This window comes from Pseudopodoces humilis, chromosome 2, assembly GCF_049639895.1.
Source record: "Pseudopodoces humilis isolate 2021_Gansu_Grassland_sample_001 chromosome 2, ASM4963989v1, whole genome shotgun sequence".
Taxonomy (NCBI): Eukaryota; Metazoa; Chordata; class Aves; order Passeriformes; family Paridae; genus Pseudopodoces; species Pseudopodoces humilis.
The window spans coordinates 21,356,832-21,645,189 of record NC_142201.1 but is presented as its reverse complement, the minus strand read 5'-3'; the positions used below and the strand labels follow the sequence as shown (position 1 = coordinate 21,645,189).

Here is a 288,358-nt window from a genome sequence, read left to right as displayed (position 1 = left end):
CTCTAGTTTCAATTTGTTAGTTCTGTCATAGGGGCTGATTTGTAAGGGATTCTGGAACGCTTCAGCAGTTTTTCAAGATCAAAGACTTTTTCAGATTTAGTTTTATTATATATCATATGGCTTCATGTCACATCCAAAAAATATCAGCTTCTCCCTGTAAGCAGTTCATAGGAGCAGTAACAAGGACATTGGGCAAAATACCTTATAATAATAAGCTGTGTCCTGCTTCTAAGCTGGAAGATTCCTATGGAGGAGGGTAAAATGCAAACTGAGTCTTAGAAAGGTGATAATTTATACTTATGTGGTTAGAGATTCTGGCAGTAGTTTTTATTTACTTTCATCCAACTGATTTGCATCTTCCTTGAAAATGTTCAAGAAATTTGTACTTTACATGAACTGTAAGAACTTCTATAAATTCATTAGTATTTATCAGACCATGTTAATTTAGGGAACTGTGCTGAATTTAAGTTAACAGATGCCGATAGTGAGAGTTCACAGCCTGGTCTCTGAGTAAAGGCCAGGACTGCCCCATAATGGACATAGATGCTTCCAGAGGGCTTGCAGGGTACAGATGAGCACTTCAACCAAACTGGTGGCACCTCTAAATGTTTAAAGTACATTTAAACAATGTCATCAGAAAGAACAAATATGGTGAGAATCAACAGAGGAAACACCAAATTCATAGTAGGAGAAGGTGCTTCAGGCACTGGAGAAGACCATGGAGAAGTCTAGAAGGAAGATTACAGTTGAGCAGGTTGTCCCCCTGCAGCTCAAGGGGGACCATGACAAAGCAGATACCTACACTGCAGTCCACAAAGAATGACACAGCAGAACAGGTGGATGGATATTCTTGAAGAAACTGTGGCCCATGGAAAACCAATGCCAGAGAAGGGGAAAAGTATGAGATAATGATTTTGCCTGGGGTAGAGTTAATTTTATTCACAGTAGTTAATATGCGGCTGTGCTTGAAATTTGCCCTGACAACAGTGTTGATATTACTGAAATATTTTTGCTCTTGCTGAGCCATTTTTTTCACAGCATCAGGGCCTTTTCAGTCTCTCACCCCATCCCACCAGCAAGGAGACTGAGAATGCAAAAAGAGCTGAGAGATGACATAGCTGGAACAGCTGACCCCAACTGATCCCGGGATATCCCACACCATATCGCATCATGTTCAGCACGTAAAGCTGGGGGAAGGTAGAGAGGGAAGAGTGTAGAGGGATGTTCAGAGCGATGGTGTTTTCTTCCCAAGTCATTTTTACACACAATAGAGCCAGACTTTACTGAAGATGGCTAAAAACCTGCCTGGTGATGGGAAGTGGGAAATTAATTTCTTGTTTTGATTAGCTTACATGAACAGCTTTTGCTTCACCTATTAAGCTGGTGAAGTTCAACCCATGAATTTTCTCACTTTTATGCTACTGATTCTCTCTCCCATCCCACCTGCTGGAAGACTGAGCAAGTGGCTCTGTATATATTATTTGTGGTCTGGGTTTAAACCACAACATCTAAAAAGAAACAGAGAGAAGCTACTGTATGTTGACTGTAGTCCCCCTGGTCCCTCTGCACCTCTGGGTGGAGTCAGAGTCATGTGGAATAAAGAAGTTATCCTGGAAGAGGTAGGAGGATATTTGGGAAATTGTTATCTTAATGTTCATCTTTGTTTTTCATGAAAATGAGAAACCAAATCTATTTTAGTCAGTGCCAAATTAAATTATTTTTCTTCAAGTCAAATATGGTTTACCTGAAATAATAATTTTTAAGTTATCTCCCTTCACATCTTACTTTCTCCCTTTCTACAACCAAGGAGGGAGAGTAAGCAAGCATCTGGGTGTATGTTTGACTGTTGGCGAAAACTAACCCATCACAGGGCAGGTAAACTCAGCAATTATACTAATAAAAAGGAAGATAATATTTAAAACATATCTATTTTACAATGATATTATCTACGTACAAAGATTGTACTCAAAAAATCAGTCAATCTACTTTCAGTGACTTCAACAATCCCACTCAATTTTAGAGCACTCACATAAGAAACTTACAAAATTCTGAATAATTGTACCTCAAAAGTGGAACACAGAACAGAAAAGGAAAATGTTGGACAATCAGGGTTTGAACAGTCCATACAGAATTAACTAGCATAGGTTAGCAACATAGTGCCCATTTCTGATTCCAGTGGAAAGTAACATTCTGCAGGATGTGGTTGTCAATAACTAGAAAAATTGTGAATACTGTAAATAAATTTCTGCTGAAATTCCGCCTGCTTTTATTAAGTTGCAGTTGGCACATAACCCACATAATTTGCAGTCCAATCAGCTTTAAGTATCTAGTTTTGTTAGTACATACGCACAATGTATTTTGTATATATATATATATATATATGCATATACATATATACAAAAAAAAAGTTCTTTTCTATGTTCTAAATATTTATTATTGCTAAATACCCATGTGAATTAAAATTGGTTATGATGAGCTCAGTCTTAGTTACAATTATTTTTAGAACAAAACTATGCTTAGGAGATAATTTACATGCTACTTCAAACACTAAAATATCTTGGATTAAATTATCTTAAATTTATTATTATGTCTTAACTTATTAATATCCTGTCCTTTAAATGAAAGCAAGTGTGTGAAAAACAATGTTTATATATTTTAAGCAAACCTGGTTTGACACAATTTCATGTCCTTTTTTTCCTCTACAGTAAATTAATTTCATGTCTATGTATTTCCATGGAATAAGTATATTCTGTGGAAGGAAGATGACCTTCAGGCACACCCAAAGCTAAATGCATTGCAAAGCAGGTAGTGTGAGGACTTAGGGAACCATAAACTGTCTCAAACAGTGTCCAAGAAGCAAGTACCCATAAGAGGAATTTAGGATAAGCAGAGATGGCAAAGAGGAAGGCATTAATTCCAGATCTAAATGGAGGTGAATGTTTGCAATTAGCACACTGGATAAGATTCCACGGTGCAGACTAGGAAAAGCTCTGACGCAGCGACAGGAGGATTCCAGGCCCGGTGAGGCAGATCTGGGTGACCTATCTGGACAAAAATCGCCACCACAGCAAATTTTGGCAAAAAAAGCAGCTTCTTAAACACATGCCATTCCCTATGCCTCATGGATATCCAGGACTTGGATTGTATAAAAGTCATACTTCCTGAGGAACATTTGGGAGCCCCAACCACTGAACAGATCAGGGTGATGGACTAGCAGGATGTTCCAAGAATCCATGTGGTGGTGATATTTTTGTTAAATATCTGTTTTTCTCTCTCTCTTTTATTCTCTTTTACTGTCTTTCTCTACCTCCCCCCTGAGTTCTCCCTTTCTATTCCTCGCTCCCTCTCTATTTCTGTCTCTCTCACCCCCCACTTACATTTACCGAGAAATAAAATCTGTACTATTGACTTTGGCATGTGGTCTCCTTTGCACTTTAGTTTGGGTCGAGGCATCTCTTTATAAGCAGATCTAGATTCATTGTACAGTTCTCTTGCTAAAAATCAAGGTTTACTTGTTTTTCCTCTCACTAGACTATATACCTCAAGACTTTATTGGAATAAATTGACATGGCAGTCCTGTGCCTCTTTGGCTTGGTTTGGTATTGTTGGTATTTGGCTTGGCATTGTTTTCTTTGAAGGAAACCATTCTACAATAAACAAATATTTAGAACTGTAATATAACAACACCAACTATTTCAAATTGTTAAAGACTCCCTTAGCATAGGAGCTTACTGTCACAGATTACATAAACTAGTCCTTTATCTCATAAAAAGTCATTAAAATGTGGATATGATTTCAAAGCAGCTAGAAGTCATCCAAATTATTAATCAAGATATATAAGAGATCAATCAAGTTACAAGAAAATACTTCAGATAGACAATGTGAATACCTATAGGACAGGAAAGATTGAAGTTTGTTGAAGCTGTGGTAGTAACTACAACAGTATCAAGCAATGAGAAAGCCTCTATGATGTAAATAGAGATTACCTAAGTAATAGGGAACCACAGTTTAGTTGTACCTGCTTAAACATACAATTATTTAGTTGTTTTTGTTGTTAGTAATGTTTTTATAGTTTGAAAGTTGTACTAAGGACTATTAGATAGATTTTGCAAGCAGTTCTGTAGCACATTTCTCACTTCATCTTACAGTACTTCAGTTTACTAAAGAGTATGTTCACCACAAACAAATTAGGTAGAAAATTATCACACCTGAAATTTAATGTTAGAAATTATTTTCCTCTTTTTGCAAGCTACAAAGCACATTATTTACATTGCTCAGACTTTAGCACTCCAGTGGAAAAATGTATTCTTCCAATTTTCCCGGTGTTTTTGAATCATGTGAACTGTAAACAGTTAGGACTTGGGGGAAAAAGGAGAATTTAATCTGATCACCCACAGAGTGATCATTATCCTCTTGATTCTTCAGAGGAAGCATCACCTGAGCATGGAGCCAATTCCATGTTTGCAGAGAAAAAGTTTTCCACTCATCAACACCATTACCGTTTGGAATGTTAGAGATTAACTTAGACATTTATGTGTAGCTGTCAACAGACGCATGTGAACACTGCCTATAGAAATGCATCTGAACAACTTAGGCCATAGTGTGCCCCAGCCAAACTGTCTGTAGAATTTCTTATCAGACCTTCTGGAATTTCTCAAGGTTGCTGCGGCATAAAATGTTCTAAAATAAGAAAGAAGAAGAAAAACAAGACCACAAGAACCAGGTAACAGAAGGCTGAACACAGAAGGTTGAACACCTGGACTGTAACAATCACAAAAACCTGAGTGCTCAGCTCGTGGACAGGATACAGGCACCAATCAAGTAATGCATGATTGCATGAACAGTAGTTTTGGAATCTATAAATAAATGCATAATGTAAACAATAAAAGGTTCCTGCAAAATCATATTGGTTTGTTCTTCAGCAGTTCTGAGCTCCTGCAACCACATTTAAGTAAGACTAGATATCTACTTAGGAGCAACTGAATTGAGACCATCTGAAAACTGCAAGTTAGAACTCTAAAACCCTTTGTGTCTTTAGCATTTGAGCAATATCCTGGTTATAATGTTCATGGGGATAATTTGCCAAAAAAAATTAAGGAATTTCTTGACTATATATCTTCCTCAGAAAAAAGGAACTTTACATTCTGTCTTCTGCCACTGCTTTTAGAAGTTAAATCAATCCCAAATTCAGTGGTTTACAATAGAGAACTGGAACTCAGCTCAATAATAAAGACACTAATATCTACAGGTAAGATGGTGTCCAAGCTTATATTAATATCAGCATGGAGTAGTTGGAGAAGTTAGTAGAGCTAGTGAAAAACTAAAAAAACCCCAAAAGCATCTCAGCTGAAAAGCTCTCTAAATTCCTCAGGTTCGGAACCTGGGTTGGAAAAAATCCTTGGTCTGGAAATGTAGACTGCTATCTCATGTGGACATACCTGGAGACATCCATGTCAGGGTGCCACACGGGCCTGCTGCCCTCCAGGGCAGTCACCAAGGGCATCTGCAGTAGGTCCTCACTCCACAACACCGACCCCTCAGCATCTAGCAAGGGAACAGGGCTAGAACTGGGCTGGGAGCATTGACCATGGCCAGTCTGGAGGCCAGTGATTTCTTGGCAAGACTGTGGTGACAGGGCAGTGGCAAGGTTCAGACAAGAGCCATTTCTGTGGGCTGGAACAAGCCAGGGTACACAGGACCCATGACCAGAGCTAATTACGTAGTGGTCCCAGAGTTCATATGGGGATTAAGCATAACAGACTCAACTTAAAAGCCTGACCAAATCCAAAGCAGTGAGACACATTGGGAGTTCTTCAAGGGGAGTGGCCACTGATGTGTCTTCCATCTCTTTCTTCAAACTGGCTTTTAACAGCTGCTAAAACTTTAAACAGTTGGGATTAAATGATATCCCAGACAACTGGGGTACATTCTACCTCATTCCTGTTGTTCAGCTAACATGCAGACAGGAATGTAAAAGTCATAGGAGCAAGGGAGCGCAGGGTTACAAAATTCTAAATCTTGCCTGAGGATGGAATTATGTGATTCTGATTTAAATATATTTTATGTATTTTACATTAAAAAATGCTAAGCTTACATCTACAATAGACGGACACATTTAATTTTCTCACCAAGTTAGACAGAAAGTACAGAGAGAAAATATGCACTCAGACAAATATGCATATATAATATTTTTGGTTGCCTAGGATTTGAGCTTCTTTCCATTTACCACAGACAAGATTAGGCATTTATCTGAGTTGACATGGATTTTATTGCTGGGGAAAATTATTATATTTTAAATTATGTTACACCTTACTTTATCCATACTGAACCAGAACAACATACTCAAAGCAAAAAGAAAAAAAACCAAGTACAATATGTTCATGTTCACCTGTAAGTCTTTACCTGAAAACCTTTAAAATAGCAAGCAATGAGAGATAACAAGAATTGTTTTGTATTTTGACTAAACTTCCTTTCATTTTTCTACATGTCCGTGAACAGTCTTCTTTTGATTTGGGCATAATGCAACGTGACAAGATAGACACCAGCCATGCCAAGCTAAGCTAGCAATTTCAAATGATAAAGTATTTTGCAAAACATGTTTAAAAATGCATGCAAAGGTTCAGACAAAATGTGCCACCTTTTATGCTTGCAATGAAATTGCAGTGAGCAGAGCTGGCCTTAAATTCCCATATGACGCAAAACCATATTCCTTGTTACAATACTGCATACATCTATGTATAAAACATGAATGTCCTGGAATGTCTTGTTTCCCATCGATAAGTATAAGATTGCCATTTCAAGATTTTATCTTTAAAAAAAAATTAAGTTCATAAATTATGAAGATCTTAAACTCAGCAATTGGTGTGGATCCCATCTGCTGCTGGGGTCACAGATGGCCTTGACAGTGGCAGATGCATGGAACAACGTGTCATTGTTGAAGATAGAACTGCAGGTGCCCAGCATAGACACAAACACTTTTCTTCTCAATATATTGGGCTCAGTGAGTCCTTTTGCTGTTGAGAGACAACGATTAAGGTTGTCCTAATAATTTCTTATATTCCTCTAATACTGCAACTGTTAGTATAGGTGAAGAGTTTCACTACATTACAACCCTGAAGGTCTCTATTCTGAGTCAGTCTAAGAACACTATGTGATCAGTACATTACAAAGTGTTTAATAACTGCCTTTTCTACTAGTTCTACCTAATGGAACTTGTGCTTAGTTAAGGATTTAACTCTGAAAGCTACTCTGAAGTAGTCTTAGATTTATAGATATTACATTCAATATCTGCTTGGAATTAAACTTACCTGAATATGTCCAGAAGACCAAAAGTCCTCTAGCTTGTCTACTGCTGACAGCAATGTACTAAAACTGCTGTTGATATCAGCCTAAGAAAAGAATTGGCTTAAAGAAAAAACAACATAAAAGCCAACACAGTTTAACATTTGGTGTTGCTGTATTTTTTCTTGATTGAAAACTCACTAACATTAGGTACAAAAATTCTATTCTTTCTTGAAACAAGCCTTTTCTAATGAAAACATTCACAGTTTATTATTAAGTTAAAAACAAGCAAACACAGAGTGATTTGACTGATCAGACTGTAACTCATTTATTTGTCAAACTAGAAGTTTAACTTCTGTTACATATCTAAGGAAAAAATTACACTTTACACATGAAGGAAAAAGTTATTTTGTTTTGCAAAATAAACAGTTATTCCCAAATATTTTTGTGGTGGGAAAGACAGCATTTCTTCATTACTCTGTGAGAGGGTCTATTTTTCATTTAGACAGTTAAAATTTCATTAGGCAAAATCTTGTGCAATCAAATCAGTCACACTCTGACGTCAGAATGATGGCAAATGCCTTTCTTCCCTGACATACTGTCAGATTGCTCACAGCAATGAATTTAGTCAGCTCTGCAAATGATTCTTCAGAGAACATCTCTTAGCCAACTAAGAGACGAAGAGGTTTCGGGAACCAGAGGAAGGAAAAATAAATATAAAAATATTCTAATAGCTGTAAATAAAAGACTAACTAGTTTCTTTTTTTTCCTTTTCTGTCTTGACTGAAAAATTTGCAGGAAAACAGAAGTGTTTGTCTGTTACCACTGGCAGTGCTTTCTGCAAAATTCCTTCTTCTGTGATATTAAAACAATATTCAGGGGAAAGGATCAGAAATTTTAGAAAGATATAGCCTCACAAACCTTTGTCTATATAGATGCAGTATTCTACACTGATTCTCCAAATCAATGCCCATGTAAAAAGTATCAGTAAAATAAGATTAACAAAAAAAAAAAAAAAAATAAAAGAAGCCTGACCACAGAGTGAGTTGTGTATTTTTAGTTACTTTAACATATTCAGCCTTTCAGTGTGTGAAAAACTATATTTTCTTGATAGCTTATATTTTTTATAGTCTTACTTCTGATTACTAAATTATTATTACTGACATTTGTAAAAGAGATATTTTTGTGTATGAGTCTGTGTTGGGGAAATTACTTTTAGACCTCAGTTTGTCAAAATATGAGAATCACGGCTGATGATTGAAGGATTAAGTAACAAGGTGGTCCCCTTATTGAGCTCAGAGATAAAGAAAAATTCAGGCAAGGAGATTCAGTGGGAAAATTAAAATGAAAAAGGAATTTAAGTTTGCTTTTCCTACTTCAAGCAGTAAATAAAATAGACAATGCGAAAGTGTGTCTAAATAAAATTACTTTTCATTTTCTACACAAGCTCATTATTAAGCATCTTACTTTCTCAACAGCCCCCAGTAAAGAGATGTATTATACACATGTTGAAAGATTAATATTGTATAGCTGCAAGTACTGCAGAACGTGTCCCCTAAGACAATTTTCTATGAAAATGTCAATGTTTTCTTTTAAAATAGGCTTTAATTTTTAGACATTTATACAATAACTTATTTTTTAGCATACATCTACATTGTGTAAGAGTCTGAATTTGATTACTTCATTGCTACATCCTCACAGATAGTCATACAGCATTATGAGAAAGATGGTCTAAGCTAAATATAAAAATTCACAGACATTCTGAAGCTCATTTGATTTAGAATATGTTGTTAGAAAAAGCTGAGCTGTCAAGCAGGGAGATTAAAACCTCAAATTTTTAATAGGGATTTCAGCAGAAAAAAAAAAGAAGGAAAATAAATTAAACCTTAATTGATTGTTCAATAGTATCAACCTGAATGTAGGTAGAAACACTCAATAACTGTGAGAGAAGGAGGCTTGTAAAAACAAATGTTCTTGATTTCTGCTGAAAATGGTACATTGAGAATGCACTATGCACATTATCTGAAAATTTGAATGAAACATAACTAATGCTTTTACATTTAATCCTTAATCCAAAGTATTGGGACAGAGGGAGATGGAGATGATTTGTTACTTAAACGTTGTATGAATGCACACTTAACCTGAAACTGGAAATAATTGACTAAACTGTCAAGAAAATCTATTTAAAACCCAACTGTGACATCTAGTTTCTCTTTCAGTGGTAAGTGGAAACACACTCTTGTTGATGTAAGACCGTAGCACTATTGCACACTTACAAATTCTACATCACTGGAGCCACAATCAGTGTGAGGAGTGTTCTGAACTGCAATATCACTTTTCAGAAGTAACTATTGGTTGGGTCTTGAAAGGTCAAAAAATTTTGATATGAAATTCAAAACTGTTGAGAAGAAAGCCAGGACATACCCATAACTCTGAAAGTTTCTGGTTAAATTTTCATTTCCGGTCCAATTGTTTTTCAGGGGAAGCTTGGCATGTTGGAAAGCGCCAGTCAGAAAGAATTGCAATTATTTAGTGCTACATTTAGATACTGAAAGACTCTCCAACTTCAGTAACAAGCCAGTTGAGTGTTGAGAAAAGCATTGTTTGGAAAAAGAAATGCTAATTTTTTAAAAAAGCAGAAAATATATCAGACATGCAATATAATTCCTTATATGAAAAGCTCAAGTTGAAGCAGTAAATTTGGCTATGAGGCTAAGTCTGCAATTCTTTTTCTGAAAATCATAACTACCTTTGGGTGGAGGAGAGCAACAGGGAGAGTGTCTAGGATATGGAAAAAGCTTGGGGGGAGATTGGAAGTCTTACTTTGTATATATGGTAGAACTCTATAACTTAGAATTAAATTCTTAAGAAAACTTGGGTACTACAATATGCAGATTTGACACTTTAATACCCAGTACAGAGATAATGAACCAACAAGCCAGAGATTATCTGTAGCCTGAAGAAATAATAATAATAATAATAATAATAATAGTAATAATAATAATATAATTTCCCCCCAGAGAATTTCTTTCCTTAGAAGAAGTAAATTTTTGCAAAATCAAGTATTATAGCTCTAATTATCTTGCATATGTTCTCACCTGAAAAGTATAAAAGAGAATATCTCAATAAAATGACTGCCAGCAGTAATCTGCACTGTTCTAGAAACAGAACTTGTTTCTGTGGAGTGACTGGGAGGATAGTGCCTAGGCTGATCAATCTGTCTGTTAGTAACAGTGGTAATCAGGTTTCCAGAGTGATTTTCTGCATATTAACAGTGATGTTCCTGCATTTATCTAGACTGGTATATTTGGATTATTTTGAATTTTGATCCCTCTTGATCTTTCTCTGTATTTTGAGTTATGACCATTCCTTTGCTCCACAAGTTTTAACAAGCAAAAAATAATGAAATTATTTAATTTGATTTAATTGGAAATGACAGAATGTTAAATACAAAAAAGGAAGGATTATGGATTGTAGTGTCTATTCATTTTAGGAATAAAAAAAATTTCAAGTATTTCCCAAAAGTAAAACTCCAAATACACAGCCTGTTATTTAAATATAGACACAAATTACCTGGGTAGCTGTCGTAGGGTGACTTTACGTTTAAGATAGCTTTGGGAACTAAGGAAGTTGAAGCTGCTGGTGGCTGATGGGAGTCTTTTCTCCTGACCAATTATCGGTCATTTTTGAGAATTGGCGGCGGTTTTAACCATTGAAAAGTGAGATCAACTTGTGAACACCACCTTAAGACGTAAAGTCAGGGCTCTCTTGATCCTTTTTGGTTTTTAGCTTCTGAAGAGTTAACAGGCTCTGTCTCGGCCTTCTCCCCCCTCCAGGCCGGACAAGGCCGCAGAGGGCGGCGGGGAGAGAAACGGAGCCGGCCGGCCTGGCTTGGTTTGTAGTTTCTGCTGCTGGACTGAAACCTGACACCATGAACATCTGCAGCTTTCCAAGACTTTAACTCTTTTACTACCTGGATAAAACTTACAGATTATTCCTTTTTCCCAGAGAGACAGAGAGAGAGAGAGATAACATGAAAGAGACATCATAAAACCATCAAAGACAGTGAAGAAAAGAGTTAAGTTTTAGATGGAGAAGAGACAATAAGGAGATGATTTATAAGCTGAAATATTTTTCTGTTAAAGCTACAGAGATAGACAATAGTGTTCCGAAAAAGCTCCTTTAATTCATGACAGAGTATATGGGGAGGAATAAAGTGTTCAAAGTGTGGATTTTGAGCAAAAAGTGGAGTAATTGTGATACAGTGAGGTGCTGGAACAGAGGGGGGAGAAGTAATAGTTGAAGATTTGGGGCCGTTGTAGAGGCAAAGAGAAAACTTCTGTTTCCAGGGAAGCTCATAGAGACAGATGAAGAGAACTTTTGCCTTTGAATAACTCATCCTTAAAAATAACATCCCTAGACTCATTGACCCATACACACCTCAGAGTGATGTGAAATGGGAGGAGTGAACTGATGACAGATTTCCAGGCAGCTGGCATCAGAAAAATAGAAAACTATAACAGATATAATTTTCTTGTGAGAAACTCCATAGATTAGCAGAAGAAGACTTCTGTTTCTCTACAAAGGCTGATGAAAAGACTCTAGCAGGAATTGGGACGGTTTTAAACACCAAAGTTCCAAAGTTTTTTGTCTCTATGTTGTCATGTGAACAAGGGAATGGTTGGGTAGTGGGGGATAAAGGGGTTTTTCTGGAGGTTTATTCTGGTGTTCTTATTCTTGTAGTTTTGTTAATAAACTTTCTTTATTCCTTTTAAGTTTTAAGCCTGTTTTGCTCTTGTTCTAATCCATATCTCACAGCAAGAAGTAAGTAAGTTTTCTAGTAATTTTTTTAGTTACTGCTTTAAGACCATGACATTTATTTGGTGCATTGGCCGGGAAATCGAAATCAGCAAATCTAAACCACTACAGTAGCAAAAGGCATAACAATTACCCCTGAAAATAAGTGGTAATATATATATATATGTAAGAGTATTTTCAGTAGTCACAGCAGGAGCTTAGAATCGTGTATTTGACCAACAGTATTCTTGACTCAGCATGCAAAAAAAAAAAAAAATATTATGAAAACACCAATCTGTTCTGACTTCTGCACTAACTTCATGTTTTGACTTATAAGAAAATTACCTAATTTTAGGTTGCATATCAACAAGGTGATGAACTTATATGGACCAAAAAACTATATTAGAAATGGTTAAGGGTTTTAGCACAAAACATGACATACATATGGATAACCTCACCAACCTACTTTATCTCCAGAGCAGATTTTGGGAAAAAAACACTTCATGACTAAAACCAACAGAAGGAGTTGAGAGAACCAGGTAAACCTGCAATATTTTTCTTTGGGACTGCCTGCGTTTGCACACTGAAGGAGGCTGGGACACAGTCTTAGGCACTGGCAATTAGCCCTAATGTCCTTTTGTCAGAAAATTTCTTGCTGTCTGGCTCCATTCAATGGCTCACTACCACTGCCTGCAGGCTGCAGGCAGAATGAGGGACAGCACATACCAGAGGCTACTGCCCTGCACAGCTGAGGCCTCCCTGTGTGACAGGATATTTACCCAAAGGATGTTCAGGTTGCCCTTTTGCCTATCACATAAAGGATCCTTGGCGTTGAAGAATGGCACAACCTGAACAACCATTTTTAGTCCAGCACTGAAAACATCTTTCTGTTCTATTTTGAGGGATTTCTGGAAGGAGTTTACAAAACAAAAGAAACTAACCAACAAAACACAACCCTCAAATCATCAAAATAAAGAGTTATCCAGCAAATCTAACTTCAGACTAATCTAATGAAGGGATTTGACTTCTGCTTCATCTGGTGAATAGTATTCACTTCAGAATACAGGGCAGGATTCAGTTACCTTACACATGAAAGGCATTCACTTTCATTTCAGAAGAATCTGGGTCTCCCACAGGTGCTAAATCTTTTATTCATGTTCCATGTGAGCACTTTGGATATTTAAGGTCTCCCAAGTGGCTCTACAGCCTATGTGGAGGCAATCAAATGTAGCCCGCTTGCCCTGCTATTTATGCAGCAGCATTTCTCAAAATAATGTATTGCATGCAATCAATCTTCACTTGCCTTCCCTCTGCATCTGGTGCAATACACAGCACCTCCTTTTCACTGTTTTCAGCTTAACTATTCTCATATATGCTGTGCTGTTAGGTCATATCTTCAGGTTACAGGAAGAATTTACCTATCTTGAACTGCCTCACCCACAGGCCTCAGAGATATCCACTTGTAGATTATTCAACAGCACTTATTGCTCATTTTTATCTCACATTGAAAAGGATATGACTAAATGAAGGATTAAACTTTTGGGCTGTCATTCTTTCCTGTTGTTGACAATAGTTCACCTTATTCTGCCTTGCTAGACAAAACTTTCATCTCCATAACATCTGCCTCTACTTCCATCCCTTTGAAAATGAGTGGGAAGAGAAGGGTCACTCACAATTTCTCTTCCAGTGCCCACTGATTTTCTCCTTAGGTTCCTGGGATCATGTCTTAGACCCTGCACTGCTCCACAGCAGACACGTAGAGGTGCTGACTGCAATCTGACCTCAGCAATACCTATGCTCAGGGATGCAGCACAGATGGGAAGGAAATAAGCTTTTCTTGGACATTGTGCTTCCAGAGCAGCAGCAACAGGGAGGTGACAGCCTCTGTATGAAGACATTCCTTTGGGTGCCTGAATCTCAGGGAAAAAAGTGGCATACACTTCATTTTCAGAGAGGATCAAGAGTAATCTCCACTCTCTTCATCTGCATAGTACAGTGAGCAAAGGACTGGTCCCCAGGATAAATATAATCCCAGGAACATAAGGAGCCATTCAATGCCATAAGTCAGTGAAGGCACTGGACAAAGCAAAACTATTTCTCATCTTATCCCTAAACCATCTGAAATCAAGTATGCAACACAGAGCTCACTGCTGGGTATCAGTGAGCTGAGGTGAAGACTCACAGAATCCAGGTGAAACCAGGTGAGGCCTCTCAGCTCTGTTTTTCCACAAAAATCTCCTTCCTTACCTATGTCCCACTGTATAAGTAGACAACATGTGAGCACGACTGAAATCTGTCAGAAAAGAAACCATCAATTCTGTCCCATTGCATTAGTTTTCAAGTCAGGAATGAGGGATATCACCCTAGACACTAACACAGCTGACCTAGATAGAAGAAACAAAATATATATTTCAATGCATTTTTGTTTTAAAAGTTTCAGGTGTGAAAAATTTAAGGGAACTAATTAAAATTTATGCAGACCAAGCCAGGACATGTATTCAGAACATTCAGAAGCTAAACATAGAAGATTATTTTTCTTTAATACTAGAAAAACTAATTCCTGGTTGTAATAGGAAATAGAAAAACAAAGTGTGCATGATTTTTTTATTCTCTTTACAGAATTTAAGACATTTAGAAATATGTACCAAAACATATAAATAAAGGATGTGAAGGTTTTTGTTCCCTTTTTTCAAGGAAGTATATTCATTATATCTGTTTATAATATTGGTAACATCCTGAATTAACCAATGACTCGTAATGTTTCTCTCTTACTTCTTAAGCTGGTTGCATTGTTGAGAGTTGCATTCAAATGGCAAAGAGATAGGAACACATTTCTTTTCTTCTAGAAAGAATCAAACTCAATTCAGTTAGAATACAGTCTTCTAATCAAAAGTCAGAAGGTGTGTCAAATGTGGAAGCAATCAAGAACATACATTAACATCAAAATAAAGTTTCTTATTTCTAGTTTGTACTAATAAAAATAAAATTAGTCTGTACAGGAGCAGTTAGCAACCAAGCAAATGAAGCTTATTGACCATCTTTTTAATTAAGAATAGATTGTGAATAATTCTTCCCACAGTTTAGAGATGAAAAGAAGAAATTTATTAGTATACTACAGCAAATTACTTCTGCTGACTGAAGTTTTGCTATTGCTTTCCTTTATTGTGGATGGTGAAAGAAGAGTTTCATTAAAATACACCAGAATTCCTGAGACATTTTTATATTTTTTTCTCTTATTTATGTTACCTCTACCCACTAAATAATCAAAAAATAGTATTATTTTACCTTCTTTACCTGTATTAAGCATGTTATCCTACCTCCCCAGTACAAATAAAGCCTAAGTCCCACTGAGATGCTATCTAAACTGCTAAATTAGGGCTTAAATGACACTGACTTCCAGCTCTTATGCAGTCCCTTTGCACAAAGGGAGTGAAATCAAAGACAATTTTACTCTGTAGGATTAGAATTTCATCCTACTAATTAATTATTTTGAGATTTAGAGACATTTACTGCTGGCCACTGATCATCCAGCTGTGCAGTTTGCTTCTATGCATTTGTTCTCTTAACTGATGCTTGTACAAATAAAATAGTCTTAACTAATAATTAAAATGCAGCACTATGCTTCCTACAGTGTGTATATCTTATGTATATCTTATGATTCTATGCAGTCTTCTGTTGTATTCCAATGTTTTAAATTTGTGTTGAAAATTATGCAATGGCCAAGGGAATGATAAATTAGTCAGGATGTCAGTCCACAAGGCCCAAACACACAAATGATCCCAGTTTAGACCTCTGTGGGTTTTTTTTCAATGCTGTGTTAATTGTAATTCATGTGCATTGTGTAAAATATTAACATTTTCACCAATGATGTCAGTTTTTCAGCAGATAAACAGAAAAGCATTTGGCTATAAACACTTACAAACTTCCTGAAAGCAGGGTGATTTATTTCAGTATATGGATGCTTTATTTCTGTCTTTGCACTGCACTCCTATAGACACTGATAAACCATCCTCTATACTGTGGTGCGCTCAAAACCAAAATTAACATAGTTAATTGTCAGTCAGATTATGGGAGCTAAAGACAACACAGCCATATTTTCTTCCTCAGGGAACTAATGGGTATTCCTTTTATTTTTGTATAATTTTTTTGAAGATCTCAAAGATCTGTGTGTTCAAAGACATTAAGAGAAATGAGATAAGAAGAGAAGAAATATCTTAGTGGTCTGTGTCCCTGGTAATTGAAGCCTTCTGATAATGTTTTCATAGTTTTAGTTACTTTCCCATGAAAGTTCTATAAACATAAGTTGTTTATCACATTTTTTCTAAGAAACATCTTTTGATGGATGTTTCTCATGACCAGTGTGCTTGGGAAGGTGGTAACTTAATTATCCAATCCCTGGTCATTGTCAAGAATCTATAAATACTGGAGTCAGAGAATAAAGGCACAGTTTTTTCTGTTCTGACACTGAAAGGTGTTTGTGTGAATCATTTAATGTCCTCTAGTGACAGTGGTCCATTGTGATTATACAGACTGGAAGTGGAATTATATATTTCTAAGCTTCCTTTCTTTGCTTACTACACTTTTGAAGAAAAAACTCAGATAGGCATTCTTTCAAAAAATATAGGGATTATTATGAATTCTTCAACCCATAACATCCAAATTTAAATCTTTAGACAAGACCTGCTATTAAAGGTTGCACTATTACTGACAATCTGTTGCTTCTGAACCTTACTCCCCTCCTGCTGATATTTCTCTAAGATACATTACTTTCAGGCTGGAAGCCTCTCTAAAAAGTTACCTGCAGGGCTCTTTAATTGGCCCAGTTTAAGGTGGAGAGTCAAAGAAGCAAGAGCGGAAAATATAGCCAAGTTCTTATTCATTTGTTTCCCTTAAAAGGCTGTTGTGATACTTGAACAAGCTGCTAAATATGTGCATTGCACATCAAAAAGAGTCATTAAAATATAAATGGCATTTTTATGTCTCACGAGTTAGAGGAAACTTGGAAATCATGTGCATGCTTGGGTGGCTGGACTTCCTAATGTATTTCTTTCTTCCTGATGCTCATAAAATATAGACAAGGCCATGGATTTTAAGGAGTCTGAACAGAGGTCTTTGCTCTGTTCCGTATTCCTTCCTGTTCTGTCTGCCAACCAGCTGGTGAGCAGTGGGACTATTTGTGCTATCAACTTCTTACCTCATTTCAGTTCAGTTCAGCCTATCCTTCCAATAAATTTAAACAATAACAAAAGGAGTTTATATATTTTCCCACAGATTCATGTTTTCTTTCATTATAAGAACAAAACATAATATAGAGTTTTGAACTCTGTAAAGGCAGGGCAAAACCTGGCCTAATATTTTCCTTACTGTATTTCCAATGAAATTGTTCTATCTGTTAATTAATTAAATTTGGCCATGAGAAACTCATTTCAGAATACTCAACAGCTCAGCTGAGACTGAGAAAACCCAATTTCTAAGCTACTTTCTACCTGATCTTTCTACCTCTTTGAATTTCAAAATAATGGTTTAATTCCTGGATTTTTTACTTTAAACATGATAAATCTATCATGTGGTGAAACCTAACTATTTGGTTTACCTGTTGCTGTGCTTTTTCTGAAAATAGAAGCAAACGAAAAAATCTCTTCAGGCAATTAAACTGAAAATTTTCAGATCAGGTAGATTTTTAGCAGAGTGAAAATATCATTATTCACATAGTTCCTATTATGGAAAGGAAGTACCTCTAATTTTTGGACCTGACTGAAATAAAAAAATTTTACTGTTCTGCAGTAATCACCGGACGGAAACTTTAGATTGATCTTACAGTTTTTTTCCTTGTTATGTAATGAGTGCTCAGTTTCTACCTGAAATTGTCTAGTATCATATTGCAGCCATTGGAATTTCTCACAGTGAACATTCTTCTATATATTTTTGAATTCTCTTTCCTGAAACAGTTACAATCTATGACCATGGCAACACATGACCTTGATCTGCTGCCTTTTGTCAGTTCTCAAAGAGTATCAGCTTGTTTAACTCTATCACTAAAGTTAATAGATGCAAATGACGTAGAGTATAACAAACAGTATTTGAAATATATCCGTACTGACAAACAAGCACAGCTCAGAAGAAAAAAAATTTTTAGCATCTGTGTTTAATTGTCCTGTTGAAAAATACAGAAAATAATTTCTGTTATAATATCATTCTATTTATTTTTGCTATTATCTTTTACACCAAGAGCTAAAAAAGCCATTAGCATGTCTTAAGAGGAGTCATCTTTTTGACATAATAACATGGAGATCACATTTGTCTGTACAAATGCCAGCTAGAATAGTGTAGAAATAGCACCAAAAGGAAGGTCCTTTTTGTCTGTACTGGTTTTAGATGCATATGTCAGTGGCAATATATTCAATCTATCATTTGACTTCTATAATGACATATATTCTTCTAATGACAGAATTGGTGGTAATAAAAATATTAAAAATTAAAGCTTGGCTAGGAAAGAAATAGTGAAAAATATGTGTGGAAAGTGGTTTTGGGAAGATGATTAGAAAGATTGCCTGTCTATAGTGAAGCTAAAATTTACATGCAATCAGAGGCCTTCCTCAAATAAGGTAAATTAATGAAATAATTCCTACTGACATTTTCCTATCAGTAAAGATTCATTGGAGAGAGACCACAAATTAAATTTCACTTTATTTACTTTCTAGGCGAAGATACAGTATTTCAAGGAAAATCTCTTTCAGTCTCTTCTGTCATGGCAGCTTTACTTTTTTTTGAGTACATAAGTCGTTCTTAAGAGCCAAACCTGTTCTTTAATGTAAGGATAGGTCATATGAGGTATAAAAAATGAGCTCTTTTTTGTTCTCTAGTACCAACTCATAAAATGTGGATAATTTTGCAAGGCACTGTAGCATGCACCTTTGCTAGGTTCCAGAATATAGAATTAGAGACATCTGGCTTTCAATCCCTACTTAAAGACTACTTGCTAATCTATACAGAGTTAAGTTACTTCCAGATAGCCTAAAGTTAGGATATACTCTGACACTGGGAAATGCAGTATCAGATCTCATGATGCTGAGTTAGATACTGAACTTTTCCCCCTTGTGTCTGTCCACTGCCTGAAAACTGAAAATTTTTGCTTTCAACTTTATGCATCTTATTTTTCATGTCCTTTGGTTTTATTTCAAGTATTTTAGGTTCAGTATTTATTGCCAGAAAGAATGGAAATAAACATATTGGACAAAATTTTTTTCCCAGACAAAAAGAAAGGGATATACGTCATCCTATGTGAATTTTCTTTTCAGCCTTATGATTTTACAACAAACTAAAGAACAAGTAGGATAACTACTTGAATCCCTTCTCTGTATTACAAGTATGTTTTTTCCTGTCCTTGCTAACCAAAAAAAGAAAAAGGAAAAAAAAAATGGAAATAGAAGAAGCCAATACCTATTTTATGCCATGCAGGTATTTCATCATAGCAGACCAAAATGCAGCTTTAGGGGCATGACCACTTTCTGCTCGCTGTAAACTAGTCTGGCACCAGAATGAGAAAACAGAGCTAGAAAATTATGCATCCAGATGCATACTGTAATGTTTATAACACTCCTGGTGCTATATTTTGGATTGTATTTTGCACATTTTGTGATGTTATTCAGTACTTCTAAATATACAGATTTGAGATATCTAATATAAAATGTTATTTTATGTGGATGTTGTGATATGGTTTATGGAGTTAATAAGATTTTCTTGGCAAATGGATTTATTACAGATCTAAGTCCTTATGTGTGGTATATTCAGGCCATGCTGTCTTTCTCTTCTATCTATCAAATCTATAAATAATGAAGGGAATGATTACTATTCAAGCTTGAAAAATGTTTTTCCAAGGCTTGTCTTGGAATTTCAGCCAGATTGAAATAGATGTGTTAAGTAGGTGGGACAAAGGGCAAAAACATTAATCACCAGCAAAAAAAAAATAATACCACAAGAAGCACCACAAAAAAAGAAATAAAAAGAGAGAGTGGGGATCTCATTTCTGGAACTGTATTCATAACAAAATCTGAAAGAGCAGACACTGGAAAATAATACCCAGTCAATTTCTCTTTAGGAGTGTAAACACCCATGTGTTGAAAGACTCCTATCAACATAGAGCTATTAAGATTATTGAGCTGTATTTCTATAATTTTTTTTAACTTAATGTCTTTCTGTCCATCTTTATTTAGTTATGTTTGCAGATTAATCTCCTCATTCAATATCATTATTTTCAATTTAAAGAACATAATTTCATTTGGAGCATGATTGAAAAGACAGAAAATTCATTGAATCTGTTATAGGTTACTGCTGGTCAGTGTCTTTGTTCATTTGGATTTTTTTTTTCTAATTAGTAACTTAAAAAAAATGCAAATGTTTTCGGGGGGTTTTATCATGTTTAAAAATAGCACAGTGCAAACATAAAAGAACAAAGCAGCCTCACTTTCACAGACACAGTTTAGGATGTAATCAAACAGCAAGCTCTAAAGGAACACCTGCACTGAAACCTTGCCCACCTCCTCCTACTTATTCCTCACTGGCAGCAGGCCTGATCTGGCCTGCCAGCTCCCATCCGCAAGCAAGGACAGCTGTGGGAGAGAAAGAAAGCTCATCTTCATCAAAACACTCTTTGAAGCTCTTCTGAGGATAAACATTCTTCATTTATTAACAGCTTAATGCTTTGATAAAAGCTCACTTTGTTAAGTAGCTTGCCTTTCAAGAACTGCCCACGTAGATATTTGCATGACGTTCGTAAGGACTTTAGGACAACATGGGATTGCAGGAAATATTGTCGAAGGCATAGAAATAAAAACAGAGACCATATTCCTACTAGAAAAAGGGAGGAAAAATCAAAGGAAACTTATGTTCAGCAGGCTTTACCATTTTCTTATTTATCATAGTCCTGTATGAAAGTGCCATTATGTATAACGCTAAAAAGCTGTCTTCTTGATTTTGAAGAAATAAATGCAAAGGAAAGTTTAACAAGGTGTATGCAGTTATACCTAATAGAAGGCAAAAATACAGTTAGGATTTCAAACCCAGCACTACTTATCATAATGATCACTTGTAGATACTGGAATAAAAGTAAGTGAAACAAAAATTATTACCTTGTCATAAGTCATGTAACTGGTTTAAGTACTAAGTTCTCCCAACTGCAGCAATGAGTGACTGAAATTCAGCATGATATGAACTCACAAATAACAAAATCTTGTATGTTATAAATCAGTTATATCTTTCCACAGTTGCCTTTAAAGTACTGTTGCTGCCTTTTTATCAGGGTGAAGCTGAAAGGCTGCAACACCCCAAAGTGACTTTGCAATTGACAGTCTAGTGAGATTATTCAACTGTATGAACTAAATCTTTTGCTTTATCTTGTTAGATTATTATTCTTTTCTATTCCAAGCAGGATAACTTACCAAAGTAAGATCACAAAATAAAATATATGGCCTAACATTGAAAGAAAGATGAAAGGACTAAGTACTGAGGAATTTAATTGAAGGTCCACTACAAGAACAGAAGAAATGGGTAAAAAAACTATTGAAGTATTTTGCAACAAGTCTATAGGAAGTCAGTGAAATTAGGGCCACAAAGATGACTAAGAACTGGAGAATCTTTCACTTGAGGCTGAGACAACTGAGACTCTCATCTGGAGGAAAGAAGTTTCAGTGAGTGGGATATGTCTTATTGATGTATGTGAATTCCTGGCAGGCAGGTGAAGAAAAGGAAGCCAGATTCTTTTCAGTGGTGCCTATTGTCAGGACTAGAGGCAATGGGCACATAATGAAAGACTGGAAATTTCCTTTGAACATCAGGGAGCACTTATTTTTTCCTCTGAGGGGAATTGAGCACTGGCACAGGTTACCCAGAGAGGTGGTGGAGCTTCCATCCTCGGATGCAGAATCCAAGAGAGCATGATCCTGAGAAACCTCCTCTCACTGACTTTAGCTTGAGTGAAGTCATGGACTAAATTATCTTAATAGGTCCCTTGCAGCTTCAGCCATCCTGTGGCTCTGTGTTACACTTCCTGGTTTGAGAACAGTGGATAAGGGCCAGAAAATGTTATCCATTCACCACAATAAAAAATATTAATGGACTGAGTATCTAAAGAACTTGTTCTTGGGTGTTAGCATTTCTTTAGGGTAAGTATAAATCACTTTATGACATTTGTATATGGGATAAATAAGTACTTATTTTTAGCTATAATTGATTTAATTAATAGGAACTGTCTCAAATTTTAGAAGAAATATATTTAAGAGATTTATACAGAAAAGCTCATCCAAAGAAAATAGTTTATGACACAAGATATTTAAGATATGACATATTTTAAATTTATGTTGATGGCACTGATCCTATCTGTCCTTATGAACATGCTGCTGACAATTTCTTGTTACATAGGTCAATCACATCTTTTGAAGTATGTTAGTAATGCTTCTTTTTTCTAGTGAGTAAAATGAGATTGATAGGTAATAGACAATAAAATAAAAATTTTACCCTCTCCCCCTCCCTACCTGAACCTCCCAAACATATTCAAATTCTGTATATATGGAAAAATATGATCTATTTGGAAAAGTTACACCAGATTTACTTAGTTATAGATAGTAAATATGGCTAATGTCTAGATGTTAATCATCCTCATAACAGGCAGGGTCATAATAAACATGAATATCAATGCAGATTAAGTTTACCAGACTAAATATTTTTTGAAGAAATAAACTCAAAGCATTTACTTCATGGAAAGATTACTTTTTCATGACAAAATATAAATAATAATGAAACATGTTATTTTCACTATTACTACTACCACTCTAAAAAAAAAAATAAAATATTTTTTATCACCTAAAAATACCTTCCCTCAGAAAATATTATAGTATGTCTTTTCATTCCCAGAAGGAAACCCCATAGTTAATTTATAGCTTTCACTCTCAAAGTAAGTTCTATTCATTCAGCATTTACACAGCTTTTAGGTCTACTACAGATGGAGTCAACTCCATCATTAATTTAGCACACTACTTGTATTTTGTTAACGCTAGTTTTGGCATGGGTTTGGGGTGTTTCATTCATCTGGGAAGAAAAATAAAGCTACTGAATTAATTTATACGGTAAAAAATTTAATATCTATCCAGTGTGAAGAAATACCTTGATAATGTCTCAGTCTTAATGTGTTCTTCCCTAGAACTAGTCAACATTTCTCATTGAAACAATACTTTAACATTCTTTACAATCATGCGGCCTTATTTTTGTCATGTTTCAGTTGTATTACAAGAACTGCTGCAATTCAAAGTTCACAATTCTGCTGTCACTTGCTTTGGGGATGAACTGGAGGTATTTAGTTGTGAGGATCAACAATTACACTGTTAGCTAGAACCATGTTCAAAGAACACACATTTACACAATAGCAGCAAGGGAATGTGCTCCCTCTGCGTTTCAGTGGCAAATGTTTAATGGAAAAGCCCTGCACCCTACATGTTTTCTTCTTAGTAGGCAACAGATTAAGTCAAATGGAAAATACCAATGAGAAAAAAGATCCTGAATCATTTCTGAGATTTCCTATGGCTTCTCAAAGCTTTCCAGAGGGATCTGGAAGTCTGGAGATAGTCAGGAAGGTCCATTAGTCTCTTTATTTGCCAAGTATTTCACGGAGTGTAAACTGTATTTTTACGATAGAGCAGAAAACTGTAACAAGTTAGAGACACTAGCAGTACCTTTTATGCAATAAAATATAAAATTATTATAATAATTGCAATTATTATTATCCCTTACACTTTAATTTATTTATTTTTCTTACTAAATGACGGTGTATCATATAAGCAAATTTTGTGCTGGTACAGCTCAGGGTTACAAGGCAATGCAAGGAAAGGAAAGGAGACAACATAAAATACACAGCAATGTGAATTCAGAGCAGGGAAGCAAAGAATATGTCCTTCAAATGAGGGTTTGTAGTGATTTTTTACACTTCATGGGGTTCATATTTAAAATAAATATCTAGAAAATAGTTTCTAGCTTCTAACATACTTATCAGGCATAAGAAGAGTAGTTTGAAACAAGACTTGCAGATATATGTATACACATGCTGATGATCCTCTTTGAGATTTACTGACTTTAAAGAGAAATTCTCTTTGAGTAAGGTTTCTTGCTCTGATTGCTGTGAAAGGATTTTCATTTTTAAGATGGAGAAAAGATACAAAAAATAAAAAAATTACTGATGGATAACAAAAAAAAAATAAAATTATTCATGAAGCAGCTAGAGAGAATGTGCAGTACTTGGTAGCATCAAATTTTCTTTTTGCACATAACCTGAATCTATAGGGTAAGAATATTGCTTGAGTTACCAATATAACAACATAAACTAGTTTAAATGATTTCTTATTAGGTTTTTTTCCTGAGTATAAATTTTTCCAGACCAAGAATTTTCAAATCAAGAAGCGTGAGAAAGAGCTTACTTTCTCTCATGTCATTTTTTATTCCTAGGGTAGGTTTGTTTGTTTAGAGTTCAAAATCAGTAGAAAACCTGATAAATTTGTAATTGATCAACAGTTTTATTGGGAGTGTATCAAATATTGCATAAACAGACATACAAGAAATGGATTTAGTTTCCAAAACTGCATCTGCAAGGGCAGCTTTAGTTCAAGGACAGTTAATTTCAATCTACTGACACCTCTTTTTAATATACTACTTTCATCAGTAGTTAGTTACTTTCATCCACTTTTCTATTTCCTACACTTGCTTCTCTCTTGATTATCATGATCCCTTTTATTCCTTCATTTAGACTTTTCCTCTAAGCACTCCACAATGTTACACAAATGACCACAATACCCAAAAATTACTCCATAATAACATTTCCACAATTACCAAGTATTTTGCCCCTGCAACCATAATATGCCCTATCTCCCTTTATTTCAGTAGCACTGAAAGATTGCAAGGCTTTCTGGAGGCAGCAGGTTTGCTCACCACACTGGGTTTTGTACCAAGGCAAGAAGCTGCTCAGTCTTTGACAGACAAAGGAGTCACTGATTTGGGTGCCACAGATTACAAGGTTTCCTCTGCCCATCACTGCTCTTTTTTGTCTTCCTGGGTCTCCCCGTGTGCTGCAACTAGCCCTTAGTGTAATCTTGCATTATGACAGAAGCTGATTGTAGGAGATCAGCCTGAGGTGGAGGATTGTCAACACTGGAAATGCCTATAACCCCGCTGCATTAAAGAGCAATTGTCAAACACGTTGTCAGAAACATGGTATCAACCCAGAAAAAAATGCGTGATCAAAGACCTTGAAGTGTGTATTTTCACAACATATTCCACAAAGATAAGCTACAGTAAAGACCACACCCTCTCCACAATAAATTTCTTAAGGGCAAGAAGTGTAAAAGATAGGTCACATTCCACTAAGGGGAGCTGTAGGAAGTTCTTTTTAAAAAGGTTGCTCTAGGACAGAATTAAGCCAAACAAGGCAAATATTACATCTGAGAACCATATATTGGTAACGAAAAGTGCTTTGCCTACTAAAGAAGAATAGGAAAGGCACAAAAAGGAGGAAGGGAAAATAGAAAAGAATGAGAGGGGGGACAGAGAAAAAAAGCAGGCATTACCATAAGAAGGTTGGGGAGTGCTGTTGACATCCAGCTGACAGTGTGTGCACACAGACTTCTGGAGAGCCTTCACAGCTCCCGGACAGGAGCGGCTGCACAGGTACAGCTCCTGTGGTGACAGACAGGTGGACATGAGGTGGGTGAGTGGGCATTTGGACATGGTCACAGAGGGGATCACAATGGTTGGATGGGAGAAGCAGGGTTGAAAGCAGGTGGCCTAGGCAAGAACAAGGCAGGCAAGGATGAAGCAGGTAGGGGGTTGGGCAGGAACACAGGGAGGCAGAACAGATGAAGTCTGGAGCAGGCGAGGGAGATGAAGTGGTAGGACAAGGACACAGGCTAGGCAGGAGGTTCAGAGTTGGTCAGCAGGTATCCAGACAAGTACTCACTATCACCCAGCAAGAGGATGAGCAAGTGAGAAAATGAGGGCAAGCAAAAAGCTTCCAGTGAGGGCAAAAGCCCAGCAGCTTGTGACACAGATACTTCTATACCCCCCAACACCTCCCAAGATGCACTCACTGTCAGAAGACTATTGGCCAGCCAAACATTCGACTGCAGTCCTTTGGTGGAGACCTTTTTGCTACCCAGTTGGAGAACCTTTCTAGATGACACAGTGACCTTTGTGGTCACCTACTGTTCTATGTGAGATGTGAGATGGCCATCAGGAGAAGTCTCCCTAGAGATAGGGCTTTTCTGCATCTTCTACCTGTGTCCTGCATGTGGCACATGTGCAGCCCCTCCACCACATACCTCTGGTCAAACAATGTTGAGACAAAAATTAAATGATTCCTCACAATTCATCTCCCTGATCTTTTGGGCTCAGCTGACCACATAGATAGTGTTAGTTTCTTCTCACTATCATGACTTTTGATCCAGCATCAGGCTGCTTCTGAAGACAAACATATGATAACCTTGTCTTTGTCACAAACAGAATTCTGCAAGAAAAATATTTGAAAGTGGTGAGGTTTGGGTGATGGCAGTATGAAAAATTGTTTAATTGTACTTAAATTCACCAAAATAAGTTTAAAGAGAAAATTTTAATCCCTCACAATCTCTGAAATAAATACTCAATTTGGAAATAGTCATGCACAAAGGTGAAAGGTAAATGTTGTGAGTCACCATTAGAATATCAGTTTCCTATAACAAGATTAATTGGGAGAGAAAAAATTGATGGGAATATATTAATCAGATTATAGCAAACCCATAATAAAATAAAATAAAAAATAAAATAAAATAGAAACAATTCCCCTACATAAAAAAACCAAAACAAACCCAACCCAAAAAACATCCCTGAATTAAAAAAAAAAAAATCTCCTATACCAAAAAGAAAAAAACTCAACCCATTCCAAAGCCTAAACCTTTCAGTGCTTTCAAGATTTGCCAGCAGCATGAGACAAGACAATAAGACAAAGTGCCAAGTCCCACACTTAGGTGACTGGGGGAAGAGACGGGATGGAGTTGAGCTGTAGGCTGTGGCAGGTGCCTGCAGAAGCACATGGAAGCACAAAGGAGCACATGGAGGCACAGAGAGGCTTTTCTCCACCTGACCTGGGGACAGGAGGTGCCAAGCAGCAGTGCCCTATGGAGAGAAGCCTGCAGGAAGCTGACAGAGGGGTGAACAGCGCGTGGTCACCCCACAGAAGGACATTTAGAAATCGTGTTGCTGACATGGCAACATGGGATAGGTCATGTAGTGAGAATTACCATGTAAGGAAATACTGTGCCTTGAAAAGTGGATAAAACCAGCTTGTTTATTTGGATAAACGATTCTGATTCCCTGCCAGTCTGAGTGTCACAGTCACTCTCAAATGACAACAACCCCAGGCAGGCTGGGGCAGAGTGGATGGAAAGCTGCCACAGAAAAAAACCTGGGGGGGCTGATCAACATCCAGGTGTCCAAGAGGGCCAATGGCATCTTGGCTTCTATCAAGAATAGTATGGCCAGCAGGACTAGGGCAGTTTTCATCCCCCTGTACTTGGCACTGGTGAAGTCACACCTTGAGTCCTGTGTTCAGTTTTGAGCTCCTTACTACAACATTGAGGTGCTGGGGCGTGTCCAGAGAAGAGCAATGGAGCTAGAAAGGTCTGGAACAACTGAGGGAGTGGAAGTTGTTTATCCTGGAGAAAAAGAGGCTGTGGAGAGACCTCATCACACTTCCTGAAAGGAGGCTGTAAGTACCTGAAGTACCTCCTGAAAGGAGTGAGGTAAGTACCAGTCTATTCTCCCAGTGAAAAAGTGACAATCTGAGAGGAAATGGCCTCAAGTTGTAGACCAGAGATGGTTCAGATTAGATATTAGGAATTTTTCATATTTCATATAAAGGGTTGAATTTTCATGGAAAGGGAAGAGACTGCCCAGGAAAGTAGTGGAGTCTTTCAGCCCTGGAAATATTCAAAAAGCATAGGGGAAGACATGTTTTAATGAACATGCTGGTAGAGTGTTGTTGATGCTTGGAGTTGATAATCTCAGAGGTCTTTTCCAATCTAACCAATCCATGCTTCTATGAAAACTGAATCTTTGATATTTAGATTTCCTTTATGCACACAGCCATTATATGTACATGGCACAGGGTAGGTTTCCTAAAGGAGAGAGATTTTAATCAAAAAGAGCTGCCAAGTATACTGCATTAAACTGTATATTCAAAATATAAATATCAAGCTATTTAAAATTTTATTAATCATATTTATTATTGCCTTTAACCAGAGGTCAAAGTCTTTTAAGTTTGCATTTTTAGCTTAAAAGTTTTCTTTTTTCATTATTTTTTCATTATTTTTAGCTAAATTTCTTTGAATTTTTTAGAACCTTTCTTATATAAATGAAATTACATATGCAAAAAAATCCCTCATGAATGTAGGGAAAAAAAATATACATTTTGTTAACTATGAAGAATACTTTGTAAAATTTGAGTTAAACTAGAATTTGAATAGAGTAAGAGTGAAAGAAAGAGTAAAAATAAGGAGATCAACATTATAATGATTATAATGAGTAGTATTTATGTTCAGTTCTGACTTCACTAAAGTATTCCAAAGACCATTCATTCATTTTCTTTCATATAAAATTTCATGGTCAGCATTTAAAATTAAATTAGATTATGGCATACAGACTGTCTAAACTTGATATTAAACAAAAAAAAAAAAATCAGTTAATCCTTTTTCCTTCTTGCTATTTATTTCTATATACAAGGCAATGGGGAGAACTGACTGGACCAGAAAAGAAAGCAAAATACTGATAAAAAGGTGTTAATTTATAATTCAGTTAAGAGGTTTCTTTTTCACTCTGCTTCTTTGACATACAAGAACGATCATACTGGACAGAGTATATATACATGCTCAAGGAAGGGCAAAGAAAAAAAAATCATAGCATGATAGCCAACAAATTTTACTAATATATTTTTTATGTGACCTTGGAAATCTCTTGAAAATTGCTGTGATATGTACTTGAATCGAAATATTTCAGTTTGAAGTTTTTTCAGGCTTCCAGATGCCCCAAATCATTCTTGTCGCTCTAGGAATTGCTTCATATTCCTCTATAACATGAATGTTCTTTTCTCTAACAAATCAGGGCACCTAAAAATGTTATCTGTCAAGAAATTACAAAAACTCAACTTCCACTTTTTAAATGCACATCTAAGAAAATATTTATGTGGGCAGATATTAAATTAGTGAGATTTTTACTGTTTCTCTATCATTCAATATGTGAAATTCAGATTAAAAAAACACAGTAATTATTTATTATATTTAGTATTATCTATTATTTGGGAGCTGTGTTTGTATAGTGAAGTAGAAATATGAAACAGTTGAAAAAATATTTAAAGCATATTTTCTTCACAGATGTGCCTTGTAGAGTCTTAATAACTGCTTGAAAAGTCAAATAAAATGAAATTTTATTGCAATTGAAGAAAAAAGATGACAAAATATTCTTTACAGTGTTAGGAAATTATGAATATAAAAATAATAAAATACAGATTTTGATAATGTCACCACATTTGACTTATCTTGCATGAAAAGGTCAGAGTCAGAGTAATTTGTAAGATTCGAATTAATCTCAAGACATATAGGGCAGAAAATTCAGTAATTTTTTGGTTATATTAAAAGGTTACTCGTTCATAGGCAGAAAATGTGTCTTTAACTTTGACATGTTGAGTGCACTATCACAAAAGGTGCTCATATCTGAAGTTGCTCTTTTAACCAGTAAATTTTCTGCATATAAAGGGTAGATCAATGATATAAAAGAGATTTTAAAATAGTTACAATATTAACAAAAAAATCAAAACAGTTTTATAAACAAAACAAAACAAACAAAAAACCCCCAACAAACCCAAACTAATAGCCAGGATGTTTTTTGTGCCTTATATTTAAAACTCCTATTTCTGAAAGTGGTGAATCTATTCTTACTCATGTTTAGTAACTGTAAACTATGTATGAACTGGAAAGAAGGTGGAACTATTTGTTTATAAATATCTGTATTTAGAAATGTGGGATGTGAGCTAAGACTAAATCTTACCTCATATGACTAAAAGAGTAGAAAAAAAGATAATCACATATGGCATTTGTCATATGGTACACAACAGATAAAATCCACTTTTGTTTATTGCACCTGCAAGAACTATATGATTCTTAAGTCTTAAGATGGCATATTGCAAATTATTTTTTTTCAGTTAGCACAAGAAATCCATTCTTCAAAGTGAAGATTTGCTCTGTAATCCTCTGCTGTTCTACTCTACAAGCCACCACCTAGATTTTCCTGTTCAAGAAAAGGTGCTGACATCCAAGAAATGATGTCCCAGGAAAGAGAATGAAAGTCAATGAGATGTTTCAGTCAATAGGAATAGGATTCAGCTCTGCAGATAAAAAAATTTCATCTACATTGGCCCAGGATGGGCAGATGTGGCATGAGACCTAAGAGGTACCATTGGAGATAATCCAGTTGTTCCTCTAACAGATTTTGGGTGCAATTTTGATAGTAGTTATTTAATTTCTACTGACAGAAGATCTTCTGCAGTTAATATTCACATATATTGCTGGCACATAATTTCAATATGAAAAATTGTAATGGAATACCACCATTCCAGTTAATCTGTATGGGAGACACTCAGAAGGAACTAGGCAATAGAAAAGATTGTTAGTATAGGGTACTTTTTAGGTTGGTGTTTTTTTGGTTTTTTTGGTTTTTTTTTTAATTTGTAGGGAAGAAACACCATGACTGTATCAAATCCAGAGTGTATACTACACATAGTTTAAACCTAAAATTTAGCAGACTCAGTCTTCAAAGATCTTATTGAAAAGCTTGTTGCTCTACAAAATTTTATCAAGAATGTTTGAAAACCTTGAAATCTTCCTAAAAAGCATGATACTCATTTTAAGGATAGTGTTTCTGTATTCCTGCAATGTTTGCTCTCATTTCTAATTACTCTTTTCCTGAGAATTGGGACACAGAAGACACTTGCTAAAAACCTGAAATAAAATCCTGCTATATGTCTGGTGAGATATTTCAGTTGTATGTATTCATGGCATGATAATATTAGAACAGAAGATCTTCTGCCCTGTATTAACAACCAGATCCAGTTTAGTTTCTGATACTGAAGTGTATAATTCCTTTAGAGGAAGATGTACAAATTATTGCATAACAGTCTTCTCCTTGTCCACATTTTAAACTTGAAAGGAAGGAGTATGCAGAGCCTTGAGACATGAGGTTTTATAGTACTTATATAAATTATTGTCTTAGTTTATTTCTGCAGGCATAGATTTCCTTTATATTTATATAAAACCCTTAAAATCTGATTAAATTCTCAGTAATGTCAAATTCCTGGAACGAGTTTAATCATGCTGTTATATGAATGAAAGATGAATTTATTTCTACTTTGAATTTCCTGTTTTGAATCATCTCTTACTACTATGTATGGGATAAAAATGGTTTTCATATGAATTCTCCAGCTTATATGTCTTCCTTTCAATGCAAACAATTTCACAAACCTTTTTCAGTCTTTTCTTCAGAGGAAATAACAATAGCTAGAAAAAGCTGAAGAGTGAAGGAGAAGAATGCGGAGGAGAAAGCAACAATCTGTTCTTAACCTAATTCTTAAGGGAATCATAGATCAACAAAACCATAAGCTTTCACTCAACCAAAGCTGTCCCAGCCACCAACCATGTGCCATGCAGCCACGCTCTCACTTCCTCCCCCTGGCTCTCCCACTGGCAGGGAGGAGAATGGGGAAATGAGTAAGACTTGTGGGTTGAAATAAGAACAGTTTAATTGAAACAAAATAAAATATATCTTTACTATTACTACTGCTACTACCAATAATAATAATTTCAGTGGAGAGAACTTAGGGGGAAGACATAGTGAGAGAGGGAAGATTAAAAACCAAGAAAGGAAAGTGATGCTCAACACCTGCTGAAGGGCACTCAGTCTGTCCTGGAGCAGCAATCAGCTCCTCCCAGCCAACACACACATATATATGGTTCATATACTGGCCATGACATTCTGTGGTGTGGAATGTCCCTTTGGCCAGTTTGGTTGAGCTAGTTCAGCTGTGGTCCCTCCTGGCTCCTTTTGCAGCTCCTCACTGACAGAGCATGAGAAACTGAAGTCCTTGATATTGCTCAGCAGCAGCCAAAATATCAGTGTGCTGTCAACATTATTCTCATAATAAAGCTAAAAAAAATAGCACTTTGCCAGCTACTAGGAAGAAAATTATCCCAGTCAAAACCAGGTTTAGTGTAAGAGAAATAACTGGGGAAAGCAGCCGCATTTCATCTGTCCTGAAATTTCAAAGTCACTTATACATCTGCCCAACTCATGGGATACAGTGCAAAATAACAAAGTAGGATGCAGAACTGGAACCTTCACATCCCATGGTGTCTCCTTCCTCCTAATCACCCTGCCTAAGGTAACAGTGGCTAGCAAATTAGTGATTGCAGTCGGAACCACACCCATAGTCCTTCATAGACAGTACCTGAAGTTACCATATTAAGTTCAATAGAAGTTGCATAGAAAAAAGTTGTCCTACCCTCTATTGAACAATCGTGCTGTGATAAGACATTAAAGGAGAAAACTTCACTCTTGTTCAGTTTCCCCTCACTTTCCCTTTTTTTCCAATTCCCATGACAAAGCTATAAAACTCTCAGGAATATTGTGCCCTGTACACACTACAGGTGACTCCACTGCCCTTATCTCTCTCCTACTTCATGTAAGTCCTGGAAAATTAATAAGGAAAAAATAATTAAGACTCATCAATCATACAAATCTGCAATATGTTTAGTAGTACATTTGGTTTATACCACAGTCCCACACTGTTCTTTAAGTCTGTTGTTTTACTTTTATTTTATTTTTCTCTTATTAGAGAAGATTTTTACTTTAACTGTTGAATTATTACTTGTGACATCCCACCCTAAAAGGGGAAGGGAACATACAGATGCGTAGACACTTGTTGTTGATAAGGAAGAGAAACAGTCAGAAGGTCTGCAAAAATTATAGAGTTTTGTTGATACATTAAACATTTGACATGGAAATTTTTTTTATAGTATAAGCACACAGCAATGGGTTTTGAAGAAGGGATAGGGTGAAAGACAAGGGAGAGAGATCAGTGAGAGGGAAAGGGAAAGAGAAAGAGGAAGAAAGGGAAGATCATCAGTCATGGCTCCAACATTGATCCAGATGATGTGGAGTTCAGGGTCCTGGGATGTATGCCCAGGCTTCATGGGACTACCCAGGAAATAAATTTCTCATTATGCAAATCAGCTACCAGGCAAAATTCTATTTTTGGGAAATGGATCAGAGGCTTCAGGGGTTATGATCTGCCCTCTACTTGTTCGCCCTTTGGGAGACAGTCTGTGGTTGCTTTTTGACTCATTCCTGTGCTTGCACTGAGCAGTGTTGTGCTTGTCTCCAGGAGCCAGAAAAAGGATGTTTGTCACAGAAAAGTGCTGTCCTACCTCTGCACTGCCTCCTTTCCCAGCCATATCCTGTTCATTGTCCCAGAAGGTTCTCACCAGCAATCCTGCTTGGCTCCACAGGCTGTCTATGTTTGAGGCATACGTATTTCCCTCTTACCTTGTAGGCTTCTATTGCTCACTGATCATGGAATAGCTACGGTTTACTAACTGTTCAACAGAAACAACAGAATTCACCAGCCAGAGCACTGGAATCAAAACTCTTTTCCATCATGCAATCTAGCTATCACTAGTATAAAGAGCTTCAAATTAGACATCCATTTACTGAATTCTGTAAAACAAGAAGACAAAATTCCATTCTTCATGTCAAAACCAAGTCCCATAAGCACAGTACCACTAATGAAAACAGCCTTTTCTACTAGGGTCAAGAATTTGGAAAAGTTAATTAATAAGAAAATTCAAGTTGTGGAGGGCACAAATTATGCTTAATATCAAATATTTTAAGAATAAGGAATTTATAAATAGTTGAACCCCTTATAGCAACATAAAGGTTAATGTAGCTGGAAATGTTAAACCAAACATTAAAAAAGAGAGGAAAAGAGAGAGTATTTTTACAGCATTAATTTCCTGAAGCTGCAACAAAATGGACTATGACAAAAGGCTGTAACATAGTTTTCCTCATTCTGTTATGATGGAAATCAAACAGTTGGAGTTTCATTTTCCTCATCCTTACATAAATCAGAGGAATATGTCTGGAGTCAATGCAATTTCTCTGGGGTAAAACTAGGAACACAGTAAGTATTATCAAGATGTTAATGGTTCAGATAAACTGCTATAGTGGAGAGAAAAGATATTCCAGGAAGGTAAGAAATATTAATTTTGAATTGTAGGTACTTGAATACAAAAATAATGGATCTCAAATTTGTCATTTCTCATTTTCTCATCGTATTTCCTTGTCCCTTCCGTTATTATTCCCTGGTCTTGTCTTTCTCACTAGGTTATTTCTCTTTGATAGAGATCTATATCCACAGATCAGAATTTCTACTCTACATAGACCACTGATGACCTCTTTCCCTTCCCCACCTCACGGGCCCTGGGCAATAGGGAGCTCACTCCCACCACTGGATGTGCCTGGTCCAGCTCAGGGTCCAGCACCTTTTTATAGTGTCTCCACTACAGACTCTGCTAGCTGCACTGGCAACATACAGGGACATGTTTCTGTCCCCCACAAAGGAATGATTTTTAAAAATAGTTTTGACTTTCTATATTAGACTTATGGCCTAAGCCTGAAAAGGCTTTTCTAGTCATGTAGCCTCAGGATAATCTCTTTGACTTTCTCTGTATCTAAAGCCAAAGAGCAGTTGTCAACTGCCTTTTTGTCATCCTCCCATTTTCCTTCTTAAATTTACTACCAAAGTGTGAGGTTACGTATTGCACAATTTTTCTGATGTGCCTTTGTTTTCCAGATCATCTACATTAATCTAATCAGTTAGAGCTGGTCAGATGTAGTCAAGGTCTTCTTTGTCAGGGAAGTGCTTCAGGGTAAGCCTCACCCTATGACTCTGTGACATTTTAATTGGACCTTATGTCCAGAGATGAATTTGTTTTTGAAACCTACTGAAAAAAAAAAGGGAATACATAAATGCATGTGTTTTGCTATTTATACATATAATTTACCCAGAATACTTTTTAATAATATTTTCTCTATTCTATTCTTCAAAAAATATTTAAAACCAGGAAGTTCTATTCTGTTTGTGTCATCTGTTAAGAATTCTCTCAAGTATTTTTAACCTGAATTACTTGGGGCTTACTTGAATAAATATTTAGGGCACAGTGGTACAATGTTAAACATGGATAAATTTCCTCTAAAATTTATTTTCTATACTTCACTTTCTGTATTTGTTTTAAACGAATCTCCCATCTTATTCCACAAACATCCCTCCTTCCCCCCCCCACATCATTTTTGCAAATAAAAGAATGACATTTTGGTTAGGACTTATGTCACCCACTGATCATGCAGTATGAGCAGTGAAAATAGGTAACTTCCTATTACTCATTAATAAGTCTTTAAAATCCTATGGTTAATTTGAAAATCACAGATGTAAAAATGATAATATTGTAAACCACAGCTGGCATTTTAAAAAGGTGTGCTGTTTGTAAAATTTTGCCCATTGTGAAGTATACATTTTGTGTGCATTGAATGTTTATTTGCTACAATTATTTCATGAAATAAAAATAGTTTATGGCATTATACTATAACTATATATCTATATAGATATCTACATGATAGATGAAATAAAAGAGGCTAATTCTTCTAATATATATATATGCATGTGTATATATATATAAATATATTGGAAATTAAATTATAATTAACTGTTGACTTTAAAATAGTCAGCAAGAAAATGTTCTGGGAAGAACTGAAAGAAAAAATAAAAACAAGTACTATTTTGTTGCAGAAAAATGTCTAAATTCTACATTCTGCCCATTCTGCCTGTTCTGTATTATATCATCCTGAACAGAGAAGAAATAATATCAGAAGCTACTCTAGTTAATCTACAAATATAATTAAGCTATGGCTTTCTGTACATAAAGTGAGTAAGTGCTCCAGAATACATTCATAAATACAGATGGTGCTATATTAAGGAAGGAAAGGAGTAGCAAATATCAAGAACATGACTTGTTTTCTGAAAACAAATCTTAGTAACTTAAAATAGATGTCTAAGACTCAGCTAGTGCAGAGGTGTCAGCAAGTGGCCTAGTATAATTAAAATAAAATATGCAGTTAGATAAATCACTACAGCAAGCACTGATACTTGAAGACACAAAGAAAATGTGTCTCTTTAACCAATGACAGGTAGGACCATACATATAAAATTTGTCTCACTGATCTCAGCTGAAGCAAAGGATTTCCAGCACCAGCTCCCAAGTCATGGCAGTGTGACCAGATGATGTGATGGAAAATTCTCAAATACAAGCTCTTAAAGAACAGTGATGTGATCTATATAATAAGGTTAGCTTATAACCTTAGAGATCAAAAATATGCTAAAACCAAGGGAGCTGAGGAAATCTGTCCTAGATGAAAATTTTCAAATGCCAACAATATTGGTGCTCTCAAAGTTTTATAAACAGGGACTTTTATACTTATCTTATAAACTTTATAATACATAATCATTTGTGTTCTTTTGGGTTCACTATATATAATATATCATTACTTGGGTTCTCCTGTCAAAATTATTGCAAACTTGCATACTGATCACCTTCAAAAAGACTTCTGCCATTAGAGGGAGCTGAAAGAAGACTTTGTTTCCCCCCATTACTGCAACAAAGAATAAACACAGACAGTGGTGAATCGTAACTTTTAATTTTATTCAGAATTATTACCTGTGAACTTTTAAAGAGGTATTTATTGAAATTGCTAAGAAACTAAATGCCTGAGAGTTAAAACACATGGAGACTTCTGAAAGTGCCAGAACCTAACTTCTGCCACTGAAACAAAGCAGAAAGATTTAAAGTGGCTGAATAATTTGTTTAGAAGAACTGACTGCTTTAAATATTGCATCTTATTGGATCACATGGTCTTTTGTATGTCCAGGTTTGTCAGGTGGCCTCAAATCTGATCTTCCACAATGAAAATGTCTGTGTTCCCCCAGTCCCTACCTTGAGGTTAAATTACTTAAGAGAAGACAGATTGCCAGAGAAAACAGGAAAAAAGTCTTCCCCATGCTTGCTTTCACTAGTTCTCCTTATATATCTATCTCCTTAATTATTATGAAGAATACATCATCCTTTACTGAGAAATATATTTACAGAAACCCATCTTATAAATGTTCACATTTTTTGCCAAATTCCAGTCTAACTTATTCTTAGCTTTGCTGATCCCAACACTACACAACTGAAGAGTCCCAGTATTTTTCCTAGAATGCATCTTTCCGGTTCCCTTGTGCCACTAAAGGACACGAAATGATTCACATGAACGGTTCTCAATGTTGGAACAAGAAAGAACAACCTTTATTCTCTGACTCCAGTATTTACAGATTTTGACAATGACCAGGGATTGGATAATTAAGTTACCACCTTCCCAAGCATACTGGTCATGAGAAATGTCCATCAAAAGACGTTTCTTAGAAGGAATGTGATAAACAACTTATGTTTATAGAACTTTCATGGGAAAGTAACTAAAACTATGAAAACGTTATCAGAAGGCTTTAGTTTTCAGAGCGACACCCTCGCCTGTGCATTTCCTTCTTATACTTTAGTTTGTCTGGGGGATCACCCATGCTGGTCTCCTGCCTTCCCTACCTGACTTCTTACATGAGGCAATCAAAGAGTTCCCAAGGTCTTAGAAAATGTACTTAAAATACCTGCCAGCTCTGTTCTGCTCCTTTATCCTTGAGGGCAATTTTTCAGAATGGTTCCAGCCAGTATATATCACGCATTCAACAGTGTCTTGGTGAAGAAGAGGCAGCCAGCTCCACAGAACAAAAGCTAGGGCATAATAATTAGATCAGTAGTAAGTGAAATTCAGCGTGTGTGTCGTTCTGTATTTGTTGTTGAATCAGTGAATATGCCCTTCTAAAACGTGGACATTGTCTCTTCTCTAATTCCTTCCAACTCTGAAGGTCATATTAGATACAGTTTTTCATGCCAATCCCTTTTAATCATGCTATGTAACAGTACTGTTGTCACTAAGAACATTAAAACATATTCTGAATTTGAATTCAGGTGTGTACTATGGGAGATAATGGATTATATGGTGAACATCTAAAAGGCCTCTAGTCGTGCTATATCTGGTAAGTCTTTAAACCATGTTTGAAGAGCACTGATCTACACAACTGCTTTATTTTCACTACATTTAATAGGTATATAGCTAGTAGATAATGGGAATCTAACAGAATCTCTGTATTAGATCTGTTAAGGTTCTGTGGTAAAAGACTGTGGAACTCTTTATAATGGACCAATGGATATTTGTAAAACAGTCTTTCTTGTGAGTTTTACATTGTTGAAGGTTTTTGGTTCTTTTACTTAATCCTATAAGGTACAAAGATCAAATGCTACATTTAGTAACTTTACCACACAAACCTTAATCCATTCAACTCTGATGGCAGTTCTGCAAGGAAAGGAATATTTTCCTTTATTTTTGACATTTCTAATGTACCATGATACAACATTCAGATGCAAAATTAAGAGAGAAATTGAATGACTTTTCTTCATTTTATAATTTTCAATTTCTTCACATAAGTTTTTTTTTTCTTTTATGACTGCCCTTTTGTTTTTAGACTATTCTATGTATTTTGCATTTTTCTTGCTAAAAATTACTGTTGAATGGAAGAAGGGCAGCTAAAGGGATTTCTGAACTGCCTCTGATGGCAAATTCTAGCTTTAAAAGACTTGCTTAGGGTCTAGGATCTTCCAAAGGCTCCTAAGTGTAAGAGATCTTCCAGAACTGCAGGGTAGATATTCAGTTTGATCACATCTTACTGGTGAAATATCTTTTACATGGAATATATGGGTAAAATAAATAAAATGAATAAATACAAGGATTTGAGGTTCCTAAAAATTAATTTGAAAACAAAGCAAAAAAGGAAACAAAACAGTAATATATTAATATATATGCTAATAATAGTGTTTGTAAGAATAATAATTGCAGTTACAGAGGCAGAGAGAGTAGCAGAACCCAAAAGGAACAAGTGATGTATAATACAACTGCTCACAACCAACCAATTCCCAGCCCATTCCCAAGCAGCAGTCAGCCCCTCCCAGTCAACTCTCCCAGTTTACATGCTGAGCATGATGTTCTATGGTATTGAATGTCCCTTTGGTCAGTTCATGTCACCTGTACTGACCACGGCCCCTCGCACCTCTATGTGCCACTCCTCTCTGGCAGAGCATGGCAAACTGAAAAGTCCTTGATTTAGGACAATCACTCTCTAGGAACAGATGAAATATCAGTTTCTCATATTATTCTCATACTAAATACAAGAAAACAGCACTGAACTAGCTACAAAGAAGAAAATGAATCCTTTCCCAGCAGAAAAAAGGACAGAAAATTTCCCTGACCTGGGTGCATGTTGTGGTTTTAAACCAGTAACTAAAAAAATTACTTATTTCTTGTTGTGAGATATGGATTAGAATAAGAGCAGAACAGGCTTAAAAAAAGGAATAAAGACAGTTTATTAACAAACTACAAGAATAAGAATACCAGAATAAACTTTCAGAAAACCTTTTTATCTTTCACTACTTGACCATTTCTTTGTACACATGATAACATAGAGACAAAAACTTTAGAACTTTGGTGGTCAAAAACAGTCTCAATTTTTGCTAGAGTCTTTTCTTCAGTCTTTGTAGAGAAACAGAAGTTTCCTTCTGCCAATCTATGGAGTTTTTAGAGTTTACTCCTCCCATTCTACATCACTCCGAGGTGTGCATGGGTCAATGAGTCTAGGGATGCTATTATTAAGGATGAGTTATTCAAAGGTAGAGGTCTTCTTCATCTGTCTCTGTGAGCCCTCTTGGAAAACAGCTTTCCCTTTGCCCCCTCAAGGCTTCAAAATCTTCACTTTACTCATTTCCAGCAACCCACAGTATCACAACCACTCTCTTTTTTCTCAAAAGTCCACACTTTGAACACTCTATTCCTCCCATACTCTAGTCATGAATTAAAGGAGTCTTTTAAACTACTATTGTTCATCTCCATAGCTTTAACAGAAAGATATTTCAGCTATAAGCATCTCCTTATTCCCTCTTTCTTATTTAAACTTAACTCTTTTCTTCACTGTTTTGGTAGTTCTATGATGTCTTTTGCATGTTGATTGTCTCTCTCGTTCTTTGTCTTTCTGAGAAAAAGGAGTAATCTGTTTGTTTATCCAGGTAGTAAAAGAATTAAAAGCTTTAGAAAAGCTGCAAGAGTTCATAGCGTCAGGTTTCAGTCTAGCAGCAGCAGTAACTGAGCAACTCTGCTTTCTTTTTTCCTCCCCCCCCCCTCCCTGCGGCCTTGTCGGCCTGGAGGGGGGGAAGGAGGCCAGGACAGAGCTTGCTACCTTGTCAAAAGCCGGAAACCAAAGAGGGCAAGAGATCTCTGACTGTACATCTTAAGGGGGTGTTTACAAGTTGAATTCACTTTTTAATAGTCAGAACTGCTGTCAATTCTTGGAAATGACTGATAATTGGTCAGGAGGAAAAACTCCCATCAGCCACTAACATAATTCTCTAAGCTGTCTCAAAGGTAAAGCTACCCCATGACAGTGCAGCATACTGCGCTCAGCCATGTTGAGCTTCCAGCTCCTCTAGGATGGGCACAGGTCATTCAAAGACCAGTTCTTTGGCTGCTTTTTCATGAGTGTATTCTCCAAATAATGTCTAAACCATTATACATCTTGCATTTGATGGTACTTTGTAGACTACTCTTAATACACACTGAAAAATATTCACTTTTCTCTGAGAAGTTTAACATTTTAGGGAAGTGGCAGGAATATTCATGTGTTGAACAGCAACACAGACAATGTTATTACCATTATTATTTTAGCTAGAAGAATTATTATTTGTAATTTCACAAAGGAATTTGGATTAAGAAGATAAACAAGAAGAATTTGGAGCTGAATATGTTTGAAGTGTTTCTCCAAGCCATACTTGACCTTTTCCTGTTTACTGATGTGTAAAGGATGAAGATTTCTGTTATTAGAATCGATTTCAGTACATATCTCAAATATCAACTTTCCATGATGTATTCTTTTGGTTCAGGAATTTATAGCCTGTGTCGCCATATTTTCTTTTAATAACTTCTTCAATAAATGTGAAGTTACCCAAATATCATATCTGAACTATGTAGTTAACTGTTTAAGTTTTACTTCAGCTTTTATCAGCCAGCATAAATGGAGGATTGAAGTGGGATTCCACATAGCATTAGACTAATGAGCTGTGGTTTTTCTTGAAACAGAGGAAAAATAATTGTACTCTAAGAAACAGTTACCTAAATCTCTAGTGGAAGAAGAAAATATATGAGTAGGTGTTACTGTATTTGGATAACATGCAGTGTTTTCAAGACAGGGTTTATCTTCTATTCATGCATATATGCATGCTTGCTTCTATCTCTAGGAGCATACAAAAATCTAGTAAAAGTAATTCCATTTTGTTCTTAAATGTGTCTAAAATACGAACCATAAAACTTAATATTTATATTCATGAACATGTATATCTGTATTCTGGTATATACATAGATGACTTTAACTTTAAACATGGGTATATATCTTATATGCAAATGCATTTGATATATGTACATTATATTCATAGGTGCCGTAACAGAAAACTGAATGAGCTCCTTAAAAACTCATACTTCTCTCTCAGCAGTGCTGCTGTCCTAGAATGCCCTTGAAAATAGATCAAAATATTTTCCATGTAAGACATGAAGTGAGAGATAAAAGGATATTCAAAAGAAAAGGGGAGGGGGAAATAATACTCTAAGCATTTGAAAAGAAAACTGATTCTGAATAAAATATAGATGAAATATATCCATTTGGATCTTTCAAAATAGCATAAATAGCCCAGGAAGGGATGGAAAGCTTAAACTTTATACTGATCTGAAAAAGATTAGATTGGGAAATTCAGCCTGAATGCTATTCTTAATGCTAGAATCTCACTACTCATTTGTTTTGTTTCACCAAAATGCTCAGAGAAAGTACATTGGGAAGAATAAATAATATGCTTTGGAAGCAGCCATTTCACATCTGTGCCTACACAGTGAAAGTATGAAATTTAACAGCATAAGCAACAGCAGAAGTTAGTTCAGATAAAAAAAGGTACTGTTCCAAGGCTACAAGCAAGTAAGTATTATGGGTAGGAACAAAATTTTACCTGAAGAACACACCTGGAAAGAAGTGAAGCTTTTCTAGGCCTAAAATCACTAAAGAAGTCCTGCCTGCACAGATAAAAACAGAAAGAGAAGCACTGTATGCCCTTTCATTTCTTAATGTGTCTTTGGTCTCAGAGGCAGCTCCAAATGAACTTAACAAAGAGAAGTCACAGACTTCTGGATGCAGTACTAATAAGGAATAAAGAAAACAAGCATAAAAGCACCTTCAGAAATCAAGCAAGACTTTTTTGAATGTCTTGAACTGCTAAGTTCAGTGTTGTTATTTTTAGGTTTTGTAAATATTTTAGTAGTAAGTGAAAAAAATTATACTTTTTCTTTGACTCAGTAGTCCAGCACCTTTGTAATTTACTGTTTTGTATTTATAGATGTGTCCATCAACTTTAATTTAATTGCAAGGAAGAAGCAGTAAAAAAATAAACAAAATGAATCTGTATTAGAAAGCCATGCCATCAGCAGTGCTCATGCTTCATGCTTCAAGCTAATTACTTTCTGATTATGTGGAGAACACTGACTAGTACAGAATGGCGCAAAATAGCTATTCTATGACTACTCTATTTCAGCCTGCATAGCAACTATGCTTTACAAGGAGCAGCACTAGAAAGTTAGTCACCCCTCACTCATCAATTAATTTTTAAATAATTACTGAATCAGATCAGGAAAAATAAAAAGAAAACTGAGAGGTGAATGAAAGATAAAAATACAAGGGATAAGACAATACATGTTTTCTCTCCCAAACAACTATAAAACTATAAACAGAGATATATGTAACAGCAGATGTAGAACAGTGTCTATCATATTGAGTGTTCCTAACAAAAGCTTTCTTCAAAGCTGAGTGTGCATTATTAATTCTATTGCAAAATTTTAAGGATAATGTTGTAATAATCCCCAAATTAAGCACTACCAAAAAGACAGAAAAATCACTAAATTACAGTTCAGTTTAGATCCAACTATGATCAGAGGGGTAAGGGTTAATTTTCCTCTGTTATTTTCAGTCTTTGCTCTTTGTTCTAATAATATGGTCTAAAGATACTAAACTTTTTTAACACAGACATTAAAATTTGAAGTGTTGCTTAATTTTTAAAATATGAGTGGAATCATTTTTTCCTCCCTTTTCAGTGCATGAAAAATTTTGTGCTAAGATTCTTTTTTTGTAACTACAAAAAGATAGAACATGATACCTAATATAAAATATTCCTGTCTTGATAGTGGTTTCTTCCTTATTAGATGTTAGGCAAGAAGGTAATGCTTTTGTGCTTCTCCAGGAGCTCTTTGGAATGGTCACTGAGAACTCAGTGGAAAGAGCCCACATGTAGATCCTGCTCTAGCAGTGATGAATTGCTCTTAGCTGTTGAAATACAAAAAGTCAACCACAACTCCTTTTTGTTTTTGTTTTTGTTTTTTTTTAAATTTGATTGTTTTCCTAAACAGCAGGTAGATGGCCTCAATCTGCCACATGTGGAATCAGAGGGAATGTCTAATATAAAGGGAGCTATTTAATATAAAAGGAATTTTCTGATAACAATTTAAATCCAGTTTCTTATCCCTCTGTACTTTAGAGAAATACATGTATATCTTACCTAATTAGTGATTCTGACTGTTTAACATTTTGCTGCTTTGTATCTGTTCTTATCTGACATAAGTTTTCCCTAATGAGACACCCCACAAAATAATGTCAGGTTATAACGAGATTCATTCTCTGATGTTAGAGATTGAATCAGCTTTTCAATATTTTATTTTTTTTTTTCATTCTCCTGCTAAGGAAGAATATCTATTCCATATCTGTTTACTTCAAACCCGATTTTCAGAAGATGGAATTTTAGCAGCATTTCTGTCACCCTCTGTATGAACTAGAAGACAAGATTGACCTTTAGTGGATTTCAGGGCTGAGGAAGATTTCTATACAATAGTTAGGAGTCAGAAAAATATCAGAAATCTGAAAGAGAACTGTAGTAAGATGTGAAAAGAAAAAGGACAAGTTTATAATAGAATGACAGCAAGTGGCATATTAAATATATCAAAGATCTCTTTCTTTCTGCTCTTTCTTCATGTATTTCTAGAGTTGTATAAAAATCACATTTTCATGTTTTTTTCAAAAACACCTTGACTACTAATGCTTCTTGATGTTTTCATGGTTTGATCATTTGCCTCCACTGATCAAAACTGAGCCCATTTTTTTGTGAGGAATTACTTTCAAATTATTTTTTTACATTTTAAATTTGTGCATATTCCTTTGAAAAATTCATCTGCACTAGAGGAAAAAAGAGAATTTTCTAGAATATTTTCAACAGTAAGCAAAGACTTCCATTAAATTGACTTTTTTTTTGTGAGATAAGAACAAGAGACAAACTAATGCTGAATTTGAGTAATTTTTAATTCATCGGGTATATTTCAGTATTAGAAAAGTGAGAAGAACTAGCAGTTTCTGCATGTGGATGATTTGAAAGTGAGATGTTCTGTTTAGAGCAGATTGGTCAAGGAATTTTTTAATAATACTAAATACTACTTTTTTCATGTGAAAAGGGGAGATTTCCTTAACCCTCAGTGTGGGAGATTTCCTCAAGTCTCAGTGTTTGATCTGTCTGTCAGTGTCCCAGGAAAGCTGAGACCCATGTTCCCAACCAGTCTGTCAGTGTCCCATTAGGGAGCCCCTCTCTGAGCAGTCCTGCTGCATCAGATGGTGCTTTGGCCTGTTCAGGGACACACCAGCAGCATAAGGGAGACCTTCAGCAGCTCCTCCCACTTTATGAGCCTTCAGCAGGTCTTCCACTTTATTCAAGTATGTTATTCACTGCTGGCCGCTGCCAGCACCCCAAAGGACTCACAGCAACAGTTTACAGAATGAATCTGTTATAAGACTCTGACACATAATTCAGGATATCGCTTTGTCCAGACATTGCTTTAGCCAATGTTCCATTGCAAATCAGACTTGTTTCCTTCATGAGCCTGATTAGATTTTTTTTTAACAGGCAAACAAAATCTCTGACATAATAATGTTTGAGCAACTTGCTGTAACTCCCTCAACAGAGTGCCTGGTGGCACCATACAATGCCGAAGCTCATTACATTCCTACAGTCATTGCAGTGGCAAGCACAGAGTTTGTTAACAGCAAGCACTGAAAGCACTTCTGGTAGGAAGGAGTGATTCTTCTTGAGGGGCATGAAAAGTAGTTTTATGCAAGGAAAGAAGAGAAGCTGGACTGGAATTCCTATCAGATCCATGGGACTGCAGTGTTCTCAATGCAATAGAGTGCTTCCTACCAAATTGCTCAGAAGTATTTGGTGGGGTCAATTCATGAAATCTAGCAGCACTGTGACATATTGACAGGTTGTGCCCTCTAGAGTGGTCATATGAAAAGTATGTAGAGAAAACACACTTCAGAATGAAAACAGAGAGTCTTATATGGATGCTTCAATGGATTATTTGTGTGCTTCAATGCAGAGTTAAGACTGTGGCTGAATAATGTTCTTTACAAATGTATCCATAAAGAGAAGCTGAATATAGCTGAGTTTATGAATAGGAAAAAACCATTGGCACTACTGTAATATGGGTGGTCCGCTGAGAAGAAAGAAGAAAATTATTAATACACATTTCACTTTCATAAAAGCAAAATCAATCCCCTCACATATTCTTATACTTAAAAGTCCAATGTCATACACAGTTTTTCAGGTGATATTTTATGTTAACTTAGTACCTTGAGAAATTGCTGTTGTGTTAGGAGATTGAGCAAAATGAAGTTAAGCATTTCACTTTACTGTACAATTTGTCTTACATGGGCCACAGAAGTCAAACAAAGGGAAGTTATTTTCATTTTCATTACCAGATTTCGTGACACTCTGAAAGTCTTTAAAAAATCTTAACATTTTATATTGTCTTTACAAAATGGCTTAGATCACCTCTTGGTGCTTCTATTTTCTTGGTTCTGAAATTTTTCTCAGTGTTGTTAAACATAAATTAATAGCTCAAAGCAGAGCAATTCAAATAGGGGAGAATGCAGTCCATATTGTGTAAGGTTGGATACAGTCTACATATTAAAAAAAAATTGGTTATCTCCTATAGAAAGCTTTGAATTTCTCATACAGTGAGTTATAAAAGAAATATAAATTCTGGATAGGCAAAATCTGAACCAAGGTCTGAATATTTGGGCAACTTTTTGTCAGTTCGTATGATCTCAAACATAAGGGATTCACAAATTTATCCCTTTTGGAATGTATTGATTAGCTGTTTAGCTTTTTTTCCTTTATTCTTTTTCCTCCAAGGAATTAATGAAAGAAAATAATTTATTTGTTTCCATGTAGGAAGTTAATTTGTATGAAGTTAATTTGTATGCACAGAACCAGTTAAGGGGACAAATTTATATTATACCTTTCAATTTGGGCTAATGTGACACATCAACAGGGGACAGTACTTATGTTGTTTTCCTATATTAGTAGGAATTCCTGTACTCTGAATTGAAGACCAACCTGAGAATAAATCCTAATGTGGAGAGCCAGAGAATTTGTTTTAGATAAGCTTGGGATTTTTATCTTTTGTTGTTAACCTATATTATATACTCTATATTACATAGCTGCTGCTTTAAAAGATACTCAGTGGCTCATAAATTTCCTTCAGGGAATCATTGCCCTCATCTTCTTCAAAGACAAATCTGTCTGTGCACAATAGTAAATCCTCTTGGTGAAATAAATTGTTAAATATTATGCTTTAGCATAAAATGACAGAAGTTCTAATTACCCAATCACCTTCTGAAAATATGACATTCTATATTGGCAGGTCATATTGATTCATTTCAAATAAAACATTTGCAAAATCTGGTTCTTCTAATATCATTTAAAAACTACAACAAAGGCAAAAAGGAAACTATTCAGAGCAGGATCTCCTGAGATGTAACCTGGATAATGTAGGTGTTAATTTCAGTCTGGTTTCAACTGGAGACACATTCACATTGGCAGTTCACACTGGTCTAAATTTTTCCCTTTTCCCCACATTCTACAAAAGAGCTTTGTTTTCATTTCTTGCTATAGCTAGTAAATTGGAAATTTCCAGTAAAAATATTTGGAATTAAGGAATAATAATTAAAGATCTACCATACTGATAATCAGTGCCTAGAGCTGTTTTCATGGCAAGTTTTCTTTTCAATTAATGTGTCTAATTAGCTCAATATATATAAGAATTGTTAATAAAGATGCTAAAGGAAAACAGACATTTCATGGTTTCTAAAGGTGTTTAGAGGAAAATTTAAAAAAAAAAGAATAGTGACTGAAATATGATACTAACTGGATGGTCAAGTAATATTTACTCCTTTATTTCTATGATTCTTCTTCTCTTTCATGAGAAAGCTATGAATGTGAGAACCAAGGTATCATCACTCCACAGCTTTGTGGCCCCATCCATCTCCGTTTTTTGGAGCAAAGCAGTTTGGTCAAGAGAATGTAATAAGATTCCAGTAGGATAAATGAATGTTTCTACAAAGGAAAGGTAAGAGATGAGTGACAATCCCATTTCTCTTAAAAAGAAAAGTATTAGAAGAAATTTGGTTAGTGACAGCTTTGGTTCAGTCCTGCGAAAAGATGACCAAGGCTGGTGTTCCAGACTAAGAAATAATATTAAAAATTAGGATTCCAGGTAGAAAAATGCCGCCCAAAATGCTCCTAAAAAGTAGTCTTACAACAAAGGGATAAACTGTAGCACATTGTTTTCATCTGCAGTTGGCTGTCATACCCAGATGCCTGGTCTGGTTGGAGAAAACCATAAGTTTATCTAGAATAAAAAAGACGTTCTTGATATGCAGTTAGTCCATGACAAACCACCTAAGCAACTGTAGCCTTTTTCCTTCATAGGAAACCTACAGTTCACTTTTCCTTTTCTTTTAACATCCTCTTGGAGGAACATATTATTCTCAATAGGACACAATCAGGTGAGCTTTGCTGGAGCAGTTTCAGAAATAAATTTAGTCCTAAAAATGTCATGATGAGATGTTCTTGACACAGAAATGGAAATAAGACCTGAGGCAAAAAGATTAAATGTCCCCTCTGAAATAAAGCTAGGTAGTTATTTGGTGCACTAATATGCAGGCATCCTTACCACTCACTAAAGCAAAAGCCATTTGGAATTAAATCTTCACACAAGAAATGGAATAACTAAATAATTAAATAACCAAATAACCAAATAGAAGCATACAGCTTTGGTAACTTTCTTTCCAGTGGAAAGAAAACCATACTCTTTCTAAATTGCAGTCTACTAGAAAGACTAAATTTAATTTCAATCTACTAAAAATGTTATTAAATTAGATGCAGCATCTGTACTGATGTCTGCAAATTTCTTTAGAAGTCACCCTGTAAACATGAAGCACACTTAATGGTCACTTCCAATGCAGAGGCAGTCCTTTGACTTTGTATATCAGCGGTTGAAAATAGGTGAAAATAACTACAAAATCTAATGAAGTGTGTAGGAAAAGCATTCAACTAGAAAACAAGTCACCAACCATCTATTCTACAGGTACTAAATCCCCCACAGTTGAAAACAAATCCCAATGAAGACAGCAATGTTTTCATTATTATAGAAGGATTTATTCCATAGCAGTACAGTAGAAGTCTAAAATATAAAAGCAAAAAGAAAATAAATTTATTTCAATGAAAGTTAAATATTACTAATTTTCTGAAGCTTTTCCTCAATGGCATCTGCTGAGGCATGACAGAAGCACACAGCTCATGATCTTCTAAAGTCACATATCCTTCTTCAGCACCCCTGGGTCTGCCAGCTCCTGCGCAGCTGCTGGAGCCCAGCTTGGTGCCCAGGGACCCAGCATCTCTGCCCAGGCTGGAGACACAGCTGCCACTTTCTTTGCAGTTTCAACCAGTATCAAAGCTGAGTCTATATCCCAGCAACAGGGACACAACTACGGACACACAGAGCCAGACACAGATTTACAAGGACATTGACATTGACATGGTCAGTCACACAGACTGACAGACAAGGCAGTACCTCCAGCTGCCCCTATGGACGGGGGACAGGGCTCACATCAGACCCAAGTGCAGCCAGCCACCTCCCATCTCCTCTTTGGCTGTTAGAGATAGCAGTTCACAAGTGCAGGAACTCATGCACACATGCATGCACTCTGCTCCCAGGCAAAAACACTCATGGATGTCACAAGTACTATTATGGACAGGTTTTATGTCTCTTTGTGCTTGTTCCCTTTTACCACATCCTCCCAAACTTATAAGATTGTTAATAAGATAATATTACTGAAAAAAAAACATTTCTACACTCCATGTATTGTTACAAATTAATGCATCTAACCAAGTGTGTTCTCATCACTAACTTTTTTTTCCTAAATAAACTAATTTTTTTCCTTCTCTTGGCCACTTTTGTGCTTCTGTATGGTTTTGTTTATTGTTTTCCCCATTCCTTTTTCCACTCAAGACACCCTTGCCCATTAAGAAAGTCTTTGACTGGATGCGCTCAAAGGAACAGTCAGTTCACACTCTTATGGCATACATTAGCAAGAGTGTACAAAATGCATCAGTATGAAATTACAACTAAATATCTGAATGCATGTGTTTTCCAGTATGGTAGACACTATGTAGCTTATTTATTCACTCAGAGACCTAGAGGAGACTGTAAATTTCTATCCTGTTATATAACTCACCTGCTTTAAGAAATGAAGCAAATTTCATTACATTTTTTCATAGATAGAATTACATTAAACAAAAACTACACATAGAAAAATTACACATGGAATATATCAAAATGGAATTACATGTGCTCACTAGCCCACAACCTTGAGATACTTCAAACTGGATAATATGGAGTTCACTCTTGGATTCATCATCAATGAAGCAAATCCAGTAGATGCCATATTTCATGAGGCTTCCTATAGTAAATATTGGGAGAAGAAAAATATTTAATGAATTGTTTTTGTTTGTTGCAATACAAAACTTTCAAGTGCTCTTATTCTTATGGAAAAGGTTTCATAAAAAGAAAGGGAAGAACCAAGGTCAATTAGCAGTTTGGCTGAATTCTAATTTAAGAGGGAGGGGATTTTATCAAATCTTTACCTAATTTTGCATTAGTTGACATGAGAAAAGGAATTTGTCATGAGGCTTCTTGGTTGTATCAATTTACTAGAATGCATTTCTTACAAAATAATAGAAATTGAAATTATGTTGATCGTCGATTCTTTTTGTGTAGCTGTCTATGATGACAAGAATCCAGTCAAGATATATGTTAATTCTCATTCATGTTCATGTGCATTTGTACATTCCCTTTTTATAGAATGTCAAACACAGATTTTACTTTCCACCATTCAGTGCTACAAATGTTCTATGAACCACTATTGAAAACTAACAATGTATTATTAAGTTAGCATCAGATAAAGAGATTTGAGGCAATTGATCCTGCAGTTCTATTAGCCTTTCTCTAATGTTATACTATCACATTTAATCTCCATCCTTCCTTCTCCAAATCAAATAATCTAAACCCTTCTATCATTTCACTGAATAAAATCCTTTACTCCATCCTCCTCACCAATGAAAATTTGATTTATTATCTAAATTTTGCCTAGTTCTGAAATACCACTTTAAAATGTTAGTTGCAGTATTTAATGTATGGATGAATTACTGAAATAATAATGAAACATTTTCTATATTACAGTATGACATTTGTCTCTTTTTTAACAGTGTCAACATCCTGTTCATGTTTTCAATCAATGTTGTTTGCTCAATAGGGTTTTTCAATGGCCTATTGTGGTGCCTCCATTTTCTCTCTGAAGGATACAATCCCATCATTGTGTCTGAATGATTTAACTTGTTGGTGCCAATGTGCAAAGACTGCTGGCTCCTGTTATTGTAAGTGATCTCTTCCAGTGCAGAGCGATTAATTTATTTGTAAAGCATATTTTATTCAATTTTACTATGTTTTTTGAATGGTGGCTCTATGCACCAAAAGAAAAAATTAAAACATTGATGCTTAGCTGTTCTAGTATCTCAATTTAGAATTGAAAAAAAATTTAACTATTTGTATTAGTTGATATTCAGATTTTCTTTAATGTAGAATTACAGTCTTAGAGATGCAATTGTAATTCTGCTCTAATTTAGTTTTCTCACCAGGCCAAAGAACAGAACTGAGTGAAACAGATGCTGTACAAATAAAAGTACATGTAAAAACACAAATCTTTTTAATTCTGTCATGAATATTTATAAATAATATATATGCATAATTCCACTTTATATTTGATAACCAATTAATTTCTCTACATACAAATGAAAGTGAGACAATCCATTGACTAAGACAATAACAGGAAATATGTACGGCTTCTTTGACTGTCCTCCTTTACACTGATGAAATGTAAAGTATTTTATGTTCTCTCTAGCTTACAAAAGTCTCATTTATATTTTAAAAGTAAACATTAAAGAATAATTTAAAACCTTTTTGGTTTATGTCGGCATTAAAATTGACATTTGTCTGATGTATTAGCTTGAGAAAACAGGTGACTAAAATTGTAAAAATTTTAAGATTGTCTAACTATTTTCTATTCTTTTGTGCAAGCCCTACTTACATAGATTAAGGTGTGTTGAATTCAGCTACAATCACGTATGAGAGTAAAGTAGTAGTTCCTAAAGAATGCTTTTAAAAGTGGATGATAATTTTTTTTTTAAATTTGAATTCAAAACAGGTAGATAAAATAATAAGCACTTGTCATGCATATTAATTTTTTTTTCCCCTCAAAATGATCACGTGTGAATACAATATTGGAAATTGTCCATACTTTAATAACAATACTGTTTAATGGAACTATGGATGAGCAAAAGACCATGTGGGAGATGGCAAAATGGACAAAACAAACACGCCAGGCATTAAACTTTTCTCCGAAGGCAGCAAAAAGATAACTATTTATTTGAGGTATTTAAAGGTACGCAAGCTGAGGATGGTCTCATGTCGGGTAGGAAACAATCTGACATTTGGTAGAGAGACAAGATAAAATTGTTAACAGATTGATTTCATCTTTTAGTTTTAAGATTGGATGAGTATTTATACATTCAGAAATACATTAAAAAACCCAAAAAATCCCCTGAGGAAACCAAAGCACTAATTTCAGCAGTGTTGTGTTAAGTGTATAGGTATTTAGCAGAAAATAACCCCCCTTGAATTCAGCTGATCCTCTAAGATAGGAGAGTCTGGGTGTGGCTGAGGTTAATTTTTGGTTATAGTCAATTAAGAACTCCAAGTCTGGTTGAGTTCAAACCAGCTCAGTACTGTGGGCCTGCTTGTATTCAGTGAGGCCTTAAATGTCTGACAAACAGTAGAGTTTATTGAAGCAACAGAAAAGCAGGTTCAGAGTTGCCCATGATAAATGCACTAACTGCAGAATATTAGTATGCATTAGTATGTGCTGCGACAGAAAGTACAACAGGATGATCTAGTAACAAGATAGCTAGATAGATAAATAGATCAATATATGTGTATATAAATATATAAATGAATGAATATTCCCAAGCATGTTCCAACACTGTTGGAGATGCAAAGCTCACCCACAGGTAACCCTTCAGGAAAAGAGACACAGCCCACTGACTGTTCACAGAGGGAAGAGGTGTTCTTCTCCAATTTTTTCTGAAGCCCCCCTTTTATGCTATAAATATTGGCTGGTCCAAGGAGAGGGAACCATCAGATGTTGGTGGGGCTTGGTAACTTTGGTTATCCATGCATTATAGGTCTCACATTCTCCTCCATTTGTATCCCAATGGGTGTGTAATTTAATATGTTAATGGGGCTTAATTAGAGTCTCAGTCAGAATTTACACTTGACAAAAGAGGCAAAATAAGCACATCAGTCCTTTTCCTAATACTGAGAAGTCAGTAAAGGCTCTCTGTCCTTCAGCAGTGGGTCTTTGTACACATCCTTACCTCCTTAATGAAGCAGATTTATAGTAAGTCTTGTTTCCCAGGGTGAAGTTGGAGGGGCTGTTGGCTGGTAGCCAGGTGCAGTGTTCTTCTGGACCTCACTGGAACATCAGGCTGTGAGACCTCTGCTTCTCTTCAGACATTGTTCTGTTGTTAGACCTTGCTTGAGCCAACTGCAAAATAATCAAAGGGCCCACTTCATGTTTTTCTCAACCAGCCCCATCAATACTTCACTGTCCTAAAACAACACTGTACAATTCTGACCCTCCAGCAGAAGGGGTAATACTTTGAAAAGGCAGAACCAAACATAAACATATGTGCCGTTATGGTTTTTCTTGAGATGGCTTTTTAGATTTAATAAAGTCACTTTTGGAGAAAAACCCAAAGATTCATCTAATGTGAACATCTAAGAGAAACTGCTTTAAAAAAGTTTTTCTTCAGAGAGTCTAAAAACTTTGACACAATTTCACTGTATGTATCTGAAATGAAATGGGAGATGAAACCTTCCAACAATACAAAAGATTTTGAGACATTTGTATGTAAAGATAGAAATAGATATCTATATATAAGTTTATAAAAACTGATAAGTGTTGTAGCTTCTATTCCTCTTTTTACAAGTACAATTATTGTGTTTTTGCTTTTAGGGTCACTGAAGTTAGATTGGTTTACACAAGGGTGAGAGAACAGATTGGACTGGAATTGTCCTTTCCACGACAAAGGTTGAAACCTACCAACTCAGGTCCCCAGTTGTTTTAGTTTCCAAAAGTACAAGTGGAGAGACTCACATCTTGCATTCTGTGTAGTGGTTAGAGACTGAGGAGTAGGAAGATTTTTCTGAAATTCTCACTTACTGAGAATTATGGGAAATGCAGGTATTTACTTTGTGAATTCTGCAGTCAAGAGATCTTTATCCAAAGGTGTGCTTTTCTTCCTCTGCTAAGCATGAACTTTCAGAAACAAACTCCACAAGGAAGAGAGCCATTTCTTCAGACATATTGCTGTCAATGGTCTTCTATAAGGCCATATCTGTTGTTTATTGATGCGGTTTCACCTGATGTGTAAAAGCTGTGCAAACCTCACAAAACACAAAAACAATTCCATAAAATAGACATTTTATCTACACAAAACAGAGTTTCCTTTTTTAAGATATCTGGATCTCTTTCCATAGAACTGCTCTGTTTTCTGGTTAGGAAGCCTCTAAGATCATTGCCTTGCTGCAATTGGAGTTTAGAACTCCATGACGTAATACCAAAATGCAGTGGTATAAATGTGGCCATACATGGTCCTTTTATTCACAAGCCCCTTCATACTAAATAACTAAACAGTAAAATGAAAATATTTTTCACTTTCTTCCCTAAGGTTCTGTGAAGTGGAGCTTTGCTTTAGATAATAAAGATATACAAGTACTCTTCCCAATTTTACAGTTAATTTTCAAATTCCTCAAAATAATAAAAATTTGGTTATCAGCTTCTGGATCTGGAATAAGGGAGGAAAAATGTTGGGGTTTTTCAGTATTTTTCAACATTACATTCTTGACACATCTTACTCTGCAATGGAAATTCAAGAAAAATTCCATGATCCCCATGATTTTGAAATAGAATGTACTTATTCAAGATTTGATCCTGTACTTTTTGGAGTGCATTTATCTTATCTGAAACTGAAGAGGTTAGATTTGCTGTGAAGAGTGAATAATTCATCTATTTCATAGATCATTGAAAACCTATTAAGTTGATTATTCAGATTATTTTAGAATACTTTATGTTTTTTTTTCTTTTCCCTAATACTTTACTCACTAAAAAGTTGTAAATAGCTTTCATCAAGAAATGGGTATGTGGCATTATTTGAAGGGAAAAATTCAAAAAGGTTACCATAAAAATTATTTTTTTTAAGCCAAATGAGAATCTATATAATTTTTAAAGTACAAAAATATGAAGGACTAGGGATGAAAGAGTTGTTTGTCATGAACAGATAGAAGAAAATCATATTGGAGAACATAAAAAAAAATAATTTATTAGCAGATGATTCTTTTCCCCTGAATATCACCATCAAAGCAATCTGTTGTTATTTTAGAAAAAAAACATGTACAGATGGAAGAAGTCACATGGAACATCTATTTTCTAAGCATCCACTCAAAAAATAGCAAGGCTGTACCACGAAAATAAGTCACTAAAATTCCAAAATAGAAGTGAGAGAATAAAAGGGCTAATGAGGAATGGATAACTACATGAAAATTCAAAGACCCAAAACTATTCCTCAGAAGATCACATACTGTCCTGTGTATTTCACTGAATATGAAAACACTACCACCTAGTACCACCTAACTGCAATAGAGCAAAAACAGCAGAATTAAATCAAGGGCAACATTCTAAAGCTGGAGATACCATGCCTTGACACTACCCCACCATAATGCAGGGCATGTGAGGGGCTTTCAGGTCTAAACAGGTCTCATTTGGATCTGAAGTCAACTCTTCTTCTTATCTGTGCTTAATCCTCAAGTACCTCCATCTGCTCATTCCAGATTCCAGTCCTCAGGGCTGTAATTAAGGCCATTTCATTTTTGTGCTTTAACCTCTCAGTGTGCTCAGTCATTTGTGGGAACACCATCACTAACAGGTCCATGAAGCCTGTTGATCTTCTCCTGTGATAGATTCTCAGCAGCAGTAGGTTTTCTTCTAAGCAGTTTCTAAATATCAGCCTTCTGCACATCTTGACATGCAGCCATAAACAGACAACACAAATAGGTATAGTGACCACCTGCTTTTCTCATACTATTCCTCTGTTATTCTGGAAGACATCATCCACACAGATACCATATTGAACCTATCTTGTTTTCATCCCAAGGAAGAGGACTGTGGAATTTTTTACAGTCAATTCTTTTCAAGGTTGATATGTACATTAGTTCAAAGACAGCTCTTGAGCATGGAGCATGATGTACTAAAAAGACATATAAAAGAAAATTTGCATTCTTGTCCTAAAATCCAAGGGAACGCATCCAAGGGGTGAGACAGTTACTGTTTATGTGATATGGCCCCATGTCTAAGCAGGAGGGAAGAAATGGGACTGGTATCTTTAAAGTATTTGGAGGAACTGGCTCTTCTCTTTTCTTGCTTGTAGCAGACCTCCCTGCCTCTTACCTCTATTCCTTTATTCTGTTTAATCTTTAAAAAACCAGGTTTTTTTGTGTGATCTAAGACTTCTCATTTTTCTCCCTTCCTGTTATCCATGCTTATCTTGGAGAATAATGAGGATGCCTTTATTTAAAAGAAAGCCAATCTACTTTCTTATGGCAGCATTTTCTCTTCCATGGTTCCAGCAGAATTTAGTTAAACTTGTTGCATTTCTATAAAGTCCTTTAACTTGGCCAGTATTGTCATAGGGTGACTTTACCTTTAAGATAGCTTTGGGAGCTGGGAGGAAGTGAAGCTGCTGGTGGCTGATGGGAGTCTTTTCTCCTGACCAATTATCGGTCATTTCTGAGAATTGGCGGCGGTTTTAACCATTCAGAAGTGAGATCAACTTGTGAACACCACCTTAAGATGTAAAGCCAGGGCTCTCTTGATCCTTTTTGGTTTCCAGCTTCTGAAGAGTTAACAGGCTCTGTCTCGGCCTTCTCCCCCCTCCAGGCCGGACAAGGCCGCAGAGGGCGGGGGAGAGAAACGGAGCCGGCCGGCCTGGCTTGGTTTGTAGTTTCTGCTGCTGGACTGAAACCTGACACCATGAACATCTGCAGCTTTCCAAGACTTTAACTCTTTTACTACCTGGATAAAACTTACAGATTACTCCTTTTTCCCAGAGAGACAGAGAGAGAGAGAGATAATCAGCACGAAAAAAGACATCATAAAACCATCAAAGACCGTGAAGAAAAGAGTTAAGTTTTAGATGGAGAAGAGAGAATAAGGAGATGCTTTATAAGCTGAAATATTTTTCTGTTAAAGCTATAGAGATAGACAATAGTGTTCTGAAAAAGCTCCTTTAATTCATGATAGAGTATATGGGGAGGAATAAAGTGTTCAAAGTGTGGATTTTGAGCAAAAAGTGGAGTAATTGTGATACAGTGAGGTGCTGGAACAGAGGGGGGAGAAGTAATAGTTGAAGATTTGGGGCCGTTGTAGAGGAAGAGAAAACTTCTGTTTCCAGAGAAGCTCACAGAGACAGATGAAGAAAATTTTTGCCTTTGAATAACTCATCCTTAAATATGACATGCCTAGATTCATTGACCCATACACACCTCAGAGTGATGTGAAAGGGGAGGAGTGAATTGAAGACAGGATTTTCAGGCAGCTGGCATCAGAAAAATAGAAAGCTGTAACAGAAATAGCTTTCTTGTGAAAAACTCCATAGATTAGCAGAAGAAGACTTCTGTTTCTCTACAAAGGCTGATGAAAAACTCTAGCAGGAATTGGAACTGTTTTAAACACCAAAGTTCCAAAGTTTTTTGTCTCTTTGTTGTCATGTGAACAAGGGAATGGTTGGGTAGTGGGGGATAAAGGGGTTTTTCTGGAGGTTTATTCTGGTGTTCTTATTCTTGTAGTTTTGTTAATAAACTTTCTTTATTCCTTTTAAGTTTTAAGCCTGTTTTGCTCTTGTTCTAATCCATATCTCACAGCAAGAAGTAAGTAAGTTTTCTAGTAATTTTTTTAGTTACTGCTTTAAGACCACGACATTTGGTGCATTGGCCGGGAAATCGAAATTAGCAAATCTAAACCACTACAAGTATGAACTATGTGACAGACCAGAAATGCCTTCTAGAAGATAACCCACCTTCTAGAAGATAACTCACCAGAAGCTGGCAGTTAGCATGTTAGGGCAAAGTTTTACTTCTCACAAAAGAAGTCAAGAAGTGACTATATTTTCTCTTACAACTTACGATGTTCAGGATGCATGGTGCTATCTGACTTCAGATCTTCATTTCCAGGACCAGTAGAAGCACAGATAAGGGGCATTATGTTATGAAGTTTTTCCATTCTCTCAATGTAGTTGCCTGAAATTCAGCAAGAATGCTTGGAAGGTCTGTTGCAAATGAAAACAGAAAGATCTGGTTAAATTATATGCTTCCAAAAAATGTCTCAGCAGAGACTCACTGAACTGCAACAAAAAAAATGCCCTGAGGCTCTGTCTCATTGAACTTAATCTATTCTAGGATTACAGGAACTCTTTTTGTATCAGTCATTAAGAGATGAAGGTCTGTGCAGGAGCCAGGATGCCAATATAGAAATTAAGACTAGGAGTGAGGGACAAAAAGGGTCACCAGTGCATCTAATTAGAAAAACAGAGTTACAAAAAGGGGCCAGATTTGACAAAGGTAATAGGACAGAAAAGCCACAGGAAGGAATGAGAGGGTGAGGTCATGAAGATAATGTGGTGAAATTCTGAGGGGTAGTTTTCTGGTTGGATATCTTCTACAAGTGTTCTTTAGGATTACTCTTTTTTTTATTATTATTTTTTTTTATTTTTTAGAATATCATTGCATTCCTGATTCTGAGCTGTGCTCAGGTGCCCCTCATGGGATGATCAACCCTTTAACTATCAGCGCAGTAGGAACATGTACGATGTGAAATTTCAGAGAACCAACCAGAGATCTTTGTTTGATTACAATTCTCAAATCTTCTTGTGTTCTTTTAAATGCTTATTCTTTTCTTTCTTTCCTTTCTAGTGTCATTAGCATTTCCTTTTTGAATAGGGACACCAAGAACACACTATGTTGTTGGGTTTCTTTTAAAGTTTTACAGAAATACCATGAACGAGGTTTATACAGGTAATGCCACCAACCCTTTCAGGCTCATTGCACCTAAGCATGCTCTAGCATCTTGTTTCTGGGTTTGCATGGAATTTCTATAATGCAGCAAAAAGATTACAAAGGCACCAACCAAGACTGAAATCTAGGGAACCAGTACAACAAGGACTCTAGGACACTATAGGCACTAATATAAACTATAGGCACTATAAACACTCTAGGCATGTTTTCAATTTAGGTCAGTTTATGCATACTGTAAAGAATTGGAGACCATCCGCCATTGTTCTATGTCTATAAAGAAGGAAGGTTCATCAAATTATTATTATGAAAAACTTCCTCATGCACAGTATTTACTGATCTGTGTATCACTATATATGGAATTTACAAGCTCAACTCTTACCTCGGAAACGCTTGTCTTAGAATTTTGGTAATGAAGGCACTAGAATTCTCTGCCAGTTCTCCTTCCTCCTGTGTCCCCACTTTTTATTCATAAGCCAAAGTTAGGTTATAATGCCTTTATTTCAGTTTTAAAATAGGTATTTCATTAGAAAGACAGATATGATTTTATATGTAACTATATTGTATGCTTGTACTTGTTTCCTAGACATAAAACAGAAGTCATAAAACCAAACAAACAAACAAAAGAAAAATACCCTCAAACAACAACAAAACTCCAAATCCACATTTCAGTGGAAGATTTAGAAAATACTTTTCTGCTGCATTGGTCTATCAATTAATGTTTATATTTTGTACAATTAACTGAACTTCTGACACAGACTTGAGCATTTAGTAGTGTATATCTTGCAGTCTTTCATACAGCTGAAAATCAAAAAACTAATGCAAATCATTTAAGTTCCTGTTTCTTTCTGTTTTGTTGTGGTTTCTTTTCTCAGATGAATTCTGTTTAATACCTGCCTGAATGAGCCTGACTGATGTGGTTTTACTTGCAGTTCTAAAATTACACTGGACTAAAGTGGACAAGGAATTTAAGTAGTTAGATTAAATACTGCACACTTTATAATGTGTGAGATGTGGCAAGCAAACAATTTAAGTGTTAACATAACTCAGCTTCTAGTTCAAGATTTATTTTTCTCTGTTGTCAGGAAATCCTAATGAAGGAGCAGTAGAAAAATCTTTTCCTAGGAATTTGTAGTGCAGACCAGACAATGCACAGAATTCCCCTCTATCTGAACCAAGTAATTTATTACTGTGTTACCAAGAATGGCCAAAGAAATCACAATGGCTGGGGATGCTTTCCATTATTTCTTCCTTATATGAGATACCTTCTATTAGTCTTAATATAATCTTCTCCAAGAGCAATTTACCAACCAGAAAATTGTGTTGCAGTTTAGTAAATGTTGTTCTTCCTCAGTTAATTAATTTTGTAACCTTTTTTATGCATTATTTTAAAGATCTTAATCCCATTTGCATGAATCCTAGAAGGGTGAATAAGAGAAATTGAACATTTTTCCTTTATTCCTATCTTCCACTGAAGCCAAATCACTAGCAAGATAGAACCCTGTGTAAAAATTACTATTTAACACTGGTGTGGTTTTTTATTCAATGACTAATGTTGCTCTATATTTTTCCCAGGTGGCCTTTACACCAACATACAGAATCTGTAATTTTGCACTACCCCACATGTCAAAATGTCCCCATAAAACACAGGATCACCCACCCTGCCACAGGAGTTCATGATGAAATGGGGCTGCTACTTCAGAGCCTGCCTATGGTTCATTTCACTCACAATCTCTCAAGTGGTAACCATGCTGTTAGAAGCATGAAAACTGTTTTTCTATATGTCTCTTACTCAAAAAGAAGTTTTCAAATAACAAAGGGAAATGAATTTAAAGAAGCACTGATAATATTAATTTACCTACCCCAAGGGAGGGTTATCATGCAGTGTTTTTAGCTGTCTCCCTAGTATCAGGCATGGTGATCCTTCTCTCAGCTCCCTGGGGAGTCAGTGGTCTAAGAGAAGATGAGATATGGTGAAGAATGAAGGACTATCTGTCAATTTGCAGGACAGGATTCTTTAATTTAATCCTTCTTTCCTTATTCTATGAAGAAAGAGCAGAAGACTGGCTCCAAGAAGGTAAAGTCCTAATGGCATCAACCTCTTGTATTCCTGTAAAATGCCAAGCATGTGTTCTAGTATGTACAGCCATACAAGTTCTTAATGGAATAGAAAATATAAGAAAAAATTAACTTCCTCAACCTCTTTATTTATTTTTTCATTTATTTTTTGTATCTTTAATTGGCTTAAAGAGATCAATGAAGTATTTGATTACAGGAGTTTGTGATTCATCAGCTCGATAAAGCTGGAAGAAATAAAAATTAGCTTTGAGAAGCAGGAAATTCTAAATGCAGGAGCAAGATGTCCATGTAACCTCATCATTATTTAGCATCATGACTATTGCAAGAAACTTGCTAACTTGCCAGCAGGCTTGAAGCCCTCTCTTTTGTTTTTCTTAAGTGTGAAGGGACAAGAGAATATATCTGGACCGGAAATAATTTCAGAAAGTTCCATTGTACACATTGTCCTCTGCACTCTGGTGGTCTGCCCAAAGAATCTGTGGACCAGTTAATCCAGTTCAGAGCTGGATTAATTCTAAACACTGAACACAATGGTCCTCTGTAACAAAAAGGCTCATTTTTGATCCAACAGAGTCAAGGAAAATGCTCCATGGCAATGGAGATGCTCATTATGGGGAAATCTTCCTGCTTTGGTTGGGAAATCAAACCTTGTACAATCAGGCTATGTTCTTCTTAAATTATTAATTCTCATTACACAAGTTTGATCTCATAATTTCTACTGCTGGGCTTTTTATATTGGTAAATACATCTACAGTAGGACTATCTGCAGCTATATAAATTTTAAAGGCAAGGTTTTTGGTTTTCAATATCCTCTACGTATTTTGACTGTACACTGAGAGGATGAAAGTATCTTGAAAGAGATGAGCAGCTATAATATGATTCCACTTGTTTTCAGTAATACTTTCATAAGCACGGTAATAACACCTGGCAGTATAACTAGGTTTTGTCAAGTACTATCATAAATTTTAAACCTAATACATTCACAGGCTTTTTTGGTTTTGTTTTAGCTTGTTTGTTTGGGTGACTGGAGTATTTCTTGTATATGTGTTTTATTTATCAAGAATTATCAAATATTATGTCTAAATGAGTGGGCAACCAATGAAGGCTTTATATAAATCTGTATATCAAAGCTGCTATATATAAATAATTAGAAATATTTTTTCTTTTTCTTTTTTCTTTTTTTTAAGCTGCCAAAAATGCTAGTAAAACAAAGCAGAACTTTTACTGAAGTGATTTTGCAGTTATTATAAAACACATTCCGGGAAATTAGAATGTAGCAGCATTTTGGGGTTGTTTGTCTGCAATTGAGGCATCTAGAAATATTAAGTAGTGCTTTTCATTTAGGCAAAGGGCAAGGACTAATTTGCATTCTTCTATGGCTCTTCCTAGGAGCAGATCAACAAAGCAGTGTTGGCTTCAGTCCTGAGGATTCTGGCTGATGTCCTCACTTCCCTGGCTGCATGAAGTGTGACTCATGCATTTGCAAAGTGTTTGAGGGATAAAGGGATTCATCCTGCACCCATTGACTTCAGTGGGACAGTATCAAACACAAAGACCCATTGAAACTCAATGGGACTTAGAATCCTAAGTAGGGCTGTACAAGAAACTGATTCTTTGGTTGTGCCACTGAATTTTTTTGTTAGGAATAAAAGAGGGAAAAATGGGATAATCAGAAACATATCTGTGCTAATTTTCACAGAAATATCAAAGATTAAACAGAGCATTGCATTTTCCCTTAGTACAATTTTTACTGTATAAGTGGAAAGAAAACCAATATTTTTTAGTAATTTTAAAAGTTTCAAACAGAAAAATATGTTAAAAAAATAAACATTTCACTTTGAACATGCCAGTATGAAACCCTCCATTATTTTTGAATTGTTTCAGACTCTCCAGATTTCATATTTTGAAAATAGTTTACAGAAGAATGTATTATGAACACTTCATACTAAATTACATTATCAAATTGGGAATACAGATACTTTTCCTTGATGGAGATAATTTGAGGTGAGGGTTTGTCCTTCTTTTACTGTAGTCTCTTCCCTTAGAGATTCCAATTCTTATCAGTAGCTGACTTCCAAAGATGTTAATGAACCATCCCACCTTTTTAAAAAGGAGCATGCACAGACTTTTGTCTTAACTAATGCCTCAGGCTGTGAACTTTGTTCATTCAGGATCTCTCTCAGGTAAAATGGATCAGCCTATGCAACAAACAAGGTGGAAGAAAGAGAGGATACTTGGAGACACAGTGATTTGTACTCTCGCTGGATTTTGAACAGCACGTTTTTTGTGAGTCAGAGCCATTGAACAGACATTTCAAAGATGTTCAGTTAAATATTCCCATGGATTACAGTGGGATGTACCTACAGGCATCCTCTACAGTCTGATCTTCAGACCACTGAAGTCTGCATAGCTTTGTAATTTAAATACCTTTAACATTGGACTCTAGTTGAACTAAGCATTTTTTTCTAGCTTAGAATTCTCTCACTCCCCCTATTCTTGTCTAGGAAAACATCAGGGCTTGTAACTGTTCTCTGGACTGAGTGGGTTAATTTACAGGAGTAAAGGCTTTTTATGACTTCAAGTCACCTCTGCCACTTTTTGTTTGGTAACTGCACTCATATGTTACCCCTTTGAAAGATGTAAGAACAGAGAGGTGGTATCTGGATGCCTAGGACCTTTTCACAATCTCCTTGTAAAATTAAAATCAGTCAACTACGAAGCAAAAACTCTAAAAGAAGACAAAACACTGTCTGTCATTTGTTATCCAGATTTAGGTTAGACATTTGACAAGACACTTCCCAAGGGATATAAAAAAGATACTGCTAAGTTTATGAACTGACTTGGAACATCCTTATAGAGATTGTCTCTTTTCAAGTTAAGACTCTGATAAATAGCTCTGATTTCAGAGTGTATCAGATGAAGAGATAAAGTGTTAAGGAACCTGTGGCATATTACTGATTTTAGAAAATCTTTAATAAAAACAAGGGTAAAATGCATTAACTTCTCCTTATACTTAATTTCAGAAGAGTGTAAGAACAATTACCAAAAAGAAAAAAAGTCTTTCATACTGTAATCCTCATATAAAATTTTAACAAGTTAAAGACCACTTACTATGTATGAATTTCTACATAATGACAAATTAACTACTCACATAATTAGGCAATCTGTTCAAAGTTCTCACTCTGATTTTTGAAGTGCTTATAAAATCAAATTGCTCTAACCCAGGAAAGAAATTAATAAATGTGAGATGTTAATTAGGTGAAGACACAGAATTAAAGGAGAAGCAATGGGACAAAGTGATTAAACAAGAACAAATAAATATTTGAGTTGGGAATTAAAAATAATAGGCAATAAAAAGAAATCAAATAGCAATGAATTAACAATATATATACTTATTGTCTCCAAGTTACTTTAAAATATAAGATCATGGCTACTTTAAGGTATGTTGCTGAGATAGCACTATGACTTGCAATTTACTGTAAGATGTTGGAAATACTGGGGGTGTTCTGATCTGCTAGCAGGCTCCATATCATCACAGACACCAGGGATGAGACTCAGAGCCAGGCTTTTGGAGAATAAATTCACAGCTAAAATGACTCTGTAAATTTTATATTCAGAGGCATATGCAATACTATCAGTGAAGGTTAAAAAACCTCCTCAGGTGACCAGTGAGCTTATTTAGAATGAATATGCTGGATCTGTAAATTCAGCTGACCGTGTCCTAGACAATAGCCAAGACTTGCATTCTACAGTGGAGCCCAACATTACAAGCAACTGTATCTAATTATATGAATCTCAAGGAGAATTTGCCTCCCTTTTGCTACTTGTTTTCAAAGGATATTTGCAAACATACAACACTGTCAAAACTAGCCTTTCATAGCAGATCACAAAAATACATTGGTTGGATTCTATTTCCTGAATATTTCTGCTTAATGCCTTTTGATACTTAATATACCTCTGTGCCCAGGAGGCTGGAGTATGTAGGACAAGATACATTGGAAACTTTCACACTTCCAGAGTGAACATGCCACGTGGTTGGAAAAATACACTGTCTTTTTCTTGAAATCCCTTTTAGTAAGAGAAAAGGAGGTACAGCTGTTTGCCTGCTCCAGAGATGCACATAACTCAGCTTTCAAGGGCTCTTTTCTGGGATATGCAGGAAGCACATTCTGCTCTAGTGATGATTTTCACCATGTTTGACCCCAAGACATCCCTGTCATGTTTAGCCAGCCCAGCTGACGCTGTTTCCATTTTCTCTGCTAAAATTCACTTTCCTTCCCTCGTGAAGGTTTTATTCTTTTTTCACCTTGTCCTTATTCCAGCCATAGGTTTGTGATCCACAATAGTCACAAAGCAATCAAGAAGCTTAGCCTGATTTCTGCATAAAAAAAATATAAATTAAGAGGAACATATTTGTGGAAATGGGGACATGATGGAAAGGAAATCAGTGTAAGACAAGTACAAAAAAATTTGGCAGAAAAGTATGTTTTCAAATAGTTTCAATTTGGCAAAAATACTTTCAAAAGGTCACAGCTTCATCCATTCCAAGGCTTCATTCCCTGAATTTATTAAAAAAAAAGTGCTTTAAAACAGTTTGTTATTGTCCTGGTTTAGGGCAAATTTGGGAGACAACCTCCAATGGGGGCCCCCCAAGGAAACAAACCCACGTGGCCCTTTTCTCCCACCCCCTAGCCGGTTCGGGAAGAGATTTCTCTGAGAGAAGTGGAAAAAACCTGTTTATTTCACAGGCACAGCACTACCCAGCACAAAAATGAACGATATCAAATTACAAAACCTCTCGCCCTTCAGAAGAGATGACAAACTTCAGAGGGTCTCTTTCCTCTGGATGTTCGCTCTGTTATCAGTCCCTCTGGCGCTGGGAAATGCCGCTGCCCAGGCTGGGCTCCCGGTAGTCCACGGGTGCAAGCTCCCGATGCTCCCCCGAGTCCCCAGTCCAGAGCAGGTTCGATCCGTTTCAAAAAAGGGAAAGAAAACAGTCCAGGAAGACCTCTCTGCTCCGGCTAGTTGGAAAACCAAGGCGATCTGTCTCTTGTTGTCTGTCTGTGCTGTAGTCAAAATTCCCGATGCGGGGGGAGCAAGTACAGTCTCTGATAACAGACTCGGTGCTTCTTTTCCACTCACTTTTACTCTCAGATGGAATTTTAAAAATACAAAACCTGTGTGTGGGTTAGGTGGACGAATGGGGATACAATTTAACATCATCAACCCAGGACAGTTATCATCCTTGCCTGCAGTATATCTGAATGTTCATCTCAGTCACACAGCACGTCTGTGCATGTTGGTTAGAAGTTTTATTGGAAACATGGAACATTGACTCTCAGATGATGAACTCATTCTACCACCTGTCTGCTGGGGGATAAACAATATTGCACAGAAATTAATGTTCTTGCAAGGATGACTACCCAAATGGAGTGGGAAGGGCTTTCTGGAGTGGAAACAGGTTGGAAAGATTGGTAGTCCTTTCCATAAAAAGCTCATTAAGTGCCTGATCATCATGGAAAAAAGTGCATGTATGAATCAGGACAAAGTGGGCGGCCCAATTTTGGACATATTTTGGAGATACATGACAGACTGATCCCTAAAATAAATGACAGTATGAAAAACTAATATCTGCTAAAGAGATTTAAAAGTATTAATACATTAGAAGAAGCTGCATGTTTTCAACTGCTTATTTCCCAGCAATATGTTTTTACACAAAGATTGGAAACAAGAGTGATTCATAACATAGTTTATTATTAAACTAAAAGCAAGCTACAGTATTAAGTAATTTACTATGAAAATATATATTTAACAGGGGAAAAAAGCAACTAAAAAAATACAGTATTGTGTTGGGTAAGAATGCTACATATCACTAAATCAATGCTGTATGAACATTTAATATTTTTTGGTTCTTCTGCCAAAAAAAATTAAAATAATTTTTATTTACCTAGGAATATTAGTAAAGCCCTATTGAATGCTTTTTCTAAAGAAGAGATAGTGTAAATTACAAGATATCATATTTTTGATATTTATTAGATCTTTCTTGTTTTAATTAGAAATACTTTATATTCACAATTGCTAGATGTTGATTTCAAAGTAGCAAACCAAAAAATAAAACTATAAAATCCTGTACTTTGAAACTGATTTTTTTAAATTCTTATCTTTCCATCACAACACTTGGAAAAAAATAATTCAGCCTGGAATGAAATGAGGGATAAGATGAGGGATCAGGTGCTTATCCATTTAATTCAGAACACTTTTAAAAATTTCAATCTTTTACAGTCTCAAAGATAATTTTATATAGAAAACAATAGCTTGAGTGATTTGTATCTTTAATCAGCAGAAGGTAGTTTATTTGTTTCCGTGACCTTTTTTTCTGTTTTCTTTACCCTGAGCAGCAGCAGTGGAGTTTATATTACATAATGTTTGTAGCTTGCAATGGAAGCTAGCACAATTCTGCAGCAGAAATCCAACACGAGTCCAGATTACTTTTGCAGGAGCACATTAATACTTTAACATCTCCAGAGAGGTAGGTATCCATCTCCATGTAATGACAAATGTGGAGAAACTGCAGTGACAAGTAAAATGGTAAATGTAATTATGTGCAAGGGAAATGACAAAGAAGGACATCCAACTGATAACAGCTATTGTTAATCTTTGAATTCCCCAGGAAATCAGACTAAAGTCTCATTGATCAAGCCACATGATATTCAATTTGACAATATGTTAGTAAATACAGTATGAGAAATAGTAGATGGATTCCCTAGGGAAACTAACAAGATTATTTTTGATTTTATATTTCATTATTTCATAAATGGAACAGTCATTAGAAATTATTTGTTTAACAGAATAATAGAACTTTTCTCCTTACAATCTATGAGGCTTTCTTTCTTTTGAAGTTTGTTCTTCTTCATGAAAAAGACAAGAACAGAAATTACAAGTTTGACAATATCACTGAGAATGTTCCTTATCTTTGTTTTTCCTTTGTCTAACAATTTTTTTTTAATATAAAATACAAAGGGGAAAACAAACAGAATATTTTTACTTTCTTCAGTTGAAACATTGCAATTCCTTCCTTCGTTTCTTTTGACTTGAAGAATACAGTAGGAAGAAAGAGAGAAAATTCTTTCTAATTTTTTAATTTATTCATGATTTTTTGATAATGTATGGCTGGATAGCTGAAGGATAATCTCTGAATGTATATTAAAATTCTTGAGCTGTTGTTATGTAGTTCCACAGAAGCAAGGTCCATGTCCAGTGTATTTAAATTTAAAACTTTAATTCATATTATATGCATTGTCTTGTATTACTTTAAAACAAAGATACAGATTTCATTTTCAAATCATGGAATCAGTTTGTTTTAACATGAGACAGTATATCAGAGAACAACAATATCGTGAAAAGAAAGTATTTCTGAGATAAATGCATAGATGAGTCTGTAATGTTTCTAAAATTCATCAAATGCTTCCGTTATAGACGTGTAAAATCAGTATACCCCAAAAGTCCTACTTGCTTTTTACATATTTTAAGTTTCCAGAAATACTGACAAGCTGAAGATTAGAGATCTTCTTGAGACTATTCAGGCATAAGTTTCAGCAAAGTAAATCAACATTGCTTGCAGATGTGTAAGTCTGATACAAAAAGGGTGGCTTAAGATCACCTTTAGTGAAAGTTAAGGAGCTCAGAGGCATGGAGATAAAAAAAAAGAGAAGTAAGTTTCACAATATCTGAAATGACTGCTTCTCATCTATGAGTAAATGATGACATTAGGATGTGAAGACTTTTTTATCTTGTTCAAATATGAGGAATGATGGGTCACAGGATTAATAGCATTCATCAGGTGAAAGAATGAAGGTCTTTTTGCTCTTATCATACCATCACAACTGATCTGCCCAGCTGTTACTGTCAGGGCATGGCAACAACTTAACAAATTGCAAAATATAACACAGCATGTGAGACCAAAATTTGTACTTGATGGTATGGCTAATTTGAATCATCTGAGGGTAAAAAATGAATAGAATGCAGTAGAAAAAAAAAATCCTTGTATTTGTTTCTTTCACAATTATCATAATTTTATCTAAGTCCCTTAATAACGACAATGAGCTCTTTGGGGATTAAAAAATTATACAATTTAATAACGAGGTTAGAGTGCATGGCTTTGCTTCATTACTGGCCTTAAGATACAAGTTTTAATGGTCCAAGAAAACTCAATTCCTTGTTAGAAATTACAGTTGATAGATCTTGGACTTGTTGGAGACTCTACTACTAAGAAATAAGAAGAATTTATAAAATTTTATAAGAAATAATCAGTGTAAATTCTTAAGGAAAAAAACACAGGACAAAACTTGGGAACCGTAGGTCAAAGCATTACTTTCCCAAATTCTATCTGCCAATGAATCTGGCCTTAGTAAAAATAAGCAGCAGGGTAACATAGTGTAGAATTTATTTGTTCAGATAATTGAAAAACTCTGAAAGAAAAATGGTCATTGGTTTCCTTCAGAGACTCTAAAATAAGCTTTGGAGAGGAAAGAGAGATCCTTTATAAGTAATGTACGTAACTGAGAAAGGTAATGGATACAAATCAAGGGAAATACACTGAAATTAATGTTTTTTTCACTCATATCACTTTTTTGGTGTTTGTTTTCAGTTGGACTTCTTTTCACTCAGCCATCAGGTGGTGTCTGTCTCCAAGTACAGTGCAGAAATGCCATTATTTAGCACCTATAAGTTGCTTAATCTCCTTCCTTCTGGGGAATATGAAGTAAGAGTCTTCATGAATAAAACTGAAAGAGATTTTTACAGGAACAAACAAATTTTTCTAGCTGTTTTTCATGTCTATGCTTCTCTGCATTCTACTACAAAGCATATGACCCTGAAGTAAAGCCAGTCTTTCTTCTTTCTCCTTTCAAAAGTTTATGAAATACAGGAGAGCTGATATTTTCAATATATCTTGTAGATCCCAAATGGGAATAAATGCTGATTTGTTTCCAAAGAGAAACTTCTCAGTAGGACAGAAAAGGGGAAATATTAACATAAAGCTTTGTTTTTACTTTAGAGACTAAAGGTGCCAGGTTAACCAAGACAAGTTAACTTCAACTTTCCTATCATCATGTGATTCTGTGGAGTCTGTGGGAGCAGTCTGTAGCAAAGGATCAAGTAAAATACACTTACCCCTAAAAAGCAGAATATGAGTATTTTATTAGGAAAGACTCCTCTGCTTTGAGGCAGGACTGTAAGTCCTGAGGCCTGTAAGACCTCAAACTTAGATGCAGAGAAGGGCTGGAGAACAAACAGAGCAATTACTTCCATTCAGATACAAATATTTATCTCTGTCTATTCTCAAAGCAGATTGTTTGGAGAATGGATGGTTATTTAACAGATATCTATAGCTGGATATGATAAAAGCCATGATTTTTGATTTTTGATTTTTTTGTTTACTGCTGTGATTTTATATTTTGAAGAAAACCTAATTTGAAGCCAAATACCAAGGCAATTGAAGGGCATGGAGAAGAGATTATGTGTTTTACTCCTGAAATAAACTGATTTTAAAGAGTGAAAAGTCACTGAAAAGTTGCTGAAATAGCACTAAAAAAACAACTTGGGAAATAGCAGCCTTAAGAAAAAAAAACCAAAAGCAACAAAACAGAATCTAAACAGATAAAGAGCCTCCATTACTATATCAAGCATGGTGCCAGTTACAATATAGCAGAATAGCCATATAACAGTGACATATAACATATAACAAACCTGCTGCTAATTGAAGAGAAGAAATATGTGGCAAAGTTCTCATATGTCTGGCTAGACTGACTATGTACCATGAAAGAAATGGAAAAAAAAAAGCTCCTTGTTAAAAGCTATGCATGTTATCAATTAAGCTTCATGTTGTTTTATAGATTAATATATATCAATGAGCTATACATTCCTTCCAAAATATCTCACCAAAATTCTCTCACTGGTGAAATAGAAGGAAAAACTGCTCTGAGAATTGCAATGCTATGGGAAGTTGGGAATTTTCTGTTATTTTCTTATTTTGTTTCAAGCACAAAGTATAAGCATTTCTATTCTTCATTAACATTAAATAGATAAAAAAAAAGAAAAAATTATATCTAGTAAATGCATGGAAGGAAGAATCACTGTGACAAATCATTATCTGCCATAAATAGTCAAAGCTCCACTTAATTCAATAGAGTGTTTCATTCTGTATCAATATCACAATTAGGGATGTCCTGCTGCCCTTGCATAAACTTGGTGCTCCTTCTGTTCTACTTCTGTATTAACAGTTGTTGTGGCATAAAAGTCCATATGAAGCCAAACCTACCTTTCAACCTCTTCTGTCACCTAACAGGCAAAAATGAAAATATTCTCTAGTTAACAAGGGCAATTATTTCTCTTACATATGTCACTAGTATGTTGGAAACTAGTTCTTGTTTAGTTGACTCTGATTTATTGCAGTTTTAAATATTTTTTTTAAAAATTGTCCTATTCACTTTGAAGACAACGAACATTTAACCCTCAGATTAATACCATGTCATATGTGATTTTTCTTCTTTTGTCCATACATAAAATAATTTTTCAACTACAATTTGAGGAGATACACCAACTATTTTATGTATTTTTTTCTTTATTCTTTTTTGGGTTGCATTGAAGCTATTAAGAATGCACTTGTCTATAAGTCATGTATAATGTGGGTTTGTTAATGTCATGTTGTGGGTGTGATTCTGTTTCCTTGGTATATCATTTTATTGTTTTATTAGTGTTGCTTAATTCTTTGGGCAAAATGAGCATGATTTACATATGATCCACAGGATAAATTGAGCAAATTTCTCGTTCACTTATTTTGGTCTCTGTGTTGTTTTTTGTCTTTATCCTGTCTCATGTTGTTTAAAACAAGAGAGATCTGATTTTAAAAAATATAAAAAATCAAGGTCACGCTGATTTTATATTTTTCAAAGATAACCAAGTTTTATTGGTTTATTTCTGGAAAAAAATATACTGAAAATTTCAATATGAATACAATTCAATGGAAATTTTCTAGTGTAATAAAAGTTCAATAATTTTATCATTCCCCCTTCCCTCATAGGAAATTTTTACAAATAACTACATGTTATTTATATGTGGAAAAGAATCAGTGGCAAAATATACACACTGACTGAAGCAGACTTATATTAAAATTTAAAGTTACATTCAATTTGAATTTTTTCTAATCTTGTGTTTTTTATAACTTCCCTGACGTGTTAGTCACCACATTTTACTACAAATTAGAAAAAGTGAGAATTATGAAAATGCACCCAACAAAGATATTTCTTGTATAAATAGGAAATCTTTCTTACAGAAATATGAAATCTTTGACAAGTTACAAAAAAACAACAAACAAAAAAAACTACCAAACCAAACAGAAAACCTCAAACAGAAGAACTCTGTGAAAAATAAGATTTTACCTGAGGTTTAATTTCCTCTTTTGAATGTGGTATTTCTATAGAACTTTATTTAGTAAAGTGCTCTCCAAACTGGATGTTACTTTGTAATAATGAACACTATTCACAATTTTCAGTGACAAATTGTGACTACAGCTATTACATGACTTTAGAGACTTCATATATGAGTATCTCTTCTAGTGAATTCTTATTATTCTTTAAAAATTTTCTTACTAGTTTTATTAAAAACTTGACTGACAAGTGTGTTTTAGACAGATGCAGCTAAATCTACCAAATTAATGATAGAGACTTCTTAACTGTAAATTTCTTGCTTGGAATAAGCTAAATTTTGAATGAATTATGAATACAACACCAGCAATTTTTTAAAAAATCTTCTAAAAGAGAGTAAAAAACACAAAAAAAACCCTTCCATTAACAAATGCAAAAGCAAGTGCTACACATTTGTCTTATTTTAAAGAAAGCATGAGTATGGTTTTTGATTCACGTTGTGGAATTCAGTGGAAATATTGTTAATGGTTTTAGAGGGAAGATATTTAGACAAATATGCACATCTGTGATTAAAGATCTGGGGAAATCAGAGTTTTGCAGAAGAAAACAATGTGCTTTTCAAAGTTACAAACAAGCACATAGCTCTTTCATGCTTTATGTCCAAAAGTTATTTCCTCATTTGGCCTTGTATGGGGAAATGTTATAGTGACTGAGTAAGTAAAGGGAAATGTTTTCCACAACACTTAATTGCCTTCAAGAGTTAATTTTGATGCACATGTTTGCAGTATTTCCAAGTAAATTATATTTAATTATGAAGCACATATTTAAATATAATATAAAAAGAAGGGGTTCATAATGAAGATCAGATATTTTAATAGTTCAGTTTAACGAATTATGGCTTTTACCCTCCTAGGGAGCAAATGGAAGAATTTTCTCAGCTACACACTGAGGCCAAGACAACCCTTTACAGACCAGCACAGGCGTGTGACATGTGGCACTGGGCCAAGGAGCACCTTAGGACACATTCAGTAGGCATCTTACAGTAGTGGTGGCGAGAAAATGAACAAACCAGGATGCTGCAAGTCGTGTGTGTTATGTCCTGGATGCCTCTGGATGTGTCCTTGGGCTCACATCCATGCTCAATCTGCCTAACCCAAGGCTAGATTAAAATGCATACCTGTATTTGTATGCAGAGAGGAAAAGGAAGAAGAGGAGAGCAAATAAATACTAGGTACATAGCATAATGGGTAAAAAAAAACAAAATTAAAAAGAAATGCTGATTTTAATATTGACAAAGTGCACTGGAGTAGCTGACTCTCAGTAGTACTTAATATGGAAGGTATTTTAATATTCTACAGCTTAGAAAAAGAATGAGGCTGTGATGATGACACATTAAAATATTCTGTATATTTAGAAGAACTACTCTGAGCTGAACACAGCTGAACCTTATTTTCTAGAGAAAACAAAATTTCCTTTTACGTCTTCTGCTTGCAGTTACTCACCTTTTCAGCAGAAAACTGTGCACTTGTGGATTCACCAGCCTCACCCATATGCTACTAAAGGCCACATGTTACCAGAAGAAACAAGAAGAAAGAATCAAAACATGTATGTGCATACATTTTGTACAATATTATGAGATTTGCACCTTCTCACAATATTTTTGCTTCATCAGCCTCTGCTGACTATTAATATTATAATTATTACATACATATCATATAGATTTATTACACAGAGGTCACACACCTCTATGTAACATTTGTACCTAAATGTAAGAAAAAGAATGCAGGAATGTTTTTCAGCCTCTCAGTTTATCTGCTGCTATTCTATTTATTTCTAAGTTTCTGTTATTTTTGTATATATCTCCATCATGATGTCTCATATGCTATTTCATTATTCTGCTTTGTGATGAATGGTTATTATTGTACCCCTGTAAATGTAAACCCTGTTTTCACCTATTCTGTTTTTATGTCATAGTTCTTTTCTGACTTTACCCCCTGTCCCAAGAGCAGTTTCTTTTCCATTGTTAAGACTCAGCTCACAGAATGCTGCTTTTGAAATGCTTGATACAGGCAGTCCATGACTTTAACTGCTATCTTCAGTTTCTCTCCCAAAAGCTCTCATAGCCATTTCAATTACTCTTTGTGTAATGGACTGCTAGAAAATGGATTCACTGAGTATGCAAATCACTGAGAAAGGCTCCTGGCCTAGCTTGTTCTGCTGAAGACCATGCATGCTCAGACTGGTCTTCTAGATGAATTCGGTGCATTACTGATCACACTTTCTGCTTGGCACCAGGGAAAACCACTACGGATATAAATTTACTTTAAAATATCCAGGCATTGTGATTCTTGTCCCACTCTGTATGCACTTATATCTTAGGGCCTCTAGCCTTTAAAGATTCAACTCTATGTTCCAGTCAGAGCTGGCCATGAATGTAACTTTTTCACCTTCTGCAAGTACATAGTTTTTATTGTTTACAGTTATCTGAAAACAAAAAATTGGATATCTTCATTAGTCACTTGATTTCCATTGCTAAAAAATAATTATTTACCTAAACATCAAGTCAATCTTGCCCTCTGAGTTTCTACATCAGCTCTGTCTCTGAATTTACCAGCTAAGGACCACCGTCCTTCACCTTTTCTGCATCTTTCTCTGAGCCCAGTGCCATATCTATTTTGTTCCTACTTCCTCCGTAGGTGTCTCTCCTCCCTAAGAATTACTACCCTTTCACTTTTTTCTTTCTTTTTTTCCTACTAAACAGCTGAATACCTCCAGAGTGGCAGAACTGCCCTGACACTCTCCATTCTCTATCCCATTACTCTTTAATTTATTCTTGGTGTTAGTAGGATACATCTGTTTAATTTTGTTGCTTGATTTAAATTAACTTTATGTAAATCACACTTTCAGCCTTTGTATTCCTAAAATCTCTCATGGGGACATAAGATTTGATATAATGAAATAAAAGACATTTCTCTTAATCAAGATAATTTGATGTTCTGCCTTCCTCATTCACAACTGAATTAAAAACTCCATGCAGCTATATTACTACAGGTTAATATATATATATATATATATATATATATATATATATATATATTTTGTACCAAGTATCAGTGAAATTTTGGTTTTAATTCATGCAATTTTACCAAGAGTAAGACTATGTATCCAGTTTTACTTTGATTCTTTGGACTGATGAGTGATTTTTTTATAAATATTTTCTTCTGTAGTTTCTCATTTGTAGGAAGAACTGAGAGCCTCTAATAGTTTAACTATTCAGTAGACAATTCATTAACTTAAAAATATTTTCAGTACCTTAAAAAAAAAAATAAAAAAACCTTGAATCAGTGTTTATCTTAACCAGCAAGAACAATCTAATTTAAAAATGATTCTGTTAATTTCTACTCCTGAAGCCCATACAAAACCTGTCTTTAGACTGCTGGCTACCATGTGGATCAGATTCAGTGTTAGGTGCAAATTTCATTTTCTCTGAGATTATAGACTTGTCCTCCATAAATATGCAAACATTTTGGGTTGGGGTTTTTGTCTGTTTTGTTTTTTTGTTCAAAGAATCTTTTGCTATTTAACTTATGGAATGAAAGAGACATGTTTTTACATGCCTTTGAATTGAGAAAACCTCAAAATTTAGGCATTGTAGTACATGATGAGATATGAGCTCTCTCAACTGATGTGATAACAAAACTACCATGGAAGTATGGAAAGGATATTGTGTCCTTTTCCTAGTTAACACAGGATCTTTTTACTGTAATAGCCAAGACTAAAATAATGAAAAGCCTAACAATGGCTTCAAAATCCTCACTATGTCTGGTACAAAAAAGAAACCAGAAACATACCTATCTTGTTTTTTTCGTAGAGTGGAGCCACAAATCTACTGCCTATGGCTGTAATATTTATTTAGAAGGTATGACCAGGGAAGAAACATGAAATCACACTGAAATTCCTAATACATCCCCCCCATATTTTGTAATGAAATTAACTGCCAAAGTGAGTATAATAACACTTCCAGTAATTTATGTTAGTCAGTGCCTAGATTTCACAGTGCAAAAGGATTAAAATCAAATGGGGCATTCAAAAGATAAAAACACTTTAAAATTTTGAAGTTCTTTTGTTTGTTTTGGGTTCTTTATTTGTTTTTTAATATTGCTGGATATGTTCACTCTGAACATCTTCAAGTGTTTGGCATTTTAGTTCAGTGTTAGGAATATATGCCATTATACCAGGGGTGCATGTTCTCTCACTAAAACACTTTTAAAATTATTTCAGGTTTTTAAATGGACAAAAGTAAATTTTCTGGCATTGCTGAATCCTTAAACCACCAGTAGCAGAATTAGTTTTAGTATCAAGTGTATGCTTGCTGTATTTAAAAGAGAAAATAAATATCCGTTCATCAATATAATATACAAAGTCAATGGTGGGACCTGCCCTTTCCCTTTTCCAGAATTGTGAGCAGAATTAAAAAAATGAGCAAGTGTTTTGTAAATGGTTTTAGAACTTGGCAGTTTAGTGTGCTTTTTGGGACTGAAATCAAATGCACTGCACCATAAAGTAAACTTAGTCAATAGGATCAATTAGCCTTGATGTGGTGGGAAAAGACTGTCATTTTTATGCCAGAGGACATATTGCTAAATTGTTAGTTCTTTAAACAGAAGAGGGACCAGGGCTGCTGTCAGGGCTGTGGAGAAGTGTTGCAGAAAGGTTTGAATCCACAAGTGCCAGTGGTTTGCTTGTAGGCATGGGCTTCCATCCAGATCACATCTTTCAGTATATGTCTGCAAAAGGAATCAGTCTCACCTGCTCCAAGATCGCTTGCAATGCACAACAAAGTTTAGTTTGTGAGGAAAGTTTAATATATGGGGGTTGGCATATTTCCTTTAACAGTACATTCCTGAACCAAACAAAAGTACTAATGTAAACACAGTTTGGCAGTCTAGTGCTGTGTCTTTGTCCTGTGCACTATTTTCTGAACCTTTATTATCAGCATTATGGATTTTCTGGCTTATTTTCCTGGTCTCTGTTTTATACTTTTTCTGAGTTCAGTTGATCCAGCCACAAACCACTTCTGGGCTCCTCCTCATGCGTCCTTGGTTAATGGCCACAATTCTTCTGCAGCTCCTGCCATCCTTTTGACTCGCCTTGGTCCATTCTGTATAACTTGCCTTTACTCACACTTCTGCAACCTCACTTTTGACAGATGAATGGGATTTTTTCTTTTTGCTGAGGAACAACTGAGGTCTTTCTCAGTTGCAACATTCTGCAACAGAATTTTTGCAGGTGGGAAATTATTTTCACCAAATAAGTATAAATAGACAAGTTATCTTCTCATCTTTCCCTCAGTTGCATTTGTGTGTGGATCTTCAAAGCAAAATTTATGTAAATCTATGAAAAAAAAAACTTTAAAAGGACTACATACAAAATACCTGTAAAATGCATTAATATTTTTTGGTATTCTACGAATTGTAAATAATTGAAAATAGCATATATAATCTGACAGTGAAAAGTGGTAGTGAGGAAGCATATAATAAGCATATATATATGTCATAAATACATCTTCATATATAGATGGATGTAGAAATACATCCCAAATATCTAAATATGTAGACTTCTAAACTCAAATGTTAGCAGAAGTTCCTATAAAGGTTATATATTTTCACACCAATCATAATTTTGCTTATTAAAACAGTTGAGATGGTATATCTACCAAAACCTTCTTTCCCCAAATTATGTATCCTACAAAATTATATTGCTATCATATTTTCTTAACATTTCAAGGCTTGCAATGCAGAAACTGCTCTGAAAACAACTGCTAAATTTCTAATCACTTAGTCAGAATTGCAGGTTTGGAGCATTGTAAAAAGCTGTATGCTCAAACATACTGTCTCTCAAATAATTTTATTGTCTCTTTCAGACAGTCATTGAGATAACTGAAAAGTATTCATTTTCCCATTGTTGATTATTTTTAAGGAAAGCAGGACAACAGTAGAATTCTGCAAGTTCAGAATGCGTAAACTCCACAACTATCCAAAAAAACATAAACCTAAATAATTCTGAGTGACAAATAAAGCTGAAATCAGACCTTGAATTCAAAACAGAGAATTATAGTCAGTTGAGTACAAATGCACACATCTGTGCAACAGCAAAAATGTTTTTGTTATTATTTGTCACATGCCAGATTCACAAGGATTTTTTGAAATTGCTGAAGCGCTTCTATATCACAGTGATCTTACTAACAGGAGTTATCTTCATTTCTTCATGTTTTGTGGTTGAAGTTATTTCTCATATGGTACTTCATGAATAGACTTTTCTGGTTTTGACCAGTCACCTATTAATAAACTAGAGTGCCAAGGAAGTTTGCAAACCTGCTCTGCAGAGGTCAGTGCAGTCACTCACATGTTACCAGCACCCTGAGGAGATATGCTTGTTTTCAATCAGTGTTAGTCCCCAGCTACATGGCAGCCTTTTAGAAGAAGAAAGTTATTCACAAGAAAACCCTTCATCGCACATAAGATCCGAATGGAGGTTTGGCAGCAGGAGCTGACGAGGACAAGGTTCCTAACAGAAATCTGGTCTCAGCCATCCAAAGTTCCAACAACTTGTCTTCATTTTTCTTTAGCTACAGGTCTGAGAGCTCCTAGCAGTTGTTACATGCGTCCTTGGTGTACATTACCTCACATTCTAAAAACACAGCAAGAAAAGGTAAATAATTTCAAACTTACTATTTATTGAAGCAGCAATTTATGGAGCTGCTGCAAATGGAATTCCACTTTCTACCTTTGTGCATGTACACATGATGGTTTATTCTCATGCCTCGATCAGAAATCTCTATTGTGTCTGATTTGGAAGCATAATAAAGCATCTGCAATCAAATGAGAGGATTAACACAGTGCTGGGTATTACTTCTTTCACCCATACTGGAGCTTTAGTTTTGATAATTAAATTTTTATTTGATTAATTTTTAATCACATCCTTACTGATTTTCTGCTGTATTAATGGTGCAGAATTTACAGTCTGGGGAGCAGCATAGATATTTTTTAATGAACCCATTATAATGGGCAAAAAAGAGACTTTCAAGCCTCATGAATCAACTCAACAGTTTATTGCTGCCCATCTCCAGCAACTCCCTCACGGACCACTGCTCCTCTAGTGCCTCCACTGCTTTTTTCCCAGTCAGCTGAAAACTGAGTAAGGTGTTTTGCTGGCCCTTCCCTGAGTGCTGGGGTAAGTTAGCTGCACATCACTCTTCATCTCTTAACTCCTTCTGATTGTCCTTCACCAAGAAGAGAAAAAAATTGCTAATAGCAAGTATACCATTCATATTTCTTCTTTCTCAGTCCCAGTTCCAGCTTAGAGCGACCTCTAACACATCAGTTATTGGGGATTTTTGAGGGCTCAAGGGCCAGTGGTTAGTGGAAAAGAGTATACTCTTTTCCAGTATATTTTTTTCCAGGGACATTTTCTCCATGGATTTTCACCCCAGAAAATAAAGAAAAAATCAGATTTGAAACATAACCCCTCTGCTGGTCCTACATGCAGGGTGATTATCCAGGCAGGACCTTCTCCTGGCTTGTACTGTCATTCTTCCCTGTTTTTTTGAGTCTGGCACTTTATCTTATGTCATTCCCTGAGAAATGTGCACATTTCACTTTGCTGTGTTATCTACAATGGCAGCACTGTCTTCTCGTTAAAGTAGGGCATCTTGGGATCTAATTTTATACTTCTCAATACCCAGATGAGCACTGTAGATTATGTTCTGCATATCTAAATCCATATGGTATTCCATTATGACACAACATCTCTGTTCAAAATTCCATTATAGTCTCATTTTCTGCAATGATTTAATTTGACTAGTCCCTGTAAAAATGTATCCTTTGAGATAATTTTCATTTTTCTGTTGGCCCTTCACACAGAAGAAATCCATCATATTACTTTAAGGTCATTTCATATAATATAGTATCATATTTCTTCTTGTCAAATTCATTTAGAAACAATTTGCATTTGACTCCTATTTATTTTAAAACACTCTTCCTGCAGTTTCTTTGCCAATGCTGGTAGTCATTTTGAAAGTAGAAGCTCCATTATAAATACTTTTGCAATATCATCTTCATTTCCTGAAATCCTCATATTCCATTCTGGTTTCTGAAGTGAGATATCCATTGACTAAAGTGTACACAGTACTCATGCAGCTCAATCTGCAAATTGTTGCCTATACAAAATAACCACCAGTGCAGGATACCAGAGCATTTTCTCTGAATTTTACCTTGGGTTTTGCTCAACTTTGACATGATCTAATGAAATTTTTATGCATGGAAAGGCTAATTGTATTTATTTTCCTATGTATGTGAAACAAGTTCCCACCAAGTGTAAGCCAGTACAGCATGAATTTTTGTCACGCAAGGCTGACTGTGCCAGCCTTCGTTTGCACTGATGGTAGAATCATGAAACATAATAGCTTAGAAAGGTTTTTATGTTTTGGTAGAAGAAGGTAATTAGCTGTATCTAAACAAGAACTACAAACAAAGTAGGGTTTGAGAAATCTTACTGTGGAATAGAACGACATACTAACTTAATTTACCTTTGATTAAAGATCAATGCAGAAAAGAAACAAATGCCAACAGTGAATAATAACAATAATAAAAGCTGCAGAGTAGCAGGAGAGCTGGCTGCAAGCTGGCACTTCCCACTAAGACATACACCATGTCAAAGCAAAGCTGTTAGGCTGGCACAAAATGCAGTCACGGAAATCAATGCCTTTCAAGGATGAGGAATACGCTCATGTAAATACCCCTCCAGCAGAACTTCTTAAACACTAAAAGCAGCAAGGAAAATGTCAGATGAAAATGCTCTCTCACAGTCATGCAGCACAGAATGGAACAAGTCTGAAGCCAGCCTTAAATGTTGTGACAGAAAAAAAACACACATGAAAACATATCTGGATCTCTTGGAAAGTTGATGATGTAAGAAATAAGACATGAGAGGACATGAAATGACTGAGGGCTTTGAGTTAGATACAGCAAAAAGCAAGATATCAGACATCAAAATCTTGAAAAAGTGGTCTCTAGAAATGCAGAGAAATTTAATTTATTTTGAAAATAAAACATATATAAAGCTCTCTTCTGTTTTTGTGCCACATCTTTGGCTCTTGGAGAGAAATACAACGGTGCTGTGTAGTCTAAGTCAAAGCTAAAATATGTCAGTCCTTTGTTTAGCTTTTCCCTTTTATTTAAACTTGGAGCCCTTGGAATGGGACTACTCTGAATCACCCAGATAACCTAGAAGCCCTGATAAAAGGCACTGGAAGAAGAACATTTTATGCTTTCAGCACTCGAGGATTTTTATGCAGAAGAGAAAACAAAAAGAGGTCATAATTTCATTCATAATTTATATATGTGGATATTCCAGAAAGTACTATATGAAAAGGTTTTGCCATTTTATATAGAGAAGGGGTGGAAAATGAAGTTAGGAAAATGCAGGTATTGCAAAAATTTGTAAACTTTCCACTCATAACAATGGAATGTATCTTATTTATTAGATATTTATTTTGCATCTGAATTGTTGGGATGTTACTGCATATCCTCTTTAATTGCTACTGTGTCTTAGGGTAGCTACAGTTCACTTGGTTTATGACAAAACTCCTTCTCTCACTTGGACTTTGTAAGTGGATTGTGTCTAAGTCATCCCTGAGTGATCTGACTTTCTTCACATGAGTAAAAATTGGGTGAAATAATTTGGATAGGCTACAAAAACATAACTTAATTTTTAGAAGACATAGTGAGGACCTTAGTGCCACTGTGGAACACCAAACAAAATGGCTTGAATCAAACCTTCATCTGAAAGTAAAAACTTATTTATTACACTACAGCTCAAAGAAGAGGTTTAGACATTTCAAAACCCCTTCTTTATTTTTTATTTAATGTAATAAAAGGCAACTATCTTACTTTTTAGGCTAATTTGATGTGTTGAGAAGCTTTTAAAATATTATATTAAATTTATAATATCATAATTTCTAGTGGGAAAAAAAATCCCAGTTTTTACCAGCTCTAATGGCCTCTGGAGATATTCAGGCTGATGAGGTTTGTGATGCCAAATAGCTGTAGATGAAAATATGATAAACAGTTGACAATAATTAAATAATATAAGTGTAAAACCACAAATCTGAGACAAGCACATAATTGTCATGGTACTATTTCATATGATTTTTATGTGATATTAAATACCATTAAATTGTAATACTCTTAGCAAAGCCAAAACAGGAACATTCTAATCTGCATATTTATATTTCAGACAGTAAAGTAATAAAATAACACAGTATTAAGTTATCATGAACAATGTTCTGAAGATGTTCTCTTTTTTAAATGTGAAACTGACTAGCTGAAAATAAGCTAATTTATTGAGTTCACCCAGAAATTTCAGAAATTCACAGAAATACAATTCTAGCCTCTTTTTTGTGTGTATAAATTATCTCACAGCAAGATGTGAAATGTTGAAGTGTACCTGTAATTAAACATATTTGCTGAAAAACTCTAAATCTGCAGTTTATTTGCAAAAGCTTTATATACAAGTTCAATATTCAAAATTCAAGCTGCTTGATTAGGTCAGTAGTTGCATGTTTGTATCTCAGAAGCTTGATCCTTCATATCACAATTTTGATATGAATAATTCAGACTTTGATTTTTGCAAATACTCTTCAGTAATACGCTCAAAATTAATCAAATAGTATTGTTAGTACCTCTATTCAGCAGAATAGTTACAGAAAGAAAATAATACCCAGTTCAAATTACTAAAGTGTCTACATACCTTTCCAGTGAAAGGAAACCTGGTTGATAGACAGAATCTGACATAAAAGAACAAACTATTTACTTACTTAGCCTTTGAAGGAAGAATGATATTAACATCCTTGCAATATATTGAAATACCTTAAATGCATATGAGTAACATATGTTGCTACTCTTACGTATTTTTTTTTTTAGCAAAACTCTTTGTTTATCTAAATTCAAAATATAAAAGTGAAGTATATTGACTTGTGGAGCTTGATATGTCAAGATTTATCTGCATTATTTTGATCCCTAATTTGGAAGATAAAATTTTGCATTTTTCAGCCACTAAGCTATACACTAATATGGGAAACTGGTTACCCAAACATTTTTTTCCGTGCCTCAGAAAATACTAACAAAACAATTAAACCACTATTTCAATAGGAAATGCATTGTATACAGGTAATAAATATATGGAGCTTATCTTGTTATATCTTCACTGTCTGAGTTGCTTTCCTTTTACTGGCAAGCTCATAGAACTACAAAAGCCATGAAAACTCAATGCTAACTTAAAAGTGCAACCTCTGTTACTTTAATATTTTTATACTGAGTATCAAGGCATTGTTTACAGTAGATAATGAAATGGAGATGAGGCAGAAAACACACCTCTGAAAGACTTTCTACACAAAAGGATGAACACGTAGTTATTTGCACAAAGCATTAGAAAATACTGTGATATTTTATTATTAAAAATGCTGCTGAAAAGTTTATACATATGTGTCCAGCCATATATATTTTCTATCATTACTTAAGGCAAAAAAACCAAAAAAATTGCAAACAATAACAGAAGAAACCATTGAACCCTGTGTGCCTCTTAAGGACAAGAATATAAGCCTGGGAAAGTACTTTTGTTTTTCTTTAACAGTTCAAAGTATATTTTGATATCATTATTATAGAATTCTATGAAGACCCTATAAATCTGTTCCCTCTATAAATCATACATCAGTCCAGATGTATCAAATTATTAAATCAACTTGATTGTAATTACTTTTAAAAGCTAAATTCATTCACTTACAGGAACTTTTTTTACCCAAATGTCACAAGCCTGACACAGTACTGTACATATTGCTAGCAGAAGACAATTGGAAGTACTAAACAAATACTGTAATTCACATTACAAACATACCCAACTGATCATGATGCCAAGCATCATTACCTTTTTTTTTACTTTTTTTTTTTACTTTTTTTTAAACCTTTTTTTAAGAGTTATGCACTGCTGCATCTCAGCTGAGGAATTACATAGCTGGTGGAAATGGCCTGGTATAGAGTCAGCATTAATATATTACGTGATGGATCAGTGAAAAAAACCAAACATTTTTCCATTTTCTACTAATTTTACTTTGGGATTGCTACTTCATCACATTCCAACCTGAGCTCCCAGGTCAGATTTATAGCACATTTACTGCAGATAAAGGATATATCAGCCACATGTTTTATTTTTATCATGTCATTATTTTTTTATTTCTTTCCTTCAGAATTTGCTTTACTGCCTGCTACAACAAAGAGTTGTGAAGATAAATAGACCTCAGTGAATCACCTTGTCTTTGATTTTATTTGTAGGGGTGACTATTTCAAAGTATTTTATTAGAAAAGAAAAAGTGTAGAAAACAAGAATAGGTACAAGGCATCTTGTGTTAATTGTTATGGGACATATGATATCGATGCAGTTTAGCTGTGAATTAATAATAGAAAATACATCTGGGAGAGTCATGTTCAAGTGCAGACCAATTTGTTCAAAGATCTTTGGTTACTATCTCTCAATGATGAAGTAACTTTCAAAGACAAAATATAAAGCAATCTTCATCTGCAAAAACTATTTTCTACCTTTCCACATTCAAATGAGTTTGAATCAAACTGATAAGTTACTTTGATAGCTCTGCTTGGCCCCTGTTTTTCTAGTGAAGGAAAGGCAGAAGCGAATAACCAACTAATTTACCTTTCCTGAGAGTGATGCTCTCTGGGATTTTCACTTTTGTTCAAATGCAGAACAGCTGAGGATTTCTCTGCTTCTCTCTCCATAATGCTCACTGACTGTGGGACTGTGCAATGAATCAGCAAATAAGAATTTTCTGACAGGTACACTCTCAAGCACAAAACAAGATACTGGGCTGAGAAGTTCTTTACACACTCATCACTCTGAACAGTTTGAAAAACAGACAGCCAATCAACCCTGCATTTCCCAACTTTCAAATTGTAGTTTTATTTTGTTTAGCAATGCTGAGGAGGTGCTTTCTCAGCTGAGATTCCACTGCAACTGCTGGTGAATATAGATAGTTTTCCTTAAAGAAGGCTGTCCAAAACACAGGCTTTCATTGCTTTTGTCAGGGCACAAAACTCTTTCTAAAGTATCACAATAACCAAGAACTACAAACTGGACTCCAAATATATATTATTGGATGTTTCTTGGTTCAGTTCAACAAGTTTAAAATAGTGATTATTTTCTTTTGCATTTTTTCTCTTTGTTTTCCAATCCATTGCTGCGTTGGAATTTAACAAAGGCTAACACAAAATTAAATTATAGAAAAAATGTTTCAGAAAAGAACAACAATCTCCTATGAATACTTTAACATGCACTAGTGTAACCTGTAAGAGAAAATACGCAGGTCACACAGACAACTGTATCCTCTGCATGACACCATGGCCTCATATAAATGAAACATGTTAGAAAAAACTCATGGTTTTTGTTAACCACTAGTAATTAAGAAGAAATTCCTCCTTTGGTCTTGGAGGAAACAGAGGTCATATGACTAATGTATATACACATAGGTCACAATCGAATGCACAATCTTTCTAAAAGCTCTTTTCAAACTGAAAACATCAATAAAAGCTGCTTCTTTTTTTGTTTGTTTGTTTTTAAACTCACAGCTATGTACATTTTTACAAAGTTTCTTTAAATATAGTTCAGGCTGGCAAGTCATCTCTTTGCACAGAACTATACGTATTTTTCTGCATAGTCAGTCCTCCTCTTTTTTTTTTTTTTCATTTTTGTTTTTAATAATAAAATTCTATTTTCCCCATCTGAATTACAGCTTCATATGCTGGGTAAAAGCCCATGGTGATGTCTTTGTTTATCAATGGCCATTCATGATATGGCACATAAAGAATCTTTTTTATAATTTTATTTATTAAAAAAAAAACCAAAACACCTGTACAGTCACTGGCTCTGTGTTCCAGAATACTCTGCTTTGCTTGTTACACTTAAAACACCATTTTAAATTACTTCTTCTGGCCTCAACTTTCAATCAAAGTGGCTGAGATCTAAAGCAGTATTGTAACAGCAATGTACACTTTTCACATTTCACAGGGTTTGTAGTTGATCTTTAACATCAGTGAGTTTCTGTGGGAAGGATCAGTAAGAAAATAATGACTGTCCTTCTCTTTTACTTATTTTTACTTTAGATTTTGACAAGGTGTTCAATGGATGGTATATAACTTTTTCCTCTTCTTTTTTTTCTTATTTTTTTTCTTTTTTTCTTTTTTTCTTTCTTCCAAGCGGCTTGTGAGGGTAGATGGGGTAGGGCTGAGCTATACCCTAGTGGTTGAATGTCCATGGGGCAAATTTGTACTGTTTTGTCCTCCACTGAAGGTGTTGAAAGTATGCAAAGGCTGCATTCCTGTTAATGTATTTGGAATCATGGTTATGGTGTTGGGTGTCATTAGCGGGATGTCATCTGGGGACCTTCTCAAAGTGAGTGTGTAGTCAGGAGGACAGGTGAGTCTCAGCGTGTCATGGGCCTGCAGCGATTCACACTCGTGGTCATGTTCTAGCTGCTTCATCTGCAAGGACATGATCTCTTCATTTTGTATGTGTGCTATGTCGTTGGTGGTGTTCCTCTGGGGGCTGGGGCGCCTGTGAGTCTCATGACGCCGCTTGTCCTTCTTGTAATACAATGCAGCAAAAGCTAAAATATTGAGGAACAGCAAGGAGGCCCCCACAGCAATGGTGACACTCAGCTCTGTGGAGTAATCTCTCTTGTTTTCTATCAGAACTGTCGTATCCTCTGGAGCTGTTTTATGGGTGTCCTTTGAATGTTTGGGATTGTTGGCGGGTGTCATTGCTGGGCGTTTGGTGGCTGGCCATAATTTCCCAGGAGAACGTCGGGTCACGTACGGAAATGAGGTCATGTCAGGAGGTGGGACTTTAGTTGTTGTGGAAACATACTGAAATATTTCATTCAGGTTGTGAAGGTGTGGTACAAGCTCCAACCAGAAAGCCACTTTTGTCGCTCGATAGTGATCACGAACTCGGGGTTTCAGGCCAATATGTAAATAAAGTTGGTCTTTAGGATTGTATTTGGACCAGGCCACTTCTTCAAAGCGGTTGGGTTTTGTGTGGATGAACTTTGTGTCCTGTGGAACAGGCTGGTTTGGATCTCTAAAACAAAAATGAAAACAGAAAATATTACAGTTATTAATCTTCCCACAAAAAAACCCAAAACAAAACAAAAGCAAACAAACACCAATCCCTCCCAATCTTCCAGTTAATAGTTTATATAATACCTGCAATAACCTAAAAGAAGAAGCTAAAAACCCTACCTAACTGAAGAATAGCAGTTAAAAAATAATCAAAATAAAATTACTTACTGTACAGAGCTTCTCAGATACCACAATATTTTTTTTTTACATGAAAATGCAGAAATCATAGTGTTTCAGTTCCCAAAAGGTGATCTGGAATTCTGTGATTCAGTATCATTCTCCAAGGAGCGTGTCTTAGAGACACAGCATCTTAGAGAAGTACTAACTACCTCTTCCTGTAGTAAATGTGTAGATTCAACACTTCTCCAGGTTTGACACTAGCCCTCTCATTTAAGCTAGCACCAATACTGCTGTAAGTAGTAAATATGAACATCTAAGCCCTACAGCAATATGGGAAGTCCTTGTGAACACACAAAATCATAATGGCTGTGTATATTACAAGGAAAGAAACCTCTTCAAAACCTGAAGTAGCAGGGCTAATAAATGTACTTGGGAACCATTTCTGCTTGTTTTCCTTTATTGAGCTATTAGTCTTCCTGAGTAAAATATCTACTTGGGGAAAAAAAACCTTTGTCACACCTTTGTGTGACAAATCTTTCTATCATTTCCACTAGCAGATGACTCTTTGAATGTTCCATGTGATCATTGCTATGAAGTATTGTGTTTGGTGGCCAAAGGACAATGAGCCTTAACTGAGATGAGAAATATTTTAGCTGAGATCAACTAGTTTTATAGCACATAAGTAGTATTAGAGTACATAAGAGTAGTACACAAGTTAGAAATAGTTTCAAAATCAGTAATTTTTTTTTATTTATTTACAGACAAACCAATGCCACAAAGAGCATTTAGACATGGTTAATGTATGCATATCATTATAAATTTAGTAAAATTTAAATAAATAGAATGAAAAAATACAGAAAGTTAAAATTACTAATATTAAGTTTAATAGAATATTGCACATTAGCTTGAATTGTCTTTTCTAGCAATGAATATTTTCTGTGACTTTGTGATATATTATACTGAGAGTACATAATTTATTTCCTGTGCGTTACTCAGAACTTCCCGTTCTCCTTTTTATTAATTCATATGCATTGGTTTATTTCCAAATGATTCTAATATTTTCCTTTTCTTCCAATATACAGTTATGTGTATTCTGGGAATACCAAACTGCATCACTACAGATTTTAAAGCATCTTTTTTCTTTTTCCATTTTCAAAAGCCCATGAGTCGAATAGCCTATTTAAGCATTGCTTTCCTGTACATAAAGAGCTATTTCTTAGTTCTTAAATGAGACAAGTAATTCAACTTTAATAATCTTATGATTCCTCTATTCTTTTTTTACCTGAAAGAATGTATCTTACCTTTTTGTGATAAAGTGTGATGATTATTTTTCTATATAATTTTGGTATTTTGGCTTACTTATGCTTATGGTTTTAGTGTTTGGGGTTGTTTTGGGTGATTTAGTGTGCTGATTTTTTTTTAAAATATTGACATATTAATCCTTCCCATTTTAATAAGATATGAAAAATACAAACTAAGGGTTCTGAAACTGTTACCATTTCTCTCTTTCTTTCTTTCTCCTTTCTTTCCTTCAGCCTCCTTTTCCCTCTCTTCCATCCTCTACTTCCATCTGTTATTTTTAACTATATTTATTGGGAGCAGCCAATTATGCTCCCACCTCCTCTAAACACAAGAGAGAAAATAACATTACATGAGTCTGGGTTTGTATTTGAATACTTGTTTACGTGGCTCTGTGTGGGCATGAAATTGTCCATGGAAGCAAGAAACAGAAAAAAATCAGCCATCCCTTTAGACAAGTAATTTCTTTGCTGAGAATATCAGAGCTCTACCATTGATATCAACTCTAGGGCTGATGATTTAAAAAATTAATAAAATGGTCTGAATATTCTCTCTGAATTTGGAAGATAGATATCTAAATTATTTTGGGGTTTTTTTTAGAAGAAACAGGAATAACCAAGTCCAGTCCTAAAGGATCTAATAACGGCCTTGGATCTTTGTTTTATAGACTAATGATAATTTGCCAAAAATGTTCAGTAGATATAAACAAGAGAATTTTTACTTTCCTTGGCCATCCTGCTATGTACACTGCAGAAAATTCATGAAGTTACAACTTACGACTTGTTCAGTTTTTTTCCTGGTATAGTTGGGCAGTTTATCCTACTATGAACCATTTTCCAATTTTATTGGCAATCATAAAACATAGATGTAGAGACAATCATTTCTCCTATCAAATCATCTGTTCAACAAAATTCTTGTTCTGTTCCTTTAATTTCAATTTTTTCCTTGCCTTTTTAAGACTCTCACAATTCCTTTGTGTTTCTAGATGTTCTTGAGGCTCAAGTGTGTAATTTCATAACAAAGGCTGCCAGGAAACCTTCCTTTAAAAATCCACTGCAATCATGATGCTAACAGTATAATCTGAACAATATATCTCCAGTTCTGTACTTCCTGCAGTATTGGCTCTCATAGGGAGGAGATTTCTTGTTTCCCAGTTTATCAGTTGGGAGGAAGGCTTTTTCTTTTTTTCATCTGACTATTATAACAAGATTGATGATTATTGTTATTTATTTTGCTCTCTCATTACTTATTTTTATCACCTTTAGAATTCAAACAGTTTGTTCATCAAATTCCATCATGAAGTACCTGTAAATTTTTTTTCCATATGACAGATCATATCTTCTCTAAGGTATATTTTTGTTAATGTGCAGAATTATCTCATTTCACCTGTCACTTTTTAACTCCCACTTTCAACCTGCACTAATTTTGCACAGCTTAAGATGTTTTTGTATATTGTCATTCAGTTCACGCCTCATGAGTTAGAGATGTAAAATCAAAGCATCATTTTTTTCCCAGGTGATATAAAGTAAATATGCCTGCAATGGATGTTGACTGAAGAGCAACACACACTCCTAATTACAAGGTAGATTAGTAGCTGACCTGGAGGGCAAACGAAGGAACAGGGTATTTCATATCTGATGATATTTTCATGGGAAGAATGGTGAATTAAGTTGACTCATATCCCAAATTCCTTATAAGATGGGGAAACACCATTTGTGTTTAACTACTTCAGCCACAGCATTGACTACCACTCTGAATAATGGAACTATTACATTAATATATTTGAAATGTTTTAATTTTTGGGTCTTTCTCTATCTTCACTGCGGAGTGAAATGTTTTCACAGTTATATAATCTTTGTCTCCAACACTCTGAAATGCCCTTAGATACTTTATTTTCTTTCAGTAGTACTTTCCTCTGTATGATGAAAAAAAAAAATGGAAGTGAGAGAAAAACTGGCTTTTCTTCATTCTTCTGTTGTTTCTTTTCATGCTGCCACAATACTAATAATGGCACGGCCACTCCTGTTAGAAGGACTGGTACACAGGCATATTTTCCCTTACCTCCTTTCCTCAGTTATCACCAGGTCCCACTGTTGCCACATTCCCTGTCAGCTGAAGACTAACAAGTTAAGAACTCCTTATAAGAACTAAGGACCACAAACCATAACTACACTGTTTCGTCTGACTAACTCAGATTTGCCATTGGAGACAGTTATTTCTTCAACATCAAAATTAAATGCAACAGCCTTGTTCATTGACAATTGATTTGAAACTGCACTTTAATAATTGCAAGTTTAATCATGTCTTCTATTAGAGAACCAAACTGCATACAAAATGCAGACATTCTTAATAACTCAAGTTTCTGCTTCAGTATCAAAGGTAGCAAAATAATTCTGGAGTATTTATCTGAAATACAAAGAAAACAAGGATATATCCTCTGGTCCTTTATCTTTCCCAATACCAACACAGGCAGAGCTGGATGAAACAAGAGCAAAAGCAGAGTACTGTAATTCCTCAAAACCAGGGAAATTTTAAGAAACCTAATAGATACTTCTAATGAGAGCATAGCCTTGTATCTACTCTGTGAACCTTCAAATCCTTCTTTACAAGAGCATAGCTGGCAGAGCATCTGTGAAGGACTGGCACACAACCCCTCATGCTGCTCGTTCTCCCCCAGCAAGAGAGGTAACACGGCCCTAACAGAACACTTGGCATATAAAATTACCATTACAGTTAGGACAGCACTACTGGCAGCAGACTGAAGGTCCAAGTGCACCTCTCAATAAGCTCTCACATATAACTGTGTGCATTGAGGAATTCAAAACTGTATTTTTATGTTATTTTTGTATCCTAAATGTAGTATCTCAAACTTACCCTGTAACAAATTGTTTTCCTATTTCTAAGGCATGTTGGAAACATAATTTTGAAAAGGCCGAATGAAAAACTCTTAATAATAATCATAATAAAGAAATGAGTCATAGCTAGGTAGAGAATGGAGGATTAGAAAAATGCAGCTTCCAGGCATTCATTTCAAGTACAAACTATTTGCCATTAAACACTTTAATTGTCACCTCCTATTTGCTAGCTTCAGTAATCGACTTCTGAGTTAAAGACAATAAAAGCGCTGTGCCCTGTGTTGTGTCTTTCACCTACTGATTTTACAAGATTGACCTGCCCTCCAAGCACAGCTTTGGCAGTAGGCCCATTAAACAATGTGTCCTTTTTAGCAACGGATGGCCTGTCATTAAAAGCCTAACAAAGTCTATCTGAATGATGCACCACCTGAGCCATAATTATACAATAAGTACCTGGATGCAGCCTCTGTGTGAGAGTCATAGAGATTGGAGAAGTCTCAAACATATTAAAAATAAATAAATATATCTGCAGTTTTAATGTCCAAAGCTTACCTACAGGGAAATGCCAAATAATAAAATCTTTCAGTTAAAATATTTTTTATGTGTTGCCATGGGTACAAACACAAAGCAAGACAAGTTCTATCATAATAAAGATGGGAAATGATCAATAAAAAATAGGGGGGGGGGGCGGGGAGGAAAAACCAAAGCAGAGCCTCCAGCAATGCAGTCTTGAACTGTATCACACATCTTGAGAATTGAAGGACCTGAGTGGGTACAGAGATTCCAGATTGCAAGTGAATGCGCAGAGTAGAGATCAGTTACTCCAGAGGTCCCATTGCTCTAGGCTTGAGGTGCTACAACCTTTGTCTTTCTGTTTCAGGAACCAGAGGTGCAGAACAAATGTAATCTTAAAATATTATTTGCCTCCAAGTATTCTCTTGTACTATTCAGAACAATTAATCATTGTTCACCCAAACAAAGAAAATACCCCATCAAGGTAATATGTATTTTGTTGCTCTTTTCCTTTCCTTTGAAAACTGAAATTTTACAGCTAGAGGTCATTTCTAATGACACATCTTTCAGACTGCCTGTGAGGGAGTGAGTCTGTAATAGAATATATACCTCATTCCTGTCTCATCAGCAACAGGAAAGTTTCAGAAATTACTAATGTCTCTCCCAAAGCACCTGGTTTTGCCTTTAGGCATAATATGACAATGGCTTTATAACCAGAGAACTGGGTATAGCCTGCTGAAATTAGTTTTCAAGCAGCAACAGCTGGAATGTGCTTGAAATTATGAGTAATGGTTGCAGCTGTGACTGTGAGAAGTTCCTGTCAGCCTTAAAAACTGCTTAAATACAACTTTTTAGTCTGCAGGGAATAGTCATAAAGTAATTGTAAGCAATAGTGAGACTGTGGAGATCTTGCATCTCTATAATAATTTCAATGAGATATATTTGTAAGGATCGGAAATCCTCTATGTATGCATGGCATTTCATCTACCAAAATTACAACAAACTGATGGTATCATCATCTCTGAGCATGTGGTACAGCCATCATGCAGCATGGTCCGTCCATAAACCAAGATTTTATCACAAATTTTGCCCATCTTAGTACTGATGACTTCTTGTTGCCAAATACATCTAAATATTTACAAAGTTCATTCACCTTTGTTGCTGAACTCCAAGATTTCTGCATGCTGTTCTACCTGTTTGTCTGATATGCAGTGCAACAAAAGATTTTTTTCCTTGTAAATTGACCTGAAGCATTTGATTGGGTTTTACTCAATTTATGCTTGAGGTGCTTGTTAAGACTGCAAAATCTCTCTCCCTTGAACGTCATTTAGATTCATGGAAGGCTACAAGGGCAGCTAAAGCCTCTGAGTGCTTCACAATAGGCATCTGAGTTTTTCTTATATAGCTGCACACCATTCACTGCAGTGCAGTAAAGCTGCAGTTTCCAGAGCCCAATCCTGCCATTAAACATTCAGTGGAATGATTTACAGCCCCTTTGTGCCACAAGTATCTTTGTTTTAATTCAGTACTGAAGACTCAAGGTTAACAAAAAAAGCCCTTGCCGCTGAAGTAAAACACTGCAATACTCTTTAAAGGAATGTTATAGGAAGAGAACAGAATTTATTAATATTGCTCGCAGATTAGGCTGCTTTGAGGGTTGTTTCCTTGATGTTTACAGCTCTATTTCAGCAAAATATTGATGTCTTTGTTTTGTTTCGTAAGCAGAATTAATGTAATTTTTTAACCTTCTCAAAGTAAAATTTATATCTGAGTCTCTTCTTCATTCCAGTCAAGTACTTATTATTGCCATTATAGCCCTCAGAGGGAAAAAATTTTCCAGTGTCTGCCTTTCTGTTCTAATTCCTCCCTGACTCCTCATCCCTGTGAAGGTCACTGAAAAACAAGAACTTCCTTTCTTTTATACCAGATAAGTGCTATCTGCCTGACAGTTCCTTCTTCAAGTAGGAGACATGTTGCCTCTGATTTTTCAGTATCTTAGTGAACCACCTTTTCTCTGAGACATGCTTTTTGTCTTAGTAATTGTCCTATTTTTTGAACCAAAAATACAGTGTGTTATTATTCTCATTGAATTACTGAAAGAAAATAGTTTGAGGGAACACACTAATTAAAAATCTATTAAATATGAATAAGCCTCAATTACCTCCTATCTTAACACAAATATTTCTATACTACTACTTCAAAATCAGATTTTGAGGCCATTGGAATGGGATCCTGACAATTTTAGAAGTATGCTATCAACAAAATGAATGCTAGGGGTCACACTTACCCAGTTTTGGCAAAGTTAGTCCAGTATGTCATAACCACTGCACTGAGCATGACATCATTCTTGGAAAAGTTGCAGTTGAACAGTTCTGTGGGACCAATCATAGGAATCCCAAACACATAAGGGACTTCATCACCATGAGCTGAATCAGCCCAGCTGGGTTTCATTTCACTTTGGCAGTGGTGATAAAATGCATAGAAATATGTTGGAGATCCATACTGGGCATGCAGGTCAGCCGTGGCAACAGCTGGAGCAACCCACTGGTGGTCTGTGAAAAGAGCAACCAGGGTCTTCCTCCTCGTTTCAGGGTTTTCTTTGTCTGCCCAGTCAGTGTACATGAATTTAATGGTCTCTCGCAGTGTGTCCTTCCCTTCTGGATAACCATACAGATTGTCCACAAAATTGGAGACGGAAAAGTCAAAATCATTGGGAGAAACACCATCTTCATTGTCTACAATTCCATCCACAAATTTTAAACCTTCCCCTTGATTCACACCCAGCATTATATCATAGTTAAGGAATTCCCCTTGCTCCATTAGAATCTGAGGGTCATCTGGAATCACGTCTCCATCTATCACAGGCCCAAAGGCAATGTGGTACGTGGCTGGAGTGATAGTCTGTTGAATGAGTTCTTTGTAATTCTTATTCCGCAGGCATTCAACCAAATCAGTGGTATCCAGCATGTCGCAGCCCACTTTATCTGCCAATATCCGAGTGTACTTGGCAGGCTGATAGTTCACTGCCCAGCTGGACAGGGCTGTTCCACTCTGTATGATTGCCTTTTGGAACAAACCTGCAGGTGCAAATTGTTTAAATACAGATCCAATTAGAAATTTTTTAAAAATTATAGAGATATATATATATATTTTAAAAAATGAAAAGTTATTTCTTAGTAAGGAAACAAAGCTTTGATTATAGAATCCTTAAAGAATGCATACAATGAAATTTCGAATCAATTTCTATAGGTCCTACTCAGTGCTCCCTTTTTATGCTATGTAGAATAGGCTACTAATTAAAACCTCTGCTGTTCTTGATGCTCACACATATAAAGCATGAAGGTTTCAGGTTACTGTTTCAAGAACAAAGCTAATTCCTGTACTGCAGTTTTCTTGTGTCTTTGATGGAAGTCCTCTGGCTTTACCACATTTGTAGTCCCGTGAAGATTTCTTTGAAGGACTGGCAGCTAAAAGCAATCATATGCTCTTTGCCATGTAAATGACGCTCATAAATGCGCCTTTCAGTAGTTTAAAGGTCAAATGAAAATTACACGTTCTCATTTCCTTCAGAAAAGCCATGCGTCATACTAACTTGAAAAAACCTGCTCTGTTAAAAGAAGTTTCATACATTTGAATCTTCTACTCTGATATTTTTTATTTACTATTTAATTTTTTTCAATTATTATTGTGTGTGTGTGTTAGCACTGCCTATATGTTGAATTTTGTGTGTGTGTCTGTGTGTCTGTGTGTAACCCTGCCTATATGTTGAATTAAAATATTTTTTAATATGTTTTGTTTTGCAAGAGAGTAAGATGATATTCAATGGTTCTTTCATGTTGTTCTATGTGCACTAATATAAAGAGAAATGAAAACCTAGTCTGAAGAGCTTTGCTTTAAAGCACTGAAAGGCAAGGGAAGCTTGCTTGTGAATCTGCCCCATCTGTTTTGGTAAGACCACTAAAATGGCCTATTTTATATTTAAACTGAAATACTTGGGTGTCTTCTGCACATGTTTTCTACCGTCAAGTTCTCAAAATGAAAAAGACAGTAACAGCTACCAAAGTATGTGGGTTTTTTTGATAAACCTTTGAAGATCATTACTGAATTCACATACTACAAAATTTCAATTATTTGATCACTTCAGTTTTTCATGGTTCCATCTGCTTGATTTTGGAATGGCTTGCTCAACAGTTATTCACTGACATTTTTTGTATCAATAGACTGAATTGTCAAGCATAATTCTATGTATTTCAAAATTAGGTGTGTTTCCCAGCTTCCCTGCTATAACTTCTGGCTATGGCTTATCTGTTACAAATTTCTGTCTGTTTTAATGTGACAGAAATGGCATGGATTAATAAATAAAATAGATATTTTGGTGTTGTCTTTTATTAAGTCTTTGTAGATCTGCTCTTATCACCAGGAATATTTATAGTTCTGTACTGTTGCTGTACATTCTTGGAGTTTGCGTTTGGGTTTATTTGGAGGGTGAGGTGTTGAGGGTAGAAATCCCACAACTCACTTACCAAAATCTTAAGAACACTTTGTGAGATCATAGAGTACTTGTGGGGAGTTATATACAGTTTTTTATAAGGCTTAGTTATGTTTTTATTAAGTAAGGAAATATTGGAAGTACAGCCAAGATTGTACAAAAAAATCAAAAAGGTCATTGCTCTTTTCCATTTTAATTAGGGCAAATTCTTTGATAGAAGAGCCAGGGGAATCTGTTGATAAAGCTAGAAAAAGTATATTGCCCATGGCATTTGTTGCATGAGATTTATTCTGTACTAGCATTTAGTTTTCCTAATAAATATATTTATGTTGACTAATACAAATCCAGAATTCTACCTAGTAGGTATTTAACAAAATTACAGACCTCATGTAATTCTAATTCAGTCTACCTCATTTGGCAATTTCACTATGTTTTAAACATTATTTAAAAATAAAAAAGGAAAAAAGTATTTTGCCTAGAGGATTGTTACCTTCTGAATAGTGGGAAAGTGTCAGGAGACTGACACAGGAAGCTCCTGCCCCAGATCCAAAAATAGTAACTCTCTTCGGGTCTCCTCCAAAAGATCCAATATTTTCTTCAATCCAACGTAAAGCTTGGATTTGGTCAAGCAATCCATAATTGCCTTTTGCAGCTTGGTCCCCAGTACTTAAAAAACCTATAAGGCAAAACCCCATAATTTTAGTTCACCAGATACAGTTAGCTACAGGGTATCTACATATTCACCACACATTTTCCCATCTTTTCATCTTCAGTGCTTTTATTTTTTTTCTTCTTTTTAAAGGTCACAGTCCTAGTAAAATGTCTCCAGCTGAAGCAGAGAAACTCATTCTGTGTACTGTTTGAGTTTGTTTTTCCCTACTTCAGAGGTCCCATTCATGAAGAATCACTATTTCGTTTTTGAAATATTTCTTTAACAATGCAACAATACATAAGAAAGATTTTAAACATTTTATAACTGGATGTGAGTTGGGTACAAAATCTTAGGAAATCATTTCTGGGCATAGCCAGTCTATGACTGAGAACAACAATCGCTAACACATTAATTTAAATACTTCTTACCAAAATTGTCCTGAAGTACATAGCCTTTAAAATTTTTGTACTTGTGATATGGATAAATGTACTCAGAAAGAGAAAAAAGAAGGCTGAAGTAAATAGTAAAAGGAACATGAAAAAGCCTAGGAAAAAAAATTACACTTCAGTTTCACAGAGGATATTTACTAGGAAGATAGCTGGTAAATCCATGGCAATATTGCCTTTGGTGGGGAGATTTTATCTGAACAAATCAGGTCTTGTCTTTCTCTTTGGAAATTGCAGGAAAACCTGTGCTGCTCTTTTTTGTTCCTGTACTGTGGTTATCAGATTCTAGAAAAAAAGCATGGCATGTTTGTTGCTTGTCTTGCTGCTGAGAACAAAATGACCGTAAGATTAAGACTGAGATTAATTTCAGTTTTTTGAAACCAGCTAAGGTGAAACATTGCAGTTGTCCTGCTGCATATCCCTCACAGTTAAGACCTTGTGTTAGGTCCAAATTACCACATTGAGACATTGGTCTTATCACCAGGAATATTTATAGTTAATATATATATATATATATTAAATATATATATTTATAATATTAACTTATTAACTTATTAATAAGTTAATATTATAGCCCTCTCTTTAACTCCCACAGACCTTTTCCTGTTAGACAACTGCGAAGTCAGAAGTCTATTAGAAATACCTTACAGCATATGGAAGTTTTCAGATGGATATTTAGGCACCAGTGACAGCTGTCAAAGACAAAACAAGGACATTGCTTGGCAGGTTTTTTCCAGCTAAATATCAGTTCAGAAAAACTTGCTAGGAGGGGGACCCAGGACTGAGGAGATCTATGGTCTGGTGCAGTTTGAAACAAAAGTCTGGCACAGTCGTAAGAAGGACAGTAACCACTTCTTTCTCTTCTATACAAATGGAAAAAAAATAAACAAACTATTAACCCATAATAGTCTCAATTTATTTTTTTAATAGATGTGTTTTTCTCTTTTTTCACATGCCTTTATTGTCTTTTTAAGCCTGTCAAAGAATAACCCACTTGCCGGCTTTGTTGCTGCAGCTCACTGCAATATTCTACAATAATCTATAATTAAGGCTTTATTCAATAAAAATTATGATGTTCATTGGATAAAGAGAGTGTTGTAACCTCTAAAGGAGGATGGTAATTAATATTCAGAGCCTAAACCTGCTTTAGTTGTACTAGCAGCGTCAAACTAAAGCTGTTTGAACTTCATAATTTTGAATTCTTACACAATGTACTAAAAGGTGGACTGGTTAAAACTGCAGTCAATGAATATCTAATATTCAACAGATGAAGAGTGTGGTTTTTTTTGGGGGGAGGGGTTTGTTATGTATTGTTTTGGTTTCTGGTTTTTGTTTTCACAGTTGTCGGCTGATTCTCATTAGTTGCAAGAACAAATTTTCTTAATTTAAAAACTAATCACCATCTCAAAGAGTTAGCCCCACATTACACAAACTGAATTCATAAATCTGTCTTTTCTTGATGAGGATATTGTTTTTCATGCTCTGAGTACCAGATCAAAATATTTCTTCAAAGCCATTTGAAGAAATTCAGGCAAATAGTAACTATTATTTATAGTTACACAACACTTAAGAGTTTTTTTGGTTTTTTTCTATATTACTTTGGTGAAGTGAAAAAACTGCTTCTTTAAACTGAAGTTCCTGAAATAACTTTTTTATTTTTCTCTGACTCTATGAAGGAAAGCATTCAAGAAAAAATATTTAGTTTTAAACTACTAGATAGCAATAGTCAAGGAGAAAAAGGAAATTGCTGTGAATTTTCATTTTCTACAACCTTTAAAAATGCATGTAGTCAAAAGCCACATGCTGTCTGTCCCTTGCACTGTTTTGATAATGCAGTGAAGACACAAAGCTACATGCAAGAGTCCTTTAGATCCTACTTAGACAAAAAGAAATCCCTAGTTCTATCTTTATGGACTGGTTTTCCCATATGCTACAGATAATCTTACTGAGATACTAAACCCCAACATACTAGTGGTGATATTTCCCCTTTACTACTAAAACATTATGCAGAGACCCACAGGGACAAGCAGAAGAGAAAAATATCCATAAAATCCACCCAAAGAGTTTACTTTTGTTCAGCTCCATTCATCTGCAGTGCTTGGAGGCCATCTCTACACTAGTACAGCTGGCAGACCTTCACGAGTCAGTCTAAAGAGACCACGTAGACCGCCTGTCCACTGTACACATTTCATGTACTTTCTTTTGCCATGACCAAGCTATTGTCTGGTCCATGGGCTGAATGAATGAATTCTCATGGACATAGTGCATAAGGGGCAGGATATCCTCCAGCTGAGGCTCACCTGGAAGGGCCTAACCTGCAAGAAACTTCCTGCAATGTGAAACAATGTGCCAGGAGTGGTGACAGCACTGAGGTTTTCTGTGTAAAAACACTCTTGATCTGAATTAAAACACTAGTGTGAACATGGTCAGGATCAAAATCATATTTTCCCAACCACAGAACTTAAATGTAACATACACATTTAGGAAGAAATAAAGGCAATGGAGAAAACCCCCTAAACACCATTATGTTAAAGATCGTAAATTATCATCTGAGAACTATAACTTGACCCTTAAAGACAAATAAAATCACCAAGATAACTGCAATTTTGTAACAATTTTGATTTTTTAAATTTATATGACCTTCTTTCTCATTTTTTTAAATTATTTTTAAGAAATAAATTACACAAATTTCCTTTGACATTTTGCACACAGTAATACCCAATATTACATCACTGCAGGAAAAGTCCATTCTTTATCTTCATATTTTGGTCCCTTGAGCCTAATGAATATCAAATCAATTTGATAGCTGGTTGAAAGACTAAATTTCAACTTTGAATGTTCCTCCACTGCTTTGTGCCTTTTCCTCTCTCTCTCCCTCCCTTCTAACACCCAAGCTGTGTTTCCCAGTGGAAACAGGTGAGGTTGCCTTGATGTGTGAAAGCTTGTATTTTATTACTGGCTCAAAATAGTATCAAAACTTAGAACTATATTTTGGTACTGGTAAACTGCACTGACTTTCAGATTTAAATAAAATCATAAATTCAATCAATTTTATTTGTTTTTATTCTAATTAAGAAGGGAGAAGATAAATAATGAAAAATTAAACTTGATTCTACAATGCATTTTACTAGCTACTATAATCAATTCTAAAACTATATCTTGAAATGAAACATACTTTCCTTTGTAAATGAAGTACTTTTGCTTCATCCTCTGCCCTTCACAGGTCTACTTAAAAACAAAATGTTTAACTTCTGAGACATAGCCCTCACACAAAAAATAATGCGAAACTTAGAAAGACACATTAAACAGCCAAGATGTCACAAGAAGAAATCAATCACCAGAAAATCTGTACAAAATCAACATGCTAGTGCATTTTGATCTATTTAAATCCTCCTTTTTAAGCCTCAGCAGCATTTTCTGAGTTCACATTTCTTTTGTCTTTATGCCTTTTCATGACTGCTGTCCAAGCCTGAATAGCCTGCTGCAGTTTGTGAGGTGATGTACAAAGATTGATTTGTACAGCAACTGATCACAACTATGACATAAGCAATATAAATTAGATACTTGAGACTGTGCTTCGGTGTACAATCATGTCTTTTCATTTACATTTGTGAAGTATCAGAGTAGCAGAAGAGAGTGCTTTTCAAAGCAAAGAGAAAATGGCAAGTATACAGCAGAGCCTTCACATTTTCTGATAGATTTGTCTGTACCTATCATATTTACTACTGTAAAAGCAGACCTGTTCAAATGTAAAGTGAAATTAAGTGGGAATTACTGAGAACAGAGACTACAGTTGGTTCAGGAAGACCCTGAAATATAAATAGTTGGAGAACAGAGAAGCATTAGAAGGTATTATCATATGTTTATCCTATGCTTGTCCTTCCCTAAACATTCCCAAACATTCCCAATAGTATTTGGAGAGAGGATGTTTGGCTGGTTGATAGCTTGATTGGAAACAACCTAACTATATATTCCTTTTTTGTTTTGACTCTATGTCTACTAACAGTACAATGTGAACATTATGGAAAAGCTGGTGGGATGCAAGATAGAGTGATGGTGTCCTTGGCACAGGTTTAGCAGAAAAAAGCCCCAAACTCCTGCAGCATGGCTGGCCTATGCAAAGCTGAGTAAGCATCATGGCTTCACCTGAAATTTCTACCTACAGACTGAAACAAATGAGAGGACTGCTGACTAGCTATGTATGGGTCTGTGCAGAAATAATGTTACACAGATACTCCTTCATCTTGAAAGCAGAACAAGAATGTCTTTCCTCCAGCTGCAAATTTTTTTTAAATTTGCAGGTGTTCTGCCAAAACAAATGTTTTGGTATTCAGAAACTTAAGAAGTAGGATAGTGTGTGATTCTGAAGCAGTGGTCACAAAAAGGAATTTCTGCATGCTATGGCTATTTTCCCTATCCAGCTGCAAATAACACTCATTTAAACTTTAACTCAGGTTATGGTAAGTGAAGAGAAGCAAACAGTGAAGATAATTCAGCTTACAGTTTTCATATGAGTTCATAGATTATGTTAAAATATAAAGGACAGGGGTGCTTCTAATTCAATTTTCTAGCTTGGGCTTAAGAAAACAGTATCTTCTGATTATGCCTTGCTGGATTCTTTTCAATTACTTCTATTGGGAAGGCAAAACATAAATCTGCTTGTTTAGAAAGAACATCTCATTACTATATGCAGTACAAAAGAATAGGTCAGAGATGGTGAAGTGAGAATACTATTATTTGTTTCTATATTGATTCAGTACTGAAACCTAAAATCTGTTTTTTTACAATTCAGGAAAACATCTAATCTTATATTTATAAAAGTCTTTTGAAAATGTCCTGGATAATAAATGTGTATAAGAACACTTAACAGTAAAAGAATGAGAAAAGATAAAAGGATACATTTTAACAAGATTTAAAACCTACTTTTATGCATATTTTTAAACAGTGAAAAGCTTCTTAACATAAATTTATCAAAACACCAGGGAGATCAACAGTTTCCTTCAGTGAAGCAATTATGATATTCTACAATGAAATGTTTTTAAGGAATCTAATTGAAATTAGTACATGAAACTTAAACTGCTCTTAAATTTTCCTTGTGCATTGCAAAATGCTCTGAAGTTATTGTGCAACGAGGTTAGGCCAGTAAATGTTTTCTAAAATATTAAAGATTTAAGATATTCACACCATTCATTTATATTCTTATTATTCATGATGGGTAGCACAAAATTTTATAGGAAGTGTCACTGAAGAAGCTTTTGTCAATCATTAAGAATGTATATTTTTTAAAATACAGTAAATAATGATGACAGCATCAAATATTTCAGAACACTCACCTACTGTCTTCTCACTTACCACTTAAACAAATATTCACAAGTTAAACCTGCCATTAATTAATATAAAATCAAGAAAACAGGAAGTTCAATAAAAAAAATTACTGTTGACTACATTATTAAAAGCCTGATTAACAGCAAAATTGACCAACCTAAAATCAATTCATTGTTCTGGGAATGTTTTTGCAAGGGAAAAACAAAAGTGTGTGTATTGGAGGGAAAACTAATAAATATCTGGTGTCATCAACCTATGATTTGAAAATATTTCATAATCACTGATCTATATGGTCAAGTCCAAAGGCATTTAACATGAAAATTGTGCCATAAGTATTACTATGAAACAGTAATGCAGTTACACACTTTCTTCTCGGATGAGGAAATACAAAAAACAAACACCAGAAAAAGCAAAATCAGTGAAAGAAACAGAAAATAAAAAGAAAAACCAAAACTTAAAGGAAAGGACAACATTTGACACCTCCCAAAAGCAGCGTGAATACTTTCCAGTCTGAACAACAGCTACTTGGAAGTCAAACCAACCCCACTTCTTCCTCTCACACTGTGTCCTCTGAGTGCAATGATACAGAATGAGACATCTCCTTGCTCAATGTGGGTCAGCTGTCCTAGTTCTTGTTCACCCTCCCAAACTCATGTCAACCTCCAACTTATTGTCTCTGAGGTAGCATGGGAAAAATAAAAAGCCTTGTTCCTGTGTAAGCACAGTTCAGCAACAGCCACAACATCAGTCTGTTATCAACACTATGTTAGCTATAGACAAAAAACAACATCATATGGGCTGGTCTGAAGAAACTTAATTCCATCCCAGCCAGTCCCAGTACATTATTCCACAGCTATGGCACAATCTCCACTTCTAAATTGATGCCTTTTGGGTTTTGCCTTTTTTTTCTTTTATATGTTCTTTTTATTCTCCACACATATACTTGTAACTCTGTCACCTATTGTATTAGTAATTAGTTTTCCCAGTACTTTTCCATGGCCTCTCCCTGAGCAGAAAGACAAAACAAATTCCAGAGCTCCAAGCCCCAGGAGGGGCAAGGCCCCAGCGCTATCTCGGTTCTTCCTGGGAACCAAGGCCAAGAACAACCCCTCGAGACTCGTTCTAATGGGCAAAGCACAGCTGGTGCCAAAGGGGGGACTCCAGAAAAGGGGCTTGGCCTGAGGGGGAATTGCATCAACACTTGTCCTCCTCACTGGTGCTTTTATCAATTATGCTAATTTCCTAAAACCTATAAATCTGTACTCACCCCTGAGAGGGGTGGGCTTTTGTAGACATCTTTCCATAATTGCCCCTGAAGGCCTTCAAACAAAGATACCCTTTTATATTACCTCCTTACTAAAACTATCTTGAGTTTCATTTCCAGCTTGGGAAAAAGGCAACAAAAGCATCTGGTCACTTTGTAGAAGTGCCTGTCTCATCCAGAAGAGATGTGCTGTAGGACCACGAAAGCTAGAAATTACTTTATTATTTTCATTATAAAATATAGATGAAGTTTACATGAAACTAAGACTAAATTAACATACTTTTGATTCTTTACAATTAAACAATCAATATTATGATGAAGAGACAACATTTGTAGCTATATATCCCTAAAAGAGAAACAAGACACAAAAATATTACATATTTTAAAGACTTAAAAGGCATTAAGTTTACCCCTAAAAACATCAGGAACGTTAACCTGCATGACATAAATGGCGAGCACCAGCTTTAAAAACAGCATGGGGATTTTTATCTTTAATTATCAGCTTCAAAAGGTTAGAATCTTTGAAATAAAAGGGTTATGGGATACTAGCTGTAATTTTTTCTTGGTAGGAAAAACACCAATTGACCAACTTGACAGTATTATTGCATTAATATACTGGTGTCAAAACCCAAGTGCTTACAAGCCACTGTGAAAATGAGAAAGAAAGAGTTTACAATGTTAATGTTAAGAACTTCATGAAGTTTTTTTTCTTCGGTATTTAAGAAAATAAGTTTTTTTTCTTGAGTACTTAAGAAAATAAGTTGCTCAACATATTTTTTTGCTTTTATACAATGTTAGTTTTAAGAGAAATAAAATTTCTAACCCCCTACCTACCACAGACACCCATTAGACCAGGCTGTTTAACCTGGCCATATCCAACATGGCCTGGAACACTTTCAGGGATGGGGCATCCACAGCTTTTCAGGGCAAACACTGGGCTTACTTTGCTCCAGTGCTTCGGCACACTCACAGCAGAGAATTTCTTCCTGATCTCATCTTCCAGTTTAAAGCCATTACCCCCTGCTCTATCACTACACCTTGTGAAAGCTCCTGTCTAGGTTTCTTGTAGTCCCTTCAGGTACTGAAAGGCTGCTACAAGGTCTTAGAGCCCTCACCTGTGCAGGCTGAGTAACTTTAACTCTCTCAGCTTTCTTTTGTCTTTATAGGAGAGTTACTCCAGCTCTCAAATTATCTTCATGGTCCTCTGGACTTGTTCAAACAGATCCATGTTCTCCTTAGTCTAGAAGCCCCAGAGCTGGGCAGAGTACTCCAGGAGGGGTGAAAAAAGTAGGAAAATGCAAAAATGCATCATTTAGCAAAAACTACATGCCTACTAGGTTGCCAGACATTATGAGTCAGTTAGAAAAGGAATTGTGATTTCAGATAGCAGACTTCTGCAAGGACTGACCACAGGGAAAAGGGTGGTGCTTAACAAGTGATCATTAGCAGGAGTCTCACTTGCTTCTGTTCCATGGACAATTCTCACTCTCTTACGCACAGTCTTCTGTTGCAAGACATAGTGAGTTACTTCACTGGGTTGTGTTGCTTCCTCTTCTCAGCTTCATATAACCCCCTTTTTATTGCTTTCATAGCCTCAGTGATTCAAACATTTAAAGAGATCAGAATATTTTAAAGTATATTTTGACTACTTTAACTCTAGAGAAACATCATCTATAACTATGATGTTTGCCAGAAGATTTTGATACAGGGGAGTCATAAAAGAGATATGGTTTTTAGCAATCTGAGATATTCCTTCAACTTGGAAAAAAAATATTGAAGATAATGATATGGTATGCTTCAATCAATGAAAACATGCAGTTGCTTGATTATTTTAGCACATTATATCATACGTTTTCTATAAAGCTCTGAATAAATTTGGAAAGTCATGATCAGTCTTGTCCTACAACATTATTATAACAGGTGAAATATTATTTCTATATTTTACCAGTTTTGGTCAAAATCTGATGATTTAGAAGATCTGACTTTGCAGTTCTTAGTCACTGGAAGATTTTGCAAGGCATTCAGTTAGGCTCAATAATACTGTATATATACATAAATCACAAGCATAAAAATATAATGCATTAGTAAAAATATAACCATGAAAATAAATTAGCAGGTGGAAATGACAACTATTCTATGAAATGTCATCCTGATGTAAGACTGTCCAACTCATTGCTCATTTTTTATTATCTGGCAGTATTTTTCCTCTTTGTATGTTATTATTCATGTCATTGGGGATGTAATTTGATTTTAAAAGTTGTAATAATGTGGGAGTTAAAACTTGTCCTTTAAAATAAGATGAAAGAACCAACATTTAAATTTTGGACATTTTATCAGGTCACTTGCTGTTAGCTGAGTTTGTGGTACAATAGCTACCATTTCATGGGCATCACACAAATTTCCTTAAGTGGTATATAACAGCTTCCTAATAGAATTACTTATGGGCCTTAGGGAGGAATTAGATTTTCAATTATTGTATTCATAATTTAGAAAAGGAAATGTTGATTAGATTTGTTTAATTTAATGCTCCAGATAATGTGGGATTTTCCTCACTAATATATTTATTCTTTGGTTTAGGTTTTGGTGCTTCCTTCTGTGCTTGTCTGGTTAATAATATATGTTTTATAGTATAAAATCATTATAAAGGTTAACAGTAATAAATTATTATTCTCCTTTCTATTTGTTTTGGGTTTTTTATGAACCTCAGGATACACTTCCTTTTTTCAGCTAATAGTGATGGTTTCAGTTATTACATTGTTTATGTTTACATATCCATGTAGTGATTTGCAGACCATGTGAAAAAACTTCAATAAAGAATACTTAAGTAGAGAGACTAAGCTAGAATTGTCTTTAGAATAGTTTTTGTGACTGCTAAGTGTCTCCAAATTATGCTCTAGCTCTTAATTTTTTCTCAAGATAGATTAAGTTTTTTGTGATTTCTGAGAGACCACTGGAAATGATGAAGTGACAATTCCCAAGTGTCAGATGTGATTTTTGTGGAGACCCTCCACCTCACCTCCCCAGTGCTCACTGCTGTCGTACTCAAAAAGCAAAGTAACTCAGTCCTTAATCATTTGCTAGAATACATTCACAACATTACCCATAATTTGGCCTCTCAGACAGAGATATGAATTGTAGGAGTACCCTACTCACAGAGGCAAACTTTTGTAAAGGAAGATTAGTCTTCAGAATATCTTTAATTATAGATAGTGGCGGGAGAGAAATTAAAATCCAAAACCCATCACCTTTTCTAGAAGCCAAATTAAAATACTGAGTCACAGTCTTGCTCTGATCAGCCACTAAGTAATCACTCTTCACAAGACACGAAAAGTTTAATAGCAATAATCTTTAAGGGCACTACAAGCTCCCCCTCAGCTCCTCCTGGTAAGTGCCAGCAGGGGTGCAAGGGAGGCACCCACAGAACGGTGTCAGACGGGTCTTCCAACCCAGCAAGGTGCAGGGAAGAAGGTGATCAGTTACTACTCCCTAAAGGAAGTACAAGAAAGATGGAAATTACAGAGATTCCCACCTGGGAAGCAGTGCAGGTTAGAGGGATGGCTGGAAAAACTGCTGCTGTCTGTCAGTCCTGAGCAAGGTTGTGACAGCAGTTCACATTCTTCACTAATTTGTACTACCCCTTCTTTAAAGAAAATGAAACATACAATCAAAATCTCCCACTTGAATCTTATTCCTGTGGATTCAGTCCAGCTCTCCTGGCATTAGCTGACATGCACTAGAGCAGCAAACTCTCAATTCACCTGCACTCAATATATCACTACTAAAAATTGTGTGTCTTTGCTAATTTCTACTACAAATAACGCTCAATGTGTTTGAAGGCAACTGAGATCCTCTAAAAAAGAAGCAAAGCTAAGAGGTTTCAGGGCTCAAATTCTAGCCAAGTTGTTGTAAGAGTGTGATAATTATCAACCAGCAGTTGAAGGCATAAATGTTGAAGAAAGAAGTCAATCTGTAGCAAAAGAAAATATAGATGAAATTTATGAACTGGAAATATGACTGTATCCAGCCTTTACTTTGGTTACTCCAGGGAGAAAAAGACAGATCTTCTGGAATGATTCTTCATAGCAGATATATCTGAGAAGCCTGAAAAGCTTTGATTTAATTTGTTTATAAAGCCAAAAATATTTATTTCCTAGAATGATTCGGATTCTTTCAAATTCATTAGCATAGCAAAAGATTAAGAGAGACAGTTCTAAAAGATGTATTAAATACAGAAAAGCCCAAATTGTTTCTGGATTTCCACACATGTATCTTATTTTGTGAAATGTAAATGCTGAGTATATAGACTGTTGTTTTCATCCTGAATTATTCTGGTTATGAAACAGATGTTGTTGTGGAGAAAAAAAAAAGTCAGACACTGCTAAATATTCATGTTTTGAATGTTTCAAAATAGTATTATAAACCCAATAATTTTCTATTTGTTATTTTCAACAAGTGAATGTAATAGAAATAATTGTTTCTTTAGAAACCAGTTCTGAGGGCTAGGAATTCACATTCTGCAGTTTTGGCTAAGCTCTTTAGATGTTTCTACATCTTCATACTTCATATTTCTCTCTATTATCAGGTATTCAAGAACATAATCCTAAAATTAAGACTCTCAGTCCTCTGAGAGTTAATGAAAAAAAAACCATTATCCACATTAAAAGCACTTCTGCTGCCTGTTTTGTGTCCCTAGATTAATGTTCAGCAGAAGGAAGAATATCTAGGAATGACCAGACAGAACATTTTTTGTTGTTTTCATTCTATCCTGCTTCTAAAGAATACTGACAAGAAGTACAATACAATTCTGCGAAGTATTAAATAAACTGAGAGGGAAGAAAAAGCACTAGGAAATCATTTTCATATTTGGATGCCCAGAAGTTACTGTTTCCCATCTGTCTAGGTAAAGCATTGTTATGAATGAAATTATTCCTCCCAAAGAGGAAAAGCAAAAGTGAGGCTGACTGTGTACAAAAGTTTCTTCGAGTGACATCATTAGAGACAAAATTAAGGTAAGTTTTCACATTTAAGCCTGTACTTTGTTGAAAGCTTTTAGTAAATCTAGTTATTGCTGACCCTTTACTCAAAAATGCAATTTTTGTTTCTCTTTACTTTTACAGAAGGGTAAACAAGTAATTTATTTCTTCTACAGTATGTTCTTATAAAAATGATTATTTACATTCATGCCTTACTATTAAAATGGAGTAATTTTGTGTTGTCTAGATACAGATCAGAAGGCTACTTTATATAACTAATACACATGAACAAACAAAGCAATCACAAACGAAAATAATTCTTTATTCTAGTATTTTCTTCGACCTCATTTGCCCTTTTTTGTTACCATTGCTTGTGACAATAAAAACATTCTTACTGAAGATGCCTACAACTCCAGCAGGATTTTATGGTCTTTCTGTTACATTCAAAGCATTTCAACAGCTGTTTCTTAAAAGGATTATTGTGCCCATTCACTATATTGTTGGCACAAAGAAGAAAATAAACTATGGCAATCAACATTTCTAGCTTTACTTACTGGTCTATTTTATTTGGATGTAAATACGATGCAAAGCATCTTGCATCTTGCATTTATGCAACTCATATGATTATTTAAAGCTGTGTTTCCCAAATTAAAATTTATAATTTTTAAAAAATACTGTTTCTCCAAATCTGTTCTTATTTAAAATGGCCATCACAAAGTGAAAATTAATAGATGAACACATTATTTCGCATATGTTTGCAGAACTTCATAACTTATGGTTATTATGCAAAAAATTGTAATTCCATCTCTTCTTTTTAATTTGAACTGCACTTCTCTTGCCCTATATTCATCTATGTATTAGTTCCAGATGAATTTTGATACACATATAAATACACAAGCATACATGTGTGTGCATGTATTTAGCGTTCATTAAGTACAAACTCAAAAATACAAATCTGTCTTTTGTCAAACATTTCAATCCACTCAGTGATATTTATTTCTGTAAAAGGAAATGTAAGAAAAATTGCTAAATGAGAGAAGGTTGTAGGATCTACACTGTGACTGGGCTGTCACACAGTTTTGGTTTGTTGTTTTGTATCCCATGGGAATTTAAAGAATAATGCAAATGAAACTAAACTAAATTAAACTAAACTAAACTAAACTAAACTAAACTAAACTAAACTAAACTAAACTAAACTAAACTAAAATAAAATAAAATAAAATAATTTGCTCAGTTCTAATTATTTTCTCTTCTCTTATAGTTTTCAGTTATTCATGCATACAGCTTCTTTTTGCCTTTTTATCTTATGGCCCCATGATTTTTCTAGCCTGTCTGAATTCACCCCAGTTCACCAGAAAGATAAATTCTATCCTCAATTAGAATATCTCTTTTGGGGCTGGGTAAGTTTGTAAAATGTTTCTACATCCTGTATGAATACTATCAAGATATGATGAGAATTAGCTGTTTCTTCACACTGCCTGCTCCTGAATGAAATCCTTACTAGTTCCTAAGGGGAAGGTTCCCAGCAGTGTCTGCTTCCTGTAGGATGGTTGCTTTGTCTTAATTAGGAAAAACTTGACTAAGGAAAAGTCAGGCTTTCCTATGATCTCCAGAGCTGCCTATCTTTCTCCACTGACTGCCTTACTAATAAACACTTCAGTTTTGTAGAAGAGACCCTAACTATGAAGTCAGGCATCCCCAAGGACCACGGAGATAATGTTTGAGTTGAACATCTGATCAAACACAAGTAACTAATAGGCACTGCTATCAAATGAACATCCCAACATCTCTACAAACATCTAAATTAAATTCTCCAGAAAGGATTTCCAGCACTGTGAACTATAGAATTTTTTTTTTTTAGATCCACACACTTTGTAATATACAGAGGGCTTTGCTTTTCCAATACAAATATACACAGAATACATGAATAGAAGTAAAACAGGTAGTGGCAATTGGTATTTTACCTAACAATTAATGAAACTTTTAACGTAGACTGGATAGTGTTCTTTTATGTAAGCTGTTGAGTTGTTTGCCACCATTTTCTGAATTTGTTGCATTATGAATAGAGACAATTTTTCTTGCGTGCTACTTTGGAATCAAAGCAATGACTCACAAGCACTATTTGTCCATTTGCGACAACAAGTCTTTGTACCAATATTCTTACTGAAGATATCAGGGCTCCCAACAGGATGCAGAATTTTTTATGGTGCCTTTTTCATTTCCTAAGTATTTCATGGCAGGTCACCAAATATGTTTCTAAGTGGGTCATTCAGCCCATTCACAGTTTTTAATTTTTTTTCCTCTATTTTTATCCAACATTTTTAATCATGTCAATATCCTCCTGAGAAAGAGCTTTAGGGACATAACATCAGTGCAGATATATTTTCTGTGTAGTTTGATACCAAGCACAGCGTCTGAGCATGAAGAGCAGAAATCAGGAAAATACCCAACCTCCTGGATAGAAGTTCAGCATATTGTTAATGTTTGCTTGTTCTGAAATATTTACCATACACATACACAAATACAGAAACCCACATACATATTCAAAATACCCCCTAAAAAGCATAAATCTCAATAGCCACAGTCTTTATTGTATTGAGAGGATAGATAGACTCTTCATTTTCATAGGATGATTTGAGAATTTTTACTTCCTTGTTAATGCACCATTATTATTGCTTCTAGTGTCTTAAACTGTGGTCATATCCATTCCATTTAACAGAAATTTTGAGCTAAACAGAGGGATAGAAAGCTGAAAGTGTCAAGTGGTCTTGTACATCCAGGCTCACAACTTTCTAACTTCCTAAACTGGATGTAAAAAAAAAATAATCTGTTTATACCAAATTTTAGAACCTAAGACTCATTTCATATCAAGTGAAATAGATTGTGTGAAATTGGGTTAAAAAAAAAAAAAACAGTTTGTTTTTTTGGTTTTTTTGAGAGAGATTAATATAAAGGTATTTTATCCAAAACCAGAAGTCTCTGTCAGTGTTTCTTCTGTTATTGCTCAGATAATTAAGGTTACAATAAGTACAAGTGCATGAATCCTTACTGCTTTGCTCTTCTGGAAAAGGAACTGAAGGAAAGCTGTGGCAGAGACATACAATTGTGTATAAATGCTCTCTAGTCAAATTAGCCTCTGCTGACTGTAAGTCTACAAAGCAATTTCTATGATAGGATTGATTTTATCTCACTTCCCCCTGTCTTCTCTTCACCTCTTATCTCTTCCCATTGTTTTGGGGTTTTTTGTTTGATTTGTTGTTTGGTTGGTTCATTGTTTCTTTGTTTGGTTTTGGTTTTGTTTCATGTCATGGTACTTTATAGGTGCCTTGCCTCTGAAAGTAAGAAAATACAATTATCCTTATTTTGCAAATGAAGAAACTGTAGTCGAGAAACTGAAGACTCAAGACACAGAGAAAATCACTTTAAGAATTAATAATAGAATAGAGAAGAATATGGGTCCCAGTTCTAATTCAGCATGTTGCAAAGCAAATGTTTTCATCAATGAAAGTAAATAGAAAATCACAGAAAATAAATCTTGCAGGTGATCCAAAGGGGATAAAACACCCAGGCAGCAAGCTACAAATACACTAAGTATTCTGCTCTTTTTCCTTCATATAAAACCTCTTTGTCCAGAGCAAAGTATAGATTTATACAGGAGCATGGAATGGAAGCCATAGCTTTGGAATGTACTTGATTGTGACAGGACCAATGGTCAGTAACCTACAAATCAATGACTAGAAAAGCCCCAGGGGACTGGGTTCTTTTTTAGAGCGACTGAAGAGAAGATTCCAGTGTGATAAACTGATGCTATCTTTGGACATTTAAGGAGGAATTGGTTTATAAGAAGAGAGATGACTTCATCCCTATGAAGAACACTGTAATCCATTCTGAGATTTTTATTTTAAGAGATTAACAGTGTGAAAGAAGGATGAGCCAAAAAATGCAGGATCTTAGGAGAATAAAAAAACCCAATAGGATTCATCTCTCTTAGCTTCAAATATTGTCAGCATAGAGAGTTGAGTTAGATCTCTGGGTATCTCTTTAATCTTTACTGTAATCAGTATCTATTACATTTTAGGCATACAAATATAATGAAATACCATTCTGTAGATTCTGGAATCCAAGTCTGCTGAGGTTTTGCAAAAAGATTGAGGCAGAACTTAACTGCATTGTAAAAATACCTTTATGATCACAAAAACTCACCTACTTGGCAAGGAAAAGTCTCAAAAACAAGAAAAAGTAAGCTAAACTGAGACAAATTCAAATAAGATATAAACATGGAAGTTTTCTTCAAAAGAGCAAGTACTGTTGATACTTTAATGATGTTGATACAACCCTCCTAAGAACAGATCTAGCAGCATAAAATTTATGTGAGGAATTATTTTATTTCAAAAAACACACCTCTGCCTACTGAAGGGCAGCTTTGAAGAAGTTATGACTACAGTATCACATTTTCAACACACACTGATGATCTTTCAATCCACCAATAAATGAGGTAAGTAAAGTTTATATTCTAGTCTAGGACCAAGAAACTATGAATTTTAAATTACTGCAGACCCATTAACAATTACATATTTACATATAAACCTCTATGTAGAACTACTGAATGGTATAGCTATGAACTCACCAGCATCAGTCACTGGGGAATATCCTAAGAAAAAGAATTAGATTGGCACCACTAAACGAAGTTATAGCATAAGAAATCCCACATCAGATTTGACCCTTTCATTAAGTATTTCAATTTCATACATAGATGGAAGCTTCTTTTCTTACAAGAAATAATTCTTTCCATTACATTTTTCTATTAATATGCAACTATTTCATTTTTAAGATATATTTTTCCTGACCAAATTTTCCTTGCCTTCTACTATTCATTATACCAGAGGCCAGCCACTGGAATGTACTCAGTTTAACTTCCAAAAACAGAGGCAGATGATCACAATATTGTGAATGGGTACTGTTGGTCTGTAACAGAACAGTGATGGCAAGTTCTAATCACCTGTACTACAAAATGGAATAGTTTATCCATTCATCTTGTCCTTGTTTAGGATGGCAGCTCAGCTGCCTTACATTATGTCACCAAATCAACAGGTCTATAAGAAATTGTGCTTCTCTCAAGACCTCTGAGAGATGCTGCCTTTTCATTACAGCAACAAAAAAACCCATTTATTCCTTCTAGAAGGAAAATTTTAGGTTTCATAACAAAGATACTAGCTTTGCCTATGATTTCCTCTGAATGAATACTACAGCTAACCCAGTTTTCCTGGTGCTTTTATGGGGATCCTGGGTTACCACAAGTGTAGCTGAGGATTACTCTCTTCTAATGATGACTCAATTTTTATAAAACATGAATCATATTGTGAGAAATAAAGAGAAAAATTAATATGCTAGGTGTTTAACACATTTCAGGGTGATTGGGTGAGGGGGATAGACATCCATATTCCTTTCAAATCAGTATTTTTTTTTAATAGAAACACTGTAACACATTCTATGTTACTGCTGAGCCATGAATACACCAGAATTAATAAATATATTATTGATACACTATGCATGTTCATATTTATATGTTCCTCCTGCCACTGAGGCAAACCAAAATATTTTACACGGAATTTTACCCTTTGTTAGTAGATCTTTTGAGAAACAGAACTTAAAATATAAAAATATAAAAATAATAATTTAATTTAAACAAGGCACAATTATAAAGATAGCTAGACCACAAATGTAAATCACTGAAAAAAAAATATGTTTCAAACCTGTATGTTAAACTAGATTTCAATCCTTTCAAGAAACCAAGGGATGTAGAGACATGTCATGGAATGAAGAACAGAGGAAAAAGAATTAATTTTTAACCAGCAGTTTCAGTGTCTGGTTAATTAATTTCAAGACAACAGCACAGATTAATCTATCACAACTTTTAAGCTGGGCAGTTCACAGTGGAGCTTACTTGATTTTGTCTACTTATAAATGCCTCACAATGTTTGTGAAAAGGACATTGTTACAAGAATGCAAAGAAATTAAAAGAGAACACAAAACAAATAACAGATTCATTGGTGACTTAGTAGGCCTCCTATGTGAAACAAAATAAAATGATGAAACCTTTTTAGTTCAAAAGAACTACAAGAGCTTTCTTTGCTTGCTTGTTTGTTTGTTTGTTTTAAGGCAGAAAACCTGCTTTAATTCCAGTCTTACAAATACTTATGGAAAAGGAGTGCTTTGCACATATGATTAGGTCTTCTGAAATCAATGACTCCTCCTCATATTCTTAAATGTTTGCAAAATCAGCCTGCATGTCCTGTAGGAGCCATTTCCCAAATGCAAAATCCACTAGCTGCAAATTTAATGTTTACCATCTGTGAGGAAAACAGGTTTTATCTGAAAATACCAGAGTGCGATGCACTTTTTCACTAGACAAGATTTTTTTCCATTACTTATTTCCCTGATTAGTCTAAAGCTAAATGAAATGAAACTGTCTTTGCCATTTGTAATCACAGCTATATTACAGGAAGAACATCTCCTCCAAATGGCAGCCTGTTTATCAAACCAAAGAAGGGTTAACAAATGGCTCTTCCAGCAGTAACCAAATCTATCAGCGCTCATGAGAAGCACCACAGCACAACATTCTTTTCAGAGTAAACCTTGCCAGTCTGAAACATTTCACAGGTAAATAAATGAGATCACAGGAATTAAAGAAGAACGATTATTCCTGAAAAAATGACCCAAAGCTCATAAAAAGTAATGTTAGCATTAGAAGAAAATTCCAAAGAAATACTACAATCATATATACCAATGAAGAATTCATAAATATATAATTATATATATATATATATGTATTATCTCTTACATAAGATATATTTTGCATTTGACATAAAAGACATTTGTGATTTACTAAGTTGCCATGATCAGCTCTAAATAGAAGAGAGTCAATGGGAAGGTTAGTATAAAATCAACAGTTCGGAAGAAAACTCTGACAAGAACTATAAATAAATCATTCAAAAATATTAACAACACATTGAGGGTTTTGTACAGATCCCATTATAGATGAGGACTATATCCCTCAAAATTCCAAGGAAATTCTTGTAAAACTGCTCCTCATGAGTGGTAAACAACAATAAATTATTTATAGTCCAGATCTGAATTATGGGCAAAGGGGAGAACATGGAAGAATGTCCTCTCCTCCACAGCAGTATTAAATCATCACTTAAATTATGAAATGTTAAATTTTAGCCGTCATGATTTCATTTGTTTTTGCTCTCAAAAGGATACAGAAATAAAGAATAGATGGGATACTATAAACTGGACTTTGAGGCAATAGGCACTGTCACTGTATGGCTTTTAGTGGCCTTTCATGTGTGTTTTTTCACATCTCTCACTCTCCCTCCTAGTTATTCCCATGAAAGGCTAGTTTCTGAGTATTACTAAAATGATCTAGGAAACCCTCTCTTTGAATAGCTTTTTATTGAGAACTGAAAGAGATCTTGCTTCTTAAAGGATTAGAATAGGGATTTCAAAAATAGCAGCCATTAATATTAATACTTACCTGGTTTAAATTGCATCCCTAGACTTCAGACAGATAAGTTGAGCAATTTGTGAGAGAAACTGTAATCATCCCTCTATTACATAAAAAGCAATGAGACATAACTGTGCAACACAACAAAACTGAACTTTGGATCATTATATCCTTTTGTGAGTAAACCCAAGGTCAAGCCTAAGTCTGCAGATCTTTAAAAGTGAGCCCCATTCTCTAAAGGTTCACTGAAAGGGTGCTCTTCAACAGCATAAATCCCACATCCATGTGTCTCTACAAAGATGCCCTTTGACGCCAGAAGACTTGGATAAAATAAACAAAATAACAGATGCAGTAGTTTTCATTCAGGGTAAACATCCTTAAAACAAATGAGAGTTTCATTTAAAACTTTGAATAAAATAATTATGGACCATTAGTACTAGTAATATGAACAGGGACTACATAGAATTATCCATCAATAAAGAGTTATCCTATTATTAGCACAGGAGTATTCCATTAAAAAATGACATTAGAGCTTTAACAGACTGTTCTATGGCATTATGTAGAGTACTAAATATTTTTAATGTCTCTTCAGTCATCAACAGAAGACACAGGAGTCAAAAAAGCTAAACACCATGCATCAAAATGTCAATGTAAGTTCAAAGCCCCATAAAGATTGGAAAAGTCATTTCTTGCCTTGAATGTCGAACAATGAGTCAGTTCAAACTTTGAATATAGTTATGATGTGTTCCCAGTCATTTTGAGAAGTAATTTTTGTTTTATTTCCAGTATTTTTAACATAGAAAGTGAAAAGCAGCTTGGAAATGTTATGTCTTCAATTGTCTTTTTTTTCAGATTTTTACCGTCCTTTTCTGCTTATGTCTTTTTTTATGATACTGTCTGAGCACACACAGAGCAGCAAGCAATGAGGACACAGAGCTGAATTCTGTTCTCTACAGTGGGCCTCAAAGTGCTCAGAGTGATGAAAATGATGTGTCTACCTAAGTTCAAACAAAGGTATTAAGGTATTATAAGAGCTTAACCAAACTCAGAGACTTCAGCGAAGATTTTAAGAATAGGATTCCTCTTCATCTAACTTTACTAAGGTTAAGAACCTTGCTCAATCTCATCATCTAGCTTTTTCTTGTAGTCAGTCAATGGAGAGTGACTAATGACAGCTCTGCTGATTTTTTTTAGATGGGATAAGAATTATTAGCCTTTGTTTTTGTTCTTCTGTGCTGCAGTTAACAGCAAGGGATAACTTCTAGATGCTTAAAATTTCTGAAGTAGATGGAAGAGTGAAAATACACAAGTGCTGCATGAGCATCTGCAGTTATAAATGTAGAATTTATACAATGAGTTTTATACAGGATCTTCAGAGCTCTTACAAACACTTGCACTGGACAGTACAGCCAAAGGACTGGCAGTTTTAATTGATATATGTATATATCTATATATATCTCTATATATATATATATAGAGATATTTTGAGTTACGTACCCTTTCACATTCCTGTCTGCTACACAAGAAAACAAGTGGTAGAGTAGCATGCTGTATAAACAGTGCTATAAAAAGATATTGTTTTCTTATTAACATGACTAGGTATGCATGAATTTCTGCGTGTCCATATGATGTGTGGAAAAGAAGAAAAGAACAAATGAAAGCAAAAAAAAAAGAAAAGAAAAATCTTGAGGAAAATTGAAGTTCTTTGTATAAGCTCAGTAAATAGCTAAGAACCAAGAAACTAAATATGTCTGCACTAAGATTGACTGGATCTTGGTTATAAAGAACTCTTCAGTGTCTATTTCAGAATAGCTCCTTCTGCAGACCCATTACTGTGAAATGGGAGTGGGTCTATTCCTTTGCAGTTGTTGGGTTTTTACCCTCACTTTAGACTTACTCTTATATTGACACAAGTTGTCTCACTTATGAAGACAGGAATACAAATTTGTCCAAAAAAATAGTCCATGCATTCCAAACCTGGAAATAATTTTTACTGGTAGAAATAGATGATTTTCTGAGATTATTGGTGAATCTGCTGTGCTTAATGCTAGAAGATTATTTATGCTATGTACATGGGTCATTATCAGCATCATATCTCGTTTGAGTCTTCACTGACACTAGAGAATATGCACACTTAACAATAATGACATTTGGATGCCTATTCCACATCAACTATTAGAGGTCTTTAAGCTTACAAAAGACGTAATTTTGCTCTTGCTCTACTTATTCTCTCTGGTAAAAATGCTTATTTCAATTTCCACTTTATTTCCTACCTAATCACTCAAAAATACTTATGGTCAGATTATTTCTATATTTGACTGACTTCCACAGAAAACAAAGCATTACCAGTGTCGTCTGATTCACTGTAGCATTGTGCTCTCAGAGTGAAATTGTTACACAAACCTACATTACATCAAAGATTAAATGAATGTAAAATTGGCAGGATTTTTAAAAAACATTCGGTGGGAGACATGTTGTATTCTCACATTATCTTTCTGAAACTATTTTTCCACAGGAGATTCTTAGAAGCCTCCATAAATTATTAATTATTATATATTTCTTGAATAAATGTATGCAATTAAGATAAATAGAAAAGTCTTTAAGCTTCTTTAAATGTGCACTTGATTTTTTATAAAAATTAATTACTTGTAACTCTACAAGGAAACAAGGACAGCCTTTAAACAGAAAAGAAAATTTTCAACAGGAGAAAGACTTAAATTTATTAAGTAGTTCAAACAGTACCATTCTTATTTATCTAAAAGAAAAGGTACATATCTTAGTGTTATAAAAACAAAGAACATGTATCTTTCCCTTTCTCAGTAAACACATCATGCGATGGATGAACAACTGGCACACAGTTTGTGCACAAGGCGTTACAGGGAATGGGGTGACATCAGACTGGTGAGCTGTCACTAGTGGGCTCCTGCAGGGCTCCATCCTCAGCCTTGTGCTATTCATCTTCATGACTTGGATGCAGGACTGGAAGGGATGCTAAGTTCACAAGCAGTACAGTACTGGGAGGAGGTGTTGACTCTGTTAAAGGCAGGGAGGGAGGCCCTGCAGAGAGGACAATCACCAATCATAAAAAGTTCAACATGGGAAGTGTCATACTGTGCACTTGGGATGGGGCAACCCTGGATGTACAGCCTGGGAAATGATATGGTAGAGAAGAGTGCTGCAGAGAAGACTTGAGGGTCCTGGTCAACAGAAAATGAAATATGAATTAGCAGTGCCCTGGCAGCCAGGAGGGCCAACCCCGTCCTGGAGGCATCAGGCACAGCATGGCCAACCCAGCAAGGGAGGGGATTGTCCCACTCTGCTCTGAGCTGGGACAGCCTCACCTCCAGTGCTGGGGGCAGTTCTGGGTGTCACAATAAAAGGAAGACATTAAACTGTTAGAGAATGTCCAAAGGAGGCCAACAAGGACAATGAAAGGCCTTGAAGAGAAGAGATATGAGGAGAAGCTGAGCTCACTTGGTCTTTCAGCCTGGAAAAGAGGAGACTGAGGTGGGTCCTCACTGCAGTTACAGTTTCCTTGTGAGGGCAAGCAGAGGGGCAGGCACTGATCTCTCCTCTGTGGTGACCAGTGACAGGACCCAAGGGACTGTCCTGATGTTGTGTCAAGGAATCTTTAGGTTGGACATTAGAAAAAGGTTCTTCACCCAGAGGATGGTTGGGCTCTGGAACAGTTTCCCCAGGGAAGTGGTCACAGCACCAAGCCTGACAGAGTTCCAGAGGTGTTTGATGACACTCTTGGGCACATGGTCTGATTTTTGGGGTGGCCCTGTGCAGGGCTAGGAGTTGAACTCCATGATCCTTGTGGGTCCCTTCCAACTCAGCAAATTCTGTGATTCTGTGTGGTTTATCTTTCTTCACCTCTTTTTTTTTGTAATGTATTTACAAAATAGTATCTTGTTCTTTCTTCCTTTGTCAAGTATTGTTATATGCCAGCAGCACTGAATTTTATTGGAAGCCATGTTTTAGAAACATCTAAATAGCAAAGATTTAATATAACACTGAAAAAAACTGATAAGCCATCTGTATCAAACAGAAATATACTTTGGTTTTTTATTTGGTTTGGCAACGTGCAGTAGCTAGCTCATCTTTCCATGTTATGTCATTCCATTACATTCCTATGCTATTTAGGCATGATAATGATTGGTAGGTCTACAAACAAGACACTGCATACAGAGAAAAGACTGAACACAAGGACTAGCTGAAACTGGTCTGAGCACAAGCAATCTAACCAAAGGTTGCACTGCCTAAAGACTCTCCTCCCACTGACATTCTTTTGAGGCAAGCTACCAAATCTCTCCCCATATTTAATGACATTAAATGACGTTGTCCTTGGTCCTATGCTTGTCCCAGGAGAGCAAAGACAATAAAGAAGTCACACTTGTAGATGCAGGTATGTAGAAACAAAATTAGAGAATGCAAATTATAAGCAATTTTTAAATGGGATTTATTTCTCCATATTTTTGTAAATTTTCTGCCCCATTTTCATTTGTCTTAGCTGTCCTTTCTAAAGAAATTCACTTCATCTATCATCCTTTGTCTATTTCTTACTTTTTTCCACTAGAATATCCTCTGAGAATGACTTCTCATCAAATAAATTATCATCCATTACTCTTTTCACAATGTGCCTCTGCTATCTTCCTTTCATTAGCCTGTGACTGCCTATCTAAAATAAGATTTTAGGAGAGAGAAAGCTATGGTTGTGCATTTTCTAACAGGGCCAGGTATTATTTTTGTAAGTCCCACAGGAAGAAAATGTTATTAATCCTAAAGGCAAGTGCTACCTAAAGGGACCACAAGTATCTGACACCACCAAAGGCTAGCCACATAAACCCCCACCCAAATCCCAAAGGAAAAAAATAAAACATAGACATAAAATCCCAAAAAACCCGCCAAACCAACTAACCAAAACAAACAGAAAAAATACCCCAAACCCTAACCACAAAAATACCCCCACAAACAAATAAACCCACCCTCTAAAAACAAAGCTAAAACCAACCAAAACTTATTGCTTAGAGAAACTGAAGAAGAAAAAAATTCATCCCTCCGCTTTCTCAAAAGATTCTCCATCAGTTCTGTAATAACTATGGAATATGCTATTGCCTGTCATCCCTAAGAATATTGTGAGTCAAAGTCTTATATAGAAGGATACAAAGAGCAAAAAAAAGTAGAATTTTGGTCTTGGAAAATAGATCATCTAAACAATGAATCTCAGACTGAATTGTGAGAGGAACTCATACAGCAAAAGTTTATAAAGTTTATACACAAAAAAGAATTGCACTTTCAAACCTCACAAAAATATAAAAATAGCATTGACAGCACTTGCGTCTCTGAAGATCGGTAGAATTTGATGGTGCTTAGTGTTTGTGCAAAACAGTAATATGCTTTACTGCCAATAGCTAGAATGTGTTGTGCATGAATCTTGCATCTTTAAGATAACAAATTCAATTTTCTGTGATAACAGAAATCTGTATACCTAGAACTAAAACACTACAGTTTAAGTAACACTATATTAGCACTAGTAATAGTAGCAATAGTAATATTTCAATAGATACTAAGTAAATCTAACTTCAGTAGATTTTAAGTGGGTTTTATTTAGTACACAGAAACATTTTGTTGTTTTCTGTCAGGTCAGGACTTTACTCACAATGCTTATACAAAATCATGCCGTTTATTAAACTCAGAATATTTTGATATGGTTATGAAGACATTTTATAATTTAGAACAATCAGTGGAAGATCTTTTAATGTAAAATATTTTAGGGGGTGGGGGAAAGTAATATCTACATATCCATTTTAGATTTTACTCTAATCCTGCCATTTTTTAATGTCACAGCCCAAAAAAACATTTTCAATTTCCAAGTAGTTTATTTGATCATTTTACTATATTATGTCAGTTTTTCACAATTACCACAACAGCAAATTACTCAAAACTGTTTTGAGTAGGTATATTGTCCAAAAGCAGAGATGAATAATAAATTCTCATAAGTCATATTCGAAAGCCACACTTAAAGCTTCAACAGTTCTTTGCAATAAAAATGGAAAATAGGTGTGAAAATGAGTGTGTAAACTGAAGATTTCTTCTTCATAGTGCTTAATATTTTATTTTAATGAAGAAGCCACATTTTCTTAGTAATAAATACACAACCACTTTAAATTTCAGGACAATTTAAAGTTTTAATGCTGACTTATTTCAATGGGTGTATTTAATTTTATATAGGAAAATTCCATAGTTTTAAAAAGTAAAATAGAAATTCCTCGTGATTCATGTTCACATATTCAGAAAGAACTTATAGATGGCACAAAGACTTGATATTTAGTGCTGTTTCTGAGGGGGAGAATCATACAACATTTCCTTTTATGTAAAAGATGCAGAGTAGCTCACTGTACATAATGATGAACAGCTGCACTGATAAACTGCTCTGGTGGGAAATCCCTCTGCTAGGAAGCACCATTCTGCTGAATATTGCCAGCAGGTACTCCTCATGGATTCAAGGCCTCAGACCAACATCCAGTGTAGGTAAATTAGTGACTAATATAATTACTAGCTGTACTGGGGCTTTAGTTCATCATCTGATAAAGTGAAGGAGTCAATAAACTTGCATTCCTTAATACAGCTTGTAACATAAATGGCTGAAAAATTTGGCCAAATTTTCTGCTGATATAAATAGGTATTATTTCAGCTACATCAGCCTAGCTGTTTTATTTTACTTTGACAAAGAATGCTGTTCTTTTTGCAACATCATAAGGCAAAATCCAAAGGAAGCCCAGAATACCAGTGCCAAAGTAATATACCACAGTCAACTAGGGTATAGTTGGTGGCAATAGTTGAGTCAGGGATCTTTTCAAATCAACATAAATAATATCTGGATTGTGAAACGACATAATGGCACTTATATATTCACATAAAGTAGAGTTCAAAATAACCTTACAAAAAAACCTGCAAAACACCAAACAACAAAACCAAGACAGATAGTGAGGGACATGTCTAGCATATCAAGTGAATGTATTATAAGTATTGTATTTCTGTATTTTCCTGATATTTCCAAGAAAATGCCAGTCATTTAACTAAATCTGGTTCAAACTATAGAATATATAATGGACCCAGTACCTCTGTCGGATTGACTGAATTCCATCCTTCCGTAATCTGTCTGTAATCCATTGGATTAACCTCTATAGTCATCAATGGAAACTGAGACGGATGCCAGAAAATACAATACAAGCTCACTTTCTCTGATTCTCAGTTCTGCTCAACCACATAAGAACTGAAATCCCATTTCATACACTACTGAAGAGTGTCCCAAATATTAGGTGAAAGAGCATTCTAGAAAAAATCCCTCTTAGGGAATTTGCTTTCCTACTGATACTAGGAATGCAACAAACGGGAATGCAAGAGGCAGGAAGCAGTAAAGGAGACTCACTATGGCAAGAGAATGGAATAAACAGAGAATATTCAAAACGGCTCAGGTGTCTAATCCATTGGATTATATCTCTATCTAGGAATTAAAGTACTTAAAATCCACTGATACACATTTTTAGCTGTGAAACAGACAGATTTGTGCACATCCCTGTGGCTGATGCATTCTCCCATAAATAAAATTTGAAGCTTAAGTAGGCCAATCAACACGAGTCTCAAAATTATTCCTTAAAAATAACCAAATGTAAGGTCAAAAAGAAAACAAAACCATCACCTCAAATATTATCAGTAGAGGCCAATTGTGAGAATTTTTGAAATTTATTACAATACGATTTTGAAATCAAATATTATTTAAGATCTTGCCAACCTATGATGTTCATGAAGGATATCTGAAATCTTTAATATATCTGAATATTTTTGCTGCCTAAACTGCATCTTCGTATTTTTGTGGGAAAATTATTATTTAGCCAGAAATAAGAGACAGGCTCAGAACTTAATTTCTTTAACATACAGTGATCATATTCCTTTTTATTTTACTCAAATTGGTTATTTAAGTTGATATTATCTTAGGAATTATCTGTATCCAATTCCTGGATATTGAAAATAGCAAGATGAATTTCTTCACACCAGTAATATCAGAGAATACCTATGTGCACTTTATTAATTTAATATAAAAAATTCTAAATTCAGTTCTCTTCACACCCAACCTTTAGAATGCGCAGTATGATGTCCTGCTGTTTTCTGATGTGAAAAGATGTGAGGTTCATTGCCAGAGTATTGCTCCAAGCTGGGCAGACCACATGCATAATCAGGTTTAAGATGTGAAGAAACATAATAATGATGCAAAGAGAATCTTGTTCATTAAGAAATCACTTTGAACATGCTCATAACATTTATAAGCAGCTGTTGAGTCCCTGTAAATTATGTTGGCTGCTTAGACTGTTGTCAGGTTATTCCTGCAGACTAAGACTGACACTGCAGATGTTTCATATTGCCATATGTTCTGTACTTTTAGACAAAGATGAGGATGTCTTCAAAATCAGAAAAATTCAAAATCTTATTAATATTCCCCTAACATTAGTATTTAATGAAGACACTGATGCCTTTTTTCCATTGTTTTCCCATTTGTTGACCATCCTGAGACTATTTTAGTGCATTAAATACTTTTTATACAATGCTGTTTCTAGTTAGAGCAAAGAAAGTAGCAGTGAAGGTGCAAACATCACCATTTGAAAATGAAGAATGTCAACCATTTTCTCCAAGAGTATAATGCACTTACATAACTTTCCTCCAGAAATCTTTTGGGTAAATAATAACTGTATCATGACTGTGTACACATTTCAATAAATCTAGGTAATTATAAATCTTGACACAAAAAAATACATACAGATTTATCAATCAAAATTCAATTTCAGTCAAAACTATATGAGTTTTTTAAAAGCAAATTGTAGTGATTGAGATTTATAGCTTCTTTCCATTTTAAAGGCCAGTTGTTTTGGTCTGCATATTCACTAGAATTCAAAATATCTCCCCAAACTGAAAAAAGGAGACAGAGTTTGGGTGCAATATATAGTAGATGTAGTCTATTAGAATAACTGAGGAGAAATAATCAAATGCATACTATAGCTATGACAGTAGCTTTTCTGGAAGAAGACATACATAAGTGTTTTATAACAGAAATTAACAGAAACCTGTGTGAAAACTAAAATCAGGTGTGCTAGAGAAAATTCAGACTATTTAGATACTGCTATATCTCATAGATTCTGCTTTTATTCATTTAAAATACTGCCTTGCACTTAAAGAACAAAAGAAACTGTAAAATTATGTGTCATTTTCATGACTCTAAGTTGCTATTTTCATCAGTAACTCCATTTTCTTCCCCACTGGAACATTAGAAGATAAATCAAATTTAGCAACTCTAGTAATTAAAAACTGGACTTAGGTGGTCAAACTAATTTACAAAGTAAGTGAAAAGCTAAAAGATTTTATTTTTCTAGGGAAAATATTTATTTTAGGAATGAAAAACAAGTACAGCCTGCTCTATATAGAATGAAAGTTATTAAAGTAGCCATAAGATAAAGAAAGGTGTTCCTGACCCATTTTTACTCCACTTTTCATTTTTCATTCTTATTCATTTGCTTCTCTTTCCATGAGCTGCTCCAATAGTTTATGAATTTTTTGAATGTAATAGTTAAACTACTTTTTGCACAAAAGCATTTTTCAAGTGACTTACATTAAAATACCTAATGTCATCTGAAAGTCATGCATGTAACCTCTCAGTGACAAACTGAAAATTGCTACATATTCACGACAAAATAGGAAAATGATGCCTTAGATACACAATTTTATTATTTTTTCCTACTGCCTTTAGATATCTTTTGAGGACCTTTCAATAACAATGAAGATACTCTCCTCTGCTGTACAAAGAGTTTTCTTGTTCATTGGTTTTATTGCTATAAATCTAACTTCCTACAAGACCATTATGTGAATAAGACATAGCTACTAGTGTGGTCATGCAAAAAAACCCCTCATTTTCATTTGTTGTTCTTAAAGTATATGAAATTTTATAATATTTTTTAATATATTGTTTCTCTTTATAATGTTTATTTAGCATGTAATAATATAAATTGCCACCTTTGGAAGGACAAAAAATGAAACCCTAGTGTATGAACATATTTGTGTCCTATTCTGCCCCAGATTTGGTCATGCTGAAGGAAAAATTGATTCAGTCATCCCATTCTGACAAGTCCTTTTTATTCCTTGCATTTAATATCTAGGGAGATAGAGTTTTCTTCTTTTAAGGTCAGATGTCATACATTGGAGCCTCATCTTCTGCTGTCAAAGCTGTTAGTGCTGTCAGGTCTTCTCCATGTTTCAGAATTGGTGTGCAGTGCTCCCATTAAATATTGTGTACATTGCCCCCTCTGGGAATTGTGATTCCTTTTATTCAGCATGTCTTGCACTGTAAGTGCCATCACTGTGTATGTGTCTATGACACTTCTGTTTGATGTTTCATGAGGTAATGTCCTTTTTATCTCACATTTATCTACAGCTCTTGTTAAAATTATTCCTTCAATTAACTCAGGAAAGAGTACAAAGTTGAGCAGGCTGGTTTAGGATATTGGATGACAGCTGTAAAACAAGATTCCATGTTCACGGGAACTCCATTTAACTATTGCTTACTAGATTAACAAGTACTAAAAGGACAACTTTAAAATAACTTACAAAGCTTTTTTAATATGTTTGCATATTCTGATCATGTGGTTTGTTTTCTATTTGAAAATGATACATTATTTCCCAGAAGCAGAAACCTCTTACTCCAACTAATACCAGAGAATGCATCAGAAATAAATGTGTTTTGATTCTACATTTCTCAACCTATATCCTTATTTTCAGAGCTCCAAAATTAAGTCTGCATTTCTAGTTTTTGGGCTTTTTTTATTTAAGCAAGTCAACAGTTTAACTTTGAAAATAAACACACAGTATAAAGAATGCAAATGGTATTATGAGTCATAAGATCACCTCATAACAAAAACACACACAAAAAATTATCTGTACCTATATTACAGCACCAAGTAGTAACATGGTTCACATCACAATACCAAATATTCCATGAGGCAAATTAAACATTTTTTTCAAGTTTTCATATTTGATAATTTGTCAAAACTTGACTGTTACCGGGTGAAAAAAAAAAACCAGAACAACAAAAAAATTATGTCTTGACCTCCAAAATAAGAGATGAGCAGTCTGAAATACTATTTTAAGAGTAGCAGGTAATAACAGGTAATAGCAGCTCCTTCCCGAATCCCAAGAAACTCACCCGAGTCATCTGCGATCCTTACTTACCCTGGTCCTGGATGTTACGCCTACAAAGAAGCTGAAAAGAGCTATCATACCCAGTGACAAGACTGTGCTTTGAATTCCAGTACACACAAATTGTAATACCTTAAACATTTCAGGTCTTTTGGAGCTGTCTGGAGTAAGGTTTTTCCTAGTTCAAATAGTCCTACCATTACTCAAATGTTGAGTTAAATTGTTGGTTACCATTACTTGAAAGTGACAGTGCAAAAAAAGGGATTTTTTTACTCTTTTTTTAACAGCTTTTAACAAGTTTATTATCCTTGAATTCCATTCAGCATGATAAAAGTACTCTTTTTAATGAACATTCCGTTTACTCCTTTAATATAATCAGTTTTATCTACTGTAATTAGGAATTTCTTAATAAGTTTCTATAAGAATTCTTAAAAGTCAGTTGATATAATTTTGACTGTTTTCAACTCCTTCCAATTAAAAAGGTTAGGGAATGTTTTTAATTTTTTTAAAATTTATTTTTAAAGTGTTACTATTTTCACTTGTATTAATTTTTCAAAACCCTTCAGGAAACAAAAATTCACTAGAACTGAGGTCATGTTTTGAGTTCATGACAGACAAGCTTCAACATGCTTTTCTTCTTAAGCTGTTATCTGACTGTGAAAGATCACTTCTTAGATCACCAGCTCCTAGAGGCTTTGAAGACTGGTTTTGGGTTGCTTGTTTTTTTAATTTGCTTCTTTTTTTTATTTTTTTTGTGGTTTTGTTTTGTTTTGTTTTGTTTTTTTGTTTTTCCTCTTGCTTCCTGAAGATGGTAGAGTTATCTTAAAAAGGCATTTGTACTAATGGCTGTAGTACAGAAGACATTGCTTTAGAAAAGTCATTGATTCTTAAACATGCTAAATATTTTTTCACAACTGACAGTAATCGTATATCTCTTTCACTAGAAATTTTATGATATGCACACACTGATTTCATATAAGCTACATATTCTTAAAAGTCTCATTAAGAAACAAAATGAAGCAAAAAATCATTTTATAGAGTGTATTTGACTGTACTAAACCAAAATAATTACATTGCTAATGTTAATTGACATTGAAATGACAGGACTGAGAAAGAATAAACAAACTTGTAGAACAGTATTACTGCTAAAGTTTCAGTTATTAAAAAGAATGCATGAAAGTCCCTGAAAGTAACTTCAAAATGCCACAAGTGTTGTAAATAGAGACTAGATTAGACTCAGGAGAATATTCTGTGAACTTAACTTTCCGTGATAGTACAACTTCAAACCATTTTTCATGGCAAAAACAGTAAAGAAAAAATGTGATTTTAAAGAATGTCATAATACTTAAGTAGAATATTATTTGTGAATAAAAGGAAGGGTTTGCCAAAAAAAATATCCTTTACATCACAGAATCACAAAATGGTGAGGATGTGAAGATATCTCTGGAGATCATCTAGGCCAGCCCCTTTGCATAAGCAGGTTCACATGGAGCAGTCCTCAATCCAACTCACTGTTCACTCATCTAACTCATGCTTCTTGACCTTACCTGTGAGGATGTTATGGGAGACAGTGTCAAAAGCCCTTCAGAAGTCAAGGTTGAAGACATCTGCTACTCTCCCCAGATATCTATCTCCTTCAGATATCTGAGCTGCTGACACTTTATTTGCAGTAAGTTCAGAGAAGAAAGCAGTTCTAAGACTTTGGCCACTTCTTAATTAATTTCTTAAAATTAATCAGATTAATTTTACCTACCTCTGCTATGAGGACAGGATACATCACATATAGAGATGTCCAAGTTGTGTAAGTTCCCAGTCTACTTTATGAGATAAGCTCCCAACTAGACTTCACCTCCCAAGTTCTCAAGAGGTGACACTGTTGCCTCATGTAGAAAGTATTCGTGTCATCAATTCAAGCTTGTGGATAGAGTTAGCATCATTATATATTTGAGTAAAAATATTTTTAAACAGGAACATTTAAAAAAAGGTTTTCAAATTAGTCATCTTGAGAATCACATGTAATATAAATGAACAGATATTCTGAAAGAACTAAAACACTCTGAGAATTTATTTTCCATTTCATTCTCATCCTTTCTTATTTAAACTTTGAGCAGCTAGTATGTTACTTCCATTATTTAACAAATATTTAACAAATTATTTAACAACCAATTTGTATTCATTCTGGTTGAAAATCACTTTCAAAGACAGGAAGTGTAATCTTCTTACTTTAATTTAATATCTTAGGCAATTCTCCTAGATTCTGAAAGGTGATCCAGTCTACCCAAGTCAGATATGAGCCTTAACCACAAGTATATGAAATACCAAGGAATGTTATTCACTTCAGTCTAAGGTAGAAGTAACTGAGGTAAAACAAAGCAGTGGTTTCAGACAATGCAAATGTGACACTATGTTTCCAGAAATGTCCGATCCACCAAGACACGTTAAACTCTTGCACAGGTCTCTCCACTGTTTCCTTTCATCAATCTGGGAAAACATGCGGCTGAGAATATGAGAAGAGTAGGCCGAAATTTGGGGCAGAAAAGATAAGAAACACACCTCAGCAGAGAATTGTTGGTTACCTTTTCCACAATGTTCAGCACAGGTGATGATGACCCCAGTTTCACTCTTCTGAAGTCCTGTAACCATCACACAATCATGCACCACAATGACCAGCTCAAAATAAGCTAGTTATAGGCCTGACATTGTCTGGCTTCAGAGGGCTCCCAAGAGATTGAGATTCTCAGATCTTTATCCAAAACCTGCCTGTATTGTATCTCAGCAGATAGGTAAGGAGGTAATTCCACCCATTCCCTCAACCTCCAATTAATCTTAGATTTTGTGGTAATTCTTTCCTTCTGCTCTTTCTTTCAACCTGTCTTGTTTGCAGTGAGAAAAGCACCTGCTGTGAGTTTAAGCTTGCTCAGGGTGGAGGGGGTTAGTCAGTGTTTTTTAGTCAGTGTTTTGCTTACTCAGTATATTTTTCATCTTGTGGTTTTCCTATAATCTCTCATGTTCCCAAGCACTGAAAATATAAAAATATTACTTTATTTAGTGCTACTTGACCTTTAGAAACTTAGCCCTTCCTTTTTGACCCTTTCTTATCATGAATCTAGACAGATTTGAACCAGACAAATATTCTAAAACAGAGAATCAAAGAATACATAATTAAAGGTTTTGTTTTTAATGCTTACATGTTTTGATAAAACAATAATACATAAGTGCTGTATAACTTTTTAATAAAGTGGTCTTTCAAAAATATTAGGTAAGAACAGGCCCATTTCTGATAAAAACTAAAAAAAAGGCAGCATGCAAGGACAAAAAATATCTTCCTAATTATATAAAAAAAAAAAAAAAAGAAAAAAAGTGAATTAAAAAGATGTTTCAACTCAAATTTGCAGCAACCCCTTGCAGGTTTAAAAGTAAATCTTTACAAAACACTAAAATGGTTCTCTGGATAAATTAATCTTCTGTAATTGCATCTGTGGATTTAGAGGCAGTTTAGGTTTTTTTCCTTTTTTTCTAACAATGAATTCCCAGTACATTTTTAATGGACAGAGGTCTTAATGAGACTGAAGTAGATGGGAGACATTCTGCTGAAACAGAGACAACTACTCAGCACCTTTAAGAATCAAGTGTCAAATTAATTTATTTGGTTATTGAGCCTATAATTCTGAAAATAAAAGCTTTATATCTTTTTGTGTAGATTATCTCATCTCTTTCTCTGACACAGCTGACTATGAAGCAGCTTGGAGAGAACAAGACAACAATTTTCCTTATGCATATCTTTGTGTCTACAATACCAAACATTTCTTGGGCCCCACCAAGCCTAACAGTCAGAGCCAATTTCTGTGTGGCACTGTTATTTTCCTTTTGATTAACTTGTTATAGAGCTCTTGACATTTTTAGTATTTAAAAGAAATAAAATTATATAATACCATCTTAGAAGTTCAGTGTATTTTAGACAAAGTTTGGACGGAACTTTTGCTTCCAGTTACTAATTTAAAATATTTTTCTGCAATTATCTTACTATATTCTCTGTTGTCTCCATTTTTTTATGGTTTGTGCCCAGCATAGCTGCAAGAGATATATACAAGCCTGTATAAATGTTCTCATTATCTTTCACTGCATTTTTATATCCCATAATCCTTCTCCCCCACTTTAACAATTCTTAGCTCATAAAAAAACCCAAAACAAACCATAAAAAAAACCCAAACAGAAGAACCAAAAGAACCCCAAAGAAACAAAATATTAAGTTTTCTTTTAAAGAAATTTCAAAAGAAAATGCTTGATTTCTTTCTAAATTAATCAACTAAATTTTAGTATTTTTGTAAGGAACATAGAGAGAACTTCACCCAAATGAGGCTCCTGCTTTGGAGCAGTCCCTGAAGGAGTCTCTTTTCCTTTCTATATGCTTACTGCTTACAGAGCCTGCTGAGAAAAGGCTTCTGTGTATTTTACACCCTTCCTGTTTTCTAGTTAGCCCCTGGCTATAAAGCTGCTGAAAGCCATAAAGAGGATTTCAAAATAAATCATGATTCATGTTCATGGAAAGACCAACAGCTCTAATTTTATGGGACTCCTATTGTTCATACTTCAACCCTTTGGGAGACATAAAGAATACAAAGACTTTCTAGTGGAACCTTAGATATATCCACAGAGAAAGTAAAAATAAAAAATTGTGTTTCAGAGTTTTTCTATTTACTCAGCAGCCATTTAAGGGCTCAAGAACTCCCTGTAACTCAAATGTCCTCTGTCCTGTCAGCACCCTCTTCCATGTAGTCTTGTCCCTGACTTCAGTTGTGAGACCCAAGACCTCAGCCATAGTTCATTCACACCCACTGTCTCCTTTATTTTAAAGAACAAAGTGCCATTAAGTATCTTTAACATGCCCTTCTTGGATTCTATTAGGTTACTCTTGTGCAGTTAGCTCCACTCAGTGGGACATGACCAATCCTTCCCTCTTCTTGGCTAGCATGGAGATCAGCTCATGCGGTTACCCATTTCAATAAAGCATCTTGGATATATGTCACTAAAGGACACAAAATGATTCACACAAACACTTTCAATGTCAGAACAAAAAAACATCCCTTTATTCTCTGACTCCAGTATTTATAGATTCTCGACAATGACCAGGGATTGGATAATTAAGTTACCACCTTCCCAAGCACACTGGTCATGAGAAACGTCCATCAAAAGACATTTCTTAGAAGGAATGTAATAAACAACTTATGTTTATAGAACTTTCATGGGAAAGTAACTAAAACTATGAAAACGTTATCAGAAGGTTTAATTTTCAGGGCGACAGATATACAAGAGTACATTCTTCAGGACAAGGTAAAGGGATAAACTATATTTCCTTCTACATGAAGGAAAATTATAAGAAATGTCATATTACTTCTATCTTTTTAATTTATAGTATTCTAACAGCCACAGTCAGTATTCATAGTACTGAAGAAGACTCAACCAGCTTTTCTCTTTTTGTTTATATAGCAGTGTTCTCACTGGTACCTATTTAGTGTAGTTTTTTCTGTTGTATTTGAAGGCTCAGATTAGAATTTAGGATATATACTGCACTAAATAAAGATTAGACAAGAATGTAATGTATAAATTCAACACATAAATATATATAGATTTTGAAAAGGGCATTTCTTCAATGTATTTAAATGCAATTCTCTTCAATTTGATCACAAAGACATTAATGAACAAACAAGCACGTATCAAGTTCTTATTCAAGTTTAACAAACCACTACTTTGAATAGTCAGGGCTTGGTATAAACACAGCTGCAATAGTTTTTGTTTGTCTGTTCCATGAACATAAAAAAGTTCTGTCTTCTAAAGGCACCACTGAAATCCTTACTTTTTCACCGAAAACTTGATGTGCAGAATTTGTTCCTTCAACTTTGTGTTAACATTTGCATGGGAAAAAACAAAAAACACCAAAAATTTAGAAGACATGGTAGTTTATGGCAAAAAATGCAGAACTATTCAGAATGTGCTTAAAATGCATTTTTAAATTATTAAAATATAGTAATGCACTGATCTTTTGTACACCATGCAGTATATAGAACTGGTTTTCATCAATGAGTCTACTTGCGAATACTGGTGAGGAATGTAGTGATTCTCCCTGCACCAGACACTGCTCTTTAGAAATTGTTTTTCTTCTAATGTTTTTCAAGGTATTTCACAAGATTTTCTTTTTTCTGAGGAAATAAATGTATGTTATTTCAGTCTATTCCACAATAAAGATCATGGCATTTGTTAAAATTTACACACTATCTGTGTAGAGAAGGTAGCCTGAGAAATAAAGATGTGAAATTTGAGCCCAAAAAATTTGGTAGGTAAGGATTAGAATCACTTAAGAAAAAATATTACTGCTGAGAAGCATACATAAAAATTCCATTTTCCACTTTCATGCAAAGCCTAGAGCTTGCTTACACAAAGCCTAGATTTACACTATCATGAATTAAGTCTGAATATCCTTATCTGAAAAATGTTCAGGGGATTTCAAGACAGATGATTTAAAGAAAAAGGTAAGTACCATTTATAACAATATAATTAGACTATGAAAAATCTCTCAAACATAATTAAACATTAGTACAGGCATGATTTTAGATAAGCTAATAAAGAAGAAAATATATGCATGTATAATGTGTTGTTATTTATTTATTCTTTCATTTTAGAAAGCTGTTTTGAAATACTATTTATTTTTTTTTATTTCTTTCTAATGGATCTTTTGTTCTTGGCAAAAGCCATATTTTCCAGATCAGACTATTTTCTAAACATATGAGCTTGTCTTTTACTGGGCAAGTTGGATGTCAGCTTGGTGATAGCCACATGCACAATACCTTTGTCACAGATTATAAGCCTTCCCTTCAGTATACACTTACAGCTTTCATTCAGATATTCTTGTTGCTCAGCTTCTGTCATATAAAAGAACTGAAGCTTTTAATAATTAATCAACTACAAAAAAAAACCCCAAACCAACAACAGTAGGAGGCAATCTGCATAGTAACTTAAAGGGTATGATATTAAAAAATAACTTTAAAATAACTTAATTAAATACTTAATAACTATTCTAACAATTGGAGGTCCTTTTATCTTAAGCCTTATCACCAAATTCGGCCTCAGTTCTACATGGTGATTATCTAGTTCAGATTTGGTTGTGTCTGTCTTTTCTTCACCTGACATCTGAGTGTTTTATCTGCTGCTGGCATTCAATTCTGCTCTTTCCCATTTTATTTGTAATTCTCCTATTTTTAGAAGCCAATCATCCTTTTGAACATAACTGTCCAGCCAGTCTATGTGCAGAGTATACACTGAGCTTCAGAAAATGATTATGGCACAATGTACAATCAGACCTTGAAACTGTGTCAAAGGTAACCTTCAGCCCTTTTGTCCTCAGGCAGAATGCAAGAAACGTCTGATGCTCGTACATAAAAAACAGTCAGTTCTGACTAAGAGGATTTGAATGGGATTCCTGGGTTACCAGGAAGAACAAAGATACTTGGTATAAATAGGAGGAATACATGAAAGCAATCAACTTATGGAAATATGACATTTCATGTCCCTGCATCAATGGGTCAAAGATTACTGCTTAATGTGGCATAGGAGATAGAATACACCAAGAGGAGCTAATGGATGAAAATATTGGTGAGTTTTTAAATTTTCTTTTCTGTTTTGCACAGCAACAGGTATATCCACACTTTTAACATGGTCTGACTATTACTTTGAAAGCACTACACAGAATAAATATATGCAGTGAAATAAATTGGGGTATAGTCAGGTCTATAGAAAAGAAACACTTTCAAGGATGTCTTTTCATTTTTATAAGCTTTACATTCATGATCATTTTGATTGCATTTGAGTAAGCATCTTTTCAGAGATGTGCACAACCTACCTGGTACCACAAGAAGACATTTTAAGAAATATGAAAAAGTTGTAGCAGTATCTTTCAGAAAAAGTGATATAAGAAGCAGATGATCAAAGAACCTGATGACCACATAAAACTGGTTGCACAGTTTCTGATGCTATAATGTTTATTTTTAGAAATTTATATTTATTATATTGGAAGTGTCTAAGAATGTGACTCTGATCTATTCCGTTCATGTTAGTTCTAAATTTCAGGCTGCAAAATACCATTCCTGTTCTTTTGCATATTCCAGTTCTAATGCAGCCACAAGTAAAATTGATGAGTTTGCCGGAGTCTACAAATATGATCTGCAGAAACTGTTTTCAGTCAGGTGTGTGAAATGCTTTCTCTCAGTCCAGAGTTGCATGTTTGCTAGAACCAGTTAAAACAAGGAACTTTACCTGATTTACTCATTGCACAGTTCAAGGAAAGTTTTCCCTGTTCCCTATTCTGTGTCATAATCTATCATTAAAAGGGAAATGGAGAAATAAAAATTCAGGGGTCAAAGATTTTGCAGGGGTTTCAAAGTCAGTAAACACTTCATATGATCTGAAATTTCCAGATAAATTCACTACCAAGCTTTAACTTCAAATTAAAGCTGAATATAACAACTGTTGGAGTCTGGAATACAGAGTGTGTACTCTTGTTTCTGATACTTAGTTATAAGATCCAGAAAAACACTGAATTTCATATAATATGAAATTCACGAGCATGTTTTCATGGTGATACATGAAAACAAATGTTAAAGTTAGATAGAAAAAGCTAAAACTGTAAGTGTGTAGATTAGAAAGTTTTTTTAAACCACTGGGTGAAAAAATTAGTTTAGAGAACAGGAGACAAGATGGAGGATTTAGGGTGTTGTCCCTTGTCCCTTCTTCTTTCTTCTTCATGTTCTTCTCCTAGAGGTTTTTGGGTAATAGTAAGTGATTGGATAGAAAATGCCACAGTGCATCACAGAGGTGATGGGTCATTGGGTCATTAAGAAAAATAATATACGTGTCTATTGTTAATTGGGTGAAAGCAGGTATAAAGATAAAAGAACTGCGTAGTTCGGGGCCATTTTGTGCATCAGACACGAAGTGTGCCACAAGGCCTTGTTTGTACCATCAGAAGAAAGAAATGTACCAGATTGCAAAGATTAACCTTGTGTAGCCAGCCTGGAGAGACCTGTTTGTAGGTTTTTTCAAGCAAGGCAAACACCCTGGTTCAGAAGCCTGCACAGTGGTCCCCCCCTTTTTGGCCACTCAGACCACTCTACCCAGAAGACATCAATGTGATGGATGGCGAAGCAATGGCGTTTATTGCAGGGGAATTTGACCTTTTATAACCTAGGGTCATTGTGTTACTCCCATCTGCTCACGTCACACTTAAGTGCTATTGGCTAATTACAGGAGGTTTTACTATCCTAACAGAGAGGGGTTTTTGCTAACTTTCCGTTACATTCCGAGATCTTCCGCATCGCCGGGCCTTAAACTACAGCACCTGTTAAGTTTTGTGATGACCTGTTAATAAACACGAGAAACAAGATTCTAATGAGCTCGGGAGTTTTCTTCGAATCATAAGAACCGAGATAAGCAGGGCTCCCCACGAGGGAGGATCCCAAAAGAATTCAGTCCAAAGGAGGCTGACAAATCCAAGAATAAAAAGAATAATATAAAAGAGATGCAGCAGAAACAGAGAAACAGAAAAAGGATTTTTTAGAGAAAAATTACAACAATAAAAATAATATGGAAAAACAGAGCATTTATTATTTGAAATTACTGTTGTTGGAAGAACTGAGAATTGGGAGTTATGGCTTTACAAAAGATCTCACTCATACTTCAGAATGGAGCAACCATTTTGTGGGGTATTTTTTCCCCCTGAGCTAAACAGTGAATAGTGTTAAATATGTTCCTTAAGTACTCATAAGTTTGAATGATTCCAAATAGGGAATACTTGGCATTCAGTAATTTCTTGGTGTTACAAGATAACAACGTGTTATCTTTGCACTAGTCTTAGATGCTTCAATATTTAAAATGGTACTTTAATGACGAAATCTCCTGTTTTACAGGATAGAAAAGAGTCAGTGCCCAAGGGAAACATCCATGCAAGAAGAAATTTCTTTTAACAGCTGCTCTTAGAAATGTTTGACCTTATTTCGACTGTAGAAAAAATTAGGGAACTATGTACAATATTAAAAAAAAGTGTAAAAGCAGCATAGGAAGAAATTAACATTCTACTCAATAGTTCTTCCCTTCTTCTCTGTTATCTTGGCTATTAGGATCATCATTATTTTAAAGGCCAGCATTTTAAAAATTACTGTATCTGCAAACCATACATTCTGCTTAGCAATATTATCTTATTCTGAAAGACAAAAATTTAAAAGATGTTACAATTTAGGATCACAAGAGATATAAAAAAGTTGGGTTTCTTTTTTTTAACTAGCCCATATTTTCCTACAGTAATTTTCTTTTTATAAATATCAGAGGAGATATGAGATTCAGATCAGATTTCACTGAGAAATGGCATAGCTCACACCTACAATTTCTACAAAGCTTGTATTTTCTTAATTTAAAAAATATATCAATGTATCAAAGTAATAAAGGCTGATTATTTAAAAGGGGCACCACTTATCTATTTCTTACTAATTTTGTAAAAAAAAAAATTCAGTTTTAGATAAGCACCTATTTTATACATAACAATTTGAAAAATAAACTGTGTAGGTTCAAGCAAATACTTAGTTTTCTATTTAGTAACTGAACAGGATGGGAGAAAGGCAGAGAAAGAATAAAATATTTTCATTTGTATTAAGAGTATGTTTTTTTCACTTGGTCAAAACTGGAAACTTCTTCAACTAATTTACTGTTGAATTAAATACTCCTATATGGTATAAAAAGTCACCTATGGATACTTTAAGTTAAAAAACAAAATAAACGTGTCCATTTTGACAGGAATAATTTTCTCATGGCTGGTGTGGAGCTGTGTTTTGGATTTGTGCTGAGCAAAGGTTAATAGAGATGTTTTTGTTATTGCTGTGGTGGTTACACCAAGCCAAGGCCTTTATGCATTTTCTATTGCCATACTGGGGAGGAAGCTAGGGATGCAAGGGAGACTGGGATGAGACACAGATGGGACAGGTGACCCCAGCTGAAGAAAGGAACATTCTAGACCACATGACATCATGCTCAGCGTATTAAATGGAGGGAAGAAAGAGGAAGGAGAGGGCCATTTGAACTGATGGTGCTTGTCTTACCAAATAACTGTAACATGTGATGGCTCCCTGCTCCTGGAGATGGCTTAATATCTACCCATGGGAAGCAATGAATTAATTCTTGTTTTGCTTTGCTTGTGTGCATGGCTTTTGCTTTTGCTATTAAACTGTGTTTATCTCAAACCATGAGTTTTCTGGCTTTTATCCTTCCTGTTTTCTCCTTGATCTTAGGTGCAGGAGAGAATGAGCAGCTGAGTGGGGCTTGATGAAAGCATGAAAACATACTGAAATCCCATTTTTTTAAAGGGAATTGACTCTGCCCATACCTTTTGTGTTGATCATGCAGAAGGTTTCTATAGCAGCTATTTTCAAAAAGTCATTACTTATTACAGAATGTACTAGCCCAGCATTCAAAGAATGATACTTGTATTCTTGAATTCACCATTGATCTTCTGAATGTCTATGAAGTTATCACCTCTTGCTACTTCACTACTTCTGCTCATTTTCAACATGAGTATACACATTTCTCTGTGAGATGATGAACAGCTTTATCTAAAATTATGTAGTCTGATTCCTAATCCTGAGTGACACACAAAGTTCACAGTTCTGCTTAAATAAACCTCTTTAAACACTTTTTTGTCTTGAAGAGTAAATTCTACTTGAAGACATTTAATAATATTCCATCTTACAACCACTCAAATAGAAATATGAAGCAAACTAGAAGCAAATATGTGATAACTTTTGGGGTTTCTAATGTTCAAAATTCTGTGTTTCACCCTAGACTGTAGCTCACAATGTATTCAAGAAGACTAAAAAAGTAATTTTTATCTATAAACACTGCTTCTTTGATTTTTTTTTTTAAAGCTGAAGTTCTGACAGCACTTCTAGTATTTCTCCCATATATTTTATAAATATTCCAGACTATTGTCTTGCATGCCTAAACCTGAGAGAACTGTGCAACTTCCCACACTTTATAAGAACCTATACATTCAGGATTCAAGTTGCATGAACAAACTGCCTACAAAGCTTAAAGCAATGTTTTGGAATGTTTTGTAAATTCTGTAAAGTGTCTCATTTGCTAAAGTACAGGTAGTTGCTTACATGCAACATATCCAAATTTGTTTAATATCTGCCAGTCAGACTTGCCACATGTAGGGTGTCATGAGGTATTTTGACTGATTTTGATCAATTATTCTATTTCAGGGAAGTATCAAGATAAATAAACCAGAAAAAATGGAAAACAATTATTTAGAATATAAACTTAAAGACATAGAATTGGATGTAGTTTGTTTTGTTTTTCTTTAATACTGGTATAGTTCAAGATCATCCTGCAGGTGTCCTTACAAATTAAGAACAAGGGAAGTTAGAAAATCACAATTTTCTCAGAAACATGCTGACTATCTTTAGTTATTGTACTCTTCAGTACAGGAAATTTCTTTAAATCTATCTGCTTAAATTACATTTTTAAACAATGCTATATGGTAGTGATCATTGAGACCAACCAAAGACCCTTTTCAGATTTTTTTATGCAGTTTTGCTTTTTCTATAAGCAACAGTAAGTATGTTTCATTTTACTGGAAAAAGGAAGAAGTTTGGTTCTTTCCTAAGGAAAATGTATTAAATTGTAAGTATGTCAAACTATATTTGACAACATCACTAGTTCTTATTTTCTCAACCCTGACAAGAAGGACTTGGAGGTGCTGGTGGGTGAGACTGGACATGACCCTAAAATGTGTATTTGCCTTTCAGAGAGCCAATAATATACAGGGCTGCATCAAAAGAAGCATGACCAGCAAGCTGAGGGAGGTGGTTTTGTCCCTATACTCTGGTCTCTAGTGAGACCCTCCTTAGAATCCCCAGCACAGGAGGGACATTGACCTTTTGGAGGGAATTCAGAGAAGGGCTGCTAAATTCATTAGAGGTATGGAGCACCTCTCCAGTCAGGAGAATTGGGATTATTCATGTTGGGAAAGGGAAGGCTTTGGAGTGACCCAGTTGTGTCCCACAAGAAAGATATAGAGGGACTGTTGCAAGAACATGAAGTGACAGGACAGTTAGGAATGATTTCAAACTGAGAGTAGGTTTAGATTAGATATTAGAAAAGAAATTTTTACTGGGGTGGTGAGGGACTGGAAGATGTTGCCTGGATAAGCTATGAATGACCCTGCCAGGGCAGTGTTCAAGGCCAGGTTGGATGGGGGTCTGAGGAACCTGGTCTGGTGGAAGGTGTGCCTGCGGCACAGGGGCTGGAATTAAATGATATTCAAGGTGCCTATGAACTTATGATTATATGCTTTTTCTGACCTTCTATCTTTTTCTTATAACTAGAAAATTGCATAGGTGATTCAGTAGAACTTCTAAAGCAGTATCTCTCTATATATTATTTCCCTAAGACATCAATTTAATTTCCCTTAAGCAGGGTATATCAAAGTCATAGATTCATTTTGGAAAAAAAAAAATGTGGAAAGGGTAAAATGTCACCAATTTAGAACTTCTGTGGTGACTGGTCTTTTTATGTTTCTAAATGGAATTTCTCTTCATTGAGATGACATAGAAGGTGTTTCCAGATATCAGAATTTTAATATATCAGAATTTTAATATCCGAATTTTAATATATTCTTCTTTTAGGTACCATTTTACCATTTTTTGGCAGATAACAAGATGCAGGCAATTTGTCCTTGATGATTCAGCTATATAGCTAACTGATTACAAGACTGAGATTCCTCTTCATTGGAGTGATTTGCTTCCTCTTATGATTTTTGCAAATTATTGCAGATTCAAGTTATTAAAATAATAGAAAGACCTTCTCTGCAATAAGAGAAGATATTGCATTTTAAGGAAAACAATCTGAAGGTGAAAAATGGGTAACTTTAATTGAAAGGCAGGAGGATTTCATCATGAATGTTTGAAAAAATTTGTCCCACAAGTTATTGAATATATTGCATGCAGTTATGAAGAAGAAATAGTAGTTCAAGGTCTGCATTATTCTAGCAGGTATGCACAATGGATTTTTATCTTCCCCATAAAGTTTCTCTTTCAGAAGATTGTATTTGAAGTAAATCCCTGGAATATTTTCTTCTAAGTGTTGCCCATGTACATACCCTCTATGAAGGTCATAAGTGGGGCAAAGTATTTTTTTAAAAAAAAATATTGCTTATGAAGATAAGTTATTATTAAATAACTTTTTAGATTTTAAATGGTGCCCAAATGGTAAAACTTATTGAAAACTTACTGATGTTTATTGAAAAGTAGAAGTCTACCTGGATTTTATTCTCTCTCATCAGCCGCAGGCATGACTAGCTGGCTTCGACAGGCATTATAAAGGTCTCAGTAAAATTAACTTGCATTTCAATTGAACCTTGACTAGAATCACATGAAAAAATACAGGTATATATTTTGAGAGGATATATGGTGGAGAGCAGCCCTGAAGAAAGGGATATGGGGATTCTGGTCACCAGCAGGTTTGGCAGGAGCCAGCAGAGTGCCCAGGCAGCCAAGAGGGCAAACCCCATCCTGGGTGCATCATCAGCTGCTCAAAGCAGACAGTTATCCCACCTTATTCACCCTCACCTTGAGTACAGTTCTGCACCCCATGATTTAAGAAAAATGTGAAGGTCCTTGAATCCATCCAGAGGACAGCATCAAAGCTGGTGTTAGGGCTCAAATGCATGAGAGAAAAGGTTTTTCACAAAGGCCCCCTTTTTATTTCCTCACAAAATAACCAAATAATTTAAATTCTGATATTCTGAAAAACAGCAGAAGCTTCCATGTACCAAGATAAGTGATTGAAATATTATTTCTTTAAAAACAGATTTACAGCATTTGAAAATTAAGATAAGACCATTTCAGAAAAAAACAAGTCTAGCATTGCAGAGATACCATGTGCATATATATAAGCAGATACAAAGTGCCATGATCTCCCAGTTGTGGTTGTATAGAAAAAAGCAATTATTCTCCTGTTCACCCTACTGCTATGATAAAAAAAAAGCAAACCAGCTTTTCTTTTTTTTTGTAGTCCACATTAGCAGAAGAGAAATCTTTCACTTCTTTGAGAAGTCATCAATTGAAGCAATGTAATTTCTCCTGAGAGCAAGGGAAAAGTAAAGATGAAATTAGGACTTTATGAGTCATAGCTTTTTCTCTCTTCTATTTTGGGAGTACATCTGTAAGCTACCCTTTATTCAAGGATATTCAGAATTGAATTCCTTGTATTTTTATCAAGGACTAATTCAAGTCCTTGATTAAAAACAATTAACAATCTAGGGCAGAATGTGTGTTTGATTCCTCCTACTTCCCACAGTAAAATAAAAATGACATAAAGAAAGTGTGGGGTTTTTCTGGTTGTTGGTTTGGTTTGTTTCCCCTCTGTCCAAGAAACAGGAGTTCTTTCAATATTTTTTAGTAAAAGGAAAACTATACAGAAGTTAAGGAGCTTTACAGTCAAACCTCCACAGTAGCTAAGTCATCTGTATCAAAGCCATTAAGTTGTAATGGCAGTATTTCTCCCTGAAAGATTCTCAACAGAAGACAATTTTCACTGCTTATGTCTTGCTGGGGACTAATGTGATCCCGCTGAAAGTATAAAGGCATGAAATTTTTCTCATGATTAATTAGTCTCAACGTGGTATTTGGTTGTGGGCTAGACAATCTCTGTAAATCAATGTATTATTTGTTACCTTCCTATTTGATGAAATATCTTCTGATAGGAACTCAGCTAGTCATTAAAGATGAGATTATAACAGACATAATGCAGTTAGGTACCTACTTGCTAACAAAATGTGGAAACATTTTCAAGGAGCACAAATATTTACAATCAACTTGTAAATACATGGAACACAAGTGAAATGTGAAAAAACATATATAATCATAAAAATAATAAAAATAATATTTAAACTGTTTCAAAAATAGCTGATTAAATGTTCAACATTGATTTAATATTTCTAGAAGAAAAGAAAACATAAACTTATTCTTTATGCTTACAGAAATTGGTTTTGTTTCTTTACATGTCTAAGATCTGACTTTATGCAAATTACGATTGTATGAGTGATGAAACTTAGGTACCTTCTGGTTTTATTCTTGTCTCTTAAATTCTTCTGAAGTATTTATTTATTTTACCTTTTCTCAGATCCCAAAGTGGGGAGTACTTAGTTTAAGGAAACATACATAATACAATCCACAGATGGTGTGAAAATGGGGAGAAGAAAAGGAAAATTCTTAAATTATTTTGTTCTTTTCACTTTTTCAACTGTAATTTTATTACATCCAGTACTGTTATGTTTTCTCCTAATCAATGTGAGCTTTAAATGAACAAGTGCTATCACAGGAGACTTGGCACTAATGAAAGCCAAAAGGACACATTATTTTGGTTTCCTAAATGGAAACCATAATTTTCAATTAGAAAGCAGAAGTGAAAAGATGAAAATGGATGGCCTTTCTCAGCTGCTAACCTTTACCTGCAGATATCTATTGAAGAATGCACTTAACATCCATCACCGGAAAAGCTTTATTCATTCAATATTCTCAGATATTTTACAGAAGCTTCTGGAGATATTAAAGCAAAGAAAAAGATCCACCTGTTCTAAAATGGAAACTCCAAAACCACACTGGAAGCACTTTTTTAGCTCTTTATGCTGTATATATGAATATATACTGTGTGAATAGGTATTGTAAAGCAGTAAAGGTATTTTGATCCTCTAGTGTCTGCCAGGCTCTAATTGCAAGGAATTACATGGGTGGTATAAAATAATTCATGAAAAAATGCATTTGTTTTGTGCTATTCTTCCAAGAGCTGGTGCAATCATTTTAACTCTTTTAACCACTGCAAGATGCTCCCCTGTCTCCTTGTGAGCAACATGACATTTACCTCACACACACACACTCTTGCCATTATGATTATGTTAACAAACTCATTTCCAAGGGTTGGTTAGATTAAGTTACACTTTTTTCTTTTTTTCCTTCTAATTTTGTATAAAATATTATCCCCTAAAAATGATAGATTTAACATATATTTCTTTTAGCTAGTCAGAATCTTCATAATCGTATTAAAAGCATGTCTCTCACAATATCTTTCTGGATTACATGTCCAGCACACAGCTGGATAAACACATAACGCATTGGGTTAGTAGCAAGCTCACAGATCGCACCCAAAGGGTCTTTTTACACTGTCCTGTAGCATTTTTTCCTGTTTTACTATGTAGACTGTGATAATTTTTCTTTTTTTATAAGACCATGTTCTACTGTCTTAGTCAACTCTGACAAAAGTTTCTTGCTAAATTCCACTTTTAACAATTACATTTCAACAATCAATATACCTCATTTTAGAAGCTCTATGACTGTACACACAGTTTCTGATTACACTGTAATTTAAGTATTTGTTGCTTCTGATATTTGAAATGGAAGAGTCTAAATCAAATGGTAAATGGATAGAGCTGACAAACTGCATTTGCACAAATATCATTTCTGTGACTGTAAAAATAGAATTAAAATACGAGGAAAATATAAGTTTTACCAAACACACACACAAAAAAAGAATTAAAGATCATATTTTCAGTGTTTACCAAAATATGTCAGTAGTAGTGAGATTAATAGGCATCATTTTGGGAATTTAGGAATTACACTGAACTAGAAAATCAGCTTTGAAAACTGACATTAGCTAACAAATTGTTAGCCAACAGAGAAGAATCACGAGGGACCAAACTAGCCAGGAAATCAACATGAAGCTTAGAGATATAAATGAGGCAATGTAGAGAAGTTTGTATTGTCTTCAACAATACAAAAGTCACAATAAGCTTAATGAATCTAAATAAACCTCCATCCTGTGTAAGCATGAAATTGATTTAGTTAGCACACTCCAGTTCCTGGGTCATTCCCATATTTTGTTACCTCTGGCCTTTTCTACCAGAAGACCACCTTTAGGTTTCCTGTACACAGAGGGAACAGGTATCAAAATTTAAAATACAGAGTATTTTATACCATTGGAGATAAAGTTCAACATCTTTTAGAGCAGTACACAGGACTCTAGCTCATGGGATCATATACTGCTTGCTTTATTTGATTACAGCAGAATAGAATAGACTAGACTAGACTAGACTAGACTAGACTAGACTAGACTAGAATAGTATAGAATAGAATAGAATAGAATAGAATAGAATAGAATAGAATAGAATAGAATAGAATAGAATAGAACAGAACAGAATATTACAACATACACTTTGTCAGTGTTGTAACTTGCACAACAGGTACACAGTGAAATAGAACAAACTAAGGTTTTCACTGACTTGAAAATGTAAGAAGCTTCCTTGTAATCTTGATTTATATTGCACTGTCTAATATGATTACTTATAGAGATTACAATTGCATGTGGATATAATTTCAGCTAAAAGGAAGTCCAGCCTTTTCAGACAGAGTGCTTAAAATGGATGCCTATTGCCAAAAAGGCAGATAGATGAGAGATATTCTATTCTTATCTGCATGATTTAGAATTCTAAGAGGAAGAAAATGTTAAATTGCAAGGGGTCTCGGAAATGCTAAGTCAATTTTACAATTCTGAAGTCTTTGTGTGTTGCATTTTACTGCAGTATATGTTTCATTTAGATCTGCCTTCCAAAACACCTCATTAATATTTCTAGAATTCACTTCAGGTATTGCTTTTCTTGTTTTTCTGTAATAAGATTCTGGCTTCCAAATGCCTGATTCATATTTCTAGAAATCATCTCTGGTTTTGTCTTTAACAGGTCACACAAGAACAGTCTTCTTTAAGTACGGCAGCTTTTTTGAAGATTACTTAAGCTTTTTGTCTTGAAAATGTGTAACACTGTGACGGAATTTACCTGCCTAAAGAAATATTATAGACTTATATTTTGTTGCTTTGAGATTTTGTTTTGGTTTTGGATTTTTTTTAGGTTTTTTTTTTCTTTTTTAGGGAGTGTGAGTTGTCAGGTTTACTTTCTGCTGTTATACAATCTTACAGAGATTCAGCATATTGAAATCTCACCATGACACAGATGATTCAGGTCATGTCTCTGTAAAACAATACTAAACATAAATCCCTCTTTTGTATTTTTCCTGCCAACATAATCCTGAAAAAGGCACTAAAAGAGTGTTTATAGCTGTGCTGGAAAGATGTTGCTACTTCTAAAAGCATATCCACAAAGACTAACAATGTAGATAATAAAAGAGGAATTGAGCAGTTATCTAGATTGTGTGAGTCAGGTCATTCAAACCATTCCATTTTTTGCAACACTAGAACATATTTTTAATTAGGATATCTATTATTCTTCCCACTCTCATACATTTCTATTATTTTTATGAAATAACTCTCTAAATAGATTTGGAATTTTGAACATTCAACTCAGTTTTTGAAAAACTTATCTGTTAAATGAAAAAATTACACAATGCACAAAGCATGTAGTGAGGGGTGGGGACCACCACGAGATTTAGTACTTCTGTGTTTTACAGTATTGAATTTTTCAATACACAGGAGCACTGCCTCGCAATGGGACAATTTAGCAGCTTCCTCTAGCTCCAGTAGCATCTTTAATCATCACTGTGTTATGAGTAAAAACAGAAACTGCCTAGCTGGGCAAAGGCAGGATCCTCAAAAGCCTTGAAATACTCAAGTAATTCAACTCAACACCACAGCACTCATCAAATAGTGCCCACTACAATAAGTAGAAGGAAAATGTAAATATTTTTATTTTATTGTACCAAAAGTATCCTATCCATGGAATACATTTTGATAAATGCATACTTAAAGGGAATTTAATTTAAGGGAATTTACTTAAAGGGAAAATATAGTCTTCTAAATAACAACAACCCATATTATTGCTGCATGCATTCTTGGGGATGTAGAAATTAGAGGAAATTCTAGAACTCAAAGGAAAGAGAGAGATAATTAAAAAGCTGGAAAGTCTCGGGCCCATCTGTCTGCTCTTTTGTCATGGTGCTACTTAGAGAAAGAGATGAGGAAATTATTCCCAGAGCATCCGTGCAGTCCTCTAAGACAGGGAGTATTTTGGAGTTACAAATAAATATTGATCAGTGCACAATCTACAGACATATTTTATGCAAGAAGAAAAGATAGAGATGAAAATTCTCTATGATTCAATTAAAATGTTTTATAACCCTGAATGTCATGATGTTACAGCTACATTAAAAAAAGTTTTTTTCTGACTCAGATTTTTGTCTTTTCATTTATTTTAGACCAGAATTTTCCATTTCTTGGTTGTAGCCATACTTTGGGGAAGTGGAACCAGGGGCATATATCCCTAAGCTAAGGCACTGAATTTGGCAAGGAATAAGACTGACTAGAAGGGCTTTTACAGACATGTTGCTCAGAAAAGGAAGAGTTACTTCCCACAATAAATAAGACAAAATAACTATTGAAAAATTCTATGGAGAAGTTTGAGGTACTAAAACATTTTTTTGTTCCTCAGTTTTCACTGATAATCTCTCTTCCTACATCTGTCAAATCTCCTAATTTTCAGGCAGAGATTGGGGGAATTAAGTCTCCACCATTGCAGTAGATCAGTTTTCAGAACACCTGAGGAATCTGAGCCTACAGAAGCCCATGGGACCCAATAAAAAGGTCTTGAGGGAAATAAAAGATGTAGACACTAAGCCAATTTTCACCATATTTGAAAAGCCAGAGAATCAGAGGAAGGCCCCAGTGACTGAGGACATATCACATCTGTTCTTAAAAACATACTTAGGAGGACCCTGGGAAGTACTGACTAGTCAGCTTCCTCTCCACTCCAAATAAGATCCTTCTGGAAGTTATACTGAAGCGCATGCAGGACAGAAATGTGACTAGAGACAGCATTATGGCTTTGCCAAGGGCAAATCATGTCTGGCTTATCTACACTAATAAGAGGCCATGTACAATAATGTGACTCCATCAGTAGCAAGCAAAGAGCAATCTGTGTTATCTGCCTAGATGTTATGTCTGCCTGGATGTTTTTAAGAAATTTGATAAGATCCCACATAACATTCTTGACAATAAATTGAAGAAATATGTGTTTTATGGATGGACAATTGGATGAATAAAGAACTGGCTGAATAGCCATGTACTCAAAAGTTGCAGTCAACAACTAAATACCCAAGCAGAAGGTAATAACCAGTGGTGTCTCTTCAAGGTTCATAGTTCATAGTAAAATTTAATACCTTCATTAAGGACATCAAAAGTGGGATTAAGTGCACCATCAGGAAGTGTGTGGACATCACAAAGATGAGTACTGCTCTTCATGTACTAGAGGGAAGGGATGACATGCTTTTTGACTTTGAGAGGCTTGAAAAGAAGACCAGTGGGAACCTCAAGAAAATCAACAAAGCCAAGTGCAAGGTCCTGTACCAGCACTGGAAGAAACCTCAGTATTTTACAGACTGGGGATAAATGAGAGGGCTTGGGGATAATGGTGGATGAAAATACTGGACAAGAGACAGAAACATGCACTTGCAGCCCAGAAAGCTAACCACGTCCTGGGCTGCATCAAAAGCATTGTTGATGGAGGTGTTCCTGTCCTTATATTCTGGTCTTGTAGGACCTCACCTGGAGTGCTGTATCCAGCTCTGGGGTCCCCAGCACAAGAAAGCCACGGATCTGTTAAGGTAGGTCCAGAGGAGGGCCACAAAAATGGTCAGAAAAGCTGAAATGGGATTGTCCAACCTGGAGAAGAAAATGCTCCTAGGAGACCTTACTGAGGCCTTGCAATATACAAAGGGTGTTTACAAGAAAGATGGAGAAAATTTTAACCAGGCCTACAAGGGCAGGGCAGGGGGCAAAAGAAATTATTTGTTATGAGGGTTGGGAGACACTGGAACAGGTTGCCTAGAGAAGTTGTGGATGCCTCATCATTGGAATTGTTCAAGGTCAGGTTGGATGGACCTTTGAGCAACCTGATGTAACAGCTGTCCCTTCCCATGACATCAGGGTTGGATTGGATGGCCTTGGAAGGTCTTTTTCAACCCAATTTTTTGGTTCTATGATTGTCTGTCTAAGCTCACCCAGTGGCTATCTATGTGGTACTAATACTTTTTCTATCTACTGCTATTAATGACACACTATAGACTGAAAGAAAAGTAATTTTATGTGCTTCAAGAACAGTACTAACATTTAGAGAGTATGAGATCCAGTATTCATGTCCATTTGTGAGAATTTTCCAGAGGAATTTAGCATTTCCCCTGTGATCAATTCAATGTATAATCCCTCATTACAGGGTGAGATAACAGTGATAGAATTACACATCTCTGTGATTAACAAGAGGTTTTTATCTGACTTTGTGTATGCACTTACAAATCAACCACCACTGACACCAGATTAATGGAAATATGTCCTTCAGTAACCCATACTAGAAGAAATGGATACAAATATTGTTGATATTCAAACTGTGTGTTATAATAATGATGCTACTTTTTTTAACTCTTATGAATAGTCATGTCTGTTTTCCACATGGTTGTTTTTCTGAAGAAATTTGTGTTTTCTTTATATTTATTTTTAACTTATGAAGGAAGTCAAAAATACATAGAATATCCTCCTATGTCCAGGGAGAACTTGATGAGTTTTCAATGATCACATTTACATTTTACCCAGGAAGAAAAAATGTAAATATATTCATAAAACTGAATTCCTCCAATTTTTAAGTGTTTACATATTTTCTGAATATCTTCTGTTTTACTAATTCAAACATAGACTTTTGTAATAAAGAATGAGTTCCATACTCTTGAAAGTTACACTTTGAGAAGTAATATTTAATGTCACTGTAATCCATTTAAAATCCTGACAACTATTACTTTCCTGTTTCTCATATAAATGCCCATTTTGTGTCTTTTTTCCTGAATGCCACAATTTAAAAAAATAGCATTTTGACTCTTACTTGTATTTTGTTTTTTTTCAATATAAATACATAAAATAGGAGTTCACCAATGCAAATATTGCACTTTTCCCTTTAGATTTATAAATTACAGAGGGACAATGAAACATTTTTAACCAGTTATAGTTGCTTACACTCATCTGTATCCTTTAACAATGTTAGTTTTAAGAAACCAAGAGAAAACCTTTTAAAGAGATGCATTAAATAATTTTTTTTACAGGTAAATAACTACTACCAATATTCTGGGTATACATGTTGTTTGACAACCAAAACAACGATTTATTTTCTCGTGTCTTCAGTTCTTTGGTTCCTCTTATTTGTCCTGGGTTTGTTTTGTTTTGTTTTGTTTTGTTTTGTTTTGTTTTGTTTGGATGTTTCTGAGTACCAAGACTGCATGCATAAATATACCAAGATATATTTTTATATTTCTGGCTTTACATTTAAATCTGTTTCCATCATGGAAAAAAAATACTCTTTTGTATTTAATGAATACTCAAAATCAGGGACAAGAAAAAAAAACTCTCAGTACTCTGATGAACTATAAAGTTGTTGAAACACATGAACAACTTGAACAGATTACTCAGTGATAGAAGTCTTCTGTGCTCCAAAACAGTACATGTCATGAACATAGATCATTTTTTTATGATGCTATTAATAAAAACAAGTTCAAAAATCCTTGTAAAAAGAGATACAAACAAAATTACTGTACTTTGCCCTGTGTATCTAAAATGCCAGAAATATGAACATTTGAACATTCTGTATGCTATTCTATACAAACCATAGATAGCTTTTTCACTGAGATAACAAATACTTCTAATGTCTTCCATTTTCTCACATTTTTTAGATTTTATTTTTCTATGGAAAAGCACTCTCAATAAAGAAATAAGCCTTATTTCTGACAAAAGTTTGGTACATGCTATGTACCATGATTATCGACTTTCTTATATTTTTGAAGATAATGTCACTGTACACCTTAAAACCTTGTGATTGACTATTACCAGCAACACAAATTCCATCAGTGTATATGGCCTTTCATTTTTTGTATGTATCTCTAAAAACCAATTTGCACACAAAAATAATAAATACAGATAAATAATAACACTTTCCTTCTTCTTGTCATTACCAACTGTTTTAAAACTGAGTGCTCATTCTTGATTGACCTTCTTATTTGCTTTTTTTTTAAGACATGGAAATTTTTTAAGCAAAAGATACAAGTTCTCAAAATATTATGCATTTCCAGTCATTTCTCTCCAAGGTGAAGGTAGTTGTCAAAAATAATGTAGGTTAGCCCAGTTTCCATAAAAAATGGACAGAATTCAAAATCCATCATTGAGATTGTTCTGGTTTAAAATCAAAACTGAGCCAAATATCTATGATTGATCAGTGGAAAAATTCAGCAATCAAATATTTTTGTGCAAGTATTTCTATGAACTAAAGAGTCACTTACCTAAAACCCCCAGCCTGTAATTGATAGTGACAACAATGACATTTCCATAACTTGCGAGAATGCTGCCATCAATCATATTTCCAGTACCCTCCATGTAAGATCCACCATGGATGTAGACCATAACAGGTTTCTTGCTGTTCTGATCATGAATGTCTGAAAAAGTTCAAGTAAGGAAAACACAATAAAGTAATAAAAACATAAGGAAAATAGCATTATCAATTTTTCAAAATGATAAAACAGTTTTCATTATTTCTTACGTTTTCAATGTCACCACCACTATACCCACTAGCTTATACATTTCAGGATCATCCTACAAGCCTAATATTTATAATTTAAAATTTAAAATACTATTTCTTCTAAAATCATCTCATAACACTTCAAATGCATTCAGTATTACAAGAAAATTTATTTTAATAAAAATATCTTAAAGCCGAAAAAAATAAATTATGAAGTCTTTTAGAATTTTTTTTTAGAATTTTTTAGAATTTTCTTTTAGAATGTTTGGATTCAAATGTATACCAATTTAGAAATATCTGTGTATCTAATAAGAAAATTATAGTAATGATCCATACTTTCCCATTTTTCATGGGAAATTTCTAATTATTGAAATTATATTCCCAATAGTTCAGTAAGAGATAATATCACAAAGTCTATCTGTTTTGGGAGAAGAAAATATAGTAGACTGTACTTTCTTTTAAACAGCTTAGGACTTAACAAACAGAGCGGATTTATGTGAATTCATGGACAAGATTTTTTGTATTTAAATCAAATTATGTCTTTTGTGTTTCACTTTTCCTGGTCTGGTAGCAGCTAAGCCTCAAAGAACACCCTTGAGTTAAAGGTATTGCTGATATTTTGTATATGTAGAAAATTCCTGACTACTTTTAAAAAGATAAACAGCTGGGTCTTTATCTCTAAAAGAAAGTTAAATGAAATTGATATTACACATTCAATAGTGAGTTATAAAGATGTGCTAATCAGTTATTGGGCCATATTTGGGACCAGATTAATCTGAAAAGTTAGGCTCTTGATGCCAGTGATAATTCAGAATACCTAAATCTGGAACTTCTCTTCCCTACAAAAACAGTGTGAAGAGAGGCTAAGCTCCTGCATAGAGGGCAATTCAGAAAGCTGCCATTAGATATACAAATCTTTTACAAATAATTCAGTGTATCTGCATGGAATTAGAGCGCTTCTTTCAAGTATATAGCACAACACACAAGGAAAAGGAGAGACTCTGATTATTCAACCAGGTTTTTAAAAAATATTTTGGATAGGCATATATTGAAGAGTGCTGAAAGAAAAAGCTGAGCTAAACATCTACAGGTGAGGGATCTGGGTTTGAAACCTTTCCAAACATTTTCCCTCCCCTCAGGCTTGTTAGGAAATATTGAGACAAAAAATGTGATCAGCAACGAGGTACCAGATAGTCAGTGTTTTTATATATGTGTAACTAGTTAGAGCATACTTAAAGGTAAATTTTGACTATCGTATTCCTGTGTCTCACTTTTGCTTTAGTCATGTGTATACACTACCTTAAATACCACAGATTTCCAGCTGAGTTCAGGAATGTCCAGGCTGCAATGCTCACCTGTCTACTTGTCAGAGTTTATGACTTGTCAATGATTCTGCCTCCTTTCTACAAAAAGATACATCCTTACATGTTGTATTTTAAATGTTTTACACAAGCAGCAGAACTAAAGTTTTTATGACAAGATCTTTTTAATTGTTGTGACTATAAGAGTGGTATAGCAATTAAACAGATAATTTAAAGCAAGGAGATACATTCTAGTGGATTTATTTGTGTTTTTTAATTGTCAGTATTTTCAGCACAGTACATAAAAGTGCTTCTTCTTTGAATGCACAGCTAAGCTCTCAAAAAACCTGAAAGCAGCAATTATTTAACAGAATTATTTGTGCTGCTGAATTGCCTTCCCCTTCTCTCCCAAAGTCTCATGGCATAATTTTTTGTATTTAATCTTTTCTTATTACCTAGTTCTACCTCAGGGTAGAATCTTTCACTCATGAAGTCAATAGAAGGTTTCCCCTTCACCTTCAATGGGACCATTATTATCTTCAACATAAAGAAATTAGCTTGATGCTTTATATGCTTAGATCTAAAGTGGATACCCTTGCTAATCATGAGATCCTAACATTTTATAAATTTTAAAAAAGGCCAAATAATAATGTGTTCATAATCCAGTATTTATTTTTGAAATAATTTTAATTTTGGTTTTGCTTGTTATTTGCCCTACTTTAAAAGTAACTTAAGTATTTGGTATAGAAATCATAACACCATCATTTGAAAAAAGCCTACTTTGCACAGAAATAGGAAGGTGAAAATCAGAAAATAACAGAGTAATTTTAATAGTGTGGTCTTCACAGTATCTCTGTGTTGTAAGAAAAAGTGTAATTCAGAAGTGAAGGTGGTGTAGTAGAGTTCAACCAGTGTGAATCAAAAAGACCTGAGGTTTTTATTACGGTATTTTACGTATAGCCAGAGTAGCTACAATAGATCTGAACTCCCAGGAAAAGGGGTGATAATATCCTCACTGCAGTGTGTATGATTCTAAGGGATATAGAGAGGATATATCCTTCAAAGTAATTTAAAATTTTTTCAGATGGGAGAAAACAGCAATAAAAAGGACGTGGAATAGCACTTTGGGTTGGCCAAGCATGAGAGGATTAATAAACATGTTGCTTTGAAGCCAGACCAATAAACTACCTAGGGCTTTTTATTTTCTCATTTAATTTGAAAATGTTTTTTTTCTTAATTTGGTAAATACATATAAACTGATGCTGTAAATTTAATGGAAAGGACGGGTGAGAATAGAGGAAGATTTCATGACTTCTTTCTATTTTGGTGTATTCTAAATAGATTTGCTGCATCAAGACAAGAAAAAAAAAAAGTGTTTTCATCTAAAACTTTGCTGGGGTACTTCACTGTCAACTTTTAGCATTTCCTTTCAGGAAGCCCAATCCAACTTTGAAAGAAGTCAATGAAAATGATTGTTACTGATTTCAGTGGGAACGCGGTCAGTCAGAATGAAAGCGTTTCAGAGGCTAGCTGATTACAGAAAAATAAACAATAAAACAACATCAACAGCTTCCTTTATTTGTATGTCCTGAAATAAACCACATCCTGTGAGAAAAAAAAAATAAATAAGTAAATAAAAATAGCAAAGACAAAGTACTATTCAACTGCATCAATGTACAGCGTGTGCACTGGGGAAACAGTGGAAGTGAAAGGAAAGATATATGTGAATTTTTTCATGAATTTCAAACAAATCAATATACAATATGTGTAGGAGGGAAAGGAGCACATGCATGTTTTTAAATTCCATTTTCTCAACCTAAGAAAGAATAGAGGGAAAAAAAAATGTGGTTTCAAACAACGTTTTTGTTACTTCACACATATTTAGGAATAAACATTACACCTATGTCATGGAGGAACTGCAGTCATCTATATGCTAATTCAGATTTTAAAAAGAAAAACAATCAAAGGAAATTCTAAAGAAGAAAATAAAGAAGCACACTGATGTGAGCTTCTGCAAATAAGGGACTAAAAATCATGTTAAAATAACAGCAATAATAATAATAACAATAATCATTCTTATTATAACAAAAATTGAAAAGTTTATGTTCATGCATCAGGGTCAGGCTTTGAAAAAACAAAAAATACCTTCATCTTCACCACGATCATTACTGGTTATATCATCTGCGCTTTTCTTTGTGTTGGCTCCTGGGATCATATTGAGGAGGAGAATAAAGGGAAAAAAGAGAATTCAAAACCAGCAGGTTCTCAAAAAGAAAAAACCACTAGCACAAAAAATGTAACAAAAATGTCAAAATCTGTTACATTTGAAATTGAAAAACAAAAAAGATGCAAACTGCACATAAACATAAAATGTCAAGAAGAACAAATTGAAAATATTTGAAAAAATGTATCATATTCAGTGGCAATGCAGTACTTTAGTTAAAAGTGATTTCTTCAAAAAAAACAAATGATTGTGCTATTAAAAAAGAATAATATAAACCAAAAAAAGTATGTTAAAAATCATCAAATTATGTTTTTACATAAGAAATGCAATATTTTTTATTCTGTTCTGTAACCTTGAGGAAATAATACCTTCAGTTACTTTCTTCAATGACTTAACATTTTATTCATCCTCATTAAAATTAATTTTAAAATATCCACAACCTGAATTTTGGATGGAACTAATGCAAATAAAATTATCATTTGAGTTTTATACAAATTGACTGGACGAAGACAAACCATAACGACCTGCTTAGAATTTATTCTTGCTTCCCATATGAGCAAAAAAGATATTTAAAACAAAACTGTAAACAAAACTGAAGCAGAGTTGAGTTGACCTCGGACATGAAACTGGTCCAAAACCAGCCTTGGTTCAAAATATAACACATTTCATGCTCTTTAGAAAAACCTAGATATTAACTGAAAAAATTTACTTACCACGATAAAGAACTTGCATTTCTTTATTAGAAGATTCAGTAAAGAATATTAGAAGATTCAGTAAAGAATATTTTAATTTGCATTCAATATGATTTCTAAAAATACTTTTGAGGCGTACACATGCACACACACATACAGGCGTGCACACACACATAAGCATTTATGCTCATACATGTCATAATAGCTTGTGCTTATGGGAGCAGAGGAAATAAACATAGTTTTCACCATTCCCATCCTTGAGCAATACTTTTGTTTTCTGACTAAAAAAATAAAAATACACCAAGCTATTCTTGCACACAGCCTTATACTGTGCATATTCCCATAGCAAGTAGCCCTCTGTAATGTAGTTACTTGATACGGAGTGAAAATAGGAATGGGAAACTCAGTTTATAATTTAGCTGTGAAATTAACATGGTTACTAAAGAAATAAAATCATCTAAGCATGCTAATCATTATTTTGCTGAATTTTATTTTGAAGTGCCTTTTCAGGACATGCTGAAAAAGAACAGCATACTTTAACTTGTTTGAATATGAAGTCTAAATTTGTCACAGATACATCATATTTAAAAAAAACATTATTTACTCCTTTTATTTTCCTAAGTATATTTTACTTTTTAACTATTATTATACCCCTCAAAATCCAAGGGTTCAATTAAATCATAGTCCATGATTGTAAGACAGAATGTCTTTATTATTACTGAAGTATTAACATTTTTTAATATATATGGTTCTGTGATCAGTGTACTAGTTTGTCTTCCAGATACACATTTTCTACCTGCATTTTCTGGAAGCACTGCCACTATGTATACAGTGATGGTGTGAAAAGCAGTGTCCGATACTCTATCTCCACGTACAGTCTCCATCTTCAGTGCTGTTGTACAAAAGATATTGTTCATGCAGTACTTCAGTGGATTCATTATATATATCCAGTACATAATTAAATAGGTAAAATATCTCTGACAATGAAATATAGATGTTCTCTAATCTCTAATTTCTTTCAGAAGTAATAAATACAGGCTCATAAGCTCAGTCATCATCCATGTTTTGTACTTTTATTCAATATTGTTCCAAATTACTTATAGCCCAGTGAAGGTTGAATACTTTCTCAGGTAATACACAAGCAAAGTTATTTAAATAAACTAAGTATTTAAATAATGTATTTAAATAAACTAAGTACTCAACCTTGCACTTAAACTATTTTTGATTCATGTAAAATATTTATGAGAAATAGTTATTTATAGGCAATGAATACATATAGACGCAAGTTTGAATGCACATAACAAATTTCAATACTAGTTTCCCCAGGGAGGTAGTCTTTTAATTGTTTGATGAAAAATATGATTATCATATGGCAAATATAAAATCAACTACCACATATTTTTTATTCCTATGAATTAAAAATATCAAAATCACTGTGATCCGGTATATGCAGTACCTGTAGACAAAAATTGTGTATACAATTATTAGGACTCTAATCCCTATTTCAAGTATTTTTGAGTGAAAGAAGTAGTTGTGTCCCAAAACATTTTAGTTTGGGTATTATCTCACCCCAAAATCTTCAATACACATATCAATAACATACAGCAAGTATTTTCTCCTTAATGTGCTTCCCAATGAAATGAGCACAGGATTTGAGGTGCAGCCTCACCAGTGCTGAGTACAGGGGGACCATCACTGCCCTGGACACTATTTCTGATAGAAATCATATGGGTAATACTCTTAGTGTGAAAGAGTCTGAGGATAACAGACGTTATTGCTGGAATTATTTCAGTAGCTCCAAAACCACCTAAAATACTCAGGAGCATTGCTTAGAAAAATTATATGAATCTTTCAAAAATATAAACTTCCAGAAACATACTATCTCACCCAGAGAGCAAAAATTTGAATTTTCCAACCATGTTGGGTTTTTTTATTAAAAATGTCAATTCATTTGTCCTTAAACTTTTAAAAAAAAGGTGGTAATCCCTGTCATAAGATAAAAAAAAGTTGCTATGCCTCTAAGGTTAGTTTAAGGTTGCATTAATCTAGGAGACTGAAAGGAATTATGATTCAGAAACTCCCATTGCTGAGAAAAATTGCCTGCCTGCAACAGCTGATTGTCCCACAGATCAACATATTACTCTGCTTCAGGGCTTCTTGTGTGAGTGTTCACAGCTGGGGCAATTTTTTCCCCATATTTCATATTCTCCTTATCCTAAATCATGGGAGCAGCAATTTTAACCTTCAGTTCCCATATATCAAGTAAATATTATCACTGTATTATAGGATTTGGCCCTTCTGCAGAAGGGCCAAACTGAACTGTTTACTCATTCATCCCACATGAAATATGGATAGTAAATTTCAAAAGCAACCCAGGATCCAGTAGTAGTAGTAGTAGTAATGATCTAGTGCATTAAAGACTGAATTTCCTGAGTATCTCTATTAACTAGACTGGTGTTTGACCAGAGATCTTGGTTTTTAAAGTTTGTGTTTCATTTTTCATGATACTGAAAAGTAACAGAGAAAAATGTTTCAAAATATAAATAGGATGGGATGGGATATTTTTTTTCCCCCCAAATGGTCAAGGCTGGGAACTATTGAAATACATATCTTAAATATGTCGTAGATAGCATAGCTCTACTGAAGAATACATTTGTAAAAAGATTAATGTTTTAGAAAAATATCTTAATGACAATTACTAGAAAAAGATGTTACTTTGTAATGCAAATATTAAAGGCCGGGTGACCTCTTTCCTTTTGTCCTACTATTCCACTCACTGCTGAGTGAGAAGAGGATGGTGCAATGTATTATTGAACTTTGTCAAACCTCTTTTGCAAAGGGTTTTTGTCTGCCAGAAACTGCTTCTTTTTCATATATATACACATGGATAAGCTGTTTTGAAAAAAGCTCAATATGGTCATAACAAAGGAGGGTTTCATGTGGGCTACTTTTTTCCTCGCTAAGAAGGACTGCAAGTAATGCAGCTGTAAACATTAAGTCAGCAAACATCTCTAAAAGGTTTTGATTTCGAAACACTGATCCATGTGTTAATAAAGTATTAAAAAGTAGTTGATTTCATTTATCTATGGGTGCACAGTCATCTTGTATTCCCAGATTTGTTCTCAATGCCATGCACAATTCTATCAAAAATTAAGAAGTCACCCTGCTGTAATCATGCCACCTGGCTCACATTTCCTTTCTATAATGAATAAAAATCTCTTTCAGAAACAGATTTTCTTGTTTTGTAAGTTGTCCCAGTTGTATTGACAATTTATGCTACATCTTCCTCCATTCAAATAATATCAATCACATATGTAATATAGGCAGGTCCCATGCATGCAATTTACCAGGCTTGCATATTAGATATTCACTCTGAAGCCTCTAATGCAGAAAAAAATACTCTAATGGCAGAAAAAATCATCCACAACTGCTTAAGCTGATTCCATTTCTTTGCATTTTATATGCAATTGCTCCATCTGTCACATAGTATACCTTTTGACCCCATTAAAATTTGGAAAAGGTCTCAGTTTTCAGAAATCATACATCATATTATTAGTTGTCTGACCTCCCAGTTTCACATAGCACACGCTTAACCTTCTGGAAATTTCCAGCTCAAACCAGATTAATACAGGATTTAATAGTCATTTTTTCAGTAATATGTCTTATTTATAAAGCCATTTCAATAGAACTTTAAAGCTCTTGTTTTCCACTCCCATGAAAACTATTATAATTTTACAATCAGGTCAAGTCAACAGTTCATTAGAGTCTCAAGACAGCATTCGAAAAGCAAAATTTCCTTTCAGCATTTCTCCTAAGGCTGGTGGGATAACTCTGCTTTCAGTCTCACCAAGTGTGCAAGACTTGAGTCATTTCATGTCCAGAAATAGGGGACCATAATGGGGCCGTTTGCCTGTCATAACACTGTACACAGCTCATCCCTGTGTCCAAGGCTCTACAGCTACCTTTATAGTTGCAACAAGAAGTTCTAATTTGGCAGCTGAAGATCAAATGAGGCATTTGACATTTCAAATAGTGGAGGAAAATGATTGGTTAGAATTTCCGCTTGCTAAAGTAATGTAGAAGTTGACTGTGGATCCCCTATATTAGAAAATAACACCAGGGCAGGCAATATAATTATATACCTGTTTGGAAGTCTGTTCATTTAATCAAAGAAAGAAAAATATATTCCTATTTCCTAGATTTAAATAACTATTATTCTAACTCTTTACTGGATAATGGCATCATGTGTGGGTGTTTAGTTTTGTTTTAATTCCTATATTGTCACTGAATAGTAGAAAACACACGATTAAAATAGCCATTATTCTAATGCCATTAATAACAATAAAACAAAATATTTGGGTTGCAAGTGTAAAGCAGCAACATTAAACTAAGGAACACGCAACATCATTGAATTCATGCTCTTAATCACACCAGCTGCAACACACACAAAAAAATTATTTGGATTCCAGAGAAAACACATAGATGTTGTTATATCCAAAAAAATGTTCCTTTTCAAGAAAAGAGAATTAAAGGACAATTTTGTGTGATATCCAGAATTGGATGGACTGTAAAGAAAAATCAGCTGAAATCCCTATAGTTTTGTGTTCCATGCATTAGCAAGGATTAAATCAAAAAGAAAATGCTATTTCACAAGCTTTTTCAAACCGTTTCAGAGAGCCAATAAAAAATCTATTGAAAAAGAATCATTCTGAAGTTGAAAAAGAGGTTGCATAAAAAATATGGGATTTTTATATTACCTCAATTCTGTACTCAATATTGCCTATAGGTTTCAGTTACATGATTACACAAATTGCTTGCATCTTTCTGGGCATTAACTGTTCCATGTACAATGAAAGTGGGACGGTACTGTACAAATGGCAGTATGCTGAATACTGTTCCTACCAAGTAAAGAGAGAAATAATGAGTAGTCCACGCCCTAAATTATGTGCTTCCCACAAGATGTTTTCCTGGACAACAGTAAGGGCATTGAATCAGTCCATCACTCATTTTCCCATGTTTTAAATGAGGTTTTATTTTTCAACAAGTTAATTCAGGGCAATGGACTATATGAATTGTCACAGAGAGTGTGTCCCCTATATTTCTACAGAAGACTACAAGTACTTCTCAGAAGTAGGGATGTTGTGAATACAATTATTCACTATAATTTAATAAGAGTTATTAGTTCTGTGATTGATATGGGAGTTCCTTTCCTTATAAGTTTATTCCACACCGGTATGCTGATATGGATTCAACTCAATGAAGAAATTATAATATCTATAAATTCTGAGGTAGGGAAAATCTTTGGATTATCTCTATAGATAATATGTATTTTGATTACTAGTTAGAATGAAAAAGAACTTACGAAAAATAGCAACAGTTATTACTCAGGAGAGGTGTTGTTACATGAAATTTTGGCTGGTCTACATGCTGATTATACTATCCTCTGTTAAACAACTGATAATAGATCTTATTCCATGTAAGATATAAAAGAAAAAATTTTAAGTTATGTAACTAGGAAAATTAAGTTTCTTTCCCTTTTGTCATTGTTTTCACTATACTTCAGAGTTTTCCTACATACTTCATTATGGAATGTGAGCAATGTATTTTAAGAAGATTGTTAAAAACAGGTCTATGATGAAGATAAACACTGAAACTTATACTGTACACTTGTTATGGCTACTGAAGGAAACACACCTAAATGTTATTTCCCTGTCTGAAATTATTTGTATTTACTTAAATTGTATTTATTCATCCTGGAAAATAATTTATTAAAAGAATAAATTTTATATTTTGATCCCTGTTAATTCATTTTGGCACACTTTTTACCTCTTAAAACTGCTTTGAATAAAATAAAAGGAGAATAATTTTTAAAGCCATTGAATTAACAATTGCCATATTTTTTTCATTCATATTAGTATTAGTAAAATTATTATTATTTCAGAGGAGTCATAACTAAAATAAAATGAGGTAGCCACATAAATTCACCAATAGTTTTTATAAGGGTTTCTTCTCATGCACGTTACACCATAACTAGAACTTACCATGTTCTAAATATAGTACATTGCTTTGACAAAACAATCCATAATGGCTCAAAAGAAAGAGAACATTGTGAAGTCTATCCTTTCAGTGACCTCCAACAGATAAGTGTGTCTCTTGCACTATCAATGTAACTGAATTTGTTTTATTTGATGGAAAACTGGACTAAGTCTGCAATGCTTACTGATTCAATAACAAAATACTAATTAAAACCATAAAACTATTGTATAGTTAAATTAATTCTGAAAAAAACATGTATTTTTCTGTGCAAGCATCAGCTGAAATACTGTCAGTATGAAAGCGTAGCAGTGACCTCAAATAGCTGACATTTCTGTGCTGAAGTGATGCGCTTGTGAAAGTAAAGCTGTGTCCTAGTTTCAGCTGTGTTAGAATTAATTTTCTTCCTAGTAACTTGTACAGTGTGGTATTTTGAATTCAGTATGAGATTTATGCTGATAACACACTGATGTTTTAGTTGTCACTGAGTAATGCTTGTCATTAAGTCAAGGACTTTTCAGTTTCCCATGCTCTGCTGGTGCACAAAAAGGCGGAGGAGCATGGCCATATACTGGTAGGATCTAAAAATCCCATTGCAAAGTTTGTTCAGAGTATATTAATACTAACAAGTCAGTAAAAGACAAAAGTTGATGACAATTAGCTGCAGACCGGAAAAAGATTGTTGGCATGAGTACTCTACAATTAAGTCGCCAATAATTAGAAGATAATTCAACATTTATTTATAGTCAAAATTCCCAAGCCTAGATGCAACTCCATTCTAGTTAATGTAAACAAGTAGAATTTGCAGAAAGAATTCAGTAATGTTGACTTAATACTACCTATAACTAAAGGGTGATTACTTTCAAATAATAGAAAATACTTAAGAGAAATAAGTACCTATGTGCCATTTAAAATGACTGTGAATGAACCTTTTCTGCAGACAGCCGAACACCACAAGCACACACTCTGCATTTAATAAGGGCTGGTAAAGTTGTTTGTGCAAATTCTTCCTTTGGACATTTGTAGGCACCACTGGAAGCTGTGAACTGAACAATCAGCTCTTAAAAATACATCTAATTATTTGATGAAGCTATTTAATTCCTCATTTTGAAGACCAATTCAATTTGTAGTTGCCTTTAGAGAATTCAGGAAGAAATTGTGTTTGTTATGTCAGTGGATCCTGTGAAACTATAATTTTATTCCATTGTGATAGATGATAGTTTGGCACCATATTTTGATGTTTACTAGATCTTTGACTCTAGTTTTTATTTGGAAATCTTGGGAGTGTTAATTACAGGTAAAGAGAAGGTCCATATGAGACATCCAATGGAAATAAAAACTTTTGTGGGTTTTGGGTTTTTTGTTTGGCTTGTTAGTTTAGTTTGGTTTTAGCATATAGCCATGTTTTCAGGTTATTTTCTCTGCTACATTTGATGACATCTTCATCTAAACACAAATATGTATTAAATGTTAATGGAATTAATTATACCAAACCAACTAAACAATTAGAATACCGAATAACTAAAATGCTAATAAAAAGAATATAAATTTAAAAGATGGAATAAAATATACTATAGCTATTTCTGGGAAAATCAGATCTAAGTTGTATATGATGAGAAGCTTTACAATGGGAAATATGAATATTTAATTATTCTAATACTTCCCAAAATAGTATGGGCATATAAAAGATTTTTCCTAGAATAGAAAAACAGATGTGTAGGAAATAAGAGAGAACCTTGAGTATAAAGTTCATATAAATATTTTATTCATTATTACTCAGTACTGAAAATGTATATGACTTTTCAAAACAGAAATTAGTGTCCTTATCCCAAACAACTGGCAATACCTTTTTGTTATCAACTTGGTAAGATTATTCTATTTTCACAGAAAAATATTAGGGAAGAGGGACGAGGAAGGGGAAAGCATAGACAAAACGTGCAGCATTCTATATTTACAGTTTAACTGCTTCCAAGCATTGGTTTTGGGCATATTATGAATCTGCGATATTTTATCTACAATATTGAAGCAGAATGCTGACCATTTTGATTCATACATGCTATAGAATTATTAATTGTATTAAGCTATCCTCAAAACTGATGGTTAGAACTGTGATTTTAAACTCAAAATTCAGTAACACAGCACTGAGCTCACTAGTATCTGATCCATCTAAACTCCATTATTTGAAAATATCAGTTGATTTTGAATAATTTGTGGATTATATGTATATCTGTGCTGGAGGAAAAATCTTTCATCTAATGAACAAACTGGATGAGAACTCATATCTCCTTTTTGCTTTCCATTTTGCAGTGTTCCAAGCATAATTCACATTTTGTACTTTCAGTGTTGGGACTCTTGCTTTACTAGAATTTAGAAAGGAATAACAGTGGCTTATCAATTATAATTATCTGACAGAAGTAGGAAATTAGAAGCAAGTAATAAAAAGCTCTTTTTGATGTAAATACTACATGTCATGTGCCATTTGATAGAATAGAATAGAATGATATAATATCAATATTGTATAATGTAATTTACTATTCCATCTGAAGAAAGGCAAGTTAAATTTTGCATTTCATAAGAATTATATACGAACTACGTGGAATTAGATGTTAAATATTACAGCTTATGTATGCAAGTACTTCTGAGAAATTGAATTCCAGCCATCTTTGACTAAATGTAAGTAGTTCTTGTGAAAATGAACAGGTCAAGTTTTTATTCTTTTGACTTATTTAAGCAACATTATTGTAGATGTGCTGATGTTTTTTGTTGTCATATGCACCTTCAAGTCCTACAGCAAAAAAAAAAAAAAAAATAGGTCTGCATTTGTATTCAGCTGTAGAAGAGAGCTCAATGCTTCCTTTTCTCAATCAGCGTAATTTACAATTTAAAACACCTACCATCTATTTGAGGAAATTAACTATAATTGGCAGTTTTGCTCAGTAAAATAAGCCACAGAGTCTGAGTCTGTTGGAGGTCACTGACAAAGTTGTCTGAAGGTAAAATTGGCACAACATCAAAATTATACCTGCATGTATGCTATTGTTATTCTGTCAGTCATACACAAACAAATACAGAAATACTGGCACCACAGCCAACTTTCCTACCACGAATGGCAACAACAAGAAGGTATCACATGTAAAAACACAGCAAAAACAGATTGCTGTGATCAAATCTGTCAGGGTTTCTTCCTGGCACCAACCAAACCTCCTGTCCAAGCTCAAAGCCTCCTGACAAAAACCATGTAGTGTAGCAGATGAACTTACCCTGTGCCTTTAAACCCTCCTCTCCCCTGTAAAGAACACTCACAAAGAACACTTCTGCCAACTGTTTTACTCCTGAGGCATAATTTGAAAGGAACAAAAGCACCAGGTGAAAGGTGACTTTTGTAGTAGTTGTTGCTCAGCTGGACAGCTGCCAAAAGGCAAGTTCCATTAGTTCCACTGTATGCATATGTGGTTGTACATGTGTGCCTGTGTGACATTTGCCAAGTTCTCACACTCTTTCTAGGCTTTCATGCCTGGATCCTTTAGCAACAAAGGAAAAGTCTGACAACATCCTTTGCGCTGTTTCACTTTCCAGGCATCACTGTGGGTCATTTCATACTTCTTACCAGCAAACCCTGATAAAATTGGCCATAGAAAGTGGAGAAATTCATCAGTACATTATGCCTGACAAATCCAGTAGTCTTTGATGATTATTATGGGATAAGAGAAAAACTATGGATGTCATCTATCTCTGCTTCTGAAAGGTCTTTGGTATGGTTCCCTACAGCAATCTTGCTGATAAACTGGGGAGATAAACATTTGATGGAAGGGCTATTTAGATGGATTAGGAATTGACTCCATGGCTGCTAACAAAAATAGTCAATAGCTCAATGTCCCAGCAAAAACCAGTAACCAGTGGTCCCTCAAGGGTCTGTATTAGGACCAATACTATCTAATATCTCTATCAATGACACAGTGGGATTGAGTGCACCATCAGCAAGTCTGAGGACAGCACCAAGGTGCGTGGTATGGCTGACACATGGAAGAGAAGGGCTGCCAGTCAGAGAGACCTTGGTAGACTTGAACAGTCAGCCAAGGGTGATCCTCATGAAATTCAACAAGGCCAAGTGCAAGGTCCTGCACCTGGGTCTGGACATTCCAGTATCAATAGAGACTGCTGATGAATGGATTGAGAACAGCCTTGCAGATTAGGATTTTCGAATACTGGTGGATAAAAGAATTGGACACGAGATGTCAGTATGGGCTTGCAGCCCAGAAATCCAATCAAAATCTTGGCTGCATAAAAGAGAGCATGTTCACCATTACTGAGGGCTGTGGTTTTATTTTCCATGTTTTCTAAAACCTATGACACATTACATTTGGAACAAGTTTAATAATTCTTACAAATATTCTTACAAATTATTACAAATCTATGATGGGACATTCTGCAAAACTGCAAATAAAGTTCAGTGAGAACAACTTTCTACATTTTAGCATTTCAAAATAAACTCTCGCTGTCATCCATATTTTAACTCTGGTGATATAATTTTCCTCGTGATCAAATTGCACTGCCTTTCTCTGTCCCATATTGACTTTACCACATTTCATTTTAGTATCTCATTTCACAGGTCTCTACATAAATTTCCCTTGGAAGCTTATTACAGATTTTTGTAAAAAGCAGCAATTCCAGTAACAACCCTTAATTTGTGATTCTTGTGTCAGACTCTTTCCTTTGAAAGTAGTTTTCAAATTCATTAATATCAGCAGTATGGTGCAAACAAGTTCATTAAAGTAATTGATAATGTTCCCTCTCTCAAGAGTAGCTCTCAGATATTCACACCAAGAAACCCACATCATCTGACAAGTTATCTTCTTCCAACTCTTCCTTCTTCCTTAACCACTCTTTTTTGCATCCTCCGACACCATTCTTTCTCTTCACAGTAGTTAAACTTTCTAAAGTGATGTTCTTATCTTTTCCTTACAAGATTTTGATTCTTCCTTTCCCTCAGCTTTGTGTTATAATGTTTTAATTTGTCCATCAACTTTACCTTAGAATCATGCTTAACTACCCATAATATGTACTTGACTACCTCTGTGTTTTGGTTGGGGTAGAGATAATTTTCTTTCCAGTGGCTTGCACGATTTAAGTTTTGGATTTGTGCTGGAAACAGTGTTGGTAACTCAGGGATGTTTGAGCTATTGCTGAGCAGAGCTTGCACAGAGTCAAGCTCTTTTCTGCTTCTCATCCCACCCTACTCCACCAGCATGGGGGATGGGGAGGCACAAGGAGCTGGGAGGGGACACAGCCAGGGACAGAAGACCCCAACTGACCCAAGGGATATCGCACACCATATCACTTCATGCTCAGCATATAAAGCAGGGTATGAAGGAGGAAGGCAAAGGGGTGTTCAGTGGTGCCATTTGTCTTCCAAAGTCACTGTTACACGTGATAGATCCCGGCTTCCCTGGAGATGGCTGAGCAACTGCACGTGGGAAGCAATGAGTGAATCCCTTGTTTGTGTTTGTCTGTGTGCACAGCTTTTGCTTTTTCTATTAAACTGTCTTCATTTCAACCCATGAATTTTCTCACTTTTACCCTTTTGATACAATCCTCCATCCCACTGGTGGAGGAATGAGGGAGCATGTGAGTGAGATGACTGGGGTTTACCATGACAATACCCTAGAATATCAAAATTAATTCAATCTCATGCTCTCTTCAGTTATTCTCCACCTTTCATCATTCAGTAATTATTAAATGCTATTTCAGTTTTTCTGACTTAATTCTTGTTTATATCACCTTGTTCTACTCTCTTTTTCTTCTCTAGGTATCTAGTTTTACAAGAAGCAACAAGACAATATGCATTTTTCTTAGAATAGTCAGGAATTAAAGATGTACTAATGAGAGTTAAATAAGCCATATTTTGCTAAACTGAACTGTCAGAAGAATAATTACTACCACCTATATCCTTAGATGCATTAATTATAAACCAGTGTGTTATTTGCAAAAAGGGGTTGAGAATATTGATCTGCCAGTGAAATGTTTCAGTGTCTAATTAAAATGAATTACTATGAGAGATTAGTAGGAACATATAATATACATATTAAAATCAAATAAAAAAGTTACTGTAGCCTAAGGAAAACAGTCATTAGAAGCATCATAGAGTATTTATATACATACACAGATAATAAGCTGTAGCTCTTTCTTTTCTCTCTTTTCTTTGTTTAAAGAACAAGCATCACTCCATGATCTGCTAGAAATCCTGATTAAAAACCAAAAAAGATAAAACTTATCTGGGTTTTCAAAAAACACACTTCTTAAACCTTTTTCCATGAGATATTGAGAATACAATTATTCATAGAGAAAGAGGTGAAGTAATGTCATGGATTAAAAAAAGGCTACACAGGGTATGTTATATTGTAACCAGAGGTCAATTTTCAATCTAGAAAAAGATTAATGGTCTAGTGAAATATTCTGTATATTAACCTGATGTTGTTTAATATTCTGTTAATGATGTCGAAAAGAGGACAAATTATATTGTACAATGTGCCAGGCACAGAGGCTACATGAGCAAGGCTAGAAAGAAAATGAGTATCTTCAAAGACCTAGTTTAGAAAGCTAGAGAAATGAGGGAGCTGTATTTTTTAAACTTAAGGAGCTGTGTTTTTTAACTTAACTTGCATGAACATCTACATGCCTGTGAAAGATGAGCTATTCACTCTGCAGTCTGTGGACATAAGCAATGTCTGCCCCAGTGTGAGACAATTTCAAACAAGGTGCACTTCTTCCTCTTTTTTTCTTTCTGAATAAAAAAGTAACCAGCACAGAGCTGGACATATTTCTAAAGTAATATGTTTAAAAACCAATAGTCATGCACAGTGGAAGCAATTACTGGAGCCAGATACATGATTGTTAGATTCCAAATTATCCATAACTTCCAAAGAAAAATGCTTGGGCATTACTCTAGTCATATTGATGAGAAGCTTAAAAAAAATTGCCAAAGTCAACACTCAGAATATCAAAGCACAGCATGAAATTATTCTGAAACTACAGAAATATTCTACATTAACATATAATAACCAGGTATAGCAGGTTTTATCAGGAATGATACATTCACAACCATGTCCTTTTTTACACAGCATATATAGCAGAAAGTCTTCCATCAGTACTTTATATTTCTGGAAGACAAAAATTATCTTATATGTGAAGAGATTTAGTTAGAACCTTCAATTACACCCAGAAAACAGAAAAAATTATGGGAATTATATAACTGTTGAATTGTTCCTTTACAGAGCTCATGTATGAAGCAAGCCAACTTTTCTGTGAAAACAGTGTTGAATTCCTCTAAATAATTGAATATATTTAAAATCTATTAATCTTTAACAAATCAAAACCAATCAATTCTTTAAAATTTCGACAAAGAACAAAATAAAGTACCTAATATTTATTAGCATTTGGTACTGTTAGCATTTAAGGATGTTACACCATATAGCTGGCACCAATAACTCAAAAAAAGGCAAACCACACAGTTATGTCTAATTTAACTGAGATAAATGGTACTGATTTATGTTCAAAATAAAAGTTATGGGGGAGAGATGGTGAACTGTGTGTTTTATGGCATAGATCAATCTCCAAACTCTCTGGGAAGAAACTCTGGGAAGTAAAGTATAGTTCACGCAGAAATCCCTTGCACCATCAGGATTCCTTATTCTGATGCATGAGAGGACTGACAGTTTGAAAGAAAGGAACAGGATAAAAATATTTTGTGTGGTCCTAAAACATTTTCAACCTCAGTTTTTATTGTTATTGTGGAGAAAATTGACTTGTATAACAATATAATTATTTAAGATGTGGTAGTAGTGAAACCAAAAGCACATGCTAAATTGATATTAGGATCAAAGAAGGACTAGTTACTGTCCCTAGTTCTCACATGGAGTCAGAGAATCCTAGAATTGTTTCCAAAAGGGTTATTTTAGTTCTTGTTGATTTTAGTCAACTTTTAAAGTTTGCTATATTATTTGATCATACTCTGTTCCATCTTTATGATCATATTTGTTAAGGGATAAAATGTGGGTCTCTGTTCACCCTGAGAAAATTACATGTGCTTCATATTTTTCTTAAAATAGACCTTTGTAAAGTATCAAAGCCAATCACACAATTACTTGTACACCAGCACACAAAAGAATTGCATCTCAGTTTCTAAGATTAATAAAGTTTGCAGTATATGTGCCTGCTAACTTAGTTTCAGAATTTACACACTAATAAAAGGAACATACAAAAGTCAGTCCTGAAAGCAACAATGGCAATAGGAAACCATTGTCACAAGGCAAATCACTCTGACATCCACACAGAAGACAGGCTGAACTGATTCAGAACTGCAGTGATGTTACAAAAAAATGAACCAAGTTGTAATAGAAATAATTTTTTCAAAAAGCCATGAGCCTGGCACAGCTTCCCACATGCAACGTACGATACAAATCAAAGGTGTTTCAACCTATGTTTTGGCTACACAGTTTCAAAATTGGACTAAATAATTTTTACCCTTTAGACCTGTGAAGCATTTTTAAACACAGCATGACTAATTTTCTTTTAAATTTTCATCAGAAATCTATGATAACTGACAGAGAGCATATGTAAATTGAGTTAAAATAACATCTCTTTTAAGAATTGAGGCTGCATTGCCCATAATTAGAAAGAAAAATATTATTATAATTAAGGATAAGATTTAGAATTAGAATTTGAATTAGAGTTAGAATTAGAATTAATTAGAATAAGAAGAAGACATGAGCATTCAGACTCGCAAGAGGGTTGGTCATTAACTGCTAGACCATGAACAAAAGTACATTCCTGGAAATGGGCAGAGGGAGAGAAGAGAATGCTGATGTTTCTTTAAATCTCCAATGTATCACGACGCTTACATCATGCTGCGTTGGGTTACATCATGTTACGACTAGTGATGTAACCCGTCGCAATGCAATGCACACATCGCATTCAGTCAGCACTTTTTCAGCTTGTCCACATGATCACCGTGGCCAAGAGAGGTTTGCTTCAGTTAAAATTATTGTATTTCTGTGGTATTTATGGTTGGTCATGAATAGAAACTTTCTTGGCTTAAGAAAATGCAGGAAGGAAAACAGAACTAAAAAATATACTAAATATAAGAAAGACAAATGTGTAGAACATGCAAGAAGTCTTGGTCAGATGATGATATGAAAAGCCAATCGCATTAATATATTATATAGTAAAGGAAGGAGCAAGTAAATCAGGTGAGAAATACCAGATGGATCACTCTCAGTACAAGCATATTGCCTCTTTAATGATAAAATACATCCATGTGTTCAGTCAGGGGGTTATGCTTTTGTGTTGGGGAAAGAGGGCTATTTTTTTAAAATTTTTTTTATGAAATGTGTTAAGTAGAACTTTAAGGCAGAACTTAAGGGTAAGCTTTTCCTACATGGTATGGATGTTGTGCTTTTGTGCTTCCAAACCAAGTTTCAGCTTAGGTGAAGCAACAATTTCTATGCAGGACCAGGCGGCTGAAGGTATCGGAACAGCGTCATTGCCAGTGCCTCCAATGCACATACTGGTGTCTGAAGCAGCTAAACTGTGCTTGATGGTGGAGCTGGTGCCCAGCAAAATATTCAAATAGCTGCAACAGCAGCAGCAACTGTGATTAGACCCAAATATTGCACACCAACTGTAATAATTTGCCTAATTATTTAAGACTAAAGCCAAACAAGTCTAATCTTTGCCACACCTTATTCCTTCCTTTCTTCTCTTAGCCTAACCTTAATGCTAGTCCCTAAAGCTTGAGCAGAAGCATCAGATTATACGTATCAGCAACTTTTTGTTTTGTCATTTTGAAAATATGACGTATTTAAATTCATGGTTGAAGATTTTCCTTGTCATAGACCACAGTAAATTTGTCATTTCTCACTTTTTAATTTTTTTTTCTTTTACACTATCCCCTGGGAATCACCGTCTTTTCTAAATATGTATACATAGGAAAGATAAACAGCATACTCACAGCATACTCAGAAAACCACTCAGTTTTTTATAAATCCTATACTCCTTAATATTTATGTTTAGATGGAGAAATAGCATGAGCATAGGATGCAAAAAAACTTGCAAGAAGAGTATGATGTCATATGCTAGTACACTCTTGTTTTTTCTCCTGTAAGATTTGAGGATAAATTATGTCAAGTTACGTCTACTAAATATTTTGCATTTTCACTGTTGTTTTTACATTCAGTTAATATTTCTTCCTGTCTGTCTTTGCAATAAGTATATACAGAGGATGCAGAGTCCTGGTGATTTTCCACTCTTCTCTCCACCTTGCACACACAACTTTCTCAAACACACATGTACACAAAGACAGAAAATTTCTGTCAAAGAACTGAAAGTAAATGGAATATTTTTTAAGGTTAGTCTTCAATTTAGATATGGAGATGCATTCTCTTCCATTGGCAGTTATAGTCATGAAAATATTTACCATTTCTTGACTAAATCTCAGCCTTTCTGTCATCTGCTTAAAACTGTCTTCTTGCTAGAAACTAATTCAACTGCACATGTGATTTCTTCAGAGCTCATCTCAGACAAAAAATGTGTCAAGTTAACAAAGAATGACTTTTTAAACTGATAAAGCTAAAATACACTGACTGAAACAGGTTAGGGAACAATCATTTGACTAGCTTCACAAGCAGAGGCAGAAATTGCTATATTGGAGGGTGGCAAGCAGTGAGTTTCTTTGCTGGCACAGCAGCAGTATGAAGAAAATACATCCGCTTCTCTGAAGCACTTAAGCAGGTGAGAAGTGATTGGCAGAGAAGGAAGGATTACAAATTTACTGGAGAAAGATAAACACAAATTCAACCTCTAAGAGTGAAGTTATAAAGCAGAGTGGTATTATGCCATCAGGAAGCAGGAACCATAACTGATAAAGCAGCAGATGCCAATAAAGGCATTCAATACAACTGTTTCTCAAAAATATGTGATTCCAAATTGCAAAAGAAGCATTTAATCTGATTCATATTTTTCCTAGTCATTCACCTTTAATGACAAAACAAATCAAGTTCCCCTATAGTAAAATAATATTAATTAATTACTTGGAATCAGATTACAACACAGTCATAGTGATTAACTGTAACTGACAGGAGAAAGAGAAAAACATTTCTGGGATGGAATCTTGATCCTAGTACTTCAGAAAAGTCTATATGTGTATCAAACATATGGCCTCTCTGAAATCAGGTCAAACTAGAAGCACTTTTACTGCAAATGGAATAAGAGTAAAGCATTATAATCTTAAATGACCCATTCTAAAGGAAAACAAAACCATTGTGAATACAGTGGTGTAGGCAGAATGATCATATAAATAGGTGGAGAATATAATCTTTAAATGCAGTGTTTGAACAGCAATAAATTTTTAACGCTGCTGTGTTAAAATAACTGAATCCCTGAAGCAGGATGTGAAGAAAAAGGAGACTGAGCTTGAAGGTTGTTCCTAAGGCACTATAAAGTCCTGTAGCCACTTCCAGAGCTCCTTCTGGGACAATGCTAATTATGAATCAGCTTTCACTCCAGGTTTTGCCTAAAGGCAGAATCTAGCCATAAATAAATATTCATATAATTGAATCCAGCAAAGACTCATTTTTTCTAAAGCAAGGATGTTTCTAAGCAACACTGAATCAGGTCAGAATCCCATAAACATTAAGTAAACTGAAAAAGCTTCTTTTGTAGATTATGTAAAGCCTATAAGGGAAAAGTTTAGGTTTATGGATGAACTCGCTCTAAGGCTTATGCTAAAACATCCACATTTCCTTATAATCAGTAAGACAATTCATTTTGTAATTTCCCACCACATTAGTGAAAAGCACTATGTTCTTCCTGCACCCAAGGAGCAAGGACTCACAACATGACAAGTTAAGTTAAAATAATCAGGCTTCTACTATTAAGGAATAGGTGGGGTGTTTCAGCAGAATGAAAACTTCAGCAGTTTTGTCACACACAAGAGAAGTCTTTGGCAAAATGATGCAACCTGGCATAAAAAAACTATGAGTAGAAAAAAAAAGTATGTTCTTTTTTTTACTGATACACAGCTTTACAGATATTTGTTTATAGTCACATTCATATATTTCCAAACTATCCTCAAAGTCAAATTTGATTGAAGTACCTAAATTGTCGAGCAGGTCCATGTGGAATCTAATAAGGACTTTAAAAGTTCTAGTCTCATGTAGTTTTGAACCCACTACATATTTTTTGTGTAACATGATTTACTATCTTGAATGCTGTAGATATACTCTCTCCACCATGATTTATCCTAAATCATTACATCTTGATTATTTTCACTGCTGTTATACTGAAGTCCTAATCCCTATTTGAAACATGACAATCTTACTGTTTATTGCACTTGTAGAAATGCATCTCCATATAGGCAGCAAGAGCAAACTCTGACTTTAACATAGGCCAGGATTTCATCCAGTAACATTATGAAACAACTGTTTTGTTGATCCATTTACTGAAACAAGGCAGTATTAGGGAAAAAGTAGGCCTCTGGCAGCTTAGGAAAAATGAACTAGAGTAGGAAAAAATTAGCACATTAACAACTTGCCTCCTCAACCCTCATTAAATTCAGTATCTGCTCTTTTCTGGAGTTGATTCTATTTCATGTGCACATAAATGTGTGCTTGTGGGTTCTAAAAATTCTAAAAGGGCCAAGAGGTAGCAGAGAGGCAAACAGGTCATTTAATCTCTAATCTTTGCTTTACTCTCAGTATGATGAAACATAACGTAAGTTTTGCTCTAAGATCTGTTAGGGTGACTGTCATATGTATTCTAAAAACATTGGTAGAATGACAGACCATAAGCATGTATACAGGTTCTGCTTGCTCCATTGCTTACACACATGCTGCAAATGTAAACCTGGAAATGATATGAAGGAAAGTATGAATTTAATGGAGAACTATCTTCTCAAGTCCACACGCAATTCTAAAGAAAAATAATGAATTTGTACATGAAGAAACTAACTTGTCCTAACTCCTGGCTTCAGATAGTCCATTCAGATAAGTGGGATACCTATAAATAAACAGAATTTATATGATGGGGACTGAATTCTAAAGAAAATTCTTTAACAGCAGAACTTGGTCCTAAAAATCAATGACAAGCTCATATAAGAAGCCTTTAAAAGTTCCAGCATTAAACCCCCTTTCCAAAGTTGCCATACATGACTGGAAGAGAGCAAGCAGAAAGCAGACAGCATGTCAGACTAAGAGTAGCTTAATTGACATTTCAGGTAATTAAAAAAAAAAAAAAAAAATCTATGTTTCCATTAAACTTCCAGTAAGACCTAAGTTATCAGTGGTGTACAAAGAAGATGATACTTGTTCTTTTTTACTTCATCCCATTTTTCCCTAGTTGCCTTGGATCATGCTAAAAATTCCCTAGTTCCTATCCTGTTCCTTTGGGAATTCATTCTGGAAAGTGTGATGGCTCTGGGGCCAGAAGTTGCTGTCAAGTTTGCATTTGAAAATCCTGGTCACCTTTATCAAATTCGATACAAAGCACACATGATTGAGTAACCCGGCTACATCTGAAATCATATAAAGTACTTGTGTTGCCTGGAGGGCAGCAATTGTATAGGAAACCAATAACATATCAAAAACACTAGAGGAAAAAGAAAGGTAATCATTTGAGCAAGCTTCAGATAAATGGAATATTCATAGTGGAGTATTGCCATAGTTTATACAATGTTCAAAGGCATCAGGAAGAGTCAGAGAGCAACAAAAGTCAGAAATTCGTGCATGAGTGCATAAAGCCATGCATGACTGCATCCAAATCAATTAGAAACCCATAAAAATTTATTTCATGAAAAGAAAAATGACTACTAGAGGTAGCTCCAACTCCAAGAATCAGTTTTCACAATCCTTAACTATTTCATAGGGGTTTTTTGTACACGTTAATGTCTCATTCTTTGTGAATATGGTTTAAACCCTTATTGAACTCAAAATGAGATTTCTGCTGGTTTTCCATATACTACATGTTAAATTACTAGGAATGGCGTGAAATGAATGCAATTACTCACAGATATAAATATTTATTGTGCAATGTTAGAAATATAACAGAGAATTACAGAGCAGAGAACTTAGCCTGAGTAATATACACAAAAAATCCTGACTTTCTAAAAAATTAAAACTGACCTAAAAAAATTAAGGAAAAAAAAATTCTAAAAAGGAAGCCTCAATAGGCACTAGAGAGAAGAACCTCCCTGAGGAAGCAATTTATACTGCAAGTGCCATAAGTGACAGGAAGGACTTATGAGCCCTCAGTAAGTGGTTTAGTTCTAATATGTATATCTACAGTTCCCTTATAAACAAAGATCCTGTCATTTCTGCTGTCCAGTTTATTACTTAAAAGAAAAACAACCAACCCTATAGATTACATTAACAAGAGGTAAAGCAATAACTAGACAGAAAATGGAAAAAAAACCAAAACCCTATAATACTAAAACACAAATTAAATTAGCTTTCAGAAGAACACAAGTTGAAACAGAAGTTTCAAATATGGGGAAAAAATAATCAGCTTCCATGAGTCCCTAAGACATTGTCTGCCATGTATGAAGTAACAGCATAAAGATATCCCTGGGCTAAAACCAAACAGACTTATTGGTGCCAAGAAGCAGAAAAACTCTATCACATTCTTCCTATTTACTCTAATTAAGTCTGATACGTGAAAACAACATGTAGTCTAGATGCAGCCTCTTTAAAAAATGAAGGAAGTTAAACCCTCTATTTAACAAACAGATTCTTTTTGTTTTAATGGAGTCTGCTCTGAGCATTTACCAGTAATTTGGTACTGTCAAATAACAATGGTTACTCAGGACAAAAAATCCCTGATGCGGGAAAAATTCCTTTACTATTACATTATTAGTAGTAGAAAGAAGTACTATGTTATTACTATTATTATCATTATTATTACATTGTTATTACAAATGCAATGTTTTTTTTCACAATTTAATGAATTAATGAAGGCTTTCTTTCTCAGGTACAACTGAGGTAAATGTAGCATTAGTTTAAATGAATACCTGTATACCAAATAATCTGTTTCTAATGAATCTCCAATGCTGTCAGTTAATATAATTTACAAAAAAATTAAGCTATTATTTGACTTCATTATTGAATACTATTTTTATTATTTTTTCTAATAACTATGAACAAGAAGAAAAGGAAGATTATTGTTCTCTTTCCCTTGTAAAAGCAAACCACATTGTTACAAAAATTGATTCATACAGAAGTGTAATTCACAGGCCTAAACTGGCACTACAACTTAGAATTCCAAATAAAAACTTATAAACTATATTTTGGATAGTCTCTTAGTTGAAAGCTCTTCAAAGATAAGTATATATATATACATATATATACATATATATATATATACAAATATATATGGAGTATAAAATATATGCAAAAGTGTAAAATATGCATATATAGTTTATTTTAGAAAACTCAGCTAAAGTAGACAAAAATCACTGAAAATGCACCATCAAAGTATGAGCTGCAGTATTTCAATCCTCCTCATCTGTACCGTTCCATTCTTATTGCTCAGAGTAAACATACTCATTATTTATCTATCTGTATTACTTTCAGCCAGTTCAGATCCATGAAGTCCCAAATGCCATGCTCTTTTGCTATTCCTCAGTGACAATCATAGTGGCCTCACGATCTCTGGCTGTAATGACACCCTCTCACACCCCTGGCACGGAGCAGTTCCTGTGGACTGTACCTGCAGGGAGCTCAGTGGTGAAAGGCTCACACATGGGGTGCACGTCCCTGCTCTGAACTACACCCACACTGCTGCCCTGAGGCTTTCCACCACAGCCAGCTCTGTCTAGGATGGATGTCATGTGCAGGCTTCGTGTGGGCTGTCGTTTGTAATGGTGAGACTTTCTGATATATATTCTTGCCTAACAACAAAAAAGTAAAATTGTACAGCTGGTTAGATATAATTAAGCAGCAGGGAAGGCTGCCACATATGCATGAAGGACACATATTCAATGTAAGCTCTTATAAATCCAGTGTCCTGCTTCATCCAACTTTGACTAGCATTCAATTCTGTGGACATACCTGTAGCACTAGAGTTGAATATTTATACGAAGTTACCATACTAAGCCTTGAAGGAAGCTGGTATCCCCACAATGGTTTGTTTGTTTGTTTGCTAGATTGTTTTCATTTTGCATACCCACTACAAAAAGAACTATGTCTCTTTTCCAAAAAATCCAGACAGATGATTGCATCATTGGAATTACTGTTGTGTGGAACTGGAATTACTGTTTGGTCAAAACCAACATAATAATAATAAAACACTAGTTGTACTATATATTTCACCAAAATAGGTAACAGTAAGCAAAGTTCAATGTTTAACAAGAATTTATCCTTAGATCACAGTAAATGTTTAATACAAAAAGTCAAGAAATACTTTCTTACTCTAATTTCACCATTAAAATTCTTTTCTATGCAAAAGCATTTACTCTGCTGCTTTAATTAGAGTCATAAATGAGAAAAGTCCTTTCAGCTCTATTCTGTATCTAATGTTTTTATTCATGTGATTGTTTTGTTCTTACATCACAGACAAGGAGTAAATTTAGTGCACAAGAGTTCTGCTGCTCTCAGTTATTAGTGGTAATCAATACTGCCTTGTGTTACATGCATAACTGACAATTTCCTGGTGCTTTTTAATACTAGATTACATATGTTATTCTCTACAAATAACACCTTTCATCAAGCAACTAATGTTTCCTCTGAGGAAAGCAAGGATTGACTCAGGAACTCTACCTTTTCTACTGCAACAATTGGCAGCCCTACCAGCATGACCATATTAAACAGTCTAGCTCTGTCAGTGTTTAAGTCAGGACTACCCAAAATTAAACCCCCTACTGCTTCTTTGAAGTGTCATGCAGGACATCTATACTGTACTATAATAGTAGAATAGTATATAGATACACATATTATACATATAATATACATATAATATACTAATTGCAGTACACTAATTATTGGCAATTTACATCCTTAATACAAGGACTTTCTACTGAAGTTTATCCTGCTAGTTCTGAAGCTAAATTTATACATACTATTGTCAACAAAAAAGACCACTACTGACATTATATGCTGTGTAGTTTAAACAGAAAATTATTGGGGGGTGAGGGGAGGAGTATATATGAGTATATATATATTGAAGAGTTTGTTAAAAAAGACAAGAATAAAAACGATCATAGAAAGGCCTTCATAAAATGGATAAAACTGTCATACAACTTGAATGCTGCTGTCCAGGCTTTGAGTATGTTAGTATTAATTTATCAGCTTTAAACCTATTTATTGTTCATTAATATGCTACACTGACAACTCTAAATACAGAAATAATCTATCTACAGGATAGGTACAGCAAAAGAACATAAGTTTGATTTTACTGAGTCAGATCAGCAAAAGAACATAAGTTTGATTTTACTGAGTCAGATCAGGGAGTGGAGTTTCTTTCTTATAGTAAAGCAGTTTGCAGCAGTGAAATGATACTTGCAGTTTATTTCTCAGTGCACATAAAACCCTAGAAAATATCTCAATCTCAATATAGTATAGATTATTACATTTATAGATAAAATAAATATACTTACGGCTAAACAAAGGACTACTTAAGGCCTACACTAAAAGATGAAATAAAAACTACCAAAGATGCCCACTCAGACCTGTGAATATAAGTCCAAAAAGGAGAAAATAAAAAGCTAAGGGTTGATTCAGAAAAGTACCTTATTTGCAGAGAAAAAAAAAAGCAGACATACTAAAGGGAACACAGCTAAGAAATAGTGAAGATGCTGTGTTGCTTAGGGAAAAAAAAGTGGGAAAGGTTATAATGAAATGTCTGTATCCTATCACAACTGTTTTTATCCACTTGTCCTCTAGTGTCTGTACTGTTATTTCTGGGAAAATGTAGGCTTTAGCAGCTTAGATCTACTTTGCCACGGTCCAGTCTCACCAGAGAGGATTAATGATGCTCCCTGTGTACTCTTTGTTCTGGTAGAAATTCAGGCCAGGCTTCCCTGTGATGGTGAAAATCGCTTTTTTTGCTGTCACTGCTGCTTCCTCCTTTAGCAACCTTGTCTAGCAAATCAGTCCTGATCAGCCAGGTCCAAAGTAGAGAAATGTATTTTCATGACCATTTGGTAACTGTGAGCATTTCCCCGCTTTGCTAGAGCTTTGGATTGTTCCCCAAAGCAGCTTTTTCCATCATTAAGCCCAAGTATTTAACTTGGGCATTCTGCAGGACTTGGCTGCCATCAGATATTCCTTTATTGGATGTTCAGACAGCAGACTGCATAAGATTCCACTTACTGTCTGCTGCCCTTAAGAAAACAGTGCTTATATTTTTAACAGAGCTTACAACTCCACCCATGAAAGTTGCTGTGCTCAACAGAAGCTCTCCTTTAGATGGAAACTTGTGAAGTCTACCAGCTTCCTTAAAATACCTTCCTCCAAGCTGAAGCACTTTCAGCCCTTTTAAGAGAATAAAGAAATATTTTTCTCTACTCATTTCGTTAGTCAGTCATTATCTAAGAAATGTAAGTTTTCAGCAAAAATGTAGAGTTTGTCCTTATCTCTCTTACCTGAGAGCTTATCTATGCTACCCTATTGTGCAGTAGGGAGTACTAAAGTTTAATGCAAATTATCAGCGTATACACGTAATTTTGCAGGAAATGTCAATCAAACATGACTGTAATTTTCAAAGTGATTATCAGGCAAAGAGGTTAGTGCATTTCGACTGTTCATGAAAAATTCCCAAGGGTACATATAATTTCTGGGCTACAGGCAAGCCAACATATTTTTGGAAAACAATAGGTAAGGCTCTTAAAACTATCTGTTTGTAAACTTCAGGAATTATCATAGGCTATATTTGAGTGGCATTAAGCCTGCAGGAATATATCATGCATTGTGTTGCTAAAAAAGAAGTGCTAATAAATGCAGGTCTAAAATTTCTACAAAGAACATAGCAAATCACAAGTACAATCTACACATAATTTCCAAATTACTAAAATCTTATTAATTTATAAATAAGATTATATATAATATATAATATATAATATATAATATATAATATATAATATATAATATATAGTACTATATATTATATATTATATATTACATGTTATATGTTATATATGTTATATATTATAATTGATTATTATTATTTTATCTTATTAAATATAAACCCAGAAAGTTTCAAGTTCTAGATACCTTAGTTTTAAATCTCTTTACCCAATTATTTAAATTCATCATGGTACACTGGCTGCCAAATCTATCGCCCTTTAGACCTTTCAGAGTTTTGCTTGGTGGTTACAATACAACGCAAAGTGGTGCCAGTAAATGGATCACCAAGGGGGGTAAGACAGATCCTAAAAAAAGCTGTGCACACACACAAAGAAAGGAATACAGTCTTTTAGGTTATAACTATATGGGAAGTAACTTGAGCCTTTTTTCACCCAGAGGTGTTTCCTTCTTGCAGTTGTTTCTAATCCTAATAAGAGAAAAAATCCTGTGATACTAATTTTCTAAACGGAAAACCAAGACACAAAGGCAACAGATGATTGATCTCAAATCTCTTTCTATTAGACCTCAGAATGCCTCAGTGCCAGTGTATCTAAGCAATACAGTGGTTTTGGTAATTTATTAAAGAAAAAACAAAAGCAAAAACCCCAAACAAACAAAAAAAAACCCAACAACCCAGACAATTTTACTTCTTATCTCTGTATTAAACAAAAAGTCTTGTAATAAATCTGCATAAGAAATGGAAAAATTGGTAGGGAAAGTGTCAGGTGTTAGTAGTTCCAATTTAGGCTTACAAAAGAAAGGTCACAAAACAGAAAAGAAAAATTAAAGTTGCTTGTGCTAAAAAAATACTTTCACTTAGTACATCATAAAGGAAAAAGTGCTTAAACTAGGTCCACTTATAATATAGAAATAACTGTTTTATAACTGGTTTTAGGAACTAACAGCGTCTACCTTACCATTTGTGTTGAGACAAAGTAGGAAAAAGATCACAAGAAGACAAAGAGACTTAACATAGACAATCAAATCCAAAAGCTATATACTAGAATTTGAAAGAATCAAGTTAATATTACCAACACTAAGCCATTTTGATTTACTCTATTAATTTGATATGCAAAACAGGCATGTTAAAATAGCCTACATTTAGAAGTTTGATACAGTATTATGAAGCAACAAATCCAGAAGCAGTACTCAAAAATGGAACCAACTATTAATTGCATAATATTTTAAAAAATGTCATACATGCTGATACTTTTGAAACTTATAATTACTTACTAAATTCTTAATTTATTTAAGAATAATAGAAAATTAACTTAAGCATTTCAGGCCACAGTTTCAAAGGTGCTAAAAAATGAAAATTACTACTTGAACTAAAGCAGGATAAGTGTTTCATGATGGAAATCTTTCACAGCCTTCCTAGATGCTCAAGCACTTTTATACAGAACTGTATGCATTTAAAGAATAGACACTTAAGAAAACCTGCAAAAGTCAGTATCTGAACAATATCCTTCCCCTTGGTTCTTGCAATATCTGAAATACTTACTGGGCATACTTATACATTGGGTGTGAGGTGAGCACTTCATGATGACAACTAAAATTCTTCTAAACAAAGAACTGTTCAACTAAAAATAAATGAAAACAACAGAAAACTACAAGAAATAAATTAAAGCAAACCCCAACTTAATACAGCAGGGTGCATTAGGATCACCATGTACTATCCTATTGGCCAAATGCAGCTTGGCAAGCATTGCTGAGCAGCCCACTGAAGGACACCAGGACAGAAGGACTAATACATGAAAGAAAATCAGGGTTTCTGTCTTTGCCTGGTCCTTTTACATTCACTGCATATCTAATATATACATAAAATTATGTACTAATAAATAAATTGTATTTATTTATAAATAAATATATTTATTATATATTCCTAAATCCCTTCTAAAATTATTTAAGAATAATAGTTGCTCTTTTCTCACGTACTGCTGCTTCCTGTGCGTGACTTTGATAAAAAAATAAATAAGAAAGAATATGCAAGTAACACCATTTTTGGAAATGGAAACTGAGTTTACACTTACTTTACAGTATTACTTTGTGCAGTGAGCAAAGGGATTAATTCGTAAAATGATAGTGGCCAATGTAGGTAAGAAGTGGTTACATGGAATAGTAAAATTGGATAGAGAAGGAATAAAGCCAGGATATCTCTCAGCAGTTTATTGTGAAAATGGACACAGTTAAGAATAAAAAATTACCTATTTAATCCATCTACCACAGTTTACTTCTGGGAATAACACTGAAGGCATTATGGATAACCCTGTGAGAATGAAAATAAAGAATGCACTGTACAGTATGACTTTTAGAAACTTATCCCACTCTTTAAGTTCACATTACTGAATTCATTTGTATTCAGTTATTTCTTCAATTTGTTTCCTTTAAAGTATTCCCATGGAGAGATTATCGTACAGAGCTCCTTTTGTGCAGAGTCTGTGTCACTTTCTCTAACTATACTTTAAGGCATAAGGCATAGCAGTTAATCCATAGGGATGGTTTTATGCACCGTAATAGTAAAAATCTGATTTGATCCAACTCCCAAGGACCCACACTAGACATCAATCCCTGAGGACAGAACAAGGTCTATGTTTTAGGGAGATGAGAAAAGCACCTCAAATCGTTAACACCATAAAAAATAACAGACTTTTTAAATCAGATACATTATGAATCTAAAATCAAAATATTTTGGAGGGGGAAACCCTCCAGCATTTGTGCGATTTGGCACTTTGTATGACATAATATAGTTTAGTTATATTGTAAATTCCAACAAAGTGATAGCAAAAACTTAAAAGATGCTATAAGTTAGAATGAAACTTCAACATGCTTAACATTTTTGTCTCGGTGAAATAGAAGGAGGCAAATCAAAACACATTTGGCACTTTACATGATTGAGCTGTATAACTGTAAAACAGAAGATGAAAAGGCAATGGCATTCATTAAAAGAAATTATTTATTTTGTGTCTTTTGTTTTTGAAATGGAAGGACCAAATCAATACTTTTTTAAGCAGGAATGTTTGTACTAATTCAACCCAACAAAACAGATCAAATTCTCTACTTTGAAATCTGCTCTGCCATTGAATGCCTCGCAAGTTTATTCAGTTAAAAACTGGTGCATTTCCAGTAAGCTTATTACCCAAACATTTATTATTTTATGATTAAAAAAATAGTTCTGTGTAAATTTTTTAGTGTGAGTGCATGTGTTGCTTGGAAAAGTTCCATCTCTTGTATAGATTCATCAGTCCACAACACCAAAATCAACACTGTCAACTTTATTAACTTTCAGCTTGGAAAAGGTGGAATCAGATCCCTTCCTATCTGTTTAAACAGTAAAAACCAGTACTTGTCATGTTTTACTACTGCATGCACCAGCATGATTTGTGTCTCCTTCAGTGATTCCCAGGGACAGGAAAGAATGAGTTTGCTGGAAACTTGTGCTCCCTCTGGTGTCTGAATCAAGCATGAAAAGCAAGCAAAAGCCCTACCATGGGGGCAGTACTACAAAAGCAGAATAATTTTTTTTTAATTTCCTGGCCACCCCAAAAATACTACATAAAAGATAATTTGATACCAATTTATTTGAAAGAGGAAGACGCGTACGTATTTGGATTGGGTTTTCATTTGCCCTTCTGTGTATTTAATAAAACAATGTATCCATGATTCCAGCTATGAAGGCTTGTAAACATTACCAACGACTAACTGAATAGTCATTTGAATCTGCACAAAGCAATTTCCCTCCATTAGATTAAACATGTCACACCCTGTCAATGAAAAATCTATTTAACATCAACCCAGCAATTATAAGCATTTTGGAATGAGGCACCAGAAATCTATTTGTAACTAAAAATCCTCTATGTATATAGTGTAGGAATTTGGCTTAGCATTGCAAGTAAATTTATTCTTCACTAAAAGTTTGCCTACAGCAAGAACTGTAAAATAAAAATTTCCTTCTATTATAATGGATTTTTAACACATCAGTACCAGATAGCTATAAGCATTAGTTCATTTTCACGGTTTCATAATAATTATTGTTTGTCTCTTTGGGTACCAAAAGCAAGGTCCAGATTAAAAAAAGCCTTAAACCCCAAGAGCATAAATTCATCCATATTCCTTCAGATGATAATATCACATACACAAATGAAATTCACTATCATTAACTTTTTTTTTCCTTTTTTTCCTTTGTTCTATTTGGATTACAACTAATAAATTCAACTAATACAATCCTAAATGTAAGCATACGTAATTGATTATATGCCATTCTGAGAATTTTATCTGGAATTGTAAGCAAGAAGCTCTGAATAAAGGCCAGAAATATTCTTTCCCTCTAAAAACAATGACAAACCAAAGTACTGTACAAAAAGTTGTCATGTTCAGGAGAACTTTACATCTTTGTTTCATTTATCCAATATTTTTTCAGGAATCCGGAGGAAGAAATAATGAGCATTTGCTTTATTTCAAACTTGTGTTAATTTATTTTGCAGCTATCTAAACATTTGTAGGAGAGAACAGTAAATTTTCCTGGATGACAAACTACCTATGACATCAGATTGATGTGGGTACAATTCCTTGAAATATTTTCACAGATGTGACTGATTTATGAGCCTTGTGATCTAGCTGAGCCATTCAGCATGTGTCAGTTCTGTTTGAACCTGCAATTAATGTGCAAATTAAAGGAAACGGAACCAAATTTGAATGAAAAGATACAAATACCTTTCAAAACTTTGAGACCAATGCAAAAAATACCTGAAGGAAGACCAATGAGATTACAAAGCCTTAACAGGAAATCAAAGCTAATCTGAACGGTAAGGCCAAGACACTGATTAGATCCGACTGCACATATTCTGTGCTATTCACCGCTCAAAAACCTGCCTGCCAGGGACCCACTGCACTGTTCTAGGACAGAGGAACTGCCTCAGTGTTGGCAGGTATCACATTGATTTGTGTTTTGACAGAAAGCAAGATGACACACAGAGAACAGCAGCAGCGTACAAAGACATGATTTACAGGAGTGAAGAGGAAAGCTGCATTTAAAAACAAAACGAAGTAAGAAAACCCCCAAACAAAACACAAAAGAAACCCCAAGCAAACACACAGGAAAAAATCCAAATCAAAACAAAAAAAGCACCCTAAATAGACAAGTGGGAGTCAGTGGACAAAATGAAGCAAAATCTGATCCGTCTCATGACCCACATGACTAAAGACTTTTTCTTTTGTGTCACTGAGCCAAATGGCACAGCCTTTACAATTCCAAAGGCACTTTACATAAATGGATAATATCAATTTTCCTTTGCACAAGACACTTTAATTCATAGTGTTTTAAAGAACATTCTCCCCCATTTTAGCAAGTTTTTCAATATGAGGTAATGATGAGACTCTAGGAAACGGTGCCAAAAATCCTTTTGGGATTAACTAAAGTTATATTGAATGCTGAGTCTTCTTGCTAGGCTTCACTGCCTATCTGTTCCTGAGAAGGCCATTTGGGTGCAATCCTGTAAAGTGCCTGTGGAATGGGCAGCTCCTGGGAGAAAGGACAGCATTTTGAAATTAGCAACTAAATCTGAATTTATCTCTGAGGATTTAAGAACTTTATTTCATCTAGATTAGAGTCCTGTTCTTTGGTGTCAGAAGGTATTTGCAACTGTTAAAAGCAAGAATGTAAAATAAGGGCCTGGATTACCCACAGCTTTATCCTGGTAGGCAGAGAACAGCCAGACATATGCCTCCTCCTTTCTCACAGATGCCGCAATATTTCTGGATTAGGAGGAGAGGATATATTGGACCCTAACAGTGAAAGAATTGGCTTGAGGCAGTCTGACACAACAGGGAATTTATCTTTCACAATGGAGAGCAATTTTCTCTCTGATGCTAAAAAGTATATGTTTATGTTCAACGGTACTGTATGTGATAATTCCAACATTGTCATTTTGTATTGTAATTATTATCTATTATCAATCCTTCTCACTCTGGAAAGCAATACAATCATTTTACAAAAGGATATGTCTTATTTTGTGTATTTTTATATGTGTCTTTATAAGCTTAAATGAATTTATATAATAAAAAAATTAATAATTAATTTTTAGTTTTCCAAAGTAGACAAAAAATTGACTGAACGGGTGGGGGTTAAAAATAAACCAACTGACAAAACCTATAACACTGAAATGGAAAACAAAGTTTTGTTATATTTCTGGGTTTTTTTTCAGAACATCATTTGCAATATGAAACTGTTTAAACATTACCTACAGAAGTCCAAATATGATTTAAAAAGATTTTAAGTATTTTTAGAAGTAAATAAATTTATTAAATTTTCTTTTAAAAAATACTTCAGAAAACATAAGTAAAACTCTATGTTTCTATGCCAATTACAGAAATTATAACTGACTTTTTAAAATACGTAGTAAAGATTTTGAGGAATGATAAAAACTGTAAACATATAGATAAGAGATATTGGATTCTTAATTCCTTAAAGCTATACACATAAATCCTTACTTTGATTTCTTAAGTGGCTACTTACATTTACAAGTAGTGAGGAGATAATAGGAAAATTAAAATTTTAAGATTATCTGAAAAATATCTGATATTTATCTACTGAAACGTAAAACTACATACAGTTTAGAAGAATCTCTTATATAGAAAATTGAGTTTATTTGGAAGTGACAAGTTACTATTATTATTAGCATCACTTCCTAATAATTCAATAAAAATAATGTTAACATATTAAACCTGTCTTGCTTACTATGACACTATGTATGATCCCGTATTTTTCATAGTAACAGAGGCCATTGATTAGCTTACTTTTCCTGTTCTATGCCATCAAAACAGAGACCAATATTTACACTACCTTTTTCTTTGCCTCAAAGAAAAAGGAAAAAACCTTATTTTTATCAATTATGTTTCATTACAATAATTTTGAAAAAAATACTTTTTCTAAGTTAAAGACATTGCAATTCAACAGCAATGGCAAGAAGAAAGCTGTAAACACTCAATTATGTATTAAGCAGACATTTGACATTTCATAATATGCAAAAGGGACAGTCTAAGGCTCGTCTTCTCTATCAGCTTTGCTCAAAGTCTTCATTTTGTTATTTCTTAATCAAATAGACACAAAGTCAAGAGCTGCAGGTATATTTCATCAATCAGCACCCAGAGAACACTGTTGATCTCTTTGCTTTTGCACAAGATTTTTTTTTTCCTGGTAGTCCACAGTTAAATATACCACTAATCTTGAGCAAGTCTTAGTTCCCAGTATCTAATGAAAAATTATCACCTACCCATTCAGCCTTAATAAGTGTCATGGTCTCACACCTTTTGTTGTCACTTCAGCTGTTTTTATTCTGAAGTAAATGAAACAAGAGCTCACAAACAAGAAACAAGAGCAAACCTCTGGATGCTAAATACTTCATTAGTTAATATGTAATGGATACAGAGGATGAGGAGCTCCACCCTTGTGTAAAATGTACTCTATCCATATGCCAAAATAAGTAAAAAGTATATATGCTTACTATTGATCAAGCAAAGACAACAAAAAGTAATCTTTATTATTTTCTCTTTTGATCTGAACATAACAGGTTTTAGACAAGAATAAAAAGATTTGTTCTTGTTGGGTTTTGCTCTTTTTTGTTTTGCTGTGTTGATTTTTTTTTTTAAATCTTACTTTGCTATTAATAAAATTTTGAAGTTTATCATGAAAGAAATACAAATCAAGGGCCTTTTCCATTTTTTTTTCTTGTTATACTTTTTTTCCCCAGTTATGATAGGAGTTAGCAATCTCCTTCAGAATCCACAGATTCAAATGATAAAGGCCAGGGATTAAGCACAGCCGATTAACAGTCTGTGTCCTCTTCAATCTAGCGTTTCCAGTGTAGATAAACCCATATTCAGTCTGAAGTTATAATAAACACACTGTCCTCAATATCATTTCCCTAGATGACCTCCTCAAAACTGACATTCGAGTATTCTTGTGGAAAATTACAGTTCATAGTAACAGAAAAAGCAGCCTAGACGTTAGCCACCCACACAAATAATACTGAAGATCAAGCCAAATGTTTAGAAAGCAACTGGATAAAATGATAGTTTCACTATAAATATTTTATTTGCTTCAGTTCTGAGTGATTTATTATTACTATAGGTTTGACATACAAAAGAATTTTCTTAGATTTTATTTTTATTGCTTCTATTGAGAGTCTTTAAAATAACTGTAATATTATTTATACTTTTGATCAAAAACCAAAAAATCTCAATGGATCACAGTGGTTGAAAGTTCTTTTTTCACTTCCAAAGGAAAAAGAAAAAAAACAGTGAAATTTTACAGCTACCTTAGATACTCTGAAATAGTGTATCTAAGTATAACTGTAAGGAAAGATACACCAAAAAACACTTGTCCAGTGATAAATAGCAAAAGAATAAAAATCTACATGCAGTAGAATTGCAGTTACATTCTGCTAGGTAGTGTATTGGCTTCTATGATAAATAATATTTTCATCTATAATGAAAACAGACAGCCCCTAAAAAGGAAGATAATTTTTGCTTTGTAAGGATATTTTAATATGGGAAATTCCAACAGGATTCTCCTGCTATCTGACATTTGAAATCCAGAATCTTATGGGTATAAAGAGAGGCTAGGATTAATACAGATACAGACTGTATAACAGGTTATTTTAATTTCTTAACCTAGAAGCTCAAACTATTTTAAGGAACTATAGATTTATATGTTATTTAATTTCATGGTACTTCAGGCAAAAGCAGTAACATTTCCAAGTATTTTTTTAAAACTAACTGAACTTATCTACCTAGTTAAAGTGACTGCATTCTACTCTTCTTTCCATTAGTTTCTTGTGAAAGGATTCCAGTGAAGCAATTCTGAAATCAGATGGAGGGGTATGTGCATTTGTTTCTAAACCCTTTATTGAAAGTACATGATCAAAATTTGGTTTCCTTTGGCCAAGCCACAAAAATAATAAGAAACAGCTCATTCTATGTACTGAAAAAAAACCTGCAACAAAACAAAACAATTAAAAAAAAAATCCCCAAAGCTGTTTTATTTTGATTAGTTCTTCACTAGAATTCATCTGAAGTAAGCACTGCAAATGACTGCAGTTAATTCATTAGTTGTTCTAGTGTTTTCACCAAAGTTAAAAAAAAAAAAAGCACAAAAATTATTCAGAGTAAGTTTCATAATCAGAGTATTCATTAGGTTTGGATGATTCCAAACAACTTTTCTTCGAGAAAACACTTTCAAAGCTCTTTTAAATCAATCTGTACTGAAGAAAGAATTGAAAATGTGAATTTAACTCAAAGTCACTCACTTCAAAATCTTGCTTCAAAAACTAATTTCATGGTCTATTTCAATAACAACATGGATTATTTTTGCCAACTAGGACTCATATAATGAAGCATAACATCTTTAATCAGATTGTATGGACTATTATTTAAGACTGTTTAGAGTGATTTGGATACACACTAACTCAGAGCATGTGATCTGTAGGTCAGTTCCCCTTAAGAATTTTTATGGTCAGAAGATTGCATATATGCCTCACCAAAAAAGCCACTAAGCTTTATTAATTAGTGATAAGATATACAGCATACAATTAAAACATTGTGTACTTAATTTATTATTTCTTAAGCTTCTTGTTTCCCAATGGAATTTTTTAAAAATGCTTGTCAAATCATATAGGAGCAACCTTACCTTGAGCTCATCACTAAAACAAACTTCGTCTTCTCATTATTCAGCTACATGTTTTTATGTATGTGTTTATATTTTCAACAGGAGATATAAAAGCAAATAGATACCATTTAAATGCTATTTAGAGTAAAGAAAATCAAAAAGCAGGAAAAGCAAACCACACTTTTTGCAAAAACAAGTGGACAAAAAGGTCTCCAGAATGTAAAATTAAATTTATCAGTCCTTTCTACTTTATATATAACACCAAAATGTCATTAGTTATTATAGCAAGATGCATGTTATAGATTGCTAGTCATTCAGCCCACAATACTTTATTATTTTTCATTTTATATCAAATATTCTTTTCCTAGACACTCACATGTATCTTTTCATATCTAATATCCTGTATTCCCTAATTAATATATGAAACTTATTATTATTAGATTGGAGGAGCATCTTATTTATTAAAACTGGATTCTAAAATAAGACTGAACTAGGAGATCTGATGTTCCTTCAGTGAGAACAAATAAAATCCTAACCCAGAATGCTTTCTCAGGGCAAACTTACCCCAGCGACAAATTGAATGGTGAAGGATAGAATCCAGAACATAAACAAATTTTGGAAAAAATTATGTATGTCGTTATCCAAGGAGTAAGAAGGAGTCGAGTGAGACTGGAAGAGGGAAGGAACTGAGTTGTAAAGACCTGCTCCTTTGTCTGCACACAGGGGTGCACACACACACACACACACACACACACACACACACACACACACGCACCCACAGCCTCCATAAATGCAGCTTTCCTTTCACAGCACTTTTCCTTTAAAAGAAGCTTGGTAGTATTTTCCTTTGCAAAGCTCCCAGTATTCCCAAACCTTACCCCTTCATTTTTAGCTTTCAAGTTTTTGCTTCAGCTGATGAGAAAAAGAAAAGAAGGTGGTATGTTTATTGCTGGCAGACAGCTTGGAAATTCTGAGTAAAGAAACCAATCAAGGCAGAAGGATTATAATAATCAAAGTAGAAAATTTGCATATTTAGAGTATGGTTACTGAGAAATAACAATGCCTTGGTTGTGTAAATCAAACCCTCAGCAAAAGTGAAGGGATTTGCATATCTGGGAGAAGTCTGTCACGTTATACATCCGTAACTGCATTCTAATTAGCAGAAAGCACTAGCTTTTAGTGGAATATTAAATATAAGTGCTAATAATATTTTTATTTCCTTGTGAAATAACAGACTTAGCTCATTTGGGGCCTGATGAAAATAGGTTTTCTTGCCTATAGGAAGCAATAATGTTCAAAACAACCAAAGATACATTCCTCATAACATACAGCTACCATTTTTAAGAATGAGATCATGTAATGTTCAATGAGTTCTGCATTACCAATTGTGTTCATCCTTTTTGTCTATAGAAAGTGATTTAAAATAGTCCTCTTGAGAAAGTATTGCACGAAACAGATGAAAGTTTAAAGCCACCTGTTCAAATCTGCATAATAAATCACCTTGACTTTATTTTAAATTTAGTGAATGAAGAAAAATAAGTTGGATTGAAAAGTTTCACAGACAAAAAAAATCCTCTGCTGACTGAATTACTATAAAAATTTTCTATTAACTATTAAAATCAAGCAAAGTTAACAGTAGGCTCAGAAATTTCATTATAAAATAAAGAAAAAATATATAAATTCTCCTTTAAAAATTAGCATGTAACAGAATATTTGTACCATTCATGCATGGAAAAATAACTATATTATTTCAGGCTGATGTTCATTTCCCCCTTCCTCTCAGGTGAATGATTGTCTGCTGTGTTTTAGATGTAAACTTAAGGCTGGCTGATATACCCTGACACCACATGCAATCAAACTGCAGGTTGGTGTTGCACTGAAACATAAGAGAGAATCCACACAAGCATATTCAATCTACAAAGTATTACTAATAATGCATGTTCAGAGACATTATCCATTTCCACAGATAAAACATGGATGAAACTCAGTAAGATGCTTTGAAGACCTGGACACTCCTCACATGTAGAACTGGTGAGCATACTGCAGTGCGGGTCTCGGGGTACTTACCATCCTCTGTGGGCACATAGATATTCAAATACAGACAGTCTTCATTTTGATCTTGAACATATGTCACCACAGTATCCAGATTGGCTGTAAACCAGACTGGCAGCATGTCGTTGAGCAGTGACCTCTCATCCAGGTATTGCGGGCAGACAGCAGCAAACTGTGTGGCGTTGCGGACACCCGTCCACGACGATGGTGGCTCTGGGGGCTGAAATCGCCTTTCTCCAGTTGGAGGAGAAGCATAAGGAACACCCAAGTACTGCTCCACCGGACCAAGGATCTCATTAGGCAAAGGTGTTCTTAAACCACGTATTTTGCCATAATTCGTAGTAACAACTGGGTATTGTGCTTGGCCATCAATCAGAGTAAATCTTATAGCCAGTGCAGTTATCCACAGGAGGAAGTTAGAATTCAACATGACACACACTGGTGTGAAGATCAAAGGCAGCCATAGGAGTCCCATTGGTTTCGACATTATTTAAATCACCATCAGCAGGGCTCTTTTTCCACAGCCAGGAGAAATTAATCAGTCAAGGAAAATTTAAACTAGTAAAAAAGTAGTCAAAAGGAGATGAAGCAAGGGAAAATATATCTTTTCCCGGGCAACCAATAAAAAAAAAAAAAAAAAAGTTGATGCTTGGTAGGTGCCTCAGCTGACCAGCTGTAGACAAATCCCAATGTCAGAAGAAACAAGGGAATGTTTGCCCCTAAGGCCCATCCCAGACTTTAGTGTTGAATTAATCCTAGCAACGCACAGCACTTCCCAACGAGTAGTGAGATAACTGCAGTTATTCCACTGCCCCAGTGAAATGGCTCCTTTCAGTGAAGTCCAGCCACTCAGTCAGCCTGTGACCAAGAGAAAACAAGCAATTCAAATCAATAGATAAATTTATGTTGGCATAAACCTAAAATAAAAAAAAAAATAGACCAAAAATTATATTCACACACTACTTCCATGACAAGGCCCACAAAGTTTTTATGAACTTTAAACATCATGGTTAGCTATGTGTTTCCAAAGACATGTAAGTTAAGAGAGCTAAACCTGAAGCCATAGGCTTGTTAGAGGTTATACCACAAAACAAACATTTCTGCTTCTCTGTATGCTTCCAAACCAAACCACAGCCCAAATATTTCTGATTTCAGGAAGAGATTCACATTTAAGTTTTAGCTTGAGGATATTTTCTACCCTAAATAAACAGAATCTTCTTCTTAAGCCTATTTGCACTCCCACAGGAACCATTCATTACTTTTATTTCCTGTATGGTACAATCTCTTTTTGCTATGAGATGATGACTACAGAGTATTTTTCACAGACATTATTTCTGTATGACAACCTAATTTACCTCCATCTAATTCAGAAATTCCAATGAATGAAATAAATAATTAGTTCAAACCAAGTGTGAGAACAATCAAAATGAGTTACAAATTTAGTGGTTGCCATATCTTTTTTCTATGTCTGAAATACAACAATGGAAAACTAAAAGAAAAATAAAAAAGCATGATACAATCTCTCAAATCAATTTTTGGCCTACATAGTGTTATAATTATGTAACATTACCTGCTTGCATTCTCCTACTTTTATTTTTAAATAGAAGGCAATTCATACAATGATTCTGTAAATTTTTAATGAAATTTTAATTCAATGGTATATGCTAACCATTACAAGTGTATAAATAAACATACATCAGCATTCTTTTACCTGTCCAAAGAAGTTAAGGACTTCCTTTTAAACCATGACTCAGCTCAAAAGCACAGACAACAATTCCATAGGTAAAAAATTCCACAAGTAAAAAATCCCTTGTTATAGGAAACTGACACTGATACCTCATATTTGGTTGGATGAACACACATTTATATATCAAAATTATATATAAGTGGACTAGCAGGTCCTGTTTTCAGACAGAACTCAGAATGGAAAATAATTTGAAAGATATTTTATTCTCTTTAAACTCCTGGAATTCTTCAATTCATTTTAGGACTCACCACAAAACTGGTGAAACACCAGAGGCCAGAAAAATACCAGATACATATTACTGGGTGCTGATGGGCCAACATTTCTACTGACATCTTCTCTATGGTGCAATTTGAGCACCATTCCTGAAGGACAAACCATTAACAATTCTAATTTTCATGTCCCCAAGGGCATCACCAGAGTCATCAGTCCCTGAGCTATGCTGCAAGAAGCCCTATGCCCAACCTCACACCCAATCTGGATATTGCCCTCACTGGGTCCCCAGGTAGACCTGGGACCTGACTCCTCACGCTGACTGGCCTGATGATCATTGGGTGGTGGCAGAGTCCTGCCCCTGTCCTCAGCCCACCCACAATGTGGGGCCTTAGGAGTTCAGAGTCTTGCACTGCCAGCTCTGCAGTGCCCACAGCTCCTGGGTCATCCCCCATGGGCAGCCTCACTTCAGCTGCTCGTGGTCAGATAGCTATGGGTCACTCAAAATTCCTCCTCAAGTGTCACTTTCTTATCTGATTTTTCCTACCATTCTTAACAATGAAAATCAGCAGCAGGTGACTGATTTTGAGTAGCATTCCTCTTGCTCTGTCCCATCCTGACTTCGGCACACTTTACTGATCATGCAGCACAAATCAGATTTTCCAGTTATATCCAACTGAGGATTTAATCTGTGCTTAGGGATGAGCAACAGATCTTATTCCCTTGACACTCACACTGCAGAAGTTTGCAAGGAGATTCTAAGAAATATGGAATACAGCACTAACAAAATTGACCAGGTAGAAGGAAACACATTGATCCAGATGATGAAAGATGGATAGGGAAAAAAATTTTCTGGGCAAACAACAAGTGAAAAATAGAGGAAACAAAAGAAGAAAAGAAAATGGTAATGACAAATAAACACAAATGAACAATTACCAGTAGGGAGACAACCAAAAATGACAACATGAAGGAAATCTTCAGCTGATACAGCAGAGATAATATATAACTGTGAAAAATGTGACGTACTAAATAGTATGGCTTTCTTGGCCACCTGGGCACACACTGGCTCATATCCAGCCAGCTTTCAAATAACACTCCCAACTCCCCTTCAGCTGAGCAGCTCTCAAGACACTGTTCCTCAAGGCTGGAGCATTCACAGGGCTTTTGCAACCCAACTACAGGACCTGACCATTGGCCTTATCATCCCCATAGAACTGTCCTCAGTCAATGCATCCTGTCGAGTTCCTTTTGCAGAGCCTTACTATGGTCCAGAAGATCAGTAGTCCCATCCCATTTAGTATCATCTGTGAACTTACTGATGATGCACACAATCCCCTCATCCAAATCATCAACAGAGGTGTTAAACTGGCCCCAAACTGGGGAACACCACTGGTCACAGGGTGACCAGCTGCCAACTGGATTTAACTCCATTCACCACCACTCTCTGGGCCCAACTATCCTGCCAGTTTTTCACCCAGTGAAGACGGCATCCATCCAAGCCATGAACAGCCAGTTTCCCCAGGGGGACGCTGTGGGAGACACTATCCAATGCTTTACTGAAGTCTGGATGAACAAGATCTGCAGCTTTTCCCTTATCCACCAGCCAGGTTACTTTATGACAGATCAAGTTTGTCAAACAGGATCTGCCTTTCGTAAACCCATTTGTGAGTATCATCTGGGCCTCATTTGCTGCCTGTCCTGAACATAGCATGTGATGGCACTCAGAATGATCTTCTTCATGACTTTCCCCAATATCATGGTCAGTCTGACGGGCCTGTAGTTCCCTGGGTCGACCATCTGACCCTTCTTGTAGATGGCCATTACATTTTCTAATTTTCCATCATCCTCACCTTCTCCAGTTAACCAGGACTGCTGGTAAGTGGTTGAAAGTGGCTTGATAAACTCTTTCACCAGCTTCCTCAGGTGAATGCAATCTGAGCCCATAGACTTGTGTGTGTCTAATTTGCTATAGGTAATAAGTACCAGGTCACTAACCATTTCCTCCTGGATTAAGGGGGCTCCACTCAGCTCTCCATACTAGCCCAGCTTCTAGCTCTGGGAGCTGTGCATCCTGAGGACAACTGGTTTTGGTATTATACTGAGGTAAAGAACCCCGACTGAGGCAAGAAAATTAAAAATATCTTGTTTAGGGTGGGATTCCTGCCCAGTTTGACAGAAAATATCACACATTTCAGTTTATTGAAATTGCTAGAGGAATTAAGGTTAGTTAAGGTTAGGAATTAAGGTTAATTCCTTAATTAAGGAATTAAGGTTACTACTAAGGTTAGTTTCACATGTGAAATGTAAGCATGCTCATACACAAAGACACACAAAATAATTTTCAGTAATAATATTGAGAGGTAAGGAAGAAGGCATGCTAACTATTAATTTGTGAAGTTTGGCAACTCTGCTATGATGGTAGATACATCATTGAAAATGTTGTAAGATGTAAATAGACACAGATTTCAATTAGGGATTAATCTTAAATAGAAAACTAAACATTCTAGAAAGGTTTTTAGATATGTCAAAACTATTTTGATGTTAAATTATATGTATACAGTCAGCTATTTAATACACCTTTACATACGGAGTCTACAGGAAGACATGTACTTGTCATGCCTTTTCTTATTATCACTAATAATGTTCTACTTTTTCCATCTTTTTTTTACTGCTTCAAATGTTAGAAAAATTCATACAAACTTGCTTGCAAAAAATTTCTAGTTGGAAGTATCACTCACTCAAACAATCGAAAACAATCAATCCAAGCCAGACTACTTAGTTTAAAATGACAACTGGCAGCACACCACACAAGAAAAGTCAAAGAAGATCTGAAATAACATATGTTCATACGTGATTTCCTTATTGGCAGAGGAGTGTAATTTGAGGCTAATGAGACATTTATAGCCTTTGAAGAAAATGCAGATTGAAGTTAACATGGATGTGTGTCTGGAAATACCACTTGTTTATAAATCTGTGCCCCAAGACACTCTTAGAGATGCTTAAATAGTCTATGAATCAGGCCTTCAGAGCTAAACTGATAGTTTCCAGGACCTGCAGTTACCACTTTTTCAACCTGAGGAGATGGCTGTCAGTAGCTCTACACTTATTCTGCAGCTGCTAGGGAAATAGAAGACATGGCTTAGAAGTCCTCTTTGCTCCAGTGTAGAACAGAAAACTAAAGTGATTTCAAGATTGTTTTGATTCGCTTGTCCAGGTCATGAACAGTTACACTGTTCATGAAAACTAAAAAGAAATATAAATTATATGAACACAGGAAACTGGAGACTCCACAGATATCCTAGTGTTTCTCAGGCTTTATCTAAAACAACAAGTGCAGAACAGTACACCTCAGCTTTCAGTAATTGACCACTTTTAGTTTCTGACCCTCCCTTCTGCTCACATTCCCAAGGAGATTTTTGGGCACTTACATAGGTATGACCTCAATAGAGAGTCAGGGTTAAAGACTCATGTCCCTTTCATCAGACATACACTCTGAAAACATACAGTCAGCTTGATTACCTGAAATGTAAGAGCAACCAGCTAGTCAGTAATAAAAACCTGACAAATTATGTAATTAATAAAATTTCAGATTCTCCTCATACTGACATTTTGCTAAGTATTTAATGCATTTCTCAGATTAGGGGGATTCAAGAAATACTTCATTTACCAAGAACATGAACTGTGTTTTTTCTTCTTTCCATTCCCTTTGTCCCCTTGAAATAAGTAATTTTGAAAGTTACTAAGTAAAGTGGATATATATGGCTTGCTTTTTTGGTTTTTTTTTTTGTTGTTTCGCCTTGTGTCTTTGTGTGTGTTTGGTTGATCAGTTTTAAACAAAAGCAATTAAAATATTATCTTATTATAACATATATAAATCTCTATAATAAACTAACATTGTTGTGTGATACTGTAAATAAGAACTATCCAAGGCATAGAAATTTTTGAACAGGCCTACAGTATTAATTTGAGCAATATGTCCACATGATTTGAAATATTTGAAGAAAACTAATCCCACAGTTATCTTCTGTAAAAGCTCTTCCCAAAGCAGGTTTAAGTACACATCTACCTCATAATCAGCACTACACCCTCTTAATAGTTGATGTATTTAAATGTTCATTCAATAACAAAAAAACACTTTTTCCAAATCCCAGTAAATTCATCCTGGGTTTGTCTATTATCTTTCAAATTTAAAAAAAATCCAAAGGGCTATAATGTCTTTAGGGTTTTTTTCTGAGGTTCTAGAACTTCCTTGATACACTGAAATGAACTAAGCTTAATTTTTCATTATCCTACATAAAGTTATTCAGAAATATCAGACAACATAATAGTGAACAACACAGAGGAACAGCAATCATGAACCAATGTGCACCTTTTAGATTGGATTATTTAGAAAATTGTTAGGAGGTTTATTTACCAAATCTGGCCAATCATGAGATATTTTTGAATCTTAGAACTGTAACTACAGCAATGTGTGGCTTCAAATAAACACACAGTTAAGTTTTACCAAAAAAAAATATTTTTCCTATAGCACATATAAGTTTATTTTGTTGTATTTTTGTAAGCATTTTCCAAACTCAAATAAATTATTATAAAATTATTCACAGAAATACATACAAATACACAAAACACCTTCAAAACAAAATAAAAAACCCCAAAACAAAATAAACTCCACCAACATCTAGACTTATAATAATCCTAATTGTACTGTATCTGTAACCAGACCTAAGCATATTTTGTCTCAAACATTCTGAGCATTGCTACAGGAAAGGTGATCAGAGGAGGGGTGGGGCAGCAATGTCCTGAGCCAACTTCCTGCTCTGCCTTGGGACTCGTGCTCAGTCCCCTTCACCCCAACTCACTTCCTGGGGAAGGGCTGGCTGTGCAGGGGCTGTGCAAAAAGCCTAATTTACTTAAGAGAAACACAGATCGCGCCCCCTCTCACTTTCTCCTCTCTTTCTTCCTCTTTTCTTTAACTGGTTGCTGCAGCTAAGAACACAACTGCACAATAAAGCAGAAGAGTTTCCCAACACATGGTCCAGTGTTTTTGTTCGGCCTGATGAGAATTTGCAACACCACACCCTGTACTGTGGGTCATGACATTAACTTAGCATTATAAACTTAACTAGGGATGATTATCTGAATAATGTCTCACAGAATAATAGAATTATTTAGGTGGGAATTATAATTAATTAATTCATAGCCAAAAATTTCTTCAATATTTAAAGTTTAAACTGAGAAGAAAGTGGTACAAATTTAAGAATTATGATTCACCCTTGCTTAAAGTGACAATAAATGCCAGATAAATAAGCATCATGACTGACTTTGAAGTTGGTTTTAGTTGTATGATTAGAAGTCACTGAAGATAAAGATAGATTTTTTTTTTAAGTGTTTTAATATGGAAATAAAGGCTGAACAGCAATAGAAATTACAGACAAGCATTGAATTAAACTGGCTTGTTTTTTTTTCAAAGAACATGCTGCATTTATCCCTCTATGAATTTCTCCAAGTGAGAGAAATGGGCTCAGATAGGCTTGGACAGTGTCAGTAGATCCCTCAGGTTAGAAACTAGAGTCACCATTTACATTTCAGAAAATGAGCACACATTTCTTTCATATCACTGCTTCTTGCCCGGAGCTACCACTCTTACTCTGAATTTCTAAATCTCATACACTACCAAAAAGAACAATGGGATTATGAGAAAAAGCTGTGTGGTTCCTACAACGTTTTTGAAAACTGCAGTTCTCTCAATAATGAAACCAATTTGAAAAGCAGAGGGAAAGAAAACATGATAATCACTCCTTTCCAAGAAAAAAACAAAGTAATTCAGCATTCTCAAAAAACCAGCTGTTTCAAACTAATTATAAGAGGTGTTTGTTGAACAATCACAGATATAGTTTCCCTTATTTTTTTTTTTTTTTGTATTTAAAATTATAAAAGAACTGTATGGCCAGAAGGATGCAAGATTAACCGAGAATGCTCAGTTAAGACAGTTGCACTTATCTCTTAATAAATAAGATTTATCTGTCTTTTTGAACAGAAATTTCAACTGCTATTACATGTAAGTACAGAAGAATTTCAGTGACCACACAAATTTTAGGATACTTGCTGCTTCTTAGGATAAATTGATTAAGATTGCAAATAAACATAAGGTTTCAATATTAGGAAGGAAAAACATGGCATAAACTCCTTACAAACATAAGCCTGAACTAAGTAATAATCCTAAATTATGGGTGTGTTCCATTCAGCTCAAACTGTGATCTGAATTTAAGTTTCCTATGACTGAATGAGCACTGTAGAAATTCAATTGTGGTCTAATTGCAGCTGTGAAGTCCTAAGAAAATACTACATTTCTAGTACATATGCTAGGCAAATGTATAAAAAATAGCATCAGTACAGTCTAGCACAACTGATGGCATCATTTCCGGATTTAACTTCTGATATTCTAGTAAAAGAAATGTAACACACTCTGGGTCTCTTTTTGTTTCTTTAATGCACCTCTCTTTGCTTAAATTCATATGTGTTTCTACAAAAACAAAAAGATTATTATCTGCAAAAGAATGTTCAGCTCTGAGTTTCTTTAAGTCAAAAGCTCCTGTAGAGTAAAATCTGCTACACCTGGAGGAAATCACTAATTTATGGATATGAAAAAAAAAAACAATACATGCACACAAAAATCAGTATTTTATACATTAGGCTTACAGAGTAGGCCTTCATAAGTTGAATAAACTCAAAAAAAATCAATGTTCATTACCTACCAGCACTGCAAGACCTCCATAAAAAAGCATTTGTAACATGGAATGAGTCTTAACTCCTCTCCAGTAAGAAAGGTCAAATGAGTGAAAAGAAAAATTCTTAAGGAAGTCTAACAGGTTTTGTCTAAATATTATACAAAGAAACTCACAGGTCTCAGTCCTCTCTTTCTTGTCTTCACCATTGAACTGAAGTGCATGTCCTTGTCAAGGATGAAAGAAACTAAAACTCTTGTCTGAATCAACTGAGAAACTGTCTAAGGGACTGATTGATATGCAATTTGATCTCTTGAGGCTATTTAATGATTAGAATTTGATATCTCCCTCTAGGCATTCTAGTCTCAGAACAGGAGACATTAAAAATGTTACAATAACCAGCAACAGGGTGGAAATAGTAATTTGAACCAGCTGGGCATATGAACACACACATGCACGCACACACACACACACACACACACACACACACACACACACACACAACCATTAACATATACAGCCAAAAAAAGTTACTGTTTTATTATACAAATTCTTAGAACTTAATTACACAGGAGACACAGGCAGGACATTTTCATTCCCTGGTTCAGTTACCAGGTGGTGATACTGCCTTCATTCATATGATAATGTCACAATTACACATTCATTCTGGAAATGAGGAAGTTGAGTGGCTACCCTCATTAACCTGAAGAAATCTAAACCCACTGCTCCCTCTTTCAAGTTACAAACCTTAGCTTTCAAATAAGGATGGGATACCTATGAGGACTCTCTGAGTCATTTTCCCTGAACCAAAAGACTTCTCTCTTACCCTTGGACTATGAGAAAACTAACTGAATTCCCATAAAGTACAAATTTCCTCGGACAGGTATTGTTACTTTCAAGCAAGCCTTTTGCAGTTTGTAGGAGGATTATTTAATAAAATAAAAATTGTGACTGGATTTTATCTTTACTATGGTTTTGCATCATCAAATTTTATCAAGTAAATCTTCCCCTAAGGTTTCCTTTATTTGTCTGAAAGTGGACAACTTCACCAGCACAAGGAAGAGTGTCCTTCGGCTTCTCTTCCTGCATGGTTCTCCTCCTAACTTAGTGGGCTTTCACCCGCTAAATGCTGTCTTGAACCCCTTGTATTTAAGAGGTAAGAGAACATGTTTCATCAAAAATAAGTCTCCACAAAATGTTGTGAAAAGTGGGATCATCAGAATCAGTCGCTAAATCAATGCTGTTAGATCAATGAAGCTCAGTGAAGATCAATGGTGAATGGGGCTGGAGCACAAGTCATATGAAGAGTGGCTGAAGGACCTGGGGTCATCTCACCTGGAGAAAAAGAACCTTTAGGAGTGGTCCTTATTGCTCTCTACAAATACCTGAAAGCTAGGTGGGGAGCAGTCAGTTTTTCCAAATAACAAGCAATAGTACAAGTGAAAATGGCCTCAAGTTGGAGTGGGAGAGGTTTAGATTAAATATTTTTTTCACTGAGGGAGTTGCTAAGCTCTGGAACAGGCTGCCCACAGAAGTGATGGAATCACCATCCCCAGAGATATTTGAAAGGCACGTGGATGTGGCACTTAGGGACACGGTTTAGTGGTGGGTGTGGCAGGGCTGAATCTTAGAAGTCTTTTCCAACTGAAAATATTGTTTCATGATTTTAGACAACATAATGAAACCATTTCTGGGCTGCCTGCTGCCTTCCCCACTTCTTTCTCCCGTTTATGGCAAACACAGTTTAAAAGCTTACCTAGAAGACAGTCTGTGGCACATACTCTGCTTACTGTCCTGTCTATGCTGAATTCAATAAGGAAGGATGAAATCCTTAACTTTCTAGCTGATATAAGTACGGGGAGCTGTGAATTATATTACATACTATGGACCCCTAAAAGCTAAGCATAATATTACCATACAAAAGTCCCACTATGGATCCGTATCTTAAGCAGTTTTCAGGCCAATGCAGTAAACACTGGAATTCAGGGTCTAAGCAGTAAACTAGATAGGTCTAGTGCATGGACTCCAACACTGTCCTGTCCCAGTATTCATACCTCCCAGCCAATGCACAGGCATGAACAGGGAGTAGGATAGGCCAGAGGTATCCCCCAACAGACAGCTCTTATTTTTACTTTTTAGTAAGAAAGATTTTCACTATAGAGATGCAACCTCTGCTATGTTATATGGCCTCAGGGGCAGAGAACAGGACCTGGACCATTTTATTGACTAAGATATAACCTCATGGATAAAATCAAGAGATATCTTTCCTCACCACTGATGAACATGACAAAAAAGCAGGAAAAATATCAAATCTTTTCTAGATAGTTTTCTGTTCAGTTAAAAAGGTCCTCCATTTCAAATTCCACACTCACAAATGATAAAAATAAATCCATCTTTCATGGTCTTTTAATAATTCTAAGAGAAATCTCAGAATAATATGCAGTGCTTTTCTCCTAGGAAAAAAAATCTCAAAATTATCTGCGTGACAATCCCTATCATTCTATTACATGGGAAACTTCAAAGTCATCTCACATGTAATTATATTTTCTTGCATCAAAGGGTTTTCAGAAATCTACTCTAATATATCATATTTACTTTGTAATGTGTAGAGTTGTATCTGAGTAGGAAATGGAAGGCCACAAAAAAACACAGAAGTTACTGTTTCTCCTCCTGTTCACCCTTTCACTCCAATTATTGGAATGTTTCCATCTTTGCCTAGCACAATGAATAGATACCTTCTCTATCTTGGAAACAAATACTAAAGCTCATGTTCAGTTCCAGGACTGTATATGAAAAAGTCAGATATTCTGTCTATACCAGAAACATATACTTCAGTTCTTCCGACTATAACCATAGGTTTTTGACATTAAATATTAGTTGAAATCAACCGCTATGAAAACATCCTGAAGATTATGTTGAAAAAGCCAAAGTGATTAGCCCAGATTAGACAGCCAACTGTCCTGAGCTGTAGCAAGATGATTTTTTCTTCCACCTCTTACCAATATATAATATATATATTATAATATATAGAATTATCTTTATAATCACAGAGTTAAGAACCTTGTAACTTTCCTGTTTGTTTCATGAACAAAGTCTTTATGACTAAACTCTAGAAGTGCTTATTCTGCTATGTTTAACAGTTTTTGTCTCTTCTGTCATTAATTGTGCTAATAGTTTATTGAAGACGATGTAGCATCCATTGGTAGGAATTTCAGTGTACAAAGTTAAGACTAAAATTCAGATATTTTCTCACCTACCATTCAGTTAATCTTATTTTCTGAGGCTGTTTTTATTATTGTTGTCATTAATATTGTTTTTCCCATAGCCATCTTCAAGTTATTTTAAAAACTGTTGCAATGAATTTTGCTTGGTGTAAAATCATATCTCAGAGAACAAGTTTATCCATTTTTGCCATCTTTAGTCTTTATCAACATAGAACTGATATGCTTGTGCAAAATGAGCATTATGTTAGAAATATTTGAGTTATTTATGTTTAAAAAACATATTTACCAAGATTTTTTTGCTGCAATGAGTACCATTTATAAACAACTGTCTAACAAGATGAATACAATGTTGTTGTTGTTGTTGTTATTACTCTTATTACTACTAAAATGGTTATAATATTATTTAGAACACCCTACCTACTCTCACAAGACTGCAAAACTACATGGGCATTTTGAAATATGACAAAAAATATTTTTTAACAATATGATTCAATGACAAAACATTATGCCTTGGTACCTTTTCAAGACCCACCTTACTCTTGTTCTTCCCTGCTTGAAAATGTCCTCTTATAAAAGTACTTCTATACTTTTCCTCTTCTGCATATTGCCTTCTCAGTTGTTTACTAATTCTCAAATCTTTCTCATAGAGTGCACACCACTAGCATGTTCCTTTCTCCAAATCATAATTCTTTCCTGTAACTCTTTTCTTCTCCCTGGTCATTTGTTTTTAGCTTCCTTTTGTATACTGGAAAAGTAATATGTCCACCAAATCAATCAATATAAAATTTATTTTAATGTGTAGAAGGAATTAATTTCATTTCTTTTGTAAAGGGTTTCTGGTTTTCTTTACTTATTTGGTTTTGGGTTGAGGTTTGCTTTTTTTTTTTTTTTTCCCTTTTAGTCTCATATCATATCCATATGGGATGATATTGCAAAAAAAATAGCCCAGAATACAATTTGCAGCTGCCAGGTTGACTAGGAAGGACTGATCTATTTTCTTCTGCCCTCAGTCAACTGATTTAGATCAGGATTGAGAAAAAATAGAAAAAATATACCTTGTCACATGGCAGGAGTTACAACTTCCTGTGTGCTTCTATTATATCATCTTAAGAAAGCTCACTAATAAAACATAATACCAACCAAAAATATCTACCACAAACTAATGCAGTCAATTAATAGAACAGATGGAGGTCAGGACAGACAATTAAATCCCTTTGACAGAGGAGAAGATTATTCTACCTCATATTGGAGATACATCAGTAATTCCTGTGTGATTTTACACTTTATTCTTCAAAATAATTCCTTCCATAATGCCTTCTTTGCATGAGAGAAAAAGCTCCATCATCTAAAGATCTTGCTTACAGCTGTATATAATTATTTTTAAATAGTGAGAAAGTACACATATGTTTTTTCAGTAGTATTCTTACTGATTCTCAGAACAAACAAATCAAATCTCCTTTTTGCCTTTATTTAGACAGCTGCTGCTCCTTGAAGCCCATCCCTCAAAATGATGATACAGCTATCACCTTGGCAAGATGCTAATCACTTTTTTTGGAATTTAATATTGTCTTCTATAGGTATGGAAGATAACCATCCAGGAGTCCCAATTCATTATTTCTCTGGCCCTGAACTTCAGCATATTTGCAACAATTATCCTTTCTAAAGTCTTGCACTGAGATCATTGTACTTCTAGACATGGGAGCTACACTGCCAATAATACAAACTGTTAAGTGTTGTTGCCATATTCTGGCAATATTGATTACTTATTTCATGTTTCAAACAAAAAAAGAAACTGAGCTATTTTTTTTTATGATTTTGATGATTTCCAGAATATAGTTTTCAAATGATAAACCACACACAGCTATAGGGAAAAATTCTTCAGCTAATTAATTAATTTAAATTCCCCATGAGATATTTTTTCACTGAAAAACACTCTGTACCAAATGAGTTCCAATTTGTTTTTAAATAGAGGTCAACACAAGTTTTGATAACTCTTTAACTCCTTTTTTTAAAGCTATCCGTAGCATACTGTGCATACTGTGGTACTATTTAAATTTCAAAAATCTCAGAGAAAGTTGCACTAATACTATATTAATATTTAAAAACACTGAAAATTCATATTCCAAAAGACAATGAAGCTGCCAAGAGAGTGACCTATTAGTGTAATTGCTGTGATTACTCTGTCCCAGCTTCAATTTTCATTGGTGAAATTCTAATACATCCATTCTCTTTGTTAAATTCATCTATCAAGAGTCCAGCTTTGTTAATTAATAAACTCAGATTGCTTAATTCCTGCTTTTCACATACATATGCTTTAAGGAATTCTGATCTCAAATATTAATATATTTGATCTGAATATATCAGATCTGAATTTCTTGTACCCTTATGTAGCTTATTAGCTCACTATTTATACATTTTAGTTTTGATGGCTTTTAACAAAAACAGATCCTAGTTCGGCCATTGTTTGGATTTTGTATTGTAGACTCACACCATGCCACTTAATGAGTTGTATTTCACTAATACTTTATAAAAAATATGAAATAAGAACTATTTCAGTAGTCTTTAAAGTATTTACTTCTGTTTCATTTGGTCAAATAAAGTATATTTTTTTTAACTTTCTTCCTTTAAATAGAACTGTATTAACAACAGACACTAACTCTCTAGTTATTCATCACCTAACTTTTCAAGTAACTCAGCATCATTATTTAAACTTGTAACATAAATTTTTGGGGTATTTTCCATCCTTTTTAATACTTCCATATAATAAAAGTGAAAATGTCACCCTGAAAACTAAAGCCTTCTGATAATGTTTTCATAGTTTTAGTTACTTTCCCATGAAAGTTCTATAAACATAAGTTGTTTATCACATTCCTTCTAAGAAACATCTTTTGATGGATGTTTCTCATGACCAGTGTGCTTGGGAAGGTGGTAACTTAATTATCCAATCCCTGGTTATTGTTGAGAATCTATAAATACTGGAGTCAGAGAATAAAGGTTGTTCTTTCCTGTTCCGACACAGAGGCGTTCATGTGAATAATTTTGTGTCTTTTAGAGACATGAAAGGGTCATACTGTTATTTTAAATCCATAGAAAGAAAAATTTAATTGCTCTTATATGAAGATCACAGGTTCATAGATTATTTGGAAGGGACCTCTGGAGTTCATCTGATCCAACTCCTGTGCTCAAGGAGGGATACCTGCAGCCTATTTTGGTGACATTGTTTAAGTAAGAATAGACTGCACCTCATTATTCACAGATAGTTTTCAAGGATTTGCATCTCATCTTTATGAATCAAATTCATGACATATGTCTGCCAGCAATAGCAGTCACAATGGTATGATACAGAATAGGAAATATCACCTACGTACCTTTAAAGCCAAGCAAAAAGACCCAAATGATAGAAGCAACAAAATTTTTCAGTATAATTAAATCCATTGACTGCAAACTACATTAGAATTAAATGTGTGATTTAGTTCCAGATAAAAGAGCTTTGTTTCCACCATGGAGAGGCAAACCACAATTTTAATAAATATTTGGTTGCAGGCTATTGATTTCTTACATAAAGAAAAAATGCAGCTTTTTAAGATTATAACTAGGCACCAAATTTTGTCAGTTACTTCCTGAAGTCATATTGAAACATAAAAATTCAGGCTGTTTTTCTAACATTCTGTGAATAGTTGTGTAAGCTTTAAATCCATGATCATGCTGTGAGCGCAGAAAGGCAAATCTCCAATGCTATTAATACAGCTGCAACCAGGTGAAAAAAAGAATAGTACTACTTCATACATCTTCATAAGAAATAGAGCCTATAATGAAAGCTGACAGAATCTGATTTTACTTAACCTGAGTAGTTCCACCTACACTCAGATTTTCTGAGGTCTTTTTTAGGTTGTGGATAACAATATTACCATAATTTTGTTGTGTTCCCTTTCTCTGGCTTTTTTCTTGGAAAAGAAAAATTAAATGCTAAGCAGTATATATGAAAGGAAATGTGTGGAGGGTGTTGATAATAAACTTGGTAGAAAGAGTGGTTGAGATACTTTCAGCTTTCATACTTAATATCCAATAGAAAAAACTGTGTGTATGTACATATATACATATATATATATATATATATATATATAAAAATGTATCTTTTGAACAACATCAATAGAAAATAAAGAAAAAATAACACTCTAAAAAAATTCTGAGCAATGCCAGCTATCTGGGTCTAAATTGGCATGCAATTAAAGCTAAATGTATTTTATATTCATATATACAAACAAACATATTTACCTTCAGAATCAAATAGTGATTTTCAATTCTAAGTAATTTCTACAAGCAATTTGGCTTCCTGCTAGCAAAAACATTTTATTTTTTTCTTTCAAAAAAGAAAGAAATATGCCATCATCTTCCGTAGTCACTCAACAGCTGTATCAATTTGTTTTCAGGGCAGTGATTAGCATAATTGTGGTGGATTACTCGCATTTAGCACAGAATGGAAATAATTCAGTATTTTAGCAGATACAACATAGAATGTATGGGATATCCAGGCCCTCTGGAGCAGTGCTGGAAGTTCTTTTCCTAAGGCTGTACTAAAAGCCTATTTTTAAAAACCCAAAGAACCAGAAACCTTAATTCTTCTAACATGTTGTTTGATGAACAGTCTCATACTATGGCTAGGGCACACAATCATGAAATCAGCTGCAAATAGGTACACTGAGGGTACTCAGTGGATTTCATTGTGATATAATTTCTTTAAAAATAAGAAAAAAATGAAAAAACACAAACAGCAAACAAACAAACAAAAAACCTGAATGTGATTCCATCATTACTAGTTTTCTACTTTATCTCCAAATTCCAGTTCCAATGCTGAGATGCATAGAGTGCTACCTTTAGTGCTATAAGAGTGTTAAAATTGACCCATTATATATATATACTCAGCCATTTACCTTAATACTCTTGCATGTTTTATAAACATGCATAGATAGTCATATAGTATCACTGTATGATATTATACAGAAATATCATAAAATATAAAATGGTTTTGGTTGCAGGGACCTTTAAGACTTTCTAGTTCCAACCTCCCTGCCATGAGCAGGGATGCCACACACTAGTTCAGGCTGCTCAAAATCACCCAACCTGGCCTTGAGCATGTCTGGGGATGGGGCATCCACAACCTCTCTGGGTAACCTGTTCCTGTGTGTCACCATCCTTACAATAAAGAACTCCCTTACAGCCCCTCTAAATCTATGCTATTTTAGTTTAAAGCCATTCCCCTTTGCTCCTTGTCACTACAGGCCCTGACAAAAAGTCTCTCTCTACATTTCTTATCAGTCCTTTTTTATATATTGAAAGGCGGCAGTAAGGTCTCATAAGAGCCTTCTCCAGGCTGAACAACTCCAAGTGTCTCAGTATGTTTTCACAGGCAAGGTGCTCCAGTCTTCTGATCACCTTTGTGTCTGTCCTTTGAACCCACTCTAACATGTCCACGTCTTTCTTGTGTTGAGAACTTCAGAGCTGGATGCAGCATTTCAAGCTGAACTTTCACCAGAGCAGAATAAAGGGTGCCAATCACCTCCATCAACATGTTGGCCACTTCTTTTGATGCAGCCCAGGATACAGTCAGATTTCTAGGCTACAAGCACACATTGCTCACTCATTAACAATTTCTCATCCACCAGTACCTCCAAGTCCTTCTTTGCAAGGCTACTTTTAATCCATTCACCATCCAGCCCCTAGTGGTAAAGGATATTGCCATGACACAGGTGCAGGACCTTAAACTGCTCTTCCTTAACTTTATTAAGTTTTCATGGACTCACTCCTCCAGGCTGTTGAGGTACCCCTGGATTGCATTTCTTTCCCCAAGTGAATCAGTTGCACCTGTCACCCACAGACTTGCTGAGGGTGCACTTAATCCCATTGTCTATGTCACTGATGAAGATATTTAATAGCATTGTCCCAATATGGACCTTTGAGAGACATCACTCATTACTGGTTACCACCAGTAATCAATGTAGCCCTTGGTTTCAAACCCTGGATTACAATCTGTATAAAAAGCGTTGTATGATCTCATCATCCCCTCTTATAGAAGCTGGAGTCCATGATCCCAGAAATCATCTTCTGTCAGTTATTTCTAAAGGAAACTTTGGGGTGCAGAGCTCAAATTAAGTCATGGAGATACCAGGATGACACAAGATTTTGCTGCTCACAGAGCTATTCCTTTTATATGAAAACTGAGGATATAACTGAAATAAAGGAAAACTGAATAAAGGAATACTTATTAACGGATACAAATGGTCTTCCTTTCCCATCAACTACTGAGTTCTCCAAACAAAACAAACTGTGGTCTTGTCGTTAAAAATGAAGATGCAGTGTGTTTTGAACCTTGACAGGAAGAGGACAATGGCTTTCCTGTACTTCATTTACACTGGAATCTTGTTCTCAAAAGCTTTACTGTTCTTAGGAAAAAAAAAAAACAAAAAACCAAACAATACTGGGTTATTACAAACTTCTTTTAAGAGTTCCCTGAAGAAACTTATATAATAGATATAACGTCATTATCTGTTGTACAGTACAATAGATTTCAATTATATTAGTCACAGTAATAAAACATTTTCAAGTTTAAACACCGAGATAGTAAAATTTGCACTCTAGTTCTTTGAATTAAACATGACTGAACTTTAAATGAGCTGCCTGTGCAAAACAGTGTGATTATTTTTTATTTCATGTTTTCTTATTGCTCATGATGTTATGATTCAGTGAACTCCCATTATCCATGAAGTCTGTATAATGTTGAAATTACACTACTTTAACTATTCTCTGTTATTGTTGTACAATACTTTGTGTAATGTTATGCTCAAATTTATTTTCTACAAAATCAATTATATTTCTGGAAGCATTACTTGCGTAAAAACAGTGTATGAGTCTTAAAGATTTAAGACAACCATGACTCATATTTTTATAAAATTGTTTCACTATCTTCCCAAAGCTTTTAATAAAGCTAGTGATCTTAGGTAGAAGTTTTAAAATTACTCAATTACATTGCCACCTGCAAGTAAATTTAATGACCTGGAAAGTTTTGGTGTTTGCTATTTCATAGTTGAGTAGTACTTGAAAAATGCTTCATATTTCCATTTCTCACTTGGGTTCTTAAGAAATTCACATATTGGTGGAGTTCATTACAGTTTACCTACTTTTAGATACTTTAGGTCAGTCATACTGAAATACATAACTAAATACTGGACAAAAAAAAATAATGGATACATCATTTTGAATTCAAATGGAAGCAAGGAATTATTTATATTCATTAGAGAATCTGAATATTTTGATTCTACCCTTCATGTCTACCTTTAATGGAAAAACACACCCTAATATCAGCGATGTAATGGATTTGTTAAGGTTAGATTTACCAGTAACATCTCACAGCAAAGCAGATGCTGCAACTTAATTTATTTTTTTCTAGATCAACTGAGACACAGCTACGCTGGATTTAGGATTACAGAATACTCTTCCTGGAAAAAAATTTGGAGATGCATAGAGAGCTGTGAACATCCTACAACAAAATCAAGACAAACTCTCATTGAAGTCTGGTTAGATTTCAAAACAGTAGGTGTTAAATTCAATTTACACTACTGGAATTTCTTGAAGAAGATACAGTTTCCAATTTGGAAACCTACTGAAATGTTGAGCATCGGCCTCAATTAACTGATGACATGACCAGACCATCAGTCTGGGTTCAACTGGTAACTTCATTAGTTGCTCCTGTTTATCACTTATGTTTCAGTATGGAAAACACACCTTCTATCTTTATAAAAGAGAAGAATTTTAAACTGAGTTCTTTCCTTCTTTCTTTCCTTGTGTTTCAAAATTAAGAGAATTGGTAGGAAGAATGCACACAATAATATCAGCAGAGCCTATATATCATAGCACAGATCTTAGAAGCCTACGTAACTGATGGATTTCCATGCTAAAATTGTGCAGACATTTCACCAAGACAGAAAAAAAAATGTGGGGAGCGTTTTTCTTCCACCTAAGAGTATAAAATCAGTGACAGACTAAAAAGAAAACTGGAGGACTGGAAGACACTGCTTAACCAGAGGTTGGACTGCTCAGCTAAGAGTACTTTCATGTGCAGCCATAAACCCTGACAAGAGGAAGGCAAAGATTCTTATCTGAATCCCAAGAGCTGAAAAGTAAGCTGAGGAGAGCTGACAGCTCTAAGAATGAGAATTGTATTGTGCCCTGATTTTCCTCAGAGAATAAAGAGTTGATCTGTTTCCTCAAACTCCCAAGACTAAAACTGGAACAATTTATTCCTGCCTTCTAATATAAAGGCTTTATTTTTCCTTCACATTTGTTGCCATAAATGATACAAGACAGAAGGTTTGATCAGAGTCTGAGAACATGATCGAGAATCTGACAGTATGTGGCTACATCAAAGGAGCGACACAGCACTTCACAGACTACCACAGCGCTCCATCTGCACATTCATCTGTCAGGTGGGGATTCTAGAATGAAATTCCACCATTTAAACTGACTTGCACTTGTGATGCAAGATCAAAATCTGAGGACAAAGCATGGGCCAGTTGTTTGCTTCAATTTTTAATACTACATTGTGCGTTGCCAGGAAACACATATCATCTACTCCAAACATAAATTCATGCTTTCTATTCTTGAGAAAGATTATGGGTTTATCATGTTGAAGAATTTTATCTGGAATTATGGATGAGAAAGATAGCAAATAAGCAGTTAAAGAATTCAAGATGTAGGGATTTCTTGATGTATTTCTCTTAAATATGAGACTACAATATAGCCAAAGTCATAGTTACGATCTGTCCAAGCTATCATCCCTAGTTATCTTTATTTTTTTCCTTCTGTTTATCCAAATGGATCCCTATTGTCTGCTGAAAATACAACTTTAAGGTTAGTTTGGCTTGGATTATGCATTATCCTGAAGGCCTTCAGATCCATTTCTATTTGCTTCCTAAAAAAATTCTCAATATAAACCTTCTCTAGACAAAATAAGAAACTAACAAATATTTCTGTATTTCCATTGAGTATTTTGGAGTACCTCAGGGTTGGCAGTTGAATACAAATATTTGTGGCTACTTCAGAAAATTAGCAAGCTGAGAAACAGGAATAAATTTTATGCTGATTTATAACTTCATTTTCTAATCTCTTTTTCTTTGTTTTTTTTTTTTTTTTTTTAGTGTATAGTCCAATTATCACCTCATATAAACAAGGAAATTTTCAAAAGGCACAGCTGTCTTCTGATGTTCACTAACTTGCAGTGTGAGTTAAAAGCCACACATCAAGAGGCTCCATCTCACTTTTTTGTTTTAATGTTGATTACTTCCTTTTCTTCTCCTCTCTAACTTTCCTGCTGTGAGTTATGAAGAATAAACAAAATGCTGAAAAACCAGAGAAAACTAAAATCCCTCCGTCCCTCATTTTCCCTTTCAAAATCCTCTCCCCAGTTTCTGTGGTCTATCTTGGTGTACTGTGATAGATCTAGAGATGAGAATTTCCCTTCTTCGAACATGGCTGTGGTTTATTGTAGCGCCAGTCAAGGTAAATGTACCACAAAATGTTAGTTCCAAAGAAATTAAGTTATTATTTCAACTTTGACTTCAGCTTTATGTAAGCATTTTATGCTTTATATCAGTTGCTCAACTAGTTCCTGAAAAAAATGTCATGAGTTCTCTGAAGTAATTGAATTCTATGTATGGCACTCATATACATTGTAGTACTCACTATGTAACTCCTAAGGGCACAGCTATTATCACAATCACTGTGAGTGCTAAACTATTAAACAGGCCCCTGTTCATAAAGTATTTTTTATTTGATTACATGTAAATTGTTACAAAATGGAATAAACATGGTTCAGTGATGCAAAAAATCACAGGAATTTTCAAACCTGTTATTTTCTTTGTCCAAATTTTACCCTTCATATAATGGTGCCCTTGATTCTCATAACTAACTTGTCACACTTTGCATTATTGCTTATTCACAACTTTATGATCACATAAGATATATTATTATTCCTTCTCTCTGAATTTAGGTCCCAGTGTCAACACAAAATGGAAACGTCATTGTACTACAGCTAGTGCAATTATTATAGAAAAAGTCACATCTGCCTTGAAATTCATGGATAATATAAAGTAAAAAGGAAGAACGCGCACCAAAGAAACTTTTCTGGTCACTTGTACATCTCATTCCCTTCTCATTAATCAAAGTGTAAGGCGCAGTAAGAAAGAATGGCAATTAGGTTAAGGTGTTCATAAATAAAATATATTCTATGCATAGATTTCTAAATTAAAGTCTTATCATATTCCATATTGATATAATAAGGATCTCTGTATATCTGTGTGCATACATATACACATACATATATGTGTTATCTGTCTATATGCTATACATTAAAAATGTTCTCTCATATTTTGCTAACCAGTGAGAGGAAAAAACAGATCTTTATGGTAACAATATGAAACAGTAACCAAGCCTCTTTTTTAGTACAGCCCTGTAAGAACTCTGGAACCCAACCTTGTCTTGCAAACCAAATACAATCAGCTCTATCTGGTACAGTGTGGCCTGGAACCCTCAAACCTTATTGAATAGCAGTGTCACAATAGCCAAGTTTAATCTCATGTCTTTTAACTACAAACTGGTTGGCATCATTCAATACTTATAGAGCTTAAAAATAATAACAATTCATGAGTTAGCACATAAACAGCACTAATGCTTAGAATGCACTGTATTCCATGTCTCATTGGATGAACATATGGTAAACAAACATTTTAACTGAATGTATATATTACAAAGATATCTCAAACAAATTTAAGAAAACCAGCAGCAGAGACTTGCTTTCTTTCTTTTACATATTTTATGAAAAAAAGAATTGTTATGAACATAATTTTAGTACTTACCACGGTGTTGTACCTTTGAGAAGGCTTCAGTATTCCCCCATAGGAGGCAGCATGATGTCATTTTAGTTACAGAAGAAATTTTTCCTGTTAGAAAAAAATATATAGTGCTCTTCAGTAAATGAAGAAAAGAAATGCACGCTTATGAGTCACAAATGGCAAAAGAAAAGGTTACTTAGTAAATCATCTGTAACACTCTTTTTCAAGATTACAAAAGAGAAATCACAATATTAATAACACAATAAATACATTAAGCATAGTGTATTGATTTCTGTCATAAAAATTATTAGCAATATTTTTGTCTTTGCAGATTGATCACTGCTACAAAGACAGAATTGTCTTTCAACCTGTATACCACAAAAGTATACATTTTTGAGAACCTGCTAAGGCAAGTAAATACTTTGAAATCAAAGAAACGGAAGAAATAATGTAAAAGCACTTTGGTTTTAAATATTTCTCTAAACATATACTATGCATAGCTAAATACTAAAATTTCAACAGCCAAATATATTAAAATATATTCAACTTAATTTAAATATAAATAATCAATATTTTAAAGCCATTTTGCTATTGTTTATTCTTTCTTATGTCCAATTGAAAACTCTAGTTTATACTTCAAATGACATGGATAGACTATTTCTGAATAATCTATCCATTTTAGATTTACTATTTAGATAGATTAAATTCCAGTATTTACCAACAGTCTGTTCTGTCAAGAGTATCTTGAGACCCTGTGATTTAAAACTCAAATCTTAATAGTGCTAAGAAAGGCATCTCAGGTAATTTTAATAGTTTTCAAGACTTTAATACCTTAAATACTTCTCTTCATTCCAAAGCCAGCAGATTTTTATGGGATTTATTTATCCCCTGCACACATTCTGCAGGGGAAACATGCACTCCATTTTTCTCTGTATCACTCTTAAAGGCACTTCTTATCATTTATTCTTACTTTCATTAAGTTGATCAGCATACAGATTGTAGATTCTGCAATTTGAATAACAGTGAATACTTCCTCATGAATGGTTCAACCCTCTACAGCCAAACCACTCCCTGTAAGAGCAATTCTTTTTAACAGCTGCAAACACAGCCTCAATTCTGTGTAAACGCAGTGACTACCTTTTAAGTTGGAAATAAGTACCAGTGGACAGCTATGTGAATACGTCTAAAAAGAAGAAATTCTGAAATATGAAGAAAAGCAGAATTCCTTATGAATAAGGAATGTGTGAAACACCCTAGCTAAACTGTCAAAGTGTCCATCTGGACACTTGCTGCAGGGGAAGGCTGGCAACACTGCAGGTTTTCATACACACCCATTGAGGAATCAGATGTTAAAGTTTAGGACAGTCTTAATTCCAAGCTATAGTAATGTCTTAAATCTATCCATATGACAGTGGCACTTTTACTGGAGATTTCACTGCTCACGTAGGCTGACAGCCATTCCAATTCTCCAACAGTAGTATGTGATTAAATCTAGGATATATGAAATCAGGGAGGATTTAAGTAGTGGCTGTGAATGGCAGTGAAAATCCACTAAGGCTAACACAGCTTCCTTTCTCAGTTATTTTAAACCTGCATTTCTTTATTTCATCATCCTTTATAGCTTAATTACTGCTACAGGAGGGGAAAAGAAAAGAGAAGAGAGGAGAAGAAAGAAGAGAGAAGAGGAAGAGAACTCAGTTTTACTGGTAAACATTTTTGCATTTACTGTGTCTCCATGGTACCAAAATAGTACCCAGCTTTAAAGCATAAAAATTAATTAAGAAGGTACTATTTGTGAACTAGTTTTTCCAGGTTTAGCTCTGTACCTATGTGTTTATTCTTTTCACCTTCATATTGTCTTATGCTGTCTTCTTTCTAGCTGTGCTTGGCAAACTTAATTTGCTTGTAGATGACTAAGTTATAATTTAAACTCTATATATTTTAGTAAACCACAATGTCTATTTACAGATAATGTTTAGAATTTATCTCTGCAAAAGTCAATTGCTTTCAAAAAAGAAACAGCTAATACTGCACTTCATTTATATCTGGAAGCATAGGTACACATTAAAAGACTAGCACTTCAATTCTAAGACAAAATATAGGCATTGTCTACACACTTTTTTCTTTTCTAAAGAGCAGTTTTGTCTTCATATCTGTGACAACTGATTCCTCATAATTACAAAATTTTAATAAAAATATTATGGGGACCTGACAAATCTCTCTAAGCATATTTTTGTGAAATCCATAACAGTTTGCTTAACATTCCACAGATTTTTTTAACTTAAGTCTGATGGTGCTATAATGGCCCCAGTTTAATTACTTACTTGAGTAATTTCTCAAAATTACCACATCTGTCTCTGATTTTACAGGTGATACAAGAACCCAGTAATACTGACATTCCATCATTATGTACAGTTATTTTAGTCTACTTGAGAAATAAAATCTCTGTCTCAGAAAAGAATCTGTTTTGTTTTGAACATGACCCACTCTCTCCAGCTACCCCAAAACTGGTAGCTGGTAACCCCTGGTTAGTTCCAGGCAATACCTAAATATAAGCTAGAAAAATTTATTTATTTATTCTTTGATGCTCAAATTTATTCAACACAATTACTGGACTATTGTAATTAACTTCTGTTTGAGGAGATAGATTCATGAAGAATCTCTAAGTAAATGTACCCTTTTGAATTTAATCTTAGCATCTTTAAACATATAACTTTTACAGTGTTTATACACTTTTCCCTTTCAATTCAGTTCATACTAAGTTCTTTCTTTTGAAAATTTTCAAAAATAATCTCTTCCCACTGTTAAATTGCAAAATTTCATCTGTAGTGACATATTTCACAGCAATTAAATTTTTGAATCTTTTTAACTATAAAAAGAAAATTAGTGATTAAACAATGGGTGATACAACATACTGAGTTGGAAGGGATCCTTCAGGATCATCAAGTCCAACTCCCGGTCCTGTGCAGGACACCCCAAGAATCACACCGTGTGCCTGAAAGCATGGGTAAATGCATGCAGGCAGTTCTGTGATATTCCCTCAGCATCGATAGTCCAGAAATCAGAATATCAAGTAAGCAGACGTTGCTATTTCAACTCTTTATTGCCTGTACAGTTTGAGAGGAAAGAGATGATCAGAAGAGGAAAGCTAGCTAGAGGTAGATCTCACAGCAGGAAAGAGACACAGACCAGCTAGAGGAGTATCAGAGATATGCAAATGAAATTATTTTTTACTTTAATTAAAATATATGAAAGCAAAATAACTAAATCTGACCACAGGCTTCCTTTGTATTTTAGTGGGGGATAAAAAAGGCATCCTGAATTACAGAAGACTTACTAATCTTCATGAGTCAGAGTGTGGGCTTCAAGTTAGAAAACGAACAGCCTACTCTTCACATATACCAGCTGAGGTAATGTTGATTTTGAGACATCTAAGAAACAAGTGGTGGTATCTTAATTTCTTTACTTGAACCAAATTAAGTATCAAATAATGCAAAGGCAGTGAAATGTAACTTTTCCTTTGCTGAATAGGCAGTATCTCTGCCTAAAGGGAGGAAATTAATCCAGAAAAAAAACTCCCCATTTTGCAACTTTAATCAAAAGCCGCACATCAGAAGACAGGAAGCCTCTCGTCCACACATTCCCTCTCAATGTATACATATTCTGAGTTACAGTCCTTGTCTTCAAGCAGACCAGAAAGAGATGTGAAACCTGTGTTTCTTCTTTCTCTTTCTGACATACATTCTTCATAATTCTCTGCTATCTATTTCTGTTTTCATAATTGAACCTCTGAACTTTTTTGTACCTCTAGTCTTGATTTCTGCGCGTCCCACAAGGATACCCTTGTGGTAACAATAGTCAGAGAAAGCAGACAAAAAAGACTGACACTCCTCTGAAGCCAGAGGTGAAGGACTGCACCCTCAGCCACAAATAACTAAAATATACCACAAAACAGGTGGGTGGCTTCGGAAAGAAACTACAACAAAAAGAAAGATTAGGATTGTATGAATCTTGGCAAGGTCTAAGGGCAGGAAAAAGTCTAGCAGAGACCAAAGATGAAGAGAGGAAGTAGGCAGAACAGCCTAACACAAACAATAAACAAAGACTGCTCTTCAGAGAAAATGGGCTGCTACCAAAGACACAACAGCAGCAGCAAAGGAGCAGTAACACAGAAATGGAAAGTCTGAAGCCATAGCCGCAGGATGCAGATGGAGGGGAGAAATGTAAGGCATGATGGCAGCTAGGAAAAAGTGATGTGAATTTACAGTGATGCTTATTTTTTCCATAAAGTACTAACTTGGCTTGAGAAATCATCATGCCTTCAAAATTATTTGGATATGAATTTTTGTTAATACAACTGGCAAAACACAGATGAATTTCTCATGTGGGCTACATCAGAAACATTCTGAACCACCTATAAAAAAAAAGTTATCATGTGTGATATAGCTGATAAAAAAGATTAAAAATTCCTCCTCATCAGGAGAATAAATGAAGATAAATATTTGAATAGAATATAATACATATTTAATTACAAACAAAGGATGACAATATTGGTCATATATAATATAGGTGCAATGAGCTTTCAAACAAACCTAATAATTAATACTACAGGTCAAAACCTGAAAAGTGGCAAGAAAAAAATAAACCATGCTGAGGAGAAAAAGAAAAAAACAAACTAAACCTAAAAACAACTAAGAAACCCCAAAAGCAAAACAAACCCAAAATACAACAAGCAGGCTGGAACAAAGATGTTATACTCACTTTGAATCAAAACAAAACAAATCTTCTAAAGAATTTGCAAACTGCTATGAGAAGTCAGGAAGAATTAAACTCATGAAGCCTAGGCACAAAACAGCAACACAGACCAGAGAAATGCTGAGGATGCAGAAGAGAGTAATTTGCCATGTTAAGAAATTCTGAATGGCAAATGGAACAATAAATCCCCTTAGGGAAACTCCAGGCCAGAAAGTAACAATGCCAAAATAAGCATGTAGAACAAGACACAGAAAAACCAGCGGACATAAGAAATGTTAAGTCTAAGGTCAAAGAGAAGGGGAGAGTGTCAGCCCTGTGTCAAAAGAAAAGGTTGAATCTCAAGCTATGAGTAAGAGAAAGGCCATGCCTGAGATTAAGGAGGAGGAGGAAAAGGAGGACAAGCTACAGCTAAAGGACAAAGCAGAAAGCAGAGGCGAAAAGATCAAGCTGAATTAAAAAAAAAAAAAAAAAAAAGACTAAGAACAAAACTGAAGTCAAAGAAACAAAATCTAAAGAGAGCTTCAAGACCATGCTGAGACATATTGAAATTAAAGATCAGATGGAACAGCAAGAGTTACATATAATAGCCCTCAAACTTGTCAAGGTACAGCATTCAGAGATTGCAGATAGGGAATAAGATGAATAGGAGGCAGAATAATCTACCCAGTGGCATGGAGTTCAGATCATCTTTTGGTCCTCACTTCAAGTATCTAGTTAAGTCTCCTTGGGCCTTTTCATATTATTTCTGTTTCTGAAACTAACAGCAAGAAATGTACAAAAAGGCACTTACACAGCCATTGCAGCAAGGCTCTTGCTATGCTCGAGGTAACATTAATTACCTCTGTCACTTCGAAGTTATTACTAGTAAAGCAATTACCTTTGATGAAATTATGTGTGCCTCTGTATGTACGAGCAAACTCTGATAAATATACCTTTCTCCCTTATGACTTTTTTTAAGACCCTAATGAGGAAAAAATTCTCGTAAAAATTTTCACTGCCAGAAAAACTGGAATAACTAAAAATTCATTCAGTAAAAACTCATACATGAAAACCCTTATATAAGTGGAAAAGTTTTTAGCTTTCCATAGATGATGTGTAAGATACTATCATTGCTGGTTAAGCTACTGTACTGCCTTTCACACACCCGATAAAAATGCAGTGTAAGGTAACAGAAATTGCAATCCCAAGTATCAAGGTGAAATCTGTGCATCACTTTAGAGAACTGCCTATCTAGCTGCATAAATTTCCATCCCTATACTATTGAAGTACCTGTATGATGGACAAAACATGCACAGGAAGGCTGTTCCAGTTCAGAGTTGATGTAACTGGAAGTTGCCAAGGATACAAAGTACGAGGGCTCGAATGAGAGCAACAAAGGTTCTGAGACTTTCTTCTCTTGAAAACTGAGCTCTTACTCATTTTCACCTCCATGGTGTTTACCAGTTTTCCTGAATGAACCTAAAATGTCAGTAAGACATTTCACATAATGTGACCCATCTATACTGCCTCTCCAGAATGAACATTTTCAGAAAGCCTTTCAGTGTGGCACATCCCTGGGGATACCATCAACCCTGACCCGCCCGGGGCCTAGGACCCTCGTCAGCCCCAGCCCGGCTGTGCTGCAGCAGGGCCGGTCCCAGGCTCCGCACAGCCCTGTCCGGCCCTGCCATGGCCGGGCACAGCTCCCCACAGCCCCGCCTGGCCATGGTCCCGCTGAGCCGGGCACAGCTCCCCACAGCCCGGCCATGGCCCCGCTGAGCCGGGCACAGCTCCCCACAGCCCCGCCTGGCCATGGCCCCGCTGAGCCCGGCACAGCTCCCCACAGCCCGGCCATGGCCCCGCTGAGCCGGGCATACAGCCGGCCGATGGCCCAGCCTGGCCGCGACCAGAGGCTCCCGATGCCCGGGGCCCTTGGCTGTCCTGCCCCTGGCCGGGGTGGGGCCAGGTCCTGGCTGACAGGCACGGCCCTGCTGCTCTCTCTGCACCCTGTGATGCCATGACACAATGTTATCAATGTGAATGAAATGTTCACATTGGTAACATTGGCAAGATTGGTAACATTGGTAATGGGCAAGAAAACCCCAGCTGTGACCGGACCACAATGACGGACAAATGAGGAACACATCCTTCTTTCAGCAGTCATCATTCCATCCATAACATAATCGTCAAAATCTGCATTTCCAAAGCCTATAATATATCTTTCCCCGTCATCATCATGACAGCTATGTGGATTGAAGGAAAACACAGGAAGATAAACTCACACCAAACATTGCAGCACAATAAACTCACACAATCTCTTAAGAAAGGAAACTAGTTAGCACTGATTTTTTATAACATTCTTCTATTTCCTGTTGCTCCACCCAGACTACCACCTTTGGTAGGTGAACCTTTGCATCTAAGCACTAAATTCCTTAACTCAGAGTACTCAAAATTACAGACTCCAGAGAGACCTGAGTCTTACTCTTGTCTCTATTCCTCTTCTCCAGATGAGCTTTCATTTTTTATTGTAACCTATCTTCACTCTTTTTTTTTTCCATGACTGAGCCACCTTCTCAGCCTTTATGCCTTCCACAAAGGTACTGTCTCTCAAATTGTCTAATTGGTATATAAATCTGTTGTTAGACATAGAAAGGGGACCTATCTATATTTCCTTAGGAGGTAGTGCTCAGAACATTTGTTGCTAGCAAGCTATCAGTTCACTACTTTGGTTTCAGCTGCTTAGGAAATGTTCTTCTGCATCCAGAAGTTCAGCATTTTATGTAAGTATATGTTTTTAGAAAAATGAGTGATAGTAACTCTCTTTACAAACCTTGCTAAACTTTGAGATTACCTAACCAAAATTTTAACACAAGAACATGCCTTAAAATTTCACAGTCACAAATGAAATAAAGTAATAATGGCTATCTTCCTAGTAGAAAGCATTATATAAAGAAAAACGAGGTTACTAGTTCAATCATTCTTCATTTTGCATTAAATCACCAGGTAAAGGTCCAAACAATGATTGTATAAAGCGTCATCACTGGACTACAACCTCAGATCATTTAGACATTTACCATTTTGTTTACCTTGATATTATATCTCCTTCCCTGTCACTGTCCATTCTCCTTCCACAAGGTACTTAATAATTTGTTTATTCAAAGTAGTATTTACCTTTGCAGAGATTATCATCAGAAGCTACAGGCAGACACAACCACTTCTACACTGACCTATGGACTAAAACCCACACAATTTAAGCTGCAAGGAACGTGTTTTTCCAACCTCCTTACTAGTCTCAAAATGATTGGTGAAAAATGAACAGTATTTTCACAAGAAGCAGCTTGGGGTGAAGCTGGGGAGTAGAGAGAAACAAACTCAAAGTACAACAGCAGTCTGATAAGATCATTTTTAAAAACAATCAGTGTGACTAGAAGCATTCAAATATTGATTAAACAGACTTCTCTATAAATCCATCTTTTCTCAGTTCAAAATTTCAGGTGTTGAATGATGCTTAGTAACAGGACCAGAAGCAATGGGCACAAACAAACACAGGAACTTTCCTCTGAATATCAGGAAATGTTGTTCTTTTCTGTTGTGAGGATGATCAAACACTGGTACAGATTACTCTGAGAGGTTGTAGGATCCCCTCCCTTGGAGATATTCAAACATTGTCTGGAAACAGTCCTGGACAATCAGCTGTAGGTGTCTCTGCTTGAGCATAGGATTTGAGAAAATGATCTCCACAGGTCCCTTTAAACCTCAATCAGTTATTCTGTTCTTCTGTAAATACACGTATATTTTTCAAGAAAGACAGAATATGCCATCAACATGACTGACTCAAGCTAGACTCCAGTTGCAAAGGGTATAGCAGATGTTCAGTGTTTGGTTACGTCTAATTCATGCCAGTGAATCAGTTCACCAATTACTCAGATCATTATTTCTCCTTACAGAGCAGCGTCATTTAATATTAGCAACTAAAGAACAGCTTGAACTATAATCTCTGACATTTCAAGTGAGTATCTTTTGTGAAAACAGAGCAAAAGCCTGATTCAAGTAAAGTAGAACAAGGATTGCTACAGTCCTGTATCCCCAGGTGTTGTTCTATCCTCAAGAGACAAGGAAAGACATTTTAAGTCTTTCCAAATTGGTTTAAATCATCATAGAGAATCACCTGCCTACCAATGGAAAGTCACAGTCAGCACAACAGAAACAACTCCATCTTCTTTCAGCACCACAGAAAAGTTAGTGATATGAAATGGGATGTAGGCACCCTTACACCTCTTTCCCCTTAGAAGAAAAAACACTTAAGTCTCTATCTGGCAACCACAACCTTGTGAGCAAACATAAGCACATCTGAGACCCATAAGACTTCCGCATGATGTTTATGAGAGCCCCTCTGATCTTGCAGCTTAATTGCTCTATTGCCTTCATTCCCACAGTTGTCTACCTCACAAGGCCTCCTAGTAAAATACAAATCTCTTCCTTTCCATGTATGTTGGGTTTCCTTTCAACAAATAAAATAACTCTAAGTAGTAGTAAACAGAAAGAGAGGCATGAAAGTAACTACCAAGCTGTACCAGATCATGGCTCAGCCTGGGTCTTTAGCCCAGTCTGTCCAAATTGCTTCAAATCCTGCCCCAGTTTTGCAGTCTAAATACAGCCAGAATTTACTTTGGTAACAAAGAGCAACAAGAGAAAATTGCAGAGAACTTACATCTAAGATTCCAATTCCTCTTCCCTCAAATTCAATGAGGAGAAAAGTCTTTCACAGGAAATCTTTCTTTCTCTAATTAAATTCCATCCTGGTTTATCTGGGCTGCACTTAAAACTATAAGTTTTCCCTTCTTAGGGAAATTTTGGCAATTTACCAAAATCAAAGTACATAAAAATGCAAATATTTTAAAATGTGTTTCCTTTTTTAGGGATAAAATGTGACAGAACAGCAATGATGGCAGCCACTACCAGCATTACTATTATGTTGGGAGTGTAAAGACTACAAAGGAAGGGATCCTGTCTTGACAGAAACCTCATGATCAACCTAACTCCTGACCTCTGGAAGCAAAAGAGGCAGGGGCATGGGTTGAAATGGATTTTTCTGGACAGAAAACTAAACTACGTTCCCTCTACAGTTGGGATCTGGTGCCTGCAGTATAACCTCCCTCTTCACTACCATATTACTTTACTGTCAGCTGAACGGTGTGAAGTCCTATAGCTCAAGCAGCAATAGGCCATATTGAGTCTTGAAATTTTGACTTAAACTGTTTTACAGAAGGTGTGGCAAATGTATTTGGCATTTAGGAGTTTTGTTCTGTTTTGTTTTTTTTTTTCTTTTCCTGTAACTTCAAGTAGTCTGTGAAGACCACAGAAAAAATCAACAGAAAACCAAAGTCAACACATATAAAAAAGGTGAGAATGTGTCCCTAAATTCTTTTGATTCAGTTTAAGGCATTCAAAAGACATTTGTGCAACCAATGCAGTTTGTTCAGTGCTTCTACTAAGAACTGAGTCAAATGCAGAAAGTTAAATTCATTATTTGTAACTTAATCATTCATTATAATTTTATTGTGCTGAATGAACCATGTACCAAATGTTAGATAAAGGTTAAGAGTTATGAGAGGTCACTGGAATACCCACAAGAGGAGCATTAACACATGACAATGGATTATCTCAATCCTCAGCTAATCAACCACTCCATGGACTAACTGAATCTATTGAATTTATAATCATCTAAAATTATGAGTGGACAGTGTAGAATAATTACTTGAACAAGCAAATAACAAGCAAAATAATAAGAACCCTCACATTTCCGCAATGCAGGAAATCAATATATTTGCAAATTTATTTAAGCTCCATTACATGAACTAAGTTGCCTAAAATATTTCCAGTGTCTTGGAATATTTGCTGAAGATTCTAAAGCTTCCCAAAAGTCAAATAAATCCTCTCTTGTCTCCCATGAGAAGGAGGAATGAAAAGATTTCTCTCACTGTAGGGCTATATATAGAGTCATTGTTCTGTGTTTAGAACATTCTGTTTTCAGCTAGATCTTACTTGCTCTAGGCTGTCAGTCATCTTCAGATCTCCTGCCTGCAGTAGAAATAGGCTATATCATATGCTGCTGATTACAGGTCATAACAATCTTAAATTTATGATTGTCATGAGTACAGTATCACTACTCTTTCCATTTATCTGGTTGAGAAGTCAATTGCTTTTCTCTACCCTGCTGTTACTTGGAAGAATAAAGATATTCATGACTGAATGAGCTATATGTTGGCCTTTTACTATTTCAGTATTAAAAATTGAAGAAAGGCTGCAGTTTCTTTGAGCAGAAATGAAGAGATTGATCCAGAGCCCTTCAAAGTCAATACAAGTTCTCATGAGATCAGTAAACTGCAGAAGTCCACGTATCCAAGTCTTATACTTGCTGTCTCATACTTGACTGCAGTCTATTGTACACATAATTTTGGGAGGAAATTCTGATAATAGCTGATAGCTGCAACTGGAAAATTATAAATCATACGTAAGAGCATGGTTGTGACAATAATTACTATCACAAGGTCTCAAGGAGAGCATTAAAGAGAAACATATTTTAGAAGTCTCTTCCACAAATGCAAAATTGCTGTCACTTTGCAAACCACAAGACAAATTTTACCTCAATAAGCTCTAGGAAGTGATGATACACCCTGAGTCACATAGTGAAACAAAGCTAACTCTGACAAAACTGGTACGTCACATACTGCATTGTAGTGCTATGCAAAGACCATGGTTCAGGTAACAGAGGACTTTCTGCCTGAGCAAAGCACCAGCCCCTAGAGGGCTGAAGAGCATTCTCATGTCACTGTGAGGATGTGTACTAATCCAGTAACTTGGAGCTGTTGCACAGTGCTTCAAAATATTTGTAGAAATACTCCTCTGAGTACACACAGACTCTGGAAACACACGTGTGCAGAAGCTGTAAGTTGGAAGGATAATGACAAAGTATAAGCTCACACCAGGCACCTAAGTGGCCTGATCTTCAATAGTTTTGAAAAAGCTCAAAAGACCCCTTTGGTGACAAACCCCTGAAGCAATAAAATCCTTGTTTTTCTCAAGTCCTGCAAGCTCTAAATGTTGTGTATGTTATTTTTCAACAAGTAATTCCCTAATCTATAAAGATTTTTCCAACCACAGGTAAATATGCTAGCAAAGGTATCCTCTATGCAAGTAAAAATTTGAAGTTTCTACAAATAAACTAAATCTTCCAGTAATATATAATTTGTATTAGAAACACTTAAAAGCATTCCAGTTTCCCATTCTTTCTCATTCTTATTTTTTTTCCTATTCACATGTCTAAGAAGCAATTGTGACCCATAGATGGGTAAGTGATAAATACCTTTATTGTAGTCTTCATCTGGTTTAAGTTAATAAATCAAATATTAGATTTCCTCAGTAAAAAACAGGGTATCAGAGCAAATGCTTGTTGTTTTTAAATACAGCTCTTAGCTCTTACAGGAGTTTTAAGTAGAGCTTTTAACTTTGAATTATTTATTTTTTAAAATAATATTCTCAGGAGTTGAAAATGAACTTAAGATATCATGAATAAAATCTCTTTGTAGAAAACACAGCTTATAAGCTTTATAAATTAGATTCTTGCCATATAAGCACTTCCAACTGTGAACAGAGATTATCACTATCTGATTATTGGTGCATGACATAACGCTAGTGCTTCACTCAAGAATCCACCTGCAATGTATGCCCTTATAAAAACAAACGTCCCCTAGACAGTATTCAAGTGAGAGTTGTTCACAGTAAAAGGACCGTCACAGATGACCTTTTTTTCATTTTTTTTATAGAATTTGAGTTTGCATTTGTTTCATTTTTTTTAAATAACTCATAAAAAAGGTCTACATTAAGGCCATCAAGATTATCAAGTGGACACATGCAATATTTTGTTAGACAATAAAGAGCACCAAACATTGACATGAGTTAAAGAATACCTGCACATATACATACACAAATTCTATTTTTATTAAAACCTGATTTTTTTTAAATTTGAAAAATATTTTTAACATTAATTTTAATTAAAAAAAAAAAAACAGTATATCTGTATATGTCTAATTCTTTAGCCCTTTTCATGTGAGAAATACTAACAGTTGCTGCTGAATGGAGAGACCTCTGCTGCAACAACCACTATACTAGCTGTTCCCTTCACTGGTACCCTTCAGTAAAATATTGAAACAGAATTATTTGTCAATAGAATGATGTAATGTGCTCTGCTATTATTATAAATAATGAAGCTAGTCTTCTGCTTCCAAATTTTCATACTGCAATTCATAATTCCAAAAAGAGTAGGGGGTTTAAAATATTCAGTATTAGCTAGAAATGAAAGCTGCTCGTTTTATTGCTGCTTTTGAAAGTTTAAATTTTATGTCTTGTGTTAAATACATTTAAGCAGGCAGTGAATGTGGAGATTTTCCTTCTGAAACACATATGAAATTTCCAGTGATTATATTGTGAACTTAGTTTTCTAAATGTAAGTATTCTACATTGTGTTTCACCACTCCTAAAAAAATTAGCCACACCTCTGCTTAAGCTTTTCTGCTTAGCAAAACATGCAAAGGAATAAGAGATGATAGTCTGAGTCCTTAAATTCAGCCACAGTAAAACATATCTATTATAATTATTTCAAATAGATGCTATACCCCTTGTAATTTTTTCACCCTTTTTACATTCAGAATAATTGAAAATCCTGAAAAACACCTCCACAAATTTCTTCAAAAGGATGTCTCACACAGAATGTATTTGGAGGTAATCAGCATATAAAATACTCCATTTCTTTCATACATAACAATTTGAATACATCAAAACTGAGTAGTTGATATTTTTTACCTACAACTAAAACTACTGAATGACAATATTGAATAGAAGAGTGAAATTTCTTTACACGAATAACCCACAAAAAACTGAAAAATGTGCTAGCATGCAAAAGTTCAGAAAGGAATACAGTCTAATGATTCAGGCCTCTGATAGGTAGAGTAATAACCTAAAATTAAGGCTAGATACTAGACTATCAATGGCATTCAAGCCTATCAGACATCCAACAGTCCCACAGCTTAGTAAGGAAAATGTGTTTGGAGAGAATGACGCAGATTCAAACGTCAAGAACTGTAAGTCATAGAAAGAGGAGTCCACTATCTTAAAACAAGATCTATAACTTTATATAAACAGAAATAACAATAAAGCAATAAATTGTAAGGGACCTTTGCTTCACCAATAATATGTGTGTCTCAGACAGGCCTTAGTATAGGAAAGCCAACAGTTTATAGTCTCTGGAACAATGTAAATTGATCCAGTTTCACCTGATCAAATTCATGCATTCATTAATCACAAGTGCTTAATCTCATTTTGAAGAAAATCTTAGAAAGGTCAATTACATCCCAGAATTCTTAATTATTCCTGTAAATTGCATTGAGAACCTAAAATAACTAATTTGCACATGACTGTCTTCAGTTTGAAAATGGATTTCTGGTATGCAGGATGAACCAACCCACAGGGGAATCAAGGAAGGTCTTTCACTTAAAAACTTCAGAAAAATCTTACCAATCATCTGCATATACTTTTGATAATCCTACAAGACAGTTAAGAAGATCAGCATCTGAAAGTATCTAGATTGAAAGATGAGTAACAAATAACTTTAGCTCTAAATTTTCATAATGAAAACCAAAACCCACAGCATTTCCAAGATTCAGAACTAGGATTTTCAGTGACATCTGAGCTAAACTAGTAATGTGTACTAGCAGGAAGTAAAGAGCACTGGCAGACAGATAGAGTCCTCACTGATCTAATAGAGATGTATTTGAGAGAAAGATGCTCATCTACTAGTAGGAAAATCACTAAAATCCAGAGGTTGTTGTTGCCTCACCAAAAGTCTTCACTGAACCAGCTGTAGAAAAAAAAGCATAAAATTTCTGTCATAAAGCTCAGCGTATGTGAGTATGAATTGATTATCTAAAGTATGTGGACTAAAACTAAAATGCATTCCTCTCTAGTTCTCCTAGTTTGTGCAATATATTTAGTAGACATTTGACAAAAAAAATTGTCATGGCCTTACTGGACATATACAGTTCACAGTGGGAAACAGAGTAGCAACCCTGTAAGGATCTCTCATCACCACTAATGAGTTAGGCATATGGTAAAAGAAGGGGTCTTTGGGGGTGGTGGGGAAGGAGGGAGATGGTGGTTGTGGGTTTTTTCCTATTTCTTATAGCAGAACAGTCCAGAATTAACAGTCACAATTTCTCAGTTTCTTCAGTTTGTATCAGCCAAACCCTAAAAATAATAAGTCTGACATCTAGCCACTGAACAGCTGATCTCATTGTCCAAAGTAGTTACCTAGACTATTGAGAAACTTTCTGCATTTTATCAATGCTTTCTCAGGAAAGAAAACTGAAGCTAAGATAAAAGATGTGCTAAAAAAAAAGAAAAATTAAAAAAATTCCAGTGCTTGGAAAAGTTTGAAAGACTGAATCAGTCGGTAACCTGGTCAAGAAATTCTGTGGGTATTGCTGTCTGCCACCACAAAAGCCAACATCATCAAGGATAACACTGTACTCCCTGTTGTGGTATTTCAGTGTCTAATGAATTTAGCCATCTGATTATGCAGCATCATTCCTCAAAGTACAACCTTCTGAATGTGGCATTTCTGGGAACAGCACCAAAATATGACAGCAATCACTGTATGTGTTGTTAATGCCTGTGGCTAGATTTTGTATTTTAGAATACCTTGAGGCATTGGGTAATGTGGATATCAGGCAATTCTTGTGATGATTTACAAAGTCATAGTACATCTAAATGTACCATGGCAATTACTGTTTGATAAATTATGTAGTCTTAGGAAGAGAGGACATCCTTCCTTCCAAAGGATCCATTATCAAATAATAGAAGTTATAAAGGGATACAAAGTCACCTAGTACTTACAAACAGCATACAAAAAAGTACTGGTTCCATTTTGATGAATATAGTAAAACATAAAATAAATTATAAGGGTTTGTTTTAAAAGATCACTACATAGTTTAAAGATAAAGGTACTTACTGATACACAGTGTCTTTACCTAGAGGAAGGTAAAGACAAACAAAAATACCGAAATATTCTAAATAATAATCTTAGGATTCTCTATACTCTTCCTTTTTGAGAAAAAGCAAGTATCCAGGTAAAAGCTCTAAGTTAAGTCTACATGATCCTTATTTTTATAACTCTGATGTTAAGTTTAAGTGATTCAATACAAATTTTTCATTAATGAATGCTGTTAAATCATGTTTTGCCTTGAGCAAATTAGTATCTCAACCTCAGTAATGTCAAGGGTCTGCAATTCACAGCCCTGTAAGCTATCATCTAAGCCACTGAACAAGTGTTTTCCAGAGCCCACCATAATATAATTTTTCTTTTTCTCTTGATGTTCTCACACTTCAGGTCTTGTGTTGTTATTATCACAGTCTTGCAACTGCAAATCCCAATACTTTGCATTGTTGTATTGTAGGTACTTGTGGGAAAAACCATCACTAAGGTGAGAATGGTCCCTGTTTTGTCCACCCTCCTGCTTCAGCTTTCCTTACCTTTTGTTTTGTAGACTTTGCAATACAAAAACCCCATATGTAGTGCATAGACATGCAACACTTGAACCTAAAATTTGCCATACTTCAATTGAGATTAACATCCTTTGTGTAACAATACATATGAAAATCTAGAATTAAAATTCTTTCCTGTTTCTAGGCTGAAGCCCCCCATGGGTTTTTTGCAACTGAGGTGCAGGACCCAGCACTTCATCTTACTGAACCTCATCCAGTTGGCCTTGGCCCATTGATCCATGCTGTCCAGATCCCTCTGCAGAGTGTTCCCTCCAGCAGTTCAAACTCCCACACAACCTGCTGTCCTCTGCAAACTCCTGAGAATGCACTTGATCATCGATAAAGCTATGAAATACGACTGGCCTGCCACTGAGCCCTCGGGAACACCACTTGTGGCCAGCTAACACAAGTGTAACTCCACTCACCACCACTCTCTGGACCTAGTCATACAGACATCTTTCAACCCAGCCAGGAGTGCACCTGTTAAAGACATGGGCTGCCAGTTTCTCCAGGAGAATGCTGGGGGAGACAGTGTGAAAGGCTTTATTGAAATCCAGGCAGACAACAGCCTTTCTCTCATCCACTAGGTAGGTAACCAGTCATCAAAGGAGATCGTATTGGTCAAGCAGTACCTACATTTCCTAAACCCATGCTGGCTATGCCTGATCCCCTGGCTGTTCTGCGCAAGCCGTGTCATGGCAGTCCATGAACTTAGTACTTTCAAAATTATGGTGGATAAGCAAGAGTGATTCCTGGCACAGCTTCAGTTACATCCAGATCAGAGAATCTAAAAGCATTTCCCAGTCTGAGTGCTGGAGGTATATTCTGATTCTGTATTTGGGCTAGATTCAAATCTTCACCTCCTCTCCTTCCCTAAAGTGGCCATTTTGTGCATTTCTGAAGTAAGAATGAGTGGTGTTGCAGGTTGGGGTACATTCAGTCTAGATATCTGAAATCCATTTTGCTTTATATAGTACATTAACCAAACAAAAACTAAACAAAGAAAGAAAAAAGAAACAAAAAATTAATAGTAAATTCATTCATTTGTTTCTTTCCTCCGTCCCCCAAACAAACTATTCTCAAGATATATGAAAGTGTCTGGACAGCATGTAACAATCTATCAAAAGTCTAGATTCTTCATCCAATTGTTTTTTTTGTTTTGGTTTGGGTTTTTTTCATTTTGTTTCGCTTTGATTTGGTTTTTTGTGAAATAATTGTTATGGTTTTGCAAATAAAGGCAATATATTGTTCTGCAAAGTTGAATTCTTCAGCCAAACTTTTATTAATCTTCTCTAAAAAACTGCTTCTAGTCTGAGATAGCTTCTTATACAAAATTGAGTGCTTATTTATTCATAGAAAGTATGTACTATAAATAATCAATTCTGGTACATGTCAGAGCAAAAAAATAAATTGGTGTGAAGTAATAAAAAATGTTGTGATTAAGTTTTTTCCATCCATTTTCTTCCTTCTGTACCTGCAGCTTCTGCCTGTCTAAACATAAAATCTGAGTACATACTAGAATTTAGTGTGGATTAAGAACTAAAATTCTGATAAAGTATACTTTTCCTGTTTAACAAGAATCATAACAAGAATCATCTAAAGGGGACAAATAAATGTAAAAGATAAATTTATCTTTAAAATCACTAAAGTTCTAAGCCTATTTACACACAGTAAAGTGTGCATCATGTTCAAGAATCTTATTTTCACCACCTCCTGTCATTCACCTCTATCCTCATCTTAACTTTTCAGAGTCACAATGTCAAGAAGGTTAATGCAGTAACATGAATTTGTGATGGACCATTTCACTCAGATTTGCTAAGGCAAACACATATAGCTGGCTGGTAAACAGTTTACTCCATAGAGAACAAGTTCTTCTTAGTTGAAAAGAGACCTCTGCCAAATCAATACATTAAATGATGAGATGCTGGCTGCAAAAGGAGGGGGAAATCCTGAAACCTGACTATCATTTTTTAAGGCACTAAATACTTCTAGACACTCAGATATTAGGCACAGTGTCACTGAAGACAATGGTATAAACCAATGAAAGAATAGAGTTAATGAGATCTCAGTCATGCTTGTAATCTTTTAAATATACAGTTCACAGCAAGCAAAGGAAAATTGCTCTCAAATTGCTGTTATATGCAATATGTCCATTTATATAAATAGGGGAAATTTGCTTATTAAGAACATGAAAGACCAGCACTCTGCAACCTCTGAGGAGAAAATTGCTTTCTTCTGTCTGCTTTACTTCTTAGTAAATTTTGAGCTATGGAAAGTATAACAATTCTATTTTAAAAAGTGATCAGAACAAAGTTTTGTAACTGTGACTTTGTAACTATAATTTAGATGTGAAATAATGGTTAAGCAGCAACTGCACAGTCTTTATCAACTATTACATTAATATCTTTAAGTGATGTATATGAGTAGGATGAAGGCACATTTTACTCTAATTTTCTTTCCCTCACCCCCATGTACCAGTGACAGAACCATTAAAACCCACAGTTTGTTAAGCCGGTCTTTATATAATTCCAGGTAAATTTCTTCACATTCTTCATGCACTTTTCTGCAAAACTAGTTTCTCTGAGAAACTTCAAGTAAATAGTAAAACTTGGCATGTGGAGGAAAAAAAACAACCCAAAAAAAAGCACACAGACAAAAAAAAGGACGTGAGAAAATAAACAAACAAAAAAACCCAACTAAAACAAACCAAAACAGCAGCAACAAAAAACAACAACAAAAAACCCACCAAACAAAAATGACCCGAAAAAACCACCCAAAAAACCTCAACAAAACAAAACAAAGCAAAATAAATATCCAACACTCCAAAAAGCCAAGTACTTGAGATGAAATAAAAAAGCTGACTTTTTATGATTCTTGGGACAAACAGCATAAAAAAAACCAAACAACAAACAAGCAAACATTCCTAACTAGAAATAGATTCAGTGATGATACCACTGGATATGGTTTCCTTAAAAAGCATTGGCTTTATTTCAATAAATACTTTATTAGGACAAAAAAAAAATTAAAATGCTATGCAGAAGGAAACAGACTCAATTTCAAAGTCTACAAGCAAGATTTCTACAGAGGGATGATGATATTAAAAATTGTACTTTTACCTTGACCAGTAACTTCTACATTGTACCCCCTCAGACTAAATGAAACCCTCATATCCAGAAGCATCAGCTCCTGCTGTAAATCCAACTTGATTTATATCCTGCTGGTTTAAGTTCTCCACAACACAATACATGAACTGCCACTCCTCCTACCACTATACTCTCTATGCTCCTGTGTGTGTACTATCCCTGTGTGTCATCATGTACTTTTCCTATGGAAGTGAATCATGTTAACCTTCCCTTGACACTGGTCATCTCTCTGCGACTCCGTGCCCATTTACAGACTGACTAGGATGGGCCTCTCGAGGCAGTAATAAGCAAGAGAAGGAAAACACCCCACCATGCTGGGGATGATGAGTAAGAGAGGGAGAGGTTAGGTCATTCAGGAAGCATCCTTATCTTCTGCAGAGGAGAAGATTAGAACTGGAATATGCAATCTCTTCATCTTAGACATGAATATGCTTAGTGCTTAGCTTTCAGGGCTTAAGAGCTAGAAGTAGTGTTACAAGTGCTACCACTTCTGTTAAGATACCCATTAATTGTCTCCCAAAATGAAACTGCCATTTCTCCATCATCTTTATTGATGTCTCAGGCTCCAGACACTATCTTCTCCAATTTACACGTTTTGTTTCCTCTTGAATAAACCAGCTATAACTGGTTTTGTGAAGCAGTGAAGTATCAAGCCTCACCAAGTAACCACTCTCTGGGGGCAAACAGAAAATGAAATCTACCACAGAAGGACGTTTCTGTGAAGTGTTATTATCCAGTGATCATTTACTTATATACAAAATGCAAAGCTTATTTAGATTTCCAATCTTATCTATTTAACAGTGAAGAGAATTCAACACACTGGCACTATTACAACTGCTCCCATCTCCTGTCCTTTCTACAGCATTGGTAGTGTAACTTCTACATTGCTAATGTAATTTTCATTGCCAGAACAAGAAATCTTTCATTAAAAGACACTTAAATTCAGCATAAGAGAACAGCTAATGCAAATCACCCAAGAGTTAATGGGATTTCTACTTTATTGGTCATTGTAGCGACCAGTATTACACCTTTATTACGTCATGAGTGGGAAACATTTCACAGTCTCTGGGATGCTAGGACAAATTAAAAAGTTACAGAAAAAGAAAAACAAACAACAATAACAAAACTTGCAGAAAAGGAAGAAAGAAAAAATAAAATATTCTAACTACATGCTAAAATTTAAGTTTTCTCAAGCTAAAACTTTTATACAGTAGACAGATTTGGACAAGAGGAAAATTCACTAGAATATCTTATTTCCAAAGCCAACAGGAAAAATAAAATACAGACTGAAAATTACAAGGATAAATACACAATTGCTACTCTACAGAACAAAAGAGGGTCAGCCAGCTCTTCTAGGGAGGAACTTTTGCTCCTGCCTCTCTGTAAAAGTGACTTGGTGTAAAAGTAATGGCACGTGCTAACTGCACCACTAATCCCCTGCGATTCAGTAATGTCACACCTCTGTACCAGATCAGGGCAGATAAATCAATGCTGCATGCCTTTCACAGTACAATAGTATAAAAAGATTACTGGCTCTTCTAGTTTACTTTTTTTTTTTCTTTAATGTAACTGCCTGATAGCCTGCATTCCATATTCTTAAGGCGCTGTATTTGAAACATCTCTATGTAAAGATGACATCAAACCAATATAAACAAGAAGCGTGACTTCAAAAACTGTAACTCCCAGTTAACTACAAGAAAAAAGAAAGACATAATAAATGTAAGATTAAACAAAGAAATGCATTTTCTTAATAACTGCTAGACTCTTCAGATTTTAGCAGTAAGTCCACCTGCACTGGAACTTGTGTACCTGAATTAAATCAACTATTATCACAATGAACATGAAATTAATATGCTAGCTCTCTCATCCAACTCCACAATGAATTTCCAGTTATGACACCATTATTATTTAATCTGTCAAAACCACTGCATCTACATCATCTGTCCCCAAATTCACCACTTGCACATTTGAAAACTACACACACTGAACATTTCTAATTCAGGAACCAGACCTACTGCTGGCTGTGCTAATACAAATTCACAGCCTCAGGCACCACAGCTCATCTGTCCAGCTGTGCATAATTTGCAGAAAGTTCTACTTCCCCTCACGCCATTGTGTAGTGAGAACTTTGCTTCCATGTAGATGATATAAAATGCAGTAGGCAGATATAATAATAATTACATTGTTGGTAGAGATATATTTGGATTGGGAAACTATAGCAAACAAATCAGTGATGACGTATCTGACTGAGAAGAAACACTATGATTTATGAATGCTTTCCTGAATTGCTGCATTAGACGATCTGCACTAATGTTTGGGTGAAGGGTACATTTCATACAACAACAACTCATTAGCTTCTTCCTCTAGTTGTTGCTATAATATTTTTTCATTCTTTGCCTAAGACATCCCATGAAATCCAGATGCATTCCTACTAATTAATAAATGTCAGAGAGTTTTGGTAATGGGAGATGTACCAAAGATTTACATGGACTTCACCTCTTCTTACATAATTCTGGAATCCATGAGAGGATTTTTGCCCCTTTTTTGGTCACAAATCACCTATAAAATAATACTGAAATCTACGATCCAAAATCATTGCAATGGAACATCCAGGAGAATTATTTACCAGCATTAAAATGCTAGTTTGAAGACTTGGCAAAAACTCGAGCACCACCACAACTAATGAGATAACTTAATCAAAAGGTGAACAGACTGGATGTGAATACTCCATCAAACACACGCCCAGTTTCTTTGACGAGCAAATCCAAGAAACTTCAGAAAGAAATCACAGATGGAACAAAGTCTGTATAACCATTTGTCTTTATAAAGACAGTTACCAATAAAACATGAGTTGAGGCAGTAGATGGTCTTATATCATCTAGCATACTCTTTTAGTGTGCATAATCATCCATTCTTATAACAAGCTCTTCAAGGAAGGAATGGAGATGTGCTATAATTTCTAATGTACCCTGCCTCTCTGCTACCACTGTCCACCCCGCAGCAGCCAGGGAGATGGGGGAGTTAGATTAGCTTGCCAAAGGAGATCCTAAAAACAAGGCTCTTTCCCTTAGCTGAGATGGCAGTTACAGCTTTATTTCTTGGGATCCTTTGGGGTGAGATGGCAGGAGGGAAAGAGGAAGAGGTATCGATAAACACCCTTTTTTGAAGGCGGGGGGAAAGGGGTGGAGGGAATTTACACAACCAATAAGGGGAACTGGGGAGAACAAGACAAGGGAAAGAAACTTACAATTCTACATTTTCAGGGGTACATTTTTTGGGTCATACCATTTTTCCTAACTGCATTACAACAAAGATGCATTACTTTTCAGAGCCTATGCTTTCTTTTTTATTTTTCAAACAAAGGTTTGAAGGCAATTTCATTAGCAGAAGTTAATGGGAAGTTGGGAGAAAACTTTTAAGCATTCTATATGATCTTGCCAGCTCTATGGAAATACTCCATGCCATTTTATCCAAATACTACTTTCTCCAAGAACCTGACCAAAAGTCTTTTGAAATTAACAGGTATCTTTACACTGAATCCAACAGACCTCATTGAATGACACTAATCTGTCAATGGTTCATTTATCTTGGTCCTGTTGCACAGGTCTTTTCATGTTAATGGTTTATGTTATGTCCAGTAAGAAAGTGAATAAAAATGTATTGTACATTAGAGAGTATACTGCTTATATCTTATATGGTGTTCTACATGAACAATATATAATTTTTTTGAAAAATTTTGAAAATTTATTTGAAAAGATGTGTCTGGAAAACATTCACAATAGATCAGAAAAGGTAGAATCATATCTCAAACAATAAACATATTTGTTATATAATTTCAAGATAATTTGTTCTGAATATGACAAAGTACTCAAAAGAGGTATTTCATGGATAAGTGGTATGTAATTGATAAATTACATATATGTTGGAGTAAAGTAAGTAAAAAAAATAAAGAGGAAGGGGGGTAGGGGGTGGGGAAGAAAAGCTTATTTATTTTCAGAGAAAGAATTCTTAATTGCATAATTACTATTAATAATTGTTGAGTAAACCCCTGCTCTTTTTAATTGCAGAGTTCTATGTAGTGTGTGCAAAAAACTTTATTTAAGAGGAGAGAAACTGTCTGGCACATCTACTTCCAAGCATAAGATTTAGGCAAAACTTAGGACTAAAATAAGTACCACAAAAATCAGTACAAAACAAAGATATATGAACAAACAACAGAAATCTGACTCTATTCAAAATTCTTTTATTTCAAAAGAGGCTATCAGCTTTGTCCTGGTATTGTTACATTTGGATGGATACCAAGTAAGGCTTTTATGTATCAGAAGCCAAAATGTGATGTATAATGCAGTATTTGTTTATTGGAATAGTACAAATAGGTATTTTTAGATAATTACTGCAAAATTTGTTTTGGAGGAAAAAACCTACCAAGCAGGTGATTTATTGACGTCTGTTCATTTACTTTCCACCAGAGTTTAAAACTGTAAAAGAAACCCAGTTACATAAAATGTAACTAATTTATTTGAGCCCTCTCCATGCTATTTCTCTAAACAGATTTGTGAAAGACTTGTTGGTATTAAACTGCATATCTTTCACTAAGGGTCCAAAGTGATGTTAACACATCAAGAAGCTTGATCACTTACCCAGCTATGTCTGACAACAATATCACAAGATCACCACATGATGGCACTGACTAAGATCGCTGGTCAGTCCTGGAAAGACCATTAACCTGACAGTAACACTACTACAGAGCTTGAAAATCTGTTCCTTCTAGGTCTGTACTGGGCCTGCAGCCCACAGATACTACAGTAAAAGCACTTTTCAAAATAATCAAGCCATCAGACCCACTTCAATTAACACTTCGGGTCAGAAATCCTATTCATGATTGTCCTCTTTCATTTCTGGCTGTCCCAGACCTTTCCTAATCGGCAATGACTACCTCCACTTGGAGGACAAAAGAAAAGTCTTTCCCCTAAACTGTCTGAATGGAGAAGCAGTGGTCTACCTTGTTTCGTCTATTGCATTCAACAGATGCAAATCTAAAAAATACTGCTAGATGGAAGTTTGCTACCATCAAATCATGCCAATATTCTTTCATCTGTCATCTATTATGGTGAAACATTGAAGGGGCTTAGTCTTAATGATCTATGTAACTAAATCTCAAAAATATTTTTAATTTATTTCAAAATAAATTTGTACACAAGTAAATACAAATTTCTATTTATATTCATACTACATATGAAATCATAACAGTAAGTGCAGAGTTTATGAGTGCCACTCATTTTCAAAGCTTGCCTCTCTTAAAAGGCTCAGCCTCCCCATCAAGTTGCAAATCTCAGTTAGTCCATAAGTAACAGATAAACATGGAAAATCTTAACCTTCCACTGAAGCTCGCCAGTGGTATACACTTACTGAAATACATCCTCTGACACTGAGTGGTCTGTGGGCTCAGCACAGAAGACAGCTGTGACATCAGTGACTACAATTTATTTTTAGATTATTACAGTACAAATCTGAGCATTCCTAGCTAGGGATCATTCCAGCATGTGGTAATGCATTCGGTTTGAATTAGCCATGACACTGGTTAAAGCCCCACTGCAGATCTCACAGGATAAGCCAGCATTCTACAGGGGCTGCTTCTATTCAGACTCTCATGTCAGATATGCATGCAAGACATAAAGTAACCCTGTTTCATATACAGCTTATCTTTAACTTCAAAATTCATCCCTATTTGTTTACATGGTTTAAAGAGGGTTAAGCTTGCTGGAATTTCCAGAATAATTCCCTACCTTTTAAATTCAACCACTGCTGACTGTCTATAAATGGTATCTTTCAGTTTTCTATTCTCTACCCTTATATCCAACTTGTGAAAAGTTTATTACCATTGTGTCCTGTCTTGTTGCTAAAAATTTTCCAAAAGTATTGCCAATAAAACTTGTTACTTGCTTTTCCTCCACTAGATAGCAAAGTGGTTTTTTCTCATTGGTTTTTTGGGTTTTTTTATTGGTGCTTCTTTATTTTTCTTTCAAATCCAATCTGGGGACTACTAAAATAAACACAATGAGAAGTGGAGAACTCTTAAAAGGTGACACAGTTGAGTACATAACCCTGTCAGATGTGAGGATCAAAATGGCTCACAGTACAAATGCTTTACAAACATTGCTTGAGAGCACCTGAGTTGAACTGTGACAGAGGATAGCTGCAGCTGGACATGAGACACTTATATTGATTTGTGCAGCTTGTCTTTATTTTTTATTAGATTTTTATTTCTGTAAAGACTCACAGCCTTGTAATTCTGTACACAAAACTAACCAATTTACTCATGCAGAAGAGATCTTGAATCCTGATGACAAGTCTTCAAGCGACAGAATGACTAAATTATATGCTGGTTATAGCACGATGCTTATTCCTGTCCTACCCAGGTGGAGCTGTTCTTTACACTATGTGATTCAGCCATCAAATAGCAGTGTGCGTGTTTGAAAGGCCAAGAGGAGGCTGTATTGAGAACCTGTCAAAAACAAACGTGCAAACATCTATGTAACAATCAGTAAGTGTTGCTTGAATCAATCTTTTGTTGAAAAATGAAAAAGGCCAAAGAGATCCTTGTTTCTATATAATATTTTTAATACAAAGCTTCAGTTAAATAGGTTTTCTTTCTGCCTCTTGCCTTCATCTCTGCATGACAGGTCTCCAGCTGAAGGATGCCATTAGGATTGACATTTTTACTAAATGTAAACATTTTCAGGTGAATGATCTGCCCAAGAACATGGGATCAGCAAAATTATTTGGAAGACTACAAAATATACAGGCTAGCATGGCATCTCCAATAAACCTCCAAGTTTTATCCTTGTCCTAATTTAATCCAGTTGGCCTGTTCTGTTCACACTATGAGGCTTGCATTTGTTTGCTCGCATTGTGATGACTTTAAAAGAAATTACACTGATCACTGTGCTTTGCTGATCAAGAAAAAAAATTGTGTATTTTTGAATTTACAGTTTACATTTTTGTGATACAGTTGCTGCATTTTAAAACAATAGTGGGTGAGTAATCAATCCCTCCAGAAACGCAGAAGGAAAATGTATTTTCTTATCTGCATGAATGTATTCCAGTAGAGACCAAAACTAAGGGCCATTACATCAATGAAAAATTAAAAAAAAAAAAAAAAAATTCTAATTAGCTCTGAATTAGCTGGATCCTCTTGAGAACCAAGCTAATTCAGAGATAATTTGAATTCTGTTTTTTTAATTTTTCATTGAATATAAGACCAAGATGTTTTGGATGTCAAACTGAATTTCAGTTTTAGTATTTGGTGCAACTTAATAGGCTGTACTTGCACATGACCCACCAAAAAAAATTTGATCTATATGATAAACTGGCATATGAACAAAGAGAGATAAAGGGTAATAATAGCAGCATTTATATACAAATTACTAATAATTTCACAATTATAAATATTATGTCAAAATTAAATGTCTTTTTCTATTATTGAGAAAATTGCATGCCACCATAGACATTGCTGTTTTGAGTAACCAGAAACTGATATGACATGTTTTCATGGTTCTCAAACCTTAATGATTCATGGGAATATGATTCATAAGACAATGCATACAACCTTCTACTCAGCAATATAAGCAAAAAATACTTGGAATTTCCTGCCTTAAAGTACATGTATATAAAGGATATTCATATAGAATCCTACATTGGTATTATTAGACAGAATATAAAGTATATTGTAAGTGAAATGAAAATAAAATGCAGAGTTCATTTGACATATAATATCGGTTCAATTTTACAATGCACAACAGTGTTCTTATCTAGGAATTAAAACTAGTGGAAATAATTGCTTCTTGAGGTGACAAACAGTGTATTTCTTCAGTGCTGAGGATTTATACATCTAATAAAAACGTAATTTTTGTCCCACATATGGGAAAAAATATTATCCTTTTATACATGAGATCTGCATTAGCAGTTGTATTATGTTTTAGGATATACATTATGTTTTAGGATTTCCATTATGGTGTAACTGTAAATTCCTCCAATTAAGCTTTGAATTCTAATCTCCTGAACATATGCATGTATGTCCTTAACGTTATTAATTTAAAACCAAACTAGAATTTATTCAGTGTTTGCTTTCAACACAGATCAAACATCAGGTTAAAGGAGTGTTCTGAAGAGCGGTGTGGGGGGTGTATTTTGGGGTTTTGTGGCCGTGTTGGTTTCTCTCCAAATACCAAACATCCGAACTTGGCCGTGCGTTTCAGCAGTCCCTACCGAAGGCAGTAGCTCCACGGCGGCTGCAGACAGCCGGGCACAGGCACCCTGAGCCACAGCTGAGGAGCTGCCGTCCCTCCTGGCTCACCGCCCGGCCGGGGCACCGCGGCTCCCTCACACCTGGCTCCGCCGCCGGAGCAGCTCTGCGCCGCGGGAGGAGCTCTCCGCTGCCGGAGGAGCTCTCCGCTGCCGGAGCAGCTCTGCGCCGCGGGAGGAGCTCTCCGCTGCCGGAGGAGCTCTCCGCTACCGGAGGAGCTCTCCGCCGCCGCTCCGGCCCTGGGAGCTGCCGCCGCCATCCCGATCCCGGCAAACGCCCGAACTTCCCGCTCTGACCGCGGCGCGCGCGGGACGGCCCCGCGGCGCGGCGGGCGCGCGACTGGAAGGGCCCGCAGCGCCACCTGGCGGCCGCGCCCCGCCTCTGCCGCCGCGTCCCCCGCAAACTTCTCTCCCCCCCACGCCGGGCGCCCAAACCGGCCAAGTTTCCCGGCCGCGACGCCATCTATTCTTAGCCCCGCTCCGGGCACGACGGCGGGACACCCGACCCGACCCACTCCCGCTGCCCGTGTTCCGCACCCTTCCGCAGCGGCTGCGCGGGACGCGCCCTGCCCGCCCCGACCCTGCGCGCCGGCGAGATGTGTGCGGGGGCGGGCGGGCGGAACGGCGGCTGCTCGGGCCCCGTCCGTCAGGGCGGCTGCGGCGGGGCCGCCCCCGCCCGCGGGGGCGGGGCGGGCCCGCTGCCCGCCTCTCCCGCGGGGAAGGGGCAAAGCACGGCGGCCGCGGAGGCGCCTCACGCCGCCAGCCCCCGCCTCGCCCGCCCCCTCCCCAGCTTTGCAGAGAAGCCGATTTTCTGCCGAGCTGGGGAGGAGTATGTGTGTGGGGGGGTGAGTGGTGCTGGTGCTTGTCTCTTTTTTTCTCCTTTTCTTTTTCCCCCGCCCCCCCGCCCCCGCCACCGGTCCGCGCACGCTGGCTCTCCCCAGTGCCAGTCTCCGCTCCATCACGTGCGGAAGCCCATGCCCATCACAAAAGCGGGCATTTTACCCGTGCCCGGAAAGGAAATAGAGAAAGAAAAAGAAGAAAGGAGAAGGAGGAGAAGAAGGAGAAAGAAGGAGAAGGAAAAGGAGAAAAGGGGGAAAAAAAAAAGGGGGGGGGGGGGCGGAAAGAAAGAAAACCCACCACAGAATAGCTTAAGCGAAAGCGGGTGAACAGCTTAATCCCAGAAGATCCAAGATTTCCTCTGAGCAGCCGCCTCCCTTGCCCCCCCTTGCCGTCCCCGTCCCTGTCCCTTTTTGCTTTTTCGTGGCTGTGGTGGTGGCAGGGAAAGTGGTTAACTAAAACCCTACGTGTTGGTTTTGTGTTTCCCTGAAAACCACAGGCTCACACGGAGCATGAGGTACCGCTCCTGCCCCTCTTCGCGCTTGCAAGAAACTGTGGCTTCGCTCTTTCTTTCTCTGCCTGTACTGCAGATATTTTCCCTCCTTTCCTCCACACTCTTCTGTTTATTTCCCTGTAAGACAAAGCTACTTTGTAAACATCTCACACAGAACCTCAGAGCCTTTCCAAATAGCTGATTGCAGCAAAATGCCTCCAAACAAATTATGGTGCAAGGGGGATATAAGGGACGAGACCAAAGTGGGTAAAAAAGAAATAAATTTGCATAAATATGCATATGTGACAAGAAGATCACGTATGATGGTGGAAATGTCAGAAAGAAAGTATCGCTTTATCATGATGTGAAAAGTAAAAGCACAGACGACTGCAGCAAACTGCTCGCCCTTTGCCAGAGTACCAACTGCAACACCTCTCCCTCTCTTCCCCCACCCTCGCCGAGAAAAAAATAAAAAAAGGGGTGGGGGGAACAGAAAAAACAACAGGAAAAAAAATATGAAAATGAACACTCAAACTGCAAATCTGGTAGTCCTACCTTAACACTGGGATAGCTGCAGAAGGATAGGGGTCTTTTTTACACAGCCAGAATCTTTCAGGAAATCCTCTCGGGCTATCATGCAGCCAGGATTATTCACATACGGTTCCTGCTCTCCTTTTTGGAATCCAATGCGATTGGCTTCTCCAAAGGAATGCAACGACCACGAAAGGGGGGAAAAATTAAAAATAACAAGAAGAAAGACAACAACAATGGATTTGAAGGGAACTCGTGTTCTCGGATGTAAGCGACCTACATTCAGGCAGAAAATTCATTGCAATCAGTGCGAGAGGGAGAGTTGAGTCTGCAAGCAGGAGCTGTGATTGCCTATGCAGAAAGACCGAGCCGCGGAGAGACTGATCTGCAAGGCAAGGCGAGCTGGGAGAGAGAGAGATGGGGGGGGGGGGTTGGGGGGGTGAGAGAGAGAAGGGGGGGGAAGAAGTCCAGGCTGTACCAGGCGCTCTCCTCCCGCTATTGGACCAAACTGAATGAAATTCACAAAGCCGCCAGCCAATGGCTCCCCGCAGCCAGCCCAGCGCTACAGAAACCGCATCTCCATCCACAGCCCCCCGCGAAGGAGCGGCGCATCCCCGCGTGAAGCGGCGCCGGCGGAGCCGGGCCGGGCAGCGCGGGGCCGGACAGGTGGGCACTGCGCACACGGAGGAGTCAAGGTGTCCCTATCTGTGTGTGTGTGCGTGCCTGTGTGTGCTCCGGAGGATCACACAAAATTCACACTGCCGATCTCTCTGCTCCGTGGTCATGTACAGCAAGTGCAGTCTTTGTTAACCCTTTACAGTAGCAGTTTCTATAGTACCAGCCCGTTGTTACCATATTCACCCGTCGGCGTTTTCGTTGAGCTGACAGTATAACTGTACACCAAGCAATAAAACATCTTGTTCCTGTTCCCCATCCTCCCAGAAGAAAACAGCAAAGCAGACATTTGCCTCGTGCCCAATAATTTTAAATGTATTTCCTATTTTTTTTCATAAGGAGACAAGTTATTTGATGTTCATATTTTAGTTAGCTAGACACTAAGCTAAGTGATGGTCAAGTGGGGGCCATGTGCTTATTGCCACACGCTACGATAGAAGGTTTCTGGTTCATTCTGTTGTATAGTTTCAGACTGAGGGTGGTGTAGCAAATGTGCTTAGGCCTCCACAAATGCACCTTGTTTCACTCCACAGTATGTTCACTTGATCAGTTTAATAACAGCTCTCATCTTCATCAGCAGGAGTGCAAGACCTTGCATTAAGAACAGGTGAGCAGTGCCTGACTTTTCTGAGAACAGAGCAGAGAACAAAATAAGGGGTCTTGAAGATCTTGCCATAATTTGAAACAAAAATCATATTCATATATTTATGAGATTTCCTTCCACAAGAGTTGTATTAGATTCCATAAGCTGATTTTTTGAGATTTTTCCATTCTGAGGAAAAGAAAATCTGTAGTTGTTCTTTTCCAGATGCTTTGTCTCTGCCCCCATGTCAGATCCTCAGTAGAAAGCAGATAGTGCTTTGAATTCTCAAATCTGAATTGTCTGTGATATTTGAATTATCAATCACTTCTATGCTCTCCTTTTTCAAGTGGTAAAGGAATATATACTATCTGATCTAATCATCTAGCAGAAAACTAGTAGACCTGTTGTGCATCTCTTCTTATATTTTGCTATATGGTATGAAGGATACTTCCTTAAGTGTCACTTAAAAAGGTACGTTTTGGTTTTAAATATTATAAATCTAAATACAGGTGTAATTCACTGACTTATAATGTTTTAAGAATTGCAATAGCCACTGTTAACTTATCTGTCAGTGAAGTAATTATATTTATATTACTTAATTATATGTTTTGGCTTACTTATATTAAGTCACTTTAGCAGCAGGTGTTCATGCAAGTGAATTTTACTGCTTTTGTTATTTTAATAATGCACCCACAATGTGCAACCAATCATATTGCTTGAACGAGTGAATATTTTGACACATTTAGAAAATATGTCATCTTGCACTGCCATCTGTCCCAAATTTTGCAGGACAGTCTTTATTTTGATGAATATGTCATGCATTTTATAAGACTAATTTGGAGGATATTAAAGTGTGTGCTAGTTCATCTGAATAATGATCTTCCACCTGTGTTGCACTATGTGGAGGCAATTTGTTACAGGATACCAAAGGATCGTCCTTAATGTTTGCAATTAATGTTTGCAACTGTGACTTAAATATTCTAAAGCACAGCAATAAAAATTTTCCATAGACTGTACACAAATTTGTGATCAAAGTATGTAAGTAAAAGGCATTTGGTCAGAACAGCAGAATGTACTTTTCTCTTCTTACAACTTTGAAAAAGCTAAATGTACAATTGGAGTCTGTGGCTTATCTGCAGCAATCCACTGCATATTTATAACTCCAAGCAGGAGTCCAGGAGCAATCATTCAGAGAGAAGAATTCCACTTGCTACACAACACCATCACTTCTTACAAGGTCGCATTGTATTCTAGTATTAACCCAACTTTACTTGTTTTTCTGGTTTTGTCTGGGATAGAGTTAATTTGTTCACATAATACAGGGCTGTGATGTAGTTTTGCACTGGAAACAATGTTGATAACATAGGAATGTTTTAGTTATCGCTGAGCAGCACTTGCACAGCATCAAGGTCTTTTCTGCTCCTTATCCCACCCCACCAGGGAGTAGGCTGGGGGTACACAAGGAGTTGAGAGAGCACAGAGCAATGTTCTGATCCCAACTGACCAAAGGGATATCCCACACTGTATGACATCATGCTCAGCATATAAATCTGGGGGAAGGAAAAGGAAGGGGAGGACATTAAGAGTGATGCTATTTGTCTTCCAAAATCACCACTATGTGTGATGATGCCTGGCTTTCCTGACTGAACACCTGCCTGCCCATGGGAAGTGGTGAATGAATTCCTTGTTTTGCTTTGCTTGCATGTCCAGTTTTTGCTTTACCTATTAAACTGTCTTTACCTCAAGCCATGAGTTTCTCACTTTCATCTTTATGGTCCTCTCCTCCCATCCTGAGTGGGGAGTGGGGTAGCGGCTGTGTGGGGCTGTGTGGGGCTTAGTTGCCAAATGAGGAGGGGAGGAGAGGAAAAGGGAGGGGAGGAGAGGGGAGGAGCATCTCAATTTTGTTTTGTCATTTTTTTTATTCATTCAAAAAAAATCATATTCAAAATTAGCTAAATGGAACTAAATACAGCTGGCAGCTGGTCACAAGTGGTGTTCCCCAGGGCTCATAATTTTGGCCAGACCTGTTTAATACCTTTATCAATGGTTAGGACAATGGGATCATATGCATCCTCAGTAAGTTTGCAGGTGACACCAAGTTAGGTGGGAGTGTTGATCTGCTTGAGGGTAGGAAGGCTCTGCAGAGGCATCTGGGCAGGATGGATTGATGGGCTAAGACTAGCTCTATGAGGTTCAATGAGGCAAAGTGCTGGGTCCTACCCCTGGGTTACAACAGCTTTATGCAGAGCTACTGCCTTGGGGAAGAGTGTATTGAGAATTGCTCAGAGTACAGCCAGCAGCACTAGGGAATTGATTGATCCCCTGTATTGAGCACTGGTCAGCCCACACCCTGAATCTTGTGTTCAGTTTTGGGTTGCTCACTTCAAAAACATCATTGAGGTGGTGGAGTGTGTCCACAGCAAGGCAGAAAAGCTGGTAAAGGGTCTTAAAAATATGTCCCAAGAGGAGTGACTGAGGGAGTTGGGGTGTTTATTCTAGAGAAGAGGAAGGTCAGGGGAGACCTCATAACTCTCTACAACTACCTGAAACAAGATTGTGGTGAGGTGAGGGTCTCTTCTGCCATATCTCAAGTGAAAGGAAAAGAAGAATGGCCTTAAGATGTACCAGGGGAGGTTCAGATTAGATATCAGAAAAAAAAAATCAATAAATAAGTAGTTGGGCATTGGAATAAGTTACTCAGGGAGGTGATGGAGTCACCATCTCTAGAAGCATTCAAGAAGTGTCTGGATGTGGCACTTGGGGATAAGGAGTTTAAGTTCTGGATTTTGTTTAAGGAGTATTATAGTGGTGCTGGGTTGATGGTGGGACTGGATAGCCCTAAGATTGGCTCAGTTGGTTAGAGATGGGTGATAATAATGCCAAGTTTGGGGTCTCAATCCCTGCACCGGCTGTTCAGTGGGAATTAATGATCCTTGTGGGTCCCTTTCAGCTCAGAATGTTCCGTGAGTCTGTGAAGATGATCTTGAAAGTTTCTTTCAATGTTGCTGATTCTGTGTGTGAAAATACTAAGCCAATGCAGAGCAAGAGGGGCTTTCTACAATTGCACAACAGAAATTGACTTTTAACCCCTCTCTATTTCCTGCTTGGTCTTGTTGCTCCAGTTTGCATAGTGTAAATGGACTTAGACTTATTTTTATGCAAGGATGAGCCAGTATGGTCCTAATACACTTTATACCGTTGTAATGTTATGTTTCACTGGCTTAATGGTGCAAAATGAGTGGACCATGAAGCAAGTGAAACCTTTGGACCTTTGGTTGACCAAAATGAATGCCATACTCAGGCCACTGGGTGAGTTTGCTTCCTGGCTGCAAGGGTGATAACACACAGTAAACATAGTGTAAAACTCCAAGAAAATGAGAACTGCAGAAGAAATTTATTCCGAACTGCAGGACATAAAACAAATCAAAAGCAAATAGAATGAGTTCACCGTACCCACCAAGTAAAGAAGAAAAATCCAGATAATATTTTGAAATGAACATGCAGAAGATTAAGATTTGGGAAAAATAATAAATGTCTCCTAGTTGAGTAGCCCCAAAATGATGCTTATTAAATTTCAAGACAGAATTCTTTTCCTATGTAGCTTATCCTCTTATGGTTTGCCCATGAAGGAGAAACTTGATTGATAACTATTTTCACTGAAAATTACTCAGAGTAACAAAATTAAATCACAGAAAAATCACATCTATATTTTCAAATTTAAAGTCTCTCATTGATAGTAAAATTAAATTCTTAGTGCACTGCTGGCTCTGCTGCATGCCAGCTAAGTCAAAACTACACTGTAGAGTCCCACCTGCATGGCCAATGCGATAATTTCAGAGTAGTTTACTGTGAGAACTAATACTCACTAGAGGTTCCCAAAGATATGCTATTTGTCATGATACATGCCTTTTTAGTTACATTCTAATTGCATTCTCCTTGCAGTTTTTCACTAAAACTTTTAGTATCTCTTTCTCCTTCTGACAAAGGTCCAAACCTGAAATATTGCAGACATAGAAAATAGCACAATAAGATCACATATTTAATGATTTTAGAGAACAAAATATGGGAATTTGTATTAAAAAGCTTCTAAGATGCAACTTAAAACTGCATGAGGCAGGCATAGGCAATGACTTTAACAGACACAGTATTTCAATTCTGGAAAAGTGGAAGCAGTTGATGGGCTCTGGTCCACCTTGTGTAAAGACAAAGCTTAAAAATACCATTAAATTATCTACTGAGATATTTCGTATCATTTGGTCCAAGTACTTCATCAGTTTGGTTTTTGGTTTGGTTTGATTTCTTTTTGGTTTTTGGGGGGTTTTATGGTTTTTGGGTTGTTTTTTGTTTGTTTTTGTTATTGCTTTGGTTTTTATGAAGTCTTCTACTTACTATTGAACTAAAGTGAACGAGGTGGTTAGGGGTTTTTTTTGGTTTTTTTTTAAAGGTAAATATTTCTCATTGTGCAGATTCTACAATATCTGAGTAAATTTAACCAGCACTTAGTCTTACTCTGAAAGTTACATTCTTGGCTTGTAGTCTTAAAAAAATTAACTTCACTTTGGCTCCACACCTTCTTCTTCCAGCTTACATACTTCACAGGTCATGATTAGCCAGCCTTCTAACCTTCTTATTGTTGAGATAATTAGGTTCTGTTTCGTTAGACTCTTACTACAAAGCAGGCTTTCCAGACTATGATTCATCCTTGTTAGGATTTTCTCAACCTTCACTGTTTATCAATATCCTTTTAAAAGTGCAAACTCTGGAATAGGGTATGGAATTGTCACTGGAGTCACATTAACACAGTATTTTACTCCAAACTCTCATCTTATTTTTAAAAGAAGTATGTTTTATCATGGCCTTTATGTGAGCTGAGAACTGGTTACTAATTTTGATTGTAATTTTTTTTTTCTTGAGTTACAAAAAAGCGACTCTCATCTTAAAGTGTGATCTATATTTTCAGTTTTAACACAGTTATTCTATAGAGACATTGATGTACAAGAATGTTTCCTAACATCTATAGAAAGCTGGTTGTCGCTGATATTTTTCACTAGAGATAGCATTTGCAAACTTTTCCTGCAATTTTTAAATTTTTTCATTGCTATCCTTACTAAAATCTTACATGCTTAACCACTGCTGATTTTTTCCAGAAGAAAAATGGAAAAATAATTTAAAAAGCTGATACTCGTTTTGTGAAGATCTTCCCTAAGTTAACAATGTGATTTTCTGAACTGGAAACTAACTGTTGGTTTTGCATACCCTCTTTTTCCATTGATGATCATTCAAAACAAGGTTCTTGCTTTCATCTGAAACCAGACCTAATTAAGGAGTCAAACTTCTGATCAATAACAGTACCACAATATCAGTATTTATATACTGTAGTGTCTTTATTCTTCAAAATACTATTCAGAAAAAGATAAGTTAATTGTGGGATGAACTTAATGGTTATTTTCATTTTGCATGTTTTTTGGATATATGCAAAAAGGATATACAGTGCAGTTTATTTCTGTGCAGTTTATTCTGGACAGTTGAAACCTTGCTGTAGCCATGCAATTTTTGCAGAAACCACAGCATCTAATCAACACAGCACAAGGCCTGAGGTGATATTTATAACTGTAGTGAGTCAAGAAAATCTGTCTGCACACTCACAGTCTACATCCGTATTGCCGTTTAGGTCTGTACCTTTGCAGGGTGAACCCATGTATCTTCTAAATTAGGCATTGTACAGGTATAGTTTAATCAGACTCCTTGAGTGCTACAGTAGTTAATATGATTAATGGCATTAAAAAAGCTTATACCTCAGATAAACAGACAAAAACATTCAAAAGTAGGTTTAATTATTTCCTGTGCTATATAATCATCCCATTCTTATGGGTTTGTATGGTCAGATTTTGATTCAGATTAATACTTTTGGGACAATTTCATGTACCACTTACATAAACACAGAAAGCGAAGTTTTCCCTACATACCCATGGAAATCTTGATTTGGTCTTGACAAATGTGGTCAGTAACTTTCATTGATATGAAAGATTATCCTAACCAGAGGTTAGTAATCCATCCCTGCTTCTGTTGTCTTTTAGATTAGAAGAGGGCACATGGTACCTTGGAGTGAGTTCTTACAAGCTGAGTGAAACCTTTCCAGTTTAAAGTGAAATTCAGACTGATGAGTTATTAATATTAGAAAGAATTATTTATAGCATAATTTAAGGATTACAGAAAATCCTATGCCTAATGCTATATAAGATACAAGTTTACAGTATACATGTGGATCTTTAACTGTGCTTGAATAGCACAGGAAGGAGAGGAGAAATATCATAAATAAAATAAAGCAGAGGAAATGAAATGAAGTGTCTAAGTACCTAAGGATATGTCACAGCTCACATTCATTCACAAGTCATCTCTCTTCAAAAACTTTTAATCTACAGCTGCAGTATTAAGGATCTAGATGTTCAAAACCAAATATAATAGCTCTGCAGGTAATTCCTTTGACAACTTGTGGTCTGTAAGACATTGCTCACAGACCTGTGGACTTCAAAAGAACACTAAAGCTGCAAGCTTCAAACAGCATGTAAGTTTTCTGAAAAAAAAATCTTTCTTAGAAGCTGTTAGAAAATCTCGACTTTTGGACTACAACAATAGACAATTAGAAGATCAGAAGTGTTGGAACTGTTTTCCTATTTGCAAGATAATTACATAAAATGCAATCTCAGTAGTAGGTAGTAATATCTATTTCCAAATGCTTTTCTCACTGGGTTATATTGTTCATGCTTTTCCTAGACAAAATTATCCTGGGCTTTTCCTACCCAAAGTACAGTTTCAGCTGGAATGTGGAGAGTGCTTTCTACCCAAACTAGCATCTATTGTACTGCAGTCTATTGAGAATATATTTTTGAAAGTCCACAGACTGATGAAAGCATTGAATCTAAGACTCGCAACTTCTCTCACTGCACATTTTAGGAAAAAGAGCTACTACATAGTGACCAGGCAATTCTGGAAGCCTTAATGTCTCTGACAGTGTTTTTATAAGAAGATATGGTTACACAAAAATATTATTTGAAATGCTTCCAGTAGCAAGCCACTTTCCAGACCTGAGTGTGAGGTGCCTAAGATGTGAAAACACTGTCAAGTTATGTCTGTCAGCTGAGCCAGCTATTCATCAGCACACTGTTAGCCCATCCCAAATGTGGGGCAATTTCCTTCATACAGATTTTAAGTGTTTTACTTTGTAATTGAAAGAGCTAAAGGCATTTACAGACAAGCACTAGTGAAACTAACTCCAGCTTTAGTGCCTACCTCTGACAGAGGTCATAATTCCCTGAAATTAAATTAGCAGAAGAGAAGTTTGCATATGTGTTAACCACTTATCATAAGGCAACAGACTGGACTAAATGAACAGTGAATTGGAGTTTAAACTAACCTGTAGGAGAAAAGGAATATTTATTCTGCCACACTGACTGCAAAGGATGGTCTTCTGTAGCTGAAAAAGAGCAAACAAATTGGTATGAGAAATAATGTCTCAAACTGTGCTTGTTGGTACTGTTTGCAAAGCAAAAGAAAATCAGAGTGCTAACAGCTCAGCTAATGTGATGTGGGTCATTAAGCCAAAGAAATTTGGTAACCTTTGTTTGTGTGCCCACAGATAATACTCTGGGGATCTAGCTGAGTTTAGGAAGAGTCAGGTACAAGCTGTTCATGTAAAATCAGACCAGAGAGAAACTCCTACATCTAAATGGGAAGTACCTCATGAATTTAGGTACTTATAGTACAGGCACACTCTTCTGAGTTACAATTTTAAAGGAGTCTGACTTTCTCAGAAACACTGCTTCACTTTGTAAGCCATTTAAAAAAACAAATTACCTTAATTTCAGATATGAAAAGATGTAGGATTGGTTGACTGAAGAAGACCAGTTTGAAAAAATAACTGACATAAATTAACAAACATATCAAAGTTACTGAAAGGGTTAATTTTTTTTATGTCCAAGACACTGCCAAATCTTGAGCTAAGAACAGGAAGTTTATTGGCAATTTTCTGAAAGAGGAGGAATCCAAAGATAAAATGTGAGCCATTTGTCTTCCCAGCCATTAAAGGAAATTCACTTTAAGGATTTTTCTGGAGTAGTTGATGCTGCTGGTGTGTCCATTATAATTTATCAGTGTGTCTGCTGGTAATATTATCATCAGTAGGAGCTCAGGTTAGCTTCCATTAGTGCTATCACAGTACTCATTGGCAAAATATGTCACTGAACTGGACAGGATCTGTCAAAAACTTTCAAAGCCTCATCTGCTGTGGATATTTTTTCTGTTAATTATTTTCAACAATTATGTAAGATAATTCCTCAGGATGAGTTATCTAGGGTAAAGCAGCTACAACAAACATAATTAAGAAATAAAACTGTGTCAGTCATCACCATGTTCATTTAATTATAGGCCATATCCTTCTCAACCTTCATCTTCTTGTGTGATATTTAGAATATGAACTCTCTGGAAGAGATAATTTTGTCCTGATCTCCACTCAGATCTTAGCTTCTACTGGCATCTTTGGACACCATCACAATACACACGTCTAAAACTAATATACCTGTATGTAATAAATGTAACTAGGCACAGTTATTTATGCACATGTTACATTAGTTTCATGGCTCTGTTGCTTGCTTTGACTTAAAGCTGAGTTAAATTCATGCCTAGTAATGGAAAGTGGAGGTTGACTGGTTTCTTTGTCTTACATAGCAGCACAAAGGAATTCCAGCCACTCCAGCCAGTAAGTCAGGTTCACTGGGAGCCCACCTTAAATGCCTCTATGTACACATAAACAGCCTTGGAGAATAAAATAGGAGAGTTAGAGATGTGCCCACACCTTCAGTCTTATCAGCATTATGGAAACGTTGTGGGATAGTTCCTATGACTGAAGTGCTGGAGTGGAAGAATCCAGGCTCTTTAGAAAGGACTGGAAGGGAAGACAAGGAGAATTCCTCTCTGTCATTGACCACTTGGAGTTCATGGGGCTGTGCCTGGGGATGGATGAGGAGCTGACTGAGACCTCATGGGTCAGGTTGAAAGGAAGGGCAGGGGCAGGTGGCATTACAGGAGGAGTCTGCTACAGGCCACCTGACCAGGAAGACTGAGTAGGTGTGGCCCTTTGTGGACAGCTAGGAGAGCCTCATGTTCACAAGCTCTGGTTCTTGGCCACCCCAATATCTGTTGGAGGGACAAAGCAGCAGTCTCTTAGCAGCTCTTGATCACTCAGTGGAATCAAGAGACCTCAAAGAAGTGGGTGGATTTCTGTCATATTTTTTCATAACTAACAAAACTAACAAAACATTTTGCATCTTTAAAAATTCATTTACCAGGACCACAGGTGGAAAAAAATTAAGTTTTCCTCTTCACTTCAACTCAGTTAGTTAAGCTAGCAAAATGGGAAAGAAATGCTGTGCTGTGGCAAATGCTGTCAGAGTGTACATGAGTCTTCCTACACATTTTGAACAATTGTTGGTTCAAAATTGTAAAAAAGTTGTTCTCCTGCTCTTTTGGATAGCAATATATATAGAGATGATTACTTACATAAATAATTTCTTAAACTTGGTTTCCTTGAGATATAAAACAACAGCTAGCATTGACACTGTTACTGCTGGTAACACAGTTACCACACTCAGCATGGATTGGCATTTGCAGTTTGGGAGAATACTGAATATGGTAATTCTGTATTGATTCTGTGTGTTAGAAATTGGAATTATCATCAAATACTTTGAGGGAACTACAAAGAGAGACATGAACTAGCTCTTGGTGGACGACTTTGTTAGTAGGAACTTAATGTGGAGACTTAAGTCAGCATACTGTGGTTTTAAGCATTTGTAGGAATAATTAAAAAAAAATAAAATAATCAAGTGGAAGACCTGAGTTACATGAAGTGATGTGTGACTTGATAAAGTCACAGAAATTTTTTTTTTAAATATGTTCACTTGCAAATTTGATTTGGAGGAATCAGGTTTTCAGATGGGAGCTGATACATTCAAGCAATGCTAGCAGCTCTTAAGGTATATTCCAAAGGTCATTTCTAAGTGTTCTGTCTTACAAGATCTGCTTGTTCAGGAGGTTATTACAGGTTGTGCCACTCTGTGAGGTGCTACCAGAGCATAGCAAGGTCAACAGAATGGGTAGTATATCTGCTCCTCAGTTTTCAGTTTACTATTATTCTGTTAACCCAGGCTAGCAATCTTTGTTATAAGTGGCAAGATTTTATTTTGTTTTGTTGGTTTTTTTTTAACAAAAGTTTACAACAGTTTACCTGTATACATTGGGCTGTGACTGAATAAGGCAAATATCTCCTATTTATAGATCCCTTCGGATTTGACTCAGTTTGCTGCAGGAACATTACATTCTTATCACAAAAATGTTTTGAATCATTCCAGGCTTTGCCCCTCACAAATACAGCTTGCTTCACTCTGGCAATGTAAGGGCATTGAAGGATATCTTCAGGCAGGAGTATCTCAATGCAAGCAATCATTGACTTTTTGCCAATGCCAGACATTGTAAGGATGTCAGAGGTGGAAGGGGCTTGAGCAGTGGACAGAGTATTCCTTTCTGGCAAGGCGGCTCCTTGGGCATTTGTGTCTGTCAGTGCAGATGACATAAACCCGAAGGTTGTGCTAGAGGCCAGCCAGATCCAGCCAGCACTCAAAATCTAATTTGCACGTTGAACATTGTGCACGGTATGGACGTGCCATGTGTGTCTACTGTTTGCCTCTACTGAGTAATTTCAGCCATAGGCAACTTTTCTGTTCTAAGCACAGACAAAATTACTGAAGATGATAACAGATTTGCTGGTTTGCCACAAGCTAACACATCTTCATGATTTTTTTTAATGGTTTGTGCTTTCTAATCGCTCTAATCCCAGCTGAGAACTCAGATTTGTAAATAGCGATATAAAAATAATCTTATTTAGAATCTGTGCTACATTTGTCAGTAGCTGACTAACCTAATAACACACAATAAGCAATATATGTGAATCAATTGACCTAAAAATATTCAGACTTCCAGACAAAAGGCATATTCTTCTGTTAGGTTAAACTTCCTTGGAGAATGGGGGGAAAAAAAGAAAACAAAAATCAAACCAAACTAATACATCTTACAGTAAACATTCAGTACTAGCCAGTAAACAAACTCCAGTCTACAAGGATCTTACGGCTTAATTACACATCTGAAGCATTGCAAAATACTTTTATTTGAACAGCCCTTCTACTGGGTTTCATTCAAACCTTTGTTAGGAAATAACCAATGGGAATCATATTAGCAAAGAAGCAAGAATGTCATAGTATCTTACAAAATCATGTAGAGTTATCTGTTAAACTGATATTGGCATTATTAAAGTCAGTGTCAAGGGCAAGTTAATGAAAAACAGATTGGCATTTCATCTAGCACTGAAAAGAGGAAGAAAAAAATGGAAATATTTTAAGGGACTGTTATTTATTTTCTTTTTCCTCACATAGGCCACACATTGGATTGAAAATCTGCTATTATTTTCTATGATAAAAGTATCTATAGCAAGTAGTCAAAATTGAGGTCCAATTTGCTTTGCATGGTCTAAGCCTAATGAAAAGGGTCTATACCAATCTCTATCTTAAAAACTCTATGATACAACAAGCTAATACAAAGAGTAGTGGAAAGATTCCCCTTGACTTTAGCACACATTAAATTGTTCCCTAAGTATGACTGGAATGTTCGATCACTTAACTGTGCATGCTTTGGTGGGCCTGTGCACTCAAAAAAAAAAAAAAAAGAAAAGAAAAGAAAGGACAAGAATACACAAGTTAGTATCTGTGATACACTATCATTCATTCTGGATATAATAAATTATTTTTCAGCAGCATATTTCAAACCCTTTGAAAAAGCTTTCAATATGGGAATCACTCATTTTATAAAAATTAAAAGCAATGTTGATAAACTAATATTTATGATAGGGATTTGGTGATACTGAAAATAAATATGTACCCAAATCAATAGGTCTTTCATTTCACCTGATCAATCTAAGGTAATTGAATAATTATTGCTCAGGCAAAGCAAGTTTAGTCTTTTAATTTTCAGTTGTACTTCCTTCCTTTCTCAGAAGTTTCCAAAAGCTGAGAAAGAGGATTGAAAAAGGAAAACAAAAAGAAGATTGGTCAGATCCATTCAGTAGATACTGCTGTGGCTAATTACTGTCACAAACTGAATAACTACAATTATAAAGTACTGTTTTTCTCTGACTTCTTCAGTAGCAACAAACTATGGTACTTTTTTTTTCCCCCTTTCTTTAATTTTTGCAATGGGTGTTTACTAAATGGCCATCATACTTAAGGAAGTTATAGAGAAACATTCATGACTGTTACTATATTCCACATATATTTGTGATACTGCAGGCTTTCATTGCCAAGATATACCCATGGGAAATTTTGTGATGTCCTTCTCTTAGTGCTCCTGGAGTCCAGATTTAACCAATAAATATATTTCATCATCGAATCTCAAGCTTGAAGCAAATATGAATGACCTTTTTAGATGAGTGGATACTGAGAACTTCAATCTTTCTAATACCCCAGCATTTCAGATAAAAGCACAGTGCATGTCACTAAAACAGTGAGAAAAAATAAAATTCCATTTTTGTTGCCTAATCATTATCACAGTGATGTGTTATATTTCTTTACAAAGTTAAAATGTTGCACTCTTTGAGCACGATCATTCAGAATATACAACTGAGTGTATGTGAAGAAATATTTACACTACATTAAAAATAAAATCCTCTGAAATACTTACATTTCTATTCATAACACTTAGAAGCTTTCAAAAATTGTTTGACAAATATAGATGTTTTTCAGTGATGAAGGAATCTCATTTACTGCAATACTTCCCAATTACACAGAGTGTACAGGACATTGCTAATGTTTAGAATGTGCAGAAATTAAAAGCAAACACAAGACAGTTTCTATTCTCTCTGTTTTACAGCTGTATCAGAAGATAAAATGCTGACTTTTCAATTAGCCAAACGGACTAGAGAATTCATAGCTTGTTTCTGATTCCTACTTCAAAAATATCAACCTAAATTTGCCAGCAGCCTTGAGTCGGTGTGACTCCACCACCATGACACATGAGTTTACACAGAAACATCTTTTTGAAGTCAAATGATTTCTTTAAGGTTATACCCCTGAAATAAATACTAAGTTTGTGAGTCATTGCATTATAGGCTAGGTCTTTAGAGCAAATGATTCTCTCTTGGTCACATTAGTTCAACATAGGCTGGCTTGATATTGCCTGGCCCTCAAAATAATGAATAGAATAGAGTGAAAAGTAAAGGAAATTATTTGGAAAAAACTGAACCTAGTTATATTGCATCAGGGTAAAGAGCTCCCAGATCAAATATGAGGTCCTTAGGATGCTATCTTAAGAACAAGCAGTTTCTGCCCTTAAAGATGTTCCATTACTGGGTTGGACAATCAGTAATGTGGACAAATATGCATTTATATAAACATGCACACAGACTTGTTTATATATTTTACATATCAGTAGATGATGGACACTCATGGTCACTGTTCTTTATTGTTCTTTCTCATATGAAGAAAAGATCTAATATTTTTAGTCATATTATGGTAGGAAATTCAAAGGAAAATAATATTTTGAATAGTTTCTATGTGAGATATTGTCATGTATTTAAAAGCAATTATGAACATATTATAGATATGCAAGAGTGTTTGGGCACATAAACAAATGCAGACTTGCACCAATTTTGTTTCAATTTTTGAATGTAAGATCTAACTATTCTTAATCTTAGTGTTGTGTCTGTGTAAATTAATTTGATTACTCTCTAAGGGGAAGAAATGAATGCAGAAAATCACAAAAAAAACAATTAATGTTTATTGTCTGAAAAGAGCGAGACTCTAAGAGTTACAATAATTTCACCCCAAACAGTGGGTTTACGTTTGCCATTGATCACAAAGTGTAACTATAGCAAGGGCAGTAGTTTTCTTTGAGCTTTTAATTTTATTTTTATTTTGAATACTAATTGGCTTCATGATGTCTATTATTCTTCATTCTGAAATTATATTTTATACCCAGTATGAAATTTCAGGGATTCAAAAACTTGTCACCCCAGGTGTACAATACAGCATTTCTTCGTGAGGACATGGAACCTCTGTTTACGGATATGTTTAAGTGAGGGGGATAACTAAACTGGTTTCAGAAACTTTTTAGAAGAATTTCTGAGAATGACTTCAGAAATCTTTGAAATAAATTGTAGAACCCTGTAAGACATGGAATGTACCCAACTAAATTTCTCCTCATGCTTTACCCTGTCAGAACCAGAGTGTGGGACTGGTGGTCCAATCTATGTGGAAAGAGCTGGTTGGAGATGCGTTATTAGCAGGACATATAATCTTCTCCTAATTTAGCAGAATCAGAGTTGTGTAACCAGCAGCAGCTGTTAAGAAAATCTAGCAATTAGTTTCTGAAACTTTCCTTCAGTAACAATTTCACGATGTTACACTAATGAATTTATATGCTAGAAAGAGAAATTAGAAGACACTACAAAGAAATCTTTAACTAAAAATACTGCTAAATCTCTTAAAGCCTCTTAAAAGAGATCACATTTCCATACTTTTACAGTGCGTGGTGAAACATCAGTCAGACATGGCCTCAGTCCGGAAGGATTCTCTGCAAGATCAGAACAAGGGTTAAGTACATGAAAATTGGAGCAATGATAGCTATGCACAAGTATGGTGCAGTAGCTCTTTCTTGGCCATCGCAGAGACATCCCAAATCTCGTAATTACACTAAGTGGAAACCTAAATAAACCCATCAACTTAAATTCCACATGATATTGAGTGTATAATGTATTTAATATGAAAAATGACACTAGAATTTGTCTGGAATTTAAGAGAGTAGGTTAGACAAGATAGCAAGATAAACTTTATTGTCTGTAGCACAAAATCTCAGTGTTGTATAAAACACCTGGAGAAGTCCCCATTCTTACAGAGCTAAAAACAAATATTCAATGCCAATGATGAAATTAGTATAGCTGTATCTACTATACATGTGGAAAAACTTTCACACCCTGCAGATGAAGTCACTATTATTATATCCTCTAGATATGTTAACAGTCTTATGTCAGTTAGAATTGCACTGTAGGTCTTAATAACATAGTAAATATTCTTGGCTGTAATGTAAGACTGATGATTGTCAGTACAAGATACTCCTTCTTTTATGTGGTATGTATTTCATCAATAGAGTTATGAGGACACGTAATACCCTACGTGTGTGTCCTCCTAAATTATAAATGAATGCATAAATATGGTAGCTGAACACAATAAATAATCAGCAAAACACAGGAAAGGTGTAATAGTGTGCACCTCAGTAAGTGTTGAATTACTGATGAGTGAATTAATGTTTGTGGGTGAAGTTTTGAAGCTTCATGGGAAGACAAAGGAGATTTTATTGTTTGAAGAAGTCAAAAGTGCCTCAAAGGAACTTTCAATTTCTTTTAAAGTTTGGCTTCTATTACAAGAATACAATTAAATGTGAACAGATATAACTTTCTTTAAAGACAGAAGAGTGTACAATGAGGTGTTTAGTGAAAGGAGTGTATATCAGCACAAGAGATGAGTGGAAGGAAATATTTCCTGGCTACATCTCTATGAAAAAAAAAAAAGAATTTTGCATCAAGATGCTGCATTAATCTAAAAAAAAGAATGATTTTTCAGTTTAAAGCTGTTGATTTTTTTTCAGTCAAAGACTTGATGTAGTATAAAAACAAAACAAAACCTGCAGTCTTTGCTGAACTTTTTGTTTGAACAACTTTCAGTTTCTTTAAAAAAAATCAAAGTATGAATATTTGATAAGCTTAAGTGACAAGAATATGTAGTGCATTCATGAAAGTAGAATTAAAGAAAATTCCTTTAATACCTTATGTAATAACTAGATCAGATTTTCTTACTTAAGACAGAAGAATTTATGTTGGGCATATTAACAGAAAGAAGGTATACATAAAATCAGGAAATGCCTTACTAGGTCATCCCAATAATCTCTGTGGCCAAATATTTATGTCTGACAGTAGCAAGAGGAAACCCCATTTAAACATATGACCTTGGTCATTTGCTGTGTTTCACTGGCTTTTTACTTACCCAAAATTTCTATCTGTTGTAATTGTCAATCTAGAAAGGTCACTGCGGGTTGGTCCTTTCCATGTCTGTTTATTGATCTGTTGCACACAAATTTTTCTAGCTCCTTTATGACCCTACTGATAACATCCGTCACCACAGCGGCAATAAAATAAAATGGATGTTTTATTATACTGAGAAAATGCCTAACAGAAAAGTCCCAGTACAGTCTTGGGAATATAGAATATACATAAATCACTTGGTAATCACATGTATTAAGCCTTACCTACAGTTCTCCTGTAGATGATGGGTCTAGTTGCTCCTGTTCCATATTTTTCTTCCTTGGAATTTGAACATGAATCCTTTAAAATGCAGGAGGTTTAATGCAGTTCAACCTCTTGTAGTGCTTTGGGATGTTACCGAAATAGTAAATATACAAGTAAATATTAATTTAATTACAAATAATACCATTAATTAATAGTTAATTTAATTACAATTAAATATATAAATAAAATATATCTCCTGTGTTTTCCTGTTTGACCAACATGACCCTTTTGCTTTGGAAAAGGCTAGTGGAGTATATTCAAGGTAATTTACTCACTAAGAGTTTAACTTAATGAGGCAAGAAAGAACAAAAGAAAAAAAAACAAACTGGGACCTCAATTTTTGGTTTGGAAAGATTTGCTCTATAGAAGCAAAACAGACTTAAGATGAAAACTGGAACACAGCAGCAAAGCTATTACTAAAGCCATTTGTTGTTAGATGATGAAGAAAGGGGAATGAAATATGGTGTTGCTAATAGGAACATATTAAACAAATTTGTAACCTTTTTGTTAGCAAAATGAAATGTTCTTTTACCAAGAGCATTAGTTTAGTGTTAGTACTGTTTTCAGTGTGTGGTAACTGAACTGTGGAGGTTTAGAATGTACACCTAAAGGAAAAATTCTTCATATTTGCAAAAAAGCATGCATTAGAGAGAAGATGTAGGCCAAATCCCTAAGTCCTTACTTGGGCAAATCTCCTGTTTGTCTCAGAGGTATTGTTACTCTGATAGCTGTTGCATGCAGAGATTTTAATCTGATTAACAAGGTATGGAAATATACACCACAGTAAGGCAGATAGACTGTCATACAGTTACTGATTTCAGCACCAAAAATCAGGTTGGATAAGGGTTTCTATCACTTGGTATTATGCTTTTACATTTTTATATAATTACAGGTGTAAATGGCAAGAACTCCAGAGGAGTTCCTTAAAGTGTAATAAGTTTTCTTCCATGCCAGTATTTCAGCAATGCCTCTGTTACCAATTAAAACAGAATGACTTAGCTTCAGTCAGACAGTAAGTGAATTAACCTGAACCTGTGGTCAAGTTCACATATCCCAGCCTAGACAGCAGCCAGTTTCTGTATTCCACGAATACTCATGCCTGTCACAAGCTGTCTGCATCCAGTTTCTAAGGAAATTGGTGCGCAGACTGGCTCATTCCATATTTAACGCTAGCTTCAGCAGTAATTAAAAATTAGGAGAGATCTTCAGGAAATCAATTAATTATGCATGCAAAGTGCACCAACTAAATTTGGACGCACAATTAGATGACTAATCATAGATTAAAAGGTTGAGAATGGCAGTTGCACACTTAAAAGGATGGTGGTGACCTATTCTATCCCAGGTGCCTGTGCTTTCCTCTTTAGATCTACTAAGATTTGTTAGACAGATATTTGACACGCCTGTAAAAAAAAGATAATGGAAAAGGTCCAGAAACTTCAACAGTCAAGTCTCTTTGCTCACTAATGGGCAATATCCAAAATTTTGCAGACTTTCAATGTAAGTATCTCCAGAAACTTGTGTTATGAATAAATCAGTATTACTGAAAAATGAACTTCCATTTGAGCTGGCATGCTGAGTTGTATTTACGTACATGAAATATGGGGGGGAATGAAAAGTTACATCTGTCCTGAAACCATTATGGCATTTCAAAACCAGTTATTTAAACGGAAATTTCAACAAATTTAGGAATAAATTGTTACTTCCAAAGCTGCATGTTCTGCTCTATTTCCCAGGGAGACATCACAACATGTTGATCTCTGGTCATTTGACAACTGTAATAAGCTACTGCCTAACCATCTGACTAGCTCACCCCAGATTAATTCCAGTTTTATCTTTTCAGAGATCACTTAATCTTCTGATGGAAGTTCCCAGTACAGTTAAATTTGGTTTCCATGAAAACTTCTTTTTTATAATATAATCAGTTCTTGCCAGTTCATTCAGAGGCTTTTTGAACATTTTTTATTTTGTTTCACTTTGTTGGTTTTTGTTTAATAAGCCCATAACCATATCATGCAGCCACAGTGGAAGTGTGGCATTTCTCGCTGTTTAAGTGCAAGCATGAAGCGCACAACAGCTGTCATCCGCTGTTAAAGGGTTTTCATTCAGCAGATTAAAGGTACAGAACGGGGGTTCCTCAGGTCACAGAGCAACTGAGTGATAAGAGTGATGGCTAGCTCCCACAGTGTGTTTCAGCTTTCCCTGCTTTTCTGTGGAAGAAATAGCTCTCTCATACAATCAACGAGAGAAAAAAAAATAGTGTACGATTATTAAAAAGAAACACAAAACAAACAAAAAAAACCCCAAAAAACAAAACAAAACAAAACAAAAACAAATAAACTCATCCAAACAACAGAGCAGCAGATCAGGTTTCTGTGTTTTTTCTGGTAGTTTTTGTTTCACTGCTTTTGGAATCACCTGACATAACACCTGATGTGAGTGAAATACAGCCCTGAAGGCAGACTACGTATCTATTTAAGGAATAGTAAGTCATTTACATCAAAATATGACAAACAACATCATATCCAAGTCAAATGCCTAACATCCAGGTAGGTAAAAGTGAAATTCTTAGTTTCACCACTTAGATGTTATTATATGTGGAAAGTATTCCCTATGAGAAATATCACTGTTGGTGTGATCAGGTTTGCCATTTTTATGGCCTTTTCCTCCCTCCCATCAAAAGGGAGAAATATTAAGGACATAGGCCAAATTCCCATGCTGTAATCTACAATGAGTGGTATTTGACTCTCAAAAGAATCTTTAGTAATCATATTCTCTTGAATGGATCAATTTGGAAATAAAATATCAGCCAAGTCAGTCAGAATCTTTCCTTCTCTTTAGACAGAATAATGTTTCTCCAATATCAGTGTTAACAAGATAGGAAAATTCCTTGGAGAAGCCCCTCCAAGGGCATCCTTCTGCTCTATCAGAAATATAACAAGTTAAACTGTATCTTGTCCACAAGGGAATTTCACAACCCTCCCAAGCGTCTAGAACAATAGAAAGCAGGAATAAATTGAATAGGACCATGAAGATGATATTTGAAGTTATTACAGGCAAGATATTCAGAATCAAAATGCAAAGGATATGATACAATACACTCAGTGAATAGTGCTTCCCTTGGTAAGTATTTCTATTCATCTCATTCTACTAAACGTATCAAATAATATCAAACTCTGTTCAATTCATCCTCCATCTAGAAGCTGAGTACAGTGACTATAATGACAATGTTGTGTTAATCTATTTTCCATACCATATGTGTCATACTTGTGATGTCTTGCAAATCTGACTGAAGACCCAGATCTGTCTTATTTATGTGCTGTGTTATTCTCCTCTACAATTTCCACGCAATACAGTTCTGTACAATCAGGCAGATAAAGATTATTCACTTAATACACTAATGCTTTCTTTAAGGACTTCCCATACACTGGAAAACATATTTTCATAAACTGAAAAAATGTTTTGAACACTTTGAGCATGCTGTAATCATTTTTTTTACTAGTAACTACAGCAATGGCAGCAGAGAAAGTAGACCTCAGTATTTCCTTCTCCTGTATTTTATGTGACTAGAGGGTTCTAGCAATGCTACTTAAGCACTGCTTTTATCTACAGAAAACCTTTCAGCTGTGAGTGAGTGACAAGTGCCTTCATCTAGCACTTTTCTGAGATGTACATGTTTTTAATGTACTGACACCTCAGATGCACTACTAGTAAAAAAAGATACTTATGCTTCTGTCAAGGTTACAGAACAAAATAGTATCATGACCATAAGATGCAGAGATGAAGTGAAAACTATTTCTAATAGAGATTTGATTGCTTCAAACATTTTCTTACACCCTCAGTCTTCAGAAAGACTTCAGAAAATATTTTACAATCCAGTCTAAAAAAATTAACATCTGACTTAGGTAATTGTCATTAAAATCCAGTACTGCAAGGATATTTATCATTTTGGAGTGAATGTTCAATACATGAATGATGACAGGAAGAAGGTAACACCTAAAAATGTTCTGGTTGTACAGCAGAAATAAAAGACAAATATTAGCATAATGTGTACTTTAAAAATGTCATTTCAAAACCCTTGGGTTTTCTTAGGTGGTTCTAAACCCATTTCCCTGAAATTCATGAACAATATATACTCTGGCTTAATGTTGTAAATGAAATATCTGGCAACTACTATCAGTACCACCATCTGTCCCTGATATGTTACTCTTTGTAAATGAAGTTGTTTTTGCAGCACACTCTCCAATAATAAATGAACAAGAGTGCTAGACAGCCCTAGTGCAGCCCACAAGCCATTGTCTTAGCAGCACACTTAGAGCTCACTTCTTCATGTGTGTTAGCTTATGTACAACTATATTTATAGATATATTTATAGATGTATTTATGGATATATATATATGCCTTTCAGTGTTTAGAGCTGTTCAAATATATATGACTAGAAGCTATACAGCATCTGAAGAGATGACAAAAAAGAAAAACAAAGATAAAACTAAAAAGCAGGGTACCAGGTGGCAGACTTGTGGTTGCATTTATCTTACAAATAATGTGTCAAACTTTTTTTTTCTGTAACAAGCACATTCTGTATTGTGTGTGTCCACTCAGTCATTGATGGAATTTGTGTGCTTTTCCAATTTCTCACAATGACACTTTTTGATGCCATGATCGCAGCTAAGAGCAGAAGTCACCTCAGTGCCTTGTGGACAGCAATTTCAGGAAGAGCAAAATAAAAGATGTGTCCATTTGTGTTTGGTTGTTTTGGGAAGCACGGGTTTCTATTTTGTTGTGGTCTAAGTGACAGGCTTTCTGGATGAATCCATTCACCACTCATTCTTCCTTCTTTCAAAAAGTTTGTGATAAAATTATGTTTAATTTTTACATGCTCAATAGTTTCGCTTGCTTTTCATTGTATAAGGATAATGACAAATATCACAAACTATTTTTATTTGCTATTGGCAGCTTTAAGAAACAAGATAGTCCTTTCTGTTATACCTTACCAAGGACTGTATAATGACTCTTTGAAATAAAAATGAAGGAAAATTTTGATGTTCCCTTCTTTTTAATATCACTTTGCTACTCTTAGCAGCAGCAGAGACAAATTACTGGATAAACTTCAGCTATGTCCACGAAGATATTTTCCAAATACATGCAGCAGAAATTATCTCTGATATGCATTCTTTTTCCTTTCCTAATTCCTTCTAAGTTTGCAGCACTTGGTCTTTCTACATAGCCTATGGTTAGTGAAATAAACTACCTCAGTCTCCCTATTGAGACCATAAGGTTCCTCATCTAAATGCATATGAAGACTTTAAAGAGCCTCTGCTAGTTCACATCATAGTCCTGAGATAATAAAGAAGATCAGGAGAAGTATATTTTTATTACTAAAATAATTCTTGATTCCAAAGTTTCCCTACAATCCAGAGATGTACCCTAAAATTAAGAGTCTCTAGTGGCAATGGATGCTCTGACATTCTTAAAGTACTTTGTTTTACTATAGAGTCATGTTTCCTATTCACAGACTGTTAGGAGAAAATAAAATCCAGAAACAACCCAATGGTATCTAGGCAGGATTTTCTATACTGTTTGTAGAGCCAGTCCATGCCATGATAAAGCAAATTCAGAAAACTCTATCTGACAGGTAAATCTCATTGAAGTCTTCCTACCATATTAATATCTTAATATGTTTGAAACTCATTATGTGATGTGTAAGATTAATATGCATTAAAGCACACTTTATTTCATCATAAGGTGTACTAAACCTTATCTGATAACAAAAATTTCATTTTTGAATTTCTGTACAACATATGTAATAGGTACAATAGGTACATATGTAAGAGGTTATTTAAACAGGCATATCAGATGTCAGTATAGTAGGGCCAGAGGAAATCAATATATTTTTACTATATGCTACTTCTTCCTTGGTCTCAAGTAAAGATTATTGCCTAAATGTGTTAAATGAATGACATGAATATTACTGACCACACTGTTTTTCCTTCCTGTTCTTCCTTAAGCTGAAAAATTGAAGCTTAAAAATATGTCCATACAAAACATTGTTTCATGCATACACTTTCTGCCTCCTTTCAGTACAAAATGTCTATCTAAACTTCCTTTTTAGCAGCCACAAAATCTGATTTTCTTCTCCATTACAAAGAGAAATAAAATATTTCCCATGAGAGTTTTATTCACCAACAACTGCATAAAATAACATTAAGCCCCTACCACAGTATCTCTATATACCTCTAAACAACTCTGAGTTACTAACCCTGCATGTCTTTCCTCACCATCTTGGCCGGGATGCAGTAAAGCCAAGAGAATGATTATTAATGGCTTTTTGGATTGATTTCTCTTCATTTGAGCAGGGCTCATGAAAGAAGTGTGAAACAGACAGATCTGCTTCAATGGCCAAACTTTTTGCTTTCCACAACAAATGCTTCTTTTGCCTTCCTCTGCACTCAATAGTACAAACACAAAAGTACTATACTTGTCCTGAATGTAGATAGTAGATATTTAAATGTTTTTGTAGATATTTAAATAAATGAATAAACTAATTAATTAATTCACATTATTGTAAGAAATGTAAGAAAACAGAAGAGACAGTTTGGAGAAAGGCTTCTGTTGAAAGCAGCAAAAAGCAAGCCAAGTTCCTGAGCTGTCATGAGGTGTGTTAATGCAAGCAAAGCACCTTTTAGGCTATTAAAAGTATCAATATCAGCAGAAAGCCTTACCAAGGCAGCTCTTCTTAGAAGAATTTTCTCTTATGAGAACTGAAATAAAAGAGTGCAAAGAAAATTAAGTGATATACCACAACAGAGCAAACTTAGTGCTTACCAACTCTTAAATCTAGATCAATGCCTCTATTGAAGAAACCTAAGAAATACACCACATTTTCCTTTAACAATAGGGCTGATCTTCTCTGCCAGAAGATACAATAGAAATTTATTACTTCAAAAAGTCTTATGTTATGTATATCTTGAAAATTGTAATATTTTTTTGCCAGATATAGCAATATTCACAGCAGTGTGGTATTGCTAGTGTCTCTTCAATGAATCCAGAATGATTTCCTTGTCGATACAGGTTTCAGAGTGAACATTTAAAATATGCAACATAAACAAGTATAAGTGTAATTGCAAGCAAATGAAAAGTTTCCCCTGGGAAAAAAGCTATCCCTTTTCTAATACAGAGAGGGAACACATTTAAGATTGCATAATTTTTATTCCAAAATCTAAAGTGCCCAGGTTGCTTAACAATAGTTTATTTCTTCAGAAAGTAAAAAAGAACAGATTTCTGAGAAGTCATCACAAAAACATCTTCGAAATCTTTCTCAAGTTGACTATGTTGTTAAAAATGTGATTTGCCTTGGTATGTGAATAATCAGGAAGAAAAAGAAGGCAACTGCATCTTCTTCCTCTCAGGGCATGCTACTGTAGGCTTTGCTGAGGTGTTTATGTGGCTACAAAATAGCTCCTGGTCCTAAGGCTGTCAAACCAAGTACTTCCAAACAAATTATGCCCAAAAGCTCTTCTGTTTTTTCCTTCTTAAGACAATTTTTCCTTAGTGTCTAGAGTCAGACGCAGGAACCAAATGAAGTTTGTATTCAAGTTAAAAAACTCCAAGTGTGCTCACAGTAGATGATTTTGGTGGCTTGCTGTGGCATGATTTATCCCATTTCACCATATGCATTCTTCCAGGCTCAAAATGCATGTGATTTTTCATAACAATTAGCTTAGAGACATCACAGATCCAACTGGGCATTTCAGTCTGTTATTATCAGGTATGTTTTCAAAGTGCTGATTTATCTGTAACAGCTTCGAAAACTGATGCTATCACCCCCACCACTCTTCCCATGCCCTTCTCCTTCCTCCTCCGTTCAGTACCGTGTTTCCTGAGCAACATCTATGGGCAGATCCTGTGGTCCTTATTATTGCAACTTGAGCCTTTACACCCACCTGTTTGGACAGTGAATATAGAAGTACTCTGTATGCATGTACTTCCTTGTAGCTTATTAATGACAGCATTTTTCTTCTTAATATTCTGCCCATGTTCCTAGTCACAGGAAGGCTGAATGATGTAGATTGTTTCTTGAAATCTTTGCCTTGATGATTTTTTCTTTCTTTATTCACACCAACATGAGGTACAATCAAGAATAAAAGCCTATTTTTGAGATATTGATAGGAATAGTGCAGTGCTTCCCTCTTCACCCCTCCCCTGCAACCTCTCCCTTTTCATTTTGGAACAAATGGTAATTTTTATGTAGGGCTTTCTTTGGGAATCGGATTGATTTTGCCTTCCTATTCAGTGCTCATCTGTAAATCCTACCAAAGGGAAGTCTGCATACAAGCCATCTTCTGAAAGTTCATTCTTATTCTGAAACCTCATTCCCAGTCTTCATGCTTTTTGCAGGTATTTGTTCTACAGCTTCAATTTCCTCCCTTCCCCCTGCCCAAAAGATGAAAATTCTGCAGCTTTTTATGTTTTCTGTTATGTTGTGCTAGTAGAGTACGTGATAGTAATGCCACATGCACTCAGCCTTCTGCAGTGACCCTCAATTTTTTCACCAAAAAGGGAGATAAGCAGACTGTTAATATTTTTTTCTCTATAACTATTTTGGGATGAAGTTTATATCTTATTATAAAAGATTTGGTTAGCTATGAAGCTTTGCTCAAAGAGTTTGCCACTCTGGGATACGCCGTGTGCATTTTCTTTTATCCTACAAGCTGTACTAAATCATACAAAATTATAAAAGGAAGAGTAAATAAACTACTATATTTTCTTCAGTAAAAATCAGATGGCTTATCTAAGTCTCACAAGAAAACTGCTCTTTAAAAAATTCAAAATTTATTTTGCCCTATTTTTTGCTAGTAATAACCACATTCACAGGCCCAGGAACAGAATTTCTACAGATTATTAATGCCATGTATTTTATTCTTGATGAGCCAAAGAGAAAGAGGATTTTCTTTGAATGAATGTCTTATATCAGAAATCCTAGTTTTAAAGGCTAATGGACACAACACTCCAACTATGCCCCCAAGCATACCCAGGAGGCTTTAAATCTCCCTGCTTGCCAACAAACATATTCTAAAACATAACATTTTAAATGTTTTTAAAACTACCTTTCTCTCTGAAATAGTACATGAAATGGAGAAAGACAATATTTGAAAAGATCAAATGGTTACCTGTATCAAAGAGTGAAAACAGAAGGAGAACCTTGGATTCTTTAATCAGATGGATGCAGGAGAAGCTGGTGGTCTCTGTCAAACACACATGCTCTGGATCAGGCTCATGAACAGACATTCAGGTAGTCTACAGACTGACAAGTCTTTTTTTCACAGAGGTGCTTACTAGAGCTCCTAAGGTTGCTATTCCTCCAGAGGTTGCATACATAGAAAGATAAGGAAACCAACCTCTGGCTAATGGCAGTTTACAGTACAAACCTCACAATTGCTATTGCAACAGCTTAATGTCACTGCTAGCTTGGCAGAGTATGCACAGAAGACACCCACTATCATTGTCCATTTTAACTTACTCTCTGCACATGACTTCTTTGTTCATAATAATTAGCATCTAGCTAATTGGCATATTTGGCATCTAGCAGGGTTGATCTAATAGGGGAAACTGATAAACTGCCTCATGCAAAAACACATACTCATGAACCTTATTTTCCTAGATGAACCTTATTTTCCTAGATAAACAATTCTCAAAAGTGGGGACTTCCTTAATTCATGCTATTGAGTTTATCTCTACAGAATATTCTGTGCCTAGGCAATTCTGCTGCATATCTTCTTCACCTAGTTTACCAAAAGCTCCTAATTCCATTTTTTCACAAATAGGAGACCTCACAGCTATGACAATCTCTCTTCTGATCAGGTCTTGCTGGGTAGTGCAAATCTGTGAATGTTAACCATTGCTATTTTTGTTTGTTATCATCTCCAGTTGCTTCAATACATAAAAGAAGCTAAAATTACTCTTACAATCTAGAAGCAAAACAAGTTTTCAATTGCCTCTGTAGCACACAATTTTAAACATGCAATATAAATGCAATTTCTTGATGCCTATATTCTTCAAGAGACCTTTAAAAGGTTTAGAGATGTATTTGAGGTTATTGCACTCTCAAGAAAACAACAGTTTTTTCAAACTGACCAAAAGGGTCATATTATTATGTTTCATGCTCTGTATACATTGTGAAAATTAACTCAGAGTACACACCTTCTTTTCTTATGCAAAGTATTCAAAACAGATACTTTGTTGTATTTTTTTATATTACAAAATGCAGAGCTCATATACTTGAGCAGTAACTTCAATTAAAATCTTATGCAAACACAAATTTGGTATCAAGCTACACAGGGGAATATTCTCCTTTGGGATTTTAAACCAATAAGTTCAACCATGGCAGAGAAGCAAGATGCCAAGATAAGCAATTATAGATAAAAATGTCATACAAGTGCATAACCCTCCACCTTAACTCTTGCTATATGCATATAGAAAGAAACATTAGCATATAAATTTTAATTGTTTTTTAAATGCACATTTATATACATACCAAAATTGCTATATGATATGGGGGGACAGGGAAGACAACTCCTGTTCACAATCAATAATCACCTTTCTGAGAAATATAAGCTAGAAAAGCAAAATATAAATGACACAATAATGGATCACTAGTAAACAGAACCCCTTCCTCAAAACAAGAGTTTTCAAAAACTCTCAGTAGAGCTTCTGATAGTTAATATCATTGAAAACATGCTCTTCAAAAACACTTCAACAACAACAACAAAGAAAAGGAAAAAAAACAACAACCCTGCCAATATTAAGGAGTATGTGGATAGCACTGGTGTAAACTGCAAAACCATCCCGGACTTTTTGAAAGAATTTGAAGTGCTACAAAGACAAACAGGTTTGAATGCTTTTCTTTAGTACATTGGTCAGCATAGAATTATGATTTGTACAGGAAAGCAAACAAAAAATATTCCTAAGCCCTTCTAACTTCCTCTGATATGGTAAATAGAATAGATTTTACTGTAAATCATAGCTAAATGGGAGTGCTCTTCTCTGGAACTTCACCACTCATTCCCCCTGAATTTCCACAGTGTTTTCCTGCTCTTTTGGCTGTATGTGAACAATTTACAGTGAAAACACCAATTTAGTGGTATTTTTCCTTTGGATGTGGACAGTTAATTTCTCTTTGAAAACAACAGAAAGGGAGGCATATAATAGAATCATAGAATGGGTAAGATTGGAAGGGACCTTAAAGATCACTTAGTTCCAACCCCCTGTCAAGGAAAGGGACATCTTCCACTGATCCAGGTAGCTCAAAGCCCTGTCCAACCTGGCCTTGAACATTCCCAGGAATGAGGCATTCACAACTTCTTTGGGCAATTCTTCCTTCTACCCTTTTTAAAATGGGGTATGATGTTTCCCTTTTTGAATTCAGCTGGGAGTTCACCTGACTGCCATAACTTCAAATATCATGGAAAATGTCTTGGCAATCACATCAGCTAATTCTCTCTAGAATGCATGTTTGCCATCAGGAAGATAAGCACAAGCTTAAAAGATGAGTTAAAAGGAGAACTTTGGACAGAAGAGAGGTACACTAACTGTGGTAAAGCGTGGATAGGTTTCACAGATATGTACACTATTAGCAGTCAAACAGAAATATACAAAGGAAGCATCTATGGCAAGATTAATTTCATGTTAAAGTTCTTGCTTCAAATAGATGAGAAACTTTTCTCTAGAAAAGAAGATGGTGCATTATCAACCAAAATAACCACTGTAGGGAAGTTTGTCACAAGCTAAATTGGTCTATATTTAGTTAGGTGCTGGCGGAAAAAAAAGGCCAAAATTAAAAGGCATTACTCTAAAACAATATAATTCTGTTCTCTTCCATAATCTTGATTCCATTATCTACTTTGTTATTCTTTCAGAAACTAACTCCCTGCTGTGAGGAGTTTTCAAGAAATCTGCATTATAGTAATGGTTCACTGTAGTTGGTCCAGTTGCCATTGTTAATGTTGCATGCTAACACAAGGACTCTGAATTACACAAATTTAATAAAACATCACAAAGCCCAAATTATGTGATGTCTTTATGGTTTCATCAGATATTCCCTATGGGTGATAACAACCAAAACTCAGTCAAGGAAGACGTCTGCTGTATTTATACACCCTCGATCTTTGATTAGTGTTTGAAGCATTTCCAGAATATAGTTACAATAAATGATTTACATTTATAATATCTTAGGATCTCTTCTATTTATCCTATTAATGTACCAGCCTGGGCCTGGTGCTACCTCAGGATTCAAGGGCCAAGGTTCCTTAGGCAGCGAGATAAAATGAGGAGTGGGCACAATCTAGTGACCCGAAACAAAACCACATTCATAATGAGAAAATAACAAACCACAACAATGACTGAGAATGAGAACAAGGTATGGGGTGCACTAGAAAGGCAAGGGCCAGGGGGTTACAGCAATTTAAATAAACTAAGGTGGGGGTGGAGTCTGAGAGAAGGGTTGAACCAGGAGTGAAAATTAGGAATATATAAATAACTGCAACAAATTTAAACCAACAGGGGAAACAAAGAACTTTCTAATAACATTAACATAATAACTCCCAGGGGGCAATGTGGGTAATATTTTACTCTTCATAACTAAAGAAGTTCCTCCATGGCTTAAGGCTGAAACCTTAATTGGCCCAAACATATTATCTCTTTTTTTATCCTATTGAAATATCAATTTTTCTTCTAATTAACTAGGATTTATCCAGTTCCACACCCCAAGAATTTGTTCTGTTTTCCTACTGGATTTCCCCCACACTCTGAAATTTGCTGGATTTTTATATTGAGTAGGAAGATAATGAGCTTTTTTTTTGTACAAAATTTCAAATAGATTTTACTTGATGAAAAACATTAATTTCTTCTACTGGCAACAGGTTTAAGTTAGAACTTTAGTAACTGAATGTACTTCTGCTATTACTTTTCTGACCTGATGGCCTCTTTGTTTAGGACTGAATGTACACTTAGGCATATACATATGGATCTGGAAACACTTTGGATCGTGCCTGTGAATGTCCATGAGCTTTTACTGAATTAATCCAATATACTTGTAATTCCAAATAATTATTATAAGCCTTTTCACAGTCTCTCAAGGTTGCTTTAATGGATCATGTCAATCATGATAAGAATGTGGCTATTCTGTTTCCAGATGAAAGGCAGGGCCAGCTCGGATGTCTGCACCATCTTCCCATTTTGCAATCCAAGACGGAGCATGGGATTTTTGGCAACTTTGCATCAGCAGGGCAGGCAGACTAAAAGATTTCTGAAGCTTCCATGTAAATGTATAAAACTTTGTATAGCCATTAGTAGGAGAAGATCTATAATACCAATTTAGGAATTGAAACTTTATTTTTTCCTTTTGATACATATTTTTCACACCATCACCTTTGGTTTAAAAAAACTAAGGAAAAAAAGTTATATATAAGTATCAATGTAAACATATAAATAAAATACATATAGGTATTACAGTAAGTCAACATTAAAACAAATTAAGGATATCTTTTTTCTTATTATTATTTGAAATTAGAAAAATATGTTGTAGTTTTGCGTCACTGCAATAGTTCCCTTTCTAACTTGAAAGGTTATTATGAAAATAATAAACTAAAGTTTTCTTTCGTTGAGCCTAAAAGCAAATCAGAAGGGGGCAACATGTTCTACCAAGAAGTCTAGCTTGTTAAGAGTAAGAAATTGGGGTAAAAAAATAAAAAAATGGGTGTGAATTTACTCAGTTTTGTGCTAGATATGACTCTGCTGGAGATCATTCCCTACTCCTGGATTTCTGAGTGCTTCATGGACAACCTATAACTGAAAGAAAGCACTGTGCAGTCCTCTGCACTCTAGACATAGTGCTAACAGATAGAAAAGCTGGCTACTATCCATTTGTGCTCTAACTTACATTAGCAAAATTCTGTTGGCCTCCTTATGGATGATTCTAAACACATGGTAGAATTAAATAAATGGGAGACAGATTTGCTTGCAACAAAATCCTTTTCTAGTTCTAGAGGCAGGGTCCCCTCTTGCTTGTTTTGATAATTTTTTTCACTGTGAAAAGTACTGCAGGTTCCAAGATAAAATCTTAAGAGACTTACTAAAACTGCAGCTAATACATGTAAATAAATTAATTATTAATTAACCATAAGATTTAGACATCTATTTCTACAGCTTTGCGGGGATTTTCTTAATAGTATATTCACAGACGCTACTTATGTAAGGATCTAATTACTTTTTTAAAATATAAATGCATGCAAACAAAGCACTGAAAGACATACTGTGGCTGGGGAGGAATAACCCCAAGTAGCAGCACAGGTTGGGGGCTGACCTACTAGAGAGCAGCTCTGCAGAGAAGGACCTGGGAGTCTTGGTGGGTGACAAGCTGACTATGAGCCAGCAGTGTGCCCTTTTGACCAGAGGCACAAGTAGTGTCCTGGGATGCATCACAAAGACTGTGGCCAGACGGCCAGGGGAGGTGTTCCTCCCACTCCTCTCAGCCCTGGTGGGGCCACATCTGGAGTGCTGTGTCCAGTTTTGGGCTCCTCAGGACAAGGGCAAGGAAGCTGGAGAAGGATCTGGATGACAAGTCTTATGAGGAGTGACTGAAGGAAATGGGATTGTTCAGCCTGGAGAAAAGAAGGCCCAGGTGAAACTTTACTTCTGTCTACATCTGCCTTAAGTGGTTGTAGCAAGGTGAGGGTCAGCCTCTTCTGACATGCCTCAAGTGGCTGGATGAGAAGAAATGGCCTCAAGCTGCACCCAATGAGGTTTAGATTGGACATCAAGAAATTTTCTTCATGAAAAAGGTTGTCAAACACTGGAACAGGCTTCCCAGAGAACTGGTTGAGTCACCATCCCTGGAGGAATTGAAAATCTTTATAAATATGGCACTTCAGGACATGCTTTAGTGCTGGACTTGGCTGTGCTGTGTTAATGGTTGGACTTGATGATCTTAAAGGTCTTTTCCAGCCTGACAAATTTAGTGATTCTACCATGACCTCTGATTTGATATTGAACTAAAGGTACTTTGGAGCTCTTTTGAATTTCAGTATTTTAAATCATAAGAACAATGGCAGGGCTAGGCAATACTTATGCAATACTTAATACAACAGGAAGGGACATGAGTGTTGGGGGTGATAGTGTGACTGAAATGTTACAGTTAACAACTCACATAACAACTCACATTAACGACTCACATGTGAGGATTGCACCCCACAATCGAAGGGGAGGAGGAGGAAGGTTTTTGGGTGTATGGTGGCAAAACATCTGATCATCACAAGACAGGGAATATGCATCCACCACCAGAGAATAACCACAGTAAACTGACCTTAGTTTAGCAACAAGCTGTCTTTGGAGCCCGATAAGAGAAAAGGCTGATAAGGAGCAGATCCTGTGAGGTGGGATAATGCTTTTTATCATGACCCTAAGGAGGTATCACGTAAAACCTGAAGATACCATCCCTTCTTATAAGGCCTAACTGGCTCAGCTAAGCAGAGCATATAGCCATCATGTCATAAACCATCAAAGACACTCAAAACAACCCAGACTCATTTCTGGGGCTTTCCACCAGAGGACCGTGCATAATCCACAGTATTGTATCAGGCAGTGTAAAACTCCCCTCCAAGGAGGTGTGTGGGCATTCATGTCTTGAACCTGAACACACACTAACCCATTGAACATTGTGTTTCATGGGCTTTCTCCTGAAGGATCAAGACAGAGACCATCACTTCAACCACTGCACACTGAAATTGCGACCATCAAGTCTCATCACTGATGAGATATCTTGGATGGTGATATCTTTCTGGTATCTACACTTACCCTTTCTTTCTCTTTCTTAAATGATATTTTTATACTTTCATGTTGCTATATTTCTGTAGATAATAACCAAAATGTCTATATAACTCCTTTAAATTTCAACCAAATTGTTCTAAAACAAACCTTCTATATTTATATACGTATCTATATGTTTATATATCCGTGTATCTATATATATAAGTACCAGTCATTTTACTCCACTCCAAGGTATTTATTAACAAGAAAGTCAGTTATTCCACCTCAGGGGAAGGTTGTAACATAATTTTAGCAGAAAGGAAAATCTCTGTTAATATCTTTGGTACTTCCCTATTTTTGTTCTCAAATTTCCAACAACCTTACAAATGAACAATAACAAGGGAGACCTCTAACCTGTCTCCATTTGAACTCATGCCTTCCTCCATCAAAGTTTTCTGATTCACTGTCATCACATAAAATCAGATATTCTCTTTCAGCCTTCATTTATTAAGCTACAGAAGCAAAATTTGTTTACTCATACAAAGCATATTTCTTCTTTCCTCACAGTCATCCACATTATGTTAATTTTTGATCCCTTGCAATTGTGTGCCATTAGCACATTCTACCAACATGCTCCTAGCTATTTTTTTAGGCAAAAATATTGAATATGATCAACTGTAAAGTGATCCTTGAGGAACCTCTTTACAACACAATGTTGCAGAATCTGTTTGAATCTTCTTCTCTAAACAATGAATGCATGAATAAAAAGTTTCTACTTGCTAATCAGCTACTCTTTTCAGGATGAACTAATAAATTTTGTGTACCTCCAAATAATTATCCTCAAGTCTAGGTACACAATTAATGCCTCTGTGCTAATTTCATCTCAAAAATCAGTCAATGTAAAGAAATATGCCATGTTACAACAATATAATTTGCCATTCTTAAAGCACTTGGATAGCTAGAATGTTTGTCTGTGTGCATTTACATATATAGTTGTTTCTGCAAGAAAATATTCCTAAGTAACTCATATTATCAAGCTCAAAAACCTGAGTATTCAAGTATCATCTCTTTCAAAATCCTGACAGGATGTTGTCCCTTTAATATATTTTGGACACACGGCATTCTTTTCCTTCTATTTTAGTGGTAGGTCAGTTTTTCCCCCCTTAACATTAGCCACAGTGCTTTTATCCTGTGCAAACACTGTTCAATTTTATCTTGCAATTATACCTAGATTATCTTTCTGATTTCATACAGCCATGCTCATTCTTCTTTTTGCCTACATGTATCTTCATATCTTCATAGTTTATTACTATTTGTTTTTATTCCATTTGAAAGATATAAGTCTTAAAACTGCCTTTTTGTCTCCTCTCTGTATCACAACTTCATGCATTAAATTCCATTCAGTATCTCTAGACCAATAACTTTATTAAATATGTAGTGGAAAGTCTGAAAGAAAACTAAAGCACCAGAGGAAACATATGCTCACATATTTTTGGCATCTTACCATTATAAAATTAATATCTCCTATATACTGTAGAGGACTGAATGACCCTGTCTAATGAAGTCATTGTGGTTCTTAAAAGTTTTTGTTGTATTTCAGAGCACCTTGTTCTTAAAAAACATAAGCTAATTTTTCAGGGGGAAAAAAAAAGTAACTTCAGCTTCTTTCAGAATTTGTTGAATTAGATGTCTGTGTATTTGTTGATTTTGTTTTGGGGGTTCTTGTTGTATGCTTACTTGTTTTTAAAATCAAATGCACTTTTGCAATTTCTTAGTTGTCCTGTTTGTAAAAATTGGTGAATGCTAGCTTCCCAAGCAGTTTCTCCCAATTAGCCTTCTCACACTGATGACTGAAAAAAGGCAAAGAACTATGAAACAATGGGGAAGTTAAACCCTGAATTTTATTCCATGTTTTAGTCAAGATCAACCTTCCCTACATATGTTCATCCCTTCTATCTCGCTCTCTTCTGGAAGTCAGTTGCTTCATTTTTCTTAACAAAAGATAATTATGTGAGGAAGCACTAAGTTTTAGAGAATTTTATGGTGATAGCCACTAAGAGACAAAAAATCATGCATTTCTGAAGCGAAAATCCCCTGGAAAAATCCGAATCCCTGTTCCAAAATTCAAGGGCAAATGAAAATCAGCTGTTAACATCAGCAACAGATCCACAAAGAAATTATTTTAGCATAACATTCCAAAAGAAAATTTAAACTTGAAACAAGTTTATCTGTGTAAATATCCATCAAAATGGTTAAAATTCAGGATTTCTAAAAGCATTAGGAAACATTATTCCATCATCTGACATTTTCTATCATGTAATGTAAATTAAAGTAATTGTAAGGTAAAAATAAAGTAAATTCTTCTAATTGACTGGAAATGAAAATAGTATAGTAGATCTCTGCTTTGTATCAGCTGAATGAAGCTGCTGGGGATCCACTGTCTGCAGTGATGATGTGAAAGCTGAAGAAAGCTAACTCTTGGAAGACAAGAAAAGTTCCTACTTTCAAGTTATTTTTTCAGAAAGGTAAACAATGACAGGTTTAACATATACATATTTTGGGTAAAATATGCACCCATTAAAATCTCTTGAAAGTTCATTGCATGACCTTATTGTTGTCTCAGAGTTTTTCCAACAAAACCCACAAGTATACAAAATGAAAGCAAACAGAATAACACTGGCTGGCTTCCTTTTCTTGTAAAGGGCTGCTATAATCACTGAATCAAAGTAAGTATTCTAAACAGATGATTATGTTAATTTAAAATGGCTTGGTTGATGTTTATGCAGCATTTATGCTTGCACTTATTTTATTATGAATGGTTTGTTAAACAGCTATAACTGGTCAACCAACAGCAAAAGTAAATTCGTTTTAAGGATTATTGCCCAATAAATAATTTGCTGAGGCTTATCTATGCCCTATTTAATAAAATTCCTAACCTTTAAAATAGAGCATATTCATTTGTAGCAATTACTGTTAGTTTAGACCTGTCACGGGCTTTGTGTATTTAACCACAGACTTTGTGATACCTACAGATAGGTAGCCATTAAAATTAAGCATTTTTATTATGCAGCTAGGTAATTTAAAAAATTATGCATTTAGTATCTGTAGAAAAAACAAAGCTTTGAAAAATGTGCTCACATTATTTCAAGGATGCTTGGTAAAGGATATGCTACTTTTCTTCTGGAACAGAAGAAACAAAATTCAGCAACAGTTAAAATATTCACCAGCAAGAGGTGAAACAGTGCCACCTCTGGCTCCTAAATGCTAAATGGCCTTTAGGGTCATGGCAGACCTAAAGATGTACTTCCTATATGTAAAATAAAATAAAAGGTAAGGAAACACACAAGAAAAAAGGTATTAAAAATACAACAAAAATATTTTTCAGTGGAAAAGTTGAGGCATTCATAGAATCTAACAATCAGATAAGGAAAGAATATATGTCCTTCTTAGGAACAAAAATAAAACACTAGATTTCCAGTATTGGAAGTGAACTTCCATGGCAGGTTCTGATTTATTTCCTTTATGAAACAGAGAATCTTGAATTAATTTGGAACAAATTTAACTTTCTAAGTCCATGATTCTTAAAGTTCAAAGCAGGGTTATTAGAAAGACTTCTCTATTTCGGAAAGGTGGATGAGAGAGAAGACTTTGTTGGAGAAAAGCCTGGCCAGAACCATTTTAGCTAAGTGGTACATTTCTCTTCAGTGAGTATTTTGAAGTTGGCTTTTACTTCACAAGTTTCTGAACATAATAAAACTGTGATAACTTTGAGTGGGGAAAATGATATTCAATGGCTTGCTTCCACCGTGGTCTTGCTGTGTTTAGGTGCTTGATAACTTTTGCAATGTTTGGAATAAAAGCTCGATGAATTTATGTTGTCAGCTGAATGTAAGGTTGCTTAAGTACTTTATCCTCACTCCCCCTCTACTCCCTCTGAGAAGCCTATGATGGTCAAAATTCAGTTTGAATGGGAGTAAAAAAGGTTTCTAAAGTTACAAGGTGAAAACTGACTAGTGTTACCTGTTTTGCTGGTAAAATCAGAATACCTGTTAAGAAACTATGATGAATAGTAGATACACCTGTTTGAGGTTTTTATGAAGTACGAGTCAATTATTACTAGAGTTGAAAAAAGAAAACTAAATTGGTTCCATGTATGTTGTTAGACTATCCTGAGTAATTTATGATTGTTACCTTGAGTTTCCTTAAGTATTATATAATCTTCAAAAATAACCAGCTGTAAATGCAATAACAGTTTCTGAACTGTCCTACTTCGTTAATTGAAGAGACAAATTAATTTACATATTGAATTAATACAATTGTAAATAAAAATCATAATTATCTTACCTGGATACGGCTATTGATCAAGAATATTTTTAATCATTTAAAAAGTTACCTTTTTTTTCTTTTATTTTTAGCTTCAAGAGAAATTCATATTAATTAAAATCAAAAGACTTTGCCATTCTGAAGATCTTTTCTTCTCAGGAAAGTCTTATTAATGGCTAAATTTTCTCATACAGAGAAAACCAAAGTAATACCATTTATTTTCTGAAAGCTTAATAATATCTTTTTCCTTAAAAAAAGTCAGAAAACCTTTGGTTGAGGTTAGGTTTGGTTGAGTTCTGGTTTAGGTGTTGCTGAAAAGGTAAAGGTCTCCAGGCAATGTAAAATTTTACAAGCCCTTATGATTCTACACTTTGTTGTTCCAATATCAAAGAACTCAGTGGAAAGTGTAAGGTGTTATTTTTACTCCTAATAGTGCAACTTAAGTAGAAGAATTTTGTTTGGCCAAAAATTATAGGTTCTTATCACCTTCCAAGTAGATATATATTATAATGGGAAACTTTGAAAATACACTAAAGACATCCCCAGGGAAGGAGGAGCCTAATTTGGAAGTGGTAGAATTCACCCTAATTTGGAAGTGGTAGAATATATGGGGAAGAATCAGACCAGACAAAGTAAGCAGTTTTTAGAGTAAAATAATTTTGCAGCTATCATTTAATTTACAGTCTTGTGGTGACTGCAAATTCTGGCATTTGCCAGAATATAAATATAAAATTATAACAATTTTTGATCAAAAGCACTATTAAATTTTCTTTATTTTCACAAACTAGAAATAATTGTTGTTACTTATCAAACTTTCAAAACCAGATTTTTCAGATTTATAGATCTTGATTTTTTTTTTTTTTTGTTTATAACTAACAGATATGAAAGCTGTATGAAAAATCATCTTCTTTACTTCTTTATGGGTAATTCAGAGCTGAAGTCTAATGCTTATTGCCCTTGATCATGGAAATGTCTTACCTCATGCAAACTATTTAATTATATTTTTCCTTCGATTGTCTTCAAGAATGAGTATTTGCCTTTTAAACTTTATAGTGTCATAATCATATTATGATCTTAAATATTGGCACTCCATCCATTAAATTATGTGTGAAATTTTATAAAAGGGAAGAAAATGTTGGGAAAAAAAAAAAAAGGAAAAGGTGAGATGTCTGTTTGTGGTCTACATGTGAGTCTACCTTTTGTTGTCCAAATAGACTTAGTGATGTCTGGGAGCCACAGTGGTAATAAATCCAAGCTCTCCACTGAAACAGTGGCATGTAAGTAAAGAATATTAAATAGCTTTCTGTGTTTTACCTCTACTTTAGCTTTACCTGTGTTTTACTTTTCAGGCAGATCTCAGTTCTGTGAAACTTTACACAGTTTTAACATTAGAGGTGTGAATAGCCTTATTGAACACAAATTACAGGGCTTTAAAAAAGCATTTTAATAAGAGCAGAGCCACATTTACCAAATAATTCAGAGATCTTTAAAGATTAATTATTTATATATAACTATTAACTATAATATATAACTATTTTACAGACATTTGGTATAAGCAGGATATTTTCATTCCTCTTCTATGCAATTTTTCCTTCAGAAAAGTGCACAACAAAAATTTTCTTTCAAAACTCAAACAGCAAAAGTTGATTATATTAACCTTAGACAGAAATGGGTCGGAACTTTCCAATGTAAAATTTTTAAAGAAAGGAAGTAGGGATCAGTCTTAATCAAAATTTCTCTCACGGAAATTTAATCAGGAACGTTTTCTTACACTGAAGGTTTAATTCATAGAATAAAAAGAGATGGGGAGACAAAAATGCAGACAATAGACTTCTAAATCAGATTAGTGATGGATAGTGGAGATTCAGTTCAGTTTGACACAGGCTGTAGCTTATTTTGCTTAATATAAATAGCCCTCTCTGTCACTACTGACAGCATTCTATAGCTATGCATGCTTAATTCAATATGGATTGGAATCTAATATCTAATTTAATATATCATTTTATCAGAGCGGTTGGCTTCATCATTAGGTAACAGAGAAACAGAAACATGGAGCACTAGGGCTCACCTCAGAAGATCATCCACTTTGGTGTCTTCTTCAGGACATGACTTACATATCTATGTGTTATGTGACAGAAGTTTATGCAGTCTCTTCATAAATGATTAGAACCTTTCCTCAAGCAATTCCCTTTAATAATCCACCACTCTTCCTACTGGAAAGATTTTCTCAAATTAAATAGATCTCCCTGACTTTAAATTAAACCTCTTGATCTTTCTTCTTGTTCCTTATGACAGTAGCTTTTACATGTTTACGTAGTCATCTCATTTTTTTCTTTCCTTCTCTGTCCATCTGTAAACTAAAGAGACATAATTCTTTAATTTTGTTTTCATAGGCCATTAGTTAGCACCATCTTTATCTTTTGTTAAGTTTGACATACAGAACTGGACACTTTGCCCTCCAAGTTCTTAGTTTTCTTTATTGACTGGATCAGCAGCCTAAAATCACCTGGGCTTTGTCAGATGAATTCTAGATTTACTGGTTTTCCTTTATTTAGAAGACTGGTTATCAACAAATCCAAGCTAGCTTTCAGTGGTTATATTGCTATTCATACAAACCAACTGGTAACCATTCCAGCATTCCTATTGGAACTAAAGTAAATCTAAAGAAATTTTCTCGGCTCGCTATTGCAGCCACCCTTTCTCTGTGACATAAACCTTGCCACACCTGGTCACCTGGTCTGCTCTCCATATTCATATACTATATGAGCATATTGGAATGGAATTCTGTCTTAATTATCTCTCTGACTACTATTACATGAGTAAATTCAATTCATTATTCTTTGCTTGTTGCCCTGGGTACAGAGACAATGGGATGTTGGTTGTATTTTTTTTTTTTTTTTTTTTGTTTGCTGGTCTTGCTCTGGAGAAAGTGTGACATTGGGACACCATTGCTGTTTCCTCATTGCCACCATCCCTGGGGAGAGAGCCCCAGAGTCACACAGAGTCACCATTTCAGCAGAACAGATCCTCATTTGAATAAACTTGCTTTCCTGGTTATGTTTTGTCCCTGCTTTCTGTTGTTTTCAGGTTGGGGGAGCAGGAAGTTAAGCCACAAGAGCCTCCCCAACATATTGTTTCAGTTTCCCGAATACCATGTGACCATAACACAGGGCCAGTGGCCCTTTTGCCTTTGTCTGGGAAACCACTCTGGACACTGTCTTTAGGAAGTTTTTTTGTTTTGGTAGTGAATATCCTTTTGTGGGTAAAAAATATCTTCTTTGCACACTCATTTATTAATATTGTTGAGGTTATTGGGATTTTTCAGTAAATTGTGATTCCAATTTATAAAGTCTCCTAGTGTTCCTCTGTCATTGGAAGGAATGGGGAGGTGAAAAGGGATCAGCTTAAGTGGATTTAATTTTCTAGATGGATTTTAAACCAACACACTAGTTAAATGGCCAGAGTCTTCTATAATCCCCATATACCTTAAGAACAAATTAGCATTGCTTTGTTTGTCTCCTTCCCTACCAAGACTTCTCTAATTCTACAATCTCACAAATAACTTCTACTTCTGATACAGATCCTGATGGAAGTCACATTGAAGCATGTGGAAGACAAAGAAGTGAGTAGAGATAGTAACATGGCATTACCAAAAGCAAATCTGGAGCTGCGCTGCCAGGCTAATCTGGTGGCCTTCTTATGATGATGTGAGTGCATCAGTAGAGAAGGAAAGATTAACTGATGTTATTTATTTGGCCCCTTTTTAAGTCCTTTGGCATGGTCTCCCATCACATTCCTGATGCTAATTTGGAGAGGAATGAGTTTGATGGATATACTGTTAGATGGATAAGGACCTAACTGGATGGTCACATTCAAAG

At 35.3% G+C, this 288,358-nt stretch overlaps 1 protein-coding gene across 2 annotated transcripts; it reads right to left on the bottom strand.

Annotated features, from left to right (window-relative positions):
• Window positions 1–86,370: 86,370 nt before the first annotated feature.
• On the bottom strand, window positions 86,371–247,015 carry NLGN4X (neuroligin 4 X-linked). Of its 2 annotated transcripts, XM_088051086.1 has the most exons (8): window positions 246,688–247,015; window positions 217,048–217,131; window positions 194,250–195,092; window positions 156,612–156,671; window positions 152,930–153,082; window positions 97,599–97,784; window positions 94,907–95,696; window positions 86,371–87,791 (listed from the first exon to the last, which is right to left on the bottom strand). In XM_088051086.1, exons 3-8 carry the CDS (start codon window positions 194,719–194,721, stop codon window positions 86,942–86,944), a joined length of 2,511 nt encoding a protein of 836 aa, XP_087907212.1. In that variant the 5' UTR covers window positions 194,722–195,092; window positions 217,048–217,131; window positions 246,688–247,015; the 3' UTR covers window positions 86,371–86,941. The 2 variants fall into 2 exon arrangements, with proteins under 2 accessions (XP_087907212.1, XP_005516667.1); XM_005516610.3 differs by lacking the exon at window positions 156,612–156,671.
• Between the last annotated feature and the right edge of the window lie 41,343 nt (window positions 247,016–288,358).

What these genes read in the sequence shown, in the direction of transcription:
- NLGN4X (XM_088051086.1), bottom strand. Translation starts at nt 194,721, where the DNA reads ATGTCGAAACCAATGGGACTCCTATGGCTGCCTTTGATCTTCACACCA. An exon ending in TTACAGGCTGGGGGTTTTAG is followed by an intron (nt 97,785 to 152,929) that starts GTAAGTGACTCT and finishes TTTGCCTTATAG; the next exon opens with GTTTTTTAAGTACTGGGGAC. An exon ending in ACTTTCCCACTATTCAGAAG is followed by an intron (nt 95,697 to 97,598) that starts GTAACAATCCTC and finishes TTGCACCTGCAG; the next exon opens with GTTTGTTCCAAAAGGCAATC.